Genomic DNA, 230,391 nt, shown 5'->3' on the forward strand with positions numbered 1-230,391 from the left:
TCAAACATTGTATTTTTTATATCTAGAAGTTTAATTTGGGTCTTTTAAAAATTATCTCCTTTTTTTTTTTTCCAAGATGGATTCCCACTCTGTCGCCCAGGCTGGAGTGCAGTGGCACAATCTTGGCACAACCTCTGACTCCTGGGTTCAAGCGATTCTCCTGCCTCAGCCTCCCAAGCAGCTGGGATTACAGGCGCCCGACACCATGCCTGGCTAATTTTTTTGTATTTTTAGTAGAGACAGAGTTTCGCTGTGTTGGCCAGGCTGGTCTCAAACTTCTGACCTCAGGTGATCCGCCCACCTCGGCCTCCCAAAGTGCTGGAATTACAGGCATGATCCACAATGCCCAGCCTCCTCTTCTGGCTGGGCGTGGTGGCTCACACCTGTAGTCCCAGCACTTTGGGAGGCCGAGGCAGGTGGATCATGAGGTCAGGAGATCGAGACCACACTGGCCAACATGGTGAAACCCCGTCTCTACTAAAAATACAAAAAATTAGCTGGGCGTGGTGGTGGGCGCCTGTAGTTTCAGCTACTTGGGAGGCTGAGGCAGGAGAATGGCGTGAACCTGGGAGGCAGAGCTTGCAGTGAGCTGAGATCTCACCACTGCACTCCAGCCTGGGCAACAGAGCAAGACTTGGTCTCAAAAAAAAAAAAGTATCTTCTATTTCTCTACTTAACATGTTCAATTCTTCCTCTAGCTTCTTCAGCATATGGAATATAGTTATAATAACTGTTTTTAAAACCTTTTCTACTAATTCTTTCATCTCCTCCTTACAGGTCATATTTTCCTGCTTCTTTGGAAGCCCGGTAATTTTTTTTTTCACAGGGTCTCACTATGTTGCCCAGGCTGGCTTTAAACTCCTGGGCTTGAGTGATCTTTTCACCTCAGCCTCCTGATTAGCTAGGACTATAGACATGCACCACCTCACCTGGCTTATGCCTAGTTATTATTATTATTATTATTATTATTATTATTATTATTATTTGTATCAGATTCTTGCTCTGTTGCCTAGGCTGGAGTGTAGTGTCATGATTAGGGCTCACTGCAGCCTCCACCTTCTGGGCTCAAGTGATCCTCCCACCTCAGTCTCTTGAGTATCTGGGACTATAGGCACGCACCACCATGCCTGGCTAATTTTTGTAATATTTTGTAGAGACGGGGTTTTACCATGTTGCCCAACCTGGTCTTGAACTCCTGGGCTCAAGTGATCTGCCCCTTGGGCCTCCCAAAGTGTTGGGATTATAGGTGTGAGCCACCACCCCTGGCCAAATTTTTTAATTTTTTTGTGGAGACGGGGTCTTGCCATATTGCCAGGGCTGGTCTCAAACTCTTCGGCTCAAGCAATCCTTCCGCCTTGCCCTCCCAAAGTGCTGGGATTACAGGCATGAGCCACTGTGCCCAGCATGCCTGGCGATTTTTAAGTGGATGCCATAATTTTTACCTTGTAGGATGCTGGATATCTTTGTATTTCCAAATATTCTTAAGCTTTTTACCTGGGATGTGATTAACATAATTGAAACTAGTTTGACTCTCTCTTGGGTCTTATTTTAAAACTTTGTCTTTTTAAACTTTTAAACTAAGACCAGAGTGGTGTTTTGTGTAGGCTTCATGTTTCCCCACTAGCAAGCACTCAGAACTCTCCCTGATTGCCTGTGAGTTATGAGGTTTTCCACTTGGGTGGTGGAAGCTATAGGAATTGTTGTCTTTAACCCTTTCAGCCTGTTCTTTCCTCAGGCTCAGGTATTTATGTCACACATGTGCTGATTAGTACTTAACTGAATACTCAAGGCCAGGGCTGTCTGCAGTTCTCCAGCATTTTCTCTTACATCGCTTTCCTTTCTGGTACTCTTTCCTGTTGACTCTAGCTGTCTTGCCCTCACTGGACTTCCAGCTCCATCTCCTCAATTCAGTGAGCCTGCTAGGCTCCACCTGGATTGCCCCAGCTGCTAATATTTCTCCAGCAATCATGGGGATCGCCTTGATTATTTCTCATCTTTCAAGAATTTCTATTCTACCAGCCTAGGCAACATAAAATAATTTTTAAAAATAGCAGGGTGTGGGCCAGGCGCAGTGGTTCACATCTGTAATCCCAGCACTTTGGGAGGCCGAGGTGGGTGGATCACAAGGTCAGGAGTTCAAGACTAGCCTGACCAACATAGTGAAACCCAGTTTCTCCTCAAAATACAAAAATTAGCTGGGCGTGGTGGCGGGCACCTGTAATCCCAGCTACTTGGGAGGCTGAGGCAGAGAATTGCTTGAACCCGGGAGGCAGAGGTTGCAGTAAGCCGAGATCGCACCACTGCACTCCAGTTTGGGCGACAGAGCAAGACTCCGTCTCAAAAACAACGCCAACAACAACAACAAAATAGCTGGGTGTGGTGGCAATTGCCTGTAGTCCCAGCTGCTTGGGAGGCTGAGATGTGAGGATCACTTGAGCCCAGGAGGTCAACGCTGCAGTGAGCTATGATCGTGCTACTGGACTTTAGCCTGGGTAACAAAGTGAGACTGTCTCTGATATGGTTTGGCTGTGCCCCCACCCAAAATCTCATCTTAAATTGTAATCCCCATTATCCCCACAGTCCCCATGTGTCAAGGGAGAGGGGGAGGTAATTAAATCATGGGGGTGGTTTCCTCCATGCTGTTCTTGTGATAGTGAGTAAATTTTCATGAGATCTGATTTTTTTTTTTTTTTTTTTTTTTGAGACAGAGTCTCACTCTGTCACCCAGGCTGGAGTGCAGTGGCGTGATCTCGGCTCACTGCAAGCTCCACCTCCCGGGTTCACGCCATTCTCCTGCCTCAGCCTCCCTAGTAGCTGGGACTACAGGTGCCCGCCACCACGCCCAGCTAATTTTTTTGTATTTTTATAGAGATGGGGTTTCACCGTGTTAGCCAGGATGATCTTGAGCTCCTGACCTTGTGATCCGCCTGTCTCGGCCTCCCAAAGGGCTGGGATTACAGGTGTGAGCCACCGCGCCTGGCCTGATCTGATGGTTTTATAAGAGGCTCTTACCCCTTTACTGGGCACTTCTCCTTCCTGACACCTTGTGAAGAAGGTGCCTTGCTTCCTTCCCCTTTGCCTTCCACTATGATTGTAAGTTTCCTGAGGCTTCCCCAGCCATGCTGAACTGTGAGTCAATTAAGCCTCTTTCCTTTACAAATTACCCAGTCTTGCCAGGCACGATGGCTCACACCTGTAATCCCAACACTTTGGGAGGCCAAGGCGGGTGGATCACTAGGTCAAGAGTTTGAGACCAGCCTAGCCAACATGGTGAAACTCCATCTCTACTAAGAATACAAAAATTAGCCAGGCATGGTGGTGTGTGCCTGTAATCCCAGCTACTCGGGAGGCTGAGGCAGGAGAATTGCTTGAAATCGGGAGGCAGAGGTTGCAGTGAGCTGAGATCGTGCCACTGCACTCCAGCCTAGGTGACAGAGCAAGAGTCCATCTCAGGCAACAAAAATAAATAAATAAATTACCCAGTCTTGGGTTTGTCTTCATAGCAGTGTGAAAATGGACTAATACAGTCTCTAAATACAAAAGAAAGAAGAATATATCTTTTGTTGCCTGGTGGTCAGTGTCTTGAGAAACATTTGCTATATGATTTCCCTTTTCTCGGTTGTTTCAGTAGAAAGAGTAAATCTAGTCCCTGTTATTCCAACCTGGCCAGAAGCTGAAGTTCTTGGCCCCAACAGTCTTTTTTTTTTTAGATGGAGTCTCACTCTGTTGCCCAGGCTGGAGTGCAATGGCACTATTTCAGCTCACTGTAACCTCTGCCTCATGGGTTCAAGTGATTCTCCTGCCTCAGCCTCCTGAGTAGCTGGGATTACAGGTGCCCGCCACCACACCCAGCTGATTTTTGTATTTTTGGTAGAGACGGGGTTTCGCCATGTTAGTCAGGCTGGTCTCAAACTCCTGACCTCACGATCCGCCCTCCTGGTCCTCCCAAAATCCTGGGATTACAGGTGTGAGCCACCACGCCTGGCCGACCCCCACGGTTTTTTTAAATGAGTGGCTACTTTTACATATACTAGTCACTTTAATCAGTTTATCTCTGTATATGGTAAAACTATTAAGGTGACTATTAATTCTAGGCACTTTGTAAGAGGTCCTTCCACCACTACCTTTCATCTTGTTTTCCATAGCAGCTGCACTTACATTCCCACCAAAAGCGCACAAGGGTTCGTTTCTCCAAATCCTTGTGTAATTCCCATTCCTTTTAAAATAGTTTTAACATATTTGCTTTCGTTTTTTGTTCTTGTTTTTGAGAGACAAGGTCTTGCTGTGTTGTCCAGTCTGGTCTTGAACTCCTGGCCTCAAGTGATTCTCCTGCCTTGGCCTCCGAAAGTGCTAGGATTACAGGCAGGAGCCACTGCACCCAGCCCACATTTATTTTACAATCTCTTTATAAATTATGCTATTGTCTCAAGTTATTGTGGGTGCTAATTTTCCTGTTTATTAGGTCGCTGATGGTTAAATATGGTAGATCGTTTCCTTGACTACTTTATGTTTTTCTGTTGTGAGCATTCCATTTGGCTTGGGTTGTAACGATGTCTCTACAGAGAAGTTGTGCATGGATATTACTTGCCCAGGACCAATTTTTGCACTGCTTTCTTAGCTGAAGCTATCAATACCAGGAGGGCAGCACAAATCCCTACAAATCTAATCTACAAATAGGGTTCCCAAATCCATTCACAGTGTAGGCTTACAGTTTTGATTTTCCATGGTTGACTTGCCCTGATCCTCACTTCTATGCATCCCAGGCAGAGACAAGCTTCCTTTCTATTTCTCTGGACTGTTGTACTGAACAGTTTCTAGAACTCTCTTCAATGAATATATAGTCTGGGAGGAGTATCCAGTCTTTTTTTTTTTTTTTCCTCCTTAAGACAGCGCCTCACTCGGTTGCCCAGGCTGGAGTGCAGTGGGGCGAACATGGCTCATTACAAGCTTAAGTGATCCTCCTGCCTCAGCCTTCCAAGTAGCTGGGACCATAGGAATGTCACCACACCCGGCTGATCTTTTTATGTTTTGTAGAGACATGGTCTCACTTTGTTGCCCAGGCTGGTCTCGAATTCCTGGGCTCAAGCTATCTTCCCACCTCAGCATCTCAAAGTGCTGGGATTACAGGTGTGAGCCACCACACCCGGCCCCCCAGTCTTTATACATGGGCTTCAGTTCCAACTCTCAGGGCCACATGGACCCAAGGTTCCATCTCCCATCATTACATGTGTAGTAAAACCCAAGTCTCTAGCAGCTGGGTCCTGTCTGTATCCAACAACCACCTCCAGGACAAGAGAGACATCAGGCCACATCTTATTGCTCTGGTTCCCTTTTTGTTTTTGACTCCTGAGGATTTCCTCTTACACGTTCAGCAATGAATTTACTTTTTTTTTTTTGAAACGGAGTCTTGCTCTGTCACCCAGGCTGGAGCGCAGTGGCAGAATCTCAGCTCACTGCAAGCTCTGCCTCCCGGGTTCATGCCATTCTCCTGTCTCAGCCTCCTGAGTAGCTGGGACTACAGGCGCCCGCCACCACGCCCGGCTAATATTTTTATAATTATAGTAGAGACAGGGTTTCACCGTGTTAGCCAGAATAGTCTCAAGCTCTTGACCTCGTGATCCACCCGCCTCGGCCTCCCAAAATGCTGGGATTACAGGCATGAACCACCGCGCCCGGCCAGCAATGAATTTACTTTCTTTCCCTGTGTGCTTGCTTGCTTCCTTTCTTGTAATATAATAGGCAGGGTTTTCTGGTGTTTGTGTTAGAAAAGGTTCCCAGCCAGGCGCGGTGGCTCATGCCTGTAATCCTAGCACTTTGGGACGCCAACGCAGGAGGATCCCTTGAGCTTAGGAGTTTGAGACCAGCCTGGACAACACAGGGAGACCCTGTCTCTATTTTATGTAACTACATTTAAAAGATAAAAATAAAAAAAGTTTTTAAAACGTTCCATACTAGCTCAGTCTGACGTTGGAACCAGAAGTGTTTTTATACATAAAGGGCACATCCTGATGATTTCCCTAAAAATCTGCAGACAGTCTCAATGGTGAATGAAACTCTATTGTAGGAACAGAATGGTGTGGGCTGCTTAGAAACAACAGTTTTCTTTTGTTTGTTTGTTTTACATACAGGGTCTTGTTCTATTGCCCAGGTTGGAGTGCAGTGGTATGATCACAGCTCACTGCAGCCTTGACTTCCTGGGCTCAAGCAATCCTCCCATCTCAGCCTCCCAAGTAGCCAGGACTATAGGCATGTGCCATCACACCCAACTAATTTTTAATTTTTTTGTAGAGACTGGAGGGGGTCTGTCATTGATACAGGAGTGGGGCAGGGAAGTGCTGGGTAGAGAAAGGCAGGGTCCCTGGTGAGGGCCCCACCCATGGACCCAGGTGAAGACAGGCACTCCTGTTTTTGTGCCCAAATGTTGCATTTTCCAAGACCACTCTGGCCCGCACACCCCCCATCTTGTGCCTATATAAACCCCAATACCCTAGTGGGCACACATACAAATGGCTGGATATGGAGAGGAACACATCAGAAGAACACACGGACGCTGACAGGCCATCAACTGCAGAAGGATGCGGATGCCTAGGGAAATTCAGCTGAGGGTGGTTGAAGGAGAGCCAGGCAACTCCAGGGGAAGACCACCTTCCCACTCCATTCCCCTTCTGTTTCCCCATACATCTGCTGAGAGCAACCTCCACCATTCAATAAAACCTTGCACTCATTCTCCAAGCCCATGTGTAATCTGATTTTTCCAGTACACTAGGGCAAGAACCCAGGATACAGAAAACTCTCTGTCCTTTCAATAAGGCAGAGGGTCTAATTGAGCTGATTAAAACGAGCTGTCTACGGACGGCTAAACTGAAGAGCACACAGTAACACACGTCTACTGAGGCTTCGGGAGCTGTAAATACTCAACCCTAGATGCTGCTGTGGGGTTGGAGCCCACGCTCCCCACTACCTGCCCGTCTGTATGCTCCCCCTAGGGTTTGAGTTGCAGGGCACTGAGGAAGCAAGCCACTCCCCCGCTGTCACACACCCTGCTAGGGGGATAAGGGAACTTTTCTTGTTTCATTACTATGTTGACCAGGCTGGTCTTGAACTCCTGGCGTCAAGCAATCCTCCCACGTTGGCATAAGTGCTGGGATTACAGGTGTGAGCCACTATGCCTGGCGTAAACAACAGTCTTCTCAGTGCTTTGACTCATCAATATTTCAAAATATTTTGGGTCCATGCTTGAGCAGGGGGTTAACATGGAGAAGACAATGGGGGCTGTGAACTTGTGAAGAGGGGGCTATCACTTGAGGGGAGGACTGGACTTGCTTACTTGCTCCTGAAGGCAGACTGGTACTGGAAGGGGAAACTCTGGCTTCATGAGGCAGAAACTTCTCCAAATCATATTAACGTGGTAGCAGCTCTTCACCCCAGGATTTGGTGATCTTGATACCTGGTTTGTTTGTTTGACCCCTGTTCAAGCCAACAAGCCAGGTATCAAGACCACAAAAATACAGTTTTTTTCTTGGGTGAGGAGAGAGATTTTTTGTTTGTTTAGACAGGATTTCTCTCTGTTGCCCAGGCTGGAGTGCAGTGGCTCACTCATGGCCCACTTCAGCCTTGAGCTCCTGGACTCAAGCGACCCTCTCACCTCAGCCTCCCTAGTAGCTAGGGAGGACTACAGTTATGCGCCACCACACCCAGCTAATTTTTTTTTTTTTTTTTTTGTAGAGACAGGATTTTGCCATGTTGCCCAGGCTGGTCTCAAACTCCTGGGCTCAAGCAATCCTCCCACCTCAGCCTCCCAAAGTGCCGGGATTACAGGCGTGAGGCACAAAAATACTGTCGATAGCCAGAAAAATAATGTCTTAGCAACTCACATCCATGTTAGTTGTTTGTTTCTAGGTCTTGCTAGCTCAAATTCCACTTATCCGTCTTAATCACCATCTAAAAGATGCCTTTGTTTTTGAGAATCCATGTGTTTGTGTAGGTTCACCACTTTCTTTTAATCTTCTGAATACCTAAAATAAACCTTTGAAATCTAGATCACGCACAGTCTAGGTTGAGATGAGAGAATACTGAGCGGATGGTTGTGTATGTATCAATGTGTAGAAAAAGGCATCCATCGTTATGGCAACCAGCATCCTTAACTGATGCAATCCTGTTCCCAATAATATGAGATGTGATTAAAAATTGACATTGCAGCAAGGAAGAACACATGCAATGCGTTGGCGTGGCAACCGGAATAGTTAAATTCTGCATAAATTTAAACCTGTCGATCACAGCAATTTGGAGAATTTGCCTACATTTCATTAGGAACCCTTTTCTCATCTGGCCTGGGAGGGAATCAGGAGCCTGGTGGTCTGACATGTGGCCATGACTTAAGGCCAAGTAAAATCAAGGGATTAAATTAAATCATTGGTGTGGGAGAGGGGCTGGATGGTGGACTGTACCAAAAGTTACCCTGTTTTCATCTGCATACCCTACATCATTTAGTCACTCAACAGATATTTATTAAGCACCCACTCTGTGCCCCGCTCTGGGCTAGGTACTAGGAATACAAAAACTAATATTTCCTACCCTCTTGGAGCTTGAAACCTCTTAGCCTCTGGAATTACTCAAATCTATGTGAAGTGCCAGCTGTGGTATGTGTAAGCGAGACAGGTATCTTGTGTTACCAGAACCAATAACAAGGAGATTTGATTAATTAGAGAGATCAGGTGGAGGCGAAGAGATCAGTCAAAGTGAAGCAGAGAGGGGCAGTGATTGCTACACCACCACAGGAACCCAAACTGAAAACGACCATACGCCATGAAGTGGGTGATAGTCTTTACCAATGTCGAAATGGAGGACCTGGGGGATACTGATGTTACCCAGCCCTTCGCAGTGGGGTCACCCAAAAGTAGACGCGGCTAATGCCGCTCTTTATGCCCGGCAGGGCCAGGACCAGAGTCCCCGCACGAGGGTTCCTCTCTCCGGTCGCACGTGCCCTTCACCCTTCCTGAGGCCGTTTTCTGACGCTCCTGAGCTCCCCTCCAGGGTGAGGGCAGGCGCGGTGGGAAGGCGTTGGACAGAGCAGACACTCGGCTGGGGTGCATGCCTGGGTGCAGCCTCGTCTTTTGTCACTAACCACTCAGCTCGGTAGCCCTCCAGGCTCTCTCTTCGAGCTCCGCGGTCCCTGCGCCCCCGCTGCGCTCTGCTAGCTGTGATGCAGGGGTTCGGGGGCAGGAAAAATCTCGACCCGCCACGCCCGTGCGGCAAACCTGTCCTAGGTTGAGGGGGCATGAGGCGCGCACAACCAGGGCCTCGAAGGCAGGCAAGAGGGCGCGGGCGCCACAGAAGCCTGGGCCTGCGCCTGGGCCGGGCAGATGTGCCCGGCGCTCGGGCCCCGCGCTCTGCGTCCTGCAGGGAGGCGGACCCGCCCCCCGAACGCGCAGGCGCGCGGCGCCCGGCTCGGACCGTAGCTAGGCGCTGGGCGGCCACCGGCTGGCCAGGCAGGTAAGCAACCAGCGGTGCGTGGGCTCAGACCTTGCGTCCCCTGGGCGCCGCGCCACCCCGCTCCGTCCAGGGCGGCGAGGGCTCAGGTCTGCGGCCCCGGCGTCTCGCTCCTTCCGAGCGCCTCCGGCGGGGGGCGCGGGCTGGGGAGGAGGTTCGGGAAAACGCCGGGGAAAGCGGTCTGGGCGGAGCGCGCAGGGGGCCAGGCGGGTGCGGGACTCCAGGCCCAGCCGACCCTGCGGCGTGGCTTCGGGCTGCGATCAGGAGGGGCGAGGAGGGTGGAGGCTGCGTGTTTGGAGATACGCAATCAATTAAGAGTTTTTTTATTAATGGAAAGGTGTGGAGGGCGGGGTTTTGGTTTTCTTGGGAAATGAATGAGTCATTTGGCAAACTTTCCTACCATTAATTTTGGATTTTTATAATGGAATATGGAATTTTTTTTGTTTCTCTCTCTTTTTTTTTTTTTGGCCATAAAGAGAAAGAATAAAAAGAATTCCGCCATTTTAGCGTTTTAAAAAGTAACCGTTCTGCGGAACTGTCGGATCAGTGACCGCCCCGCCCGCCTTTGCCTATACCAGTCCCGGGAGGCTGGTGGCGGGTCCCGATCCTGGAACCCTGCGCTCAGGGCCGCTTCCGTCCCCTCCCGAGTCCGGGAAGCAGCTGCGGCGAGGGGCGGGGCCGAGGCCCCAAGTTTGTAGCGCTCAGCCTTGCTGTGTGTTGTTTTCTGGGTAGCTGTCGAGGGCTCTACTCCCCACCCAACACCTATAGTAAGGACATTTATTGGTCGTTTTTGTATACAAGGCCTTGGAAGGCAAGGGATTGAGAAAACCTTGTCAGACATCAAGAGAAAATACCCATGGACACATTCAGCCAACAGATATTTATTGAGCATCTGCTATGTGCACGGCTCTGGGCTGGGGCTACAATGGTTGTTTTAGGTCGGGTCCCCCGAAACAGACTCCGATAGCAAGATTTGAGTGTAGGTTTATCGGAGTGCTCTTGCGAATATCACCAGTAGGGGAATGACGGGTTGGGCGGAAGAAGAAGCTGAACTGCTGATGTAGTCTCAACAGAGGCCTCAGCCTGACCTAATGGAAGCTCTGGAACTGAGATGGCCCTGCAGAGGTGTTCCAAAGTAAGGCAAGGGGGTGGGGTCTTTACACCTCATAGCAACTCGTCATTGGCTGGCGGCTTCTAGGAGAGCCTTCAAGTGAGGTAGCTCCCTAGGCTCAGAGCAGTTCCAAGAGAGGCTGACGGCAGAAGGCTGAAAACTTTCTTCAGTGTCCACCAGAAACCCAGACTCTTCTGAGTCCCCCCTCACTTCATGGCAGACTCCTTCTCAGTCCCTTTTGCTAGACCCTTTTCCTCTTCCCAACCTATAAATGTGGGTGTGCTCCAAAGTTCCCACTTTTTTCTTTATACTCAGTTATGTGGTTTTTTCTTTTTTCTTTCTTTCTCTCTCTCTCCTTCCTTCCTTCCTCCCCTCCCCTCCCCTTTCTCTCTGACAGGGTCTTGCTCTGTCGCCCAGGCTCGAGTGTAGTGGTGTGATCATAGCTCACTGCAGCCTTTACCTCCCAGGCTCAAGCAACCCTCCCACCTCAGCCTCCCCAGTAGCTGGGACCACAGGGGTGCACCACCATGTTCAGCTAATTTTTAAAATCTTTTGTTGAGGCTGAGGCCTCACTATGTTGGCCATGCTGGTCTCAAACTCCTGGGCTCAAGTGATCCTCCCACCTTGGCCTCCCAAAGTGCTAGGATTACAGGCATGAGCCACCAGGCCTCGCCCCAGTTCTGTGGTTTTAAATGCCATCTACACATGCTGGTCTTCAAATTTATACCTCCAGCCCCAACCTCATCCATTATCTCCAGAATATAAGCTTCATGAGAGCATTTTGTCATGTTTGTGACTGTAACCCCAGAGCACAGAATGGTGGTGACACCTACTTGGTCCTCCCATGCTTGCTGGAAAAGAGGCAGCGAACCCAAACAGAAACGTAGTCTTCAAATCCAGCTTCTTCAATAGACCTGAGATGTGACAGGTTTTGACACAGAGTGAAATTCTTTCAGAAGTAACCACATTCACTCTTAACTGCCAGTGTTTCAAATAAAAAGATTAACTCTATTTATTTATTTATTTATTGAGACAGGGTCTCATTTTGTCACTCAGGCTGGAGTGCAGTGGCGCGATCTTGGCTCACTGCAACCTCCACCTCCTGGGTTCAAGGGATTCTCCTGCCTCAGCCTCCTGAGTAGCTGGGATAACAGGCGTGTGCCACCATGCCCAGCTAAATTTTTGTACTTTTGGTAGAGATGGAGTTTCAACATGTTGTCCAGGCTGGTTTTGAACTCCTGGCCTCAAGTGATTGGCCTCCCAAAGTGTTGGGATTACAGGTGTGAGCCACCACGCATGGCCTGCCTGGCTAACTTTTGTACTTTTTGTAGAGATGGGGTTTCACCATGTTGCCCAGGCTGGTCTCCAACTCCTGAGCTCAAAGCGATCCACCCACCTTGGCCTCCCAAAGTGCTGGGATTATAGGCGTGAGCCACCACGTCCAGCCTAACTCTAAAGGTATTTAAAATAGTACAAGTACTTCAGCTGTGCAAAGCAAATTGGAATTGAAATTCAGGGAATTATGTTTTATAATTTTCTTTCTTTCTTTCTTTCTTTTTTTTTTTTTTTTGAGGTGGAGTCTTATTCTGTTGCCCAGGCTGGAGTGCAGTGGCATGATCTTGGCTTACCGCAACCTCCACCTCCTGGGTTCAAGCAATTCTCCTGCCTCAGCCTCCCAAATAGCTGGGATTACAGGCGCCTGCCACCACACCTGGCTATTTTTTTTTTATTTTTTTGTGTTTTTAGTAGCAATGGGGTTTCACCATGTTGGTCAGACTGGTCTTGAACTCCTGACCTCAGGTGATCTACCCACCTCGGCTTCCCAAAGTGCTGGGATTAGAGGCGTGAGCCACTGCGCCCAGCTAATTTTTTTTTTTTCTTTAGAGACAGGGTCTCGCTCTGTCACCTAGACCGGAGTACAGTGGTGAGATCATGGCTCACTGCAGCCTTGACCTCCCGGGCTCAAGCAATCCTCCTGCCTCAGCCTCTGGAGTAGTTGGGACTACAGGCATATACTGCAACACCTGGCTTATTTTTATTTTTTAATTTTTTATAGAGACAGAGTCTCCCTGTGTTGCCTAGGCTGGTCTTGAACTCTTGGGCTCAAGCAGTCCTCCCACCTCAGCCTCCAGAGTACTGGGATTACAGGTGTGAGCCACTGCATTGGGCCCATACAGTGTTTTTTTGTTTTGGTTTTGGTTTTTGGTTTTTGAGATGGAGTCTTGCTCTGTCTCCCAGGCTGGAGTACAGTGGGACGATCTCGGCTCACTGCAACCTCTACCCTCCACCTCCCGGGTTCAAGCGATTCTCCTGCCTCAGCCTCCCCAGTAGCTGGGATTACAGGCACATGGCACCAAGCCGGCCCCATACACTGTTTTTTATTAACAAGTTCAAGTTACTGAAATCCAACACAAGGACTTATTAAGCACCTACTATGTGCCAGGTACTAAGTGTTGGGGATACAGCAATGAATAAGACAGACGGTCAGCATTTATGTGGAGATGACTGATCAAACACAGAAATAAATAATTGAAGATCACTATTGATTATAATGAAGGATGAGAAAGAAAGAAATATATAATAGTAATGAGACAGATAGTGGTGGGATGGGGTGAGGGGTGTGCTGCTGCTTTAAATTCCTTGGTCAGGCCGGACTCGATGGCTCACGCCTATAAACCCAGCACTTTGGGAGGCCGAGGTGGGCGGATCACCTGAGGTCAGGAGTTCCAGTCCAGCCTGGCAACATGGTGAAACCCCGTCTCTACTAAAAATACAAAAAATAGCCAGGCTATGTGGTATGTGCCTGTAATCCCACCTAGTCAGGAGGCTGAGGTAGGAGAATTGCTTGAACCTGGGAGGCAGAGGTTGCAGTCAGCCGAGATGGCACCACTGCACTCTAGCCTGGGCAACAGAGCGAGACTCCATCTCAAAAAAAAAAAAAAAAAAAATTGGTAAAGAAAGACCTCTTCTGAGGAGGTGACTATTGAGTTAAGGCCTGGAGGATGGGAAGGAGCCAGTCAAGCAGAGAGCTTGGGGAAGAGCATTCCAGAGGGAGGGAACAGCAAGGGCAAAGGCTGTGAGTGGGAATGTTGGTCAAGCAATAGAAGGAAACCAGAGTCTGTTGAGTGGAGAGAACAGGGGAAGAGTGGTGGAGGATGAGGCCAGAGGGAAAAGCAGAGGTCAGATTTTCTAGGGCAAAGTGCTTTGATTTTACTGTAAGGGCAATAGAGAGCCACTGAAGAATTTAGATAGGGAAATTATGTGATTTGGTTTATGTTTTTAAAGCTTTTTCGACTGGAGAGTAGACTGTAGGGGTGCAGGAAAGGAAGCAGGGAGATGGGTTAGAAGGCAATTTCAGAAGTCCAAAGAGAGCTGATGTTGGCTGGGACTAGCATGGCAGCAATGGAGATGGAGAGAAGTGGTTAGACCTTCAGTGTGTTTTGGAGGTAGCACTGACAGGCCAATTTTAATACGTCTAAAGCTGTGCTGTCCAATACAATAGTCATAGCTACTGTCGCTATTTATTTACTTATTTCTTGTCAGAGACAGGGTCTCGCTATGTTGCCCAGGCTAGCCTCAAACTCCTGGGCTCAAGCCATCCTCCCGTGTCAGTCTCCAGAGAACTTGGGACTACAGGCATGCACCACTGTACCTACCTTCTGGTCACTATTTAAATTTAATTAAAATTAAATAAAATAAAAAATTCAGTTCCTCAGTCATAGTAGCCCATTTCAAGTGCTCAATAGCCACATGTGGCTAGTGGCTACGGTGTTGGACAGTTTAAGTATTGGACATTCTCATTATCACAGAAAATTCTACTGGACAGTGCTGGTAAGGCAAGTAGGACAGTGGTCAGTACATTTTAGGTGCTGAGTAAATAGATATTAAGTATATTCTTTGTATCTCTAGGTCTTTTTCTTTATGTCTTTACCTGTTGAATGAACTCTGTGAAATGCTTCTACTGCCTTTGCGTTATTAAAACAAAATCACGTACTGACTTGACTGCGTCTTCGTACACTATGTCTCTGCTCTTCAGATGCATACATTTGTTCAGCAGATGCTTGAGTGCCCACCCTGTGCTTGGGGTTGGAGGGAGTGGTGGACAGGGCCATAAAAGAACATGATCAGGAAAGATCCCACCTCCCAGGAAGATGAACCCTGTATGGGTGAAGGAAAACCTGGTACTTGAGGTCTCTGAATCCCCAGAGGGAGGAGGGAGTGATTCCAGTGGGGATAGAGGTGGGGTCAAGAAAAAGGTGAGTTTGGATGTGGCCTGGGCTATGTCCTGGAGACAACTGGCCACACAGAACCTTGACCTGAGTCATGCTCCCCAGAGTCAGTTTTGTACATCACAGTTTACAAAGTACCCTCACACATGCCACCCTACCCATCCTTACCATCCTTACAGAGACTGGGGAGGTGCAGGGCCTGGCCAGAACAGGAGCCAGACCTGATGCTGGTCTCTGAAGACACCCTACTCCCCACAGGACTGAGGCCTTTCTCTGCAGGTCACGGGTTTGAAGGTGGCTAGCTTCTCAAAGAAGCCCCATCCCTTCACATCTCCATTGCTGCTGTAACAAAGGTCCCCACCTGATCACCCTGGGGGCTATGTTTGGCTTGTAGGCCTGCCAGGATGGAGGGGCATGCTGGGATGGAGGGGCATGCTGAAATGGAGATGCTGAGGACACTGAAGGGGCCTTCCACAGGGGAGGTCAGCATGCACTTGGTGGCCGGAGACAGCCCCGGTTCTGGTCCTCACCTGCCCGCAACTGCCTTCATCATTCCAGGTGAGTCAAGCTAGGGTAGGAGTCTGGGAAGGAAGAGCATCTCTGTACCTGCTCAAGCAAGTGTGGATCCTGGAGAGGGGATGACCGTTTTCACTGTCCTCCACCTGCCTTCCTTCACATGCCTACACATGCATGGCCGGATTGAGGTAGGGCCACTAGACTCACCTGTGTCGTGTCTATTTGTATATCTGTTTACAGCCAGTTCGGCCACCCTCGGCCTGCCCAGCAGTGCCCTGGATGTGTCTTGCTTTCCCCGGGAGCCAATCCATGTGGGTGCCCCGGAGCAAGTGGCCGGCTGCGAACCAGTTTCTGCCACCGTCCTGCCGCAGCTTAGCGCCGGGCCGGCCAGCTCCAGCACCAGCACAGTGCGGCTTCTGGAATGGACAGAGGCCGCGGCCCCGCCCCCAGGGGGCGGCCTGCGGGTCAGTGTCTGTGGGGATTGGCTAAGCCTCGTAAACCGCAGCCATGGGGCGGGGCTTGCAGGCCCGGAGGCTGGACCTGAGACGGAAGTGGGGGAAGCTGGCTCAGATGATGGGCCCTAGGGGTGGGCTTTGAGTGAGGGACTCTCGGGGCGTGGCTTGAGTTGAAGCACTCCTAGGCCCTGGGGACTATGGGGGCGTGGCTTGGAGTGAGGCACTCTGGGACTGGGCCTGTGGGTGTCTGGGGGCGTGGCTTAGACTGGGGCACCCTGAGTGGGCCTGTGTTAGTTTGGGGGCGTGGCTTAGAGTGGGGTACCGTGGGACTGGGCCTGTGGGAGCCTGGGGGCGTGGCTTAGAGTGGGGCACCCTGGGACTGGACCCCGCAGGTGCTTGGGGGCGTAGCCTGGAGTGAGGGTTTGGCTGGTGTAGCTTGGAGTGAGGCCCCCTGGCGTGGAGTCTTGAGGCCTGCTGAGGGCGTGAGCTGGCATGAGGCGAAGAGAGGGCCATGGCACCGACTCCGAGATGGGTCAAGGACCCGTACGGGAGTCGCAATCCTCAGACCCTCCCGCGCTCCAGTTCCGGATAAGCGAGTATAAGCCGCTGAACATGGCGGGAGTGGAGCAGCCCCCGAGCCCCGAGCTGCGGCAGGAAGGCGTGACCGAATACGAAGATGGCGGGGCCCCGGCGGGAGATGGCGAGGCGGGCCCCCAACAGGCGGGTAGGAGCCCCGCTCCCCAGGCCCTGAGCTGGGCCCTGTGCGGGTGGGGCGAGGCCTGAGCCCCAGAAGGTTCGGGGGCGGGGCCCGGGGTGGTCCTGGGGTGGAGAAGGCTGGAGGAGGCCATCCGATGCGGAGATGGACCGAGGCGGAGGCAGGGCCTGAGGGGGCGTGGGCGGAGCCTGAGTGTGGCTGCGATGGGGAGGGAGGCCTGAGGCCCATTTGGCCCCCGCAGAGGACCACCCCCAGAATCCTCCAGAAGATCCCAATCAGGACCCCCCAGAGGATGATAGCACCTGTCAGTGCCAGGCGTGCGGGCCTCACCAAGCCGCGGGTCCAGATCTTGGTTCCTCTAATGATGGCTGCCCTCAGCTGTTCCAGGAGCGGTAAGGGGAGGAGGTCGCAGCCCTACTTGCTCTACCTTCAGCCCCCAAAGCCTCATTCCTGTTCAGGGGTTAGGAGAGGGGCTGGGTGGTGCAGGGCGGGTGGTTCTTTCCCTAAGGCTGGCCCTTCCTCAGGTCAGTCATAGTGGAGAACTCCTCAGGCTCTACCAGCGCTTCTGAGCTCCTCAAACCCATGAAGAAGAGGAAGCGCAGGGAATACCAGAGCCCATCAGAGGAGGAGTCGGAGCCAGAGGCCATGGTAGGAAGAGGGCAGTGGGGAAGGGAGGGGGAAGCTATAGCCTATGCCTCAATTCCCACTGTCCCCTCCATCAATCCAGATTATGGAGCTGGGCCAGAGAAGACACGCATAATGACTCACTCATCATATTTTGGGGTCCCATCCTGAGTTAGGTCCTATACCTGGTTAAAGGGAAATGAATTAATCACTCTCTTGATTTTCCAGAGCTCCCATCTCAGTTTAGTGTCAAGGTTAAGACATAGTCAGGTGAACTAGCACCCAAAGTACATGTGCAGGCAGCTGGAAAACTCCATCACTGGAGTCCAGTGCCTAGGCCAAAGGCCAGGGAACACCCAGGGCTCTAGCTGCAGAAGCTGGAAGGGACAGAGCATGAATTCTACTGGGCGTGTAAGAGCATCACAAAGGAAGTTTTTGTGTACTCAGTTTCTCTACCAGATAATAAGGAGAGTTGTAGTCAGGCTGTTTAATTAGGATGTGCATGCTCATGTGAGTCTGTGCTCAAGTGATAGGGGGATGTCTGCTGGAGCTGCACTCCTGCTGGCGGCCTAGAAGAAATTCTGCCTGTTTGGGGCAGAACACCACATGGCCAGAGAGCCAGGTAGGGGCCAGGATCAGACCCTAGGGCTTCATCCCAAACCATGAGGAGAAGAAGCTGGGATCAGGCTTGCCTTCTACAGGAGAAGCAAGAAGAAGGAAAGGACCCAGAGGGACAACCCACTGCTAGCACCCCAGAGAGTGAGGAGTGGAGCAGCAGCCAGCCTGGTACGGTGGCTTGTGTGTATATATATTCGTGTGAGGTGTGTATATACCTTTGGAGGTGTGAGGCTGAGAATGTGGGTTATGATTGTGATGGTAGGTTGTACATGCATAAATGAGCATGAGTTAGTGTGTGTGAAAGAGAGAGAGACAGTGAGAGACTATTTTGGGTTTGTGTATTAGTGTATGTATTTTCTTGGGAGTTATATGATGTGTTTGTTTATCCTCTATTATCCAGTCATGACTAGGCCCCAGTGCCAGGGAGATCTTGGCTCAATTTTTGAAGACTTGAGTAACTTTTACTGGCACCACATGTCATTGCTTCTCTTTAGTGGTGGGGCAAGCCTGCACTGGTCATTGGTCTAACATTCCTGTTTGGAACCCTATTCTCACTCTTTGATTCTAAGAAAAATGGAGCAGAGGTCATTCATATCTCCAACCTTCAGGCCTTCTCAATTACCATCTCCACATTCCCACATGACAACTGTCAACTGTAGCTAAGTAGCATACTTGTAATCACATAGATACTGTGTAGCAGTTTGTTTAATGTCTCTCTTCTGCCCTCAAAACCATCAACACAAGGACAGTATCTGTTTTTTTTTTTCTTTTTTAAAATTTTTTAAATTAAAAGTTTTGGAGGGTGACCGGGTCTTGCTCTGTTGCCCAGGCTGGAGTAAAGTGGTGCAAACACAGCTCACTGAAGCCTTGACCTCCTAGGCTCAAGCAGTCTTCCACTTCAACCTCCTGAGTAGCTGGGACCACAGGTGCATGCCACCATGCATGGCTAATTTTTTAAATTTTTGTTATAGAGATGGGGATCTTACTTTGTTGCTCAGGCTGGTCTCGAACTCCTGGGCTCAAGCAGTCCTCCTGCCTAGGCTTCCCAAAGTTCTGGGATTACAGGTGTGAGGTACCACGCCTGGTCGTCTTTTTTTTTTTTTCTTTGAGACGGAGTTTCACTCTGTTGCCCAGGCTAGAGTGCAGTAGCGCCATCTTGGCTCATTGCAACCTCCACCTCTTGGGTTCCAGCAATTCTTCTGCCTCAGTCTCCTGAGTAGCTGGGACTACAGGCACATGCCACCACATGTGGCTAATTTTTGTGTTAATAGAGACAGGGTTTCACCATGTTGGCCAGGCTGGTCTCGAACTCTTACCTCAGGTTATCTGCCCACCTCAGCCTCCCAAGTGGTGGGATTACAGGAGTGAGCCAAGGCACCCAGCCTTTTTTTTAATTTTAATTTTTAATTTAAGAAATGGAGTTTCACTCTATTGCCCAAGCTGGCGTGTAGAGCTGTTCACAGACACACTACAGCCTGGGACTCCTGGGCTCAAGGGATCCTCCTGCCCCAGCCTCCTGAGTAGCAGTGATTATAGGCATGTGCCATTGCACTTGGTTCTTGTATCTGTTTTATTAATCATTTTATCCCTGGTGCTTAGCTAGAGCCTGGTATGGAATAAGTTCTCAATCAGTGTTTGTTCAGTGGATGAATGGATTGAATGGATGATTTTTATGTTGATGGTTTCTCTTGGACTATGGCTTAGTTGCCTCAGTCACTGTCTTTCCCGTCCCACAGAGAACCAGACAGATGAGGTCATTTCTTAGGACATTATCCTGCCTTGATGGATCCAGTGCCAGCTGGAGGAGCCCAATCTGCACCCAGGGCTCTGAACTTTTTATAGTGCTTCTTCCAACTTCTGCCCATTGTAGCTAAACCAGAACTTCACTATTATGTCTCACCCATGGTATTCATATCAGAAGGCAAAGGTTTAGCTCTCTTTGGTTTATGGCCTCTTAAGACTTATGCAGAGGAAAGAAGCAGTGTCTTAACTCCTGTGGGCTCAACTACTGTATCTTACTTAGATAAATAGATTCATAAATCAACATTCTTTTAGCTGGGTCCTGTTGACCAGTACAAATCTTTTGAAGCATACTACTCACTGTCTCAACTGTGAATATTAGTGTGACATTTTCCCCCAACGCCTTTTTTTTTTTTTCGTTTTCCAAGGAAAGAAACTGTATCAGTAGACAGAAGTTTGCATCTATGACTGAAATGTTTTCTCATTTTCAGAGTCTTCTGACAGAAGAATCTGGGGGGTGGGAATGGGGGTTGGGATTGCTTGAGTTTCTTGTATGTGGGAAGAATCTATGTTTGAGCTATACTCTGTTTGGCAGTTTGATGGCCAGCTGTTCAATTCACGTCCCACAGACCTGACATACCTAGTGCTGACGGAGTGCTCCAGTAGTTTAAGAGTTAAAAACATGTGACTCATGTGCCCATTCAGGCCTTCTGTCTCATAGATCTTCTCCTTTTCGATAACCATATTTTGTGAATGATGATTTTCTAACACACCATTGCAAGTTTCTACAACTTACTTAGTCGTTAATAGATATTCTGACTGTGTTCACAGTTATAGTAGTCCCCTTTTATCTGCAGGGAATACATTCCAAGAACCCCAGTGGACGCTTGAAACCATGGATAGTACTGAACCCTATGGATACTGTTTTTTTTCCTATCCATACCTACGATAAAGGTATGATAAATAATACACTTTAAGGCCGGGCACGGTGGCTCATGCCTGTAATCCTAGCACTTTGGGAGGCCGAGGCAGGCGGATCATGAGGTAGGAGTTTGAGACCACCCTGGCCAACATGGTGAAACCCCATCTCTACTAAAAATACAAAAAAAAAAAAAAAAAAAAAAAAAAAAGCCAGGCATGGTGGCTCGCACCTGTAATCTCAGCTACTCGGGAGGCTGAGGCAGGAGGATAGCTTGAACCTGGGAGGAGGAGGTTGCAGTGAGCCGAGATTGCGCCACTGCACTCCAACCTAGGCAACAGACCAAGACTCTGTCTCAGGGGGAAAAAAAAGAAAAAAAAGAATACACTTTAAGGCTAGGCATGGTCCCTGTAATCCCAGCACTTTGGGAGGCTGAGGTGGATGGATCACTTGAGCTCAGGAATTCGAGACCAGCCCAGGCAACATGGTGAAACCCTGTCTCTGCAAAAAATACAAATATTAGCTGGGCATGGTGTTGAGCATCTGTGGTCCCAGCTACTCGGGAGGCTGAGGCTGGAGAATCGCTTGAACCCAGGAGGCAGAGGTTGCAGTGAGCTGAGAGTGCACCACTGCACTCCACCCTGTGTGACAGAAGGAAACCCTGACTCAAAAAAAAAAAAAAAAAAGGCTGGGTGCAGTGGCTCACTCCTGTAATCCCAGCACTTTGGGAGGCCGAAGCGGGCAGATCACCTGAGGTCGGGAGTTCGAGAGCAGCCTGACCAACATGGAGAAACCCCATCTCTACTAAAAATACAAAATTAGCCAGGCATGGCGTCGCATGCCTATAATCCCAGCTACTTGGGAGCCTGAGGCAGGAGAATCGCTTGAACCTGGGAGGCGGAGGATGCAGTGAGTTGAGATCGTGCCATTGCACTCCAGCCTAGGCAACAAGAGCAAAACTCCATCTCAAAAAAGAAAAAGAGATGAGGTCTTGCTGTATTGCCCAGGCTGGAGTACAGTAGTGATTCACAATGCAGTCATAGCACGTTGTAGCCTCAAACTCCTGGGCTCAAGGGATCCTTCTACTTAAGCCTTCTGAGTAACTGGGACTACAGGCACCCTGCTCTTGGTTTTTTGTTTTTTCTAAATGGTGTCTTTTAAGGAGCAGAAAGTTCGTTTTGATGGTGCCCAATTTGTCAATTTTTTAATGATTAGTGCTTTTTCCATACATTTTTATAAGGTACCGGTTCTTAATAGCTTTACTGAGATACAATTCACACACCATACAATTCATCCATTTGAAGTGTACAATTCAGTGGGGTTTTTTTTTGGTGTATTCACAGAGTTCTGTAACCATCACCAAAACATTTCCATCACTCCCAAAAGAAGTCCTATATATCTATTAGCCATCATTCCCCCTAAAGACCACCAGCAGTCTGCTTTCTGTATACCAGATTTGCCTATTTTGGACATTTCATATAAATGGAATTATATATTGTGGTTTTGTATGCCTGGCTCTTCACTTAGCACAATGTTTTCAAGGTTTACATATTTTAGGCTGTATGTGCTTCTTTTTATTGCTGAATAATATTCCATTGTATGGGCATACCACACTTTGTTTATTCATCAGTTGATGGACATATGGATTGCTTCTACTTTTGCGCTATTATGAATAATGCCAGTATGAACATTTGTATACAAGTTTTTGTGTGGACATATGGACTCATTTTTCTTGGGTATATACTTAGGGGTGGAATTGTTCAGCCATATGGTAACTCCATGTTTAGCCTTTTGAGGAACTGTCACACTGTTTTTCAAAGTGTCTGTACCATTTTACATTCCCACCAGCAGTATATGAGGATTCCAGTTTATCCCCATCTTCACCAATGCTTGTTATTATCTTTTTTATTATGGTCATTCTAGAGGTTATCAAGTGGTATCTCATTGTGGTTTTGATTTGCATTTCCCTGATGGCTAATGATGTTAGCATGTTTTCATGTGCTTATTTGCCATTTATATATTTTCTTTGGAGAAATGTCTATTCAGATCCTTGCCCATTTTTAAATTGGGTTTAAAAAACAGATTTTATATTGAAATACAAGGACTGCCATATGGAGTTGGTGAACAAGTTGAGAATATGAGTGTGTAATTCAGTACCAGACATGGATCAGCATGCTACTTAAAGCAGCACTTACTTAACTGTGGTCCTTAATCTAAGTTTACATGCAAAATTCTGTGACTTGTTTATGTGAATTGTCCATGGCTTTCATTACATTTTCAAAAAGGGTCCATTTATACTTCCTAGAAACCAAAGGCAATTTTAATGGCTGACACCAGGTAAACAATAGACTATAACATTTTGGAGCCCAGCCTCTTCAGTTTGGTGTTCCCAGGCGTAGATCCCTATAAGGCACATGTTAAACATAAGTATCAGGCTCTTGGTTAAACTTTCAGTGTCTTAAAATGAACTAATTATGAATTGGCTAATCATGCTCTATAGGAGAGGCAAACACACAAATATCTCTGTAGCAAATTGAAAGCAAAAAGACCCAGCACATAGTGGTACCCTGATGACTGCTTGTAATTAATTGATTCTTGAATCTTGGCATTCTGTTCTTCCCTTTACATTTTCTGTAGACATTGTAGTGAAAGGTCTGACTAGAGCCATTAATTTTTTAATTATCTATACTGAGATAACTGAAAGTATGCTGAAGAAGCTTCCCGAAGGAATAAGAAAGGAAAGAAGATGGGAGGGAAGTACTGTGTTGGTTTCTAGGTTTGCACCATTGAGGAGCAGGGTTGAGGCAGGAGGAGAAAGAAGAATAGAGCTAAGAGAGTGTGGTAAGAAAGAAATGCCAAGATGGAATGGGTGGTTGGGAGCACGTGAAGATCAAGAGTTGAAGAATAAGAATAGGTCATTGGATTTTGACCTTAGTAACTGAAGAGAGCAATTTCACTAGTGTGTAGAGGTAGGCATGAGACTAGGTGATTAAGAAAGGAATTCATCAAAAGGGCGTAAAGTTCATAATACCCCCTTTTAATTATTTTATTTTTTATCATTATTTTTAGAGACAGGGTCTTACTGTGTTGCCCAGACTGGCCTTAAACTCCTGAGTGCAAGCGATCCTCCTGCCTCAGCCTTCTGAGTAGCTGGGACTGCAGGCATACGCCACTGCACCTGGCTCCCCTTTTTTATTTATAGTAAACTTTATTTTCACTGATACTCCATTTAACGTAATTTCAAAGTAGCTCTGTGCCCTAAGATGAGCAAAAGAACAGATATCCTAAATATCATAAGAGATTTTCTTCACACTGTTCCTCTGAGCACAGCATGAGGTTTCAGAGCCCCCAGTGTTGCCACTTAACATTTTATTCCTTGAGATTTTACCTATAAGATACAGAAAGAGGCCAGGTGCAGTGGCTCACGCCTATAATCCCTGCACTTTGGGAGGCCGAGGCGGGTGGATCACGAGGTCAGGAGATTGAGACCATCCTGGCCAACATGGTGAAACCCCATCTCTACTAAGAATACAAAAATTAGCCAGGCGTGGTGGCGTGCCCCTGTAGTCCCAGCTACTCAGGAGGCTAAGGCAGGAGAATCACTTAAACCCGTGAACCGGAGGTTGCAGTGAGCTGAGATCGCTTCACTGCACTCCAGTCTGGGCGACAGAGCAAAACTCCGTCTCAAAAAAATGATACAGAAAGAAGATATAATATCAATACACAAGAATCAAACTGTATTAGGGTATCTGTGGGATTGTAATGGTAACTGAATTTTTCCCTGCTAAGTTTTTTTTTTTTTTTTTTTTTTTTTTTTTTTGGAGACAGGATCTGGCTCTATCACCCAGGCTGGAGTGCAGTGGTGCGATGTCCGCTCACTGTGACCCCCGCCTTGCAAGACTCAAGCCATCCTCCCTCCTTAGCCTTCTGAGTAGCTGAGACTACAGGCGCACACCACCGTGCCTGGCTAATTTTTGTATTTTTGTAGAGACAGGGTTCCGCCATGTTGCCCAGGCTAGTCTCAAACTCATGATCTCAAGCTGTCCGTCCGCCTTGGCCTCCCAAAGTGCTAGGATTACAGGCATGAGCCACTGTGCCCGGCCAACGGTGTCTTTTTTTTTTTTTTTTTTTTCCTAAAGTAAAATGTCAGATGGCCGGGCATGGTAGCTCACCTCTATAATCCCAGCACTTTAGTAGGCCAAGGCAGGTGGATCACTTGAGCTCAGGAGTTTGAGACCAGCCTGGTTAACATGGCGAACCCCGTCGCTAATAAGAATACAAAAAAAAAAATTAGCTGGGCATGGTGGTGCACGCCTGTAATCCCAGCTACTCAGGAGGTTGAGGCAGGAGAATCACTTGAACCTGGGAAACGGAGGTTGCAGTGAGCCGAGATCCGCCACTGCACTCCAGCCTGGGTGACAGAGTGAGACCCTGTCTCAAAAAAAAATAATAAAAATAAATAAAGTAAAATGTCAGAATATGCAAAAATGCTGTACTTATTTCTGTTAATACCTTGAAAATAGTGGAAGTTTGAAGATTTTTAATTCTTAAAGAGTCCAAGCTGGAAGATGACTGCTACTGATGGGGTTTGTTCAACGTACTGATTCCAAGCTTGGCGACCATCAGCAAACTGGTACCTGCAATTAAACCTGGAGACATAAATTTTCCAGAGTGGTAGAATCTCATTCCCATAATGCCAGCCAAGGTCTCAGACGTAGCAAGGAAAACCCAAGCATCCCTTGGATCCTGAGAGCTGATAAGCACCCAGGCCTGTTAAACCCCCAGAGAGGAATAGCATTCTACCTGCTTTTGCATAGTCAGTGATCCCTCCAGAGGCAACCAGTGCTGCGTAGCCAAAACCCAAACCAGTGCAAAGGCACTAGTGGACCAGTATCCTGCGGCATTGTTCTCTTCTCACCCTGTCCTGTGCAGACAGTAGACTATAGCAGGCCTGCATTTGCACCGCTCTCCTGAAGGTCTGTACTGGTCAACAAGATCTCCTTATCCTTTTAATATCTATAGGACATTTTTAAATTTCTCTTATTTTCTTTTTATTTTTAACTTTTTTTAAAGATAGAAATAGGGGAGGCCAAGGCGGGCGAATTGCCTGAGGTCAGGAGTTTGAGACCAGCCTGGCCAACGTGGTGAAACCCCATCTCTACTAAAAATACAAAAAATTAGCTGGGTGTGGTGGCGCATACCTGTAATCCCAGCTACTCGGGAGGCTGAGGCAGGATAATCACTTGAACCGGGGAGGCGGAGGTTGCAGTGAGCTGAGATCGTGCCACTGCACTCCAACCTGGGTGACAGTGAGACTCCATCTCAAAAAAAAAAAAAAAAAAGAAACAGGATGTCACTATGTTGGCCAGGCTGGTCTGGAACTCCTGGCCTTAAGCAATCCTCCTACCTCAGCCTCCCAGAGTTTTTCTTTGTTTATTAATCAGTCTTTCCAGAAACTTACTAATTTTATTTGTCTTTTAAAAAAAATTTATTTCCATTTTCTTTGGGTTAATTTTACTTTTCTAACTTCATGAGACAGATTTATTTTGATTTTTAAATTTCATTAATTTTAGCCATCCTCCTTTTCTAATATGTTTATTTAAGGCTGTCATTTTCCTCTAAATACTGCTTTGGCTGCATCTCAGTTTTTGATACATAGTTATTTCCATCGTTGTTCTTTTATTTAACAAATACTAAGTGCCTCCTATGTACCAGATAGTGGGCTAGATACTAAGAGTTCAGAGTAAGCAAAACACAGTACTAGCACTTAATGAGCTCATAATCTAGTTGCAGAAATAGATATGTCAACAGATTATTATGTAACCATATAATAAGTGTTATGTTTGAGGTATGTAAATACAAGGGGCTGTCACAGAACAAACTCTGCCTGCTGGAGTATAGAAAGGTTCCATGGGGTAGATGGGATGATATTCATCCATCCATCCACTCATCCATCCATCCATCCTTATAGTCATTTAACAAGCATTTGTTGTGCATCTATTTTATGTAAGTCTTGTGCTAGGTGCTGGAACTATGGCTACGTCTTGAAGGATGTGAAAAAAATAGGCTAATAGAACAAGGTGGGGGTGGGATTTTAAAGCAGAAGTATCAACCTATGCAAAGGCACAGAGGCTCAGGGGCATGGAAATGCATGATGAAGCTGGCATGATGGGGAGTAGCTAGTTCACCAAGGCTGTGTGTGGTGTGGAAAGGTGTTTAGATTTTGGGGTTTTGGGTTGGAAATGAGAAGCCATGGAACTTAAAGAAAATAAACACGTTTTTTCATTTGATATGTATTCTGGCAGTAGAATAAGTGTGAGGCAGAGACCAGTTAAGAGGCTTTTGGACTAGGCTCAAAGCAAGGACAGTAAATGTGGAGAGATGGATATAGATCCAAGAGATAACTAGGAGTTGGAATCAGTAGAATGGAAGGATCCTGGGGAGTTAAAAAAAAAAAAAAAGGCATAAAGTATCACTTCCAAGTTTCTGGCTTGCGTGACTGGATGAATGGATGGTGGCGCCATTGACTAGGGTAACGAATACCGAAAGGGCCACAGGCTTTGGCAGAGAAGTTACAAGTTTGGTTTTAGATCAGGCTGAGCTTGCCAAAGAAAGTGCTATCCAAGAGCATCTGGTCTAAGGAAGCAGGAATAAACAAAGGAGCATTTCTGGAAGTGGAGAGAGGATCAGTGCCACCGCTAGCCAATATGGTACCTTTGTACAAGTTATTAAAAAAAAAAGCATCTCTCCAGGGCAGACCAATTAGAAAAGGGCAACCTTTCTTCACAGTAGACTCAGCCACTTGGCTTGGCAGAAAGCCCAGGATGGATTTTAGCCCCATTCACACCCTTGGCTGGGTACCTATGTATAGTGCACAGATTATACAACCATACACAGGAGCCTTGGGACTTACTTGGGTTTAGGGATATGCCTAAGAGCTCAGCCCATTGTTCAACAATAGAAAAAGGAGGCAGGAAACTGAATTTGGCTGGGGGTGTTGGTCAGGGAAGGAATCTAGTAATTGCTGAAGGATTTGGTGGTCAGGCCTCTTTCCAGTGGATTACATTGAATCTTGTCCTCACCCGTGAAAGGGGTTACTATGAGCCCTCCCTATCATCTAAGGGCATTATGAGGACTCAAGGAGACCATGTATATGAAGTCTTTCCGGCATCTCTGTACCCCCAATTTCTAGTACCAGACATGGCACACAGGTTTAACCATTAAATGGTAAAAGGAATGGTGAAGGTCAAATGAAGAGGTGCATAGTGGTAAACTGAAGAATGTATACTTGGTAAGTGTTGTGACTAGTGAGCAAATATGAAGATAGTACAGGCCCAGGGAGGGACATCTTCAGGGGACCAGTGGTAAGAGATAATGGCAGATAAAGAGGGTGTTGGTCAGAGGTGTCTGCTGTGGCATGGGGGTCTCAGAGCTTGGTCTCTGGAGTATGGGTAAAGGGAAGCAAGCTGAGAATTGAAGCACCAAAGAGCAGCAGAGGCGCCTGAGACAAGAAATCTGGCAGGTAGTCAGCCCCTTAGCTGATGTTACGGTTTGGGAAGAGTGAGGCAAAAAGAAGAAAGTCATCCAGGGAGGAAGAAATGGCTGTTGGGAAGGGTTCTGTCATAGTAGAAGAGATTTGGGAAAAGTGAAGAGGTCTTATGCATGATGATGTGGAATCCCAGTGGCAAGAAGCAGCAGGATGATGGCATCCTGAAGTCTACTCTCTCTTCTCTTTGCCCTACTCAGTAAGAATGGAGGAAGACTGAGTGGGAGAACTGGAGGGTTTCTTGAGGGAACATAGTAGGTGATATGTTATACTCAGGACAAAGGATAGCCGGAAGAGATGAGCTCTAGATTGGTTTCCGCGTAGGTCCTTGAGAGTTTGATAGCTTGCTTGATCCATTGATGAACAAAATATCTGTTGTGGCCCAACTGGATCAGGCAGTTGAGATCTCAAGGTTTGGTACAGTGTCTGAGGAATTTAGGCAGCTGCAAGACAGGTGCTTCTAGGCCGAGTGCGGTGGTTCATGCCTGTAATCCCAGCACTTTGGGAGGCCAAGGCAGGCGGATCACCTGAGGTCAGGAGTTACTGGCCAACATGGTGAAACCCCGTCTCTACTAAAGATTTAAAAAATAGCCATGTGTAGTGGTGGGCACCTGTAATCTCTACTCGGAGGCTGAGGTAGGAGAATCGCTTGAACCTGGGAGGCAGAAGCTGCATTGAACTGAGATTGCACCACTGCACTGCAGCCTGGGCGACAGAGTGAGACTCTGTCTCAAAACAGACAAACAAAAACAAAAAACAGGTGCCTCTAGCCACTTAGGTCCCAACTAAAGCAAAAAGGGAAAAAGCATCTTCCTGAGAGACAGACCACTCCAAGCCTGAATTATCCAGGGTAGTAGCCAAGAGAAGCAGAGCTAGAATCCAGTCCTACAGCCTTAGTGAAGACCCAGGAAGCACTGGTAACAGAAGTCCAGCACTCTGTATTTCATAAGGATCTTTTATACATAGATCTGACTTAATCATCATAGTGATCCTGTATGGTGGGTATCTGCATTTCACAGATGACAAAATAGAGGTGTAGAAGTTTCTAGAAGAAGCTGGAGCTATTTACCTAAGGGATATGAATTGATTCTTGTGAGTTGTTACGTCTTTAGTTGTCTGTAGCCTTCGACTGGAGGCAGCTCATGCTAATCTGGTCAGCCTACATGTAACTGGATATTCTAGCCTTTAAAGGGTGTTTGTCCTCTGTTAGAGGCTAGGACTCCACCTCAGGTTAGATTGAAGGTGCTGCAGGAGTATTCATCTCCCTCCCCAGGACCCTGAGACTTGGAGGCATGGACAGGACCTGGGCTGTAGGTCCTGACCATAGTGTATGTGTGTTAGTGTATGTGTGTGTGCACATAGGCTGTGTGTGTGCACATAGGCTGTGTGTGTCTGGGAGGGCTGTGGAATCAGTATATCCACTCTGGGGGTACCCATCAAGCACACATATACACATTTGTGTAAGTCTCTGTAAGTGTTCAGGGGAAGAAGGATCAAAAAAGTGTTTCTTTTTTTTTTTTTTTGAGACAGGGGCTCCCTCTGTCACCCAGACTGGAGTGCAGTGGCATGTTCTCGGCTCACTGCAGCCTCCGCCTCCTGGATTCAAGCAATTCTTCTGCCTCAGCCTCCCAAGTAGCTGGGACTACAGGCGTGTGCCACCACGCCTGGATAATTTTTGGTTTTTTGTTTGTTTTTTGAGACAGAGTCTTGCCCTGTTGCCCAGGCTGGAATGCAGTGGTGCGATCTTGGCTCACTGCAACTTCTGCCTCCCAGGTTCAAGCAATTCTCCTGCCTCAGCCTCCCGAGTAGCTGGGATTACAGGCATGTACCACCACGCCCAACTAATTTTTGTATTTTTAGTGGAGACGGGGTTTCACCATGTTGGCCAGGCTGGTCTCGAACTCCTGACCTCAAGTGATTCACCTGCCTCGGCCTCCCAAAGTGCTGGGATTACAGGCGTGAGCTACCATGCCCAGCCGTGTTTCTTGTTTCTCCCAACCCTTCCACTTCTTCCTATTTTCATGTTTTCTCTCTCATTTCTCTTTTTCCTCTCCTTTCCTTGTGAGTTTAGATGGCATTGTGATTAAGTTCTCTGGCACAGGACTTGTCACTCAGCTTTGTCATGTCAGAGGACAGGGTCCCTCTGTGGCTGAGACTTTGTAACTTCAGTCAGTTGCTGAATAATCCAGAGTACTTCTGCTGACAGTGGCCTGAGCGGGTGGGGGGGAAGTGACGGGCAGAATTTGGTGTAGCCACACCTGAGACTGAGCCTCCCCTCAGCCCCGTGTCTGGCACCATCATGGTGGGTGGGACCAGAGGGTACATGTGAACACAGACAAAGATTTGTTTTGGGGGTGAAGGTAGAGCTTGGTCAGGGGAAGCCGAAGAAAGTCATATATCAGGAACAGCCCAGGAGTTAGCCTGTCTGTCCCCTTTCCACAGCAACAGGTGAGAAGAAGGAATGCTGGTCGTGGGAGTCCTACCTAGAGGAGCAGAAGGCCATTACTGCTCCAGTCAGCCTCTTCCAGGACGTGAGTTGGACAATTTCCCCGTAGGAACAGCTTGTCTTCCTAGCCTAGGGACACACCACCAACCTCAGGCCTTCTGGCGTTTTCTGTGTCAGGCATGCCTCAGTGGACTGGCAGAATGGAAAGGGAGAGACTGTTTAGGGGCCCAGAGTGGAAAAGGGCCCCCCATAAGGGGCTGGCAGGGTGGGAAGAAACAGAGAGGTGGAAGCTAGGCTCACTCATCACTGGGCCTGCAGACTTTTGAATTCTGGTGACTTCTACTCAATTCAGCATTGATCTTTCCATGACTTTGGTGAGAGGGAGCCCTTGAGTCCAGCCCTGACTCACCCACATTTTTCAAGGGACCTGGGAGATATTCTCTCTCTCTCTCTCTAGATCCCTGTAGTAACGATCCCCAAATAAGTTGCCCCTTTGGAAATACCAGGCGGGTGGGGCCTAAAGGCAGCTCCTTCACCCCAAGCCCACTAGGCAAGGATAAGGCTGGATGGAAGCTGGGTCCTCTCCACTCTGTGCGTTGACAGTCCCAGGCAGTCACTCACAACAAGAATGGCTTCAAACTGGGCATGAAGTTGGAAGGCATTGACCCTCAACACCCGTCCATGTACTTCATCCTCACCGTGGCTGAGGTGAGCTGGGGCTTGGTACCACCTTTCTGATGATGTCTCTCAGTGCAGATTGATGGATCTTGCTGGGGACATAGAAGGAAACACCTCCCTCCCCTCAGAGCACACACAATCTAGTAGTGGATGAAGCTGGAATACATAGAAAGCTTAAAACAACAAAAACCAGATGGAGTTCATGGGACAGTCCTATTATTGGATGAATGTATACTGTCCACTCTGGGGGAGCTTGAGGAGATCCCGAGGGCCAGGGATGTTGGCATGAGTCAAACAAGGTCCTTGTCCTCTAGGAGCTCACAGTTGTCTGGGGAATCAGCCAAATAAACATGTCAGTGACATGCCACAGGGGTGGCAGCAGACTTGAGCTGGGAGGCACAGTTGGGTCAGTTCTGTCTGAGGAGCAGCAAAAGCATAGAGGAAGGGCCTCCTTTGCAGAGTCTTGAGAGATAAGTTGTGAATAAGGAGGGAGCTCCAGGCAGAAGGAGCAAAGTGGGCAAAAGCCCTGGGGCATGGAACAGACTGCTACCTTCAAGGAATTGCCACTAGCTCAGCAAGACTGGAAGCAGAGTGCGAGTGGGGAGCAGTGAGAGAAGGTAGCAGAGGGAGCGGTCATCAGGAGCCCTCAGCAGTCCTGAGCCTTGGTGGCTGCCCTCAGAATTCTGTCCAGGGCTCAAAAGGGCAGGAAGCTGTCATAGGGTCCACCTCCCTTGCATCCAGAACTCAGGGCTCATGAGTACATGAACTGTCCTCACTGTAGAATAGGACAGGGTGGGGTACAATTGGGAGGAAAGAAAGGTGGGGTTGGGGAACCTGCTAGCATTAGAGCCCCTGAGACCACCAGACTGGGCCAGGAGAGGTGAGGCAGATGGGGAGTGGGGCATCTCCTGACATTGGAGTTCCTGATTCCCCTCATGGGGCCAGGTATGTGGCTATCGCCTACGCCTGCACTTTGATGGGTATTCTGAGTGCCATGACTTCTGGGTCAATGCCAACTCCCCTGACATTCACCCTGCTGGCTGGTTCGAGAAGACGGGCCACAAGCTGCAGCCTCCCAAAGGTAAGGCCTAGCTGGGTTGGTCACAGTGAGGCAGTGAGTCCTCAGACCCTTCGCTTCTTCCCCTTGGGTCCCCGGCTTCCAGCTCTTTTGTTTTCTGACCCTGTACCCTGTTCCAAAGCCAGCCTCTCTTCATCGCATCCTGATGACTCTGCGCTGGGGCCAAGTTGACCAGAAGCCCTAGAACTTCCGCTTTGCACTTGCCCTTTGAGTGTCTACTCAAGTCGTGTCCTGCTTCAGTAGTGGGGAATCCCTGGGCAAGTTCTTGAGGGTTGGGGGGAGGTCCTCAGGCATGCCTGATTCTGCTGCTTCACTGTGGGGTGCCCTTGCTGTGGCCCAGCCTCTGCACGGCGCTCTGTTCATGCCCCTCGAGGGGCCTAGGTTACAAGGAGGAGGAGTTCAGCTGGAGCCAGTACCTGCGCAGCACAAGAGCTCAGGCTGCCCCCAAGCACCTGTTTGTGAGCCAGAGCCACGTGAGTGCCCCTGAGTGAGAGTGGATGTCACTCCCATGTGCCAGAGTTCACTGCAGCTGGCCCAGGGTATCTGACTCATCAGAAGGGAGCTCATGTGCTGGTTCTCTCAGCTTTGTTCTGATCTCTCATATCAGATGGGAGGGGTACAGCTGGGCAGGGTCCAGGGCCAGAGATGGGAAGCTGGTTATAGGTTTTTCCCGACTTCCCTCCCTCCTTTGCTACTGCAGATACCCTGTCCTCACATCCCCTTGGAGCCCCTGGCCCACTACCCTAGTCTGAGCACTGAGATGTCATTGCTCATATATTCTTGCTTTGGCTTGCTCTGCAGTTCTTTGGTGTAAGGTCAATGCCTCTATTCTGGGAGCTTCTTTTTCTTTCCTTTTGCCCAACATTGAGACTCTTCCATTTATTTCCAACAATTCATCCCTTGTCCTTTCCTCTGTTCAGGGCAGCTGGCAGCTTATCCAGCAGTTAAAGTATCTCATAATCCCAACCAAAAGGCCTAAGAGATACAGGGAGCCTCCATTAAAAATATCATACTGGACCAGGTGTGGCGGCTCATGCCTGTAATCCCAGCACTTTGGGAGGCTGAGGCGGGTGGATCACCTGAGGTCAGGAGTTCAAGACTAGCCTGGGCAACATGGTGAAACCCCCATCTCTACTAAAAATATAAAAAATTAGCTGGGCGTGGTGGTGGGTGTCTGTAATCCCAGTTACTCAGGATGCTGAGGCAGGAGAATCGCTTGAACCTGGGGGGCGGAAGTTGCAGTGAGCCAAGATCACGCCATTGCACTCCGGTCTCAGCAACAAGAACGAAACTCCGTCTCAAAAAAAAGAAGTATGTATCAGTCTTACTGGCTGGGTGCGGTGGCTCACACCTGTAATTCCAGTACTTTGGGAGGCTGAGGCGGGAGGATCACTTGAGCCCAGGAGTTTGAGACCAGCGTAGGCAACATAGTGAGACCCCATCTGTACAAAAAATGTCATTAAATTATTAGCTGGGCATGGTGCATGTGCCTGTAGTCCTAGATACCACAGTAGCTAGCTGAGCTGGGAGGATTGTTTGAGCCCAGGAATTCAAGGCTACAGCAAGCTATGATTGTACCACTGTACCCCAGCCTGGGCGACAGAGTGAGACCCTGTGTCTAAAGAAAAAAAACCATATTGAATGTCTAGAGTTTCCCTGGGCCCAGGACTCCACCATGCTCTTCAGGCAGAGACAGTTACTCCCCTACCCCAGTCCAGCCCCAGAGTTCATACTTGCAAGTTCCCAGGTGACAGGTGGGGTCCTGCCTGCTGTTGTGACAACGAATGCCGACTTTTAATTCAAACTATTTAAATACTGGCCCCGCCGTTGACTAGCATTGTGTTCTGGGCCAAGTGATTTAACTTCTTAAATGGGAATAGGGTTGTTGTAAAGGTCCAAGGAGGTGATGTCTTTTGAAGCTTACATGGCAGGTACTCAGTTTATACTGGTTCCCTGTCTGCCTCTATGCCATAGATGTCCGCTGTTTCTTCCCAGCCACCCCACTGTTGCCACAACTGCCTCAGGACAAGCTGGGAAGGGCTTGTCTGGGTAGGGAAGATTTATACTTGGTTCACCAGGTTCTTTGGGCGAACGCATAGCCTCCTTCCAGGCACTTACCTTCTGACACAAGCCAGGCCTCTGAGTGCACCTTGGAGGCCAGAGGTTCCTGAGTGCCTCAGGGCTCAGGTTATGATTCTGCCCTGGAGGGCCCTCTTTCCCAGCTTATTTCTCCTTCCTTTCTCACTGCCCACACCCCAGGCTTTCCTAGAGAACCTATTCCTTTGTTTGCCAATGGGCTCTGGGCTGGTCTTAGCCAGCTTGGCCCTGGCCGTGGCAGCTCCTTTTTTTCCCCTAGAGTCCCCCACCCCTGGGCTTCCAGGTGGGCATGAAGCTGGAGGCTGTTGACCGCATGAACCCGTCCCTTGTCTGCGTGGCCAGTGTGACCGATGTGGTGGACAGCCGCTTCCTGGTGCACTTTGACAACTGGGATGATACTTATGACTACTGGTAGTAGGAGGGCCCAGACTTGGCCTCAGGGGGTGAGGGGATGGCAGGGGGCAACTGCTTTCATATCTCAGGTACCATGTGGCACCACTCAGTCCAGTTCTGACATTCAGATCTTCCTCCGGTTGGAAGATAATTGAATTGAGCTTTATCATAAGAAATACAGCTCAATATTAAATGTTTCATCTAAAAATACCATGGTTAAGATGAGCAAGCCCCTATGATTCATGATTTTCCCTTAGATATTATGGTGATGGTAGAGTTTGTAATTCATGTTGCAATTTTCTAACTTTGTCCTTGCCATCTGTCTCCCTCTCACTAAGAAGTAGATGAGGGTGGGCCCTGAGCCATGCTTTCAGAGGATGGCAGGCTCAGGGCCTCAAGTTTCTCTTGGGACAGTGACATGTTCTTGGATTTCAGGTGTGATCCCAGCAGCCCCTACATCCACCCAGTGGGCTGGTGCCAGAAGCAAGGAAAGCCCCTCACCCCTCCACAAGGTGACCCTGCAGCCTGAGCAAGCCCCCTTTCCTAAGCCTGGCTCTGCTTCCCTCTCCACTGACCCCTCACCAGTAGTGCCCCAGTAGCTGGCTCTCTAGGGTCAGGGTGAGAGAACAGACATGTCCTGAAGCCTCAGCTTCTTGGCCTGGGAGTTGAGAACCCTTTGATTTTAGGAGACTCCTGTCAAACCCTGACTCCACTGGGGTTTAGGGGAAGAAAGTTACATGACCATCTCAGCAAGGAAACAGGGAATCAGAAGTAAAGAAAATGAGTCCTTCATCCTGGGAGTATTGCATTGGCCCAAATACAGTAGAGATTCAAATGGGGCTGGGGTGGGAGCAACAGGCCAAGAGTGACAGGAGTCAGGGTTCCCAGACAGCCCTGTGAACTATTAGGGTGGTGCCTTGCTTGGTTCTACTAGCACCCATCTGCCTGAGGAGCCCAGTGCAAGGAGCTGGCTGTGGTGATGGTGGGAGAGATTCTACTCCAAGGGCTTCTGTCCCTTCCATGTTCCTGGTCCTGCTTGGGGGCAGAGGGCTTCCGCAGTACACCTGGGTGGCTAGACATTGCTCTCATCCTCTCCTCCAGACTACCCAGACCCTGATAACTTCTGTTGGGAGAAATATCTGGAAGAAACTGGGGCCTCTGCTGTCCCCACCTGGGCCTTCAAGGTGGTGAGTCAGTGCTCCCTGACCCCAGAGCTGAGCTCAGAAAGACATGGAGCACTCAGCTAGCCAGGCTGGGGCCCTAGCCTTCCCCTTTGGGCAGGCCCCAGTTTCCCCAGGCACAGCATTTGGGCTCCCTCTGTGGGGCTCAGCTCTGCTGAGCTGCGCCTTGCCCTGAAGGCAGCTGTCCCCTCTGCAGCGACCCCCTCACAGCTTCCTGGTCAATATGAAGCTGGAGGCTGTGGACCGCAGGAACCCAGCCCTGATTCGCGTGGCCAGCGTGGAGGATGTGGAGGACCATCGGATAAAGGTGGCTCTGGGACCCTAGGGCTGGGAAGTGGACAGGCCAGTTGGGCAGGAATTCTGTAGACTGTTTAGAGGTCAGGGGCATCATGGCATGAGAGAGATGAAGCCAAAGATCTTGAATCTCATTCTTGCCTCATCTGTGACTTATTTTTGTGGGCTTGGACAAGTCATTTTCCCTCTCTAAGCCTTACATCATCTGTAAAATGGGCCTAATAATCCTCGTCCCACCTAAGGATTGCCAGTGGGAGATGCCAGTAACTTAATGAGTGATGCCCTTGGAAAATGTGGTGGCCAAGACAGATTATTGCAGGGTTGGCCCCTTGGTTCTTTCAATCCAGGATCTTGCTTCTGACAGGTCCCAGGGATGGGGAGAGGACCTTCTGGCTGAGCTGGGCTCCATGAGAAACGCCTGACTTCCAAGAGCCTTTCCTCCCCAGATCCACTTTGATGGCTGGAGTCATGGCTATGATTTCTGGATCGACGCTGACCACCCAGACATCCACCCTGCCGGCTGGTGCTCCAAGACAGGACATCCCCTGCAGCCTCCTCTCGGTGTGTACCCCTAGGGCACTCTGATCTTTTCCTTTCCCCCCAGGTTCTGACAATCCTATAGTTTGCCTACAGAGCTCTGACTCCCCATGCCCAAATATGACACAGAGGGCTCTGATGCCTACCATGAGTTCCAGAATCCCCCATCTGCCCCACCCCCGGACCATCTGCTACACTAAGCAGTGCTTCTGGCTACCCCAGTTGTCGGGGTTTGGGGTGTTGAGGTGCAAAGGGGCAAGCTCACTTGGTTGCATGTGCTTCAGAGGTGGTCAGGCACCCAGGGATTTCTCTCAGCATCTAGCAGAGCCACACTGAGCGTGCACTGTTTGCTAAGGACATGATGGCTTCCTAAAGTAAATTCTGATTGTCTGTGCAGGCAGGGGTTAGAGTTCAGGTCACTGGGCTGCTCAGCCCCATTTTCACCCTTAGGATTTCCCTTCCTTATTTCCCTGCTGCAACCGTGTTTGTCTCACATGGGGTGTTGATCCTTCTTGAATGTTCTCCAAGCATAGGCAGAGCCTTAAAAAAGTTACCAAAGTCTTGGGGATGAAAACAAGAAAAAGAACTGAGAGTGACATGAATCTGCCAGATGTGGCTTCTAAGGTATGGCTACACCCAACCAGCTCTGAGTGGCTCTTCTCCCCCAGAGTTCTCTCAGAGACTGAGGGCATAGCCTGCAGGTTTCAGCAAAGTATTAACATATGAGAGCTAAGCCCTCCTTACCCAGAGAGGGGCAGATATCCAGTAACACAGAATGGTGTCACAGCCAACGCAGGGCCCTCATCCTTGGGGAGTGGGTTTCTAGTGCTGATCTCCCCAGTGGAAACTGCTCCTTCCGTGCCCCACACTCCCCACCCCCAGGACTCCATGAGGACCGCCTCCTTTCTGCTCTTTTAGGACCCAGAGAGCCCAGCTCTGCCTCCCCTGGGGGCTGTCCCCCTCTCAGCTATAGGAGCCTGCCCCACACTAGGACCTCCAAATACAGCTTTCACCACCGGTGAGTGAAGGTTCCTGGTGAGAGACCCTCAGCGTTGTTTTGCACTTACTGCATGCAGGCGACTGGGGTCCACCAAAACACACTCCAGCTGGGACCAGGGCTGAGGAGGGCTCAGCGGGGACCAGTGGATTAAACCCAACTGAAGTCTCTTCTTCCCCAGGAAGTGCCCCACTCCTGGTTGCGACGGCTCTGGCCATGTCACAGGCAAGTTCACAGCTCACCATTGCCTCTCAGGCTGCCCACTGGCTGAGAGGAACCAGAGCCGGCTGAAAGCGGAGCTGTCTGACTCGGAGGCCTCAGCCCGCAAGAAGAACCTCTCAGGCTTCTCCCCAAGGAAGAAGCCTCGCCATCACGGCCGGTATGGAGGCCAGGGAATCAGGGCCCGGGCTTCCTGGGGGTGTGGGGCCTTGTAGCCTCTTGGACTGGGCCAGACACTGATTCCCTGCCATGGACCTGGTCCGTCTTTCTCCAGAATTGGACGCCCTCCGAAGTATCGAAAGATTCCGCAGGAAGATTTCCAGAGTAAGTCTGGGTTATCTGCTCCTATGTCCTCCACCACAGAGTGTTCACAGCGAGTGCTCTGTCATTGGTGGGATGAGACAGATTTCCCAGAGTGGGAGAAGCTAGAAGGAGGGCTGTGCCTCTTCGTTTGAGATACTGAGAGCACAGAGCAGTGGCAAAAGCAGTGGAGGGGCCTTGAGTGACCTTGGGTTCCAATCTCATGTCCCCCATGGCCTTGCTGTGAGTCTGTGGGGAGGGTACAGAGCTTCTCGGGGCCTTTGGTTCTCACTGTGCAGCAAGATGATGCTCCTGCTCTTCTCTGATTCTAGGCTTCCTGGGAAGGAGGCCATGGCCATCACTTTCTACCTGTGTGATCTTAAGCAAGTCACTTAACATCTTTGAGCTTCAGTTTTCTCACTTGAGTAACTGGATAAAACCTGCCTTTCCATTGTCAATACCTGAAATAACAGTGGTTACTACCACTGCTTACTGAGCATCTACTATGGGCCAGGCACTATGCCAGGTTCTTTACACATACTGTGTCTAACTCTCACAAGAGTTCTCTAACATGTATATTGTTCTTCTGTGAGAGGAGGAATGTGAGTCTCAGAGGGTGATGTCACTTGCCCAAGGTCATTCACCTTGTAAGGGGGAGAGCTGGCATTCCAACTCGGATCTGGCCTGACTCCTCCTGCTGCATGCTGCTGGTATAAGAGACATAAAGCACCTAACCCAAATGTCAGTTCACTTCTCACTCCCCTTGCACTAGCGTGCTTGCTGCTGTAACAAAAATACCATAGACTGGGTGGCTTACACAATAGAAATTTATTTTCCACAGTTCTGGAGGCCAGAAGTCCAAGATCAAGGTGTTGGCAGGCTTGATTTCTTCTGAAGCTTCCCTCCTTGGCTTGCAGATGGCTGCCTTCTTGCTGTGTTCTCACATGGTCTTTCTTCTGTGCACAAGCATTCCTGGGGTCCCATGATGTGTCCAAAGTGTCTCTTCTTGTAAGGATACCAATTGAATTGGATTAGGGCCCATCCTAATGACTTCATTTTAACTTAATCACTCTTTAAAGGCCCTTTTTCCAAATGCAGTCCCATTCAGAGGCACTGGGGGTTAGGGCTTCAGCATATGAATTTTGCGGGGACACATTTTAGCCCATAACATACTTCAGCGGGAGGGGCATAGTGGCTGAGCCCTCCCCTAGGTGGTGAATTCATCTTACATCTTCAGCCACTAGTACAGGGCCTGATGCACAGCAGGGACGCCTCAGTTGAATGGAATGCATGTCATTTTAAGGCTAAAAGAGACCTTGAGAAATCACCTGGTTTAGTGCACCTTGGCGAGACCCAAGCTGTCCCAATTCTTCAAGAACAGTCTCTGTAACCTGGGCAGTAAGTAACATAGTGATAAAAAGCATAGCCCTGAAGTCAGACTACCTTTTACAGGCTGAGAGATCTTGGGTGGGTGACACTCCTCTCTGAGCCTCACCTTCCTTATCTGTAAAATGCTGATAATAATCGTACCCACCGTATGATGTGGTGAGAGGCTTAACTGAGATGTTCCATGTGAGGTGCTTAGCACAGCTCCCTGCCAGTATTATTAGTCTGAGTCTCTTGCCTCACTTCCTCTTGCTGTCATCTCATACTGTTTCCTCTTTGTGGGAACAGAAGCAGTTTCTTCAGCCTCAGACCTGAGTGATGAGGGTCTTGGCCAGCACCTAGACCCTCAGAGTAAGGACTCCTAAGGATCAAACTGCAGTGGGCACCTCTTGTACCCATCTGTGGTACCCATGGTCAAGTCCACTGCAGGACCAAGTTCTGACCACCAGAGGGCACTTGCCTACTGTGTTCATCCCAGAATTAGGCTGTAGAATTCTTGGGAAGCTACATCTTTCCAGAGGCTGAGACTATGTCACGGAACTGGCAAAGAAGGGCTCACCCAGATCCTTGAGGCACTTCAAGGATAGAGCAGGGGTCATTGCCCAGGTCTCACTTCCACAGGGCACCCCTGCTCTTCTAGCTGGCCTGTCACCCAGAAGAGCCACTGGTCACTCTGGGTTTTGTTCCAGAGGCAACTTCTTACATACTGGTGGGTAGACCTCCTTAGTGTAGGCTCTGAGGTTTGCTGGTGAACAATTCCATAGGAAGATCTGCCCGGAGAGGACAGGGCTTGGCTGGGCTTAGTCTTTAGGCCTAGGAGTGTCAGCTACTGAAGGAACTGAGGAGCCATGTCTGACCTGCAACTGGATGGTCTGCAGTTAGATAAGACACTGTAACTGCTGGTAAGCACTCCTGGCCTGTGCTCTTCCCTGTGCTCTGGGGAAGAAAGATAAGGAGAAAAGCTCCCTACAAACTTGATGTTGTCTCCCAAACCCCACCCCAGGGTATGAAACCCAGATACAGGGTTTCAGAGAGGGAGTACCTGGGTGTACCAGAGGCCAAACCTGTGGCCAGGTAGATGAGGTGCTAGTGGTGCTAGCTGTCATGAGAGATGCTGAGTGTGCCCCAGACGGGCCATGAGAGGAGCTGGCTGAGCAGGGAGATGGGGCTGTCTGGGGTATGGGCAGGTATTAGGATTTCGCTGATGAACAGAGAGAGCAGCAGGAAGGCAGTGGCACAGAAGTGTGGTTGGTAGGGCTGAGGATGGAATCCCAGAGGCTTTGTGGGTGAATGGAGGTGGAAAAGCCAGGCTGAAAGGCTGACACTCAGGGAGAGAGGGCAGGACAATCTGTGACCAACAGGGAGGGTCTTTGACAAGAGGGCACTTGGAGGTGCTGCATTGATGAGCATCTGGAATTAGCACCAGGAGAATAAAGAGCCAATGCTCCTGGACCATGGACAGAGGCTGGGAAAACCCCTTGGGAAAGTGGCCACATTGCACAAGGCCGGCCAAGGCTGACAGCAGTGAGTGGGGCCAGGTTTGTCAAAGCAGCCAGAGGGGGATGAAGTCCAAGTTGGCACGTGCCAGGCCCCACCAAGGGGGAGGCCAAGCTGAGCAGCATCGGTCATCAGCTCAGTACAGCTGCTTGAGGTAGGAGGTTGGGGCCAGTGATCCCAGAGGCAGACCAGGAAGCAAAGCCACAGGCAACATGGAGCTGGGGAGTGGGTCAGGGATCACCCTCTAGTGCTGGCATAGGCAGTAGTACAGACCGGGCTGGTGGAGGAAGGGGAGGAACTGGAGCTTGAGGCAATGGCAGTGGCCAGAGGGGTGGTCTTCAGCCTGGTCAGGGGGACTGTGATTCTGAAGCAGAATCACCCTGGCTCTGAGAAAGTTGGTCGTGGCCCGGAAGGACTCATGAGAAGAAGAGTAAACAGAGTGGACTTCTGACATCAAGGCTGAGCTTGTTTGGATGTTAAGGACCCTTTTGATGGTTGGCATCTAGAAAATTATGTCTTTAGAGATGCTGCAGCAGCTCCAAGAGAGTATCCTTGCAGGGCCCAGGGTGGTGCAGCCTCAGAGAGACGGGGTGAGGGTCATTCCGAATAGCTGACCTGAGAGTCTTTAAGAGAGTCACTTTACCAGCAGGAGTGAACACTGTGTGAGGAGTCAGGAGATACGGCTCACCCTCTTGACTCTACAGGCTGTCAGAAGGGGCCCGGAGTCCTGTCTACTCTGCCAGCCAGTCTCCTGAGTGGTGTGGGTATGCATGGGCTTCGGGAACAGTTTAGTCATCCTCGTTGGCCTGCCAGCCTCTGCCTCTGCTTTCCAGCCCTCACGCCCGATGTCGTGCACCAGTCCCTCTTCATGTCAGCCCTGTCGGCCCACCCTGACCGCTCACTCTCAGTGTGCTGGGAGCAGCACTGCAAGCTCCTGCCAGGAGTAGCGGGCATCTCAGCCTCGACAGTCGCCAAGTGGACCATCGATGAGGTGAGGAGCGAGGGCCCTTCTTTATCCTTCTCTTCCTCTCCTCCTCCCTCTCACCATACCCTGGTGGAAAGGCCCAGGTCAGGTAGAACCCGGTACCACTCCTGGCACTACCTCTTGCTCATCTGTCCTGTGCACAGTCCCTTCTAGCTGCCCAGTAGGGGCTGACTGAGACCCTTCCTGATAGGTCCATTATGGCAGAGGGGGCGGGGGCTGTGCTGCTGTTTCAGCCAGAAATCCAGCAGGAGAGGCAGGCTTCGGTCCCAGGCCTCAGAAGCAAGGGGCCCAACTTGGCACATCTGCCAGCATAGAAACCCTAGGATCCTTTTAGGCTGGTGAGAAAAAGCAGCATTGGCACAGCTCAGAAGCACCTAGGCTGTGGAGGCCAGCTCTCCCTACATGCCTAAGCTCTGTCCCCTGGTCAACATGTCATCTTTGGTTTCCAAGGTCTTCGGCTTTGTTCAGACCCTGACAGGTTGTGAGGACCAAGCACGCCTCTTCAAAGACGAGGTAAGGTGCAAGTGCAGAGTGGGAGACAGAGCCGGGGTCACTGTCCTTAAGACGGCAGGAAGCAGGTGCCCTCCCCAGCGTCACTTCTGCTAAGGAGGGACCCGTGTTGCCCCACCAGGCAAGAATAGTCAGAGTGACCCATGTATCTGGGAAGACTCTAGTCTGGACTGTGGCCCAGCTTGGGGACCTTGTGTGCTCAGATCATCTTCAGGAAGGAAAAGGCATCCTGGAGACAGGAGTCCATTCACTCCTCTGCTCTCTACCCACTCATTTGCTTGCCAAACTTAGCTTTGCCAGTGATAGTCAATATTAAAGTGTACTTTTTTCCCCTTTAATCCAATATAGTTGATAATTAAAGTGTATTTTGAATGACACAGATATTGTGATTTACTGCAAGGATCCTAACACACACTTAAAATCAAGAGCCAAGGAGTAGTGAGTTGTAGATAAAAAAAGAATGTCAGCTTTGGAGACAGTCTGGGTTTAAATCCCAGTTCTGTCAATTTGAGCTGTTTACTGTCTCTGAGCCTACATCTTCTTGTCTGTAAAATGGAGATAAAATGGGTTTAATGAGGTCTACCTTGCAGAGCCATTGTGAGCATTGGAAATGATGAATGAATCATACCAGAACGTCTAGTATAATTACAGTCATGCATTGCTTAACGATGGGGATACATTCTTAGAAATGTGTCACTAGGCAATTCTGTCATTGTGTAAACATTATAGAATGTACTTACACAAACCTAGATGTTATATGTATTTTTATTTACATGTATATTTTCACATGAAATACCAAATGTCACAGCATTATTACTGAATGTCAGTCATTTCCCCTACTTGATCTGCAATGCCAATATCAAGGGCCATGTATCAGGTTTCTGTATATGTTCCACTATAATCTTATGGGACCATGGTTTTAAATGTGGAATCATTGACAGAAATGTCTTTATGTAGCATATGGCTGTGTATCACTAGTATATAATAGAGCAATATTATGGAGGAATATGTAGATCCAATCACTTTACCTATACAAAATGACTGCTATGGTGGGAACACAATAAACACCAGTTTTGACTTTTAGTGCATAGTTGTCCTTAAGTAAAGAACTTTGTCGGCCGGGCACAGTGGCTCACGCCTGTAATCTCAGGACTTCGGGAGGCCACGGTGGGTGGATCACCTGAGGTCAGGAGTTCAAGACCAGCCTGGCCAACATGGTGAAACCCTGTCTCTACTAAAATTACAAAATTAACTGGGTGTGGTGGCATGCACCTGTAGTCCCAGCTACTCGGGAGGCTGAGGCAGGAGAATCACTTGAACTTGGAAGGAGGAGGTTGCAGTGAGCCGGGATTGCACCACTGCACTCCGGTCTGGGCAACAGAACGAAACTCTGTCTCAAAAAACATAAAAAGAAAGTAGTTGGCTCTTCTTGCCCTGGAAGAGTGTCTGTATCCAAGCCCAGCACAGCCAGTTTCCTCCTTTGAGCTGTGTGTGGTGGAGCTCCCAAACTCCTCCCACTTCCAGGTGCTTTCCTTGCCCTCTGTGTTGGTGATCTTCTCTTCATGTACGTGTCCAGAGCTGAACTCCCTGTTTTCGATGGCCTCTGGCCAACATAGAACACACCGGGGTGCTGCTCCCCTAGAAGTGTTTTAATTGAGATAAAATGCCTATAGAGAGATAGGCACACATCTTGAAAGTACAATTTCACAGGTTTTATGACATGTCTGCCCTTGAACTCAACATTTCAATCAAGGTACAGACATTTCCTCTCGTGTTAAGTCATACAAAAAAAATTTAACAAAAAAAAAAAAAAAAAAAGAAAAGAAAAAGATACAGACATTTCCCTCATACCAGAAAGTTCTTTCTCAGCCCCTTTTAGTCAGTCCGCACCCCAAAAGACAACCACTTTTCTAATTTCTAGCGTCATAGATGAGCTTTGCCTGTTCTGGAACTCATATAAATGGAATCATAGAGCATGTACTCTTCTAGGTCTGTCTCTGCACAGTGTCATGTTTTTGAGGCTTCTCCACGTTGTTATCTGTATCTGTAGTTTGTTTATTGCTGACTGGTGTTCCATTTCATGAGTATACCATAATTTCTTGTTAATGGTCAACATTAGGGTTATTTTCTCTTCCCCTAGATTTGAACCCTATTTTTTTGTTAGCAAAACTTAAGTTTGCCCTAGCTTTATTATAGCCACATCACACTAGTTTGGGGTTCATAAAAGCCCCCAGGTGGTTTTCATGTCAACTACAGTCGAACCAAATTTTCCAGTGAGTACTTGCACCACTGAGTTTTTTTTTTTTTAATAACCTCATGTAAAACTTTACATCCACCCTATTAAATGTTATCTGGTTGGTTTCATAGCCTTGTTTTAAATCTTGATTCTGTCATCTACGATGTTAATAAGGCTTTCCAACCTCATACAGCTTGCACATTTGATAACTAAGCCTTCTGTGTCTTTGTCCAAGTCTTAACATGTTTTATGAGAAGGCAGAACCACGTGGCACGCTGTTTCAAACCTTTCTGTCGGTTGACCACAGGTCTTCGAATGTAGTTGTTCAGCCAGCTGCAGAGCCACCCAAGTTTCATCCTCCAGCCTATGCTTGGCTTTACATTCTCTTCTTCTTGTGACAAGGGCTGTGTCTCCCAGGAACATTTGCTGTGTCTCTTGGTTCAGCATGGTCTGTGATATAAAAAACTAGTGGCCAAAGGGAGGTGTACTGGTAGACTGCCAGCATTAAATAGAATCTCAGAGTGGAGCAGGACCTTTATGGGGTCTGAGGATCACCATCTCCAGTGTCTGGCCCATGTCATCAGTTTCCCCATGTAGGACAATGCTCCAGGAGTGGGCTCTCTCTGGCTTAACTGATGATTGGGTATTCAGGGACACCAGTCAAGATGCTCTCCATCTGGGACACAGACCAGCCAGTAGAGGGTTGCTTCATGAGTGAGGAATTAGAGCAAAGTGCATAGATGGTCTTATGGTTGTTCTGTACTGGTGGCCCTAAAAGTAGTCTGTCCAGTCCTCTCTTTGTCATCTTTATTGTAGCCATTGTGTATTTGTCTAATTCATCAGCAAATAATTATTGATGTCTGCTTTGTGCCTGGCCTTGTATAAGGTGATGTGATACTGAAGCAGGTAAGAACAGGTCCCTGCTCTTAAGGTTCTCTGCATGGTAGGGGAGACAGAATTGTAAGTTGTTGCTCCTGGTGGAGTGTGGTAAGGGCCGTGAAAGACACATGTGCAGGTGTCCTGGGAGCCCAGAGGAAGGGGAGGACAGAGAGGGGCCAGTGGGCTCTACTAACTGTGCAGCCAGATGTTTACTGGCAGCTTCCTGCTTCCCAAATGTCTGATTTTCTTGGGCTCCTGGTAGACCACACCTTTCTGCTGTGAAAGCATAGAAGTCCCAGTGGGGTTTTGAAAGTGCCAATTAAATCTTAGCTTGACCTGTGTTAAACATTCCATGTGTGGCTCTCTCAAGATCTATCCAGATCACCTCAATTTTAGGAAATTCCCTGGACCTCTCCACAGCACTGCAGGCTGTTGCTTAGGGTGGATTATTGTATGGCTTATTTTATCCATTTTCCTGTTGATTTCCTCTACCTTCAAGGTCAGAACATGACCCTTTTCCTGATCATATGACTCAAAACTCCCCATACCCACCAGCACACAGACAACATCTTAGATTTTCTGAGGTCATTCCATTGTTCCCTTACCTAGTCTCAGACTGCCAGACCACAGACTCTGGCCTTTGCTTTGAAGAACCTGGAACCTGGGCTTTGGCAGTTACCGTGGGTGAGAAATCTCAGGCGATATACAAGGAACCATATACCAGTGGGTTCTCTGAATGATAAGAACTGAAATCCTGACCGGGGCGGTGGTTCACTCCTGTAATCCCAGCAATTTGGGAGGCCAAGGCGGGCGGATTATTTGAGGTCAGGAGTTCGAGACCAGCCTGGCCAATGTGGTGAAACCCAGTCTCTATGAAAAATTAAAAAAAATTAGCCAAGCATGGTGGTGCATGCCTGTAGTCCAGCTACTCGGGAGGCTGTGGCATGAGAATCGCTTGAACCTGGGAGGTAGAGGTTGCAGCGAGCTGAGATCGTGCCACTGCACTCCAGCCTGGGCACAGAGCAAGACTCTGTATCAAACAAACAACAACAACAAAAGAAAATAAATGAACTCCTGTAAGAATCCATGCTTAACTCTGCCAGGGGTTTCTTTCCTTCATATCCTGAACTTCGAGATCTCCCTGGCCAGGCTTTGTGATTCAATGGGACCATCAAGAAGGAGCCCCAGAGGCCAGGCATGGTGGCGCACATCCGTAATCCCAGATGTCAGGAGTTCAAGAGCAGCCTGGCCAACATGGTGAAACCCTGTCTATACGAAAAATACAAAATTAGCCGGGTGTGGTGGCACATGCCTCTGGTCCCAGCTACTCAGGAGGCTGAGGCAGAAGAGTCACTTGAACCCAGGAGGTGAAGGTTGCAGTGAGCTGAGATCATGCCACCGTACTCCAGCCTAGGTGACAGAGCAAGACTCAGTCTTAAAAAAAAAAAAAAAAGGTGGGGAGCTCCAGAGCCAGACCGGCATGAGGTGTCTGAATCTGGATGTTTCTGCACAGACACATCTGCTGGGGGTCAGCAAAGAGAGCTCCTCAGGTCCAAGGGAGCTGCCTCCTGGGATGACCACTTGGCATCCCCCTCACAGCTCCCAGTGTCTCAGGCAAGCAGTATCTCCAGTGCTTCCCCATCGAGGAGGTGCTGGAGAGAGAATAGAGTGGCAGACTCCTTGAGAAAGGGGGAAATGGGCTTATTCAGCAGACCCTGGTCTTAGACCTGAGAAGCCGCTTTTCACTTGAGGGGTCATTTTAGAGCATTAGAAAGGAAGCTTAATGCAGGTAATCTCATCGGTGTGTTTGGCTACTAGACTTTCATTTTCTTTTGGGGGAAAGGTTTTTAGCCATCAGAAGTGCCAGTTTTCAGAGCCTCCTTGGTTAGTGAATTGGGAAAGATCAGGTAACTGTTTTCTCAGAGCTGCTGGGGGGACAGATATATGGGGTTCATTCCCCCACTCTGTCCTGCCTCCGTTTAACCTCTAAGGTTGCCAGCCTCTCTGAGATACAGTCCTGTTGTCGCCACACCTCAGAGATCCTTTCATTCATTCTTTCTGGATTTACTGAGCACCTGACTTATGTCAGGTAAGCAGCCCCCTGGTGGTCCTGGAAGGCAAATGAAGAAATACATACAATTCAGGGGAGTTTGTGGAACTGTGTGAACTCCAGACAGAGTGGAAGGAGTGGGCAGTTCTGACTGCTGGGGAAGCATGCTGACAGTGGGCAGGCCTTCCTGGCAGGGGTGGTAGAGGGAACAGAGCTGCAAGGCAGAAGACACCCAGTTATTGGGGAAGGGTCTGTAGTGCAGTCTGTGGAGCTAGGTGTGAGGAGGGCTCACTTGGAACTGTGGGGCAGGGCCAGGCTTGGGCAGCATTGCCCCCTGAGCTGCATGAGTCATGTCCATAGGATACCCCTACCCAGCTCTCACAGTGGTTAGGAACACAGGTCAGCACTTATAAGCTAGGTATATCTTGGGCAAATTCTGTAGCCTGTCTGCCTTGGTTTCCTCATCTGTATAATCGAGATAATGCTGGTATTGCTTCATAGGGTTATTGTGAGGATTAACTGAGTTAATACACAACAGGTGCTTAGGAGCAGTGCCTGGCACGTAAGAAACAACATAGAAGTGTTTTCATTGCTATGATGCTTGAGGGGTGAGCATAGGAGGGATGGCGTCTCCTCAAAAACAGCGTCCCCCAGCTCAGTCTCTTGACCCCCACAGCCTGCCTCCCAGCTCTCTTCATTCTATCCTGTCCTCCACAACTGACCAACTGACTTCCCTCCTTGACTCTACCCATATACCTAGCTACTAGAATTAACAATTACTAATATTTTCCATATTTGTTTCACCTATATTTGGATGAAGTAATTTTAAGTAAATTTTAGACATCATGACATTTCACCCCTGAGGACATAACTTGCATCTCTAAAAACTAAGGACTTTCTTTTCATAACCACAATATTGTTATCCCACTACCAAATTGCAAGTAACTCCTTTATATCATCCAATACCCAGTCTGCATTCATATTTCCCAGTTCTCAGGATACATTTTGCAGTTTTTGAGCCAGAATCTGAACAAGGCCTACATAATTGGTTTTGGTTTTTATGTCTCTTAAGTTTCTTCTATTCTAGAAGAGCCCCTCCCATCCTTTTTTTCCTTTTTTAATGACTTTTTTTTTTTTTTTTTTTTGAGACGGAGTCTCGCTCTGTCGCCCAGGCTGGAGTGCAGTGGCGCGATCTCGGCTCACTGCAAGCTCCGCCTCCCGGGTTCACGCCATTCTCCTGCCTCAGCCTCCCGAGTAGCTGGGACTGCAGGCGCCCGCCACCACGCCCAGCTAATTTTTTGTATTTTTAGTAGAAGCGGGGTTTCACTGTGTTAGCCAGGATGGTCTCGATCTCCTGACCTCATGATCCGCCCGCCTCTGCCTCCCAAAGTGCTGGGATTACAGGCGTGAGCCACCGCGCCCGGCCAATTGACATTTTTAAAAGTCTTTCAGAGTGTGGTTTTTTGGATTTGTCTTGTTGCTTTCTAGTGGTGTCACTTAACTTGTTCCTCTATCCCCTGTATTTCCCATGAACTGAAAGTTAGATCCAAAGGCTGGGTTAGACTTAGGTTAAATTTCTCACTGTCACTGTCTCTGTTTCTCTCTCTGTGTCTCTCTGTCTCCCCCTGCCCCCCTCTGCTTTTGGCAAGACTAGTTCCTAGGTGATACTATGTACTTTGTACTGCCTCATGTTGGAATGCACACAGTGTCTGCTTGTCTTGCTGTTAGCAGCACTAAGGTTGACCAATGAGGTCATGTGGGGACAACAAGAGCAGGTTTCTCAAAGCCAGTGTCTGTGAGGACTCAAAAGACATTTTGCGGATACAAATGCTAAACCTCAGACCAGTCAGCAGAAAGAGAGAAAGAGAACAAGTGTGTGAACACGGGGAAACCAGTGGCTGTCTTTCTTTCCTTCTCCGTCCCCATTGCTGTCTTCCTTTTTTCCTTTCTCCCTCCCTTCTCCTTTCTCCCGGTCCTTTCTCTCCCCTTCTCTCCTCCTTCCCTTTCTCCCGCATATCCTTTACTCCTACTCCCCTCCCCCATTCCCCATGCACACCCCTCCCTTTCCTTCACCCCTGCCCCGTGACCCTTTCCACCTTCTCCACTTTCCACCTCCCTCCCGCAACCCCTCAGATGATTGACGGCGAGGCCTTCCTTTTGCTGACACAGGCGGACATTGTGAAGATCATGAGCGTCAAGCTGGGCCCAGCCTTGAAGATCTATAACGCCATTCTCATGTTCAAAAACGCTGATGACACCTTAAAGTGACTGGCCCAGGGCTGGGCCCTCCTGCAGCCCCTGCTTGGCCTCCCTCTCCAGCTGATGCTTTCTTCCTGACCTGAATTCCTCATACCCCACACGTCCCCATGCTCCACCTATATCTGACCAGGCTGGTCCTTCTTAGAGGGTGCATGGGAGCTGAGGAGCCCTGGGGAGGGTAGGCACCCAGCCCCAAGTCCTAGAGCTCATTCGTCACCAGGCATGTTGGTGAGGGCGTGACTGGCAGGGGCATTACTCATGGAGTCAGTTGGACTGTGGCAGCCCCCACAGCCCCAGTGGACTTTTATTGTATTACCAAAGGGTCTTTTTCTTGGCAGTGGAGGAGAGACTAGTAGAGCAGCAGTCCTTCAATCTGAGGCCCCTTTCCCTTTTTTGGTATCTCTGTGTACTTTTCTCTCCTTGGCTCCTTTCCTCCTGCCAAGAAGTGACCCCACCACAAATGTATTTACTCCTGGAGGTACCTCCTCTCTTTCTGTCTGCTGGTTTTGCTGCCCTCATTCTGCTGCTTCGTTTCCTGGGCAGTGCCCCCAGCCAGACCCCACTGGCTCTTCCCCCTGAGATATGTGAACCTCGGAAACATGTTTTCCTAAGATCCCTTGGAAGTCTCTAGCTGCCTTTCTCTCTTTTGCCCAGAATTGAGAGATTTTGAGCCAAGATGCCTTCCTGAACTTACCCAGTTCTGGACCAGTTGGCATTTTAGTGTCCCACGCCAAGTCCAAGTTTCAGCAGAATGAGCAGGTGGTTTGAGCCTGTTTTATAGATGGCAGAGGTTGAGGTTCCACTGCTGTTTTCCATACACCCTTCATGTGTTGAGTCTGGGAAGGAGTAAGCCTAGCCTGCCAGTAGCCTAGGTTAGGAGACCAGCATAAGGATTTGTTAGACAATCTCGGGTCTTTGGCCAGAGGGGCAGCTCCAGCAGGCATAGTGGTGCCTGAAGTTAGGAATACTGTACTCTCTGTAGCTTTGGACCTCAGCCAAGGTATTGCCCATGGGGTGATGGCTCCAGGCCTGCCAGGCCTTCTGCCATGAGAATGTAGCACTCTGTGTAGCACACACCCCCATGACATCATTTAACCTGTCCCTTAAATGTTGACCATTAGCTCTTGCAGCGTCTTACAAAGACGACTTGAAGTTGGGAGTTAGGAAGGTGAACTTTTCTATCTGAATTCTCCGGGTCCCTGAAGCCCTCCTTGCCGCTCTCCATCTGTCTTGCACTGCCAGCTGGGTCCCTGCTGGGGCTCTGGGACTTCCACTTCTCAGTCCACATAGGAACCCAGCTTCCACTGAGTCACTGCCAAACCTGCCTCCCAGCCTGGGTGGGAAGGGGGAGAGCCACTGGTAGGAGCCAGCCCCACATGGAGGTGAGGAGCCACTGCCAACCTCCCGTGTCCAGGTGCTGATGTGGGCCTGCGGAGTGTGGGGCTGGTGCCTTCACCCAGACCCCTTCAATCATGTGATGTGTGTGTGTGTGCATGTGTGTGTGTGTGTGTGTGTGTGGCACTCTCAGAAGTGTTTGACAGGGTGCAGATGTGAGGCTTAGTGTTGGGAAAATGCCAAGGGCTATTATCATTAAAATTTGAAGCTTTATTTTTCCCTTAGAAGTGGGAAACCCAGAGCTCTGTTGATTTCCTACCACAACCCAGTAGGGGCCTCTCTCTGCCATGGGCTGGACAGCTTTTTGAGGAAGCCATTCAGCTCCCACAGTTGAGCTCCCACAGGGCTTTAGGTGTCCATTCCCTCTCAACTGCTTAGAGGCAGCTTTGAGCACAGCCTTCCTGGAAGGAAGCTAGGCAAGACCTGCCACACAGCGAAGGTTGGGTTTACAAGGGTGACATTGGTACCCCCTTGGCCAAGAGTAAAGAAGAACAAGTCTAAGCCTTGCTTTTATCTTAGTTGTCTGGGTGGTAGCAGAACTCATCAGCTCCTTATCCTCAGTCTGTTCCTCTATAAAAGATGAGAGATGTTCACTGACTTTGTGCAGTGAGAAGGCAGCAAGTACTCACGGCTGGTGCTGTGGGACCTCACAGCTTCTAAGGAGAGGGGCTGGGAGGGCCTTTGCCATCAGATCTGCCAAGCACCTAATGCTTGCCTGTGGTGAAGGCAAGATGGACCAAGGGCCTTGGAGAAAAGGGCTCCCAGGCTTCTGAACTTTGAGGCCTCAGCACTTTCTGCATTATCGTCAAACTCTTTGGAAAGAAACCAAATCATTAAAAAGTAGAAAGAAATCTGCCTCTTGTCTGCCCTACTGCCCCTTTACCCCCACTCTGTCCCCAAATGATATTATTGCACCTTGACCTGGGAGCGCAGAGAGGGGAGGGAGTTGGCAGAGACTTCTGGTGCCCTCTGCCCTCCTAGCAACAGATGCCACTTATATTTTGGCCCCTGGCAGCCTCGCCCAGCCCCTGATCAGCCCAGGCCTAGGGCAGTTAGGACCTTTCTGTTTATTTTCTGAAGCAGAGAGAATGATCTCAGAGTTTGCAAATGAAGCCTTTTTTGCACTTTCATTCACATGCACTTTGGTGGGGTTACATTTTTGTACTTGCCTCTTGTGTGTGCACATGTGTGTATGTGTTCTTTAAGAGAATCTTCTGGCTTAAGCTAAGGTGACTCTTGAAGGAGAAAAAGTTACAAACAAAATGTGGTGTGATCTGTCAGTGTATCAAAACAACATAAATAAACTTGAACAACTGATACGCAGCCAGAGTCTGTTTCTATTTTCATGATAAAACATCCAGAGAACACAAAATGGTTATCAGTAGTGGCACTACTGAAGAGACTAAAGTGTTCTCTTTGTTGTTAGTTAGGGGTCCTTATAGTTTTTAAGGAAAGAAACAAAGGATAAGGATAAATGGGTATCTGTCTGCACTGAAAGTGTAAACAGTGGGAACTCCCAGAGATCGGTGTGTAAAAGGGCCTGATCCTTAACATTTGATAAATGGTCAAGGGCAGAAAATTCAATGAAACCTGTAATTTTTAAAATAATAATATCAGCTGGGCACAGTGGCTCACACCTGTAATCCTAGCCACTTTGGAGGGCCAAGGAGGGAGGATCACATGAGGCCAGGAGTTCAAGACCATCCTGGGTAACGTAGCTAGATCCTGTCTCTATAAAAAAAAAAAAAAAAAAGTATTTTTTATGGTGGCATATGCCTGTAGTCCCGGTTACTTAGGAGGCTGAGGCGGGAGGATCACCTGAGCCCAGGAGTTCGAGGCTGCAGTGAGCTGTGATTGCAACACTGTGCTCTATCCCAGTGCTCAAATAAAAAATGAAAACATCAAACTTTCAGATGGGGAAATGTCAACCTGAACAGTTAGATTTTGTTAAGCTTCCCAGAGACTACAAGCAGGTGGGAAGGTGGCACCTTTCCCACCTTAAAGTGTTTGATCACTTTAACTGCTTTCTCGTCAATATCCTTAATTTCTTTGCCCTGCTGCTGTTCCAGATCACTTGTCTAGAAGCTCCAACCATGGAGCTGTCCGAGAGCGCATCCTCTCCACACCACAACTGGGAACCTACCTGACCGAGATTGGTGCCATGATAGACTGGTAGACCCTGGCTTCAATGTGAACTGAACCCTCAGGGCTACCCAGGAAGCACGTAGGGTCTGGGGGCTTTAGCTCTGACTTCCCTTTTCATGCTTCTCAAACCTCCTACCCCATTGTCTTGACAGATATCCTTACCATCCATGTCACAGAGAAAGTGGAAGTCATAGGAAGAAACACCTTCACCTTCCTGCCGTCTCATCTGCATGTCTCCTCCCACCCCCATTCATTCTGTTTCTTTCCTATTACAGTGGAAGACTTGATGCTTCCAACTTGTCAGAAGCTAATCTTCTACTAGCCATAGCTGCAATAAAAGGAAAAGAAACATTAAGAGACAGGAAGAGGCTTTTGGACATTTAAAATGGGATTATGGAGATAAAAATTCAACACAAGGGTCAAAAGATAAAGTTGAGGACATTTCCCAGTAGGCAGAATAAAAAGAAAAAGAGAGGCCGGGCCTGGTGGCTCATGCCTGTAATCCCAGCACTTTGGGAGGCCAAGGCAGGCAGATCACGAGGTCAGGAGTCTGAGACCAGACTGACCAACGTGGTGAAACCCCGTCTCTACCAAAAATACAAAAATTAGCCAGACATGGTGGTGCGCTCCTGTAATCCCAGCTACTCAGGAGGCTGAGGCAGGAGAATTGCTTGAACCCGGGAGGCAGAGGTTGCAGTGAGCCGAGATTGCACCACTGTACTCCAGCCTGGGTGGCAGAGTGAGACTTCACATCAAAAAAAAAAAAAAAAAAGAAAAGAAAAAAAAAGAAAAGATGAGAAATGGGAAAGAAGAAAATATCAGAGGACTAGTTGGAGGCCCAAATATATGATTAATAGAAATTCTAATAAGAGAGAACCGAGAAAACAAATTATATCAAAAACAAACAACAAACTTGTATACTGAAAACAATAAAACATTGCTGAAAGAAATTCAAGAACACCTAACTAAATGGAAAGAGATCTGTGTTCATGGCTAGGAAGACTTAATATTGTTAAGATGTCAATATTACCCAAAGATATTTACATATTCAATGCAATCCCTATCAAAATCTCAGCTGATTATTTTTTTCTTGCAGAAATGGAAAGACAGATCCTTAAATTCCTATGGAATTGCATGAGGCCTCAGATAGCCCAAACAATCTTAATAAAGTATAACAAAGTTGAAGAACAAACCGATTTCTTTCTTTCTTTCTTTTCTTTTTCTTTTTCTTTTTTTTTTTTACAGAGTTTTGCTCTCGTTGCCCAGGCTGGAATGCAAAGCCACAATAATCAAAACAGTGTGTTACTGGCATAAGGACAAATAGACCAATAGGATGGAATTCAGAGTCTAAAAACAAGTCCATATGTCCATAACCAATTGAAATTTTTTTTTTTTTTTTTTTGAGACAGAGTCTCGCCCTGTTGCCCAGGCTGGAGTGCAGTGGCGCGATCTTGGCTCACTGCAAGCTCCGCCTCCCGGGTTCACGCCATTCTCCTGCCTCAGCCTCTTGAGTAGCTGGGACTACAGGTGCCCGCCACCATGCCCGGCTAATTTTTTGTATTTTTAATAGAGGCGAGGTTTCACCGTGTTAGCCAGGATGGTCTCGATCTCCTGACCTCGTGACCCACCCGCCTTGGCCTCCCAAAGTGCTGGGATTACAGGCGTGAGCCACCACGCCCGGCCTAACCAATTGATTTTCAGTAAGAATGCCAAGTCCATTAAATGGGGAAAGTACAGTTTCTTCAACAAATGGGTCTGGGGTAACTGGATTTATACTTGTAAAAGAATGAAATTGGATACCTACCTCACCCCATATTCAAGAATTAACTCAAAATGGATTGATGACCTAAATATAAGAACTAAAACTATAAAACCCTAAGAAGAAAACATAAAGGTATATCTTCATGACCTTGGAATTGGCAATGAATTCTTAGCTATGGCACCAAAAGCATAAGCAACAAAAGAGAAAATAGATAAATTGAACTTCATGGCTGGGCACGGTGGCTCATGCTTGTAATCCCAGCACTTTGGGAGGCCGAGGTGGGCAGATCATAAGTCAAGAGATCGAGACCATCCTGGCCAACATTGTGAAACCCCGTCTGTACTAAAAATACAGAAATTAGCTGGGCGTGGTGGCACACGCCTGTAGTCCCAGCTACTCGGGAGGCTGAGGCAGGAGAATCGCTTGAACCCGGGAGGCGGAGGTTGCAGTGAGCCGAGATCTCGCCACTGCATTCCAGCCTGGGCAGCGGTGCAAGACTCTGTCTCAAAAAAAAAAAAAATTGAATTTCATAAAAATTTAAAGACTTTTGTGCATCAAAGGACATTATCAAAAAAGTGAAAAGCACCTACAGGATGGAAGAAAACATTTGCAAATTTTACAAGGGTTTAACATGTGGAATATATAAAGAACTCCTAAAACTAAGCAACAAAAAGCCCAGTTAAAAGATGGGCAAACAACTTAAATAGATATTTCTCCAAAAAAATACATACAAATGGCCAGTGAGCCCATGAAGAGTTGCTCAACATCATTAGACATTAGGGAAATGCAAATTAAAGCCACAATGAGATATCACTTTCTACCCATTATGATGGTTATAATTTTTTTAAAAAGGAAAGTAAAACGGTGAGGCTGTGGAGAAATTGGAACCCCTGTACATTGCTAGTGGAGACATAAAATGGTGCAGCTGCTATGGAAGAGAGTTTGGCATTCAAAGCGTGATGTAGGCTGAAAAAAAGAGTTTGGCAGTTCCTTCAAAAGCTAAGCATAGAACTATCACATGATTCAGCAATTCCACTCCTGGTATATACCCAAAAGATTTGAAAACATACTTGAATGCCTATGCTCATTGCAGCATTATTCACAGCAGCCGAAAGATGCAAACAACCCATGTCATCATCAACAGAAAACAAAATGTGGTCTATCCATTCAGTGGAATCTTAATTCAGTCAAAAAAGAATAAAGTTCTGATACTTGCTACAACTGGATGAACCTTGAAAACATGCTAAGTGAAATAAATGAGGCCGGGCGCGGTGGCTCATGCCTGTAATCCCAGCACTTTGGGAGGCCGAGGTGGGCGGATCATGAGGTCAGGAGTTTGAGACCAGCCTGGCCAACATAGTGAAACCCTGTCTCTACTAAAAATACAAAAAATTAGTTGGGAGTGGTGGCAGGCGCCTGTAATCCCAGCTACTTAGGAGGCTGAGGCAGGAAAATCACTTGAACCCGGGAGGGGGAGGGTGCAGTGAGCCGAGATCGCACCACTGCACTCCAGCCTAAGCGACAGTGCAAGACTCCGTCTCAAAAAAATGAAAAACAGACACGAAAGAACAAATATTCCACACATATGAAATATCCAAAATAGGCAAATTCATAGAGATGGAAAGCAGATTAGAGGTTACCAGGGACTGTGAGGAAGGGGAAATGTGGAGTCATTGCTTAATAATTACAGAGTTTCTCTTTGGGGTGATAAAAACAGATTTTTTATTAATTAAATAGATAATGATGATGTTTATACAACATCATGAATATACTTAATGACACTGAATTGCACACTCAAAAAATGGTTACAATGGCAAATTTTATATTTACCACAATAAATTTCCCTTTAAAAGAGGAAGACATAGGATCCAGGAAGCAAGACACACCAAGGAAAGAGACAAAGGGGATTTGCAGGCCAGTCACCGGTGGCTCACGCCTGTAATCCCAGCACTTTGGGAGGCTGAGGCAGGTGGATCTCTTGAGGCCAGGAGTTTGAGACCAGCCTGGCCAACATTGCAAAACCCGTCTCTACTAAAAATACAAAAAAGTAGCTGAGTGTGGTGGTGCGTGCCGTAATCCTAGCTACTTGGGAGGCTGAGGCAGAAGAATTGCTTGAACCTGGGAGTGGGAGGCTGCAGTGAGCCGAGATTGTGCACTCCAGCCTGGGCGACAGAGAGACTCTTACTTCAAATGAAAAAAAAAAAGGCAGAGGTGGGGACGGGTTTCCAGAGTGATGGGAAAGGAAGGGCCAGGTTCACCTCTGGACAGCTGTCTAGGTGAGAGTAGGAGGATGAACGGCTCTAAGAAAAATGGGGGGAAGAAAACAAACTGAAACTGGTATATTAATGTATCAAGAGGATATTTTAGCTTTATCAGAGAGTTATATACACATAATTATATATAATTCTCTAATAATTATATATATTGAATATGTTCAATTTCTAAAACCAAATGAAGCAACTATAAATTCAGGAAAAGCTGAAATGTGTGTTTGGAGGGGCATAATCTAAGCATTCATGTTCCATAGTAGGAAAGAAGCCACTTGAAAATGTTTTAAACTGAAAAATGGAAGAATAACAGTATAAGGCTATTAAGATACATGGAGGTAAATACCAAAGAAAGCAGCTTAAAAAGATGAGGAATGGGGCAAGGAACTGATCTTTTTCATTATTTGATTTTACACTTTGTACAATTATCACTTTCTAAAAATGTTTCCAGAAGGCAAACTGGGGCCCATATCTGGGCTATGTATGAGCTCTGTTGCCCAAGAGTCTGTTAGCCCATGTGGGTAATAGATTTTTCTCTGGTGGCCCTGTGTCTGTTATTCCCTTTGCCTATGGGTGAATCTGCAGGTGGGGCTGGGGGTGGGAATAGGGCTGGAGCCAGACTAAGGACAGAAAAGTGGGCTGAGGAATGTCAAAGTGAAGGGAATATTTCTGGAGGTAGATTTCCATTGGTTAAGTCTCTTGCTTTTCCCTTATGCCTGAGAACATGACTTTTACCTTCATACCCAAACAACAAAGTCCAGCCAGGGAGGGTGGGAGGGGAAAGAAGGAAGAGAGGAAGATGGGAAGGAGACGCATATCTGCAGTGGCCTATCTACACATATCTGCACGAGTGACCTTGGCTATTTCCTGCAGTATCACTGGGGGGAAGGGCAAGTTCAGCACTGCTGCTAGCCACGTTGGTTGGCACAACTTGTTACAGTCATTTGGTAGAGAGTTCATAATTAACCCAGCACTCACACTTAACAGGAGTTCATCTGTCAGAAATACTAGCGGAAGGCCACAGGATATTAAAGCAGAGATGTTTGCTGCAGCCTTGTTGGAAATATTGTGAAACTGCTAACAGTCAAAATGTCCATCAGAAGGAACAGTAAATAGGGAATAGGGGTTGTGAAAACTCCACACTATGAAGTGTGGTGCAGCTGCTTAAAAGATGTATATATGAAAAAAAGTGAATTACTGATGGCCCATTTTCTGGAAAAAAAATGGATGCAGTTATATAGATTAATACATATAGATTAAGATTAATATACATATAGATTAAGACATAGACAAAAATCTGGAAGGATTGTCACCCTTTTTTTTTTTTTTTTGAGATGGAGTCTTGCTCTGCTGCCCAGGCTGGAGTGCAGTGGCATGATCTTGGCTCACTGAAAGCTGCATCTCCCAGGTTCATGCCATTCTCCTGCCTCAGCCTCCCGAGTAGCTGGGACTACAGGCACTCGCCACCACGCCTGGCTAACTTTTTGTATTTTTAGTAGAGATGGGGTTTCACCATGTTAGCCAGGATGGTCTCGATCTCCTGACCTCGTGATCCACCCACCTCAGCCTCCCAAAGTGCTGGGATTACAGGCATTAGCCATGGCGCCCAGCCGGATTGTCACCCTTTAGTTAACAGCAGCTGCCTCTGGAAATGAGATTGAAGATGGGCTGGAGGGAAAGCTTTTACTTTTTATTTGACATTCTTCTGTAAGTTGGAATTATTTGATACACTTTATGCAACCAATACCAGTATGTGGCGTGTTTGGGGGTTTTTTAAGCAGCTCTGGAAGAGCAGAGGAGAGGGAGCTTGGTGGCACAGCAGCAGCAGCAGCAGGAGCTCTGGAAAGGGCAGGACCTTGTGCGCTGCCCTGATTTGCTCTGTGCACTTGGGCCAGCTACCTCCCCTATCTGGACCAGGGCCAGACACATGCTGCTATGTGTGTTGGTGGAGGTGGGGTGTGTGGCCATGCAGGGCTCCTCCGGAGCACAGCAGAGCAGCCGGTGTTTAAGGCACCAGAATTACCAGAAAGTTGTTGACATTTTAATGGAAAGGCAATGGAGGAAGCAGTGTGAAAGTCAGCCTGCTCAGGAGGGGTCACTGGGCAGAGCTTTCCTTACCTGTCCAGGGGTCCAGGCCCTGCCTGTGCCCTGAGTTAGAACCCAGGGCCGGCCAGGCGCGGTGGCTCACGCCTGTAATCCCAGCACTTTGGGAGGCCGAGGCGGGCAGATCACAAGGTCAGGAGATCGATACCGTCCTGGCTAATGCAGTGAAACCCCATCTCTACTAAAAATACAAAAATTAGCTGGGCGTGGTGGTGGGCGCCTGTAGTCCCAGCTACTCGGGAGGTTGAGGCCGGAGAATGGCGTGAACCTGGGAGGCGGAGCTTGCAGTGAGCTGAGATCACGCCACTGCACTCCAGCCTGGGTGACAGAGCGAGACTCTGTCTCAAAGAAAAAAAAAAAAGAACCCAGGGCCTGGGAAGCTTTGGGTCAACCCCCGAGAAAGCCTTCCCTGTTCTCCAGGGTGAACTCATCTCTGGTTCCTGAGCCTCAAATCTCTGAAGGGCAGAGTGGGGCATAGGTTTCAACTCAGCTGTGATTCTCCCAGAACGGTGCCAGGGCAGTGCTTGGTCGGGTAGGCTGTGGGTGGCAGTCTTCGGCTTAACACAAGAAATTGCCAGAGGCTGGCTCAGGGGGAAATGAGCTGCCCAGTCCTGGAAGTTTCCATGAAATGACTGAACATAGGGGCTGGTGGCCCCCATTAGGGAAGGGGTGGAGGAGGGTGTTGTGTGAGACCAACCTTTCAGTTGCTGGTTCACTAGGTTCCAAGCGAAAGGGAAGATGACTCAGCGGAGGGAATCAGGGAAGGCTGTGTAGGAGTCAGCACTTAAGCTGGACCTTGAGAGAGTGCGGCAGTTCCAGTGTTGAAAGGGACTTCAGAAACCGTCCCTCCAGCAGGACACACCATCCGTCACCAATTCACATGAGGCTCAGGGAGCTGAAGTCAGTTGCCCATGGTCACATAACAAGTTGTGCTTTAAAAAATTCAGAGAGTCCCCCAGGCAGGGCCCATCCAGGAGCCAGTGTGTGCAGCCAGCTTGGTAATTCAGGTCCAGTGGTTAATTAGTAACTGGAAGGCCCCGAAGCCAGCTTCCAGCAGGCAGGGCTGGGAGGTTGAACTTGAGCCGGTTTGGGAGCCAGGAGCGAGTGGGTGACAGGTCATTCCTGACTGGGAAGGTTGCTTGACAAGTCAGGATTGTGCCTCCAGTCAGAAGGACCATGAAGAGAGAGAAGAGGGCAGAGCCGTGCATGGGGCTGCTCCCCAGGACCTGAGCAGGAACCTGGAGTTTTCAGGTGAGAGGCTCACCTGTGAGCAGGATACCTGCCTGCTCGCCTATTGGTCTCCAGATTGACTAGTTACCTAGCTAACATCTTTCCTAGTACCTGTTTACTTTCTTTCCTTCCTTTCTTCCTTGGCGACTTCTTTCCCTTCTCCCTCCTTCCTTTCCTTCCTTCCCTCCCAACTATCTGCTTTCTCAGCTGCCTAATTTTCTTCCTCCTTAACTAACCAACTTACATCCTCACTTCCTTCCCACTGACTTCATTTTTTCCTTTTCTAGCTTTCTATTGTCTTCCTGAAATTCCAGGCCGTGGGCTTTGCAGTCAGATGGCCTGGGTTCAAATCCTGGTTATGTCATTTATTAACTGTCTTGATCATGTCACTTCCCTGTCCTTGCCTCAGTTTTCTCCTCCTTGAAACAGGGACGATGATAGTTCCTAACCCGTGGGGTTGTGGGAACAAAATAAGATCAAGTTGGCACTTGAACTGGGCAGGCGTGTAAATGAACAAGTTACAGTGAAGACAGGGACAGCAGCAGGAGAGGGTGCATGGGATCGGAGGGTCATCTGGCTTCCAGGAAAGGCAATGAGAACAGGTGAAAAGGTGAGCTGGAAAGACCAGGTTTGTTGGGGAATGTTCCAAGGAGAGAGAACTGTGTGACACTGTCCCACCCCCACACCCCATTTGGCAGGGCCAGGGAGCTGTAAGCAGGTCCATGTAACAGTGGGACAGAGGGAGGCAAGTCTGGGCTGTGGCAAGTTAGGAAAGGGACAGGCTTGAGGACTCATGGAGGGGCTTGAGTGGGAGTTTGCGGAGTCTGAAGAGTTAGGAGAATATATTGATGTCCAGCTTCTGGCCAGAAAATTAGAACACCGTGGTGCGAGAGAGAAGAAAGCCTTAGGAACTGAGGGCTGCTTAGGCATGGGGGTCACAGTCAAGGTGATGGGGGAGGGTGTGATGGGCCATGGGCATGCCAGGTTCCCACCAGGAACTCAGTACTTGAATATTAACTCAACAGCAATATCTTGAGAAGCTTTACACAATAGTACAAAGATAAAAGTTAAAATAACCGGCCGGGTACAGTGGCTCACACCCGTAATCCTAACACTTTGGGAGGCCGAGGCAGGCGGATCACCTGAGGTCAGGAGTTTGAGACCAGCCTAGCCAACATGGTGGAACCTCGTCTCGACTAAAAATACAAAAATTAGCCGAGCGTCGTGACACATGCCCGTAATCCCAGCTATTTGGGAGGCTGAGACAGGAGAATTGCTTGAACCCAGGAGGCGGAGGTTGCAGTGAGCAGAGATTGCGCCACTGCACTCCAGCCTGGGCGACAGAGCGAGACTCCATCTCAAAAAAAAAAAAAAAAAGTTAAAATAACCTAACCTAAGAACCCGCTGTGACCTTGGGTCATGACCCTGCAGTCTTTTTTTGGCAGCTGTGCTCACAAATGTGTACGTGCAGACATGTCTTTTGTTTTTCTTTTACAAAATTGGTACCCCTACAACACCTACTATTTTGAAACTTGGTTTTTTGCTTGATATTGTATCACATGTATGTTCCTGTTTTGGTTTATATAGGTTTTATATAGTTTTTGGTTGTGTAATTTTCCACTTTATATATGTACCAACATTTATCAATTCATTTATTGATTCATTAGTCAAATTGTACTGGGCATCTACTATATTCCAGGCCCTGTGCTCAGTGCTGAGGATTCAATAGTTGAACAGGAAGTATTTGCCCTCCTGGAGCTGATGTTCTAGTTGGAGATAGAAAATAAAAACTAATAAATACGTGATAAGGCATCAGTGCTACAAAGTAAAATATAAAGTAGACAAAATGTATAGGGAATGAGCAGGACTGGTATCAGAGTGACTAACCATCCTGGTTGGCCCAGGACTATAGCGGTTTTAGCACTGAAACCCATCAGTCCCAGACAAACCAAGATGACTTGTCACCCGTAATCAGTACAAGCCTCTCCAAGAGGTGACTTTAAGCAGAAGCCTCTATGACGTTAGTGGAAAACAGCCATGCAGGTGCCTGGGGGAAGAGTGTTGTAGGCAGAGGGAAAACTAAGTGCAAGGGGCTGGAGGCCAGAGAGCACTTAGTGTGTCTGAGGGACAGCAAGAGAAAGGAGAGAGGCTGAGGGCAGTCAGGAAGGAGGGGAGTGGAAGCCAAGGAGGAGATGGAGACAGCAAGCTAGGTCATATGGATCTCATAAACCATGGTAGAGGCTTTGGATTTTTTTTTTTTTTTTTTTTTTGAGACAGAGTCTTGCTCTGTCACCAGGCTGGAGTGCAGTGGCGTGATCTCAGCTCACTGCAACCTCTGCCTCCTGGGTTCAAGCTATTCTCCTGCCTCAGCCTCCTGAGTAGCTGGGACTACAGGCACATATCACCACGCCCAGCTAATTTTTGTATTTTTAGTAGAGACGGGGTTTCACCATGTTGGCCAGGATGGTTTCGATCTCTGACCTCATGATCCACCCGCCTCGGCCTCCCAAAGCACTGGGATTACAGGTGTGAGCCACCGCGCCCAGCTGAGGCTTTGGATTTTAATTCTAGGTGTGTTGAGAAACCACTGGAGTTTTTGAGCAACTAAGGCACATGATCTGATTTACATTTTAAGACTCACCGTGGCTTTTCATAGAGAAAGATTGTAGTGGGTAAATGGAGAAGCAGGGGTCAGTGGAGAAGCCATTGCAATAATCCATTCAAGTGACAATGGGGGCTCAGGCAGGGCGGTTGCAGCAATGATGGTGAGCAGCAATGGTTTCTGGATATATTTTGAATGGAATTTCATGATGGAGTGGAGGCGGAGTGAGGGTGCAAGCTTTCTAGAATGAACTCAAAGTTGCTGGCTTGAACTTTTGAGTAGGCGGTAGTGCCATTATTGAGGCTGAAGACTGAGGGAGGAGCAGACTGGGGCAGAGTGGAAGGAATATGAGTCAAGACCTTTGTTTTGGACATGTTAACTTCGAGATACCAGCCAGGCGCAGTGGGTCACGCCTGTAATCCCAGCAATTTGGGAGGCCGAGGCAGGAGGATTGCTTAAGCTCATGAGCTCAAGACCAGCCTGGGCAACATAGTGAAACCCTGTCTCTACAAAAAGTACAAAAAAAAATTAGCCAAGCCTGGTGGTGTGTGTCTATAGTCCCAGCTACTCAGGAGGCTGAGGTGGGAGAATAGCTTGAGCCAGGGAGGTAAAGATTGCAGAGAGCCTAGATCACTCCACTACACTCTAACCTGGGCTGCAGAGCTAAACCATGTCTCAAAAAAAAAAAAAAAAAAAAAAAAAAAGATTGAGATGCTTTGGCTGGGCACGGTGGCTCACACCTGTAATCCCAGCACTTTGGGAGGCAGGGGTGGGTGGATCACATGAGGTCAGGAGTTCGAGACCAGCCTGGCCAACATGGTGAAACCCAGTCTCTACTAAAAATACAAAAATTAGCCAGGCGCAGTGGCGGGTGCCTGTAATCCCAGCTACTCGGGAGGCTGAGGCAGGAGAATCGCTTGAACCAGAAAGCGGAGCTTGCAGTTAGCCAAGATTGTGCCATTGCACTCCAGCCTAGGCAACAGAGTGAGACTCTTTCTTAAAAAATAAATAAATAAATAAAGATTGAGATGCCTCTAGACATCTGACTAGTGAATTGTCAAGGAAGCAGTTAAATATTTAAATCCAGAGTTCAGGAGAGAATCAGAACTAGGCTGGGCGCAGTGGCTCACGCCTGTAATCCCAACACTTTGGGAGGCCGAGGCAGGCAGATCACTTGAGGTCAGGAGTTCGAGACCAGCCTGGCCAACATGGCGAAACCCCATCTCTACTTAAAAAAATACAAAAATTAGCCGGGTATGGTGGCGGGCACCTGTAGTCCCGGGTACTCAGGAGGCTGAGGTGGGAGTATCACTTGAACCTGGGAGGCAGAGGTTGCAATGAGTTGAGATAGCACCACTGCACTCCAGCCTGGGTGACAGAGCAAGACTCTGTCTCAAAAAAAAAAAAAAGAAAGAAAGAAAAAAAAAGATTTGGGAACTGACAAGTATAGTTGGTTAAACCACTAAAATGGTAGTGATCAACTAAAGAACAAGTACGTGTAGACAGAAGCCCAAAGACTAAGCCCTGGGATAGGCCTGTGTTTAAGGATAAAAAGAGGAGGAAAATCCAGCACAAGAGATGGAGGAAGAGCAGTCAGTGAGCTAGAAGGAAAACCAAGAGTTCCTAAAGCCAAATGGGGAACATGAGCACACCAAATTCTTCAGAGAAGTTGAATAAGATGAGGATGAGGAACTCATCACTGGCTTTGGCACATAGAGGTCACTGGTCCACGGTTTCATTGAAGTGTTGGGATGAGAGCCCATTTGGAACGGGCTCAAAAGAGAACAGGAAGAGGACTGGAGACAAGGAGTCCAGACAACTCTTTCAAAGAGTTTAGCTGAAAAGGGGTACAAAGAAATGGGACCATATCTGGACACGGTATATGGTCAAGAGAGGGAGCTCTTGCAGCTGGCAAGTGTTCTGAAGTGCTCTGTGGTGGGACACTTAGGTTACTATTAGCACAATTATTTTGCTGTTATAAATAGTGCTGCTGAATGAAGGCCACATCAGGATCTTGTTTTTGAAAATAAATGTCCTTGTTCTGGGTATGTGTTTTGTCAACATGACATCCTGCTGATCATGAATTGGTTCCACATTTCTATTTTGTTCAAGATGGAAGGCTTTGATACTGTGCACTCAGGTTTTCTCTGGTCAACACTTCCAGATCCTCCGCATTTCAGAACCCACAGAGAACCCCTGAGGCCCCTGGGCTCAGTTCCCTCCCTGACCAACTTTCTGGGCCCTAGCCCCATGTGTCCCTCCCCTGTAGTATACTGTAGCCACACAGAAAGTTTGAGAAGGGCAGGGGCTGTGGGCCCATCAACTCCTTTATTCTTGAGAACATCTGCCTACCCCTCGGGATCCTGGGGAGAGGAAGGGACCCTGTGAGAACCTAATGACCGCCCCAGGCAGCAAGGCCTTCATGAGCCAGGGTGCTCTCTGGGACCGTTTCTTACGCAGCAGGAGAGTCGTGGGCCAACCAGGCCTGCCCTGAGGACTGGGCCAGAGCCCTTGAGGGGCCCGCAGGGAAAGGCCAAAAGGACCAAGTGCTCATTAAAGACCAAGGCAGGCTGGACTGAGCTAGACACCCAGGCTCCAGGTTCCTTCCTCTGAAACATCTGCAGGTTTTTGGGAGGCGAAGGGCTCTCAGCTGCCATGGCTGATGTCTGGGGACTTTTTCTTCAGCTCCAGATGGTCTACACAGGGTTCGTATACACAGGCCCCCTAGCCGCACGCATGCGTGCATGCACGCGCGCACACACATACACACACACACCCCAGAGTAAATTCACTGATATACACCACTATGAACACACACAATGACTTACCTATACACACATATTAATAGACACCCATACTGCTCTTAACACACACCTTCAGACATCCACACAGACTCACACTCACCCACATACACACACACTGACACAGCATATTCACATACAAAGATACACACTGATATGTACCACACAGAGACACGCTGAAACACATCCATATGCACACCACACACACTGAGATACAGTGACACACACAGTCACAGATGCACAGACATATGCTGATGTAAATGTACAAATGTGGTCACACTGACACATACATGCAATCATCTACGCAGACTCATAGAAACCGACACAAATACCTGAAATACACAGCCACAGACAGACACACACGGAAGCACTCTATGCACAAAACACTCACACAGTACACACCATGCTGCACATACCCTGACCCAAACAGTCTAACAAGCCCTGAGGGTCTCCAGGGCTGCCCTGGGGCTATTGCCCACCCCTCCCACCGTCCCCGCTAGGGTGAGATGGTGTTCCCCAGGGAACAGAAGTCTCCAGTCCCATCTTAAGCTCTGCCGGATCCCGCGTGACATCAGCTAGCCCCCTCGCGGCTGCCGGGAGCTGTGAGCTCTGTGCTGGGGCCAGGCCGGCACCAGGCACAGACACTTAGGCCCTTGTTGGGAGAACAGAGAGAGGCTCTCTTGTCCACTGCCTGTCTTCGGTTCCAACTGCTGGTTCTCCTAGAGGCCTCTCCTCAGACTCGCAGGTATGTGGGACCAGGGAGGCCGGGTCCTGGCCAAAGGGCCACTGGGGTCAGCCCAGGAGAGGGTGTGGCAGTGTTGTGGGCCGTTTGCAGGAGCACACACGTCTGGCATTGGCTAGGGGCAGGCTGCGCTTCCTTAGCAGTTCTGCAGCTTGCTCTTAAGGCTTGGCAGGGCTGGGCCTCTCAGGGAAGCCTGGGCTGGGGGATCCTCTCAGTTCCCCTTCACTTTCTCTGTTCCCAAGAAGGCCATGAGGTTGGTGCCTCCAGGACCCCCCCTTGTAAAGATAGGAAATCTCTACTCAGAGAGGCTGGGCTGCAGCCCAGGCCCCACAGTGGGCCAAGACTAAGGTCTTGAGATGCGCGGCAACTGGGCTTTCAGGTGAGATCTCTGCTCTCAGCCTTTGCCAAGCAAGGATGAGACTGTGGGGCCCCAAGCAATCTGTGGCAGGGCCTGGGCACCCTGGCCCCGTCTCCCCTGCAGGGTGGAAGCAAGGAAGACACTATTCCTGGCCACATAGATCAGCTGGTCACACCTTCTGTTGTTTGGCCCCGAATAGATATTGGCCAGTCTTGGGTCTCTCTGTGGCCCCAGCCCAAGGCTTCCAGGGCAGCTGCCTTTCCTGAGGCATTGGGCAGAATTCCTTGTGGCAAGGAGATCGTAGCACAGAGCCCAGCTGGGACTGCGCACAGTAATTCAGGGTTGCCATTGTTCCTCTATGGGAGTCCGGAGAGCCCAGCCTGTGCTTCACAAGGCTATGTGGCCCTAGGAAGGTCCTTTTTTAGGCCACAGGCCTTCCATCTGTGAAATGGGGGATGGGTTCAGACTTTATGCCCTGAAAAGATCCTTCCAGCCCTGGCCATCTTGGACTTCTGGAGCTACCCTGGCTCACAGGGGTCTTGTTGCCCTGGGTGTCCCCAGTTCTTGAAAAGAATCAGCCTGGGAGGGGCCACACCCTGACCATCCCCCTTTATCCCTTCTGAGATGTTTGTTAGGAAGTCTGGGTCCAGGGGATATCATTTCTTGTTCCATCCATGCAGGGGTTGCTTACCTCGGGTAGGAAACCCTCAGGCGGTGGCAGGTGCACAGGTAGGGGAGGATGGAGAGGGCAGTGGTGCCTGAAGCCCTGGATGGGCGGAGCTGACCCCCCAACACCAACTCTCTCATGCCTGCTCCTCCCTGTCCCCCCAGAGCTGCCTGATCATTGCTACAGAATGAACTCTAGCCCAGCTGGGACCCCAAGTCCACAGGTGAGTGGTTCTTGGTCCCCCACCCATCATCGGGGGCTCACTTCTTCCCGAGGCTAAGGAAATCTGTGGGTCCCAGACAATGTCAGGGGCTGAGAGGGTTACTGCGAGCACATAGAAATGAGCCACTTGCAGGGTGAATAGAGTAGAGATTTGAAATAGGGCTTCAAGATGAACTGGAAAAATCATGAGATTTGTCATGGAGACACCTGGGTCGTATCCCAACCTGGTTGCCTGTGAGACCCTGGGCAACTCCTCTCTGGGCCTCAGTTTCCTCGCCTATTCAATTAGCACAACAGCCAGCTGCCTCCCAAGGCTGTTTTGAGAAGTGGGTAAGATGGTGGATAAGTGGATTTGTGGGTGGGTAGAAGGAGGGAGGGAGGGAGGGAGGCGGGCAGGCGGGCAGGTGAAAAAAAAAGAAAAGAAAAAGGCAGGCAGGCCTAGTAGAGTTGTTGGAGAAGGGATCAGGGCCTGGGCCAGGAGAAAGGGAGGTAGCCAAGGAGTAGGGATCTGCTGATCATAATCACTTCTTTCTTTAGCCCTCCAGGGCCAATGGGAACATCAACCTGGGGCCTTCAGCCAACCCAAAGTGAGTTCTGGTCCCTCAAGCACCTTTCCTACTTGACTCCCCTCATACCTGGCTCCCCTTGCCTTGGGAATAAAATCCAGATTCTCTGGTCTAGCATTCAAGACTGTCTGCCATCTGGGCCCAGGACCTTTCCCCAGCTCTATCTCCCACAAATTCCCCAGCCTCTGCCCATGCTGAACCCTCTTCCTGCAATGCCACCTAAATGTCTGCATTGTTAGCAACTCCCCACACTTCAGGCCCTTCTGAGGGGCTTTGGGTACCAGAACCCTGCCTTCTATGCAGGCCTTCTGTGCAGTATGTCTGGTTTTATCTCTACCCTCTGCCTGTTGTTTAACTTGAATTTGAGTTCCCCTGGGGCCAGGGTGAATCTTACAAGCCCTCTTTCGGCTGGGAGAACATGGGGTTCTTCGGGGGTGAGGAGGCATGGCTCCTGGAAGGCTCTCTGTATTTCCCCATTCTAAAGTTAAAAAGAAGCCCAGGTTTGTTCTCAGGCACCAGGTTTCCAGACATTGCAAATGCTGATCCGTGTTTTTCCCTCTTCCCCCAGTGCCCAGCCCACGGACTTCGACTTCCTCAAAGTCATCGGCAAAGGGAACTACGGGAAGGTGAGTGACTTGGTGAGGGTGGGAAGCCTGGGTCTTCCCTTCTGCAGCCTCTTCCAGCCCCTGCTGCCACTTGTATGTATGAAGAGAGAGCACTCGCACCTGCAGACAAAAGCAGGGGCAGGCGGGAGGCCTTGTACTGCTGTTGGGAAGTCCAAAGTCACCTACAGGGCCTCAAATTCATGTTTCTTCTCAGGTCCTACTGGCCAAGCGCAAGTCTGATGGGGCGTTCTATGCAGTGAAGGTACTACAGAAAAAGTCCATCTTAAAGAAGAAAGAGGTACCAGAGCTCGGGCACAGGCATTTCTTCTTCTGCTTCTCAAGCCGCAGCCTAGGGTGGCTTTCAAAGATGGGTCCCACCTCTGACAGGTCCATGGGCCTGGGTGCAGAAGTGGTCACAACAAAGGGTAGAGGGGAGGTGGTACGCAGGATGCTGGCCCTTCTCAAAGAAAGCAGGCCAAGCCATCTCACCACAGGGCTTTCAGGAAAACCAGCCTGGCTTTGCCTTCCCCTGGGAAACACAGGCTCCACGATGGACAAGTCTTCTGCCTGCTCCAAGTGCCAGGCTCCCCATCTGTATAATGTGGAGCCCCACTTTATTCTCTCTGAAGACCCTTCATGCCATCAGGCCATATGGCTGGAGTGCAGTAGTGCAATCACAGCTCACTGCAGCCTCAAACTCCTGGGCTTAAGCAATCCTCCCGCCTCAGCCTCCCAAAGTGCTGGGGTTAGAGGCATGAGCTACATGCACAGCACATCATGGACTTCTTTTTTTGTTGTTGAGACAGAGTCTTGCTCTGTCACCCAGGCTGGAGTGCAATGGCACCATCTCAGCTCACTGCAACCTCCGCCTCCTGAGTTCAAGTGATCTCATGCCTCAGCCTCCCCAGTAGCTGAGACTAAAGGCACCCGCCACCACTCCTGGCTAATTTTTGTATTTTTAGTAGAGATGGGGTTTTGCCATGTTGGTCAGGCTCCTGGCCTCAAGAGATCCGCTGGCCTCAGCCTCCCAAAGTGCTGGGATTACAGGCATGAGCTACCACACTCAGCCCCATCATGGATTTCTTGATGCCTCAGCTGACCTGAGTTCCTTTAACACCTGACTCCATTAGTAGGCCAGAGCAGGCCCAGAGAGAGGATTGCATAGGAGGTTGGGGGACTCAGAGAAAAGAGAGATTAATGTTAACAAGGTCTCCGTGGGGGGTGGAATGGGAGGTCTTCCTGAGGGAGGCAGCGGTGCAGCTGGCCTTGATGGTGGGATTCTGATGGTCTGAAAAGAGGGTGCGACATCCAGGAAGAGGAAATAGCATGAGCAAATACATGAATATGGATAGTGTGTGGCTTCTTTCCCTTAGGAACTCAGTTATGTAGGCATCACACATGCTTTGCTTTTCACTCCAAGGGCAAGAAGCTCTGATACAGGGGCTAGAGCTGTGCCCACATGAACTAGCTTAGGATGAGGCTGACCACCCTGAGCCCTGAATACTAAGGAAGGAACTTGGGCCTGGCTCTAAGGGCAATAGGGAGCCATTGTGGGTGTTTGAGCAGGGGCATGAGAAAGTCCTGGGTAGGATGACCCCCACCCACAAGCTTATATGGGCTGAGCCGGGATAAAAGAGGCTGTTGTGGGCTGTGACATGGACCCCTCTCTTTGTGACTCCACAGCAGAGCCACATCATGGCAGAGCGCAGTGTGCTTCTGAAGAACGTGCGGCACCCCTTCCTCGTGGGCCTGCGCTACTCCTTCCAGACACCTGAGAAGCTCTACTTCGTGCTCGACTATGTCAACGGGGGAGAGGTGGGTGGGCCCACAGGGAGGCTTCCCTGGGCTGGCTCTCGGCTGGGAGCTGTCCATCCCACATGCCCACTGCATGCCAAGTTCTGGAATGATCTCACTTCATCTTACAATAGACCCATTTTGTAGCTAAAGAAACTGAGGTTCAGGGAGGTAATCATTTGCTCAAGGCCACCCAGCGCATACCTGGTAGAGTCAGGACTTGAATTCAGGTCTGTTAGACTCCCCACCATAATGCTTTCTTGCCTTCCTCATTCAGAGTTGCCCATAGACGCACTTTGATAGGCCCGGGAAAGGTCAATGCTAAGAGGAGCTCGTGGTCAAGGTTTCTAGTGCTCCCATAGGCCACAGGGTGGGATTGACTGGTCACTGTGGTAAACAGAGACCTCAAGGCCACCTGGTGACCCAGAAGCACAGCTGGGACAAGCAGAGCTCCCTCCTGGGCTTCACTCTGTCTCTCTGGTCAAGATGCAAAATGTAGTGGAGCTCCAGTCAGTGACCCCAGATTTAACCTGCGTGATCTCTTGCCTTTCAGAATGATGCTAAGAGGGGGGTTTTTGTCCTGCATCCCTAAGTGAAGGGCTTTCCATGCCAGCAAAATAGTCCAAAAACATTGGCCCATGGGTGGATCTAACCTGAGCTCAGTCTGACAGCCGTATCATCATATCGCCTGGATTGATGGAAAAGCATAATCTTTGAACCACGCAGGTTCAAATGCCAGCTCTGCCAATTATAAGCTACATGACCTTGGGCAAGTCGCCTAACCATTCTGACCCCTCCTAGCTTCCTCTTACATGAAACTAGCATGACACTTGTACCTTGAAGGTTGTCATGAGGATTAAATAAGAGATGTGGAAGGGCCTGACTTGGAACCTGGAACACAGGAGGTGCTTAAGCAATGCTAACTCATCTCTTCTTCTGCTGACTCTTTGGACACCCGGGACTGCTGTGTGGGGCAGGGGCCAGCATGCACTCTTTTGGTAGGAAGAATGCTGCAGGTCAGAGAGGGAGTGAGCTCGCAGCCGCACAGGGCGGGGAGCAGGTGCACCCTAGCCCTACAGCAGCCACCCAATAACTCCTGTCACACTCCTCCTCCCCTCCAGCTCTTCTTCCACCTGCAGCGGGAGCGCCGGTTCCTGGAGCCCCGGGCCAGGTTCTACGCTGCTGAGGTGGCCAGCGCCATTGGCTACCTGCACTCCCTCAACATCATTTACAGGTGAGGCCTGCCTGTGGCTCAGAGCCAGGACCAAGCCCTTCTTGCTCCAACAGCTAGGGGTTGTGTGGACACTAAATCCTGATGAAATCCTGGTGGACTTGGTCCTTTGTTTTGGGTGGGGTTGGAGTCTCCTCCTCCGAGGTCCAAGTGCCCAGCCTTTCTGGGCTCTCCTTCTGCATCTCTGGCAACCTCCATGAATAGTTCTCCTGCCAGGACCACCCCCCGCCCAGGTCTCCAACTCTCCTCACTAAATGGCTGAGACACCTCAAGGCTGTTTTCTCTTATTTTCTGCAGGGATCTGAAACCAGAGAACATTCTCTTGGACTGCCAGGTTGGTGTGTGTGTGTGTGTGTGTGTGTGTGTGTGTGTGTGTATGTGGTTGCACAGGTACACTATCTGACCATGAGTCTGTGTACATGGGTGTGCATGCATTGTACATGTATGCATATAGGTAGAGGAGGCATTTGAGCATATGTGTGTGTGCCCATGCACATGTACACACATACATATGTGCACATGAGACTGTACATGTATATGTGTGCATGCATGTACATAGGGGGCAGGGGTGGAGCCAGGTGGAGGCTGGTGGAGTTTGTCTTAGACTGGGCTCCATGGAAACAGACTCTGAGATGGAGAGGAGGCAGAAGCTTTATTGGGGAACATTCTCAAGAGATAACACTTTTAAAGGGGTAAAAAAACAGGATTGGGCAAAGGAAGAAGCTCACCTGCATTGTAGTTACCAGTGGGGCCTCAGCTGATCTTGCCGGCAGGGGGAGGGCCTGAGCTGGGGTGGGTCTCTAGGATTGTCCCAAAATGAGACAAAGAGGATGGGCCTTTGTGCCCCTGGACATGGATTGCTCCTAGGGACGGGGCATAACTTTGGGTGCGGGCAATGTTCTAGCAGCAGGGGGATGGGGATAGGCATGGTTCTTCTGTAGCCTGGTTTCAGAAGAGGGATCCAGGCAGAACCCCACAGTATCTACTCATTCTACCTTCCTGCCCAGCTGCCACAAGGTGTGATTGCTTTCTGAGTCCCCAGCCTCTGTCTAGGGGTTTTCTGTCCACAAGCTGCCACTGTCGTAGGGGTGGGTCTGAGTTTGTGATGAGCTGTGGGCAAACAGTGGAATGCCCACCCGGCCCCCTGTGCTGCTCCTGACATCCAGTCCAGGAGCCCTGTGTTGGAGTGGAGCCTCCAGCCTGTGCCTGGGCATCAGATCCCACAGCTGCTGCCCTGGGGTGTGGCATCTGGGCTTTGGGGGTTAGGCCTGGCCATACCCTTGGCTCATACCACCCTCCAGCCCATGCCCTCCGTCATTCTCAGGGACACGTGGTGCTGACGGATTTTGGCCTCTGCAAGGAAGGTGTAGAGCCTGAAGACACCACATCCACATTCTGTGGTACCCCTGAGGTAAGCGTAAACATCCCAGGAGAGGGGAGGTCATGAGTGGGTGAGGCCACAGCTCCTGATTAGAGCCAACAGGTTACAGTGAAGGGGACTCACTCCTTTGACCCAAACACTTCTCCTGAGTGGGCTATACACTGAACTGTGGTTTCCTCATCTATGTAATGGGGGTACCAGCTCTAGGACTGCTGAGACCCAGCCAGCTAGCTGCTGGTGAAGCTCTACTGCAGTGCTATCCAGTAGAAATAGAAATAGAAACGCAGGCTGGGCACAGTGGCTCACGCCTGTAATCCCAGCACTTTGGGAGGCTGAGGTGGGCAGATCACCTGAGGTCAGGAGTTTGAGACCAGCCTGGGTAACATGGTGAAACCCCATCTCTACTAAAAATACAAAAAATTAGCTGGGCACGGTGACGGGCACCTATAGTCCCAGCTACTCGGGAGGCTGAGGCAGGAGAATCGCTTGAATACAGGAGGCAGAGGTTGCAGTGAGCCAAGACTGTGCCACTGCACTCCAGCCTGGGCAACAAGAGTGAAACTCCATCTCAAAAAAAAAGAAAAAAGAAAGAAATTCAAACCACATAAACACTTTAAAAACTTCCAGCAGCCACATTTAAAAAGTAAGAAAGTAACAGGTGAAATTAATTTTAATGATGTATTTTATTTAACCCAATATATCCAATATTCTCATTTCAACATACCATCAATATAAAACTGGTTGAAATATTTTATTCCTTTTTTTTTTCTAACTAAGTCTTGAAAATCTGGCATGAATTTTAACACTTACAGCCCATCTCAATTTGGAGCAGCCACATTTGAAGTGTTCGATAGCCACGTGCAGCCAGTGGCTGCTATATTGTACACTACTGATCTGCAGGGTGAAGGCCACGTGCAACAAGAGGGCCTGGCCTGAGTGTTAAGACCTGGGCTGGCAAGTGTAAACCACAGGTCCGTGTCCATCTTCCAGCTGCCAAGAGCCTGGAGGGTTACAATTTGCAGATCTCAGCAGTCATTCAGACATGTCTATATGTCCTGCCAAGGTCTCTCTGCAGCCCTGAAGTTAAAACCTTTCTTTGGGCCAGGCGTGGTGGCTCACGCCTGTAATCTCAACACTTTGGTAGGCCGAGGCAGGCAGATCACCTGAGGTCAGGAGTTCGACACCAGCCTGGCCAACATGGCGAAACCCCGTCTCTACTAAAAATACAAAAATTAGCCAGGTGTGCTGGCAGGCACCTGTAATCCCAGCTACTCAGGAGGCTGAGGCAGGAGAATCGCTTGAACCTGGGAGGCAGAGGTTGCAGTGAGCCGAGATCGGGTCATTGCACTCCAGCCTGGTGGACAAGAGCGAGACTCTGTCTCAAAAAAAAAAAAAAAAAAAACTTTATTTGAACTCCCACCAGTCTTGGACCTTGGACCTTGGACCTGAAGGGGTCCCCAGTGGCTAGACAGACGTCAGGGTGAGGGTTGGAGGGCTGAGGCTACAGACTGGGAGACTCCTCCCCACCTGGCATGAGACAGGACCTCAGCTGCTCTCTTTTTCTCCATATGCTTGAAAAGCTGGGTCTTAGATCTAATGGCCTCCTCACTTTAGTTCTAGGGTAGCTGATGGTCGGATGAACTCTCTGAGCAGGAGCCATGGTCTGTGTTTGGGTATGGTGGGTGGTGTTTGCTGGATAAAGCCAGCGCCCCAAAGCCTGACAGTCCAGCCATCCCTTCCTTGGACGTTGCTAGGGACGGGAACAAAGGATATGGAACCCCAGCTCATGTAGGAGACATGTGGCCCCAACACATCACCTTTACCACGACTCAGCCACTGCCATGGTGTTGGGGGGCACAGGCAAGAGTAGCCATGGTTGCTCCCATTGTTTGAGGGCCAGCACATATGTTAGCATCTTAGAACAGCTTCTAGCAGGGATTTGGTATCTTCACATTTTTAGGATGAAAAAACCAGGGTCTGAGAGGTTAAATGCCCTGCCTGAGACCACGTACCAACCACGGCTCAGGTCTGTGTGACTCTGCCCTTCCCTAGACCCCACACAGTCTCTCAGAGCAGCTTTTCCTGTTGCTGAGACCTTGCCCCCGACTCGGTGGCAGAGACACCAGGCTAAGAAGTCAGTAAGCCTCTTTTTTTTGTTCCCAGGTTCTCTTCCTCATGCAAGGCATAGAGACATGGTGTACATTTATTTATCAATAGCTCAGGGGTCACCCCCTCCTTCCTGACCCTCTCGTCTGACCCTAGGGTTTCCAGCACAAGGATATGCCACATGTACTTTTACTTACACTCACATTAGTCTCCACACTGCCCTGTGAGAGTACTCCCGGGGCCTTCCGTTCCCAGGACACGGATAGCCAGTTGAATGCCTTTGCAAAAATAGAAAAAGGCATCCCCTCCGGGCAGACTAATTAGAAAAAGCACCCCTTGAAACAAAAATAAAGTTGCCGGATAATACCTTTGAACTAGTGTTGCGGCTTGGTGAGTGGATTACAGCCATGAGTGCAGCCCCCTTTACCCTTTTGGCTGGTGCTTTTGTGTGGTACACACCATGTAAATTGCACAAAGCAGTCCTGGCTGACCTCTTCTACATCCCCAACCCATGGCAAAGGGCCCTGCAGAAAGCAGGCCTTTGCTGAATGACTGATGCATGAACACACACACAGCCACAGAGCACACGTACAGCAGGGTCAGCTCTTGGTCATCTTCCTCCAAGTGCCTTATTTACAGCTGGGGCAACTGAGGCTTAACGACTTATTTCAAATAAGTGTGTTTCCTTCTAACAGTACTTGGCACCTGAAGTGCTTCGGAAAGAGCCTTATGATCGAGCAGTGGACTGGTGGTGCTTGGGGGCAGTCCTCTACGAGATGCTCCATGGCCTGGTGAGTCAGGGGTAGCCATCTACAAGGGCCATCTGGCTAGGGATGGGTCTGTCTCTCATGTGGTCTACACAAGCTCTGTCCAGGAAAATGAGCAAGCCATCTCTTCATTCCAGACTAAAAAAGATAACGCCAAGGTGAATATGCAAATTATTATTTTTTTCAATAATGTTAGTTTAGGCCAGGGGCGGTGGCTCACACCCATAATCCCAGAACTTTGGGAGGCTAAGGCAGGTGGATCACCTGAGGTCAGGAGTTCAAGACCAGCCTGGCTAACATGATGAAACACCATCTCTACTAAAAATACAAAAATTAGCTGGGCGTGGTGGCGGGCACCTGTAATCCCAGTTATTCGGCAGGCTAAGGCAAGGAGAATCACTTGAACTTGGGAGGCAGGGGCTGCAGTGAACCGCGGTCGCACCACCGCATATCCAGTCTGGGTGACGGAGGGAGACTCTGTCTCAAAAAAAAAAAAAAAAAAAGTTAGTTTACAACACACTGTCTCACCTTGGGTGCCTCAAAATAGCCTTTGGAGGCTGACACAGCAGGAAATGGAGTTATTCATATTTTGCTGATAGGGAAATTGAGACCAAGAGAGATCACAGTCCTGATAGGTTGTGGAGCCAACCCCTGACCCCAGTCCTAGGCTGCCTGCTTAGGTAGAGGCATGTGTAGATTTGCCCTAGGCCATGCTTTGCTTTGAAGTGGTTTCACCAGCATAGCTTGGTCCCTAGGAAGGAACAGGCTCTGTGGATTAAGGGGAAGGAACAGCTGGAAGAGGTGTGGGAGGAAGAATAGTAAGAAAGAGAAGGGGACCCTGGATATGGTTTGGGGCCTGGCTGTCTTCCTAACTGTGCCACATAATTGCTCTGAGCCTTGTTTTCTTACCTGAAAAATTACAACTCTCTTGGAGGATGGTTATGAGGCTGGGGTGAAATGATTAAGGTGAAAGTGCAAATGTTGCCAAATGCAAAGTTGGTGCATAAGCTAGATGAAAAGAGATGGGCCTCACGCTGGTGGGAAGAGACTTCTGACCTTCCTAGCAACTCTCTCCATGTGCCGGAAGCCTGGAGTCCTGTCTCTTTCCAGTCTGCCATGCGAGCCATTGCACAAGACAGGGGTCATACTGAATCCTCCCAGCCGCCCACCTTGCTCCAAGTCTCCCCGAGCCTGTGTTCACTTTGCATGGGTGATCCTCCAGCTGTTCTCCCTCTCTCCCCAGCCGCCCTTCTACAGCCAAGATGTATCCCAGATGTATGAGAACATTCTGCACCAGCCGCTACAGATCCCCGGAGGCCGGACAGTGGCCGCCTGTGACCTCCTGCAAAGCCTTCTCCACAAGGACCAGAGGCAGCGGCTGGGCTCCAAAGCAGACTTTGTAGGTGACCTACCAGTGGAGCACTGGCCCCCATGGGGCTCGCAGCTTCCTGCAGAGGCAGCTCAGAAGCACATTAACACGCATCCTGCTGCCTTCTAAAACCAGGCACTGCTCACTTGTTCATTTGGAAATTCACTACTGCTACTAGCTGACTACTTTCTCCAGTCTAGTTCTCTTAGTCAATCAATATTTACTAAGCACCAACTATGTGCCAGGTATTGAGCTAGGTGTTAGGGATTCAATAGGCTGGGTCTCTGCCCTTATTAAGTTTGGGGTGGGGGCCGGGTGCGGCATACACGCCTGTAATCCCAGCACTTTGGGAGGCCAGAACGGGTGGATCACCTGAAGTCAGAAGTTCGAGACCAGCCTGGCCAACATGGTGTAAACCCTGTCTCTACTAAAAATACCAAAAATTAGCTGGGCATGGTGTTGGGCACCTGTAATCCTGGCTACTTAGTAGGCTGAGGCAGGAGAACCACTTGAACCTGGGAGGCGGAGGTTGCAGTGATCTGAGATCGTGCCATTGCACTCCAGGCAGGGCAACAAGAGCAAAACTCCACCTCAAAAACAAAAACAAAAAAAGTTTGGGATTGGGGGCAGGCAAAAAACCCAAACATTATATACAATTATCACAAGGTATGACAAGTGTCAGGAAGAAAATGAATAATGAGCTGAGATAGACAATAATGGGAGGGGGGGCAAATTAATAGCGGCATGATCAGGGAGTTCTCTCTGAGGAGGTGACAATTAAGCTGAGGCTTGACGGATGAGAAAGAGGCAGCCATGAAGACAGCTGGGCAAAGGCTCCCCAGACACAAGGCACAGCATGTGCAGAAGTCCTGCTATGGGAACAAGGAGGAGAGTGGCCAGTTTTAGGGTGTTTTGAGCAGAGGTCTGGCATGACCTGATTTAAGTTTTTAGAAGATTCCTCGGGCTTCTTTGCGGAGAGTGGACTGCACTGCATCTGCTTTTTTTTTTTTTTTTTTTTTCCGAGACAGAGTCTTGCTCTGTTGCCAGGCTGGAGTGCAGTGGTGCAATCTCATCTCACTGCAACCTCCTCCTCCCGAGTTCAAGCGATTCTCCTGCCTCAGCCTCCCAAGTAGCTGGGACTACAGGCACCCGCCACCACGCCCAGCTAATTTTTGTATTTTTAGTAGAGACGGGGTTTCACCAAGTTGGCCAGATGGTCTCGATCTTTTGACCTTGTGATCCGCCCACCTTGGCCTCCCAAAGTGCTGGGATTACAGGAGTGAGCTACCATGCTTGGCCTTTTTTTTTTTTTGAGACTGAGTCTCGCTCTGTCACCCAGGCTGGAGTGCAGTGGCACGATCTCAACTCACTGCAACCTCCATCTCCCAGGTTCAAGCAATTCTAATGCCTCAGCCTACTGAGTAGCTGGGACTACAGGCACCCGCCACCATGCCTGGCTAATTTTGTATTTTTTTAGTAGAGACGGGGTTTCACTATGTTGGACAGGCTGGTCTCGAACGCCTGACCTCAAGTGATCTGCCCGCCTCAGCCTCCCAAAGTGCTAGGATTACAGGCATGAGCCACTGCGCCCAGCCAGCACTTGCTTTTTACAAATATCTGAGTACTTCTTCCTTGCCAGACCCCAGGCTGGGCAAATGGGATATAGGGATAAATGATTCATAGTCCATTCTTAGCAAATTCATTATATTCATTCATTAAAGTGGCACTTTAAAAATAATCCTACTTTTTTTATTCAACACAAGGTAATTTGGATTTACAAAAAGAAGGCCGCAATATTTTCTCACCAGGAGTTTGCTTTCTTTTCTAACATAGTGGTTAAGATGAATGGACTAGGCCAGGTGCAGTGGCTCACATCTGTAATCCCACCACTTTGGGAGGCCAAGGCGGGCGGATCACCTGAGGTCAGGAGTTTGAGATCAACCTGGCCAACATGGCGAAACCCGGTCTCTACTAAAAGTACAAAAATTATCCAGGTGTGGTGGTGGGTGCCTGTAATCCCAGCTACTCAGGAGGCTGAGACACAAGAATTGCTTGAACCTGGGGGTGGGTGGAGGTTGCAGTGAGCTGAGATGGGCACCACTGTACTCCAGCCTCGGCAACAGAGTGAGACTCTATCTCCAAAAAAAAAAGATGAATGGACTATGAGGCAAACTACCTGGGTTCAGCAGATCCCTCCTTCACTGCTTACTAGTTACAGGACCTTGGACATGTTGCTTAATTTCTGTGAGCCGCAGTTTCCCCATTGTAATAACAGCACCTAACACAGCTGTTTTGAAGATCAAATGGATTAGTATTAATGTATGCAAAGTACTCTCAGCAGTGTCTGGCACACAATAAGTGCTTTTTAAGTGTACCAAAAGCTTTACATTCCAGTTACTGTAAATCGTAACAACAGTTAGGGCATCTGCTGCCTATTCCTGGCCAGCTTAAAGAATAGGGGCTTCCGTGAAGATGTCTCCTGTTCCAAGCAAAAATTTGTATCTTAAAAAAATATGTATGACTCTTAAAATAAGTTATACATTCACATAGATCAAAATTCAAAGGGTACAAAAGAGTATCTAGAAAAAGTCCTTCCAGCCACCCAGTTCCTCAATTCAGAGGCAACCAATGTTACCAATTTCTTGGGCATTCTTTCGGAGGCTTTTTTTTTTTTTTTTTTTTTTTTGAGACAGAGTCTTGCTCTGTTGCCCAGGCTGGAGTGCAGTGGCATGATCTCGGCTCACTGCAACCTCTGCCTCCCGGGTTCAAGTGATTCTCCTGCCTCAGCCTCCCAAGTAGCTAGGATTACAGGCACACACCACCACGCCTGGCTAATTTTTCTATTTTTGTAGAGACGAGGTCAACCATGTTGACCAGGTTGGTCATGAACTCCTGACCTCAGGTGATTCACCTGCCTTGACCTCCCAAAGTGCTGGCACTACCAGCGTGAGCCACTGCACCCAGCCTCTTACGGAGATATTTTGGATCTGGGTTGTTAACCAGCCCACTGGGGTTCCTGATATAGGGAGGTGGAGAATAATTATTTGAGAAACACAGATAGAGGATGTGATGGAAAGAAGTTGGTGCCAATGTTGATTTTGATTAGGAAAGGTGGTGAATCATGACCAGGGCTGAGTCCTAAAATCTGGGTGTCTGGGAATCTGAAGGTCTTCTTGGGGGCTTTATTTTTCAAACCTTCCCTAGTGAATTGATTTAGTCTACTTCTCTGGTTTGCATACTGGAAAACTCAAGATGTACTGAAGCAGAGTGAGGGGAGGGGTCTCCAAGCTCCCACTGGTACTCCCCCACCCCCAGAGCAGATTCTGATGTATTATTCACTGACACCCCCAAAGCCTAGCAAAGGGTCGGTGCCCAGAGAAGATGCTCAGTAAATAGTTTTGGAATAAACAGATGCTGTAGTGGGGAGAAGGGTTTGGATTCTGGATGATGGGAGAGGCTTGGCTGCAAAACTCTCTTGTCCCAGGAAACTAGCCAGAACTGCAAGTTAATTTCCAGTTGACAGCCAGTTGCTTGTGGAGCTCTGGAGGATGTGGGGGTGAGGTGAGAGCACCCATGGGGAGGGCTACTTCTAACCAGAACCTTTTTTCTGCACTTCCTGCAGCTTGAGATTAAGAACCATGTATTCTTCAGCCCCATAAACTGGGATGACCTGTACCACAAGAGGCTAACTCCACCCTTCAACCCAAATGTGGTAAGAGGTCACAGCATTCTAGACTCTGGATTTCCGGGGCTGGGGGAGCTTGCTATGCTTGCCAACTCTCCTTATCTAGATGGAAAACTTGGGGGTCCAAGAAGCTCAGTCATTTGTCCTAGGCTACACAGTCAGTTAGAGACAGAACTGGGCCTGACTACAGGTGCAGCTCTTGGATAAACAGCCATGTTGCTGCTCCTTTGTCTTGAGCACCAATAAATAACTCTGGCTGCAGAGACTTTTACAGTTTGTGAAGTGCTCTGTTTCGCACAGCACACCCACATAGGGCCAAGCCCTTTAGAGATATTTTATCCTTTTCTATTTATAGACTTTTTCCTGATAATAAAAATGACATATATCCTTATAAAAAGTATGTAAAACACTGGCCAGGCACAGTGGCTCACGACTGTAGTATCAGCACTTTGGGAGGCTGAGGCGGGTAGATCACTTGAGGTCAGGAGTTTAAGACCAGTGTAGCCAACATAGTGAAACCCCATCTTTACTAAAAATACAAAAATTAGCCAGACATGGTGGTGCACACCTGTAATCCCTGCTACTCGGGAGGCTGAGGTGGGAGAATAGCTTGAACCTGGGAGGCAAGGGTCACAGTGAGCCAAGATCATGCCATTGCACTCCAGCGTAGGCAACAGAGGGAGACTTCATCTCAAAAAAAAAAAAAAAAAAAAAGGGAATGTATGTAAAACAGAAAAGTTTAAAGTAGCAGTGGCGAAATGCTTATTATCTCACTACTTAAGGGAAACCACTGGCATATTTCCTTCCAGTCACTTTTCTATGTGTTTTTTTTTGTTTGTTTTGTTTTGTTTTTTTTCTTGAGATGGAGTCTCACTCTGTTGCCCAGGCTGGAGTGCAGTGGCACAATCTCGGCTCACTGTAAGCTCTGCCTCCTGGGTTCATGCCATTCTTCTGCCTCAGCCTCCTGAGTAGCTGGGACTACAGGCGCCCACCACCATGCCCGGCTAATTTTTTGTATTTTTAGCAGAGATGGGGTTTCACCATGTTAGCCAGGATGGTCTCGATCTCCTGACCTCGTGATCCGCCCGCCTCGGCCTCCCAAAGTGCTGGGATTACAGGCGTGAGCCACCGTGCCTGGCCTGTTTTGTTTTGTTTTTAACCTAATTAGGTCCTACTTTATAGTATCTATATGTGTGTGTGTGTTTATTCATCTATATTATCTTCCTCCTTTTTTGGCTAAAAACTATGTTATAATTTCCTCATGTCATAAAAAATTTTATAAATACAATTTTTAGTGGCTGCATAATATTTCCATCTTATGTTGGTAACATAATTTACTTACCCATGTTCCTAATGGCAATCTTATGGTTGTTACTATGTTTTTTCTTTATCATGATGTGCTGATGAACAGCTTTAAGTATATGTCTTTGCCCAGAATTCTGGTCATTTCTTTAAGATGGATTCCATATGGGGAATTCCCAATGCTAATGTTTTTTAGATTCTTTTTTTATTTTTATTTTATTTATTTATTTTTTTGAGACAGAGTCTCGTTCGATCGCCCATGTTGGAGTGCAGTGGCACGATCTCAGGTTCAAGCAATTCTCATGTCTCAGCCTCCCGAGTAGCTGTGATTATAGGCATGCGCCACCACGCCTGGCTAATTTTTGCATTTTCAGTAGAAACGGGGTTTCACCATATTGGCCAGGCTGGTCTCGAACTCCTGGCCCCGAGTGATCCACTCGCCTTGGCCTCCCAAAGTGCTGGGATTACAGGCGTGAGCCACCGCACCTGGCCATTTTTAGGTTGTTGATTCACACCACCTTTTCACTGTGTGGAAGGGAGAACCATCTACTTCCTACCAGCGGCACTTGCTGGAGAGTTCTCATCTTGCTTGCACTCTGAAGCATGTGTGGTTATTGTTTTTTACTTTGCAAATTTGGTAAGTAAAAAACAGCATCTCTTAATTGTTTTAATTTATATTTCTTTGTCTTATAGTAAAGATGGTTAGTTTTTTAAATTTATTTATTTTTTGAGACAGGGTCTCACTCTATCACCCAGGCTGATGTGCAGTGGCATGATCTCTGCCTATTGCAACCTCCACCTCCTGGGGTCAAGCCATCCTCCTACCTCAGCCTCCTGAGTACCTCAGCCTCCTGAGTAGTTGGGAGGTGGGTGCCACCACACCTAGCTAATTTGTATTTTTTGTACAGATGATGTTTTTCTATGTAGCCCAGGCTGATCTTGAACTCCTGGGCTCAAGTGATCCACCCCCTCAGCTTCCCAAAGTGCTGGGATAACAGGTGTGAGCCACCACACCTGGCCAGTTTTTATTTTCATTTTTATTTTTATTTTTATTTTATTTTATTTTATTGAGGTGGAGTCTCACTTTGTTGCCCAGGCTGGAGTGCAGTGGCACGATCTCAGCTCATGGCAACCTCTGTCTTCTTGGTTCAAGCAATTCTCCTGCCTCAGCCTCCCGAGTGGCTGGGACTACAGGCATATGCCACCACACCTGGCTAATTTTTGTATTTTTAGTAGAGATGGGGTTTTACTATGTTGGCCAGGCTGGTCTTGAACTCCTGACCTCAAGTGATCTACCCACCACAGCCTCCCAAAGTGCTGGGATTACAGGCATGAGCCATCGCGCCTGGCTTTTATTTTTATATTTTTGAGATAGAGTCTTGCTCTGTTGCCCAGGCTGGAGTGCAGTGGCACGATCTCAGCTCACTGCAACCTCTGCCTCTCCAGGTTCAAGCAATTCTCATGCCCCAGCCTCCCGAGTAGCTGGGACTACAGGCGCTCAGCACCATGCTTGGCTAATTTTTTTGTTGTTGTATTTTTAGTAGAGACGGAATTTCACCATGTTGGCCAGGCTGGTCTTGAACTCCTGACCTCAAGTGATCTGCCTGCCTTGGCCTCCCAAAGTGCTAGTTTTGCAATGTTAATTGGTAGTGGCAGTGTGAATGAAAGGAGTCCTATTGGAGGTGGGCGTGTGAAGCTGTGTGGTCTACCTGTAAAGCATGGTGCCAAGCCCCTTCCATCGAAACAGCCTGCATATCAAACACTGCCAATGTTAATTCACCATTTACATTTCTCATTTGTTTAATTACCTATTCATGAACTTGTCTTTGGGCACTGGATCAGATAGGATACACTCGGGCCAGGCACCAGAAAAGCTTCTTTTCGTTGGGATTTTAAAAAGACAGTGAAGATAATGTCGAACTTATACCCTGGAGAGAGAACCATACATGGAATACTAGGCAGAGATGAATGGACTTTAGAATGAGACACTCCGGAGCTGGATTCCTGGTTTTGTCACCTACCATTTGTGAGGTCTTCAGTAAGTCTCTTTAGTATCATTTTCTTCTACAGTCACACAACTAATAAGGGCCAGGATGCACATTCTGATCTTGGAACTCTGAGTGCTGGGCTGGGACTACCTTGTCTTGTAGCCTTATTGAGAAGCTAGAAACTGTGATCTGTTTGGCTCCATAGCCCGACTTGCACACTAAAGCAGATTTGCAAGCCCTTCCCCTTCCTCACCTGCTTACTTCATAAAACCCAGGCCTCCTCCACAGAGAGACTGTATTGGTTAGCTCTTGGTGTATAACAAGCAACTCCAAAGCTAGGTGGCTTAAAACAACAATCTTTTGGCTGGGCATGGTAGTTCATATCTGTAACCCCAGCACTTTATGAGGCCGAGCTATTAGCATTGCTTGAGGCCAGGAGTTCAAGACCAGCCTGGTCAACATGGCGAGACCCCCATCTTTATAGAAAAATAGAAAATTAGCCAGGTGTGGTGCTGCATGCCCAGCTACTCAGGAGGCTGAGGTGGGAGGCTCGCTTGAGCCTGGGATGTCGAAGCTATAGTGAGCTGTGATCATGCCAGTGCACTCCAGCCTGGGTGATGGGCAAAAAAGACCTTGTCTCTTAAAAAAAATTATTTTGTTCGGATTCTATGTGTTTTTTTTTAAGTCTGAGTCAGGCCAGCTGGTCTCTGTGGAGCTCTCTCATATCTGTGGTCAGCTAGCGGGACAGTTGGCAGTTGTTGATCTAGAATTGCCTCACTCCCATGCCTGGGAGTTGGCAGGCAGCCAGGGCAACTGAGTTCTTCATGAGCCTCTCATGCTCCAGCAGGCTAGTCTGGGGCTGTTCACATGGTGGCATCAGGGTTAGAAGTACAGCAAGAGAGCAACTCCTGATGTGCAATTTTCAAGCCTCTGCTTGTGTCATATTTGGTAATGTCCCATTGGCCTAACCAAGTCATATGGCTAACTTACATTAAAGGAATGGAGAAATAGACTCCACCTCTAGATGGGAAATGGAGAATTTGTGAACATTTTTGTAATCTCCCTCACAGGTCTTCCTCCAAAATAGCTAAAGCAGCCCCAGTCAATCTCCACCATATCACCCTATTTTCTCTTCTTCATAGGACCTATCACCATCCTAAGTTACCTATTTGTACATATGCTTATTATCAATCCTCCTACCCCCCACACAATGTAAGCTCCATGAATGCAGGGGCTCACTTTATCTTGTTCTCCTGTGTTCCCAGCGCCACGAACAGTACCTGGTAGGCATTCAGTAAGTGTTATGTTGATTAACTGACTTGCCTGACGATTGGTGTGGAGGCAGAATACCAGGGGGTGAGAGGAATCAAATGATCAATGTAAATGCACAGGAAAGTGACAGTCAAGTATGGATGACTGTGAAGCATGGGGCACTCACAGAGGCCTGACATCCCTCTCTGAGGATCTGGGCTCCTTTGGCAGCTCTGACCCCGGTGTTTTCTTCTCATCATTGGCTTTTATTGACAGACAGGACCTGCTGACTTGAAGCATTTTGACCCAGAGTTCACCCAGGAAGCTGTGTCCAAGTCCATTGGCTGTACCCCTGACACTGTGGCCAGCAGCTCTGGGGCCTCAAGTGCATTCCTGGGATTTTCTTATGCGCCAGAGGATGATGACATCTTGGATTGCTAGAAGAGAAGGACCTGTGAAACTACTGAGGCCAGCTGGTATTAGTAAGGAATTACCTTCAGCTGCTAGGAAGAGCGACTCAAACTAACAATGGCTTCAACGAGAAGCAGGTTTATTTTTTCCAGCACATAAAAGAAAAATAATGTTTCGGAGTCCAGGACTGGCAGGACAGGTCATCAGATACTCAGAGGCTGTATCTCTGCCCTGCCAACCTTGACAAATGGCTTCCAATGTTAGGTTTGCTACAAGATGGTTACTGGAGCTCTAGCTGCCTATTTTGTGTTTAGGGAAGGGAAAATGGAGGAAAGGGGAGAAGAGCAAAGGGCGCTTTTAAAGAGCTTTCCCAAAAGCTCCACCCAATGACTTCTGCTTCCATCTCACTAACCACCCACCCCTACCTGGAATGGAGGCTGGGAGATGTGGCTTATTTGCTGGGTACGTGACTATCCCTAATAACAAAGGGGTTCTGACACTAAGACATTAGGGGAGAATGTTGGGTAGGCAGCCAGCACTCTTTTACCAGAGGGCCTCCTGGTGTTTGGATTTTGATCTCAATGTGTAAAATGACAGAGATGTAACAAGCTCATAGGGTATCAATATCTCTTATTGTTCTATGTTGATGATATTTGTCTTTGTTGTGGGTAATACTGGACATTTGTTATTGGGTCTGGGTGCCTGGTATCTGAACCCCTTCTTGTCTCCAGAGAACCCCCTATTTTATGAGACTTCATGGGGGGGCAATAACTACCTCCACTTAAGAGTACCTGAAAATGCTAGACACTGACTTTCCCAGCCTCCCCTTAGCTAGGGCCAGGCATGGGGACCAGGGATAAACCTGTGCCACATTTTGACTCAGGGAAGGGATCGGGAGCGCTCTTTTGTGTGGTAACTGTGATAACAGTACCCGCAAAATTGAGTTCCTGGTGTAGAAGTGACAAGGATGCAAACTGTAGCAGTTGGTGCTCAGTGGCAGCAACGCCATCAGACCAGCCCTGCAATGTCATTCCTGGAAGCCTCAAGTGTTTTTTTTTTTTTTAAGACAGTCTTGCTCTGTCGCCCAGGTTGGAGTGTAGTGGTGCTATCTCAGCCCACTGCAACCTCCGCCTCCTGGGTTCAAGCAATTCTCCTGCCTCAGCGTCCTGAGTAGGTGGAACTATAGGCACGCGCCATCACACCTGGCTAATGGTTTGTATTCTTAGCAGAGACAGGGTTTTGCTATTTTGGCCAGGCTGTTCTCGAACTCCTGACCTCAAGTGATCCTCCCGCCTCAGCCTCCCAAAGTGCGGGTATTACAGGTGCGAGCCACTGCACCCGCCCAAGCCTCAAGTCTTGTCTAGCTTTCCAAATGATCTGAGAATTTCTGATCCTTTTTAACACACTCCTTTTTTGCTTAATTGGCCAAAGTTAGCTTTAGATCGCCTGCTTATGCTTGGCTAGTTGCTGTACTAGACTCTTCCATGTCTGTTACAAATTTTCCATCCAAACAACCCTGAGGTAGGAATTATTACTGTCCCCTTTTTACCAATGAAGATGCAGAGTCAGAGAAGCTGTTCCTTGCCTGAAGGTCACATAGCTAATGAGGGCCAGAGCTGGGACTTGGAGCCCTACAAGCTGGCTCCAGGGCTCTCACATTGAACTTTTGTGCTGATCTGCTTCTCACCCTGGCTATTAGGTCCAGGCAGAATGACTGCCAAAATCTCTAGTGAGGAGCTAAGTCAAAAGTTGGCTGGAACAAGCCAAGTATAAGAAATGGGGTATTGAAGAGGAGACATTGAACGGGATGCCGCTCCTGGTCTGAGCCTGGCTGCCAGGTTCATGCCGTGCTCCACCGCACATTGGGGAGCTCAGAGCTGGACAGAGCTGGAGGCTGCTGCAGACTTGATGCCTAGAGCTTCCTGTCCACCATGGAGCTCCATATGTTCAAGATTAGTCTTTTTTTTTTTTTTTTTTTTGAGACTGAGTTTTGCTCTTGTTGCCCAGGCTGGAGTGCAGTGGCACGATCTCGACTCACCGCAACCTTCGCCTCCCAGGTTCAAGCAACTCTCCTGCCTCAGCCTCCTGAGTAGCTGGGATTACAGGAATGCGCCACCAGGCCTGGCTAATTTTGTATTTTTAGTAGAGACAGGGTTTCTCCATGTTGGTGAGGCTGGTCTCCAACTCCCGACCTCAGATGATCCGCCCACCTCGGCCTCCCAAAGTGCTGGGATTACAGGCGTGAGCCACCGCACCCAGCCAAGATTAGTCATTTCTAAAGATAATTCTGATCGGACAGAACGTGAGCGGTAACACCTCATAAATTCAGAACACCCTGCACTTGTGGGATGGATTGTGCTTCCTTACTTCAGTGGAAAAGTGGTTCGTTTCGGCTGGGCGTGCTGGCTCACACCTGTAATCCCAGCACTTTGGGAGGCCGAGGTCAGGAGTTTGTAGACCAGCCCGGCCGGTATGGTGAAACCCTGTCCCTACTAAAAATACAAAAATTTAGCTGAGTGTGGTGGTGCATGCTTGTAGTCCCAGCTACTCGGGAGGCTGAGACACGAGAATCACTTGAACCCGGGAGGCAGAGGTTGCAGTGAGCCAAGATCGTGCCACTGCACTCCAGCCTGGGCGACAGAGTGTGACTGTCTTATTAATAAATAAATAAATACGAAAAGTGGTTTGTTTTTTTACAAATGTGTGGTTCATACTCCTGGGTGGCCTTATTAGCTTTTTTGGTTGGGAGACAAGGGAAGGAACTTTCTTGGATCAGTGTGTGCTGGTGATTTTATTGCCTTTTCCTCTTAATTCAATCCCACTCTTTCCCTTCCTCAAGTCTTGTTCACCCAGCCTCCTGCCCCAGGAATCACGGGGAAGAAGTCTGGGAGACCACAGAAAAAACACCAATGACACTGAGCTATTAGAGATCAAAACTGGGTCAGGAAGAGTTCATGTTAAGCTTTCACATGTGCTAAGAACGCTGAAAGATACACACTGATTTCCATCTTAATAGTGCCAGATAATTGACAAATTTGGGACAAGATGAGGGAGAGGTCAAAATCCCCCTAACTTCCCAAAGCAAAAAAACAGGAGTATAATGATCAGAAACGTAATAGTAGTGTCAGAAGCACACAATCAGCTGTGGACGGTGAAACATATAATGGTTCTATCTGTTCTGAGATTGTAAAAGCACAATTATTTTCATCAGGATAAAAAATAAAAATGAAAAACTATGCTGTTGAATGGAACATGCTACAACCTATGTTTATTGAGCACATTCCAAGTTTTATATGCATTATCTACAATCCTCACTATAAGCCAGCATTTAGAAATTATGAACTTCAGACTGGGCGCAGTGGCTCACGCCTGTAATCCCAGCACTCTGGGAGGCCAAGGCAGGCAATTCACGAGGTCAAGAGTTCAAGACCAGCCTAGCCAAAATGGTGAAACCCCGTTTTTACTAAGAATACAAAAATTAGCCGGGCATGGTGGCGGGTGCCTGTAATCCCAGCTACCTGAGAGACTGAGGCAGGAGAATTGCTTGAACCCAGGAAGCGAAGGTTGCAGTGAGCGGAGATCATGCCATTGCACTCCAGCCTGGGCAACAGAGCAAGACTCAGTTTCGGCAAAAAAAGAAAGAAAGAAAGAAATTATTAACTTCGCTTTACAGATAGGATACATTTGCTCAGAGATTATGAAAACTGCCCAAGGTCACCCAGCTGGTACAAGTCACAGCGAGGAATTGAACTTGGTGACAACTACTGATTCTAAAAGTCTTACTCTTGCTTTTTTGGGGGGGGAAGCGGGGACGGAGTTATGCTCTTGTTGCCCAGGCTGGAGTGCAATGGCGCAATCTCAGCTCACTGCAACCTCTGCCTCCTGGGTTCGAGTGATTCTCCTGCCTCAGTCTCCCAAGCAGCTGGGATTACAGGCGGCCGCCACCACACCCGGCTAATTTTTTGTATTTTTATTTTTATTTTATTTTTTATAGAGACGGGGTTTCACCATGTTGGTCAGGCTGGTCTCGAGCTCTTGACCTCAAGTGATCCACCTGCCTTGGCCTCCCAAAGTGCTGGGATTACAGGCGTGGGCCACTGCACCCGGCCAAAACTCTTACTCTTTCTGCAATCTCTAACAGTGGGAGAAATGCTCTGGGCAGGTGCTGTAGCAAACACTGACTGCATATCAGGCAGAAAGATCCCAAGATTTGTCCCAGCCTTCAAATGGGACGGCCTACTCTCTCTTCAGTGAGAATACTTCATTTCCATTATTACCCTAACTGCAAACTGTATTCACCCAATTCTGCACCAAAATACAGCATCCCCAAGAAGAGAACTTTTTTTTTTTAAGAGACAGAGTCTCACTCTGTTGCCCAGGCTGGGGTGCAGTGGAGCGATCATGGCTCACTGCAGCCCGAACTCCTGGGTTCCAGCGATCTTCCCACCTCAGCCTCCCAAGTAGCTAAGACTACAGGTGTGTGCCACCATGCCTGGCTAATTTTCTTTTTTTATTTATTATTACTATTATTATTGGAGAGAAAAGGTGTTACTGTTACCCAGGTCCCAGACTCCTGGCCTCAAGCAGTCCTCCCACCTTGGCCTCCCAAAATGCTGGGATTACAGGCAGAAGCCACTTCATCTGACCAAAGAGAATTCTCAAATCACCCTGTTCTCCACTTTCTTTTTGAGACAAGGTCTCACTGTGTTGCCTAGGCTAGAGTGCGGCGGCACCATGACGGCTCACTGCAGCCTCAACCTCCTAGGATCAATCAATCAATCCTCCCACCTCAGTCTCCCAAGCAGCTGGGACTACAGGCGCGCGCCACCACGCCCAGGTAATTTTTCCTATTTTTAGTAGATACCGGGTTTCGCCATGTTGCCTAGGCTGGCCTCAAACTCCTGGGCTAAAGAGATCCACCTGCCTCGGCCTCCCAAAGTGCTGGGATTACAGGAGAGAGCCGCTGCGCCCGGCCCGTCTCCACTTTTAAAATTTCCAGTGACAGAAATTGTGGAAAGCAACACGAGTTGTATGTGTTTTAATATCCTAGATTCGAAGACAAACATAAATGTAAATAAAAACTGTCAGAGCTCTCTGCAATCTTCAGTTTGGGTCTTCCAGGCTGCTGCAGCGTTGTTCACAAATCCACACACCTCTAAAGGCAGGCACAGAGCGCTTTCCTGGGTAGTCGGGTGGCCTGTTGGTAGTTGCAGGCTTCTGGTTTCCCATCTTAATGGCGATGGCAGGGCAACCTGTATTGGTGGTGCTTTTGCACAAGCAGTTCTTTCTGCCGGGAACGCCCTTCCCCAGCCTTTGCCTTAATGAATACCACTCTCTCTTCAAATCTCTGCTCAACAGGGGCGCCTTTTTGACCAGCTTAGTCGTTAGACTCCCTAATACAGTTCATAGTTTTCACATTTTTGTAGAATCTATTCAAGTTCTAACTCCCCGCCATGCTCGCCGGCGCTCAAGCCTAGTACCATGGCAAGCAAAGATGCGGAGTTAATAAAACAGAATTATACGGTTTATCATTCTCAACACTAAACCTGCGCACCCTTTTCCGTTAAGTAGTTCCTAATAGTCCAGCACAGCCTTCCGCCCGGCCCCGCCCTCGCCTGGCTCCACTCTGCTCCTGCGCTTTGGGAATCGAAGCTGGGGCGTTCTCCAACCCCCCCGCGCTGGAAGCCTTCACTATTCTCCTCCCTGTGGGTGGAGCGAAGTTTGGGCACTTGGGTCCTACCGTTGTTATTAGTCTTTACTCGTAATTGATACTAAAGAACAAAATTAAATGGGTTTATTTTTGGTGAAAAGTTAATTCTCCTTATGTTTGGATTTGCCCCTCATGCACCAAATGGTACAGCCCCACATCAGTCAGGCTGCCTACCCCTGACGCCTGCGACGGAGAGGCGCCTTCCGTGCTGTCGTCATCACGTCGGCCGGAGCTAGCGCTGCGTCCTGGGCCACGCCTCCCGGCGCACCGACGCGCCTCTCCGGTTACTAAGCGGCCTTGGATACCTGGCCGCGGGATGCTGGGCGGCGTCAGGTGAGCGGTGGTCGCTGGGCCTCAGGTAAAGGGCGCCAACAGTGGTGGGCCGGCTGGGGCGTTGGTGCGGCCTGGGAGCTGGCGAGGGACTCGCCGCACTCTTCGAGGCCGCTGGGCCGGTCATAGAACATCCAGGGTCCCCCGGGGTGAAGTAAACTGTGGGCGCGGACGTAGCCCGGGTTCCTGGCGCCCCGGCTGGGCGCCCATCTCCACGGCCTCGGGTGGTGCAGGTGTTTAGTCGTTCCGCTGACTATGAAAGAGCATGGGACGAGGAATCGTACAGTCTTAATCTCTCTTCTGTCGTGGCTGCGACCCCTCGGTATTCATGTGGGAAAATACTGATTTGACTGGTAATGTTATTGAAGAGAAAGCGAGAGAATGGTTTGGCAGCGTTACCCAAATATTTGTTATTTTTATAGTTTTAAAGGCCTTATACTATTATTAAGGAAATGCATTTCTGGCTAAGTCTGACAGTACAGGAACGCAGACCTGCTACTCTCACCAGGGGCTGAACTAACAGAACAAAAAAAGATAGATGTATCACGGTGGTGGGACCATGGAGGGGGCAGTTTTTCAACTGGACAAAATGATGTTAAAGTGCTTAAAGAAGGATAAATATGTGAAAGTAGCCAGGAAAATTCTAAAATTAATGCTAATAAGGGAGATTAGCTCTCCAGAACCACCAGATATTATAACATAAAGGTATAGCAATTAAACTAGCATAGAAGATGGGTGCAGCAGTGTGGGCCCGTAGTCCTGGCTACTTGGTAGGCTGAGGCGGCAGGATCCCTTGAGCCCAGGAGTCAGAGACCAGCATGGGTATCAAAAGGAAACCCTGTCTCTGAAAATAAATAAATTAATTTAAAAAGTTTGGGACTCAGCAGGAGCTTACAGGTAGATAAAATATATTAGAACTCAGAATAAGAGCGATTTATATATAGGGATTTATTATATAGGCGAGGTGGTACTGTATTTCAAATCAGCATTGAAGAGATGAATTGGGGTCAGGCAGCTTTTTTAGCAATTTAGAAAATAATTAAACCAGTCGAGCGAGGTGGCTCACACCTGTAATCCCAGCACTTTGGGAGGCCAAAGCGGGTGGATCACTTGAGGTCAGGAGTTCCAGACCAGCCTGGCCAACCTGGTGAAACACCGTCTCTACTATGGCGCGCGCCTGTAATCCCAGCTACTGGGGAGGCTGAGGCAGGAGAATTGCTTGAACTTGGGAGGCGGAGGTTGCAGCGAGCCGAGATTGCACCACTGCACTCCAGCCTGGGTGACAGAGCAAGACTATGCTTTGAAAAAGAAGGAAAAAAAAAAGGAATGAAGCCCATTTTGAGCACCACAATAATTTCCAAATGGACTAAAATTTAAATGTTAAAAAATTACATCACGAATTAGCCGGGTGTGTTTGGGCGCCTGTAGTCCCAGCCGCTTGGGAGGCTGAGGCACGAGAATCTCTTGAATCTGGGAGGCAGAGGTTGTGGTGAGCCGAGATCGTGCCACTGCACTCCAGCTTAGGCCACAGAGCAGACTCTCTCAAAAAAAAAAAAAAATTACATCATGAAGTACTGAAGTAAAGCATTGTTGAATTTATTTATAATCTTAGAATGACAAAAAACTCTTCTAAGTGTTTCATGTCATCCAGAAGCCAGGAAGGAAAAGATTCATACTTTTAACTCTATAAAATTTAAAATCTATATGGCCTGCAAAATTCAACCAAACCAAAAAAACTACCAGAAGCCAAATAAACTTATGAAAATGTTTGTTTAATGATCAATTAGAAAATTATGAAACCCGACTGGGTGCAGTGGCTCATGCCAGTAAACCAGCACTTTGGGAGGTTGAGGTAGGAGGATCACTTGAGGTCAGGAGTTCAAGGGCAACATAGCGAGACCTTGCTTCTACAAAAAATTTAAAAATTAGCTGGACACTGGTGCGCGCCTGTAGTCCCAGCTACCCATGAGGTTGAAGTGGGATGATTGCTTGAGCCTGGGAGGTCAAGGCTACAGTGAGTTGTGATTGCAGCACTGCACTCCCAGCCTGGGTCACAGAGTGGGACTTTTATCTCAAATAATAATAATAAGAAGAAGTTTTTAAAAAGAAAAATTTAAAGAGAAAAATGATCAAGAGTACCTGGACAAGAAAATCAGAAGAAATACAAGTGGCAAAAATCTATAGCAAGAGACAACTATCTCACTAACTTCAAAGTGGAAATTAAAACAGTAATGAGGGGGGTTTTTTGGCCCTTTATTGGCAAACATGACAAAGACTGGAAATAGGATTGTGTGGAAACAGAAGGGTGTTAGTGGAAATATAAATGAGTATAACTTTTTGGAGGGCAATTTGGAAATGATTTACTCAGCCATTCAATAGATAAGAATCTCTACAAATATGCAAATTGCAGAAAAACATGTTGTTTAACATTGATGTTTTTAGTATTGTTTTAGAAAATATTTGATAAAAGATGTCAGCCAGTAGATGACTGGTTAAATAAATTATGGTAGATCCATAAAATGAATACTGTGTAGCTGTTTTTGTTGTTGTTGTTGTTTAAAGACAGGGTCTTGCTGTGTTCTCCAGGCTGGAGTGCAGAGTGGCGTGATTGTGGCTCACTGCAGCCTTAACCTCTTGGGCTCAAGCAATCCTTTCACCTCAGCCTCCCGAATAGCTGGGACTACAGATATGTGCCACCATGCCCTGCTAATTTTTTTTGTAGAGATGTGGTTTTATCATGTTATCCAGGCTGGTCTGGAACTGCTGAGCTCAAGCGATCCTCCCACCTCAGCCTCTCAAAGTGCTGGAGTTACAGGCGTGAGCCACTGCACCCAGCCCTGTGTAGCTGTTTAAAAGAATATGGTAGATCCATGTGTACTGACAAAGAAAGATGTCAAATATACAAGGTTAGGTGAAACAGGTGTTTCAGAATAATGCATATGGTAAGATCCTATTTCATAAAATAAAACTGTAAGTTAATATATGTATAAAAAGAATCTCGAGCTGGGTGCAGTGGCTCACACCTGTAATCCCAGCACTTTGGGAGGCCAAGGCAGGTGGATCATGAGGTCAGGAGTTTGAGACCAGCCTGACCAACATGGTGAAACCCCGTCTCTACTGAAAATACAAAAATTAGCTGGGCATGGTGACACGTGCCTGTAATCCTGGCAACTCAGGAGGCTGAGGCAGGAGAATCGCTTGAACCCGGGAGATGGAGGTTGCAGTGAGCCAAGATCACACCATTGCACTCCAACCTGGGAGACAGAGCAAGACTCCGTCTCAAAAAAAAGAAAAATAGAATCTAGAAGACTATACCCTGCGCTTAACAGTAGTTAGCAGTAATGAATCAGGATGGAAACATGGTCTTGGGACACAAGAGCAGGGTGATGGCAGGGCAGAGCCATAGGTGTAGGCTGTTGGGAGGATCTGGGCAAGAGGCAGAAAGCAAAAGCGGGTAGGGGAGGGCTGGGTTGGTTTTGGTCTTAGGTTTCTGTGCTATGCTTTTGCATTTCACTCTCAACCTTTGAGAATTGTAGGAGTTTCCTAGATAGGTTTCAGTTGTATACCCTTTCTTGATAAATTAGTAGTAGAAGGCAACTATTTATTACTTTTAGGGTCTTTGGAATATTGTTTATTGATTTTCTGATCCCATCTTTCTTCCATAAGGTAACCATGGAGAAAGAGCTGCGGAGCACCATTCTTTTCAATGCCTACAAAAAGGAGATATTTACCACCAACAATGGCTACAAATCCATGCAGAAAAAACTTCGGAGTAATTGGAAGATTCAGAGGTGACTGACCATGTATATTGTTTTCCCTTCTAAATGATATTGTCCTGCTGATAAAGCTGAGAAGTCTTTATTTTCTTAGGTAACATAGATTGTTTAGGTGGGAGAAGCTCAATTTAAAGATTATTCAGAATTAGGTCTGGCGTGGTGGCTCACACCTGTAATCCCAGCAGTTTGGGAGGCTGAGGCGGGCGGATCACGAGGTCAAGAGATCAAGACTGGCCGGCACGGTGGCTGACACCTGTAATCCCAGCACTTTGGGAGGCCAAGGCGGGTGGATCATGAGGTCATGGGTTCGAGACAAGCCTGGACAAGATGGTGAAACCCCATCGCTACTAAAAATTAAAAAAAAAATTAGCGAAGTGTGGTGGTGGGCGCCTGTAATCCCAGCTCCTTGGGAGGCTGAAGCAGAGAATTGCTTGAACCCGGGAGGCAGAGGTTGCAGTGAGCCGAGATTGTGCCACTGCGCTCCAGCCTGGGCAACAGAGTGAGACTCCGTCTCAAAAAAAAAAAAAAAAAAAAAAGAAAGATCAAGACCATCCTGGCCAACATGGCGAAACCCTGTCTCTACTAAAAATACAAAAATCAGCTGGGCATGATCGTGCGTGCCTATGGTCCCAGCTGCTCGGGAGGCTGAGGCAGGAGAATCGCTTAAATCCAGGAGGCGGAGGTTACAGTAAGCCGAGATTGCGCCACTGCACTCCAGCTTGGTGACAGAGCGAGACTCTGTCTAAAAAAATAAAAAAACATTATTCAGAATGAAATAAATTCTTATTAAAACGTCTCTTGGGCAGGACGCGGTGGCTCATGCCTGTAATCCCAGCACTTTGGGAGGCTGAAGCAGGCAGATCACTAGAGGTCAAGAGTTGGCGACCAGCCTGGCCTACATGGCAAAACCTCATCTCTACTGAAAATACAAAAATTAGCCAGACATGATGGTGCATGCCTATAATCCCAGCTACTAAGGAGGCTGAGGCACAAGAATCCCTTGAACCCAGGAAGTGAATGCCTGCAGTGAGCCGAGATCATGCCACTGCACTCCAGCCTGGGAAACAGAGGGAGACTCTGTCAAAAACAAAAATTAAAAAAAAAATGTCTTTCGAAATCAGCAATTAGGATATTATTAAAGCAGCATATTATTAAGTTGTTTTCCAAATCACAAGCCAAAAGATTATTCTAATTATACACATGTAGCTTTTTAAGATGTTAGAGGCTTTCTTCATATTTTGACTCAGGTCAGTACTAGGGAAAGGAAACATGAGAATTAAATGAGAATAACTTTGTGTATGTGCATGTTTTTCTTAATAGGTGAGGATATGTAATCATACAAGCTAATGGTAGGGCTGATTGAATTAGTAGTTGCAGACTTCCTTATGCTTTAGCATGGCTTGATTTGAACACCTTGACTTACTGGAAGTATTTGAACAGAGGCCAGATGACTCTGGGGCAGGCCTGTAGAGGGAATTCTCACTTTGGGAGAGAGACTGGACCAGTTACCTCTAAATCCCTTCATCTCTGAGCCTCTGTGGCCTCTGCTTCCAAATAGTTAAGAGACTAAAATAATACATAAATTGGTTTAAATTATGGACTTCATATTTGCTTTTAAAATTGTATTTCCAGCTTAAAAGATGAAATCACATCTGAGAAGTTAAATGGAGTGAAACTGTGGATTACAGCTGGGCCAAGGGAAAAATTTACTGCAGCTGAGGTAAGAAATATCCACTAAAGAAGGAATATGGTGAAATGATTAGGAGTCTGAGCTTTGAAATACCGGATTTGAATCCCCCTTCACCACTTACTGTGTGGCCTTAAGGTAGTCACTTCATCTCTCTTTTCATCATGGAGTTGTGATGATTAACTGAGATACTCCATGTAAAGTACCAAACACATAGTGTGGGCCAATTAAATATTAGCCACACTTCTTTTTTTTTTTTTTTTTTTTTTTGAGACAGAGTCTCGCTCTGTCGCCGAGGCTGGAGTGCAGTGGCGCAATCTCGGCTCACTGCAACCTCCACCTCCCGGGTTCAAGCAATTCTCACTGCCTCAGCCTCCTGAGTAGCTGGGACTACAGGTGCCCACCACCACGCCCGGCTAATTTTTGTATTTTTGGTGCAGATGGGGTCTCACCATATTGGCCAGGCTGGTCTCAAACTCCTGACCTTGTGATCTGCCTACCTCAGCCTCCCAAAGTGCTGGGATTACAGGTGTGAGCCACCGAGCCCAGCCAGTAGCCACATTTCTTTGCTATATTTTTGCTTTGAAAATAGGAAAATTCCGCCAGGCGCGGTGGCTCACACCTGTAATCCCAACACTTTGGGAGGCCGAGGCAGGCAGATCACCTGAGGTCGGGAGTTCAAGACCACCCTGACCAACATGGAGAAACCCCGTCTCTACTAAAAATACAAAATTAGCCAGGCGTGGTGGCGCATTCCTGTAATCCCAGCTACATGAGAGGCTGAGGCAGGAGAATCGCTTGAACCTGGGAGGCGGAGCTTGCTGTGTGCCAAGATCGCGCCATCTCACTCCAGCCTGGGCAACAAGAGCAAAACTCCATCTCAAAAAAAAAAAAAGAAAGAAAATAGGAATTCATTTAAAATAAAAGTGTTTATTATTCTAGTTCATGGAATGGATAAAGAATGATAAATGTAAGGCCCAGAATACAAATGACAAGTATTGGTGAGAATGGGAAGTTATTGGAACCCTTCCACACTGATGGTGGGAATGTAAAATGATGCAGTCACCATGAAAAACAGTATGGTAGTTCCTCAAAAATTTAAGCATAAAATTGCCATATGATGGCTGTGTGTGGTGGCCCACGCCTGTAATCCCAGCACTTTGGGAGGCTGAGAAGGGTGGATCACTTGAGGTCAGGAGTTCGAGACTAGCCTGGCCAACATGGTGAAACCTCATCTCTACTAAAAATACAAAAATTAGCCGGGCGTGATGGTGTGCGCCTGTAATCCCAACTACTTGGGAGGCTGAGGCAGGAGAATCACTTGAACCTGGGAGGCGGAGTTGCAGCGAGCAGAGATCGGGCCACTGCACTCCAGCGTTGGCAACAGAGTGAGACTCTTTCAAAAAAAAAAAAAAAAAAAAACTGCCATATGATCTAGCAATTCCACTTCTGGGTATATGCCCAAAAGAATGGAAAACCAGATCTCAGAGATAGTTGCACACCTATCTTCCTAGCAGCGCTATTCACAATAGCCAAAAGGTGGAAATAGCCCAAGTATCCATCGGCAGATGAGTAGATAAGATATGGTATATACATACAATGGAATATTATTCAATCTTAAATAGGAAGGTAATTCTGATACATGCTACACATGGATGAATCTTGAGGACATTATGCCAAACGAAAATAAGGCAGACACAAAAAGACAAATACTGTATGATTTCACTTATGCAAGCATGAGGTACGTAGAGTAGTCGAATTCGTAGAGACAGAAAATAGAAGGGTGGTGGTTGCCAGGGCCTGGGGGAGGTGGGGAATGGAGCGTTGCTGCTTAATAGGTATAGAGTTTCAGTTTTGCAAGATGAAAACAGTTCTGCAGATTGATTGCCTAACAGTGTGAGTATATTTAATACTGCTGAACTAGGCCAGGTGCGGTGGCTAACACCTGTAATCCCAGCACTTTGGGAGGCTGAGGTGGGTGGATCACTTGAGGCTAGGAGTTTGAGACCAGCTTGGCCAACATGGTGAAACCTCATCTCTACTAAAAATACAAAAATTAGCCGGGCTTGGTGGCACATGCTTGTACTCCCAGCTACTTGGGAAGTGGAGGTGGGAGAATCGCTTGAACCTGGGAGGCGGAGGTTGCAGTGAGCCGAGATTGCGCCACCGCACTCCAGCCTGGCGACAGAGACCCTGTCTGAAAAGAAAAAACAAACAAACAAAAAACTGCTGAACTATATACTTCAGAATGGTTAAGATGGTAAATTTAGGAAAGATTAGGTGTGTTTTTTCACAGTCAATAAAACAAAAAACCCAGAACATAGAAAGAGCCATTTTACAGAGAATGGGAAGTACCTTTGTGCTGAGAGAGAATATGGGGAATAGAGAGGTTGAGGCAGGGCAAGGCCAATGTGGTCCTTAGATTGAGGCAGGCCAAGGTCTCCTGCTGTTACTCTGGGTGGTGCCATGGGGAAGAGGTCCACTGGGGAGCATTTCTAGTGCACTTTGTTTCTCAATTTGATTGCAAAGTGACCTTCCCCCGCTGGGAATGGCATGGAGAGGGACATGATTGTTTGATCAGGTTAATTGACAGAAGGAGTAGAAATTACCATTGGGAATGTGGAGGTAACCAGCAACTCCTACCCACTGAGACCCTGAGGGATATGTACACACAGAGGGCAGTGGCCTGCAGAGCAACACTCTATTGCTTGTTGGGCTTCGGCTCCATCTCCCCATCCACCTAGCGAAGCCAATGAGAGAGTTGGCCTGATGTTTGCCAGGGACCAACCAGCCTCAGGAACACAGGGGCATCCAAAGAGAGGGTCAGAACCTGGTGCCTGGGCCTTTTCCCAAGTGGAGATGGGTGCCAGGCCAAGCCTTAGTTTGGGCTTCCAGGCATGGTAGGCTGATGCATCCAAGAGACACAAGTCCTTCGAGAGGCAAATTTGATGTAACTTTAGCCTAATAAAACGTCCTCTCCCAGACCAGTCCCTGACACCATACCTTCTCTTTAGAGTTGGAGTGAGGTGGGAAGAAAAGGGAAAAAAGCTGTTAGCTTTTTTTCTAGGAATCAGCATTCCTTTGTGTTACAGTTCTTCCAATGGGCTCATGCTTGTGAGATCACTGCTTTCCTTGTCATTGCTGCTGGCCTCCTAGACTGTTACCCCTGGAGAGCTGTGTGATGCCTTTTTCATGTTGACTTCCAGAAACTTCTGTGACAGGACAGACATCATATGTCTGATATTAGATGCTAGTATCATGCTAGAAACTAGGCTGAACAGTCTTTCCTTATTTCCACCTCAACTACATTGACGCATTACACTAGCTTTGTGGTGGTATTCAGTTACGACCAGGTAACCACGTGGCTGAGACGAGTATTTTCCAACCCTAACAGACCAGCATCCACCTATATTACAGATGCCAACTTTGTTACCCTGAATTGAAATGCAAAGATAATCTAACCCACCACCATTAAAAAAGTAAAGCAATATAACTTCCTAACTTTAATGTACAGAAATTAAAGGATGATTTATAAAAGAATATGTGTATTTCAAATTGTAAATGTTTATGCATATATATACTAGAAGAATATACATATTTCAGTTTGTTAATGCTTGGTCATACATGCATTAGAACACTTCTTTATGTTTGACATTTTGAAATAAATGTTTAATAAGTATGTAGAACTCCGATGAATGGGATAGGTACATATGCAGACTGGTGGAAGTGATGTATTGGCAATTCAAATCATGAGCCGTGTTGCTGTCGGTGATGTGATTTTTCCAAAATACTGACTAACTCTTGGTAAAGTTCTATTTTTTTTTTTTTTTCCTGAGACGGAGTCTTGCTCTGTCACCCAGGCTGGAGTGCAGTGGAGTGATCTCAGCTCACTGCAAGCTCCGCCTCCCGGGTTCACGCCATTCTCCTGCCTCAGCCTTCCGAGTAGGTGGTACTACAGGTGCCCACCACCACGCCCGGCTAATTTTTTGTATTTTTAGTAGAGATGGGGTTTCACCGTGTTAGCCAGGGTGATCTCGATCTCCTGGCCTTGTGATCCGCCCGCCTTGGCCTCTGGTAAAGTTCTGTTAATAAAAAGAGTATAATTCTTCTCTCAGTTTACATGGTAGTTGGGTACCTCCGAATTCAGTATATGTTAAATCGTGCAAAAAATACTTTGTACAGTATTTACATAGAATTTGAGCTGGGCGCAGTAGCTTACTCCTGTAATCCCAGGAGTTTGGGAGGCCGAGGCGGGTGGAACACCAGACGTCAGGAGTTTGAGACTAGCCTGGCCAACATGGTGAAACCTTGTCTCTACTGAAAATACAAAAATTAGCCAGGTGTGGTGGCAGGCTCCTGTAGTCACAACTACTCAGGAGGCTGAGGCAGGAGAATCACTTGAACCCAGGAGGCGAAGTTTGCAGTGAGCCGAGATCGAGCCACTGCAGCATGGGTGACAGAGCAAGACTTCATCTCAAAAAAAATAAAGAAATTGGAGTTAGATTTTAGGCTGAGCTTCTTTTGTTTGTTTGCTTTTTCTTTTTTAAACCTCCGTGACTATCTGAGAAGATATTCAAATGCTGTGGAATAGTTCTTTACTGTGTGGGACTGGTCTGAATATTGCAGGACCTTAACTTCCCTGCCCTTCACCCGCTAAAATGTCCTTAAACATTAATATTATGGCATTAATATTTTGCCATATTAATATTAATATTATGGTGATCCAGAATACATGCTAGATGGTTTAAATGCCTCCACTGAGAGCCACTGGCCTGGATCATCCAGTCTCGATTACAGGAAATACCTCACATTTGCTGCCACACTAACAGTGTGAATGCATTCTAAGCCAATTTCTAAAATTCAAGTCTGCAAAATTAATCTTTCTTCCTGTTTTTGCCATAAAGAAATAAGAAACCTCCAGTTTGTACCAAATATCCATTCTTTTGTTAGAAGGGTCTCACTTACGTGTATAGCTGGAAACTGGGTCATAATTCATGTAAGCTCCTTCAACTTTTGCCCACCTGTGTTATTGCACACCACATCCTTCATGTATCTTTTTCTTAAAATGCCAGATGGCCAATAGGACACAGTAGATACCAATAACTACTATATACTCATTGCATTTAGGCAACATGGACAAATCCCAGAACCACATAATCATGAAAACCAAGTCCCAGTAGAATTTCCCAAGCAAAAGCTATGTTCTGAGAATATATATTGCAAACTAGACCTGGCTTGCTATTATCAGTCATAGAACATAGCATATATTTAGGGCTGTCTGGGAAGAGGAGTTTGAGAGGAAATCAAAAGGAAGGAAAAGGAAGATGAATTTAGGGAGAGATTCAGTCTGTTGTTCAGGGTCCAGGATCATGCAGTTATAACCCATTTGTTTTGTTTTTCTGTTGTTGTTCCAAAAAATGTTTACTAAGGATCTGTTACACACCTAGTAACAGGTCCTAGGACTAACGCTAGGGATCAAAGTCAAATAGCACATGATCTCTCCACTCAAGGAACCGATAGTCTAGGGGAAATGACACAAATGGACCATCTACCAATAATGATCAATGTTCTAAGTTCCACATTTCTACAGAAACACAGAAAAGAGGCATTGGATTATTGGGTCCAGAGGAAATGGACTTTGAGCTGATTTTTATTTTATTTATTTATTTATTTATTTATTTATTTATTTATTTTGAGACAGAGTCTTGCTCTGTCGCCAGGCTGGAGTGCATTGGCGCATTCTCGGCTCATTGCAACCTCCGCCTCCCAGGTTCAACTGATTCTCCTGCCTCAGCCTCCCGAGTAGCGGGGATTACAGGCATCTGCCCCCACACCTGGCTATTTGTATTTTTAGTAGACACGGGGTTTCACCATGTTGGCCAGGCTGGTCTCGAGCTCCTGACCTCAAGTGATCCACCCACCTCAGCCTCCCAAACTGTTGGGATTACAGGCATGAGCCACTGCACCCCGCCTTAATTTTGATTTTGAAATAATTCATTTTTTATTTTGTTTTGTTTTTTTGTTGTGTTTCGTTTTTGAGATGGAATCTTGCTCTGTTGCCCAGGCTGGAATGCAGTGGTGCAATCTCGGCTCACTGCAACCTCCACCACCTGGGTTCAAGCAATTCCCCTCCCTCAACCTTCCAAGTAGCTGGGGCTACGGGTGCATACCACCACGCCTGGCTAATTTTTGCATTTTTAGTAGAGACGGGGGTTTCACCATGTTGGCCAAGCTGGTCTCGAACTCCTCACCTCAAGTGATCCGCCTACCTTGGCCTCTGAAGATTCATTTGTTTTATACAGTGTGGGGAAGGCAGGGGGAGAGGAAAATTCAGGGAGCATACAAGAGCGAGAGGGCCGTGCTGTGGCAAATCTAGTCTGGGCAGTAGTTTCCAAAGTAGGATGCATGTGATGAATCAGTGGGGTGCCAAAAGGAAATTATGTTTATTATTCATATTTTCATTACCCTTAAAACATTTCCTTTTTGGGAGTTGTTTTGAATTATAAAGTACATATTTTATATAGAGATACATACATATTGAATGTATTTATATACATGTTCAGATTTTTTTCTGCTGGAGTGCTTGATGAAGAAAGTTGAGAAACTATTTGTCTGGACCACCCACCCCAGATTTTCTCAGGCTAGACCAGCAAGATCAACCCTAGATTTTTCTCCCTTCCCCAGCTTTGTGAAAATGAGAGAGCTTCCAGGAGATAAGCAGAAAACATGCGTTTCTCTCTATGGTTTGGTTGGTCAATGACCTTGAACAGAATTCCTCCCAGGTGTGGTATGAAATGACTTCATCCTGATATCCTCTGTGGGCAGTCAAGAGAAGGCATTGTCTAAATCAGTGGTTCTTAACTAGGGGTGATTCTATTTCTTCTTCTCCTGAGGGAACATGTGGCAATCTCAAGAGACATTTTTGGTTGCCAGGGGAAGGTAGGTACAACTGGCATCTAGTAGGTGGAGACCAGGGGTGCTGCTGAATGGAGAACTGAGTGCTTCCTTTAGTTAAGTTTTTCACTTTTGACTTGCTCTCTAGATAGTCAGCTTTGAAATTGTCAATTTACTTTGAGTATTTTGGAGCTTTATGCTCAAAGACAAGCTTGGAGATCCTACATAGAGAGTACTTTTTATCTTATATACATTTATATGTAAATGCCTTATAGATTTGAAATATGTATTTTTCATCTAGTTAAGGTCTTATTCATGGTATTTCGGGCAAAAGTCTTTCAAGTATATTCATAGATTGCTTTTTTCCTTTGTGTAGTTTGAAATCCTGAAGAAATATCTTGACACTGGTGGAGATGTCTTTGTGATGCTAGGAGAAGGTGGAGAATCCAGATTTGACACCAATATTAACTTTTTACTAGAAGAATATGGAATCATGGTTAATAATGGTAATTAGTATTATTATTTTCAGTAGAGGCAGTACTTTTCTATCTATTATTTGATATCATAGCCCTCTAGGTCCAGTGGCATAATGGAAAAAGCCCTGGGCTGTGTGTGCGTGTTTTAATGTTCCATTCTCATCAGCAGTCTGAGCCTCCTAGGCTTGGGCTGCTTCCATTTATAAAGCGAGATGGATTGGAACCAAGTTCCAGGGTGCCCTTCAGGTCAAAATTGGTATGAGTCTATAATATCGAATTTATTTCTAACCTAAAATATACCTCCTTCTCTTTTTCCCTCATAGATGCTGTGGTTAGAAATGTATATCACAAATATTTCCATCCTAAAGAAGCTCTAGTTTCCAGTGGAGTCTTGAACAGGTAAGCATGTTGAAAGCAGAAATATCTTGGCAAGGCATCGTCGCTCACACCTGTAATCCCAGCACTTTGGGAAGCCAAGGTGGATGGATCATTTTGAGGTCAGGAGTTCCAAACCAGCCTGGCCAACATGGTGAAACCCCATCTCCCTGTCTAAAAATACAAAAAAAATTAGCCAGGCATTGTAGCAGGCGCCTGTAATCCCAGCTACTCGGGAGGCTGAGGCAGGAGAATCACTTGAGCCCGGGAAGCAGAGGTTGCATTGAGCTGAGATTGCACCATTGTACTCTGGCCTGGCTGACAGAGCGAGACTTCATCTCAAAAAAAAAATAAAGCAGAAATATCCTTACACATAACTCTCATTTCTTCTACATAAATCTTCCCTCGTCTCTTCTCATACATTCTTTTCACTGCCCTTTCTTCTTTCTTGCCTTTTTGTTTTGTGTTATTATAATTTATTTTACTATATTACTACTACTCATTCATCAAATTATTTTTCTTCATCTTTTGAAACTTACTTCACATTCAATTTATTTTTTGTTTATATATATATGTATTTTTTGAGACAGAGTCTTGCTCTGTTGCTCAGGCTGGAATGCAGTGGTGGGAACACAGTTCACTGCAGCCTTGACCTCCCAGGCTTAAGCAATCCTCCCACCTTAGCCTCATACTTGCTGTACTAATGAATGCAGTGTGAAATTCTCAAATTTTTTTTGTTTACTAGATTTTAATTTTTCTTCTTCAAGGGAAATTAGCCGAGCTGCAGGAAAGGCTGTGCCTGGGATCATTGATGAGGAAAGCAGTGGAAACAATGCCCAGTGAGTGTGTTTTCTGATGCCACATGAGGAAGATGTATCATTTTGGAGTCTTCTTTTTCAAAATGAAAAGAGCTTTTGTTTCTGGTTACAAAAATAATCAGAATTTGAACAGTTCAAGAGGAAAAAAGTAGAAGCTCTGCACTGTAAGTCCATGCTCCTCCCCCTGAAGGTAGTCTTAATATAGTATTTAGGCCCAGCATGGTGGCTCACGCCTGTAATCCTAGCACTTTTGGGAGGCCGAGGTGGGTGGCCCACCTGAGGTCAGGAGTTAGAGACAAGTGTAACCAACATGGCAAAATCCCATCTCTACTAAAAATACAAAAATTAGCCAGGCGTGGTGGTGTGCACCTGTAGTCCCAGCTACTCGGGAGGCTGAGACAGGAGAACTGTTTGAACCCCGGAGGCGGAAGTTGCAGTGAGCCAAGATTACGCCACTGCACTCCAGCCTGGGCAACAGAGCAAGACTCCATCTCAAAAAATATATAGTATGGTATTTAGATTTCTAGGTTTTTTTTTTTCCATGTATAAAGTTATAGGTGAGTACCTCTTCATTTTTAATGACTGGATTAAATTGGATATATCCCAGTTTATCTAACCAACTCCCTATTATTGGACATTTAAGTAGTTTATAATGTTTTTCTTTAATAATACCACCTAATGTTTGTCAAGCATCGACTGTGTGACAGGCATGTATTACCTCATTTAATCCTTACAACTCTGGAAAGTTAGAGATGAGATACAGAGATGTAATTGCCCAAATGCACATGACTACTCTGTGTCAGAACTTAGATGCAAACATAGGCAGTCTATTCTAGAGCCTGCACTCTTAACTTCTGTTCCGTATTGTTGTTATAGACAATTTTATAGCCGGGTGTGGTAGCTCACTCCTGTAATTGCAGCACTTTGGGTGGCCAAGGCGAGTGGATCACCTGAGGTCACGAGTTTGAAACCAGCCTGGCTAACATGGCGAAACCCCGTCTTTACTAAAAATAGAAAATTTAGCTGTGCGTGGTAGTGGGCGCCTATAATCCCAGCTACTGGGGAGGTTGAGGCAGGAGAATCACTTGAACCTGGGAGGTGGAGGTTGCATTGAGCTGCCATCGTACCATTGCACTCTAGCCTGGGGGACAGATGGAGACTTCGTCTAAAAAAAAAAAAATTATATTTGTCATTATAGATAATAAAGCACAAATGAACATCTTTTTTTTTTTTTTTTTTGAGATGGAGTCTCACTCTGTCACCCAGGCTGGAGTGCAGTGGCATGATCTCAGCTCACTGCAACCTCCGCCTCCCAGGTTCAAGTGGTTCTCCTGCCTCAGCCTCCCATGTAGCTGGGATTACAGGCATCTGCCACCACACCCAGCTAATTTCTCTATTTTTAGTAGAGATGGGGTTTCACCATGTTGGTCAGGCTGGTCTTGAACTCCTGACCTCAGGTGATCCACCTGCCTCGGCCTCCCAAAGTGCTGGGATAAGTGAACATCTTTGTATGTACAGTTTTGTGCACTTGTGGTAGTATTTTTTTTTTTTTAATTGATCATTCTTGGGTGTTTCTCGCAGAGGGGGATTTGGCAGGGTCATAGGACAATAGTGGAGGGAAGGTCAGCAGATAAACAAGTGAACAAAGGTCTCTGGTTTTCCTAGGCAGAGGACCCTGCAGCCTTCCGCAGTGTTTGTGTCCCTGGGTACTTGAGATTAGGGAGTGGTGATGACTCTTAACGAGCATGCTGCCTTCAGGCATCTGTTTGACAAAGCACATCTTGCACCGCCCTTAATCCATTTAACCCTGAGTGGACACAGCACATGTTTCAGAGAGCACAGGGTTGGGGGTAAGGTCACAGATCAACAGGATCCCAAGGCAGAATTTTTCTTAGTACAGAACAAAATGAAAAGTCTCCCGTGTCTACTTCTTTCTACACAGACACAGCAACCATCCGATTTCTCAATCTTTTCCCCACCTTTCCCCTCTTTCTATTCCACAAAACCGCCATTGTCATCATGGCCCGTTCTCAATGAGCTGTTGGGTACACCTCCCAGACTGGGTGGTTGCCAGGCAGAGGGGCTCCTCACTTCCCAGTAGGGGCAGCCGGGCAGAGGCGCCCCTCACCTCCTGGATGGGGCGGCTGGCCGGGCGGGGGGCTGACCCCCCCACCTCCCTCCCGGACGGGGCGGCTGGCCGGGCGGGGGGCTGACCCCCCCACCTCCCTCCCGGACGGGGCGGCTGGCCTGGCGGGGGCTGACCCCCACCTCCCTCCCGGACTGGGTGGCTGCCGGGCGGAGACGCTCCTCACTTCCCAGACAGGGTGGCTGCCGGGCGGAGGGGCTCCTCACTTCTCAGACGGGGCGGCTGCCGGGCGGAGGGGCTCCTCACTTCTCAGACAGGGCGGCTGGGCAGAGACACTCCTCACCTCCCAGACGGGGTCGTGGCCGGGCAGAGGCGCTCCTCACATCCCAGACGGGGCGGCGTGGCAGAGGCGCTCCCCACATCTCAGACGATGGGCGGCCGGGCAGAGATGCTCCGCACTTCCTAAATGGGATGGCATCCTAGATGGGATGGCGGCCGGGCAGAGACGCTCCTCACTTTCCAGACTGGGCAGCCAGGCAGAGGGGCTCCTCACATCCCAGATGATGGGCGGCCAGGCAGAGACGCTCCTCACTTCCCAGACGGGGTGGCGGCCGGGCAGAGGCTGCACTCTCGGCACTTTGGGAGGCCAAGACAGGCGGCTGGGAGGTGGAGGTTGTAGCGAGCCGAGATCACGCCACTGCACTCCAGCCTGGGCACCGTTGAGCACTGAGTGAACAAGACTCCGTCTGCAATCCCGGCACCTCGGGAGGCCGAGGCTGGGGGATCACTCGCGGTTAGGAGCTGGAGACCAGCCCAGCCAACACAGCGAAACCCCGTCTCCACCAAAAAAAATACGAAAACCAGACAGGCGTGGCGGTGCGCGCCTGCAATCACAGGCACTCGGCAGGCTGAGGCAGGAAATCAGGCAGGGAGGTTGCAGTGAGCCGAGATGGCAGCAGTATAGTCCAGCTTCGGCTCGGCATCAGAGGGAGACCGTGGAAAGAGAGGGAGAGGGAGACCGTGGGGAGAGGGAGAGGGAGAGGGAGAGGGAGTGGGAGTATTTTTTAGGGTAAATTTCTCAGCATTGAAATTTCTGGGTCAGAGGTCTTCCAACAGATGGGTTACCAAATGTAATGTGTTACCAGATGTCTCTCAGGGAGGTGGTACCACTTACAGTCCCTATGAGCACACACCTTTTTCCTCTCTTGCCAGCATGGAGTATTCTAGTAAACATCGTATCTCTTTCTTTTAATTTGCATTTTTTTAAATTATTAGTGCATAGGATGACCTTTAAAGTCTATTGGCTGATTGTATTTCTTCTGTGAACTTCATGTTCATTGCTTTTTGGCCATTTTTCAATTGATGGTTTGTCTTTTCGCATTCATTTATAATACCTCTGTACTTTGAAATATTTTACCCAGTAAAAATTGACATTCTTATGTAGTTAAAGCATGTTACAAAGTTTTAGTAGTGAAAATAATGTGGTCCGGGTACCGTGGCTCACCCCTATAATCCCAACACTTTGGGAGGCTGAGGCAGGCAGATCACTTGAGCTCAGGAGTTCAAGACCAGCTTGGGCAACATGGCGAAACCCTGTCTTTACAAAAAAATACAAAAATTTAGCCGGTCGTTGGTGGCTCGCACCTGTATTCCCAGCTACTCAGGAGACTGAGGCTGGAGAATTGCTTGAGCCCAGGAAGCAGAGGTGGCAGTGAGCCGAGATTGCGCCGCTGCACTCCAGCCTGGGTGACAGATGAGACTCTGTCTCAAAAAATATGTAAATAAAATGAAATTAAAAAATAAAATAATGTGATTGGCTGTGTGCAGTGGCTCACACCTATAATCCCAGCACTTTGGGAGGTCGAGATGGGCCAATGGGTTGAGGCTAAGAGTTCAAGACCAGTCTGGGCAACATAGTGGGACCCTGTCTCTACAAAAAAAAAAAAACTGAAAATTAGCCATATGTGGTGGCACACACCCATAGGCCCAGCTACTCTGGAGGCTGAGGCAAGAGGATTGCTTGAACCCAGAAGGTTGAGGCTGCAGTGAGCCGTGATCATGCCACTGTACTCCAGCCTGGGTGACAGAGCAAGACTATCTCAAAAAAATAATAAAATGTGGTCATAGTTCAGAAATAGTTTTAAAAAAATAAATAATACAGATTAAAATTAGACCAAAAACATATATGGAGGGTGGGGATTATTTGTGTATAGTAAAAGTGGCATTTCAAATATTAGAGATGGATGGCATAATTCTGGGTAAACATTTGGAGAAATAGTTTCATTTTCATACCACACCCCAAAATGTATTCTGGATAGGCTAAAATTTTTAATATTAAAAATGAAAGCATATGCCGGACGCGGTGGCTCACGCCTGTAATCCCAACACTTTGGGAGGCCGAGGTGGGCGGATCACCTGAGATCAGGCGTTCAAGACCAGCCTGACCAACATGGTGAAACCCCATCTATATTAAAAAAAACAACAAAATTAGCCAAGGATGGTGGCGGGCACCTGTAATCTCAGCTACTCAGGAAGCTGAGACAGGAGAATCACTTGAACCTGGGAGGCGGAGGTTGCATTTAGCCGAGATCACACCATTGCACTCCGGCCTGGGCAACAGGAGCGAAACTCCGTCTCAAAAAAAAAAAAAAAAAAAAAAAATTAGCCTGTCGTGGTGGTGCATGCCTGTCATCCCAGCTACTCGGGAGGCTGAGGCAGGAGAATTGCTTGAACCCAGGAGGCAGAGGTTGCCGTGAGCCAAAATCGCACCACTGCACTCCAGCCTGGGCAACAGAGCAAGACTCCGTCTTGAAAAAATAAAATAAAATTAAATTAAATTAAATTAAATTTTAAAAGAAAGCATAGAAGTACTTAAAGAAGCCCAGGTACGATGACTCATGCCTGTAATCCCAGCATTTTGGGAGACTGAGGCAGGCAGATCACCTGAGGTTAAGAGTTCAGGACCAGCCTGGCCAACCCCCATCTCTACTAAAAAATACAAAACTTAGCCAGACGTGGTGGCACAAGCCTGTAATCCCAGTTACTCGGGAGGCTGAGGCAGGAGAATTGCTTGAACCCGGGAGGCGGAGGGTGCGATGAGCCGAGATTGCATCACTGCACTCCAGCCTGGGCGACAGAGCGAGACACCAACGCAAAAAAAAAAAAAAAAACCTTAAAAAAAATAAGTGAATATTTTAAATTCTTGGAGTAGGGAAGACCTTTCTTAGTAGAAACAAAGTCAAGTCATAAGGGGGAATATGTATAGCAATATAATTCACAGAGTTAATATTTTTGACTGTCAAGAATCAATCTAGGCTGGGCGCAGTGACTCACGCCTGTAATTCCAGCACTTTGGGAGGCTGAGGCAGGCAGATCACGAGGTCAGGAGATCAGGACCATCCTGGATAACACGATGAAACCCTGTCTCTACTAAAAACAAAACAAAACAAAATTAGCCAGGCGTGGTGGCGGGCACCTGTAGTCCCAACTACTCGGGAGGCTGAGGCAGGAGAATGGTGTGAACCCGGGAGGCGGAGCTTGCAGTGAGCCGAGATCACGCCACCGCAATCTAGCCTGGGCGACAGAGCGAGACTCCGTCTCAAAAAAAAAAGAAAAAAAAAAAGGAATCAATCTAATTATTTCACTTTGTGTCAGCTTATCCAACTGGTATAGGTAAAAGAACTGTAGACTTGGAATTAGAAGGAATTGTTAGAAGTTCCTGATTCCCTCTCTTACTTGCCAAGGGTGACCCAAGGCATAGTAACTGTTAGTGTCTGTTTCCCTATCTGTGTAGTGGGGATAATGTTAACCTTACAAAATTGTTGGAAAATTTCAGTAAGGTGATATTTGTGAAAGTGCTTTGTAAAGTTGAAAGCCTAGTGCCCTACTTGTTGTTGCGTTATGACTTTGTAATTAATTATAGTGAAGGGAATATGTCTAGTTGTTCCTTTCCTGGATTATCCAGGAAACAGCTTCCTGGTAGACTTTGAGGTATGGACTAGTCCTGCTTCTTGCTTTGAGGTATCTTTGCCTGTTGGAGTCTCAGATTCTCCTTTATCCTTATTTCCTGTTATGTCCCTTCTCCCTTCTCTCACTCTGCTGTAGCCACACTGACTTTGTTTCAATCCTTAAATAAGTGAAGCTTGTATTCATCTTAGGGACTTTACACAAGCTATTCCGTCTTTTAGGAAAACTCTTTCTGAAACTTTTCACTGAGCTAATCTTATTCATTCACATGGTTTGGAAAGTTCTGTTTTGGGGATGGGTGTTTAAGTTTATACTTAGTCTTATCAAAATGTCAGTCTTTTTTTTTTTTTTTTTTTTTTTTTTTGGAGACAGAGTTTCGCCCAGGCTGGAGTGCAATGGCACCATCTCATCTCACTGCAACCTCCACCTCCTGGGTTCAAGCAATTCTCCTGACTCCCGAGTAGCTGGGATTACAGGTGCCCGCCACCACACCCGGCTAAGTTTTGTATTTTGAGTAGAGACAGGGCTTCACCATGTTGGCCAGGCTGGTCTTGAACTCCTAACCTCAGGTTAGTCTGGCCTAGTCTCATTGATTTTTTTAGTAGTAATAAAAGAAATACAGGAGTGTAAATAATAGCAAATAGGCCGGTCACAGTGGCTCACACCTGTAATCCCAGCAGTTTGGGAGGCTGAGGCGGGTGGATCACCTGAGGTCAGGAGTTTGAGACTAGCCTGACCAACATGGTGAAACCCCATCTTTACTAAAAGTACAAAAAGTAGCCGGGCGTGGTGGTGCACACCTGTAATCCCAGCTGCTCGGGAGGCTGAGGCAGGGGAATTGCCTGAACCCAGGAGGCAGAGGTTGCAGTAAGCTGAGATCACGCCATTGCACTCCAGCCTGGGTGATAAGAGCAAAACTCCATCTCGAAAAATAATAATAATAATAATAATAGCAGATAGTTTTTATCTTGCTACTCAAGTGTCCGTTCTCCCTTATGCCTTGAGAATCATCTTCCATTGATTGCATTTTGGGAAAATGTGGGGGATAGATGTGCATTGACCTCCATATGACTATTTCTCCCACCTACTTTTTCTTCCTCCATGGACAACTGCTTGTTTTCTTCTGCTTCTGGCCCAGAGATCATGGGCTGTAATCCACCTTGCTGGGATACTGCTGGAGTAAGGGTAGAAGGTGGAGTTTGGAGAATGTGGGCCAAGTACCACTTCTCTTTCATAGTATGACAACAAAAGTCATAGGGTAGATGAGATTTTACTGAAGGAATGGGGAAGATTAACACCAGAGGGAGGCCAGGCCCGGTGGTTTATGCTTGTAATTCCAGCACTTTCGGAGGTCAAGGTGGGCGGATTGCCTGAGCTCAGGAGTTCAAGACCAGCCTGGGCAACATGGTGAAACCCCGTTTCTACAAAAAATATAAAAATTAGTAGGTGTGGTGGCATGCACCTGTGGTCCCAGCTACTCAGGGCACTAAGGCAAGAGAATCGCTTCAGCCCAGGAGATTGAGGCTGCAGTGAGCCATGTTCATACCACTGCACTCCAGCCTGGGCAACAAAGTGAGATCCTGTCTTAAAAAACAAAACAAAACAAACAAAAACACTAGAGGGAAATAATTTTAAACTTAAGCCAAAAAGAATTTTTGTTGTCTAAAGAAAAAGGGAAATTAAAATCTCTATGAGGAACCCCTCATGGGTGCTTCCCCTATACCCCCTCCCCCAGTTTCTAACCTTACGCCCTGGTGTTGAGATCTGTGTTTCTCTCCATTCTGAGAGCACTTCCTTCAAGCTTTGCAGAGCTCCATCTTTGAGTAAAACCCTAACCCCTCCTACATGGGTTGGCTTCACCCCAGAATCTGCACCCCACCTTTGCTCCTCTATCCCACACCCTCTCCAGGAGTACATTGCCCCAGGTCAGACCAATTCACTCTAGATAATCTAAGACAAGTCTTTGTTAGGACAGTGGAGAGTAGAGGAGGGACTCCAAAGCAGATCTGTGTAGAAGTGTCCATTATAGCGTATATTTATGCCTCTGTTCATGTGACATTTAACTGGTAACATACCCATCCAGTGATATACATTAATTCTTAGAGATAGCACTAGCCAAACCTAAGGAAGAAGAACGTATTTACCAGTAAGATATTATTATGCAGAGCAGCTTGAGTTCAGTTCTTGGATGAGGCCCCATCCTCTTCCTCCTCCCTCCATCAGGGGCTTCTTTAGTTCTCCCAGTTACAGTCACTTACACTTTCCTGTTAATTTACTTTCATGTTTTTTAAAATGCTTTATTAAATGTGTAGCTAGAGTTGTCCCAGTTTTTAAGTTAACAAACCAAAGCTTAGAAAAAATTTTTTGTTTGATAATGAATCAAAGAGTGTTACTCAGCTGAGCACCGTGGCACACGCCTGTAATCCCAGCACTTTGGGAGGCCAAGGTGGGCAGATCACTTGAGGCCAGGAGTTCAAGACCAGCCTGGTCAACATGGTAAAACCCTGGCTCTACTAAAAATACAAAAATTAACTGGGCGTGATAGCAGGCACTGAGGCTGCAGAACAGCTTAAACCTGAGAGGCGGAGGTTACAGTGAGCCAAGATCGCACCACTGCACTGCAGCCTGGGTGACTGAGTGAGACTGTTTCAAAAAAGAGTGTTACTCAAGAAACATTGAGATTATTTTCAGAATTTTTGTATTCATGTTTTTAAAATTTGAATGTGTTTCTTTAATTTCTTACAGGGCTCTCACCTTTGTGTATCCTTTTGGTGCCACATTGAGTGTCATGAAACCAGCAGTGGCGGTTCTGTCTACAGGTTCTGTCTGCTTCCCACTTAACAGACCCATTTTGGCTTTCTATCACTCAAAGGTACAGCTTTTCTTAGATATGGGTATAGATGTTATTTTTATTGTTGAAATAATAAAAACCACCTTACCATTTCCAGAAGGCTTCTATATGTTTTCTCACTGGTCTTCCTGCCAGTCCTGCAAAGTAGCATTTCAGCTATATACATTTTGCTTATGGGGAAACAGTGGATTGTCCAGTAATTGATGAAGTTAAGGCCTAAACCTAGCTCTTATTATTCTAAACCCGAAGCTTTTCCACTGTAGCATGAGGCTACCTGTATTATAACTTTTTTTTTTTTTTTGAGATGGAGTCTCTGTTGCCCAGGCTGGAGTGCAGTGGTGCAATCTCGGCTCACTGCAAGCTCCACCTCCCGGGTTCACGCCATTCTCCTGCCTCAGCCTCCCGAGTAGCTAAGACTACAGGCACCTACCACCACGCCCAGCTAATTTTTTGTATTTTTAGTAGAGACAGGGTTTCACCATGTTAGCCAGGATGGTCTCGATCTCCTGACCATCCTGCCTCGTGGTCCACCCGCCTTGGCCTCCCGAAGTGCTGTATTATAACTTTTAAAATAACTTTTTTTTTTTTTTGATCCCATGGCAGCATATTGATGAAAATAACTTTTAATCCTGTCTGTGACTATGGGCTGTCACCCTCAGTGTAAAGAGAATACATTCAGGAACAGATGGAGTTAACATATTACACAAAATAGCACAGAATTATGTTGCTGTTAGTTTATACTAGGAAAATATATCAGAAAACTATTTTTCCAGTTATTATCCTAGAGACCCCATAGAAATGTGGGCACAGCTAGTCCCAGGCAGTGACCCAACATCCCACTGCCTTTCTTTTTCTTTTTTTTTTTTTTTTTGAGATGGAGTCTCACTCTGTTGTGCAGGCTGGAGTACAGTGGCATGATCTTGGCTCACTGCAACCTCCGCCTACCAGGTTCAAGCAATTCTCCTGCCTCAGCCTCCCGAGTAGCTGGGATTACAGGTGCCTGCCACCAAGCATGGCTAATTTTTGTATTTTTGGGAGAGATGGAGTTTCACTATGTTGGCCAGGCTGATCTCGAACTCCTGACCTCAAGTGATTCACCCACCTTGGCTTCCCAAAGTGCTGGGATTACAGGCATGAGCTCTGTTGCCCAGGCTGGAGTGCAGTGGCGCAATCTTGGCTCACTGCAATCTCTGCCTCCCGCCTCAGCCTTCCAAGTAGCTGGGATTACAGGCCTGCACCACCACACCCTGCTAATTTTTGTATTTTAATAGAGATGGGGATTTACCATGTTGCCCAGGCTGGTCTTAAACTTCTGAGCTCAGGCAATCCCCCCCACCTCAGCCTCCCAAAGTGCTGGGATTATAGGCATGAGCCACTGTGCCCAGCCCCCACTGCGTTTTAATTCACATTTTGCTGAATTTACCTTCATCTGCCCCCTAAGACAGAATTCACCAGCTGATCTCCTAATTTTTTTTCTAGGGACCTAGGTGTCTCTAGCTCTGAACAATCCTATTTTTCTTTGTGGTACCTAGGAATTACCTTTCCCTTCTTATTTAAAAGCTCTCGGGCTGGGCGTGGTGGCTCACACCTGCAATCCCAGCACTTTGGGAGGCCAAGGTGGGTGGATCACTTGAGGTCAGGAGTCCAAGACCAGCTTGGCCAACGTGATGAAACCCCGTCTCTACTAAAAATACAAAAATTGACCAGGCGTAGTGGCTCACGCCTGTAATCCCAGCACTTTGGGAGGCCAAGGCGGGTGGATCACGAGGTCAGGAGATTGAGACCATCCTGGCCAACATGGTGAAACCCCCTCTCTACTAAAATTACAAAAATTAGCTGGGCGTGGTGTGGTGGCACGCGCCTGTAATCCCAGCTACTCAGGAAGCTGAGGCACGAGAATCGCTTGAACCCAGGAGGTTGCAGTGAGCCGAGATTGTGCCACTGCACTCCAGCCTGGAGGCAGAGTGAGACTCCGTCTCAAAGAAAAAAAAAATATTGAAAAATTAGCCAGGCACGGTGGCAGGCTTTGCAGCATTTGCTTTTAACCTGGTACAAATCAGAGGGTTTTTTTTACCAATTTTTTAAAAATGTATGTAATGTGTGTATTTATGTCTCTTGACATCTCTGGCTTAGTATAATTCTTTTCCTGGGGAAGTTATAACTATGCCTGTTCCCTGTATGTGATGTAGCTAAAAAAACCGATTTCATTTTGTATTTTTACTATTGAACTGGTTTTCTCATTACAAAAGTAATAATGTGCTCATTGTTGGGCTGAGCGTGGTGGCTCACAACTGTAATCCCAGCACTTTGGGAGGTCAAGGCGGGCAAATCACTTGAGGTCAGGAGTTCGAGACTAGCCTGGCCAACATAGTGAAACCTTGTCTCTACTAAGAATACAAAAATATTAGCCCAGCATGATGGTGAGTGCCTGTAATCCCAGCTACTCCAGAGACTGAGGCAAGAGAATCACTTGAACCCTGGAAGCGGAGGTTGCAGTGAGCCAAGATCATGCCACTGCACTCCAGCCTGGGCAGTGGAGCAAGACACTGTCTCCAAAAAAAAAAAAAAAAAGTAATATTGTAGAAATGTTACAATAATTGTAGAAAAAATGAACAATACAGAGATAAAGCAAAAGAAAAAAAATTCCCCCATCGCACTACTCCAAGACTCTAAGACAGCCCAGGTTGACATATTATTCACTTTCTCCTACTTTTGCTTTGCCTTATTTTTATTTATTTGCCTCGTAAGCTTTAAAGTAGAATAGCAATATAATTTATAGTATAGGTCAGGCATGGTGACTCATGCCTATAATCTTAGCACTTTGGGAGGTTAAGGAGGTAGGATCACTTGAGGCCAGGAGTTTGATACCAGCCTTGGCAACATAGTAAGACCTGTCTCTACGAAAAAGTTAGCTGAGTGTGGTGTTATGCTCCTGTAGTCCTGGCTACTTGGGAGGCTGAGGCAGGAGGATCACTTGAACCCAGGAGTTCGAGGCTGCAGTGAGCCATGATTGTGCCACTGCACTCCAGCCTGGGAGACAGAGTGAGACCCTATCTCTAAAAATGGGAAAAAAATTATAGTATACTTTTTTTTTAACCGAATGATGTGTTGGAAGCATTTTCCCATGTTACTGAAAACCCTTTATAATATGAAATTTAACTGCTGAAGAAGGTTGCATCATTCTGAATTACTTTTTTGTGAACATTTGGATTTATTTCTAATTTTTTGTGACTATAACTACACAACTGGGCATAGAATTTTTTATGTTTCAGACTGCTTTTGTTGCATATGTTAATAGTTTCAGCAACAATGTGTGAAAGAACTTATTTCACTAAAATTCGACTAGCGCTGTTTATATCATATTTTCATATTTATTTATCTGATAGGAAAAAGTACTTTGTTTTTATTTGTTAAAAGTTACAAGTATTGAAAATTTTTCTTATTAACCAGTCATTATTTTATGACTCTCTCATGCTTGTGCCTTAGTTTTCTGGTTTTTTTTTTTTGAGACGGAGTCTCACTCTGTCGCCCAGGCTGGGGTGCAGTGGTGCGATCTTGCTTCACTGCAACCTCCGCTTCCCAGATTCAAGTGATTCTCATGCCTCAGCTTCCTGAGTAGTTGGGATTACAGGCATGCACCACCATGCCTGACTAATTTTTGTATTTTTAATAGAGACGGAGTTTGGCCATCTTGGCCAGCCTGGTCTCGAACTCCTGGCCTCAAGTGATCCACCCGCCTCGGCCTCTTAAAATGCTGGGATTACAGGCATGAGCCACTGCGCCCAGCCTTGCCTTAGCTTTCTTTGAGACTGAGTCTTACTCTGTTGCCCAGGCTGGAGTGCAGTGGCGCGATCTCAGCTCGCTGCAACCTCGCCTCCCAGGTTCAAGCAATCCTCCCGCCACAGCCTCCCAGGTAGCTGTGGGAGTACAGGTGCGTGCCACCAACCCTAGCTAATTTTTGTATTTCTAGTAGAGACAGGGTTTTGCCTCCCATGTTAGCTAGGCTGGTCTTGAACTACTGATCTCAGGGTGATCTGCCCACCTTGGCCTCCCAAAGTGCTGGGATTACAGGCGTGAGCCACTGCACTCAGCCTGCTTTAGCTTTCTATTTGGATCTTACTTAAATACTTTTTTTTTTGGTACCCATAGGTATCTTTAATTGTACAGACTGTCTTTGAGTTTATCTTTTTTCCCTTTAAAATTATGATCTTCGTTTATAAGATAAACAACAATAGGAAAATGCTGTAGAATCAATTTAATTTTTTTTTTTTTTTTTAATTTTTAGAGACAGGGTTTCCCAGGCTGGAGTGCATGGTGCAGTCATAGCTCATTGTAACCTCGAGCTCCTGGGCTCAAGTGATTCTCCTGCCCCAGCTTCCCAAGTAGCTAGGACTACAGGTATGCCTCACCACACCCAGCTAATGTAGAATTAATTTATGTTAGTTTTCGTTAAAGCCAAATAAAAAAATATAGAAGTATCTAAAATGAGAGGCAGGTTAAAGTGTAGTAGTTATTATAGTTGGTCTTTCTTTTTTTTGTTTTTTGAGATGGAGTCTCGCTCTGTTGCCCAGGCTGGAGTACAGTGGCGCGATCTCAGCTCACTGCAACCTCCGCCTCCTAAGTTCAAGCGATTTCCCTGCCTCAGCCTCCCGAGTAGCTGGGACTACAGGCGCATGCCACCACACCTGGCTGATTTTTTTTTATTTTTAGTAGAGACGGGGTTTCACCATGTTGGCCAGGCTGGTTTTGAACTCTCAACCTCAGGTGATCCGCCTGCCTCGGCCTCCCAAAGTGCTGGGATTACAGGCTGATCCACTGCGCCTGGCCTATAGTTGGTATTTCTAAACTTTAAAATCTGGGTGTGAATTGGCACTCTTCAGTATATAAGACAGTTGCTAGCATGATTCTAATAAGTGTCTGGGTACTAGGATACATGAGATGCACTTTCGGATTTGAGTATCTGACCCTGCTTTGTCATCAATAGAACCAAGGTGGGAAGCTGGCAGTGCTTGGTTCATGTCACATGTTCAGTGATCAATATTTGGACAAAGAAGAAAACAGCAAAATCATGGTAAGCTTTTTCTTTTGTCATATTAATATACAATGTGTATTATTTTCATGTCATTTAAAAAAATACTGGTAAGTTTATTTGCTCATTTAAAAGCAGCTACTCAGAACCCATTATATGCCAGGCACTGAGAATACAAAGTCGAGTCAGGCATAGTCCCAGTCCCTGCTTTGGAAAAGTTTGTAATACACTGAGAGAGAGAGAGACAAATTAGTAAACCCAGAAGGGTGTTTCTGAGCATGTCAGGTGGGGTGGGAGCTGAGCCTGGAGAAGCGGAGAGGAACAGGCTCAATAGCAGTATCACGTGTAAGGCCAAGGAGCTTGAACTTGATGCTGAAAGCCACAGGGAGCCCTTGGGTTTTCAGCAGCCTTGAGCATAGCCAGATCTGTGTTTCTTCTTTTTTTGTTGTTGTTGTTTATGAAAGAACTTCTAGAATGTTTTGGAAAGATTCTTCTGTCAGTTGTGTGGAAAGTGGAAAGGAGGAGGCAGCCTAGAGCCAATTAGGAAGGTGGTGGTGTCACCAGGCAAGGAGAAATGGGGACCTGAATTACGGGAGTCAAGGTGTGAGTGGAGAGGAGGGGCTGGTAGGAATGGGAATTAGGAAAGGCTCTGTAGAGGACTACTCACTGACTGATGTGGCAAATAAAGTAAAGGCATTGCAATTTTGTCAAAAAAATGCCAAGGGAACATGTCTTACGGAAGATGGCAGAGTAGGGAAGCACATGTCTGTACAGCATGTGCCAGAGCTGTCCATTGGTGATTCCAGTGAGAGAAAGAAACGCCTTATAATTGTTATATTGGGAGATTGATAAAGATCTTATTTCTGTGGAATTTACATGAAGTTTCAATGTCTCTAGACACATTATGGGAGATCTAGATATTCTACTTTTTTTTTTTTTTTTTTTTTTTTGACATGGAGTCTCTGTCTGTCACCCAGGCTGGAGTGCAATGGCACCACCTCAGCTCACTGCAACCATCGCCTCACGGGTTCAAGCGATTCTCCTGCCTCAGCCTCCTGAGTAGCTGGGATTATAGGTGTGCGCCACCACACCAGGCTAATTTTTGTATTTTTAGTAGAGATGAGGTTTCACTATGTTGGCCAGGCTGGTCTCGAACTCCTGACTTCAGGTGATCCACCTGCCTCAGCCTCCCAAAGTGCTGGGATTACAGCTTGAGCCACCACTCCCGGCCTAGGTATTCTTCTTTTCAAAAGTTTTAATTTCAGACTGTCATCACAGTAAATAGGGATTAATTCAGGATTGTGAACAAAGGTTAATAAATTTTAGCTTGTGGTTAGAGGTTAGGGTGCTTAAAGATACATTATAAATTTCTGATAATAAAAGTTGCATTATGCTGGTCATGGCAGCTCATGCCTGTAATCCTACTACTTTGGGAGGCCGAGACAGGTGGATCACCTGCGATCAAGAATTCGAGGCCAGCCTGACCAACATGGTGAAACCCCATCTACTAAAAATACAAAAATCAACCAGGCCTGGTGGCAGGCACCTGTAATCCCAGCTCCTCAGGAGGCTGAGACAGGAGAATCGCTTGAACCCAGGAGGTGGAGGTTGCAGTGAGCCAAGATTGCGCCACCGCACTCTAACCAGGGCGACGGAGCGAGACTCTGTCTCAAAAATAAAAGGTGCATTAGGGTGAAGAAAACCTTTGAGTTCTCATATGATTGCATCAAGACAAGGCTGGCTACCCTTTTCTGAATCACTGGTTTAATCTTTCTTCCTTTATCATTCTTCTTGATTTAATTCTCTAGTCCTGACCTTCAGCTTTTTCAAATAACCAACTGTCCTAATTATATACTTTTTTTTTTAATTTAGGATGTTGTTTTCCAGTGGCTCACGACAGGAGACATCCACCTAAACCAGATTGATGCTGAGGACCCAGAGGTAGACACCGAATTATTAGAAACTTTTAAATGAAAAATGAGTCCAGCTTCTCAGTACCACTTCTCACAGCTCAAAAGGAATACATGACTGTCTTAACTCATCTGTAAGACAGATGGAACGAAGGAATGATTTGGGGGAGATGAAGGCCATATTGTAAAAAATAAGTCAATAAACAATATATGTAATTAATCATAGAATTAATTGGAGGGGGAGCATACATACATACAGTATGTATATAAATTAGAATTTAAATTATGGGCACTCTGGCCCAGACTTTCAAAATGAGCATCTGCAGAAAAATACTTTTTTCAGAAATCTGAAATTTTCTCATAAAGAAACAAAGAGTATCAGAATTTATGTTGTAAACTATAATTTTGTTGCCTTTAGATTTAACAGTTCTAAAGGCATTATAATAATATTCATCAGACAAGGGAAAGTGGTGAAACCAGCACAGTGAAATCACCACCGGCTCTTGGACCTTATACAGGTTCTTTCTGACCATTTTTCATCCTAGTTTTCTTTATTAAAAAAATTTTTTATTGTATTTATTTTTTGAGATGGAGTCTCGCTCTGTCGCCCAAGGCTGTAGTGTAGTGGCACAATCTCAGCTCACTGCAACCTCTGTCTCCTGGGTCCAAGCGATCCTTCTGCCTCAGCCTCCTGAGTAGCTGGGATTACAGATGTGAACCACCATGCCTGGCTAATTTTTGTATTTTTAGTAGAGGCAGGGTTTCACCATTTTGGCTAGGCTGGTCTCAAACTCCTGACCTCAAGTGATCCACCTGTCTCAGCTTCCCAAAGTTCTGGGATTACAGGCGTGAGCCACTGGGCCCAGCCTTCTAGTTTTCTTATCTGTGAACAGGGAACACTAATACCCGTGTTCTCTGCCTCACAGGATGGTTGTGTGGGCTAAGTTAATAGATGGTAATGTGTCAGGCATTGTATGCCATATACTTCCACATAAGTCATCTTATTTAATCCTCATAACTGCCCTGGGAGGCACATGGTCTTATTCTCATTTTATAGATGAGGAAACTGAAATCCTTCAAGATTGCAGTGTGTTCAAATGGCAGGCAAGTGCAGAGCCAGGATCCAAATCCAGGTCTCCTAATTCAAACTGCACTTACTCTACAATTGTTTCTCTATTTCTTAAACTCTGAAATGTCAGGAAAATGATTTCCTGGCCATTGGTCATAGGAGGTAGGTGAGAAGACAGTCGAAGATGGCTGTCCACTGACTGCTTCCTCCCTCACTAGGGACATGGCTTCTCAGAGACTGATTTGGGTTAGGAAACAGGAGAGCTGCATGTCTAAAATATTTCCTTATGTGGAAACATTAAGCATGTGGATATTTTGCTTCATTATTTAAGTGTAATATATTTAACCACTCTCGGCCGGGCGCGGTGGCTCACGCCTGTAATCCCAGCACTTTGGGAGGCCGAGGCGGGCGGATCACGAGGTCAGGAGATGGAGACCATCCTGGCTCACACAGTGAAACCCCATTTCTACTAAAAATACAAAAAAAAAAATTAGCCGGGCATGGTGGCAGGCACCTGTAGTCCCAGCTACTCGGGAGGCTGAGGCGGGAGAATGGCATGAACGCAGGAGGCAGAGCTTGCAGTGAGCCAAGAGCATGCCACTGCACTCCAGCCTGGGCGACAGAGCGAGACTCGTCTCAAAAAAAATAAATTTTTTATACATATATATATTCTATATTTATATTTATATATATTTTATATGTAAATATAAATATATACATATTTTATGTAAATATAAATATATACATATTTTTATGTAAATATAAATATATACATATTTTTATGTAAATATAAATATATACAAATTGTGTGTAAATATAAATATATACATATTTTTATATGTAAATATAAATATATACATATTTTTATGTGTAAATATAAATATATACATATATTTAACCACTCTCCTGTTGGCAGGCATTTATGTTTTCCTGGTCTTTTACTAGTCCACAGCATGTGTCATGACTGAGGGCTCTCAGCAATGCTGGAGGGATGTCCTTGGCTAGGGGAGAAGGACTGGGATCTAGTGTAGCAGTGGAGGAACTGTCTGTACTGGTGTCACAGGTGCTCTGGCATGTATCAGGAGGAAAGAAGCAGATAGGGCCTGGATGCTAGGGGGTGGGCACATGTTATGGTGGGAGCTTGTGGACTTTCTTTCATGATTTCCTCTATTTTCTTACTAAAATAGAAAATAAGGTCATTGCTAAAATGGTGAAAGGGAAAACCAATTTTTTTGTTTTGAGACAAAGTCTTACTGTGTCACCCAGGCTGGTGTGCAGTGGTTTGATCACGGCTCACTGCAGTGTTGACCTCCTGGACTCAGGTGATCCTCCCACCTCAGCCTCCTAAATAGCTGAGACTACAGGCACACACCACCATGCTCAGCTAAATTTTTTTGTATTTCTGTAGTGACAGGGTTTTGCCATATTGCCCAGGCTGATCTCCAACTCCTGGGCTCAAGCGATCCACTCACCTCAGCCTCCCAAAGTGTTGTAGGTGTGAGCCACTGCACCCAGCTGGGAAAATCATTTTGATGGCTGAACTGACAAAAGGGAATTATTGTCTAGAAGAATGGGAAAGTGAGTAGACTACGGAGATGTAGTTGATTGCTGAGCGCTCAAGATCAGAGATCATGAAATTAAAAGACCAGTTGATAGGGTTGTATGTTTCTCCAGCTGTTTTCAGCCATGTGAGTACTGGTGTAATTGGAGATTTGGATTTAGCCAGTACTGGGGTTTAGCCAAGTGAGTTTTGTTCCTCTTTGCACATAAATTGGCTTATTTAAGGTTTAGTGTCAGTGATCATGAACAGTAAAATTTCTTGGCAAGAGAATATAAATGTTGCAGATTTAGACCTGAGACAGTGGAGACTTGACAGAATAAATGCTTGCTCTTGCTGTGCTAAAAGGAACCCTCTTGTGGCTTTCAGATTTCTGACTACATGATGCTGCCCTACACAGCCACCCTATCAAAGCGGAATCGAGAGTGTCTCCAGGAGAGTGATGAGATCCCAAGGGACTTTACCACCCTCTTCGACCTGTCCATCTTCCAGCTGGATACCACCTCCTTCCACAGCGTCATCGAGTCAGTACCTGTGGGCCTCTGAGCCACACTGCACTCCATTCTGAGTGTTTGGTTTGGAAACATGAACCTGGGAACGGGAATTAGGGTCACAGTAAATGTGGCATGCAGAACATGTTCTCAGATCTATGATGAGGTCAACAAAGAAACTGGGCTGGGCATGAGGGGTTGATGTAGAGGAACTGCCAGAGGTTATTAGCCCCTGCGTGTTCCAGATTCTGGACCAGGCATTTAGCCTGACCAGCTTGTTTCATTTTGCCCCAGACTTCTGGTTTTAGCACAGAGAGTCCCAAGTCCCAGGAAAATGGAGTCCCAAGTCCCTCAGTAAATGGAGATGGTGGTCACCTCATTTCTCTCTGGGTATCTGGGCAACTGGTAATGCTATTAACTGGCACTTAGAATGCAGGAAAAGGAATGATAAATGGGCTGTGTTCTGGGCACTCTCAGTCTAGTGCGGATGTGCAGGTGGAACTACAAGTTTAAAGATGAAAAGATCTGTAAAGCCGTTAGGGAAGCCGTGGGATGGGATGAGGACATCAGGGACAGCACAAGAATGGGAATTGGCCTTGAGACAGGACCTCACAGCTGTCAGTGCTTGAGAGGCAGGAGAAGAAGAGGGCCAAAGACAGAAGCTGGGGAAAAGCAGTTAAAAGTACAGGACAGCGGGCAGCATCCTGAAGGCAAAGGAGGAGGAAATGACACAGAAGCAGAGGGGTTCAGAAAGGGCCAGGGCTCATCTTCACTGTTTCTAACCTGAATTTTGCTCAGGGAGAAAATTGTTTAGCTTGTCTTCCTTTCTCACCCCCGTGTATCCGGAGAGCAAGAGCCATGTCTTATCAACCTGGAATCCTCATTGCCTAAGACCCAGAGCCCAGCACATCCTGGGCATTTGGGGGATGTTTGTGAAATTAGCATGCTGCCATTCTCCTTGTGCCTTGCTTATACATCCACTCAGCAAGTATTTGTGGCACAACTACTTTTCCAGGATCTTGGGATGCTTCAGGGACCTCAATAATGAAAATCTTTGCCCTTTTGAAGTTTATTATCTAGCAAAACAGACAGGCATCAAGACATTTCTATATGTGTGATGTAAATTAAAGAATATGTTAGAAGATGATTACATACGTCAAGCAGAGTACTGGGGTAGGGGAGTGCCAGGCACATTGCATTTTAAATAGGGTGTTCAGGCCAGGCGTGGTGGCTCACACCTGTAATCCTAGCACTTTGGGAGGCCAAGATGGGAAGATCGCGAGGTCAGGCGTTCGAGACCAGCCTGGCCAACATGGCGAAACCCCGTCTCTACTAAAAATACAAAAATTAGCTGGGCACGATGGTGGGCACCTGTAATCCCAGCTACTCAAAGGCTGAGGCAGGAGAATCGTTTGAACCCAGAAGGCAGAGATGGCGGTGAGTCAAGATCATACCATTGCACTCCAGCCTGGGTGACGGGAAGACTCCATCTCAAAAAAAAAAATAGGGTGATCAGGATGGCTTCATTGAAAAGGTTAGATATTTGAGGAAAAACCTGAAGGAGGTAAAGAATTTAGCCTTGTGGCTATCTGAGGGAAGAGTATTCTGGGCAGAGGAAACAGCCAGTCCTAAGACTGCAAGACGGAGGAATGCCTGATACATTCAAGGAAGAGCAACAAGGCCATCGTGGCCACTGCAGAGTGAGTAGGGGTGAGAATGGTGGGAGATCAGGCCTGGCCTACTTTTTTGCCTCTGTAAGGACTTCCTTGGCTTTCACTCTGGGTGAAAAGAGGAGCCACTGAGAGTTCTGAGCAGAGGTATGGCATAATGACTTCCTTATATCCCGAACGTCAAGGAGCAAGAATGGAGGTAGGGCCTGAAGGGAGCGGTCACAGTAACTCAGGCATGAGTTACTTGGGAGGCTGAGGTGGGAGGATTGCTTGGGCCCCAAAGGTTAAGGCTGCAGTGACCCGCTCCAGCCTGGTCAACAGAGAGAGATCTTGTCTCCGGAAAAAAAAAAAAAAAAAAAAAGTTGCAATAACTGAGTTGAGAAAGACTGCGAGTAGATTTTGCAGGAAGAGCAGAAGTTCAGTTTGAGGTATATGGAGTTGAGATGTCAATTAGGTATCCAGATGATGTTTAGTAGCAGTTTTATATTTTAACCTGGTGGTCAGAAGAGATCTCTGAGCTGCACATTTAATTTGGGAGTTTGGGGGCACATCTGTACTTCATCTAAAGCATACATCTTTTCCTTTTTTTTTTTTTTTGGAGACAGAATTTCACTGTTTTTGCCCAAGCTGGAGTGCAGTGGCGCAATCTCTGCTCACTGCGACCTCTGCCTCCCAGGCTCAAGCAATTCTCCTGCCTGAGCCTCCTGAGTAGCACCACCATGCCCAGCTATTTTTGTATTTTTAGTAGAGTCGGGGTTTCACCATGTTGGCCAGGCTGGTCTCGAACTCCTAACCTCAGGTGATCCACCTACCTCGGCCTCCCAAAGTGCTGGGATTAAAGGCATGAGCCACAGCACCTGGACCTATTTTCAAATCTATAAAATCAGGATGAATCTTTTTTCTTATTTTTTGCCTTTTTTTCTTTCTTTTCCTTTTTTTCTGTTTTTCAGGATGAATCTTAACAATAGATGATGTATGAGTTTAATTAGCATTTTTTTTCTTTCAATGGACCATAAATTATGATGCATCTTACCTTTGGTGGATTCTTAGATTTGATGAAATATGGTAGATAGTATGTAAAGCCATGTGACTGGATGAGCTCACAAAGTGTTAAAAGTGTTGATAGAGAAGAAAAAAGGACCATCTATTGAGCCCTGGGGCACCCCAGAGTTTAGAATTTAGGAAGAAACAGAAAATCCAGCTGGGCACGGTGACTCAACGCCTGTAATCCCAGCACTTTGGGAGGCCGAGGTGGGTGGATCACTTGAGGCCAGGAGTTTGAGACCAGCCTGGCCAACATGGTGAAACCCCATCTCTACTAAAAATAGAAAAAAAGTAGCTAGGCATGGTGGCACACGCCTGTAGTCCCAGCTACTCGGGAGGGTAAGGCAGGAGAGTCACTTGAACCCGGGTGGCAGAAGTTGCAGTGAGCCAAGAACACACCACTGGACTCCAGCCTGGGCAACAGAGCAAGACTCCATCTCAGAAAAAAAAAAAAAGAAAGGAAGAAATAGAAAAGCCAAAAGAAGAGATGGAAAAGCGCCAGCGAGTGTGAGATGAAGAAAATCAAGTGCATGGTATTCTGAGAGCCAAGCAAAGAAAGTCTGTCAAGATGGAAAGGGTAATCAGCAGTGTCAGATACTTCTGATGGGTCATAAAAAATGAGGGTTGAGAATTTATCATTGGATTTAGCAACATGGAGGTAACTGGTGATCTAGACAGGGTCTTCTTTATGACATGGTGAGGGTGAAAGCTCATTTGAAATTGGTTTAAGAGAGAATTGGACATAGCAAACATAGATAGCTCTTTTATGGTATTTGCTACAGAGAGGAACAGAGCAGGGGCAAGGGCCAGGGTCAGTAACTAGCTGGAGGAAGTAAGGTCAAGAAGGTGTTTTTTGGATGGAAGAAGTCACAGGATATTTTTATACTGGTGGGAATGTTCCAGTAGAGAGAAAAATGGATAATGTAGGAGAGAGCGAGGAAAATGGCTGGCGTGAAACACAAGAGTAAGCAAGAGACAATGGGAAAGGGGGTTTGGTAAGTTGTCTTAGCTCTTTTTCTTTTTTTTTGAAGACAGGTTTCACTCTTGCCCAGGCTGGTCTGGAACTCCTGGGCTCAAGCAGTCCTCCCACGTTGGCCTCCCAAAGTGTTGGATTATAGATGTGAGCCACCATTCCCAGCCTGGCCTTCGCTTTTATTTTTATTATGTCATATATATATAGAGAGAGAGAGAGAGAGTTTTTTTTTTTTTTTTTTTTTTTGAGATACAGTCTCACTCTTTACCCAGGCTGGAGTGCAGAGGCACGATCTCGGCTCACTGCAGCCTCCGCCTCTCAGGTTCAAGTGATCCTCCTACCTCTCAGCCTCCATAGTAGCTGGGACTACAGGCGTGCACCACCACACCTGGCTAATTGTTGTATTTTTAGTAGAGACGGGGTTTCACCATATTGGTCAGGCTGGTCTCAAACTCCTGACTTCAAGTGATCCACCCGCCTCAGCCTCCCAAAGTGTTGAGATTACAGGCATGAGCCACCACGCCCAGCCCAGTCTTAGCTTTTAGACAGAATCATGGATCATTCAGTTGGTACCCTGACTGGGGCTGCTGCCTTTCTTTCAGAGATGCCCTGCTCAGAGGGGAGGAATCTAGAGAGGCAGTCTGGCTACAGTGGTTTTGTGGCGCTGCAGTTGGCTCCACCCAGTTCAGACTTCCCAGCAGCTTTGTTTACGCTGTAAAGGGAAAATCGCCTACTCAAGCACAGATGGGAAACATGGGTGCAGACTCTGGTGGATGAGAAAAGTTGTTGATTGAAGATTGTGGAAGTTCTCAGGGCTTCAGTCCTTTTGATGAAATAGGAAACAAGATCATCAGTTAAAAATTACCAAAGAAGCCGGACATGATGGCTCACGCCTGTAATCCCAGCACTTTGGGAGGCCGAAGCGAGCGGATCACGAGGTCAGGAGTTTGAGACCAGCCTGGCCAGTATGGTGAAACCCTGTCTCTACTAAAAACACAAAAATCAGCCGAGCTTGGTGGTGCGCGCCTGTAGTCCCAGCTACTCGGGAGGCTGAGGCAGAAGAATCTCTTGAACCTGGGAAGCAGAGGTTGCAGTGAGCCGAGATCGCGCCACTGCATTCCAGCCTGGGCGACAGGCAGAGCGAGACTCCATCTCAAAAAAAAAAAATTGCCAAAGAGATAGTGGAGATTTAGGAGAGAAGGCATATATTAGGCCTCTAGGGGAGTGGGAGAGGGAGTAGACAAGGTTTCTGTAGAAGGATTTGCCAGTCCCACGGGAGGTTAGAGGTTTTGGATCTAACTACAAACCAGTAGAGTGGTATGTTTTCCTCCAAACTTGTTTAGCTGTGTAGCTGCCGGCAGAGTGGGCCCAGACATGGATTTAACTATTGTGATTTTGTCAAGCAAGTAGTATAAAGAGGAAGGGGCAATATCTTTTGTAAATGCCCAGGAATTACTTAGTTGCATGTTTTAGTATAAACAGTAACTGCTATAATTGTGGTTTTAATTAGCTTATTTTGTAAAACCTTATACATCATATCCAAAAGCTCTGTTGTACGTTTTTGTTTTTTTGTTTTGTTTTTTATTTTTTTGAGATGGAGTCTTGCTCTGTCACCCAGGCTGGAGTGCAGTGGCGCCATCTCGACTCACTGCAAGCTCCGCCTCCCGGGTTCACGCCATTCGTCGGCCTCAGCCTCCCCAGTAGCTGGGACAACAGGCGCCTGCCACCACATCCAGCTAATGTTTTGTATTTTTAGTAGAGACAGGGTTTCACTGTGTTAGCCAGGATGGTCTCGATCTCCTGACCTCGTTATCTGCCCGCCTCGGCCTCCCAAAGTGCTGGGATTACAGGCGTCAGCCACCGAGCCCGGCCCCAACTTAAGTTTTACAGACATTGAACCCCCACTTTCTGCCAAGAGCCTGCAAATACTACCACATTTACTGTTTACAACAATTCTGAAAAGTAGAGAATAGCTCCATAGTTAACTTCTAAGAAGCTGAGGCTTGGGACAATTTGCTCTAAGTTAAACAGCTACTAATCAAGCCCTGACTAACAATTGTCTTTAGCTCCCCTCTCATCTCCCCTTCCTTCAATATTAATAACAACTAACATTTATGTACTTTGCATTATCATGTAACAACCACAGTGAGGCTGTTATCTCCATTTTACATCTGAGGACGCTGAGGCACAGAGAAATTAAGTGATTTGCTTGAAATCACACAACTAGTTTTCATTGGGACCTGAATTTGAAGCCAGGCAATTTTAACTCTGAATCTTGGAAGAAATTATCTGAAAATGTGTTACTGTAGGAGGTGAGGGTGCTTTTAAGAAACAGCAGGACCAAAGCCTTCAGAGCTACCAGGGCGTGACATCTGCATCACCCCTTCCACAGGTAACAGCCTGGTCACAAATCCTGTAGCTCCTGGCTGCATGTTTGGCTCTTAACTTGCTTGGTTTTGAGCTCTGGTGTTCTCTTCCTCCTCTGCAGCTCAGGGCTTTTCTTAGAATAAAAAAAGATACATCTGACCACTCCGCTAGCCAGTTGCAGTCTGACCAGCTTCTGCTGTTTTGGCCTAATTCTCCCCTGATATGTTTAAACCAGATCATTATGATAATTCTTCAGTGTTAAATGAAGGATTAATTGGAACTGCCTACTGTCTTAGTGTCAGCAGAGTCAAATAGTGGATGTTTCAGAGACTTAGACAACTCTTGTATTTGTCTTACATACCACAGCAGAGGCCAGTAGTTACTGGCTTCTGGTGTCTATATGGTAAGCTCAGATATTTTCATTTGCTAGTAACATCTTTCAATAGTTTATCTTTTCTGAGTTAAAATTCAGTTAGGCTTTAAATATTTATGTCAACTACAGGGTGTTGCTCTGAAGTAATTTCATTTGTCCATTGGGTGTTTATCAATGCCTGTGGAGTATGAGGTAGAGGCAGATGGTGTGGAGTCCCTGCCCTTAGAGTTCATGGTCTGATGGGCTGGGGCTTGAAACATGGAGTGGTGAAAACGCAGTGCCAGAGGTCAGGCCATTCCCGAAAGATCTAGTTCAGCGCCATTTCACAGATTTATATTTAGCTTTTGCATCTGTTCTTCCCTTGGTTTTAAGATGAGTTTCTCCAGTCCCTTACCCGGTTCCCATCAAGCCATGTTGGCTAATGGTAGGAGGATAATTAGGGCAGGTGGTGAGCAGAGTGGAGGAAGGGAAGACTTAATGGGACAAAGCCTTTGCTCCAGCACAGTCAGCTCTCTCTGGGGACAGAAAGCGGAAATAAATTCACAGCTGGGATAGCTGAGGCTAGGACTCAGCAGCAGGATTCTTTGTGAGCAGGTAGTAAGAATTTTAGTTTAAAACTGCCCCTAATCACTTTTGATTTTGGGGCAGACCAAAGTAAAGATTCTGGTTGGCAGAGATTGGCTACGTCTGAGTTCTGATCTTGCCTTTGTCCCATCTTAACCATATGATTTGGGGAAGCTACTGTTTATCATTCCTGTACCTCAGTTTCTTCTATAAGAGATTATCCGACTTTCCACAGTTGTATTGAGGATTAAATAAGTTTAAGTGCCTAACACAGGGTTGGCATAATACATGGCATATAGCAGGTGCTTGATAAAAGTTATTTCTCTTCCCTCTGTGGAGATCTGCTGCTCAGTGCTAGGAAAGATTCTCCCCAAGCACCTGGAAATAGTGGAGGAGGTGACAGCAGTGAGCTCATTTAATCGTCTTTCTGCAGTCACAGACCTCACTCATAGAAAAAAGCTGCCATGATCTTTGTCCACTCATTGGCATTTGGTTTTCTAGCTTAACTTTGAAGGGCTACAAATATATGTACAATTTAAACTGGATGACAATATTTTACTTTGCCTCTTCCCCAGAAAAGTTTAGCCAGCTTAAAAAATTGCATACAATGCAAAAGGATAACATGAATGTTTGAGAGAATGAAGGCAAAGGAGAAGCCACAATAGAAAAATAATGCAGGGGTAAGATGAGCTCAGCTCTGTAGGCTCGCTCCTAACACTGATCCTCTGCTGGAGTCACTCTGGCTGGCCTGCTATTCTGTGAAAATGCCGGGCACCCTTCTGCCTGTTCTTGCTCTTGCCTCTGCCAGGGACACTTTTGAAGATAACTGCGTGACTTCCCGCCTCCCTCACTCAGGGCTCTTCTGACAAGCCACACTCCCTGCCTCTGCCCCTTCCCTGTCTCTTTCTCCTCTGATTTGTCTTTTTTTTTTTTTTTTTTAAGACAGAGTTTCGCTCTTGTTGCCCAGGCTGGAGTGCAACGGCACGATCTCCGCTCACCACAACCTCCGCCTCCTGGGTTCAAGCAATTCTCCTGCCTCAGCCTCCCGAGTAGCTGGGATTACAGGCATGCACCACCATACCTGGCTAATTTTGTATTTTTAGTAGAGACGGGGTTTCTCCATGTTAGTCAGACTGGTCTTGAACTCCCAACCCCAGGTGATCCGCCTGCCTCGGCATCCCAAAGTGCTGGGATTACAGGCGTGAGCCACTGCGCCCAGCCTATTTGTCTTCTTAATATTTATCAGTTCCTGACATCTTTTTTTTTTCTTTTTCTGAGACAGAGTCTTGCTCTGTCTCCCAGGCTAGAGTGCAGTGGTGCAGTCTCGGTTCACTGCAACCTCCGCCTCCCGGGTTCAAGCAATTCTCCTGCCTCATCCTCCTGAGTAGCTGGGATTACAGGCACGCGCCACCACGCCCAGCTAATTTTTGTATTTTTAATAGAGACGGGGTTTCACCATGTTGGCCAGGCTGGCCTCCAACTCCTGACCTCAGGTGATCCACCCACCTCAGCCTCCCAAAGTGCTGGGATTACAGGCATGAGCCCCTGCACTCGGCCAGTTCCTGACATCTTACTAGTTTTTTTGTTTAGTGTGTGCCTCCCCTCCCCCTACAATGTAAGTTCCGTGATGGCCTGCCTTGGCATCTTCTTTTACTGTTGCTGTACTCCTCATGTGTAGAACTGCCTGGTACATAGTGGATATTCAGTAATTATTTGTTGAGTGAGCACGCAGAAGTGCATATCATACAGATCTGTTTACTTGCCAGAAACAGATTTCAGATTTGACTCCTATCTCTTAATGGTGAAAAGAAATAAAAAAAACACAGGAGTTGCAAGATTCACTGTGTCCATCAGGCAAAACAAAAAGCTTATTTAGGAGAAACCTGATATGAAACTTGAAAGAAATGTTTCTTTTCAGTTCTCAATGAGTAATAATGTATGATACGGTAGAGAAGATTCCTGAAAGGATCATTACATTATTTATAACAACACATTTTGTCTCTTTTTAATTTGGACTTTATTGTATTCATAGCTTTAACTTTTTAAAAGTCAAAATTGGCCGGGCTTGGTGGCTCACGCCTGTCAATCCCAGCACTTTGGGAGGCTGAGGTGGGTGGATCACCTGAGGTTGGGAGTTCGAGACCAGCCTGACCAACATAGAGAACCCCCGTCTCTACTAAAAATACAAAATTAGCCGGGCATGGTGGCGCATGCCTGTAATCCCAGCTACTCGGGAGGCTGAGGCAGGAGAATTGCTTGAACCCGGAAGGCGGAGGTTGCGGTGAGCCGAGATCATGCCATTGTCCTCCAGCCTGGGCCACAAGAGCGAAACTCCGTCTCAAAAAAAAAAGGTCAAAATTATTTATCTTTCAAATCATGTATTAACTATTATTTGTAATCCACTATGATTAAGACAGAATTTGGGGCTGGGCACAGTGGCTCACACCTGTAATCCCAGCACTTTGGAAGGCTGAGGCGGGTGGATCACGAGGTCAGGAGTTCGAGACCAGCCTGTCCAACATGGTGAAACCCCATCTCTACTAAAAATACAAAAATTTGCTAGGCATGGTGGCACGCGTTTGTAGTCCTAGCTACTCGGGAGGTTGAGGCAGGAGCATCGCTTGAACCCGGGAGGCAGAGGTTGCAGTGAGCTGAGATTGCACCACTGCACTCCAGCCTGGGCGACAGAGTGAGACTCTGTCTCAAAAAAATAAATAAATAAAAGAGAATTTGGCTGCCTTAGGTGAGCAGTTAATACCAATCAAAAGAAAATTTAAGATTGAAGTAGCTGTAAAGAATGATGAAGACCCTCATTCCCAGGAAATCAATTTCCATCTTTGGACAAATCTCAATACCAGAAACTGATTTAAAAAGAAAAGGTTGGGTGCGGTGGCTCATGCATGTAATCCCATCACTTTGGGAAGCTGAAACAGGAGGACCTCTTGAGGCCAGGGGTTCGAGACCAGCCTGGGCAACATAGTGAGCCCTTGTCCCTACTAAAATTTTTTTTTAAAAATTAGCAAGGCATGGTGGTGCACACTCGCTCGTAGTCCTGGCTACTCAGGAGGCTGAGGTAGGATGATTGCTAGCTAGAGTCCAGGAGTTCAGGATTAAAATGAGCTATGATCATACCACTGCACTCCAGCCTGGGTGACAGAGTCAAAATTTATCTCAAAGTAAGTGTTTAGATTGTGGTTTTTGTGCATAAATGAAAAAAAAAAATAGAAGAAGAAGAAAAAAGATAAAGCACATAATACTTTAAACATATTGATGCATATGAGTGATATGGGAAGAATAAATTCAAATTTCAAAGTTGGAATTAATATAGGTATTATTATTTTGGAAGGGGAAATCTCAAACCTTTACACTAAATCAAAGAAAAAAATTCAGAATTTCAACCAGTCACCAAAGAAAGTGAAACACTGCATATCTACATGAGTATCTGAAACAGACAGAAACTAGACTAACTTCCATGAAATTAAATTCCATTAAAATATTTCATTGAAATCCCCTTGAAATACGTTAACATATTCTGATCTAAAATGAAAAAAGATTTAACTATGTAATCTATGTAAGTTAGAATGCATATTCTATTTAGAGAGTTGATTAAGTAACATTGATATTATTTTATGAGGTGTTTTTTTTTTTTAACTTTTAAGTTCAGGGGTACAAGTACAGATTTGTTACCTAGGTAAACTTGTGTCATGGGGGTTTGTTGTACAGATTATTTCATCACGCATGTGTTAAGCCTAGTATCCATTAGTTATTTTTCCCGATCCTCTCCCTCCTCCCAACCTCCAACCTTCTATAGGCCCCAGTGTGTATTCTCCCCTATGTGTCTGTGTGCTCTCATCATTTAGCTCCCACTTATAAGGACATGTAGTAGGCTGGGTGCGGTGGCTCATGCCTGTAATCTCAGCACTTTGGGAGACTGAGGCGGGTGGATCACGAGGTCAGGAGTTCAAGACCAGCCTGACCAACATGGTGAAACCCATCTCTACTAAAAATACAAAAATTAGCTGGGTGTGGTGGCGCGTGCCTGTAATCCCAGCTACTTGGGAGGCTTAGGCAGGAGAATCACTTGAACCTGGCAGGCAGAGGTTGCAGTGAGCCGAGATCGCGCCACTGCACTCCAGACTAGGTGACAGAGCAAGACTCTGTCTCCAAAAAAAAGAGAGAGAGAGAAAAAAAAAAAAAGGACATGTGGTATTTGGTTTTCTCTTCCTGTATTAGTTTGCTAAGGATAATGGCCTCTAGCGCCATCCAAGTCCTTGGCAAAGGACATGATCTCATTCTTTTTTTTTGAGACAGAATTTTTGCTCTCTTGCCCAGGCTGGAGTGCAATCGCACGATCTCTGCTCACTGTAACCTCCGCCTCTTTGGTTCAAGCGATTTTCCTGCCTCAGCCTCAGCCTCCTGAGTAGCTGGGATTATAGGCGCCAGCCACCACACCCGGCTAATTTTTGTATTTTTAGTGGAGACAAGGTTTCACTATGTTGGCCAGGCTGGTTTCGAACTCTTGACCTCAGGTGATCCACCCACCTCGGCCTCCCAAAGTGCTAAGATTATAGGGGTGAGCCACTGCGCCCAGCCAATCTCATTCTTTTTTATGGCTGCGTAGTATTCATGGTATGTACCACATTTTCTTTATCCAGTCTATCATTGATGGGCATTTGGGTTGATTCCATGTCTTTGCTATTGTGAATAGTGCTGCAGTGAACATATGCATGCATGTGTCTTTATAATAGAATGATTTATATTCCTTTGGGTGTATACCCAGTAATGGGATTGCTGGGTCCAGTGGTATTTCTAAAAATAGTACTGAACCACTGTATTTCATGGAGAACAACACAGTGTGGTCAGTTAGACGTGCTGAGCTATAGTGTCTTGATCCCTGCTTTTTTGTTTGATTATGAACACAGGGCTCACGAGCAGCTAAATGTGAAACATGAACCACTCCAGCTCATCCAGCCTCAGTTTGAGACGCCGCTGCCAACCCTTCAGCCTGCGGTGAGTAGGTGTGCTTGGGAGATCCCACTGCAGAGCCCCACTGTTGCCCTTATCTTGTCAGCAGGCATTCGCTGTGGTCCCTTCCATGTGCCATTTGTGGCACTCCTTGTGGAGTCATAGTGCTCTGTCTCTAAACATGCATGGACACCAAATTTGTTAATGTTCTATAGAGACTTCCATGTGGTATGCTTCCAAATTGAGGAATCAAGGATGTGGAGCCTTCTGGCTATTAAACATTTCCTATTCTCATCTTGTGGGGTTGGAGGGCATATATGAGATTTCTTGGATAAAAAGGAAGAAAACTTTGTACTGCCATTCCAGGTGTCAGGGCCTGATTCATAACATAATTCTCACAGCCCAGGGGATAGTTATGGTCATGTGTGTAAATAGGTTATTTTTCAACATTTCAGTCCAACATTCAACTTGCCTTTAAAATTACCTTGTCTCACCACATTCTGAAATGTTATGAGCCAGTTAGCTTGATCTTGCTTGGTAGCTTGAAATTGGCCATGGTGAGAGGATTTACATTACAGAAAATGGTAAATGCTACAAAACAGGCCTTCAGTTTTGTTTTGTTTTGAAAGTAGTTAAACATTTACCCGCATACCATTGGTTCATACCTACAAAATGTGACTCCAGGTTCAATACTTTCTACACTAATCTGCATCTGGTTCTCCAAATAACTTCCATCCCTAAAAACTTATGATTAAATGAGAAACAAGTTGTACAATCAAATGTTCAACACAAACCTAAGCCCCAAGCTTTGTGTCATCGTTCTGAGTTAATTAGCATTGGTATGTCAGCTTGGTCAGTTTAGTGGTAATTAGAGCTGGTTCTACTTGGTTGTTTACAGTGGGCTAATAATCTTTCTTGGTATGGGTCTAATGGGTGAGGGTAGACGAGGTGATGGGAGTTTGGGTATTTCATCCTCAGGGAAGAGCCGAGTTACTGTTCTGTAGGGGTTTCCATGTGGTGTGGTTCCCAACTGAGGAATTAAGGATGTGAACTTCCTTATTCTCCTTGTGTCTTATCACTGTTAGTTATGATTTTGGACAAGCTCTTTCTTGAGAGACTTTATTTCCTTTACCTTATCCTCCCTCATTTCTAAATAATGACTTTATTTCCTTTTAGGTTTTTCCTCCCAGTTTCCGGGAGTTACCACCTCCTCCTCTGGAGCTATTTGATTTAGATGAAACGTTCTCCTCTGAGAAGGCACGGCTGGCTCAGATTACCAATAAGTGTAAGTTTGGCGAACTTTTTTTTTTTGAGACAGAGTTTCACTCTTGTTGCCCAGGCTGGAGTGCAATGGTGCGATCTCGGCTCACTGCAACCTCTGTCTCCCAGGTTCAAGCGATTCTCCTGTCTCAGCCTCCCGAGTAGCTGGGATTACAGGCATGCGCCACCACGCCCAGCTAATTTTTGTATTTTTAGTAGAGACGGGGTTTCATCATATTGGTCAGGCTGGTCTCAAACTCCTGACCTCAGGCGATCAGCCCGCCTCGGCCTCCCAGAGTGCTGGGATTACAGGCGTGAGCCACCATGCCTGGCCTAAGTTTGGCCAACTTTTAAACTTTGTTTTCTCTTATGAGTTTTATTTAATCATGAATTTCTGAGAATTGCTATGAGAGACTGCTTAGAGTTTGTTTAGGGAAAACAAAATATGAATAGGAGTATAAACTTACCATTCTTATTTATGTCATGTAAATAATGTTGGTTGTTCTTCTCGAGGCTATTTAGTTCAGTGAATTAGAACATAGTGCCAAGCAGAAAGCCAAAGGTCTCAGCTTTGATCCCTGTGAGTCCTTAGTTCTGACCTATTGAGAGACCATAGAATTAATCTTGACCCTGGCTGCCACTTAGCAAATCTCAGTCAGTGGTCATAGGAGCAGCTAAATAAGGAAATTGAGTAAGGCCCAAAGAATGATAGAGACTTCAAATTGGACAGGATCTGAGAGAGAGCCAAGTGTGCCCACCTTGACATGTGGATGAAGAAATGAGGCCCCAGGCCACACAGCTCCACGGTGAGTGGTCCTCCTGACTTTTGGTCTGGGGCTGCTCCTGACATGAATTGCCTCCAACACAGCAAATGGGTCTGCACATATATGCTCAGAGGCATAAAATTAACCATCCACTTTGAGGCAGTGACCCCACTCCTGGAACTCTAATCTAAGGAGATTATATTTTTTTTTTTTTTGAGACAAAGTTTCACTCTTGTCGCCCAGCCTTGGGTGCAATAGTGCTATCTCAGCTCGAGGTAACCTCCGCCTCCTGAGTTCAAGCGATTCTCCTGCCTCAGCCTCCCAAGTAGCTGGGATTACAGTTGCCCACCGCCACGCATGGCTAATTTTTGTGTTTTTAGTAGAGATGGGGTTTTACCATGTTGGCCAAGCTGGTCTAAAACTCCAGACCTCAGGTGATCCACCCGCCTCAGCCTCCCAAAGTGCTGGGATTACAGGCATGAGCCACCACGTCCGGCCAACTTCTACACTATTTATTTTTAAAATACAATAAACTCGGGAGGCTGAGGTAGGAGGATCGCTTGAACTTAGGAATTTAAGACCAGTCTGGGCAACATAGCAAGACCCTGTCTCTAAAAATATATTTTAAAAAAATAACAATTTTTAAAAATAGAAAAAAACTATAAATTTGGGAATAGCTTTAATGTCCACTAGCAGAGTAATGGTCTTAAAATGCGTCACATTCATTTGGTAGGAGAATATGTAGTCATTATAAAAGAGGTTCACAAAGGCTAGGGAATGACACATATGACACAGACAGAATTTAAGAGAGAATCCTGAATGAAGAAAGCAAGATATAAAACTGCATGTACAAGAGGATACCAGCTATGTCAGTAACATCTGTATGTGCCCAAAGCCCAGAAAGAAGTAAGCAAAATGGAAACAGTTCAGTGTAAACGAAGACCTTTACTGCATCTCTCTTCTGTGGCAGGCATTGCTGTGGGTCCTGGGCAGTCAAAAATGAGCAGGACATAGTGATGAGTCCAGGAGGAATCACAGAACGGTGAAGAAGCAGCTTTGACTTGGCATTTCTGTTTCTAGCAACTGTCCTATGGAAATCCTTGTAGAAATGCAAGACAAAAAAGATATAGATATTAATTATAGCATTCAAAAAATTGGAAACAGTCTAATGGTCCATCCATCATTAGGGGGATTGGTTAAAAAGAGTATGAAATAAGCCTGGGTCACATAGACCCCATCTCTACAAAAAAAAAAAAAAAAATTGCCTGAGCACGGTGGATCATGCCTATAATCTGAACACTTCAAAAAGCCAAGGCAGGAGGATCAGTTGAGGCTGGGATTTCAAGACCAGCTTGGACAACATAATGAGACCTTGTCTCAAAAAAACAAAAAAAAAGGCTGGGTGCAGTGGCTCACGCCTGTAATCCCGGCACATTGGGAGGCCAAGGTGGGCAGATCACCTGAGGTTGGGAGTTCAAGACCAGCCTGACCAACATGGAGAAACCCCTTCTCTACTAAAAATACAAAATTAGCTGGGTGTGGTGGCGCATGCCTGTAATCCCAGCTACTGGGGAGGCTGAGGCAGGAGAATCGCTTGAACCCAGGAGTTGGAAGTTGCGGTGAGCCGAGATCGTGTCATTGCACTCCAGCCTGGGCAACAAGAGCGAAACTCCATCTAAAAAAAAAAATTTTTTTAAGTAGCCAGGTGCGGTGACGCATTTCTATATTCCTAGCTACTTGGAAGGCTGAGGTGGGAGGATCACTTGGGCCCAAGAGTTGGAGGCTGCAGTGAGCTATGATACACCTTGCACTCCAGCCTGGGTGACAAAGGACCCTGTTTCTGAAAAATAAATAAATAGAAACAAAATAGAATATTACATACCTGTTAAAAGAAAAATGTAGCCTGGGTGCGATGGCTCACACCTATAATCCCAGCACTTTAGGAGGCTGAGGCAAGAGGATCACTTGAGACCAGCCTGGGCAACACTGTGAGACCTCTTCTCTATAGAAGAATAAACAAAATTAGCCGGGCATGGTGGCTCACTCCTGTAGTACCAGCTACTCAGGAGGCCCAGGTGGGAGGATTGCTTGAGCCTAGGAAGTCAAGGCTGCAGTGAGCTAAGATTGTGCCACTGTCCTCTAACCTGGTTGACAGAGCGAGACCCTGTCTCAGAAAAGAAAAGGCCAGGCGCAGTGGCTCATGCCTGTAATCCCAGCACTTTGGGAGGCCGAGGCAGGTGGATCACAAGGTCAGGAGTTTGAGACCAGCCTGGCCAAGATGGTAAAACCCTGTCTCTACTAAAAATAAAAATAAAAAATTAGCCAGGCATGGTGGCAGGTGCCTGTAATCCCAGCTGCTTGGGAGGCTGAGGCAGGAGAATTGCTTGAATTCGGGAGGTGGAGGTTGCAGTAAGCCAAGATCACGCCACTGTACTCCAGTCTGGGTGACAGAGTGGGACTCCATCTGAAAAAACAAAAAAGAAAATAAAAAAAATGCAGGGCATAAACTTTGATTCGGAATGTCCATAATACATCATTAAATGATGAAGTCAACTTAGAAAACTATTCTAGTTTGATCCCATTTTTGTGAAAACTTACATTTACACACAGAAGCATACATAGCAATAATAATTCTAGGTAGTTGGTGGCAGTAGAACTAGGATGAAACATTGATACAGCTGTGGGTTTGAATGTCTTAGTAAAAAACATACATTTCTATCAAAACTTAAAATGCAAATCAGAGGGAGAATAAATTAATTACAGCTGGGCTCAGTGGCTCATGCCTATAAGCCCAGCACTTTGGGAGGCCAAAGCAGGTGGATTGCTGGAGCTCACGAGTTCGAGACCAGCTTGGGCGACATGGTGAAACCCCGTCTCAAATACAAAAAATCAGCCAGGCGTGGTGGTACACACCTGTAGTCCAAGCTACTTGGGAGGCTGAGGTGGGAGGATGGTTTGAGCCCAGGAGGCAGAAGTTGCAGTGAGCTGAAATCATGCCACTGCACTCCAGCCTGGGTGATAGAGCCAAACCTTGTCTCAAAAAAAAAAAAAAAAAAAAAAAAGGAAGAAAGAAATTACAGTATAATGTGAGAAGGGCAGTAATGGCTGTCTATCCTACATGTAGGGCTCCAGAGGATGGCTTCACAGAGCTATGTTGTTGGTGGAATTATGGGTGATTTTTTTCTTTAATTTTCTTTCTATAATATTGTTTGTTTTTTGGGGTTTTGTTTTGTTTTGTTTTGTTTTGAGACCTAATTTTGCTCTTGTTGCCCAGGCTGGAGTGCAGTGGCACGATCTTGGCTCACCACAGCCTCAGCTCACTGCAACCTCTGCCTCCCGGGTTCAAGCGATTCTCCTGCCTCAGCCTTCCTGAGTAGCTGGGATTATAGGCATGCACCACCACGCCCGGCTAATTTTGTATTTTTAGTAGAGATAGGGTTTCTCCATGTTGGTCAGGCTGGTCTCGAACTCCCGGCCTCAGATGATCCACCTGCCTCAGCCTCCCAAAGTGCTGGGATTACAGATGTGAGCCACCACGTCCCCCAGGCTGGAGTGCAATGGCGTGATCTCAGCTCACTGCAACCTCCGCCTCCCAGGGTTAAGCAATTCTCCTACCTCAGCCTCCCGAGTAGCTGGGATTACAGGTGCGCACCACCATGCCCGGCTAATTTTTTTGTATTTTTAGTAGAGACAGGGTTTCACCATGCTGGCCAGGCTGGTCTCGAACTCCTGACCTCGTGATCCGCTCACCTTGGCCTCCCAAAGTGCTGGGATTACAGGCGTGAGCCTTCACGCTCGGCTGTTTTGTTTTGTTTTGTTTGAGATGGAGTCTGTTCTGTTGCCCGGGGTGGAGTGCAGTGGCGCAATCTCTGTTCACTGCAACCTCCATCTCCCCAGTTGAGGTGATTCTCCTGCCTCAGCCTCCCGAGTAGCTGGGATTACAGGCCTGCATCACCACATCTGGCTAATTTTTGTATTTTTAGTAGAGATGGGGTTTTGCCATGTTGGCCAGGCTGATCTTGAACACCTGACCTCAAGTGATCTACCTGCTTCAGCCTTCCAAATTGCTGGGATTACAGGCATGAGCCACCACGCCCAGCCAATACAATATTGTTTTAGTAAATGCTATTTTTAATTACCCATATGCTTCTCTATAGTCATCTTTGTTGCATTCAGGGAATGATAATTTGATTTCCTACTGTTGCACCTGTTCTTTCTAATGTAGGAATACTAGATCTGAGGAATAGGAAAGCCAGTACCAGTCCAGTTTTATTCTGATTAGGAGTGCTTTTATTATAAAAGCAGCACATTAGAGAGCTCTAGGGTTTTTCAGTGTTGAAATCCTGTAGTCACATTACTTTAGGAAGAGGTGAGTGATCTTAGGAAATGTGGAAACATGACAGGGCATACCTGAAACACACTAAGTCTGTACTTTGGGAAGGGCAGAAGTTAAGAATTAATCTAACTACTACTCCAACTGTCTTAGGTACTGAAGAAGACCTGGAATTTTATGTCAGGAAGTGTGGTGATATTCTTGGAGTAACCAGTAAACTACCAAAGGACCAACAGGATGCCAAACATATCCTTGAGCACGTCTTCTTCCAAGTGGTGGAGTTCAAGAAATTGAACCAGGTACAGAGCCTACAAGGCACAGTGTAGTGGGAGCCCCTCCAGTACTGGTATCTTCCATGGACTGTGCTTGCCATGTTTTATGACGTTGATTCAGCCTGTAAATATTTATTAAGCATCTACTAGGTGAACAAAACAGACAATAAACCCTGTACTTATGGAACCTATATACTAGCTGGAGGATGTAGACAATAAGCAGTAAACATAAGTGAGTCACATAGGATGCTAGAAAATGGTAAGTGCTTTGGTATAAAAGAAGTGGAGGCTGGGCGCAGTGGCTCACGCCTGTAATCCCAACACTTTGGGAGGCTGAGGTAGGCAGATCACCCGAGGTCAGGAGTTCGAGACCAGCCTGACCAACATGGTGAAACCCCCTCTCCACTAAAAATACAAAAATTAGCCGGGCATCATGGTGCGTGCCTGTAATCCCAGCCACTCAGGAGGCTGAGGCAGATGAATCACTTGAACCCAGAAGGCAGAGGTTGTGGTGAGCTGAGATCGTGCCGTTGCACTCCAGCCTGGGCAACAGTGAGACTCTGTCTCAAAAAAAAACAAAAAAACAAAACAAAACAAAAAAAAAACAGCTGGGTGTGGTGGCTCACACCTGTAATCCCAGCACTTTGGGAGGCCGAGGCAGGTGGTTCAGCTGAGGTCAGGAGTTTGAGACCAGCCTGGCGAACATGGTGAAACTCCATCTCTACTAAAAATATAAAAATTAACCAGGTGTGGTGGTGCACGCCTGTAATCCCAGCTACTAGGGAGGCCGAGGCAGGGGAATCTCTTGAACCCAGGAGGCGGAGGTTGCAGTGAGCCAAGATGGCACCACTGTACTCCAGCCTGGGTAAGAGAGTGAGACTCTGTCTCAAAAAAAAAACAAAAAAATAGAGCTGGGTAAGAGGGATCAAGTGTGCTGAGTGTGGCCATGATGACTGGTGAGTATTAAATAGGGAGATCAGGGTGGGTTTCATTGCAAAGTTGTATTGGAGCAAAGATTTGAAGGTGTTGAGAGACTTAGCCATGCAGATATCTGGGGGAGGAGTGTCCCAGGCAGAGGGGAGATGTGTGCAAAGTTCCTAAGGCTGGGCTGTGCCTGGTATGCTTGACGAACGGCAGTGATGCCAGTGTGACAAGAGAACAGAGGAAAGGACAGAGCAGTAGAACATGAGGTGATCACCTTATGTAAGAAATGATTTTCTCAGGCCGGGCACCGTGGCCCACACCTGTAATCCCAGCAATTGGGAGCCCAAGGCGGGCAGATCACAAAGTCAAGAGATTGAGACCATCCTGGCCAACATGGTGAAACCCCATCTCTACTAAAAATACAAAAATTAGCTGGGCGTGGTGGTGCATGCCTGTAGTCCCAGCTCCCATACTCGGGAGGCTGAGACAGGAGAATTGCTTGAACCTGGGAGGCGGAGGTTACAGTAAGCCAAGACCACACCACTGCAGTCCATCCAGCCTGGCGACAGAGCAAGACTCTGTCTCAAAAAAAAAAGAAAAAGAAATCATCTTTCTCTGACTGAGGACCAAGAACTTCAAAATTATCCCTGGCCTTCTTTTTTCCAAGGATTTCAAAAATTGAATGCCCAACCAGCTTTGGTAAATAGGCATTCATACACTACTGATGGAGAATAAGTTGGTTCCACTTGTCTGGAGATATTTTTATAATACTGTTGAAAAGCCCTAAAATGTATATACCGTTGACCCATTCTAATCTTCAGAATTTGTTTTAATAATATAATTCGGAATACGTACAGATTTATCAACCAGGATTCTCAGTGCCACATTATTTTATAGAAGAAAAATCTTCATCAATAGGGAACTGGTTAAGTATCCTAGGGTACATCCATAAGATAAAAAATGTTTTTAAAAATGTTTGGCCAGGAATGGTGGCTCACGCCTGTAATCCCAGCACTTTGGGAGGCTGAGGCGGGTGGATCACGAGGTCAGGAGTTCAAGACTAGCCTGACCAACATGGTGAACCCTCCTCTCTACTAAAAATACAAAAATTAGCCAGGTGTGGTGGCGTGCACCTGTAGTCCCTGCTACTCAGGAGGCTGAGGCAGGAGAATTGCTTGAACCCGGGAGACAGAGGTTGGCAGTGAGCCAAGAACGTGCCATTGCACTCCAGCCTGGGAGACAGAGTGAGACTCTATCTCAAAAAAATAAATAAAAAATAAAAATAAAAATGTTTAAGGACTTGGGCCAGGCGCTGTGGCTCACATCTGTAATCCCAACACTTTGGGAGGCTGAGGTGGGCGGATCACTTGAGGTCAGGAATTCGAGACCAGCCTGGCCAACATGGTGAAACCCCATCTCTACTAAAAATAAAAAAATCAGCTGGGTGTGGTGGCCCGTGCCTGTAGTCCCAGTTACTCAGGAGGCTGAGGCAAGAGATTCGCTTGAACCTGGGAGGCGGAGGTTGCAGTGAGCCAAGATTGCACCACTGTACTCCAACCTGGGCAACAGAGTAAGACTCAAAAAAAAAAAAGTTTAAGGACTTGGGAATACATTCGTGATACAGTAAATATGTGGTGGGGAGAGACTAAAGAACAGTATATAGAGAGATTCTACTTTCTTTACAGAATACAATACACACATAGAATTATTTTGCATAATAAAAAAATAACATAAAGATATTTATCCTTGGGGCCCAGTGCGGTGGCTCACGCCTGTAATTAATCCCAGCACTTTGGGAGGCCAAGGCAGGTGGATCACGAGGTCAGGAGATCGAGACCATACTGGCTAACACAGTGAAACCCCGTCTCTACTAAAAATACAAAAAATTAGCCGGCCGTGTTGGCGGGTGCCCATAGTCCCAGCTACTCAGGAGGCTGAGGCAGGAGAATGGTGTGAACCCGGGAGGCAGAGCTTGCAGTGAGCTGAGATCATGCCACTGCACTCCAGCCTGGGTGACAGAGTAAGACTCTGTCCCCCCCAAAAAAAGAAGATATTTATCCTTGGGCTGGGCACAGTGGCTCACGCTTGCAATCCCAGCACTTTGGGGGGCCAAGGTAGGTGAATCATTTAAGCCCAGGAGTTCTAGTCCAGCCTGGGCAACAGAAACTCCACATCCATAAAAAAATACAAAAATTAGCCAGGTGTGGTGGTGTGCACCTGTAGTCCCAGCTACTTGGGAGGCTGAGGTGGGAGGATCATCTGAGCCTGGGGAGGTTGAGGTTGCAGTGAGCAGTGATCATGCCACTGCACTCCATCCAGGGTGATAGAGTGAGACCCTGTTTAAAAAAAAAAAAAAAAGATAGTGTTTAATTTTTATTTTCCTTCTTTATTAAAATTTCTATAGTGGGCCGGGCGCGGTGGCTCACGCCTGTAATCCCAGCACTTTGGGAGGCCGAGGCAGGAGGATCATGAGGTCAGGAGATCGAGACCATCCTGGCTAACATGTGAAACCCCGTCTCCACTACAAATACAAAAAAAAATTAGCCGCGCGTGGTGGCGGGCACCTGTAGTCCCAGCTACTCGGGAGGCTGGGGCAGGAGAATGGCATGAACCTGGGAGGCAGAGCTTGCAGTGAGCCGAGATCACGCCACTGCACTCCAGCCTGGGTGACAGAGCGAGACTCGTCTCAAAAAAAAAAAAAAAATTCTATAGTGACTGTGTCACTTTTGCAGCAAAAAAAGAGTGTTTTGTTGTTTAATGTAAGCAGGCAAAATTCAAGCTTAGGATTTCAGATGCTGAGTGGAAAGACCAATTAGGTTCTGAGCCTCTCCTGGAAGGAAGCTGGCTGTGCCGGATGCTCATTTGGCAGTGTTTTACTCTCCACGTCTAGCATGGTGCTGGAGGCTGGGGCCATAGCAGTGAACAAGATGATTGCGGTTCTTGCTGTGCCTCTCAGAGCTCTGTGTAGTGGGAGACAGAAGTGTATTGGCAGTTACCGTGGTCTAAGTGCCATCCATGAAGGGAACCCAGAGATGAGGGTTTTGATGTGGCTGCTCAGCAGTGAATGATGGGATGGGAGGTCAGGTAGGTTCCCAGCAGTACTCACTCTGGTGGCATGCTAGGACAGACACCCGAGGCCAATATAAGAAGTCTGGTGTGGTCTTTGCACCAGTGCTTTCAACTCTGTTTGTTACTCATCATGGTGGGTGGTGGGCAGTGGTCACAAGCCCTGCCATGGTAGGGCAAAAGGATCAAAATTTGATCCTTGGGTTGGATTCAGCCCTAAAGCCAGATATTATGTATATGTCCTAATTAATAAAGATTCAGAATCTCTAAAGTCCAAAGCACTGAAGAGTTTACATTTCAGGCTTTATACTGAAATACTAAAATTCTGTGTCTTATTCTCTCATCCAGGAACATGACATCGATACAAGTGAAACAGCATTCCAGAACAATTTCTGAAGACCATGCCTCTTGAAGCTTTTTCTGCCTCCTGATTCTCTCTTTGTAAACTATTTTCAAATTGTTTTTCAACTCCTTATCAAAATTGTTTATACACTCTTTCCTCCATGAGCTCTGGAAGGTATATGCATCTTCTGTAATACTCAGATAGGTATAAGATTTTTCACAAAATCCTTATGTAAGATACATTCCATTTTTAAAAATTAAATGTATGGTTGCATCTGTCTTTTTATACCCTATGAAACAGTCTTGATTTTTTTTTCTCAACCCCAGTTCTGGATTTGAGTCTTTTATCAAAGACATAATTAACTCTCAAGCTTGTTGTAAATACTGTACAGCTTTCTGGACCGGTTGAAAGGATACAACAGTGGCTGGACACGGTGGCTCACTCATGTAATCCCAGCACTTTGGGAGGCCGAGGCGGGCGGATCATTTGAGGTCAGGAGTTCAAGACCAGCCTGGCCAACATGGTGAAACCTGTCTCTACTAAAAATACAAAAGTTAGCCAGGTGTGGTGGCATGTGCCTGTAATCCCAGCTACTTGGGAGGCTGAGACAGGAGAATCACTTGAATCTGGGAGGCAGAGGTTGCAGTGAGCCGAGATCACGCCACTACACTCCCGCCTGGGTGACAGTGAGACTCTGTCTCAAAAAAAAAAGGGGGGGATGGGAGGCTAGGTGCAGTGGCTCATGCCTGTAATCCCAGCACTTTGGGAGACCGAGTTGGGTGGATCACGAGGGCAGGAGATCGAGACCATCCTGGCTAACATGGTGAAACCCCATCTCTACTAAAAGTACAAAAAATTAGCCGGGCATGGTGGCACACACCTGTAGTTCCAGCTACTCGGGAGGGTGAGGCAGGAGAATCACTTGAACCCGGGAGGCGGAGGTTGCAGTAAACTGAGATCACACCACCACATACCAGTCTGGGTGTCAGAGCAAGACTCTTGTCTCAAAAAAAAAAAAAAAAAAGGATACAGAACTTAACCCATAGTCTGTTTACCCCACTGTACCTAAAGAAGAAGATAAAAGAGTAGACAGATACCTTCCTTATATAGATCTCATCCCTTCATCTCCCAGTTGCCCATAGGACACAACCATGTAGAGCAAGCTTGTCCAACCCGCAGCCCATGGGCTGCATGTGGCTTAGGACGGCTTTGAATGTGGCCTAAAACAAATTTGTAAACTTTTTTTTTTTTTTTGGAGACGGAGTCTCGCTCTGTCACCCACGCTGGAGTGCAGTGGCGCGATCTCGGCTCACTGCAAGCTCTGCCTCCTGGGTTCACACCATTCTCCTGCCTCAGCCTCTCCGAGTAGCTGGGACTACAGGCGCCCGCCACCACGCCCGGCTAATTTTTAGTATTTTTAGTAGAGATGGGGTTTCACCGTGGTCTCGATCTCCTGACCTCATGATCCGCCCGCCTCAGCCTCCCAAAGTGCTGGGATTACAAGCGTGAGCCACCGCGCCCGGCCTACAAATTTGTAAACTCTTAAAACATTATGAGGCCAGGTGCAGTGGCTCATGCTTGTAATCCCAACACTTTGGGAGGCCAAGGTGGGTGGATCACCTGAGGCCAGGAGATAGAGACCAACCTGGCCAACAGGATGAAACCCTGTCCCTACAAAAAATACAAAAATTAGCCAGGTGTAGAGGCCTGGTACGGTGGCTCATGCCTGTAATCCCAGTTCTTTGGGAGGCCGAGGTGGATGGATCACTTGAAGTCAGGAGTTCAAGACAAGCCTGGCCAACATGGCGAAAACCTGTCTCTCCTAAAAATACAAAAATTACCCGGGTGTGGTGGTGCAGGCCTATAATCCCAGCTTCTCAGGAGGCTGGGGCAGGACAGTCGCTTGAACCCCAGAGGCAGAGGTTGTGGTGAGCTGAGGTTGTACCACTGCACTCCAGCCTGGGCAACAGAGCAAGACTGTCTCAAAAAAAAAAAAAAAATTAGCCAGACATGGTCAGGCATAGTGGCTCATAGCTGTAGTCCCAGCTACTTGGGAGGCTGAGGTGGGGAAAATCATTGAACCTGGGAGGCAGAAGTTGCAGTGAGCCAAGATCACATAACTGCACTCCAGCCTGGGTGACAGAGCAAGACTGTCAAAAAAAAAAAAAAAAATTAAGAGATAGATGTGTTTATTATTATTTTTATTTTTATTTTTTTTATTTTTTTTAAGAAGGAGTCTCGCCCTTTTGCCCAGGCTGGAGTGCAGTGGCGCTATCTTGGCTCACTGCAAACTCCACCTCCCAGGTTCATGCCATTCTCCTGCCTCAGCCTCCCAAGTAGCTGGGACTACAGGCACCCACCACCATGCCTGGCTAATTTTTTGTATTTTTAATAGAGACGAGGTTTCACTGTGTTAGGCAGGATGGTCTCGATCTCCTGACCTCATGATCCACCAGCCTCGGCCTCCCAAAGTGCTGGGATTACAGGTGTGAGCCACTGCACCCGGCCATTATTATTATTTTTTTAGCTCATCAGCCATTGTTAGTGTATTTTGTGTGACCCAAGACAATTCTTCCAATGTTGCCCAGGGAAGCCAAAAGATTAGATACTCCTGATTTAGAAGCTGAGCCTGGGGAACAAAAGTGAAAGTCCATCTCTACAAAAATGAAAATTAGCCAGGTATAGTGGCACACACCTGTAGTCCCAGGTATTTGGGAGACTGAGGTGGCAGGATTGCTTGAGCCCAGGAGTTCAAAGCTGCACTAGCTATGATCATACCACTGCACTCCAGAATGGGCCACCCATGCTTCTTCCCTGTCCTCTGGCTTCCTGAAGCACTCAGTTCTATCATCATCTTGGGTTATAATGTAGGGCCAAATTTAATCATCTGTTCCAAGGAGGCTAGAGGGTATTGTCATGGGACAATGGGAGAGACTGCACCTGTCAGAATGGTGCAGTTGGTGTATAGAAATGCACAGCAGTGTACTGACATACACAGATAACCAGCTTTGGGGAACTCTGAAAGCCAGATGGAAGGTTGCAGAGCCACTGAGGATAGGAGAGGAGAGAAGGGAGAGGAGAGGAGAGGAGGGGAGGGGAGGGGAGGTGGGAGGAAAGGGGGGAGGGGGGAGGGGAGGAGCAATTCCCATTGCTGCACAATGGGAATAGTTTAGCTGGTGGGTTCTATAAAGATGGGAATGGTAGAAGGATGGTCATTTACAGAAGAGTTTGATACAACCCCAAGAGCAAATAATAAGGATGTGGACTAAGGTGGTATTATAGGAAAGGTGGCATTTTGAAACACTTTGGTCTGGGTGTTGAAAGTTAGATTGGCAAGATTTGGGGCTTGATTTCCTGGGACAGTGGGGGCAGCTATTAAAAGATGGGGAGTCTAGGCCAGGCACGGTGGCTCATGCCTGTAATCCCAGCAATTTGGGAGGCCGAGACGGGCAGATCACCTGAGATCAAGAGTTCTAGACCAGCCTGGCCAACATGGTGAAACCCCGTCTCTACTAAAAATACAAAAATTAGCCTGGCGTGGCGGGCGCCTGTAATCCCAGCTACTCAGGAGACTGAGGTGGGAAAATTGCTTGAACCCGGGAAGTGGAGGTAGCAGTGAGTCGAGATCATGCCATTGCACTCCAGCCTGGGTAACGAGGGAAACTCTATTAAAAAAAAAAAGATGGGGAGTCTGAAGGATGAGTGGTTTTGGAGCATAAGAGTCCAGTTGAGACTATGGCAATTAATACAGGTGGAAATAACTAGTAAATGGCTGGAAATCCCTAATTTAGGCTTAGAAAAGATGTCCAGTCTCAAGAGTGGAGTTGTTCATATGGAGTGGTTAATTAAAGTCATGAGAATCATTTGTCAAAGAGTAGTGTTAGAAATTTAAAAGCTTGGGAAGAACAGCTCAAGTCAAATCCTGAGTTTCAAATGATTTCTTCATGGTAAAGCTCTGTTCATAGGCTTCCATTCTCTCCCATACTCAAGCCCTAGTACACGGCTTATTCAGAGTTGCCAGCCAGGGCAGGGCACTGGGGAACGGGGAAGCCACTCCAGGGGCAGAAGAATTTGGGGGCTCTAGCTCAAAGCTGGGAGATAAGCAGCTAGAGGACAGGCCTGGGGAGTGCTGTGGCAGTGTGTTCCAAATACATACCCAAAATGTGTTCAATGATTGTCTCCCAACCCAAATGCTCTTCTCTTATCCTGTGGGCTTGATGCTCCTCCCATTGAGAGGTGGGGTCTCTGTTCCCTCCTCTGAATCTTTGAATCTGGCACCGTGGCAGAAGTGATGCTGGTGACCTCTGAGGCTAGTTCATAAAAGGCTATACAGCTTCTGCCTGGTTATCTTGGGACATTCACCTTTAGAACACAAGCCTCCATGTAAGAAGTCCAAGGCCACGTGGATAGGCCATGTATAGGTGTTCTGGCCAACAGCCAGAGATCTCAGTCTATACCAGCATCTTGGTATAAATCGCTTGCCAAACATGAATGATGATACCTCCAAATGACTCCTGGCCCCAACCATCAAGCACCTCAGCCTTTTGTCATCCCAATTGAGGTCCCAGATGTCATAGAGCAGAGACAAGCCATCCCTGCTGTGTTCTTTGTGAATTCCTGACTCCCAGAATCCATGAATATAATAAAATGGGAAGGAAGGTGTGCCCTCACTGCCATTTTGTTATATTTGTTTTTATTTTTATTTTTGTTTTTTTGTTTTGTTTTGTTTTTTGAGACAGGGTCTCATTCTGTCTCCCAGGCTGGAGTGCAGTGACACAATCTCAGCTCACTGCACCCTCTGCCTCCCAGGTTCAAGTGATTCTCCTGCCTCAGCCTCCCCAATAGCTGGGATTACAGGCACGTGCCAACACGCCTGGCTAATTTTTTGTATTTTTAGTAGAGACAAGGTTTCACCATGTTGACCAGGCTGGTCTCAAACTCCTGACCTCAAGTGATCCACCCGCCTCGGCCTCCCAAAGCGCTGTGATTACAGGCGTGAGCCACTGCGCCCAGCCTTGTTTTTGATTTTTTTGAGACAGGGTCTTGCTCTGTTGCCCAGGCTGAAGTGCACTGGTGTGATCATAGCTCACTGTAACCTCAACCTCCTGGGCTCAAGCAATCCTCCTGCTTCAGCTTTCCGAGTAACTGGGACTACAGGTGTATGCTACCATACCCAGCTAATTTTAAAAAATGTATTTTAAAATACATTGAGTGGCTGGGCGCAGTGGCTCATGCCCGTAATCCCAGCACTGTGGGAGGCTGAGGGGGGCAGATCACGAGGTCAGGAAATCGAGACCATCCTGGCTAACACGGTGAAACCCCATCTCTACTAAAAAATACAAAAAAATTAGCCGGGCATGGTGGCAGGCGCCTGTAGTCCCAGCTACTTGGGAGGCTGAGGCAGGAGAATGGCGTGAACCCAGGAGGCGGAGCTTGCAGTGAGCGGAGATCGGGCCACTGCACTCCAGCCTGGGCGACAGAGTGAGACTCGTCTCAAAGAAAAGAAAAAAAAAAAAAAAATATATATATATATATATATATATAGAGAGAGAGAGAGAGAGAGAGAGAGAGTCTTTCGTCTGAGCCGCCAAAATGCCATCCAGACTGAGGAAGACCCAGAAACTTCGGGGCCATGTGAGCCATGGCCATGGCCGCATAGGCAAGCTCCAAAAGCACCCCAGAGGCCACAGTAATGCTGGTGGAATGCATCACCACAGGATCAACTTCAACAAATACTACCCAGGTTACTTTGGGAAAGTTGGTATGAGGTATTACTTAAAGAGAAACCAGAGTGGCCGGGCGCGGTGGCTCACACCTGTAATCCCAGCACTTTGGGAGGCCGAGGCGGGTGGATCATGAGGTCAGGAGATCGAGACCATCCTGGCCAACAAGGTGAAACCCCGTCTCTACTAAAAATACAAAAAATTAGCCGGGCACGGTGGCGGGCGCCTGTAGTCCCAGCTACTCGGGAGGCTGAGGCAGGAGAATGGCGTGAACCCGGGAAGCGGAGCTTGCAGTGAGCCGAGATTGCGCCACTGCAGTCCGCAGTCCGGCCTGGGTGACAGAGCGAGACTCCGTCTCAAAAAAAAAAAAAAAAAAAAAAAAAAAAAAGAGAAACCAGAGTTTCTGCCCAGCTGTCAGCCTTGACAAATTGTGGACTTTGGTCAGTGAGCAGACACAGGTGAATGCTGCTAAAAACAAGCCTGGGGCTGCTCCCCTCATTGATGTGGTGCAATCGGGCTACTACAAAGTTCTGGGAAAGGAAAAGCTCCCAAAGCAGCCTGTCATTGTGAAGGCCAAATTCTTCAGCAGAAGAGCTGAGAAGATTAAGGGTGTCAAGGGGACCTGTGTCCTGGTGGCTTGAGGCCACATGGAGGGAGGTTCATTAAATGCTAACTACTTAAAAAAAACAAATAGGCCAGGTGCAGTGGCTCACGCCTGTAATCCCAGCACTTTGGGAGGCCGAGGTGGGTGGATCACCTGGTTGGGAGTTCAAGACCAACCTGACCAACATGGTGAAACCCCGTCTCTACTAAAAATACAAAAAGCCAGGTGTGATGGCGCATGCCTGTAATCCCAGCTACTCGGGAGGCTGAGGCAGGAGAATCGCTTGGACCCGGGAGGTGGAGGTTGTGGTGAGCCGAGATCGCGCCATTGCACTCCAGCCTGGGCAACAAGAGTGAAAACTCCGTCTCAAAAAATAAATATAAATTTTTAAAATTATATATATATATTTTTGGGCTGTGGGGAGCTGGGCATAGTGGCTCATGCCTGTAATCCCAGCACTTTGGGAGGCCAAGGCGGGAGGATTGCTTGAGCCCAAAAGTTTGAGACCAGCCTGGGCAACATAGCAAGACCCCATCTCTATTTATTTTTATTTGAGATGAAATTGCAGACATCATAGCACTTTACCCCAAAACAAATAAATATCTATAGAAATAAATATTGCCCAGGCTGGTCTTAAACTCCTAGCCTAAAGCGATCCTCCCACTTTGGCCTCCCAAAATGCTGGGATTACAGGCATGAGTCACTACACCTGGCCTTAAAATGGCAGTTTTAAGCCACTGATTTGGAGTAATTTGTTATACAGCAATAGGTAACTAGAATAAACACCTGTAATCTTACAAGGAACTTTTTGGTTCTATCTGAATCTAATCCAACTTCCACTTTCACTTTTCAAAGGGATAACTGAGGCCTAGTTGCGGAAGAGACTGGCAATCTGCCTACTAACCAGGAGTTTCTCCCACCACGCTCTCCTGACCAAGAAGGTGCCTTGGAGGAAGCAAGGCCTGTTCTGCCACAGGGTCAGTAGGCTTTTCGCCTTCATCCATGGATGGCTTGTGGCAAGGATATATTTTTTCTCCCATTTATGTGAAAACTTTGAAACTAATTGTGTGTTCTGTGAATGCTTAGCTCTCTTGAATTGGGGTAATGGTTATTGTTTATAGAGCATAAGCCAAGTTTTATATTCTACAATGCAAACAGGTACCTGTTTCTAAATAAAACTGTTTACATTAAAAAAAGAAAAAACAAAACTTTGAGGGCCGGGCGTGGTTGCTCATGCCTGTAATCCCACCACTTTGGGAGGCCAAGGTGGGCAGATCACTTGAGGCCAGGAGTTCAAGACCAGCCTGGCCAACATGACGAAACCCCGTCTCTACTAAAAATGCAAAAATTATCCGGGTGTGGTGGTGTGCGCCTGTAATCCCAGCTACTCAAGAGGCTGAGGCAGGAGAATCCCTTGAACCCGAGAGACAGAGGTTGCAGTGAGCCAAGATTGCATCACTGTACTCCAGCCTGGGCAACAGAGCAAAACTCCGTCTCAAAAAAAATAAAAAACCCACTTTGAAACAGAAAAGTGTGAAGAATACTATATTAAACACCAGTGTGCCCATCAGACTTTAAAAAATTGTTAATATATTGCCATATATGCTTTCCGTATGTATAATCATTTTTATTTTTATTTTTTTTACATGTAGACCTTAAAATCCCAATGTATAGGCCAGGCGCAGTGGCTCACGCCTGTAATCCCAGCACTTTGGGAGGCCAAGGCGGGCAGATCACTTGAGGTCAGGAGTTCAAGACCAGCCTGGCCAACATGGCAAAACCCTGTCTCTACTAAAAATACAAAAATTAGCCGGGTGTGGTGGCGGGCGCCTGTAGTCCCAGCTACCTGGGAGGCTGAGGCAGGAGAATTGTTTGAACCTGGCAGGCGGAGGTTGTGGTGAGCTGAGGTTGTGCCATTGTACTCCAGCCTGGGCGACAGAGCAAGACTCTGTCTCGAAAAAAAAAAAAAATCCCAATATATGCATAATCTTTTTTTTTTTTTTTTTTTTGAGATGGAGTCTTGCCCTGTCACCCAGGCTGGAGTGCAGTGGCATAACCTTGGCTTGCTGCAACCTCTGCCTCTCAGGTTCAAGCGATTCTCCTCCTGAGTAACTGGGACTACAGCCATGAGCCACTGACCCTGGCCTGTATAATCAATTTTTTTTTTTAGACAGAGTCTTGCTCTATTGCCCAGGCTGGATGGAGTGCAGTGGCACAATCACTGCAACCTTCGCCTCCTGGGTTCAAGTAATTATCCTTGAGCCTCCCGAGTAGCTGGGATTACAGGCATGCACTACCATGCCGGGCTAATTTTTTGTATTTTTAGTAGAGACAGGGTTTTACTATGTTGGCCAGGCTGGTCTCAAACTCCTGACCTCATGATCCGCCCGCCTCAGCCTCCCAAAGTGCTGGGATTATAGGCGTGAGCCACGTCACCCGGCCCTGTATAATCTTTTTTACCAAACATTTGAAATGAAATTGCAGACAGAATAGTATTTTACCCCTAAATACTTCATTGTATAATGCCATTATCATTTCTATTACTTAATGTTTAATACATATTCAGACTGTCCCCTAATTGCCCCCAGAATGTTTTATAGATTTTTTTTTCAAGCCAGGATTTAGTCAGTCTTCACACATTGTATTTGACTGTCTCTTTAAATCCAGAACAGTCTCCCTCTTTTTTTTACAAATGATCTTTTTTTTTTTTTTTCAGACAGGGTCTTGCTGTGTTACCCCGGATGGAATACAGTGGCACAATCATAGCTCACTGCAGCCTCAACTTTCTGGACTCAATTGATCCTCCCACCTCAGCCTCCACAGTAGCTGGGACTACAGGCGTGCACCACCATGTCCAGCAAATTCTTTAATTTTTTGTAAAGACAGGGTCTCACTGTGTTGCCCAGGCTGGTCTGGAACTCCTGGACTCAAGTGATCCTCCCACCTTGCCCTCCCGAAGTATTTGGTTTACAGGCATGAGCCACTCCTCCTGACCAGACACTGATTTTTTGAAAAGATCAAATTAGGGGTCTTGCAGATTATCTCACATTCTGGATTTATCTCATTGCTTCATCATAGTGTCTATTAATTTGTTCCTTTATCTTATTTCCTGTAAACTGAAGTTAGGTCTGAAGGCTTGACTGTGAATTAAACATTTTTGGCAAGAATATTTCATAGGTGGTGATGTCAGATTAGTTTTTATTAGTAAAATTAAGCTTAACTAGCTAAAGTGGTGAGCAGGGGTGTTTTGTTTTGTTTTGTTTTTTGTTTTTTTGAGACGGAGTCTTGCTCTGTCGCCCAGGCTGGAGTGCAGTGGCACAATCTCGGCTCACTGTAACCTCCGCCTCCCAGGTTCACGCCATTCTCCTGCCTCAGCCTCCCGAGTAGCTGGGACTACAGGCGCCCGCTACCACGCCTGGCTAATTTTTTGTATTTTTAGTAGAGACGGGGTTTCATCGTGTGAGCCAGGATGGCCTCGATCTCCTGACCTCGAGATCCGCCCGCCTCGGCCTCCCAAAGTGCTGGGATTACAGGCGTGAGCCACACGCCCGGCGCAGGGGTGTTTTTAAATTCAAACAAGTGTTCCAACTTCACTCTTAAAAATAAAAAAGCAACGACAACCAAAAACAAAACCAAAAGAAGAAAACATATATACCAGTCCTAGCAGGTAACAGTGTAAAAATAACTGGAGATCGCGCCACTGCACTCCAGCCTGGGCAACAGAGCGAGACTCCGTCTCAAAAACAAAAACAAAAACAAACCCCTCTGATCCCCGAGTTTTCTGGGAGACTGATTTGAGTAATAATACAACTCTGGTCTCCCGCACAGCCCGCTCCGCGCGTGAATTACCCTTTCTCTATTGCAATTGCCGTCTTGATAAATCGGCTGTGTCCAGGCAGAGGGCAAGGTGAAACCCCTTCGGCAACCTTACAGGGCTGCCCTTCCGCAGCTCACAGCCTAATTGCTGAGAGAAATTAACCTAATAATAGTTGCAAACGGAACACCGGGCATGCAGTGTGAGGGGCTGGTCCAGAGCCTCTGACCCACACTGGGAAGTCATGGACCGTTCAGGGGTCGGGGGCGACACAATGTCCGAGGTCTGCGACGTCCCTCCCTTGCTCCCTCTCATCCCTGCGACTTTCTTTCACCCGTCCTCCACACGAACGAGACCACGCCACCGAGAAGAAGCCTCTGGGGCGCGGGGCTGGTTAGAGCCCCAGAGCCGTCGCAGCCCGGCTCCAGGTGTACCTGCGCACAGGCGCCCCACGGTGACGTCAGGGACGCGACTCCCGCGATGCCCCGCGGGCCGCCTGATCCCAGGCGCGGGCTCAGACTGGGATCTCGGAGTTCCCCTGCGCCCTCCTGACGGTGCAGTCTGGCGGCCCGTGGCGCGGGCGCTGCCATGGAGCATCCTGGAGCCTTTGGCCTCGGTTTACATGGGAGGCCCCTCGAAACAGGGCACGTCACTTGCCCCGGGTCACCTGCGGGCGGCGAGACTCTCGGGTTGACTCCAAGGCCTGACATTCCCCTCCGGTTTTCACGGAGGAGGGTGAGGATGTTGCCAGGAGCTGCCGTAAGGCTGGAGGAGCTTGCGGTTGGGTCCACCCGCCTCTGGGCAGGCCTTAGCGTTCACCCGCGGTTTCTCCCTGACTTTGAACCCAAACTCCCTACCCCGCAAGTCCTTCCCTGTTTGATTGCTGAACTCCAAGTGACAGAAGAACTGAACTGCAAGTGACAGAAGAACTAAGTGTTGGCGAAAGCTGATGCTCCAGAGGGTGCAGAGTAGAGGTCAGGGGTGGGGGCCTCGCCATGGGGTATGTATAATGTAGCCCAGGGTCCTGGCACCGAGTCTCTTCAGGAATGCAAGGGATTTGGATTAGATGGTGTCTTAGAGATCTAAATTATCCCCCTTTGCAATTGCATACCTAAAGAAACCGCTAGGGCTGGCATGAGCCTGGAAAAACACAGGCAGGGTTAATGGCCCTGTCCTTTAGTCAGTGGCCCCACACTTCTTCCAGTGACTCAGAAGGGGCCCCTGGAGTCATGCAAATGGAACATATCCATCATGCGCCAAAACGTGCTTGTGTCTCCTTGTAATCCCTTCCTCTCCACAACCATTGTCACTTTAGATTGGTTTCTGTCACTTTAGATTTGTGTGTAACTTCTAGAGTTTTTTTTTTTTTTTGAGGCAGAGTCTCACTCTGTCATCCAGGCTGGAGTGCAATGGCGTGATCTCGGCTCACTGCAACCCCTGCCTCCCAGGTTCAAGTGATTGTCCTGCCTCAGCCTCCCAGGTAGCTGGGATTACAGGCGTCAGCCACCGTGCCTGGCCTAGAGTTTTATATAAATAGTCTTATAGGCCGGGCATGGTGGCTCACGCTTGTAATCCCACCACCTTGGTAGGCCTAGGTGGGTAGATCACTTGAGGTCAGGAGTTTGAGACCAGCCTGACATGGCGAAACCCTATCTCTACTAAAAATACAAAAATTACCCGGGTGCAGTGGCTTGTGCCTATAATCCCAGCCACCTGGGAGGCTGAGGCAGGGCAATCACTTGAACCCAGGAGGTGGAGGTTGCAGTGAGCCGAGAACATGCCACTGCAGTCCAGCAGGGGCGACAGAGTGAAACTCCATCTCAAAAAAAAAAAAGAAATTAGCCTGGCATGGTGGTGTGTACCTGTAGTTCCAGCTACTCAGGAGGCTGAGGTGGGATGATGGCTTGAGCCTGGGAGATGGAGGCTGCAGTGAGCCAAGATCGCTCCACTGCACTCCAGCCTGGACTATAGAGCCAGACCTTGTCTCTAAAAAATTTAAAAATTAAGAAAAAAATCATACAGTATGCTCTCTTTTGCTTCTTTTGGCACAGTTTGTAACTTATTTATATTTTATCAATAATTTATTCCATTTGCTGAGTAGTATTCCACTGTATGGATATATTTGTTTTTTATCTATAATTTGTTTATTCAGTCACCTGTTGACATTTAGGTTGTTTCCAGTTTGGGGTTGTAACAAACAAAGCTATCTAAAAGCTTTGTGTGGAGATATGTATTCATTTTTCTTGGAGTGACTAGATGATATGATAGGTGTATATTTAAGGTTTTTTTTTCTTCTTTTTTTGAGACAGAGTTTCGCTTTGTTATCCAGGCTGGGGTGCAGTGGCGTGATCTTGGCTCAGTACAACCTCCACCTCCCAGGTTCAAGTGATTCTCTTGCCTCAGTCTCTCGAATAGCTGGGATTACAGGTGCGCACCACCATGTCCAGCCCTTTTTTTTTTTTTTTTTTTTTTTTTTGAGATGGAGTCTTGCTCTGTCGCCCAGGCTGGAGGGCAGTTGCGCGATCTCGGCTCACTGCAAGCTCCGCCTCCCGGGTTCACGCCATTCTGCCTCAGCCTCCCGAGTAGCTGGGACTACAGGCGCCTGCCACCACACCCGGCTAATTTTTTGTATTTTTTAGTAGAGACTGGGTTTCACCATGTTAGCCAAGATGGTCTCGATCTCCTGACCTCGTGATCCACCCGCCTAAGCCTCCCAAAGTGCTGGGATTACAAGCGTGAGCCACTGTGCCTGGCCCTATTTAAATTTTTAAGAAACAGTTTTCAGGCTAGGCATGGTGGCTCAAGCCTGTAATCCCAGCCTTTGGGAGGCCAAGGCAGGTGGATCACGAGGTCAGGAGTTTGAGACCAGCCAGTCTGAGTCACCCCGGTCAACATGGTGAAACCCCGTCTCTACTAAAAATACAGAAATTAGTCAGGTGTGGTGGTGGGTGCCTGTAGTCCCAGCTACTCGGGAGGCCCAGGCAGAAGAATTACTTGAACCTGGGAGGCGGAGGTTGCCGTGAGCCAAGATCTCACCACTGCACTCCAGCGTGGGATACACAGCGAGGCTCTATCTCAAAAAAACAAACAAACAAACAAAAACAGTTTTCAAAGTGGTTGTACAATTTTACATTCCCACCAGCAGTATTTGAGAATTCTAATTGCTCCCCATCTTCATCAACATTTGGTATAATTAGTCTTTTTAATTTTAGCCATTCTAATAGGCATGTAAATCTCATTGTGGTTTTAATTTACATTCCCCTAATTACATGGTATTGAGCATCTTTTCATGTGCTTTTGCCACTGGATATAGGATTTGCAGATGGATCAGATACGTGATGTGAGAGAAGAGTCAATGATTTTGAACCCTTGCCGATCCCTGAGTACTTCCTAATCCCCCTCCTCCTTGCCATGTGCTGGCTATTTCCTGTGCCATTCCCTGCATTGCAAATTCCTAAATCATCCAGCTCTAAAGAGCCTTCAGTGATCCTGTTGGGTGGGCACTCACAGTCCTGGCAATTGATCTTCACCTGTACAGAGCTAATTTTCCACTCATTATCTTCTGTACCAGTTGGTGAGCTTCCTGAGAATATGGATGGTTGGATTTTCTCGTTATGACTAACCTCTAGTTGTAGCCCAGACTCAGACTTTGAGTATACATCACAAATGGTACTCTCCAATCTCATATCAAGTTGTGGATGTTTTGCTTCAAGCTACCAGCCCTTAGCTATGTGATCAGTGCCATTTACTTAATATCTCTGTGTCTTAATTTGTTTGTTGTTAAAATGTTACCTGCCGCACAGAGTAATAAGCATTAAATGCAAAATAAGCCAGCGCAGTGGCTCATGCCTGTAACTCCAGCAAGTTGGGAAGCTGAAATGGGAGGATTGAACCCAGGAGTTTGAGCTTGTTTGAGCTCAGGAGTTCGAGGCTGCAGTGAGCTATGATGGCACCATTGCACTGCAGCTCCCCAGATTGGAGTGCAGTGGTGCCATCATAACTCACTGCAGCCTCAAACCAGAGTGAGACCCCATCTCTAAAAAAAAAAAAAAGCCAAAATGAATGTAAAACTCAATATGGTGCCAGGCACATAGTGTCTTCCCTAAAAAAATCATCCTGTTATTCTTATCTTTTTTTTTTTTTTCCTAGACAGGGTCTCACTCTATCACCCAGCTCAGAGTGCAGTGGCAAGATCTGGGCTCACTGCAACCCCTGCCTCCCAGGTTCAAGCAATTCTTGTGCCTCAGCCTTCCGAGTAGCTGAGACTACAGGTGAGTGGCACCACACCTGGCTAATTTTTGTATTTTCAGTAGAAATGGGGTTTCACCATGTTGGCCAAGCTGGTCTCGAACTCCTAGCCTCAAGTAATCTGCCCACCTTGGCCTTCCAAATTGCTGGGATTACATGCGTGAGCCACCTTGCCCAGCCAAGCTGTTGTTATTTTCTGATCTGAATACTTTGATAGTCCATTTCTGAAACTCAAAGATAGGTGTTTTGAAAATGGTTATTAATGTAATCTCAATCTTTTGAGTAGTAAAAGCTGACTTTGGGGGCCTGGCACGGTGGCTCACGCCTGTAATCCCAGCACTTTGGGAGGCCAAAGCAGGTGGATCACCTGAGGTCAGGAGTTCAAGACAAGCCTGACCAACATGGTGAAACCCCATGTTTCTACTAAAAATACAAAATTAGCCGGGTGTGGTGGTACATGCCTGTAATCCCAGCTACTTGGCAGGCTGAGGCAGGAGAATTGCTTGAACCCGGGAGGCAGAGGTTGCAGTGAGCCAAGATCATGGCGCCATTGCACTCCAGCTGGGCAAAAAAGAGCAAAACTGTGTCAAAAAAAAAAAAAAAGCAGGTATTGAATTAGTTTGATTCCTTGAATCAAGTAATTGAATTGCTTTCCTTCCTCCTTCCATTGAGATCCACATTGTTGTAGAAAGTGTCCCTTTCCAGGCTGAGTCCTTGGCCTCTTATGTCTATATGGCCACTTGTTTGCTACCATGTCTCTGTTCTCTACACTGATGCCCTGGAGTGGGACAGAAGAGTCTGAAAAACATCCCTTTGTTTCAAAATCTCTCTCTCTCATTTTTAGTAGAAACGAGATCTAGCTGTGTTATCCAGGCTGGTCCTGAACTCCTAGCCTCAAACTATCCTTTCACCTTGGCCTCCCAAAGTGTTGGGATTACAGGATTACATGTGAGCCACTGAACCCAGCCAACAGGTGTATGTAATAGTTTAAGGAGACTTGGTATTTAGGTTTTGATTTAACAAATTTTTTTGTACAGACGGGGGCGGGGGGTCTCACTATGTTGCCCAGGCTGGTCTCGAACTCCTGGCTTTACACAATCCTTCCACCTTGCCCTCCCAAAGTGCTGGGATTATTACAGGTATGAGTCACTGCACCTGGTCCCAAATCTCTTTTTGAGACAGAGTCTTGCTCTGTCACCCAGGCTGGAGTGCAGTGGCACAGTTTGGGCTCACGGCAACCTCCTCCTCCTGGGTTCAAGTGATTCTCATGCCTCATCCTCCTGAGTAGCTGAGACTGCAGGTTTGTGCCACCATGCCCAGGTAATTTTTGTATTTTTAGTAGATATGGGGTTTCACCATGTTGGCCAGGCTGGTCTCAAAGTCCTGACCTCAAAGTAATTTGCCTGCCTTGGCCTTCTAAAGTGCTGGGATTACGGGCATGACCACTGTGCCCAGCCTGAATCTCTTTTGATGACCCATATTTTATGAGATACAATTCAAACTCTAGCATTCCCAGCTTTCTCACTTGAGGTCCAAGCCTTTCTAACTCTCCAGCCCAAATGTTAGCTTTGTAACATTGCATCCACTCAATTTAAATGGAATGTGTAGAACCCCTTCCATGAGTACCTACCAGAAGCCAAGCTATAGTAAAGGTCTGAAGCTTAAAATGTGCACAGGCTGTCCTTTCTCTTGAGAGAGAAATAAAATGGTGGAGGAAGTGTGATGAGGACAAGAATGATAAGGAGGATGCTCTGGAGGTGGAGGGGGAAGACTCCAGCCAGAAGGGCCATGTGATTCTACTTATCATCAATTAGTGTTTGGTGTCCAAGCTGGTGCTGAGCCCTGAGCATTTAATAAATTGATTTGACCCTTATCTTCCCAACACAGGGTCAGGCCTGGGGGTTGGGGCAAATTGTGGAATAACCAAATACCTGGAGCCTCCCTGTCCAAGGAGGGCGTGTTCAGGAAAAGTTTCCCAGCAGAGATAAATTCTGTATGTTACTAGTCCAGAGTCCAGGGACCACTCCCAGGTGTGGTTTCACTCGGGACACTGGGAATCCTCTCTCCAGGGGATATCTGTTGGTATGATGATAACTGGAGAGGAAATGTGTGGAGATCATCAGATTCCATCTGGCACTAGGGTGATCTCCCTGCTGCCTGACTCACAGCACTGACTCCAGGCTTCTTTGGCTCTGGGGCATTGGTTAACTGGCCCCAGTTCCAGGTTGCAAGTGCACTCTGCAGCTGTTCCCTGCCTCTTGCTTTGGGCAGATACCTTGCCCAAGCTGTCAGGTCCTGCCTCTCCCTGAAATGGGATGACTAATGTGTGGACCTCAAAGGATAAGAGTGAGGGCAGCTGAAGAATTACAGTAGTAATAATAGCTAACAGTAATATAGTTCTTTTTTTGCTGGGCGCGGTGGCTCACGCCTGTAATCCTAGCACTTTGGGAGGCCGAGGTGGGTGGATTGCCTGAGATCAGGAGTTTGAGACCAGCCTGGGGAACATGGTGAAACCCCGATCTCTATTAAAATACAAAAAATTAGCCAGGCGTGGCGGAGTGCTTCTGTAACCCCAGCTACTCGGGAGGCTGGGGTTATTGAGACGGAGTCTTGCTCTGTTGCCAAGGCTGGAGTGCAGTGGCACGATCTCAGCTCACTGCAACCTCCGCCTCCAGGTTCAAGTGATTCTCCTGCCTCAGCCTCCTGAGTAGCTGGAGTTACAGGTGCATGCCGCCACGCCCGGCTAATATTTTATATTTTTAGTAGAGATGGGGTTTCACCATGTTGGCCAAGCTGGTCTCAAACTCCTGACCTTAGGTGACTCACTCGCCTCAGCTTCCCAAACTGCTGGGATTACAGGCATGAGCCACTGTGCCCGGCCAATATAGCTCTCATTATGTGCCAGGAACTGTTTTTGGTGCTTTACACATATTAATTTATTTAATCCTATAATTACCTACAAAGTATAGTGATTAAGAGCATAGACTCTAGAACTAGACAGGCCAGGTTTGAATCCCTGCTCTGCCATTTACTAGCACTGTGACCTTGGGGAAGTCTGTGCCTCAGTTTTCCCATCTGCTAAAAGAGGATAATCCCAGTATCTACCTCATAGAGTTGTTACAAGGATTAAATGAGTTACAATTTATAAACAGAATGCTGGCTGGAAATATTAGCTGGGCATGGCGGCGTGCTCCTGTAACCCCAGTTACTTGGGAGGCTGATAGTTTAAAAACTATCTAAAATTTTGATAAATCCCATTTTTCCAGGTGAGAAAACTGAGGCACAGAAGAGTTAGGTAATTGGCTGGGCATGATGGCTCATGCCTGTAATCCCAGCACTTTGGGAGTCTGAGTCGGGTAGATCACCTGAGGTCAGAAGTTCAAGACCAGCCTGGCCAACATGATGAAAACCCATCTCTACAAAAATACAAAAAATAGCCAGGCATGCTGGCGCATTCCTGTAGTCCTAGCTACTCGAGAGGCTGAGGTGGGAGAATCATTTGAATCCGGGAAGTGGGGGTTGCAGTGAGCCAAGATCACACCACTGCACTCCAGTCTGGGCAATAAAGCAAGACTTGGTCTAAAAAAAAAAAAAAAGTTAAGTAATTTGCCTAAGATACCGCAACTGAATGGTGGAGCTGGGACTCAAACCCCAGGAAGTTTGGCTGTGGAGGCTGTGCTTTCAATGAAGTGGGCATGTCCACATTAATTACTTTATAAGGGGAGTGGGCGGGAGAAACCCTGAATTAAGTGATGTGGAAGCTTCTAGCACTTAAGATGTGAGTTAGTCTTCCTTCTGTGGTAAGTGAAGTTTGCAGCAGCTGGTGGCTGGACTGTCCCCAGGTGGCCAGCAGCTTCTGGAAGGGGGCTCTGAGGCCTGAACAGGGGCTAAAAGGCTGGGGTTTGATTTGGTTTCTTCAGCGTCCTGTCTCAGAGCTCATTTATCTTCCTCTCAGCACTGCTCCCAGGAAGTCCAGTGTGACTTGATCCTTGGTACTTGGTAAATGTCAATCTAATATAGAAAACCTTTGCTAAATCTCAAGGAAAGACAGTCTCACTGTCTGTCGCCCAGGCTGGAGTGCAGTGGCGGGATGACAAGGGCTTGAGCCCCTCGAACTCCTGGGCTCAAGCAATCCTCCTGCCTCTGCTTCCCAAGTAGCTGGGATTACAGGCATTCACCACCACAGCCAGGTAATTTCTTAATTTTTTGTAAAGACAGGGTCTCACTCTGATCCCCAGGCTGGTCTCAAACTTTTGGACTGAATCAGTTCTCCCACCTCGGCCTCCCAAACTGCTAGGATTACTGGCATGAGCCACTAAATCTGGGCTAATCTCTGGGAGTTTAAACCCAAGGTAAACAATTCAATGCAACAAACCTTTGCCTGGGGCTTCTTATGTCAGGTCTTCTACTGGGCCCTGGAGATACTGGTGTGCATTGAGAGGCCACCTGGACCTCAGGATGCTCCCAGTTCAAAGGGGGAAATGCAGAAGTCTACAGGCAGATTGTGGGCAGTGGACCCCAAATTAAATAGGAATCAGCCACGTGGGAGGGGCAGGAAGTGTTCCTGCCCTGGGTAATGGCTCAGGCAAAGGCAAAGAGGCCGTTTCTTTTGGCCAGGGCTGGGTGGTGGTCTGGAAGATCAGATAAATGTGATTGTGGAGTAAGGAATTTACCCTGAGGGAGAGGAGGATGGTTTTAAATTCTGGAAAGAGCTCACGCCTGCAATCCCAGCACTTTGGGAGGACAAAGCGGCAGGATCTCTTGAGCCCAGGAGTTTCTAGACCAGTCTAGGCAACAGCAACATAGCAAGACACCCCCTTCTCTTAAAAAAAAAAAAAAAAGCGCAGTGGCTCACTCCTGTAATTCCAGCACTTTGGGAGGCCGAGGCGGGCGGATCACGAGGTCAGGAGACCTATACCATCCTGGCCAACATGGTGAAACCTCGTCTCTACTAAAATACTAAAAAAAAAAAAAAAAAAAAAAAAAAATTGCCGGGCGTGGTGGTGTGCGCCTGTAGTTCCAGCTACTTGGGAGGCTGAGGCGGGGGAGTCGCTTGAACCCGGGAGGTGGAGGTTGCAGTGAGTCAAGATCGCGCCACTGCACTCCAGCCTGGCGACAAAGCGAGACACCGTCTCAAAAAAAAAAAAAAAAAAAATCAGCCGGGTGTAGTGGCGAGTGCCTGGTCTTAGCTACCCGTGAGTTGAGGTAGGAGGATCGCTTGAGCCTAGGAGGTGGAGGTTGCAGTGAGCTATGATCGCGAAACTGCACTCCAGCCTGGGCGACAGAGCAAGACCCTGCCTCTAAGAAAAATGAACAACAAAAAATAAAGTCTATTAAGGAGGGTCTCTTGGAGGCAGGAGAGGAAGCAGGGAGAGGCACAGGTAGGGTGAGGAGCCGCTTTAGGGTGCGGCTCTAGGGACCCAGTAGTGGCTTGGACTAGCGTGGGGGATTCCGCCCTGGCGCTTTCCCTGGCTGGCTCTCCCATGCTCGCGCCTCGCTCCCCTTCCTCGGTCTTCGCTATGTGGGATACTCCTGGGCCGCCCCGGACTGACACGTGAGCCAGGCCTCGGTCACATCCCGGCCCGCTCCACAACTCCGAAGTAGCGGCCGCCGCCCCTGTCCTGCAGCCGGCCCTGGAGGGTCTGGGCAGGTGCCGCCCCGCAGGCCCCGCCCCGCCCCGCCCCCTGGCTCCGCCCCTCACTCAGGCCCCTCCCCCGGCGCCCGCGCGCCAGGACTGGGCGGCGCCGACGCGCTTGGCGGGAGATAGAAAAGTGCTTCAACCCGCGCCGGCGGCGACTGCAGTTCCTGCGAGCGAGGAGCGCGGGACCTGCTGACACGCTGACGCCTTCGAGCGCGGCCCGGGGCCCGGAGCGGCCGGAGCAGCCCGGGTCCTGACCCCGGCCCGGCTCCCGCTCCGGGCTCTGCCGGCGGGCGGGCGAGCGCGGCGCGGTCCGGGCCGGGGGGATGTCTCGGCGGACGCGCTGGTGAGACGAGCCGGGAGGGCTTGGGCCCCTCCCCCTCCCTTTAACTCACCCCTCCCCCACCCAGATACCCCCGACCCTCCCCAGGCTCCCACCAAGCTGGGGTGTGTGTGTGTGTTGGGGGTGGGGTGTTTCCGCGGAAATGCTGCGTCCTGGGCCCTCTGAGGCAGGGGCGCGCGTAAAGCTGGGGGGCTCTTGGGCGTCCCTCGCGGCTCCCCAGGCCTGTTGGGCCTCGGAGCTGGGACGGGCGGGTCTCTTGGGACCCGGGCCAAGCCGTGCATGATGTCATTTTGTCTCCCGCCTAATTGCGGGATGGGGGTGGGCCGGCCGGTGTCAGCTGGCAGGGCCTTCGCCGGCGAGGGAGGCGACCCCTGGGAGCGAGAGGGAGTCTTCAAGTCCCAGCCAGTGGGAGACCGAGCCTGGGAGGCACTTGTTGCAGCCTAGTTTTGGGTCAACTTGGTGGGTGGGCTTTGCTCCTTAACATTCCGGGGAGCACAGAGTCCCCCAAGCCCTCTCCCCTGGACTGAGAAGGGTGCTGAGTTGGGGGCTCTTTTGTCTCTCCCACCTGGGTTCCGCGCCCCAGCTTGGTTCGGTTTGAGACCTCTCTTCCTGTTCCCACGAGGAGTTTTGGGCAGCTGGGGTTGAAGGTGCGGGGGAGAGAGAGAGTCCCTGGGGCAAAGGCAGGAACTGCGGTCTCCATTTTACTTATTTCCCCAGAGACTTAAGTGGCAGAGCTGAGCCCGGAGCCAGGTCTGTGGCTCCAGATCCCTGTCTTACACCTGTGCGCCTGGGGCCTGAGCTCCAAGCTTTTCAGCCTGCCTGGGAGACAGGACAGTGGGGTCCTGACCTCTTCCCTGCCTGGATCGCTGCAGCTCAGATAACCTTCGTTCCCTCTTTTTTTTTTTTTTTTTTTTTTTTGAGAAGGAGTCTCGCTCTGATGCCCAGGCTGGAGTGCAGTGGCGCGATCTTGGCTCACTGCAACCTCCGCCTCCCAGGTTCAAGCGATTCTCCTGCCTCAGCTTCCCGAGTAGCTGGGACTTCAGGCACGTGTCACCACGTCGGGCTAATTTTTTGTATGTTTAGTAGAGACAGGGTTTCACCATGTTAGCCAGGATGGTCTCGATCTCCTGACCTTGTGTTCCGCCCGACTCGGCCTCCCAAAGTGCTGGGATTACAGGCGTGAGCCACCTTGCCCGGCCAAACTTCGGTCCCTCTTTAGACGATAGCCTCATCTAAAGATGAAGCCTTCCATCCCTCTAGATTTTTGCCCTTTCAGGCTGAGGATAGGGATCTGAGCACAGGGACTGTGTTCCTCAGGCCCCACTTTCCCAGGCCAATGTCCAGGAAGAGTTTTCTGTTCAGGCGCCTATCAGACCCTGCCCTGGTTTTTTTTTTTTTTTTTTTTGAGGCAGGGTCTCCGTCTGCAGTCCAGGCCGGAGTGCTGTGGTGCTGTCATAGCTCACTGTAGCCCCAACCTCCCAGGTTCAAGTGATCTTCCCAACTCAGCCCGCTGGGACTGCAGGCTGAGTAGCTGGGACTATGGGCACGGGCCGCCACAACTGGCTAATTTATTTAATTATTTAGGAGACAGAGCCACTCTGTGTTGCCCAGGCTGGAGTGCAGTGGCACAATCTCGGCTCACTGCAGCCTCTGCCTCCCGGGTTCAAGGAATTCTGTCTCAGCCTCCCAAGTACCTGGGACTATGGGCACACGCCGCCACGCCTGGCTAATTTTTTGGATTTTTAGTAGAGATGGGTTTCACTGTGTTGCTCAGGCAATCCGCCTGCCTTGGCCTCACAGAGTGCTAGGATTACAGGCGTGAGCCACCGCGTCTGGCGTGTTTTATTTTGTGTAGAGATGGAAGGGGGCGGGAGTGGCCTCGCGTTGTGTCTCACCTCACTATGTTACCCAGGCTGGTCTCGAACTCCTGGCTTCCAGGGATTCTCCCCCACTTGGCCTCCCAAAGTGTCGGGATTACAGGTGTGAGCCACCTTGCCTGGCGCCATCCTGATTTTTTGTTCAGGAAGAGTTATTCCAGGAGTGACTGCCTCTAGACCACCCCAGGTCCTGGGCTACTTCTCCCATGAGGGGCTCAGTGGAGGAACCCCTCCTGTGTGAAGGATGGCAGCTCCACAGCCCTCAGCCCATTTCCTGGCCACTTGCTGTAACTCTCCTCTGCCCTAGTGCCCCACTTCCCGCTTTGTCTCTGACTCACCCCTGTCCTGGAGCAGAGCCCAGCACGTTGAAGGGCAAAAGGTAGGGTATGTTGGACCACAATGTGGTTGCCACCACTAACTGGACTCTGCTTTTTCAGCTGGGATTAGGATATGAGGACTTGCAGGTGTCTGGAGTTAGGAAGGTTCAGAGCCTGGCTCTATGAACTTGGCAGGTGGCCTCACCCCTCTGAGCCTCAATTTCCGCATCTGTTAAGGGGGATAATGAGAATGTGGGTGAAGTTGATGGCCAGCACATATGGTAAAGTATATCATCTCACAGAAATGCCCCAGCTGTCTGAGATGCTGACCCTATCAAACAGCATTGGAGGCTGGGTGTGGTAGCTCATGCCTGTAATCCCAGCACTTTGGGAGGCCAAGAGTTCAAGACCAGCTTGACCAATATGGTGAAACTCCTCGTCTCTACCAAAAATACAAAAATTAGCCGGGCGTGGTGGTAGGCGCCTGTAAGCGCGGCTATTCGGGAGGCTGAGGCAGGAGAATTCACTTGAACCCAGGAGGCAGAGGTTGCTGTGAGTCGAGATCATGCCACTGCACTTCAGCCTGGGTGACAAAGCGAGACTCTATCTCAAAATAAACAAACAAACAAACAAACAGCATTGGAGCACCAGGGAGTGTCCATGCAGACATCATTTCATCCTTGAAAGAATATTTGCTGACCTTCTGTTAGAAGCCAGGCCTTTGTGCTGGATGCTGGAGAAGCAAAGATGGTTTCTGTCACGAGCTGTCTGGGGGCAGTTGATTTTAAAGCCAACTTCATTCTGTTATTAGTATCTTCTGGATTTTTGCCTTCTATATTGAAGTGGTGGAGGACCCATGAACTGGGTCAGGAATGAATTCCAGATCCTTCTGTATTGCTGACTGTAGACACCGTCCCTCCTTTCCTATTTCTGAAAATTTTTTTCTTTTGAAATTGGGTCTTGCCTGGCCTAAAAAATTTAATTAGTATTTCTTATTGACTAATAGGCAGCAGCTTTGCACATTTTTTCATTTATTTGTATATTCAGTCAGTCCCTGGGCAAACATTTCTTAAGCCCTTTTGGTGATAAACCCTGGGATGCCAAGGTGGAGCTGACCTTTGTAGATGATGTGGAGGAGACAGGCAGTTGCAGTGTAAGGGCCCGAGACAGGAGGGTTTCCCATGTGCTATGGAAGTATAGGAGTGACTCTAGGAAGCAACGGTGAGCTTTGGAGAACAAGGAGAAGGTAATGTGGATAGCACAGTAAGCCTTCTTTCATTTGTTTCATTTCCAAACAAGACTTGCCTTGTTTGGAAACCTGTAAGCTTTTTCCAGTTTACAAATGTCTGACCTAGCAACTTACCTGACCAACGTGACCTGATGCAGGTCCTGTCGGGTGGAGTTGGGGAAAGATTACTAACTTTCCTCAAGCACCTGACATCTCTGGAGGTGGATCCTATGATTTCTTTTTTTTCTTTTTTTTTTTTTTTTTGAGACGGAGTCTCCCTCTGTTGCCCAGGCTGCAGTGCAGTGGCACGATCTTGACTCACTGCAACCTCTGCCTCCTGGGTTCAAGCAATTCTCCTGCCTCAGTTTCCCGAGTAGCTAGGACTACAGGTACATGCCACCATGCCCAGCTAATTTTTGTGGGTTTTTATTTATTTATTTTTTTTGAGATGGAGTCTCGTCTGTCGCCCAGGCTGGAGTGCAGTGGCACAATCTCTGATCTCTGCTCACTGCAACCTCCGCCTCCTGGGTTCAAGCAGTTTTTCTGCCTCATCCTCTCGAGTAGCTGGGATTACAGGCGCATGCCACCACACCCAGCTAATTTTTTTGTATTTTTAGTAGAGACATCATTTCACCATGTTGACCAGGCTGGTCTCGAACTCCTGACCTTGTGATCCACCCACCTCGGCCTCCCAAAGTGCTGGGATTACAGGTATGAGTCACCGCGCCCGGCTGATTTCCATTTTTTTTTTTTTTTTTTTTTTTTGTGAGATGGAGTTTCGCTCTTGTTGCCCAGGCTAGAGTGCAATGGCTTGATCTTGGCTCACCGCAACCTCCGCCTCCCAGGTTCAAGCGATTCTCCTGCCTCAGCCTCCTGAGTAGCTGGGATTACAGGCATGCACCATCACACCCGGCTAATTTTGTATTTTTAGTAGAGACGGGGTTTCTCCATGTTGGTCAGGCTAGTCTCGAACTCCCGACCTCAGGTGATCTGCCTGCCTTGGCCCCAAAGTGCTGGGATTACAGGTGTGAGCCACCACACCTGGCCCGATTTCCATTTTTGTAACTATTAAACTGGATAAATACGAGGATTTTTTGGAGCAACTTGGAAGATTGCCTTGTAGAGTAAAAACACCCAGAATTCAAAGCAGCTCGTACTGTTTTTTTTTTTTCCCCTACAGCGGCGTTAGAAGATATTGTACACTGGGCCGGGCGCGGTGGCTCACGCCTGTAATCCCAGCCCGTTGGGAGGCCAAGGCGGGTGGATCACGAGGTCAGGAGTTCAAGACCAGCCTGGCCAAGATGGTGAAACCCTGTATCTGCTAAAAATACAAAAAAAATTAGCCGGGCGCGGTGGCAGGCGTCTGTAATCTCAGCTACTCAGGAGGCTGAGGCAGGAGAATCGCCTGAACCTGGGGGGCAGAGGTTACAGTGAGCTGAGATGTCGCCACTTCACTCTAGCCTGGGTGACAGAGTGAAACTCCGTCTCAAAAAAAAAAAATAGATACTGTACACTGATTTTTCTCTCCATTAATTATGCCTGTGTGTAGGCAAGGATTGAAAAGGGATTTGCAAAAATGGACATAAGCCAGACACGGTGGTGCACACCTGTAATCCAAGTTACTTTGGAAGGCTGAGGCAGGAGGATCCCTTGAGCCCAGGAGTTCAAGACCAGTCTGGGTAGCATACTGAGACCCTGTCATTACAAAAAAAAAAAAAATCAACACACGAAAAAACAACTTGGCCAGTCACAGTGGCTCAGGCCCGTAATACCAGCACTTTGGGAGGCCAAGGTGGGAGGATTGTTTAAGGCCAGGAGTTCCAGATGAGCCTAGGCAAAATAGTGAGATGTTTCTACAAAAAAATACAAAATAGCCAGGCATAGTGTCATATGCAAGTTGTTCCAGGTACTTGGGAGGCTGAGGTGGGAGAATTGGATTGCTTGAGCCTAGGAGTTGGAGGCTGCAGTGAGCTGTGATTATGCCACTACATTCCAGTCTGGGTAACAGAGCCAGACTCTGTCCCTAAAAGAAGAAAAACAACAAATGGACATAGAGAATATATTCAGAATTTTTTTTCCAAATAACTAATATCTCTTAAAATCTTGATGCCTGTTAACTTCATCAACTTTATTCCTTAAAATATCCATGCAGGTTTGTTACTGAAAGGAAAAAGCGATAGTCTGATTTTGAACATAATATTCTTGGTGAAATCTTAACTTTCTTTTTCCTTTTCTTTTTTTGAGACAGTCTTGCTTTGTCACCCAGGCTGGAGTGCAGTGACATGATCTCGGCTCATTGCAACCTTCACCTCCCGGGTTCAAGCAATTCTTCTGCCTCAGCCTCCTGAGTAGCTGAGATTACAGGCATGCGCCACCGCACCCAGCTAATATTTGTATTTTTAGTAGAGATGGGGTTTCACTGTGTTTGATCAGGCTGGTCTTGAACTCCTGACCTCAAGCAATCCACCCACCTCGGCCTCCCAAAGTGCTGGGATTACAGGTTTGAGCCACTGTGCCTGGCCTCTTTTTTTTTTTTTTTTACAGCTTTTGAAATCACTAGGGCATTCCTGAAAATAAAAAAGAAGAAAGTAGCTCTTAACCCTATTTCATTAAAAAATTTAAAAAGAGGTGAGGTCGGGTGTGGTGGCTCATGCCTATAGTCCCAACACTTTGGGAGGCCGTGGTGGGAGGATTGCTTGAGCCCAGGAGTTCAAAACCACCCTGGGCAATATGGTGAGACCCCGTCTCTACAAAAAATACAAAAGTTAGCCGGGCGTGGTGGCATACCCCTGTAGTCACAGCTACTTAGGAGGCTGGGGCGGGACGATCATTTGAGTCCAGGAGTTCAAGGCTGCAGTGAGCTACGATCATGCCACACTGAATTCCAGCCCAGTGACAGAGTGAGACCCTGTCTCAATAAAAATAAGTGAAGCAGAAGTGCCTATGTCTTAAAAAGAAGAAAAAGTAAGAGCCTCTCTCCCCCAGACCTTTCCCTAGGGTGGGCTGGCCGCTGCCTACACGTTCTCCATTATGTAAAACATATGGACACACCATCCTTGACCCTTGGCCTGCTTTCCCCATAGCGAGGATCTGGATGAGCTGCACTACCAGGACACAGATTCAGATGTGCCGGAGCAGAGGGATAGCAAGTGCAAGGTCAAATGGACCCATGAGGAGGTGAGTGCCATGGGGAAGAGAGGGTTGATGGCAGCTGGGGGCTGTCCAGAGGAACTGAGCCTGGAGTGTATTTGATGTCTCATCAGATGGGATGAAGAGGAGGAGCCGGTGAAGGAAGGGATGGGTCCTCTGATTGTCCTCATGCCTCTTCTCAGAGCATTCTGGGGGATTCTCAATTTTGAGGACTCAGTGGGTGGGAAGGGGATGTGTGTCCTAGACCTCAGGGCCCATTGTGTCTCCTGAGCAGCTGCCATGTTCTATGTCATGGACATTGATTGTGCTTTTTGCCTTTTGACTGCTAGGAGGTTTGGCCAAATCTGTAACTCCCCCCACCCTTTTTTTTTTTTTTTTTTTGAGACAGAGTTTCGCTCTTGTCACCCAGGCTAGAGGGCAATGGCATAATCTCAGCTCACTGCAACCTCTGCCTCCTGGGTTCAAGCGATTCTCCTGCCTCAGGTGCGATTACAGGCGTGAGCCACCACATCCAGCTAATTTTTTTTTTTTTTTGAGACAGTCTCGCTTTGTCACCCAGGCTGGAGTATAGTGGCATGATCTTGGCTCACTGCAACCTCTGCCTCCCAGGTTCCAAGCAATTCTCCTGCCTCAGCCTCCCGAGTAGCTGGGATTGCAGGCATGCGCCACCATGCCCAGCTAATTTTTTTTTTTTGTATTTTTAGTAGATACGGGGGCTTCACCATGCTGGCCAGGCTGGTCTCGAACTCCTGACCTCATGATCTGCCCGCCTCGGCCTCCCATAGTGCTGGGATTACAGGCGTGAGCCACTGCACCCGGCCTTAATTTTTGTATTTTTTAGTAGAGACGGAGTTTCACCATGTTGGCCAGGCTAATCTCGAACTCCTGACCCCAGGTGATCCACCTGCCTCGGCCTCCCAAAGTGCTGGGATTACAGGCATGAGTAACCGCACCCTGCCAACTCCCACTTTCTTTTTCTAAAATAATTAACTGTATTGAACCTTCTGACATCAAGCCCTGAATTGGTTTCCTTCTAGCTCCATCTTTTTATTTTATAATAAATGTGATTGAAATATAATTTATATGTAATCATATGCAATCAAATGCCCTTTTTTTAATTCCTTTTTGAGACAGGGTTTTTGCTCTGTCACCCAGGCTGGAGTGCCGTGCTAGCATGGCTCACTGTAGCCTCAACTTTCTGGGCTCAAGCAATCCTCCCCCGTCAGCCTCCTGAGTAGCTGGAACCACAGGCATGCGCCACCACGCCTGGCTAATTTTTGTATTTTTTGTAGAGACAGGGTCTCGCCATGTTGCCCAGGCTGGTCTCAAACTTCTAGGCTCAAGCATTTCTCCCACCTCAGCCTTCCAAAGTGCTAGGATTATAGGTATGAGCCACTGTCCCTGGCCAAATGCCCCTTTTTATGGTGAACAGTTTGATCAGTTTTTTTTCTTTTTTTTTTTTTGAGATGGAGTCTCTGTCTCCCAGGCTGAAGTGCAATGGCGTGATCTCCACTCACTGCAACTTCCGCCTCCTGGGTTCAAGCGATTCTCCTGCCTGAGCCTCCTGAGTAGCTAGGATTACAGGCACCCGCCATCATGCCCAGCTAATTCTTGTATTTTTGTAGAGATGGGGTTTCACCATGTTGGCCAGGCTAGTCTTGAACTCCTGACCTCAAGCAATCCACCCACCTTGGCCTCCCAAAGTGCTGGGATTACAGGCATGAGCCACTACGGTGAGCCGGTTTGATCACTTTTGACAAATGCATATACCAATGTAAGCACCACCCTGATTATCCCAAGAAGTTTTCTGTGGTCCTTTGTGGTCAGGCTTCCCCAGCTCCAGGAAATTGCTGATTTGATTTGTTTTGCCTTTTTCTTTTTGGGGGCTTTGTGTGTGTGTGTGTGTGTGTGTGTTGTTTTTAACTTTAGGTTCAGGGGTATATGTGCAGGTTTATTATATAGGTAAATTGCATGTCGTGGGAGTTTGATGTACAGGTTATTTTGTTACCTAGGTAATAAGCGTGGTACCCAATAGGTAGTTTTTTTTTTTTTAAGGCAGTCTCTCTCTGTTGCCCAGGCTGTAGTGCAGTGGTGTGATCTCAGCTCACTGCAACCTCTGCCTCCTGGGTTCAAGCGATTCTCCTACCTCAGCCTCTCAAGTAGCTGGGATTACAGGCACGTGCCACCACGCCTGGTAAATTTTTGTATTTTTAGTAGAGACAAGGTTTCTACTTGTCTCTACTAAAATGTTCACCAGGCTGATCTTGAACTCCTGACCTCAGGTGATCTTCCCACTTCAGCCTCCTGAAGTGCTGGGATTACAGGCGTGAGCCACTGCACCCAGCCCCAATAGGTAGTTTTTTGATCCTCATCCTCCTCCCACCCTCCACCCTCCTCCCACCCTCCACCCTCAAGTAGGCCCTGGTCTCCTTGTTCCCTTCTTCGTGTCCATGTGTATTCAGTGTTTGGCTCTTACTTATAGATGAGAATATGCGGTATTTGGTTTTCTGTTCCTGTGTTTGCTTAGGATAATATGTTTTGCCTGTTCTTGAATCTTCTATAAATGAAATCATACGGTTACATTCTTTGCGTCTGGCTTTTGCTCAGCATTGTGTTGGGTGATTCAGTAACTTGTCCTTTTCTATCACTGGATAGTAGTCCATTGTATGGGTATACCACACAGCGTTTCACCTGTTGATGGATGTTTGGACTGTTTGCAGTTTTTGGCTATCGTGTATAGCGCTACCTTGAAGATTCTTGCATAAGTCTTTTTGCAAATACATGTTTCCCTTTCTTTTGGGAAGATAGGTATGGTCATGGGGTAGGTGTATGTTTAGTTTTACAGAAACTGCCTTTTTCTTAATGGATTGTACCATTTTAGACTTCTACTGGCCTTTTTATTTTACCTCAGTTTTTCTTAGTGTCTTCAGTTCTTCAGTGTTTTTTGTTTTGTTTTGTTTTCAACCCATAGTTAACATCATAGATGTCTTTAATTTTAGGATTGGGTTTTTTTTTTTGTATTGTATTATTTGTATTGCTTTTGTTTTTTGTTTTTAAATAGAGAAGAGGGTCTTGCTATGTTGCCCAGGCTGGTCTCCTGGGCTCAAGCAATCTTCCTGCCTTGGCCTCCCAAAGTGTTGGGATTACAGGCAGAAGCCACCATGACTAGCTTGTTTTGTTTTTTCTAAAACTTGCTGTGTGAGTGGTAAACTCCTTTTAAATCATGAAAGATGTTTTTCCAGATGCGTGCTAAGCAAACCTTTTCTGCTCATCCTGTTGTGGACCAGGGACTATATTTGGCTCTTGTGGGCTTAGAAGAATAAACAAGACCAAGTTCCTACCCCAGAGCAGATTTCTCTCTGGAATGGAGAGATAAGACCGTGTGCAGGTCCCTGGAATGTGCTGTGGTCATCCGCGGCACCGGTAGGATCAGTGTCTGTTGGTGCTCACTGTTGTAGCTCTGGGCACCTGCTAATTGTAAGATGAGTGGATGGCAAGTACCTTTAGAAGGAGAGATTACTGCTGCCTGAAGAGGTTAAGGAAACTTATGTGGAGAAAGTGACCTTTGAGCTAAGGATGAGGATTTGGAAATTTAGCAGTGAGGGAAGACCTACAGTGTGCAAAAAGTGGGTAAGTCAGATCAGGAAAGGGGCTATAGGTGGAGAAAAGCCAGTACAGGAGGCCAGTTTGGTGGGAGGGAAGGGTCCTTGAAGGGGAGAAATGGTTGACGGAGATGGCCGCCCGGCCACCCCTACTGGGAAGTGAGGAGCCCCTCTGCCTGGCCAGCCGCCCCGACTGGGAGGGAGGTGGGGGGGTCAGCCCCCTGCCTGGCCAGCCACCCCGTCCGGGAGGTGAGGGGCGCCTCTGCCCGGCCGCCCCTACTGGGAAGTGAGGAGCCCCTCTGCCCGGCCACCACCCCGTCTGGGAGGTGTACCCAACAGCTCATTGAGAACGGGCCATGATGACAATGGCAGTTTTGTGGAATAGAAAGAGGGGAAAGGTGGGGAAAAGATTGAGAAATCGGATGGTTGCCGTGTCTGTGTAGAAAGAGGTAGACATGGGAGACTTTTCATTTTGTTCTGTACTAAGAAAAATTCTTCTGCCTTGGGATCCTGTTGATCTATGATCTTACCCCCAACCCTGTGCTCTCTGAAACGTGCTGTGTCCACTCAGGGTTAAATGGATTAAGGGCGGTGCAAGATGTGCTTTGTTAAACAGACGCTTGAAGGCAGCATGCTCGTTAAGAGTCATCACCACTCCCTAATCTCAAGTACCCAGGGACACAAACACTGCGGAAGGCCGCAGGGTCCTCTGCCTAGGAAAACCAGAGACCTTTGTTTACTTGTTTATCTGCTGACCTTCCCTCCACTATTGTCCTGTGACCCTGCCAAATCCCCCTCTGCGAGAAACACCCAAGAATGATCAATAAAAAAATAAATAAAGAAAGAAAGAAAGAAAGAAAAAAAAAAAAAAAGAAAGGATACACTGGGGCTGATTCCTCGAGGGCCTTGAATGTTGGGCTTAGAAGCTGTAGGATTGTTCAGCTCTCAATGCAGAGCCAGGTTAGCTTGGTTTTTGGATTGTTTTTTCTAACTCTGAACTGGACAAAGATGGAAGGTTTTTAATGCAGGGAGTGATGTGAATGTAGCCGGGCTTCAGGGGAGTTCATCTGCTGTGTGGGGGATCGATAAGAGAGATGGGTGGCCTGGCGCGGTGGCTCACGCCTGTAATCCCAGCACTTTGGGAGGCTGAGATGGGTGGATCACCTGAGATTAGGAGTTCCAGACCAGCCTGGCCAACATGGCTGAATCCTGTCTCTACTAAAAATACAAAAAATTAGCTGGGTGTGGTTGTGGGCACCTGTAATCCCAGCAATTTGGGAGGCTGAGGCAGGAGAATCACTTGAACCCAGAGGCGGAAGTTGCAGTGAGCTGAGATCGCACCATTGCACTCCAGCCTGGACAACAAGAGCAAAACTCCGTCTCAAAAAAAAAAAAAAAAAGAAAAAAACATATAGAGCACAGGCTGGGGCTGAGAGACCAGTGCTGAGGGAGTGGGAGAGGGCGCTGTGCCAGGCAAGCAAGAGGTGGCTGTGGAGAGGGCAGTGCGGGGATGGAGCTGACCACGTTGGGGAGTCCCAGGGTGGGTGGGAAGAATGTAAGTTTGGAAATGATAGTATCCAGGTCAGTTGTCAGGGAGAGTGGTGGTGCCAGAGATGGACTGGGGAACACAGAAGGAAGCAGGTAAGAGCCTGGCCAGGGCAGGGAGGGGACATGGTATAGGTAGGGAAGGGTGTCCTGGGCTGGCTCACCCAGAGAATTTATGGTGACTTTGCCCAGCCTGTGCTGGTTCTGGCCAAGCTGTAGTTGAGGGCTTTGATACCTGTCGTGGGCCACGTTGTGACCAATTTTTCTGTCTAGGAGCATGTATACATATATACACATATAAATTTGTATGTGTGACAAAACCACCTCACTTTAAATTTATCCCCTTTTCCTCCCCCTTAAATCTACCCCTTAACCATCTTTAACTTTGTAGTTCAGTGGTGTTAAGTATTTTCAGATTGTTTTGCAAAAGATCTCTAAAACTTTTTCATCTTTGAAATTGGAAACGAGGCTGAGTGTGGTGGTTTATGCCTGTAAACCGAGTACTGTGGGAGGCCGAAGCGGGAGGATTGCCTGAGTGTAAGAGTCCTAGACCAGCTTGGAAAACATAGCAAGACCCTATCATTAAAAACAAAACAAAAAATACCCACCAACTTGGTGGGTCACGGTGGCTCAGGCCTGTAATCCCAGCACTTTGGGAGGCCGAGGCAGGAGATTGCTTGAGGCAGTCTAGACCAGCCTGAAGAACATGTGAGATCCTGTCTCTACAACAAAAAAATGAAAATTAGCCAGGCCTGGTGGTGTGTGTCTGTGGTCCCACCTACTTGGGAGGCTGAGGTGGAAGGATCACTTGAGCCCATGAGGTTGAGGATGCGGGGTGGGCTGTGTTTGCACCACTGCACTCTAGCTTGGGTGACCAAGAGAGACCCTATCTCAAAAAAAAAAAAAGGATGGAAAACTGAAACTAATTAAACATGAATTCACTCTCCTCCCACCCTCCAGCCCTTGGCAGCTATCTTTCTACTCTGTTTCTGTGATTTTGACTATTTTATTTATTTATTTTATTTTTTCAAGACAGAGTCTTGCTCTGTTGCCCATGCTGCAGTGCAATGGCATGATCTTAGCTCACTGCAACCTCTACTTCCCGGGTTCAAGTGAATCTTCTGCTGCAGCCTCCCGAGTAGCTGGGATCACAGGCGCCTGCCACCACGCTGGGCTAATTTTTGTATTAGTAGAGACGAACTTTCACCATGTTGGCCAGGCTGGTCTCAAACTCCTGACCTCAGGTGATCCACCTGCCTCGGCCTCCTGAAGTGTTGGGGTTAAAGGCATGAGCCACTGCTCCCTGCCTGATTTTGACTATTTTAGATGCTTCCTGTGAGTGGAATCCTGAGTATTTGCCCTGTCTGGCTATTTGACTTAGCATAGTGTCCTCAGCTTTCATCCATGCTGTAGCATGTGTCAGAATTCTCTCGACTGAGTAATATCCATTGTTTATATGCATGACATTTTCTTTCTTTTTTCTTTTGTTTGAGATGGAGTCTCACTCTTGCTCTGTTGCCGAGGCTGGAGTGCAGTGGCATGATCTCGGCTCACTGCAACCTCCGCCTCCCAGGTTCAAGCAATTCTTCCTCATCCTCCCGAGTAGCTGGGATTACAGGCACCCACCACCACACCTGGCTAATTTTTGTATTTTTAATAGAGATGGGGTTTCGCCATATTGGCCAGGCTGGTCTCGAACCCCTGACCTCGTGATCTGCCCACCACGGCCTCCCAAAGTGCTGGGATTACAGGTGTGAGCCACTGCGCCTGGCTTGACATTTTCTTTATATATTAATTGATTTGACTGAGGAAAACTTTATATATAATTAACTACAACCATTTGTAGTACAATTCAGTAGAACCACCAGCACAGCCGGGCTATAGGACATTTCCATTGTCCCCAAGACATTCCTTGCCCCCCTTTGCTGTTCATCCCTTTCCACCACTGGCCTCAGACAACCACTTTTTGTCCCTATAGCTTAGTTTACATTTTCTAGAACTTCATGTGCATGGAATCATACGGCATGTACCCTCCTGTGTCTGGCTTCTTTCACACATCATAGTGACACTGAGATTCATGTTATCGCGTGAATTGGTAGTTCATTTCGGGAGGCTATTTTGATAGATACTAGCCTGTCTTCTAACTACTCTTGTTTTTGCCCAGACCTCCAGCTTCTAGTGCTGAATCACTGTCAGCTCTGGCCTGAGTTCAGTAATGACCTCCTTATGTCCGCTCGGCTCCCTTCCAGCCCCTTTCCCACCCTGTAGCAGGCAAAGAGAACTTTACAAAGTTCTCTTCATAGAACGTTTGACTGTGACCACCCACTCTTCAAACACATCAGTGGTTTTGCATGATAGATGGTTGAACTGATGCTGCGAATGGTCTGGCCCCTATGGTTCCCTCCAAAATCATCTTGGATCTGTTTTGCTTCCTCCATTTTAGCTATTCTGCATTTCCTTGGAACCTGTCCCTTAGTGTCCCTGAGTAGGCAGTCACCACGTACCTCTCCATATCTCCCAGCAGGGGGTGGCTTTACTTTTGTTCCTGTGAGCCTTCCATTGGCAGCTGGCTCCCTCCCATGAGATCAGGGGCAGCTCTTTTGCTGCCTGCTGCTGCAGCTGTAGTGCCTGGCACCTTGTACGTATTCACTTCATGACGGAATGGATGAACGAGGCTGTTCTTTTAGATTGGGCTCTGTCACGGGCAGCCCTGAGGTTTTCTGCACGTATGTGTGCTGAGCCCCTGTCTTTCTGGTGTTGGCAGGACGAGCAGCTGAGGGCCCTGGTGAGGCAGTTTGGACAGCAGGACTGGAAGTTCCTGGCCAGCCACTTCCCTGTGAGTACAGTCCTGCTGTGGCCCTCCCTCGGGGCAAGGGCTCTGGGAGAACAGTGTGCCTGGGACAGACTTTGCCAAGGAGGGGAAAAGGGAGTTCCTTACTCAGCCCCTGAAAACAAAACCAAATAAAACAGGGCAAATGGACCTTTGTAGGATCTCTCTTCCCAAGCTGGCATTCAGGGTACACTGCTGTAAACATCTTCCAGCTCCTCAGCATGCCTGGTGGTCTTCAGGCTCTGAGACATTTGCAGCATGTGGTGCATATTTGCATTTCTTCCTGTAAGTCAGGAGTGAACAGGTGTTCGGTTTCTCAACAGTGAGACTGAAACTGAGGGGAAGTGATGCTTTCAGCAGGCTTCATGGTGAGGCCCCTGCAGGGCTGGCAGGTGCTACCACATTCGAGTATTTAGAGCCTCCTGATGGTGAGGGGGTTCCCCTCAGGACCTCCTTCTCAGGCCCTCCCACCCCTGACCCACAGGTGTCTGGGAGGGAGGGGGTGTGGCAGGAGCTGCCATATGTCTTACTGCCTGGGCTGCTCAGAAAGCATGTCACCAGATCCTTTCCTGCCCCATTTCCTCATCTCCCCCTCTTCTGTGTAATCTGAACTCTTCAGGGAATAAAAATGCTCTCCTAGAAAAAAGCAGGGGTCCCTGACGTACAAGGAATTAAAGACTTGTGATGGTGGCCCCTTGTGTTCGGTTGGTAGGGAGCGGCTTCCCACAGGGGACCGAGTTTGCCCTCTCGTGTAGCAAAGGGAAACCGCCCATGTTCCGGCATGTGGGCTTGCAGTGAGTGGTGGCTGCATGGAACAGGACACACCTACCCAAGGTGTGCCTAGTCCCAGGCCATAGGCCCCTGAGCCTAGTACTTAACCAGGCCCCCAGCCCGAGGTCCCAGAAGTTCTCACAGATTGGTTTGTTCTTCTGTTCTTTTCCCAGAACCGCACTGACCAGCAATGCCAGTACAGGTGGCTGAGAGTTTTGAATCCAGACCTTGTCAAGGGGCCATGGACCAAAGAGGAAGACCAAAAAGTAACTGCTGGGACAGTGCCTTGCACACAGTGGGTCTTCACCCACCAGTGTACCTGGGGACTGTGAGATTGCCTTGTGTTGGGGTTGGGGGTGTCAAGCTGAGCATTGGGTGTGAGTTGTCTACCAGCCAGTCTGGACACTCTTATGCTGCCCTGGCTCCAGCCCTGAGATTCCAAGTTTCAGAGTGTCTCCAGGCTTCCTCACTCATGGTCTGAGGGCTATTGGGCTGATTACTCGGCTTCTCTTGTTCCACCCATGGAGGGGAGCAGTAGCAGTGCAGCGTTGTCATGAGAATTAAGCAGGTGATGCTTGTAGGGGGCTTGCAGGTTCTGTACATTTGCTCTCAGCAAATGGCAGCTGCTGCTATCCCTGATTTAATGATGATTGCACCCTGTGACCTTCACAGGGCACAGATGCCTTCTTTTGATCGCCACAGCAGTCCTGTGAGGTGGGCAGAAGTTGTTAGTCCCATTTTATAGATGGAGAGAGCAAGGCTCAGAGAGGTTGGGGATGTCCCCAACCTAGAAGAGGCAATAAGTGCCATGACTGCCTGGGGCTACCTTGGGAGTTCCCTCATCTCTTCTCCTCGATACCAGCCCAGAGGATGCCATTCCACTGAGGCAGGCATGGCTTATGAGAAAGAGGGAGATGAAGGGAACTAGGCATTTTTTTTTTTTTTTTTTTTGAGACGGAGTCTTGCTTTGTCGCTCAGGTTAGAGTGCAGTGGCGCGATCTCAGCTCACTGCATCCTCCGCCTCCCGGGTTCAAGCGATTCTCGTGTCTTAGCCTCTTGATTAGCTGGGATTACAGGCACGTGCTACCACACCTGGCTAATTTTTTTGTATTTTTAATAGAGATGGGGTTTCACCATGTTGGTCAGGCTGGTCTTGAACTCCTGACCTCGTGATCTACCCGCCTCAGCCTCCCAAAGTGCTGGAATTACAGACGTGAGCCACCGTGCCTGGCCTGGAACTAGGCGTTTTTAAATTAATTTTTTTTTGAGACGAGTCTTACTCTGTTGCACTGGCTGGAGAGTGTTGGCTAATTTTTTTGATTGATTGAGGCGGGGGTTCGCTCTGTCACCCAGGCTGGGGTACAGTGACATAATCACGGCTCATTGCAGCCTCGACCTCCCAGGCCCAAGCAATCCTCCCACCTCAGCTTCTAAAGTAGCTGGTGCCACATGTGCCACCATGTCTGGCTAATCTTTTTGAAAAATTTTTGTAGAGAGAGTATCTCACTATGCTGCCCAGGCTGGTTGAACTTCTGGGCTCAAATGATCCTCCCACGTCAGCCTCTCAAAGTGCTGGGATTGTAGGTATGAGCCACCATTCCTGTTCTTTTTTTTTTTTTCCTTGTTAATTTTTTTGAGACTGAGTCTTGCTCTGTCGTCCAGGCTGGAGTGCAATGGCGTGATCTTGGCTTACTGCAACCTTCGCCTCCTGGGTTCCAGCAATTCTCTGCCTCAGCCTCCTGAGGAGCTGGGATTACAGGCGCCTGCCACCACGCCCGGCTAATTTTTGTATTTTTAGTAGAGACAGGGTTTCACCATGTTGGCCTGACTGGTCTTGAACTCCTGACCTTGTGATCTACCCACCTCAGCCTCCCAAAGTGCTGGGATTACAAGCGTGAGCCACTGTGCCCGGCCTTTTTTTTTTTTTTTTTAATTTGTAGAGACAGGGTCTTCCTATGTTTTCCAGGCTGGTCTTGAACTACAGGGCTCAAGCTATCTTCTCGCCTTGGCCTCCCAAAGTTCTGGGATTACAGTCATGAGCCATGGCTGGCACTTCGCCTTAAAATTAATTTTTAAGTAACTCGGCGTGGTGGTGGGGTGCCTGTAGTTGGGAGGCTGAGTTGGGAGGATTGCTTGAGCCCAGGAGTTCGAGGTTACAGTGAGCTACGATCACACCACTGTACTCCAGTCTGGGTGACAGAGTGAGACCCTGTCTCTTAAAAAAAAAAAAACACAAAAGAAAACACCTGGGCGTGGTGGCTCACACCTGTAATCCCAGCATTTTGGGAGCCTGGGGTGGGTGGATCACCTGATGTCAGGAGTTTGAGACCAGCCTGACCAACATGGCGAAACCCCGTCTCTACTAAAAATGCAAAGATGAGCTGGGTGTGGTAACCCATACCTGTAATCCCAGCTACTTGGGAGGCTGAGGCAGGAGAATCACCTGAAGTGGGGAGGCGGAGGTTGCAGTGAGCCGAGATGGCGCCATTGTACTCCAGCCTGGGCAGCAGGAGCGAAACTCTGTCTCAAAAAAAAAAAAAAAAGAATGAAATAAAATTTATTTATTTATTTATTTTTGAGATGGAGTTTCGCTCTTGTTGCCCAGGCTGGAGTGCAGTGGCATGATCTCAGCTCATTGCAACCTCCTCCTCCTAGGGACAAGCGATTTTCCTGCCTCAGCCTCCGGAGCAGCTGAGATTACAGGTGCATGCTACCACGCCTGGCTGATTTTTGCATTTTTAGTAGAGACGGGGTTTTGCCATGTTGGTCAGGCTGGTCTTGAACTCCTGACCTCAGGTGATCCACCTGCCTCGACCTCCCAAAGTGCTTGGATTACAGGTGTGAGCCACCGGGCCTGGCCTGAGACCTTGTCTCTTAAGAATAAAATAAAATTTAGTTTGAAAATACTTTTTTGGCTGGGTGTGGCCAGGAATTTGAGAACAGCCTGGCCAACATGGTGAAACCCTGTCTACCAAAAAATACAAAAATTAGCCAGGTGTCTTGGTGTGCCTGTAATCCCAGCTACTCAGGAGGCTGAGGCGGGAGAATCGCTTGAACCCAGGAGACGGAGGTTGCAGTGAGCTGAGATCGCCCCACTGCACCCCAGCCTGGGCGACAGAGTGAGACACTGTCTCAAAAAAATGGCGGTGGCTCACGCCTATAATCCCAGCACTTTGGGAGGCCAAGTCGGGCGGATCACCTGAGGTCGGGAGTTCAAGACCAGCCTTATCAACATGGAGAAACCCCGTCTCTACTAAAAATACAAAATTAGCCGGGCATGGTGGTGCATGCCTGTAATCTCAGCTACTTGGGAGGCTGAGGCAGGAGAATCACTTGAACCCGGAAGGCGGAGGTTGTGGTGAGCCAAGATCGTGCCATTGCACTCCAGCCTGGGCAACAAGAGCAAAACTTCGTCTCAAAAAAAATAAATAAAAAATAAAAAGTGAAAACATAAAATCTTTAAAAAAAAAAATCAAAGTGATATGTGGTTGCTATAAAAATTTAAACCATACAGAAGTGAAGTCAAATATTTCTTCACCAAAATCTTTGCCAAAAGAAGCATCCACTCTTCCCAGTTTCTTGTGGCCTGTGTGCACATGAGAACGCGTGTGTCTGTTGTGTAGGTGGGGCCTGGCCTGGCTCTTGTGGCTGCGTATGTTGTGGTTTGTGTCCTGAGCTAGGAAGCCTGACTGAGGGCAGGTGGGGACTCAGGTCTGGCTAGGTCAGCCCGCGATGCCTGCTACCATGGCTCAGCCTGTGCCCTCCCAATTTCCATGGAAGTGCTGGAGGGTCTTGTGGCAGCCTGGGGCCTGGCTGGTGTGGGAAAGTCTGTTTCCCACCTTTAGTTTGGACTCCGTGTGTGTTGTTCCTCCTCATCCCTCTGCTCTTTTCTACTTAGCTTATTGGGTTGAGCCCTGGAGAGGGAAGCAGGACTCTGGCGCCTTTGTTTACCCCCACTTGATCTCTACTCTAGAAAGGGTCTCTGGTATTCTTGGCCTAGATTTATTCCAGGCAATAAATGAGAGGGATGCGGTCAGATCCTCAGGTAGGCCCTGTGGGCTACACAAAGTCATCCTGGGTGGCATCCCCTGCAGCTCGCTCAGTGTTGCCTGAGGGGATGTGGTAGGTGGCACCTCTCAGGGCCATGGCAAGGCTCAGGTGGATGTGAAGGGCTATGGTGGGGGCGAGAGAGGGGCCGGTGCAAGTGGCTACCCAGAGACTTTTCTCTAAGGTCATCGAGCTGGTTAAGAAGTATGGCACAAAGCAGTGGACACTGATTGCCAAGCACCTGAAGGGCCGGCTGGGGAAGCAGTGCCGTGAACGCTGGCACAACCACCTCAACCCTGAGGTGAAGAAGTCTTGCTGGACCGAGGAGGAGGACCGCATCATCTGCGAGGCCCACAAGGTGCTGGGCAACCGCTGGGCCGAGATCGCCAAGATGTTGCCAGGGAGGTAAGCTGTCTTCTTGGGGGTTGGGACAGGTTCCCGGGAGGCCAGGCCCGTGTTTCTGATGGAGGAGGGTTCCTGGGTGGGTATTGTGGTCCTGTGCTCTTGTTCTGTAACACCCAGCCTCGGCTCCAGGGCTCCCAGAGGCATGCATAGTCAGGAGGAAGGGTGGTTCCCCAGGGAAGGCCCTGTCTTCTGTCAGCTTAAAAGAACAGATGGTGATAAGGGAGGCCTCAGCAAGAAATCGGGAACCCTGGAGTCTAGTTCTCATCCTGTTCCCAGCTCACTGTGTCTTCTTGGTTAGCCTCTTCTCTTCGACTTCAGTTTCTTCTAACACAGAATAGGCTTGAGATGTGGGATAGATGGGCTTTCTTTAAGAAGAAAATGATCAAAAATCAGGTAGTACTATAATCTGCTAAAAGGTGTTTTTTGTTTTTCTTTTTCTTAAAAGGTTTAATAATGAAAAACATCAGTCTTTGTCACCACTCTGTTAAATGACTCTACTAAAACAGACTCATCTTTTTGAGTTCTTTATCTCTTTAAGTGATGTGCCATTTTTCATATTGATCCTCTGCTATGGGAGATTAGCTTTCTTAGGCTTTCCCACTCCCCATATGTCCCTATTGCTCCAATAATGTATGATAGTTATTAAAATAATAATGTTTATGGACGGGCATGGTGGCTCATGCCTGTAATCCTAGCACGTTGGGTGGCTGAGGTGGGTGGATCACTTGAGGTCAGGAGTTCGAGACCAGCCTGGCCAACACAGTGAAGCCTCATCTCTACTAAAAATACAAAAAATTAGCGGGATGTGTTGGTGAGCCTGTAATCCCAGCTACTTGGGAGGCTGAGGCAGAATTGCTTGAACCCAGGAGGCAGAGGTTGCAGTGAGCCGAGATCATATCACTGCACTCCAGCCTGGGCGACAGAGCGAGACTGTCTCCAAAAAAAAAAAAAAAAATTTTTTTTTCCCCTAAATACTGAAAGCATTCCATGATCTTTTCTCCTATTTTTCATCTGTTTTGCTTCATTTTCTAGGAGACTTCTTATCTTCTCTTTTTTTGAAATTATTTTCCCTAAAAATTTTACTTTCTAAGGGCTCCTCCCTTTTCTGGCACTCTTTTTTTATTTTTTATTTATTCTTTTTTTTGGGAGACCAGAGTCTCGCTCTGTCATCCAGGCTGGAGTGCAGTGGCGTGATCCGGGCTCACTGCAACCTCTGCCTCCCAGGTTGAAACGATTCTCCTGGTTCAGCCTCCCAAGTAGCTGGGACTACAGGTCTGTGCCACCATGCCTGGCTAATTTTTGTATTTTTAGTAGAGATGGAATTTCACCATGTTGGCCAGGCTGGTCTCGAACTCTTGACCTCCTGCCCACCTCAGCCTCACAAAGTGTTGGGATTACAGGCATGAGCCACTATGCCCAGACTCTTTAAAACAGGGTTCTCACTCTGTCACCTAAGCTGGAGTGCAGGGGCATAATCATGGCTCATTGCAGCTTCACCCTCCTGAACTCAAGCAATCCTTCTGCCTCAGCCTTCCAAGGACCTGGGACTACAAGCTCATGCCAGCATACCCAGCTAGTTTTAAAATTTTTTGTAGGGGCAGGGTCTCCCTATGTTGCCCAGGCTGGTCCCAAAGTGCTGGGATTACAGGCATGAGCCACCACACCTGGCCTGGCACCCTATTCTTATTTTGTGGTTTCAATAGCTTACTTCTCTGTCAATATTATATTTTTTTTAAGACCGAATTTCGCTCTTATCACCCAGGCTGGAGTGTAGTGGCATGATCTCGGCTCACTGCAACCTCTGCCTCCTGGGTTCAAGTGATTCTCCTGCCTCAGCCTCCTGAGTAGCTGGGATTATAGGCGCCCGCCACCACACCTGACTAATTTTTGTATTTTTAGTAGAGATGGGGTTTTGCCATCTTGGCCAGGCTAGTCTTGAACTCCTGACCTCAGGTGATCTGCCTGCCTTGGGCCTCCCGAAGTGCTGAGATTACAGGTGTGAGCCACCGCACCTGGCCCTAAGCTGGATATTGTTCCCCTGTTTTCCATCTTATGAAAACTTGTAAAAAATCTCTTACTAGTGGCTGTCTTCTACCTGTTTCTCTTTGTCCTTGTGAATTTTTGCCTTGCTTTATTTTGAATCCCTTTTTTTGTCATGGCAGTGTGGTCCTGGCAGGGAGAGAAAATGCCAGATGGTGTGTTTTCCCCAAAGTCTGAAATGATCCCTTTTCAAAGCTCAAACCTGAATGTGTCATCTTTCTGGGGCTTCCCCTGACACTTGGGTTGGAAACTCTGGCTTCTTTCCCCCCATGGCCTGTTTGGCTCACAGGTGCCACCAGCCTCACCTTGATCCACTGTCACTTGTGCTTACTCGGTGTTAGCTGCTTTGCCTCCTTTCAGTCCCTCGAACCCTGAGCTCTTCTCAGAGCTCCTAGTGCTCCTCTGTCGGCCTGCAGTGCACTCCCGCTTGTGCCTATTGTGTAGCTAATGTGTTCTCATCCTTCAGTTCTCAGTGGGGGTGCTATTTCTTCAGAGAAGTTTTCTCTGTTCTCCCAGACTGTGGTTGGTCTCTGGTGACCTCTGTGTTGTGCCCACACCTGTCTGCAGAGTAGTGTGTACCCCAGTTGTAGCTGAAGATAACATTCATCTCCCCTGCTAGATTTAACTGTCAATGGCAGCCACTTGTCTTATTTACCAGATGGATCCCCAGTGCCTACAATAATGCCTGGCACACAGTGGGTGCTTTTTATATGCGAGCAAAAGAAGGAGTCTCACTATAGCTTGGGGCACCCCAGACTCTGGTCTTGGGGAGTGGGAGGGCTGGGGAGGTGTTTTGGGTCAGGTTCCCTGGAAGCGGAACCTGTGACTCAAGAGTTTCAGGTACATGGGATCTCTTGGAAAGGTTCTCACCTGTGAGGGAAGGAGTGGAGAAAAGAAGGGAAGGGGCCAAGCAAGGGATGGGGTCTTGGAAAATAGAGCTTTGGCCTGCTATAAGGCCAAGGAGTGTGTGTGTTCACATGTATGCATGCGAGGTATGTACATATGAGGAGGGCGCATGTGTACATGGGTTGGGGAACTCCTGGGGCATCTTCGGTTGTGCCTTCCAAGAGCTGTTTTTTGTTTTTTTTTTTTTGTTTGTTTTTTGTTTTTTGAGACGGAGTCTTGCTCTGTCGCCCAGGCTGGAGTGCAGTGGCGTGACCTCAGCTCACTGCAACCTCCGCGTCCCAGGTTCAAGCGATTCTCCTGCCTCAGCCTCCTGAGTAGCTGGGATTACAGGTATGCACCACCACGCCTGGCTAATTTTTGTATTTTTGGTAGAGACGGGATTTCACCATGTTGGCCAGGCTGGTGTTGAACTCCTGACCTTAGGTGATCTGCTTCCAAGGGCTCTTATGCAGATAAAGTCATAGTAGAAGCCGTCGGCAGCATGCCCGGCAGCTGGGGGATTGGATTCGCTGTAGGGACAGAGGATCTGGGCAAAGCACCAGGAGCACCCCTTACCCTACACCTTTGCCCAGTGAGCATTGTGTCCCTGAAGGCTTAGAGTGCAAATGATCCGAGGATATTCTCTTAGACTGGGTGCTCAGTTAAGCTGTTACTCTCTGTTCACTTTTCAAGGAAAGAGTATTCTGCTTGGCACTCCAAAGAAGGTGGTGACTACTATGTGTCAGCACAGTACCTTTGTATTTTTAGTAGAGATGGGGTTTCACTATGTTGGCCAGGCTGGTCTTGAACTCCTGACCTCAGGTGATCCACCTGCCTCAGCCTCCCAAAGTGCTGGGATTACAGGCGTGAGCCACCGCGCCTGACCTGCCGCTTGCTTCTCACCACTATACTTCTATACACTTTTGTGGTACTATCCCGTCCTTCTGTATTACTCTATGCCTTTATTACTACATGTTTCTCTGCTACTCTACTCTGTGCTTTATGCTACTGTTCTACTGTAGATGTGTCTCCTCCCTGAATCTTCAGTGAGTGATGGAGTATGACGTAGTCTTCTGACCTTCCAGATAAAGAAACCAAGGCTTAGGGAGGTGAACAGTTCTGGGCCTTCTGCCCTCTTTGGCCACTTATCAGTCTGTGGGAGGTGAACAGGCCTTGCATCTGAGGTCAGCGTGAGACTCAGTGGAAATGAGCAGACAGTGTTGCTTATGGCTTCTACACATTCGAAGTGGGCAGGGAAGGGGGTGAGAGTTCCAAGCACATATCTTCAGTTTTATAATTTTTAAAAAATTTAAAATTTTTTTTTTCATTTTTATTTATTTTTGAGATGGAGTCTCACTCTGTTGCCCAGGCTGTAGTGCAGTGGCGCAATCTCGGCTCATCACAACCTCCACCTCCCGGGTTTAAGCGATTCTCATGCCTCAGACTCCCAAGTAGCTGGGATTACAGGTGCCTGGCATCACGCCCAGCACCTCCCAAAGTGCCAGGATTACAGGCGTGAGCCACTGTTCCTGGTCTTATATATACATTTTTTTTTTTTTTGAGGTGGAATTTTACTTTTGTTCCCAGGCTGGAGTGCAATGGCATCATCTTGGCTAACCACAACCTCTACCTCCTGGGTTCAAGCGATTCTCCTTCCTCAGACTCCCAAGTAGCTGGGATTACAGGCATGTGCCACCATGCCTGGCTAATTTTGTATTTTTAGTAGAGACAGGGTTTCTCTGTGTTGGTCAGGCTGGTCTCGAACTCCCGATCTCAGGTGATCTGCTCGCCTAGGCCGCCCAGAGTGCTGGGATCACAGGTGTGGTGAGCCACCGCACTCGGCAATTTTTTTTTTTTTTTAATTAAAAAAAATTTTGTTTTTTACCTGAACCTGACAGTAGCTGGTGCCATTTTATAATTTTTGCCATAGCCTGAATGATTCAGTTGCTTATTTCACAGAGCTTCGTGGAAATGCTCTGTAAATTATTAGGGCTAGAGACTTGTGAGACTTCATCTTGGAACTGAAAGAGACCTTAGAGTTCATCTAGTGGAAGATTCATTTACAGGAGCAGGAACTTGGCTTAGGGAGGTTAGTGATGTGCCTGATGGCACCCCACCCACAGAGCTGGGGTTCAAAGGCCCCCTGCTGCCCCCTGCAGGACAGACAATGCTGTGAAGAATCACTGGAACTCTACCATCAAAAGGAAGGTGGACACAGGAGGCTTCTTGAGCGAGTCCAAAGACTGCAAGCCCCCAGTGTACTTGCTGCTGGAGCTCGAGGACAAGGACGGCCTCCAGAGTGCCCAGCCCACGGAAGGCCAGGTGAGACAGCTGCTCAGCCTTTGGCTTGGTTTGATTTCACATTCATCTGACACCATCTCATTGAACACCTTGTCCACAGCTATTGGTCAGTTTCTGCCACAGAGTCTAAAAGTGGGCTCTGTGCTTCTGGGGCCTTGTGAGACTTCTGCACATAACTGGCACTTGTCTGCCTGCAGATGAAGGATAGCAGAGCAAGCTGATTATATAAAACTGTGAATTAGTTAAGGAGATCCTCAGCCTCCATCTCTCCTTGCTGGTGGCCACCTTCTTACCTGTTGCTCATTTTAATTTTTTAAAACTGAAAGCATGTTTGCAATAAAAAAATCAGAGGTGGCTGGGTGCGTTGGTTCACACCTGTAATCCCAGCAAGTTGAGAGGCTGAAGCGGGCGGATTGCTCAAGCCCAGGAGTTGGAGGCCAGTTCAGGCAACATGGTGAAACCTTGTCTCTATCTTTTTAATTAAAAAAAATTAAAAAATGTATTGAGTTGTAATTTACGTACTCTAATAAACAGTTTTGAGTTATGACAAAGCATACAGCCATGTAACCACTGTCACAGTCAAGGTATACAACAGTCCCATCACCCCAGAATTCCCTCGTGCTCCTTTTCTTAGCCTTTTTTCGGCCCTTAGCTCCTTGCACTGTGATCTGTTTTCTGTCTCTATAATTTTGACTTTTCTAGAAATTAACAATTAAAATCCTATAGTATTACATTTGCAGGCTGTTTTTTTTGAGACAGAGTTTTGCTCTGATGCCCAGGCTGGAGTTGCAGGGTGTGATCTTGGCTCACTGTAACCTCTGCCTCCTGGGATCAAGCGATCTCATGCCTCAGCAACCTGAGTAGCTGAGATTACAGGCATGCACCACCACGCCTGACTAATTTTTGCATTTTTAGTAGAGATGGGGTTTCACCACGTTGGCCAGGCTGGGTTTGAATTCCTAGCCTGAAGAGATCCGCCTGCCTTGGCCTCCCAAAGTGTTGGGATTACAGATGTGAGCCACCATGTCTGGCACTACATTTGCAGTTTTTATTTATTTATTTTTTGAGATGGAGTCTCTGTCGCTCAGGCTGGAGTGCAGTTATATGATAGCTCACTGCAACCTCCGCCTCCCAGGTTAAAGCGATTCTGCTAACTCAGCATCCCGAGTAGCTGGGATTACAGGTGCACACCACCATGCCTGGCTAATTTTTGTATTCTTAGAGATGGGGGTCTCACCATGTTGGTCAAACTGGTCTCAAACTCCTGACTTCAAATGATCCACCCACCTGAGCCTCCCAAAGTGCTGGCATTACAGACGTGAGCCAGCATGCCCCAGCTACATTTGCAGTTTTAAAAATGAAATCAGTATATACTTATGTTAACATCCACTGTCCTATATACCAGAGCAAAGTTTTTATTTATATTTTTTAGCTATATCTCTAAAGGTTATTTTTCAAAATAAAAATTTGGGTAGGGCGTGGTGGCTAACATCTGTAATCCCAGCACTTTGGGAGGCCAAGGCTTTTGGATCTCTTGAGCCCAGGAGTTTAAGACCAGCTTGGGCAACATGGTGAAACCCCATTTCTATAAAAAGGAAAATTAGCTGTGTGTGATTTTGTGCACCTGTAGTCCCAGCTACTTGGGAGGCTGAGGTGGAAGGATTATTTGAGCCTGGGAGGTGGAAGTTGCAGTGAGTTGAGATCCCGCCACTGCACTCCAGCTTTTATTTATAAATAAAATAAAAATTTGAAGGCCGGGCACGGTGGCTCACGCCTGTAATTGCAGCATTTTGGGAGGCCGAGGCGGGTGGATCACGAGGACAGGAGATTGAGACCATCCTGGCTAACACGGTGAAACCCCGTCTCTACTAAAAGTACAAAAAATTAGCTGGGCGTGGTGGCGGGTGCCTGTAGTCCCAGCTACCCAGGAGGCTGAGGCAGGAGAATGGCGTGAACCCGGGAGGCAGAGCTTGCAGTGAGCCGAGATCACGCCACTGCACTCCAGCCTGGGTGACAGAGTGAGACTCTGTCACAAAAAAATAAAACTAAAGAAAATTAAATAAATAAATAAAAATTTGAAGCAAGCATGACAAAAAATAGATTTGATGATGCCGGCTGTGTGGTAGGTAACAATTGTCCTTTGTTATTTTCTAATCTTTTCTGTCATGGTGTGAACTATTTAATAATTTTAAAAAATCTTTTTCCCTCTTCTTACTGGGTAGAGATAACTTGTTGACAGTTACAATTCTTCCACAATGCCCTGCTAGAGCGATATATTATGTTTTTGCCTCTATTTCTTGAATTTTCAATTTTAGAGAATATCTCTCGATTGCCCAATATGAATGCACCTATGGGGTAACTTTCAAAGGGCAGAGAAATGTATCAAATGAAAAGTAAAACGACTTCTTTTTCTGGTTTCAACTCCCTGTGCATCTCTTAACCGGAGGAGTCTACTTCTGACAATTTCTTGTACATCTAAGTAGTATGTGTTTGATCTTTTACTTCTGATTGAAGAAAAGGTCTCCGTTCCACAAAGAGAAACAGCGGGCATCAGCCGACTCATAGAAGACTTTCAGCATAGGACAGAGTGAACAGATCTCTAGTCTCTTAAAAACTCTACTGTGCTGAAAGCCAGTTATTGACTTGGCTTTTGTCCCCTGACACTTTGAGTGTCTGGAGTGCTGGCTGTGCTGGGCTGGGACCAAGCCCCAGACCATGACCCTGAGCACAGGAGGTCAATTTTTTTTTTTTTTTGGAGACAGAGTCTTGCTCTTGCCCAGGCTGGAGTGCAGTGGTGCCATCTCTGCTTGCTGCAACCTCCACCTCCCAAGTTCAAGTGGTTCTCCTGCCTCAGCCTCCTGAGTAGCTGGGAAACTGGGATTATAGGCATTCGCCACCATCCTGGCAAATTTTTGTATTTTTAGTAGAGATGGGGTTTTGCCATTTTGGCCAGGCTGGTCTTGAACTCCTGACCTCAGGTGATCCACCTGCCTCAGCCTCTCAAAGTGCTAGGATTGCAGGCATGAGCCACCATGCCGGGCCTGTGTTGATTTCAGCCTTACCCGTGTCTCTCCAATGTGGTCTTTCTGGTGTGCTATTTATTTAACTAGTTTCTTACTGATGTAGATAAGGGTATTACTGGTTTTTTGTTATTAGAGATAAAACTCTTAACAGTCACCCTTGTGGCCAAATGACTGCTTCTTTGTGCAGTTATTTCTTGAGAAATTCCTAGAGATGGACAAATATATTTGGTGGTGGGGGGAACCCTTTTGGCTGAGTATGGTGGCTCATTCCTGTAATCCCAGCACTTTGTGAGGCCAAGTTGGGAGGATTCCTTGAGGCCAGGAGTTTGTGACCAGTCTGGGCAACATAGGGAGACTGTCTTTACAAAAAAAAAAAAAAGCTGGTGCGGTGGCACACACCTGTAGTTCCAACTACTTTGGAGCCTGGGGCAGGAAGTTCACTTGAGCCCAGTATTTCAACAGAGTGAGACTCTGTCTTTGAAAAAGCAAACAGGCCAGGCGTCATGGCTTACACCTGTAATCTCAGCACTTTGGGAGGCTGAGGTGGGCGTGGTGACACAGGCTTGTAATCCCAGCTACTCGGGAGGCTGAGGCACGATAATTGAGAATCCACTTGAACTGGCGTGGCGGAGGTTGCAGTGAGCCGAGTTCGCACTGCTGCACTCCAGCCTTGGGTGACAGCAAGACTCTGTCTTAAAAAGAAAAGAAAAAAAACCTCTTAATACATTTTGTTAGATTGCTGCCAGAAGAATTTTGCATGTTAATTCGTGTATGGGACCACTCCCAACTTCTCCACTCACTGGTCAGTGCTTGCTATTATAAAATTGTTTCCTCTGCTTCAGAAGTAATGCGTGATCATTGCAAAAACTTAACAACTTTATAGAATTGGGCAATGCAGAAGGTTGAGCCTGCTCATCTCAACTTTTTTTTTTTTTTGAGACGGAGTTTTGCTCTTGTTGCCCAGGCTGGAGTGCAGTGGTATGATCTTGGCTCACCGCAACCTCCGCCTCCCGGGTTCAAGCGATTCTCCTGCCTCAGCCTGCCGAGTAGCTGGGATTACAAGCATGTGCCACCATGCCTGGCTAATTGGGGTTTCTCCATGTTGGTCAGGCTGGTCTCAAACTCCTGACCTCAGGTGATCTGCCCACCTTGGCCTCCCAAAATACTGGGATTACAGGCGTGAGCCACCACACCAGGCTTAAAATTAGACGATGTCTTACTCTTTTACAACTTTCTTTTTCTATTTAACATATCGTTCCATGTTGTTATGTGTATTCAGATCTCCAACATTCCTGAATTTGCCGTATCTTATTTAACCATTATATTGTCAAACATCTGTTACTATTTCCATCAATGCTATAATGATCATCATTGTTCAGTTTCTTTGTACATTTGCTGAACTGTGTGGTTGATTTTTTTGTTTTTAGATGGGGTCTCACTCTGTTGCCAGGCTGGAGTGCAGTGGTGTGACCTTGGCTCACTGCAACCTCCGCCTCCCGGGTTGAAGTGATTCTCCTGCCTCAGCCTCCTGAGTAGCTGGGATTACAGGCATGCAGCACCATGCCCAGCTAATTTTTGTATTTTTAGTAGAGATGGGGTTTCACCATGTTGGCCAGGATGGTCTCGATTTCTTGACCTCGTGATCTCCCCGCCTCAGTCTCCCAAAGTGCTGGGATTACAGGCGTGAGCCACTGCGCCCGGCCGGTTGATTTTATAGATGTGGAATGATTGGGTAAAATAGTGTGGACATTTGAAGTTTTCATAAGCATTGCCGAATTGCTGCCAAAGGGATTGTACTGTTTAATCCTGCTATAGGTGGTATATAGGACTGCTTGTTTCCAGCCTTATTGTCAATACCGGCTATGGTTATATGAAAAAAAATCTTTGCCAGTTTTAATGAGCAACAAATGCATTATCATGTTCTTATTTTGATTGAATTACTTTGGAGTTGATCTTTTTTTTTTCAGCTTTATTAAAATATAATTGACAAATAAATTGCATATATTGACCAGGGGCGGTGGCTCATGCCTGTATTCCCAGCACTTTGGGAGGCTGAAGTGGGCGGATCACTTGAGGCTAGGAGTTTGAGGCCAGCCTGGCCAATACGGTGAAACCCCATCTCTACTAAAAATATAAAAAATTAACCGGGTGTGGTGGTGCACGCCTGTAGTCCCAGCTGCTCAGGAGGCTGAGGCATGAGAATCACCTGAACCTGGGAGGTGGAGGTTGCAGTGAGCTGAGAGTGTGCCTCTGCACGCCAGCCTGGGTAACAGCAAGACTCTGTCTCAAAAAACAACAAGGGCTGGGCGCAATGGCTCACGCCTGTAATCCCAGCACTTTGGGAGGCTGAGGCAGGCGGATCACGAGGTCAGGAGATGGAGACCATCCTGGCTAGCATGGTGAAACCCCATCTCTACTAAAAATACAAAAAAGAACCCAAAAAATTAACCGGTCATGGTGGCGGGCACCTGTAGTCCCAGCTACTAGGGAGGCTGAGGCAGGAGAATGGCGTGAACCTGGGAGGTGGAGCTTGCAGTGAGCCGAGATCGCGCCACTGCATTTCAGCCTGGGCAACAGAGTGAGACTCCATCTCAAAAAAAAAAAAAAAAAATTGCGTGTATTTATGGTGTGCAATGTGATGTTTTGATTCATTGTTTTGGTTTTCATTTCTTTTACTATTAATGAGGGTGAGTAACAAATTACCCCTTAATTTGTTAATTTGTTATTTGGCTTGGTTGTCTTTTTTTTTTTTTTTTTTTATCTTGTTACTGGTTTGTACATTTTATTTGTATATTAAGGATGCTACTCCTTTATCATGTAGTAACTATTTTTTCCCAGTTTGGTAGCTTTTTTTCTTTATTTTATAAAGGTATAATTTACATACAATAAAATTCACTTTTTGTTTGTTCGTTTGTTTTATAGAGATGGGGTTTGCCCAGGCTGGTCTCGAACTCCTGGGCTCAAGGGATCTGTCTGCCTTGGCCTCCCAAAGTGTTGGGATTACAGGTGTGAGCCACCACGCCCCGCATATTTTTTTTTTTTTTTTTTTTTTTTTTTTTTTTTTTTTTTTTTTTGAGACAGAGTCTCGTTCTGTAGCCCAGGCTGGAGTGCAGTGGCGCAGTCTCGGCTCACTGCAAGCTCCATCTTCCGGGTTCACACCATTCTCCTGCCTCAGCCTCTCAAGTAGCTGGAACTACAGGCGCCTGCCACCACACCTGGCTAATTTTTTGTATTTTTAGTAGAGATGGGGTTTCACCGTGTTAGCCAGGATGGTCTCGATCCTCCTGACCTTGTGATCCGCCCGTCTCGGCCTCCCAATGTGCTGGGATTACAGGCGTGATTTTTTTTTTTTTTTTTTTTTTAAATGAGCAGGGTCTTGCTCTGTACCCCAGACTGTAGTGCAGTGGCGTGATCATAGCTCACTGCAACCTTGAACTCATGAACTCAAGGGGTCCTCTTGCCTGAGCTTTTCAGAGTTCTGGGATTACAGGTGTGAGCCGCCACACCCAGCCCCCTCCCCCCTCCCTTTTTTTTTTATTAGAGTCTTGTTGTGTTGCCCAGGCTGGAGTGCAGTGGTGTGATCATAGCCCATTGCAACCTTGAATTCAGGAACTCAAGGGACCCAATTGCCTCAGCCTCCCAAAGTGCTAGAGTTACAGGCATAAGCCACTGTACCTGGTCTTTTTATTTTTTAATGTTTATTAAGCATTAAAAATTTATTTTTTAATTTTTTTGAGACAGAGTTTTGCTCTTGTTACCTAGGCTGTAGTGCAATGGTGCGATCTCAGCTCACTGCAACCTCTGCCTCCCAGGTTCAAGCAATTCTCCTGCCTCAGCCTCCCGAGTAGCTAGGATTACAGGTGCCTGCCACCACACCTGGCTAATTTTGTTTTGTTTTGTTTTTAGTAGAGACAGGGTTTCACCATGTTGGCCAGGCTGATCTCGAACTCTTGACCTCAGGTGATCCACCAGCCTCGACCTCCCAAAGTGTTGGGATTACAGGCGTGAGCCTCTGCACCCAACCTCTGTGTATTACTTCTTTCATCTGAGCCATTTGAGAGTTAGTTATGTAGCATAGATTCCTAAGAATAAGGCCATTTGCTTACATAACCACAATAAAGTTATATTCAATCCAGGGAATTTAAGCCTAATTCAGGATCTTTATCTACAGTTTATATTCCATTTTTCCCTGTCCATGATGCAGTCTAAGACCAGACATTGCATTTAGTTGTCCTATCCCTTTAGTCAGCCTTTCTTAGTGTCATGATGTTGACATTTTGGAAGTATATGGTATGGCTAATTATTCTGTAGAATGTTTCTCTATTTGGGTTCATCACAGTTTCCTTCTTAGATTCAGGTTGTGTGGTTTAGCTGGAAACTACTATATAGTCTATATCTCAGCGAAATGCAAATGGTGTATTCTTGTGTCTTACAGGGAAGTCTTCTGACCAACTGGCCCTCCGTCCCTCCTACCATAAAGGAGGAGGAAAACAGTGAGGAGGAACTTGCAGCAGCCACCACATCGAAGGAACAGGAGCCCATCGGTACAGATCTGGACGCAGTGCGAACACCAGAGCCCTTGGAGGAATTCCCGAAGCGTGAGGACCAGGAAGGCTCCCCACCAGAAACGAGCCTGCCTTACAAGTGGGTGGTGGAGGCAGCTAACCTCCTCATCCCTGCTGTGGGTTCTAGCCTCTCTGAAGCCCTGGACTTGATCGAGTCGGTATGTTGGTCACAACACTTCACAGTGAGCACAGAACACCCCCAGCAGGAAGTGCTTCTCTCTCAGGCCCACATCCTTTTGCTCATTCCATCGCCCTGCTAACAGTTACTGACTTGATGCTGAATGCCTAGCCCTGACCCAAGGGCTGGGGACACCAGGGTTGTCAGCATGCAGTCCCTATCCTTGGGGAGCTCCCGGTGTGTGCAGCAGGAGTTTGTGGTGGCATCTGACCTCTATGTATGGCACAGGGCGGGGTGGGAAGGCTGCCCAGAGGAGGTGGCACTGAACTGAGTCCTAAAGGTTGACTGGCAGGTGACAGCACAGGACAGCGTGGTATTTGTGGCATCACACATGGTTGGGTCTCCCTGAAGAGGAGCCCAGGAAATGCCAAGTCTTGGTGCTGGTCTTGGAGTGGTGAGTGGGTTCTGGTTACTCAGGGTGGGGCAGCCATTGAGCCCGTGTTGTGGTTACTGTGTTGGCTGTGTGGTTGTGTCCTTTGAGGAGGGCTTCTTGGTGTGACACCCCGGCTCCTGGCTGCATCGGCCAGGCCTGCTGTGTAGAGCGGGTTTTGGGAGGTGAAAGACCAGAGGCCTGGTCACTAGGGTGGGGAGTTCAGTATGGGGGTCCGTGTTCGCCTTTCCACCCAGGTGTCTCCCATCCTAGAACATCTAACTGCCAGGGTCTGAGCTTAACATACAGTCTGCGTGGTATCCTGTGAGGTGTGTCATTTCTGTTTTTTAGGTGAAACTGAGGCTCAGAGAGGTCAAGTAGTGTACCCAAGGTTGCACAGCAAGTATACTTGGTGGTCTTGACTGCCATGCTATGCTCCTGCTACTATCGCTTGGCAGGCACAGCTCGCTTGTATTGAGCACCCACTGATTGCCGGAGCCAGTGCTTAATGAGTAATTACAGTACCTAACATTGGAGTGCTTGCCGCGTGCCAGGCCCATCACTTGCTACCTAATGTGTAGGCTCTTAGTTGGTCTTTAACAGCCTGTGAGGTGGGTAGTGGACTCATCAACAGTGAGAGCACCCCACGCTCAGAGAGGTTAGGAGACTTGGCCAGGTTCACACAGCCGGTGACCTCCAGGAACAGGAGTTAAACCTTGCTGTCCGGCTCAGAGCTCAGGCTCTTTCCACAATGACCTTCAGCGCCTGTTGGGGGAGTTACTGCGTGTGTGGAAATCCCATCTTCCCTCCTCTGCTCCGTCCACTTCAGTGGTCCTTGTAGGATGTACTTCTGGTCTACCAGACACTGTCGGTGCTGGGTCCTCCCTGAATTGGGGTGTGGGCCTGAGGTCGGTCCTGCCCCCCAGCTGGCCTCCACCCTTAGGAGTGAACTACCCCAGGGAACCAGAACTCGGCTTTAGTGTCTGGGTCCACTCAGAAGCCAGAACCCAAAGACCAAAGTGGAAGCCTCTGTGTCCAGAAGCCTTTTGGTTTGTGTTGTGATTTATTGGGTAAAGGAGGGAAAACCTGTAGTGACTCACGGGCTTGTTCTAGAAGCTGAGTGAGTAACTTTGGGAAGACCGAATCCCCTTAGCTCAGCTTCCTTGGTATGAAAGGGAAAGTAATGCTTCCCTAGCAGAATTGTGGGGATTGGAAATAACTTTTGTGAGCTGCCCCAAGGAGGCATCAATGATGAGTGACATCCCATTCACTGCTCTATATTTCGTTCTATAAAAATATCTGCAGGCTGGGTACTGTGGTTCATGTCTGTAATCCCAGCACTTTGGGAGGCTGAGGTGAGAGGATCACGTGAGCCCAGGAATTTGAGACCAGCCTGGGTAACACAGTGAAACACAGTCTCTATAAAAAATATTTTAAAAAATTAGCTGAAGCCGGGTGCAGTGGCTCACACCTGTCATCCCAGCACTTTTGGAGGCCAAGGTGGTCAGATCACCTGAGGTCAGGAGTTCGAGACCAGCCTGGCCAATATGGGTGTGGTGGCACACGCCTGTAGTCCCAGCTACTCAGGAGGCTGAGGCAGGAGAATTGCTTGAACCCGGAAGGCGGAGGTTGCAGTGAGCCGAGGTTGCACCACTGCACTACAGCCTGGGCGACAGAGCAAGTCTCTGTCTCAAAAAAAAGTAAAAAATAAAAAATTAGCCGAGAATGGTGGTACATGTCTGTAGTCCCAACTACTCGGGAGGCTGAGGCGGGAGGATCACTTGAACCCAGGAGTTCAAGCCTGCAGTGAGCTGTGATTGTGCTACTGTACTCCAGCGTAGGCAACAGAGTGAAACCCTGTCTCTTTAAAGAAAAGAAGAATCTATGAAAATATAGATGTATAGTCATAGAAAACTTTGAGGAAATGCATGAAATATTAATGATTGGTCCTGGGCTGTGGGATCATACTTGACACTTAAATATTTCCCGTAATGAATGAGTCCTCTTGTATTAAGAGCATAGTAATTGCAATTCCTAACCTCCCTCCCTGGACAGGACCCTGATGCTTGGTGTGACCTGAGTAAATTTGACCTCCCTGAGGAACCATCTGCAGAGGACAGTATCAACAACAGCCTAGTGCAGCTGCAAGCGTCACATCAGCAGCAAGTCCTGCCACCCCGCCAGCCTTCCGCCCTGGTGCCCAGTGTGACCGAGTACCGCCTGGATGGCCACACCATCTCAGACCTGAGCCGGAGCAGCCGGGGCGAGCTGATCCCCATCTCCCCCAGCACTGAAGTCGGGGGCTCTGGCATTGGCACACCGCCCTCTGTGCTCAAGCGGCAGAGGAAGAGGCGTGTGGCTCTGTCCCCTGTCACTGAGAATAGCACCAGTCTGTCCTTCCTGGATTCCTGTAACAGCCTCACGCCCAAGAGCACACCTGTTAAGACCCTGCCCTTCTCGCCCTCCCAGGTGCGTGGACCCCACTCTGGCTGCTTATTGGGTCGGTACAGACACCTAGTGTTCAGTGCTGGGGCAAGGGTGAGCAAAACGAGACCTGGCTCTGCCCTCATGCAGCTTATGCTCTGGTAGGAAGACCAGGTAACTAAAAAAGACTCAGAAAATGTGATAATCAGGATGAAAGAGAAGGCTTATGGTGCTGCATATGTGTATCTAGTCTGGGCAAGTCCAGGAAGACTGCCAGGAGGAGAAGGAGGATGCTGGTAACTGGGTAATGAAGGAGAGGAAGAGAACTGTCGTGTTTGTTCAGTCCACGTATGGAACCTATTTCACAGCAGACTTACCAGCACTGGGGAGCAAAGATGAAGATGATGGGTTGTCTCCAGCACTGGCTGGCCCTGCCTGGTCCTGGGAAGACCTGGGATAGCCAGTGCTGGGGATGGGCTTGTAATGAATTAACCAGAATAGAGTGTGGGAAGTGCCATGTGATAGCAATTGCGAAGTCACTGAGAACTCACTGTTCTGGGTGTTGCCCCTGGGTGCTCTGTTAGTAACACACAGAGCCTCGGGAGCCGGGATGGGTGCCAGGGTCTCTCTGAGATAGAGGTCATGGGGGGCACCTGGCCTTCCTGCAGAGAGGTGTCTGGGCTGGGTCTCCTTGAGCACCTTGACCAAAGGCACAGAAAAGGAAGGACAGAGTGGATGTGTGGAGTGGTGGGGGGTGGCGCAGGGCCTTGGTGGGCCTAGGTATAACTTAGGGCTTTGGCTCTCATTAGGTTTGTTCTTCCTGTGAGGCTGTGGGAGAGAGCGAGGCCCTGAGGTGGCCTGGTGCAGGAGGCCACCCTGTCATCACGGGTCAGGATGGCTAGTGGCATTTTGAGAGAGACCCTGTGTCGGTTTGCTCCGGCTGCTTAACAGAGTACCACAGGCTCGGTGGATTTGACAAGAAATTCAGCAGTGTTGGTTTCTACTGAGGCCTCTCTCCTTGGCTTGTAGATGCTGGCGGCTCCTGTGTCTTCACGTGGTCACCTGTGTCCTAATCTATTATTTTTTCTTGTAAAACCTCTTATTTTATAATGTTATAAGGACACCCGTTATTGGATTAGGGCCCACTCTAATGACTTTATTTTTTGAGAGTCGCTCTGTTGCCCAGGCTGGAGGCTGGAGGCTGGAGTGCAGTGGCATGATCACAGCTCACTGCAATCTCCACCTTCCAGGTTCAAGGAATTTTCCTGCCTCAGGCTCCTGAGCAGCTGAGATTATAGGCATGAGCCACCATGCCCGGCTATTTTTTTTGTATTTTTAGTAGAGACAGGGTTTCTCCAGGTTGGCCAGACTGGTCTCGAACTCTTGACCTCAAGTGATCCACCTGCCTCGGCCTCCCAAAGTGCTGGGATTACAGGCGTGAGCCACCGCGCCTGGCCTAACTAACCACTTTAAAGGCCCTATCTCCAAGTATTAATACAGTCCCATTCTGAGGTGCTGAGAGTTGGGACTTCAGGATGTAAATTTGGGGGAGACACAGGTCAGCCTGTAACATGCCGCAAGTGAGGGCTGCTGGCTGGAGAAGGAAGGCAGCGGGTCCCTCAGCTACTATTTGGGAAGCTCAGGATGATGGAGCGTGGTCGCTCTACTCCAGAGACCCCATTTAGGGTGGTGACCCTGAGGGTTGCAGATGGCTCTCTATTATAGCACCTTCAGGGCAGGGAGGGAAGAGAGCGGGGTGCTTCAAAGGATGGATGTTGGCTTAGATCTAGATTTCATTCTCACTTCTAGCACTCAGTGCAAGACTCAAAACCTCTCTAAGCGTTGGTTTTCTTATCTGTAAAAGGGGGATAGTAATAGTGCCTATGTCTCAGGATTTGTGGTAACTAATTGAAATTATTTGTGTGAAGTGCTTAGCACTGGCAAGAGAAGGTGCCCTCTAAATGATAACCCCACCGCCACCAGCACACTACAACTGTCACATGCCTTTTGCCTTCACAGGTCAGTTCAGAGCTAGTTTTATTTCTTCTGAGAAGGAGCCACTCTCCCACAGTTGGCTTCCTGTGCCTTAACTGCGTCGTCAGCACTCGAGTAGAGATGGCAAAAGCTAGGATTAGGGTGACGGAAGCCCAGAGGTCTGTGTGAACCTGCTTGGTGGGCTCCTGGCATCGATCTGTCCCAGTCCTTGTTCTCGGGTGTCTGATGGGTCAAGAGGGGACCTCAGTATCAGAGCAGACGTTTTGGGGGAGAGGCTCAAGGATCTCTCCCCATGATCCCCTGAGGTCTCAGGGATACTCATGCAGGTCATCATTTTGTCTTGTTCCCTCTCTCTTCTTTGGCAGTTTCTGAACTTCTGGAACAAACAGGACACATTGGAGCTGGAGAGCCCCTCGCTGACATCCACCCCAGTGTGCAGCCAGAAGGTGGTGGTCACCACACCACTGCACCGGGACAAGACACCCCTGCACCAGAAACATGCTGCGTGAGTGCTGCAGTGCCCCCAACCTTCGCCGTCCTCTCCCTCAGCAACACCAGACCATGGGCCTTGGGACCACTGGTGGAACAGTGGGGAGGGGGCACCCTTGGAATAACACTGAAGACTGTTTTAAGAAAGCCCTCTCCTTTCTGGCCACCACGATTTATCATTTTTATCGATATAGTTTTGGGCTCCACCTTTGCTTTTCCTCATTTGTATTTTTTAATTTGATAGTTTCCTTTTTTGTGATCCTCCTGCCTCAGCCTCCTGAGTAGCTGGGACTCCAGGTGCATGCCACCATGCTCAGCTAATTAAAAAAATATTTATTTATTTATTTATTTATTTATTTATTTATTTATTTATTTTGAGATGGAGTCTTGCTCTGTTGCCCAGGCTGGAGTGCAATGGCGCGATCTTGGCTCACTGCAAGCTCCGCCTCCCAGGTTCATGCCATTCTCCTGCCTCAGCCTCCCGAGTAGCTAGGACTACAGGCATCCGCCACCGCGCTCAGCTAATTTTTTGTATTTTTAGTAGAGACAGGATTTCACCGTATTAGCCAGGATGGTGTCGATCTCCTGACCTCGTGATCCTCCTGCCTCAGCCTCCCAAAATGCTGGGATTACAGGCGTGAGCCACCACACCCGGCTAAAATTTTTTTAAGAGGTGAGGTCTTGCTACTTTATCTGGGCTGGTCTTGAACTGGCCTTAAAGTGATCTTCCTGCCACAGCCTCCCAAAACGCTGGGATTACAGGCGTGAGCTACTGCACCTGGCCCTCATTTGATAATTTTCTGTCTCAGGAATGGAGAGTCCAAATTAGCCTGAAAAACATAATCTCTTCCGCTTCCTAAGGTTTCAGGTGCAAATTCGTTGTGTTTGAGCAGCCTTATGTGCAGGGCGAAAGTGCCCATCCCTCTATCAAGAGTGGAGACTGCATTCCTGTCCTCTGAGCTTACGGAGCATGACATTTTCTGTCTGGAAGCCTGTACAGGTTGCTCGCCAGCCTGCTTTTACAATGGAAGTGCTTTTACAATAAGTTTACTTCCTTGGGTCATCATGATTCTAAATTCCAGGTAGAGAGAGTTGCTTAACTATTCCTCTGCTTGATACATTTGCTGGAGGAGGAAATCGCTATTTTGTGATTCAGAAATCAGCTCAGGAATTTTAGCCCTGATAGTGATACATAATTTCGGGAAAAGATTTGTGAATCCCTTAGTCAGAAATCAGTCTCCAAAGTCCGGCTCAGTGGCTCACACTTGTAATCCCAGCGCTTGGGAGGCCAAGGTGGGAGGATCACTTGAGACTAGGGGTTTAAGACCAGTCTGGGCAATATAGGGAGACCCTGTCTGTACACAAAAAAAAAAAAAGTTTTTTTTTTTTTTGAGATGGAGTCTTGCTTTATCACCCAGGCTGGAGTGCAGTGGTGCAATCTCGGCTCACTGCAACCTCCGCCTCCCGGGTTCAAGCAGTTCTCCTGCCTCAGCCTCCTGAGTAGCTGGGATTACAGGCACGCGCCACCACACCCAGCTAATTTTTGTATTTTTAGTAGAAACGAGGTTTCACCGTGTTGGTCAGGCTGGTCTCAAACTCCTGACCTTGTGATCCACTCGCCTCGGCTTCCCAAAGTGCTGGGATTATATGTGTGAGCCACTGCTCCCAGCCAAAAAAAATTTTTTTAATTAGCTGGGCGTGGCCGTGTGTGCCTGTAGTCCCAGCTACTCGGGAGGCTGAAGTGGGAGGATTGCTTGAGCCCAGGAGTTTGAAGCTGCAGTGAGCTATGATTGGCTACTGCACTCCAGCCTAGGTGACAAAGCGTGACTCTCTTTCTAGTTTTTTTTTTTTTTAAAAAAAAAAGAGAAAAAAGAAATCAGTCTCTAAAGAGTTGATCTAAAGCATAACTTAGATAGGTTTCGTGAGAAATGATTGTCCGTTCAAACCAGAATCTTGGACTTCGCATCTAAGCCCTTAAACAGAGATGCTGTCACTACAAAAGGCATTGATACTTCTCTCTCTCCCTTTCTTTCTTATCCATGTGGCCTCATTTGCTGCCTCCTTCCAATTCCTTTTTTCCATAGGAAGAAGCATCTCCAGTGCTCTTCATTCCTCTTTAGATCCATATTTCCATCTGGTTCCTTCTGAAGGCCATCCTTTAACCATGTAGTGTGGGCTTGCTGGTGATGAGTTCTAATTTTTATATTTTTTTGCTAATTTTTCTATTTTTTTGTAGAGATGGGGTTTCGCCATATTGGCCAGGCTGGTCTCGAACTCCTGACTCAAATGGCCTGCCTCGGCCTCCCAAAGTGCTGGGATTACAGGCGTGAGCTGTAATCCAGCTGTTATTCCTTTGTAGAGAGTCTCTTTAGTTATCCCTCAAATTTGACAGGCTGTATGGTGGTGTGGTATTTCTCTATTTTTTTCCCCCCCGGCTTTCATATCAGACTAAAGATTCAAACCTTGAGCTGAGGAAGTGTTTATTTCTTTAGTTTTTCTTTCCCTGTCTGCCCCTTCTCCTACCTTAGGAATTCCTTCATATATAGGCTGGATTGGTCTCTGTGTCTTTTTCGTCTTCATACGCCTCTTCACCATCTTAAGCCATTTCCTTAATCTTCGGAGAACATGATGGGATTGTTTTCTGATTCACCAGTTTGGTTGTCTGTGGTTTCCAACTTGCTGAATTCTCTGATTTACAGAGCTGCATTTTTTATCTCCAAGCAATCTTTTGAATTCCCTTTTCAAGTCAGCCTCCCTGCCTCCCTGAGTTTTCTTTTTGAGACAGTCTTGCTCTGTCCCCAAGGTTGAATACAGTGGTGTGATCATGGCCCACTGCAACTTCTACCTCCCAGGATCAAGTGATCCTCCCACCTCAGCCTTCTAACTAGCTGAGAACACAGGTGTGCACCACCATGCTTGGCTAATTTTTTTGTTTTTTTGAGAGACAGGGTCTCACTGTGTTGCCCAGGCTAGTCTTGAACTCTGGGACTCAAGCAATCCTTCCGCCTCAGCCTCCTAAAGTGCTGGCATTACAGGGGTGAGCCACAAGGCCCGGCCTCTCCCTGAGTTTTCTAATGTGTGTATATACACTCTTTTTTTTCTTTTTTCCGAGACAAGGTCTCTCTTAGTCACCCGGGTTGGAGTGCAGTGGTGCAATCATGGCTCACTGCAGCCTTGAATTCTGGGCTCAAGTGGTCCTCCTACCATAGCCTCTGGAGTAGTTGGGACTACAAGCACCACCATGGCTGGCTGATTTTTTTATTTTTAGTAGTGATGGAGTCTGTGTTACCCAGACTGTTCTTTAACTCCTGGCCTCAAGTGATCCTCTCCTGTCAGCCTAACACTAATCCCAGAGTGTTAGGATTACAGGCGTGAACCACTGCCTTTGGCCATGTGTGTGCTCTTAGTCCTTGTTGATGCCACGAATTAGAGAGGTTCTGGAATTTTCTCATGTTCCTCAGAAACTCCATGTCCCATGGAGATGCTTGAGTGGCTCAGATTCACCTCTGTGAATTGTGGTTTGAACTGTAAGATGTGTACATTTGACTTGTGCTTATCTGTCTTCACTCTTCCTTACAGAGGGGGATCTCTGTGTGTCCCAGATGGGGGATAACAAGGGTTTGGGAAGAGACTGTGGATCCCTGCCTAATCTCTAGGTCCTGAGGAAGGAAGAAAAGAATGGTCTGCATTTGTTCTAGTTTTTTATCTCCCCATGGAGTGGCTGGCCAGCTGCGGGAAGTGGAGGCGGCGAGGCCCCAGGCTGCTGTTTCTAGGAGTTGGCCTCATCACCCAGGTCCCTGGCTACCTGGGGTGTTTCTCTCATCCTCTGAGTGCCCTGGTTATGCCATGAGAGTCAGCCATGGTGGTATCTCCAGGTGACTAAGGTCACATACCAGCACACAAGGGTTCGTGTTTGTGGAACCTGGTAGCTTCCTTCAGAGCTGACATTTGCCCACAGCCAGCCTGGCCCAGCCCCATACCACCAGCCCTGGCGCTCTGGGGCGTGAGGTGCCTTTTCTGCCCCCCTGCTCTAGGGCAGGTGGAAATCACCCATGGTGGGTCTACATCTGATAGAAGCATCTTATAGTTCTGCTTCTGGACCAGACCATCCTGGGTTTTTCTCTGTTCTGCTGAAGGGTTCCCTCCACGTGTCCATCACCTCGGTGAACTCTTGGGAGACCTGGGAAGATGCTGGCCTCACCTCTCGCCCCTCCTTTCCCTCATTGTGCTGCCACCATCCTTCTCACACAGGCTCTCCAGGGAGAGCTGGGCAGGATGGGATCTTCCTGGGTTCCCACCTTGCTCCGTGCCCCCTCTCACTGTTCCTGAAGTGTGGCCACGGACTGCCTTGTTTTCTGGAAAGTCCCAAGTCTGGACCATGACTGAGCAGCATTCTCGGCTATCTGCCACCTGTCTGGGGCTCCTGGCCCCTCTTAGACTCCCCTCTCCCTTCTGTTTCCCCCGAGCCCCTGACTTGGACCTGCAGGGTGGGGAGAGGGATGGGACGAGAACCTGTGCTGGGGCCAAAGGTCGCACTGGGGGAAGGTGGAGCCAGGGCAGCAGAGTGCCTGGCGTCGGCCCCTATCCTGTCACTAGTTCCCCCGTTCTGGCCCCTGGCAGGTTTGTAACCCCAGATCAGAAGTACTCCATGGACAACACTCCCCACACGCCAACCCCGTTCAAGAACGCCCTGGAGAAGTACGGACCCCTGAAGCCCCTGGTACGTGGTGTGGTCGCTGCCGTGGATCTCTGCACAGTGGGATCCCTTCGGTTCATCCAACCATGTTCAGTCCACAGGACCCTTCCCTCTGAGGTCTCATTTGATTCTTTCTCCTGAGAAGATGCAGAGATCCTGATAATATAAATGGGGAAGCTGAGGCTGCTCTTTGTCACTTCCTCCGACTGCTCCTGAGCACCTGAGTTTGCAAGCACGCGCCGGCTGGTGCTAGAGACATGGTGGTATCCCGTGACACTCAGCCTCAGGATGGGGGAGACTGATGTGAAATACAAATAACTTAAACACTTTCAGGCAAAGATAAGCACTGGGCCTAGTTCAGAGAAGTGGCAAATTGCTACTCTGGCCTGTCTCTGACCAACTCCCAGTTCTCTACAGAGCACGGGAAAGCCCCTCGGGGACGTCTTTCCTGCAGTGTGCAGGCTGCCCTTCTCCCCTGCTCTTCCCAGTTGATGGGATGGTTGTGTTTTCTCTATGAAAAAAGGAGTTGGCACCTTGGGCTTTCTGAAACACACAGGTGTTTTAGAAATCAGTGGAGGGTGAGAGAAAGGCATGGTTGTGGAGGCACTGGACTGTGAACAAGGTCTGCAGCGGGTCCCCCTGCTGTCTCTCTCCACTGCATGGAGCCTCCTATGAAGCCCAAGGTGGCTGGGGGCTGAGGCTCCCTTGGGCCTGCCATGGAACTGATTCTGAGTCAAGCAGACTTTCCACGGACCATGCTACATGAGCCGAGGTGAGGCACTAGTTAGTGCTCCTTTCCTGTTGCAGTGGAGATTTGGCTCCTCTGTACTAAAATATCTGCATGCTCTCCAAACAGGTGTGAGGGCAAATCACATGACCTTGGCAGCTGTAATTAAAGTTTGTGGGGGCTTTTCGGATGACTTATGAGGAGTGGCTGTGATTCGCACCTTTCACTCTTAGTAGCACTCGCCCTCCCCTGTTCTCTGTTGCCTGAAGCTGGAGAGGTCCTTGGAACCCCGAGGCCTGAGAAAGGGAAATGGGTTTGAGAGCCCCCATTAGTGTGGAACAAAGGGTTGAGTGAGCCTGGGCTTTGAGCTGTCGGGGTCCTAATTCAGCAGCTGTGTGACTGTGTGCCAGGCTGTTGATCTCTGAGCTTCTGTTTCTACCTGCTTAAAATGACGGTTACTGCACAGGGCTGTGTGAGGGTTACAGTGCGTCTCTGGGCTGCTCCCAGCCATGGCAGGCCCCTGGGAATCAAGGTCATCAGCTGCTTGTCCAAGGCAGCAGTTAGTGGTTGTGAATGGTGCGTGTGAGATCTGCATCCTGGCGTCAGGCCTCCTTCCTGCCTTACCCAGGACAGCCCAGTTGCAGCTGGGTTGGTCCCACAGTCCCACACACACACAGCCCGAGTGTGGTGCCTCACGTGGGCTGCCCCGTGCCTACCCACAGCCACAGACCCCGCACCTGGAGGAGGACTTGAAGGAGGTGCTGCGTTCTGAGGCTGGCATCGAACTCATCATCGAGGACGACATCAGGCCCGAGAAGCAGAAGAGGAAGCCTGGGGTGAGTAGGGTAGGGGTGGGAGAGCCTGGGCAGGGGGAATTGGAGCCGTGGCATGGGGGAGGCGTCTGGGGACAGGTTGTAGAAAGTGAGGCGCTGGGGAGAATGGGGGCGTAGCATATCCCCTTTGCCCCCTTTCGCACGGTGGTTGTTGAGGAAACTGACAAGATAAGGACAGTGTCTCTGGGACCCTCCTCTGCTCTGCTTTGAAGGATTCACTTACTTATCCAGCATTGTGTTCGGACCCTGCTCAAGTTGGGCTGGGCTGGATGTGGTGGATGGAGCAGCAATTACGACCCAGACTGGATCTCCCCTTAGTGTTCAGGGGGCAGAGACAGATGCTAGACAGACACACCATGACTGAATTCACAGGGTACCAAGGGCCGCAGAAAGGGAGGTTCCAAAGGAATCTTTTGGGTGGAGGCGAGGCGGTCGGGATGAGCCAGCCAGGCCAGGCAGTGCCTGGCTGAGTGTCAAGCTGCATGAGCTGGGGGTGGGGGAGTGGGTTCAGGTGAGGTGGAGTCTGCAGGGGCTCCTGGGCAGGGGGGCAGGGAAGGGACTGTCCCAAGCCTCCGTTCTATGCCAGCCTCCCTCCCACTGCGTCGTTAGCTTTCATGACAGTGCGCGATCCCTTCGAGTCTCCTAGTGCTCCTTTTTCCCAGACTGCTCTCCTCAAGGGAGAGCTGGGAACGGTGGGATGTACAGGGTGTTAGGTAAGGAGGGGAGGTGGGCGGTCAGCCTGGGCGGGACTTGCCCGAGCTGGCACCCCATGTGCACGTGGAGAGAACTTGGCCTCTGGCCTCCAGGGTCCTCCCTGGCCTCTCCTTGGTGGGGATGGTTGTGAGCCATGGCAGCCCCTGCTGAGTGCACTGTTGGGTAGAGTGGGGATGTGACTCTCAGAGCCGCTCCCTGGTATCGGAGCAGGCCCTGGACCTGCTTCTGTGAGGTGCACGGTTAGGAATGGGGCGTTCCTTGATTGTATTAGGCATTGTAGAGGGGCTTGTCCTGAGGGGTTTGTGTTCCCATATTACTGGCCTGTGGGTGCTATTTTAGGTGTTACTGGGGTGATTCTCTGCTGGGCCTGTTTGAGGGGCTGTGTCTGGTCCATTCGGGGTGAGAACAGGTCACTTCGTGGTGGAGGTTCATGCTGTGTTCCTGCTCACTGTCGCAGCACCTGGCAGGATAGGGTCTACCTTGGGTACAGAGTCTAATGGGGCCATGGGGCCTAACTTTCCCAGCCACCCCATTCTTCTGACAGCAGATTCCCACTAGCTGGGCCTTGCTCCAAGTCTGCACTGCAGCAGGGCCTGGTTTTGTGACCATCCATGGCCATGACCATCCAGGTGCTGACCATGGGGAATCCAGACACTCACCCTAACCCCCTTCTATCTGCCAACCCCTAGCTGCGGCGGAGCCCCATCAAGAAAGTCCGGAAGTCTCTGGCTCTTGACATTGTGGATGAGGATGTGAAGCTGATGATGTCCACACTGCCCAAGTCTCTATCCTTGGTAAGGCTTCTGCTCCTTGGAACTGTTGAGTTTTGGAGAGGACCCTCAAGGTGGAGTTAGTGTAGTGACTCTCCAACTGGGCTTCTGGAACCCTGGGCTCTGCAGGGAGGGGCTATCAGGGAGGGTGGGTCCGGGCACCCACTCATGGCTTCAGTCAGCAGCTCTGCTTGTCTCTCACAGAAGGTTTTGTTTGGCAGAGTTGCGCGGCTAGGACATGTTTTAAAAACATGCATCTGGGTCTCCTGCGCTCTCCCAGAGAGGGTCAGTGATGTGTCTTTTTTTTTCTTTTTTTTTTTTTGAATTGGAATTTCGCTCTTGTTGCCCAGGCTGGAGTGCAATGGTGCCATCTCGGCTCACTGCAACCTCCGTCTCCCGAGTTCAAGTTGTTCTCCTGCCTCAGCCTCCCAAGTAGCTGGGATTACAGGCATGCATCACCACGCCCGGCTAATTTTGTATCTTTAGTAGAGACGGGGTTTCTCCATGTTGGTCAGGCTGGTCTCGAACTCCCCACCTCAGGTGATCTGCCTGCCTCGGCCTCCCAGAGTGCTGGGATTACAGGCGTGAGTCACCGTGCCCAGCCTAGTAATGTGTCTTAAGGTATAGCCAGGCACTTGGGCACATTAGTCCTGGGATGGGTGCTATACAGCCCCCAGGCCAGTGGACTTGCTGTGCCGGGTGCTACAGTGAGGTCGACCTCAGAAAGGGGGTTGTTGCCTGTGCAGAGCCTGGGTCCCCAGAAGCCAGGGTGTGCTGCTGATCCCTCTCTGCTCACAATGGGGTGAGTTGGCTTGCCCTGGCTCAGAGTGGGGAGGCGGTGAGAGGCATGGCGGCGTCATGAACAAAGGTTAAGGGTTGCCTGATCTTCCAAGTAGACTGCTGCCCTCACGGTCCTTGCAGAGAAACCTTGTCCTGGCTAGGGGTCTCTGACAGGCTGGGGACCTGCAGCCAGGTTACTGCAAAGAAAAAAACATCACCGCAGGGAGTGAAGAGCACAGATTGAGTCAGGTGGGCCTGGGTTTGAGTTATGACACCATCACTGCTCTCTGGGATCTTTCAGGTTCCCTGAGCCCCAGTTAAAAGCCTATAAAAGGGGTGCCAAGCCTAAGTCAGGAGGGCACAGTGCCAAGCAGAGCAGAGAGACTGGAAGGGCGTGGGAGGGGCTTTGTGCAACTCCGCTGTGCTTGGGGTTGAAGCTGCGTCTTTATGATGCTTGTGGATGTTTCTGGTCCCAGGAAAACTAGGAACAGCCTTGGCTCCTCCTGAGGCTTTATGTGACAAAGCCAACGTTATTGAGTATGTTATTACTGGATAATGCTCAGTGATACTCCACATTTATTGATTATGTTATTATGGCCTGGGGGCTGCACGGCACCCATCCCAGGGCTGATGTGCCCCCACGTACTTGACTGTGCCTCCAGACACACCACTGAATCAGGCTCTGAAACGCACACACGTTTCTTTACTTGATTACTTGATTTTTTTTTTTTAAGTAAGAAAGTTCTTTAGAACAAGATTAAGTTCTTTGCTTAATTTTTTTTTGAGACGGAGTCTGGCTCTGTCTCCCAGGCTGGAATGCAGTGGTGCAATCTCGGCTCACTGCAAGCTCCACCTCCTCCCAGGTTCGCACCATTCTTCTGCCTCAGCCTCCCAAGTAGCTGGGACAACAGGCGCCCACCACCACACCCAGCTAATTTTTGTGTTTTTAGTAGAGACGGGGTTTCACCCTGTTGACCAGGATGGTCTCGATCTCTTGACCTCGTGATCCGCCTGCCTCGGCCTCCCAAAGTGCTGGGATTACAGGCGTGAGCCACCGCTCCTGGCCCTTTGCTTAATCTTTTAAGTATAAAGTAAGCTTAAGCTCATGTAAACTCCCTATCTGAAAGCAGAAACTGAGGCTTGGAAAAGTGTGTATCCTCTTTCAGGTCTCAGCAGCCAGGTGGTGGTGCTGGGGTGGGATTGCGGGTTTTTTTCTTCCCTCTCACAGCTTCTCGCAAAATGGTGACTCCTTGACTTGGTTTTGGTTTCAGCCGACAACTGCCCCTTCAAACTCTTCCAGCCTCACCCTGTCAGGTATCAAAGAAGACAACAGCTTGCTCAACCAGGGCTTCTTGCAGGCCAAGCCCGAGAAGGCAGCAGTGGCCCAGAAGCCCCGAAGCCACTTCACGACACCTGCCCCTGTGAGTGCTGTGGCCATCTCTGGGGGTCCTGCAGTGCCCGCCTTCTTAGCTCAGGGCTGAGTGCTGGCCATCCCTGGGGGTCCTGCAGTGCCCGCCTTCTTAGCTCAGGGCCTTTGCATAGGCTGTTCCTCTGCCTGGGTGCTTTTCCTGCTACTTCCCGTGGCTGCATTTGCTTAACTTACTCTTCTGATTTCAGTCTCAATGCTGCTTCCTTAGGGGTAAGCCTTCTCTGACCCTACATTCTGTAGAGATACCCCCATTCTGCCATTCTCTCTTTTGTGGCCTGGGTTTCACTTGTAACTAAGTCATTATCCCTGTATTTGGTTTGCTTAGTACATGTCTGTCCTCAAGCAGGGGCTGGCTTCAGGCTGCTGACCCGTCTCACTGCTCCTTCTCACCCGCCTCCTGGCTGTGGCTTCTCCTCGAGGCTGGTGCTGCACGGGGCGGGCAGTGCATGGCCATGTCTCCTTGTCCAGCGTCCTACTTACAGTTGAGGAAGCCCACAGCCAGGAAGTGACTTGTCCAGGGTCACAGGGAATGTGGAGAGAGAATAAGAAGGCTCTGGCTTCTAGGGGAGGGAGGCTTATAACTCTACCCTTCCCTGGCCAGGATCACCAGGGTCTGTTGGGAACACATAGTCCCTGCCTGGATGGTAACCCTCTTGCCTCCTCCCAGATGTCCAGTGCCTGGAAGACGGTGGCCTGCGGGGGGACCAGGGACCAGCTTTTCATGCAGGAGAAAGCCCGGCAGCTCCTGGGCCGCCTGAAGCCCAGCCACACATCTCGGACCCTCATCTTGTCCTGAGGTGTTGAGGGTGTCACGAGCCCATTCTCATGTTTACAGGGGTTGTGGGGGCAGAGGGGGTCTGTGAATCTGAGAGTCATTCAGGTGACCTCCTGCAGGGAGCCTTCTGCCACCAGCCCCTCCCCAGACTCTCAGGTGGAGGCAACAGGGCCATGTGCTGCCCTGTTGCCGAGCCCAGCTGTGGGCGGCTCCTGGTGCTAACAACAAAGTTCCACTTCCAGGTCTGCCTGGTTCCCTCCCCAAGGCCACAGGGAGCTCCGTCAGCTTCTCCCAAGCCCACGTCAGGCCTGGCCTCATCTCAGACCCTGCTTAGGATGGGGGATGTGGCCAGGGGTGCTCCTGTGCTCACCCTCTCTTGGTGCATTTTTTTGGAAGAATAAAATTGCCTCTCTCTTTGTGCTGGTCTGGACTCTGCCTCTCTACTGGGCCCTGCTCATGGTTCCCTGGTGACCTAGGGGCCTCTTCTGGGATATAGGGACCTGAATGCTCATCCTCAGAGGCCAGCCTTATCGGCACAGCCCAGGCCTGAGCCCTTGACCCTGTTTCCACAGAGGGGCACAATGAGATGAGAGCAATTTCTCTCGTCTCTGCACCCAGTGGGCATCTCTGCAAAGCTCTGAGTATTAATAGCCATGGGGTTGGGCGGGGGTGGGCAGAGACTGGGGGCGGAGGAGGACGATGGGTTGGTGCAGTAGGGCCTTGCCTGGCCCTTGCCTTGGGTGGCTCACCTGCCCATTAACAAGCCCCTGCCTCAAGCTGAGCGTGGCCCCCAGGTCAGACCAGTAAGCAAGGAAGAGGGGTGAAGGCAGCTGGGCAGAACCCTCTAGCCCCATTGGCCAAGGCTGAGCAGGAGGCCAGGATGGGCCAGAGCCTCTGCCCTTGTGGCCCTAAATCCCTAGGGTTGTGGCTACAGAGCACAGTGCTTGGCAGGTGGTTGGGAAGAGTCACTGGGGATTGAAGAGGGGAAGATGCCAAGTCTGAGAATGTCTAAATGAGGAATTGATGTTTTCAGCAGCAGGCTTCATGGGACAGGCACATGAACATCCCTGTGGGCAGAGGTTGAGCAGACTTGGGGCAGGTCCTCACCTGGGGCAAGAGATGCGGCCAACTCTAGAGGGATGGGGACTGAGTTAATTAGGGTGCCAGAGTTCAGATGTGTCTGGCCTCAGACACACCCCTTTCTCCCTGCTGAGCTCCCGCCTACAGTCCCCCTACTCCTGTCCATTCACATGCAGGCATGCCGTGCTTGGTCCTGGCAGTGTCCCAGTTCTTGATCTAAAGCCGAGGAGGGGCGGGGGCTCTGTGCTTCCCACCCTGCACCCCGCACCCCGCAGCCCATGTGGCTGGGCTGCATGCACCTGCAGGTTCCATGGATGAACCACACCTAACTCACGCCCTGAGCTTTTGTGATTTGTCAGCATGGAGCCTATCCCCTCCCCAACTTCTTCCCCAAGGTCTGTCACTGGCCGCTCCCTACAGTCCTTGGTCACCCAAGGTGGATGACCTGTGCCCCACGGTGAGGATGGAGGCTGCATTACCTTGTCTCCTATAGCTCACACCAAGACTCGGTGGAACAACTTTGTCAAACTCAAATGCAGTGCGCTGCAGGCTAATGATGAAAATTCCTGGGCCCTCTGAGTCAGGTACCTGGGGTGGAGCCTGCAAAAAGGGATTTTTAACAAACCACCAGTGGGTTATTCACATGCAGGGCGTTGACTGGCTACACTCTGAGCTGACGCCTGTGAGGCTCCAGGGGCTTGTACCCCATGCCCTCTCTTGCCTGAGGTCTTGCTCATTCCCAGGGACTGCCCTCAGGCCCTTTCCTGTCCTGGAGGGAGGAGGCTGTAAAGAACAGAGTGGCTGCAGGTAACAGCAAGCTTAACATACCATCCTCACTGAGCTCTGTGTGCTGTGGGCTTGTTCTTTGGTTCATGCATTAAATAAATACTAGGCCGGGTATGGTGGCTCACGCCTGTAATCCCAACACTTTGGGAGGCCGAGGAGGCCAAATTGCTTGAGTCTAGGAGTTTGAGATAAGCTTGGGCAGCATCATGAAACCCTCTGTCTACTAAAAAAAAAATAGAAAAAATTAGCTGGGCATGGTGGCATGTGCCTTTAGTCCCAGCTCCTCGAGAGGCTGAGGTGGGAGAATCACCTGAGCCCAGGAGGTCGAGGCTGCAGTGAGCTGAGATCATTCCACTGCACTCCAGCCTGGGCAACCAGAGGGAGACACTGTCTCAAAAACAAAAACAAAACCACATTTATTGAGGGACCCTCCAACCCTACCCCCACATGTCTGGCATAGTTGTAGTGCTGAAGATATAGCAGTAAAGGATAGAAACCAGGCCAGGTGTGGTGGCTCATGCCTGTAATTTAGTACTTTAGGAGGCTGAGGTGGGAGGATCACTTGAGCCCAGGAGTTTGAGACCAGCCTGGGCAACATGGTGAAACCCCATCTCTACAAAAAATTTTAAAAACTTAGCATGATAGCATGATGGCTCATGCCTGTAGTCCCAGCTACTCAGGAAGCTGAGGTGGGAGGATCTCTTGAGCTGTGGTTGTGCCTCTCTACTCCGGCCTGAGTGACAAAGCAAGACCCTATCTCAAAAGACAAAAACCAAAAAACTACCTTATTCTCATGGAGCTTAAATTCTTTTTTTTTTTTTTTTTTTTGAGATGGAGTCTTGCTCTGTTGCCCAGGCTGGAGTGCAGTGGTGCGATCTTGGCTCATTGCATGCTTCGCTTCCTGGGTTCACACCATTCTCCTGCCTCAGCCTCCCGAGTAGCTGGGACTACAGGCACCCACCACCATGCCCGGCTAATTTTTTTTTTGCATTTTTAGTAGAGACAAGGTTTCACCGTGTTAGCCAGGATGGTCTCGATCTCCTGACCTTGTGATCCGCGTGCCTCAGCCTTCGAAAGTGCTGGAATTACAGGCGTGAGCCACTGCGCCCGGCCATGGAGCTTAAATTCTAAAAAGCAGACAGATATAAACCAACCAATTGATATAAAATGTGCCAGAGGGAACTTTGAAGTAAAGCAGGGGGTACCGTGAGGCCAGTCATCTGCTCAGAGAAAGTGGGGAGGAGTCAGATTTGACAGCTCCTGGCCATCATGGGGACAGGGAGAGCCCACATGGGAAGGCAGATTGGTTGCCACTCAGGAGGTGCTGGGGGCCCAGCTGCTGTTTGATCAGGAGTTTGGGGAACTTGGTCATGAGGATTGATCCAGGCCTGATGTTTCCCAGGCTAGTGTGGCAAGCAAGAAAGAGTTAGCCAGATAGCGCTGAGGGGCAGAGGGCCTGAGTTCAGGATGGTAGTACAGGAGTGGGGGTGCTGCGGTCAGCCTGGGAGAGGGACAGGCAGGAGGGAAAGATGAGGCTTAGTTAAGATGGCAGAGGGAGGCTGGGCGTGGTGGCTCATGTCTGTAATCCCAGCACTTTGGGAGGCCGAGGCAGGCAGATCATCTGAGGTCGGGAGTTTGAGACCAGCCTGACCAACATGGAAAAACTCCGTCTCTACTAAAAATACAAAATTAGCCGGGCATGGTGGCGCATGCCTGTAATCCCAGCTACTTTGGAGGCTGAGGCAGAAGAATCGCTTGAACCCAGGAGGCGGAGGTTGCGGTGAGCCAAGATCGCACCATTGCACTTACTCTAGCCTGGGCAACAAGAGCAAAACTATCTTGGAAAAAAAAAATGGCAGAGGGTGAATCTGCCATTCTGGCAAGATCCAGATGATTGTCTGGCATTTGGTGACCAGCATGGCCTGGAGGTGAGAGGCTCACAGATATAGAGGCTGTGGTAGATTGTTCCAGCAATGGCTCCCTAGGGATCACTGCTCCCTGTAGCTATTCCCATGAGTGGGTCATGTGGTTGACTTTGCCCCTGAGGGACTCTGGGAGAATCTGCTGAAGGAGGTGAGAATTCTAGCTGTTCTGGTTGAGACTCCAGACGTGAGTAAGGCCACCCTAAACCATCCAGCCTCACCTGATCTGGCCCAGACTGGAGGAACTGCCCATCTGATCACAAAGTCATGAGAATAATAAATCAGTATTGCTTTAAGCCCTAAGATTGAGGATGGTTTGTTACACAGCAGAAGCTGACTGATAGAGATGCTGGCATGAGGAACTGGGACATGTGAGTACTTAAGGTGGTCCAGGATAAAGATAAAATGTCCTTCTCAGAGCAAGGCAGGGACTGGGGCAGGAGCAGTTTTGATAGGCCAGGAGTAGTTTGGGAGTCTTAATTAGCCACTTTTTCAGCAGACCCTGGTGTATCACTGAGGAAAATCAACACTGAGCCATGGGCTCATCAGGGTTGGGGAGAAACAGGAGACCTAGGGTTCCAGGAACTTTGCGGGAAATGAATGGGGTGAAGGATTCTGGAGTTCAAAGCCACTGTGACCATACCTGTGTCTTGTTCCCCAGAGCTGAAGGCAGTGGGGAGAGATATGGCTCATGGCATCTGGCAGACTCTCCCAGGTCCTCCTGCAGTCCTGGGTAGAGCTCTTACTTTGGATCAGACAGACTTGGGTGTAAACCCAGCTTAGCTCTTGGGAGCTGTGTGTCTCTTCAATGCACTGAGCCTTGGCTCCTTGGCTGTAAAATAGGGAGAATCCTTCAACTTCAGACTTGTTGAAGGGATTGGGAAGAATATGGCACATACTTGGTGCTCAGATAACATGGGCTCTTAGTATGTTATTACTTAGTATGTTTTTACATGTTTCTCATTTCTTTGTTACACACAATATACCCTGCAAAGGAGAAATTAGTGCCCACGTTTCAGGTGAGTGCTGGGAGGGAAGATGGTAGACAGTGGTTGAGTCAGGACTTGAGCCCAATCCTGGACAGCAAGTCTGGCATTTTAGTATGCCCCATTCCATGCCATCCTCTGTGTCATACTGTTATGGGCTCTTTGGGTTGTCACTTTTCTGGCCAGAAACATCTGTGGCTGATGGCACCTTTACCCGAGTTCTTGTCCTGTGTCCAGGAGGTACGCAGACAGGTGGAAGGTGAACATGATTAAGAGAAACTTTATTGAGTGTTACAACAGTTCACAGGAGACCCTCAGTGAGTAACTTCTGTCTGTAGGCAGATGGTCTGCAGTGTTAACTCTCAGCGGAGAGGAGGCCCTGGAGGATGTTGCTCCTCTCTGCTACTGTTTGTCCCATTATCTCCAGTTACCAGCAGAGACAGTAGCTCCTCTCTGCAGCTGGTCATCCCTTTCTCTGTCCTCTCTCCTGCTCTGGCTGAGCCCGGGACTTTTATAGACCTCAGAGGGGGTGAAGTGCATGCTGATTGCTCTGTGGGTGGCCATGGGCAGCAGGGAGGGAGCACCACAAGTCCCCACTCCGGCCCTCAGGACTGGCAGCTGGCTCCCAGCCTTCAGGCCCTCCCTGGCCTGAAGGAGGGGCCTTACTGGGGACTCGCCCCCTTCTGCCCAGGAATCTGACTCCCGCTGCCATTCATGGCCCCTGGGGTGCAGCCCCAACCCTGCTCCCAGATTGGAGCAGGTGCCTGGAGAGGAGATAGTCCAGGCAGCGGGAGCAGACACCCCTGAGCCTGCAGGGATGGGGAGCATTCCCCGCCTGAGAATGCAGGCTGCAGAGATACCCAGGTCCTGCACTTGGGAGGGCCGCTGCAGCTGCACCCAGGGAGCTTCCGCCCCGCCAACTTGGAAGGGGTGGGGATCCTGCTTGTCCCCAGCTCCTGCCTAGTTTGTGGAGCAGGAGGCCCAGGTCTGCAGCCGCCAGTCGGGTGGCTGCAGCTGCACCCAGACAGGCAGATCTTGCCTGCTCCCAGCCCCGCTAAGAGCACGGGAAGGCTTGGATCCACAGCTGCAGTTTGGGCAGCTGCAGCCCTGTCCAGTAGGGCAGGGTTCCTGCCTGCTCTGTGGAGCTGGAGGCCTGGGTTGGCAGCTGAGATTTGGGCAGCTGCAGCGGCCCCTGGGGAGCACCAGATCCATGGAGTGTGCAGCTCCCGCTGCGCTTCCCTGCCACAGGTGCCTCCCTGCTGCAGCCCATGTGATGGCAGCAGCCAATGACAATACCTGTCAGCCAGGGTAGGAGTATGGTGCCATAGAAGAAAACCGTAAGCGTTAGATAGAGGTTCAGTTAAAATCTTTCCATCGGAGTGCAATATTCATACAGAAGAGTGCATGAATCCCACGTGGCTGTGGATATGTTTTCACAAAGTGAACAGACTCGCATAACCAGCACCCAGATCAAACAACAGAACAAGAGCAGCACTGGAAACCCCCTCTCCACCCACGAAGGGTAACCGCCATCCTAACATCAAACACCAGCTTTGCTTTGCCTTTTTATTTTCGTTAAATATTATGTCAACAGAATTTCACATTATGTGAGATTCATCCAAGTAGATCTGGGTAGTTATCATTTGTTCATTCTCATGACCATTTTGTTTTATTTTCTATTTTATTTTCTATATTTTATTTTATTTTATACATGGTCTTATTCTGTCATCTAGGCTGAAGTGTAGTGATATGATTTTCTCACTGCAGCCTTGAAATCCTGGGCTCAAGGGATCCTCCCACCTCAGGCGTCCCGAATAACTGAGACTGCAGGTGCACCACCACGCTCGGCTAATTTTTTTAAATGTTTTTATAGAGACATGGTCTCACTATGTTGCCCAGGCTGGTCTTGAACTCATGGGCTCAAGTGATCCTCCTGCCTCAGCCTCCCAAAGTGGGGCTGGGATGAATTAGAGGCATGAGCCACCACACCTGGCCAATTTAATTTTAATTGACAAATAATTGTATATGTTTATGGGGTATGATGTGATGTTTTGATATGTTTATACATACACAGTAGAATGATTAAACCAAGCTAATTCACATATCTATCACCTCACGTGCTTTTTTTGTGTGTTGAGACCATTTAAAGTCTACTCTTCTCAATTTTGAAATTTACAATATTGGTTTTTCGTTGTGTGACTTCCACAATTTACCCATTATCTCAAAGGATGTGTGGATTGCTTCCAGACTGACTATTACACATAGTGCTGTTAGCACCTCTGCCTCGCCACCCCACAGTCTGGGAAGTAAGAAGCACCTCTCCCTGGCTGCCACACCATCTGGGAAGTGAGGAGCAGCTTTGCCCAGCTGCTGTGCCACCCTCCAAGTGTGAAGTGGTAGCCTTGTGTGTGATCTGTCTGCCCTCTCCACGTCTGCATTTTCGAAATTAAAGTTTACTTTTAAATTAAAAAAAAATAGTGCTGTTATGCACATGTCATCCTCATGTTTTGGTGAACTGTCATGCACATCTGGTTTATACATATCTAGGAGTGGAACTGCTGGGGATGGATTCAATTAGGCCACTTGCCATGCACTAACTTTGTGAACCAAGGCACATTATTTAGGTTTTTTTTTTTTTTTTTTTTGAGACGGAGTTCTGCTCTATTGCCCAGGCTGGGGTGCAGTGGTGCAATCTCGGCTCACTACAACCTCTGCCTCCTGGGTTCAAGTGATTCTCTTGCCTCAGCCTCCCGAGGAGCTGGGATTACAGGCACACACCACCATGCCCAGATAATTTTTTTGTATTTTTAGTAGAGACTGGGTTTCGCCATGTTGGCCTTGAACTCCTGACCTTAAGTGATCTGCCCACCTTGGCCTCCTCAAGTGCTGGAATTACAGGTGTGAGCCACCACACCCGGCTGTCATTTAGCTTTTCTGAAACTCACTTTTCATATCTGTATATTGGAGATAAAAATACTTGCTCCTCAGTTTTGTGGCCTGGATTTAATGGAATTATTTCAGCAAGGCACCTGACCTGAATATAGTTCCTCTCTCTTCTTCCTCTGCCAGCCAGAGCACCCTCTGCCCCAAGACACAGCTTTTCCACCGCACTCTCTTTGCCAGGAACCCTCAGCATGAACCTGCAAAGCTTGCCTGTTGCCCAGGGTTGGTGGGGCTGCCTTTCCCCACTGCCTGGTGGCCAGCTGCCTTTTGGGAGCTTGGAGGATACCTACAGAATGCTCCAGGCTGCCACTACATAGTGACAGACGTCAGCTCTATCTTGCTCTGTCTTGACAGAGCCCCTGTGGGTAGCGCTTCCACTAGGCTCACTCCCTTATGGCCCAATTCAGGGAGTTTCAGGAAGAGTAAGTTTTCCTGGTCCTGTTGGCCTATGGTTTATAGACATATATTCTCCACATCACTTTTTCCCCCTATTTCCTGTATGTCAGTTCTCTAGTTCATGCACTTCATTAATCACTGCCATCCAGAACTTTTTATCCCCCCAAGAAGTCTTTGTTTATAATACTTCGTGTAAGCAGTTGAAGGGGCCAGCTGGGTGGCAAAGTTATGATTACTTAAAAAAAAAAAAAAAAAGCAGTGAGCCTAGGCAACATAGTGAGACCCCATCTCTACAAAAAAATAGAACTAGCCAGTTATGGTGGTGCACGCCTGTGGTCCCAGCTAGTTGTTAGGCTTTGACGAGAGGATTGCTTGAGCCTTAGAGGTTGAGGCTACAGTGAGCTATGATTGCGCCACTGCACACCAGCCTGGGCGACAGAGCGAGGACTCTGTCTCAACAAAAAAACAAAAAAAAAACTTAACAGTTAAGATTTCCTCCTGAAAAACTTTCAAAGGACTTAAGTCTTCTACCTGCTGTTTAAAAAAATATAGTTTAATTTTTGACCAGATAACATATTCATATATATTCCCATGTAAAAGATTCTAAAGAGTCAATAGTAAAGAAGGGCTCTCTCTTGTCTTCCCTGGAGGCAGACAATATCAGTTTCTAGTGAAGAGGCAAGCAAATTTTTCTATTAGGCAACAGGTTGAAAAATTTCAGGCTTTGTGGACAGATCTCCATTCTAGAGTATCCTTAAAGAGAAATTTTATGCAAAAACAAGCACATACATATTCATGTCTTCTCCCGCAACTCTCCCCAAATGGTGGCATACTGTATAGACTGCTCTGGACTTGTTTTTGTTTTTTCTTTTCTTTTTCCTTTTTTTTTTTTGAGACAAAGTCTCGCTCTGTCACCCAGGCTGGATTGCAATGGCGTGATCTCGGCTAACTGCAGCCTCTGCTCCCGGGTTCAAGCTATTCTCCTGCCTCAGCCTCTTGAGTAGCTGGGATTACAGGTGCCCACCACACGCCCGGCTAAATTTTGTATTTTTAGTAGAGATGGGGTTTTGCCATGTTGGCCAGGCTGGCCTCGAACTCCACACCTCAGGTGATTGGCCCGCCTCCGGCTCCCAAAGTGCTGGGATTACAGGCATGAGCCACCGGGCCCGGCCTGGACTTGGTTTTTATCAGTTAAACTGGGGGTTGGCAAACCATGGCCCACCAGTCAAGTCCAGCCTGCCACCTGTGGCTGTAAGGCATTTTATTGGAACCTCTGTTCATTTGTTTACATATTATATGTGGCTGCTCTCGTGTTGCAGTGGCAGGGCCGAGTAGTTGCAACACAGACTGTGTGGCTGACAAAGGCTAAGATATTTGCCATCTGGCCTTTTACAGAAACAGTTTGCTGACCTCTGAGCTCAACAGTGTGTCTCAACCTTTCTATATCAGCACAGAAAGAGCTTCCTCACTTTTTTTAAGGCGGCATAATATTTTGTTGTATGGCTGCAGTATAACTTATTTTTAATCAGGCCCTTTTAATGGATATTTAGGTCATTTTTGACTTTTTTTTTTGTTGCTTAAGACAGGATCTCACTATGTTGCCCAGGCTGAACTCAAGCGATCCTCTCGCCTCAGCTCCCAGAGTAACAGGCTACAGCTGTGATTCAACACACCTGGCTCATTTCTAACTCTTTTGCTGCTGCAAATAATGCTGCAGTGAATAAGCTAGTACTTAGCTCATTTTCCACATGTGTGATTATATTTACAGAATGAAGCCTGGAAGTGGAATTGCTCAATCAAAGCCTGTATGCATTGATAATGTTTATAGCTATTGTCAAATTGCCCTCTGTGGAGGTTGTACCAACTGACATTCTCACCAATGTTATGAAAGTGCCCATTTTGCCCTACCTTTGCCAGCAGAGTATTTTAAGCCTTTTGATATTTATCAATCTGCCAGGTTAAAAAAAGAGGTAGCCCAGGGTAGTTTACTTTGCATGTCTTTTATTCTGATGCATTGCACGTTCTTCCATGCATTGATGAGGCGTGTGCTCCTTCCTCAGCTGGCAGTTTACTGTCCTGGTCTGAGGATCTTCTGGGGACTGGTCTCTCTTGCTGACTCTTTCGTGTCATTTTCACAAACAACCTTTTGAGGAAAAAAAGTCTTAAGGACAAACACATGCTGGCAATTAGCGCCATCGACATTCCAGATATCGGGGCTGGGAAGGCAGGGTGAGACCTGCTGGGTGTCATCGTTCTGCTCTGAACTAGGAGGACTGACTTTCAGAGGGTTCTCGGTGTCCTCTTCTTCCACAGCGCTCCTGTTGACACAAACAGCCTCATGTTCCTCCAGATTTTTGATGGGGACCACGTGGCAGGCGTTGTATTTGCAGGTGGCCATCTTTTTGGCTTTCTTGGGGTTCTTTCTCCTGCACGATGCCAGGTGGTACTGGAATCTGCTGAGTGGGATTCGGTGGTGAGGATCATAAGGGCAAATTTCAAAGGCTTCTGGCTCCATGAGAAATTCTTGAAGCAGGGTATCTCACTGCTAGAGTCTAACGGAAATGCTTCTTGTGGAGAAGCCCTTTTGTAAGAAGGATGGAGTTGTCCTCTGCCCAGTTTTGGCCCTTGGGATTCTGTAGGTGACGGTCTTAACTTGTGGTCTGTTCTCTAGGACTGTGAGTGGTGGATTAGAAGAGAGATGAGGAGCTGCCAAAAGCAGCTACACAGAGAACAGAGTTAGCAAATGGCACCCGAGACAGAACTATAGCAGATGCAAGAGCCAAAAACCCACAGCCGCTTGACTCACGGATATACTATGATGTCAAGCTGCAGTCACCGGTGGTCACAATGGGCAGCCTAAGTCATCAGGAAGAGGCTATTGTGCACTGCTTGGGAGGGGTGGATGGCTTTGGGAATGCTGCCATCTAAAATTGCTCATGGATGTATGTTGTGACTTAAGTCTTTTAACTGTACGTATTTGTTTTTTGTTTTTGTTTTTGTTTTATTTGAGACAGAGTCTCGCTCTGTTGCCAGGCTGGAGTACAGTGGTGCGATCTTGGCCCACTGCAATCTCCGCCTCCCAGGTTCAAGTGATTCTCCTGCCTCAGGCTCCCGAGTAGCTGGGATTACAGGCACCTGCCATCATGCCCGGCTAATTTTTTGTATTTTTAGTAGAGACGGGTTTCACCATGTTGGCCAGGCTGGTCTTGAACTCCTGACCTCAGGTGATCCACCCGCCTCAGCCCCCCAAAGTGCTGGGATGATAGGTGTGAGCCCCTGCGCTTTGCCAGGGCTGGTTTTTGGATGTGATTCTCAGGGCCGTCTTTCTTTACCCTTCTGCTCTGCTGAGGCCCACAGCAGCCTAGTCTCCTTGGGTGTGGGGGAAGGGTTTAAATCTATTCATATATCGCAGAAGGTGAAGCCTTTTGGTGTTCAGCTTAACATGGGAAACATTTCCTATAAAACGCCCCATCTTAGGTCGACCCTGCCGTTGTCCCTCACAGAACTGGACCAAAGTCTGAATGGACGCAATTGACACATATCTCAGGGTGTTAGTGGTTTTGGTCCTCTGACATTCTATTTACATGTCTGGTGTTAGGTAGGATTTCTTCTAAAAATTGGCCTGGAGCTCCTTCCCACCCCCCACCCTGTTAAATTGTTTCTCAAGATCTGAGTGACAGTAGAGAAATACCATATTCCTGAATAGGAAGACTCAAAATCATAAATGAATATTCTCTGTAAACTAAATTACATAAATTACATAGTCATCCTAAATTGATACATAAATATAATGCAATTCCAAATAATTTTTGTAGCTTTATGTGCTGATATCTGATAGAGCAAGTCTCTGCTTGTTATTAGTTTTCCCCCCAAAAGCCTTGACTATCTTCAAGGATTTGTTATTCTAGATCATGTGTCAACAAACTATGGGCCCATGATTCAAATCCAGATGGCTATCTGCTTTTGTAAATAAAGTTTTATTGAAGCACAGCCACACCCATTTGTTTATATATTGTCCATTGGCTGCTTTTGAGCTAGATTTGAGTAGTTGCAACAGAATCCAGATGACCTAGAAACCTCTAATGTTTTCTGTCTGGCCCATTATAGAAAAAGCTCACCCATCCTATTCTTGGTGGTGGTTAAGGAAGCTGACTGTATTCAAATTCTACCTCCTGCCACTTACCAGCCATGTGACCTTGGGGAAGGTGTGTGTGTGAGTGTGTGTGTGTGTATGTGTGTGTGTGTGTTTCCTGGTATTTACTAAGCTCTATTGATGGTGTCTTTTCAGGTAGGCTTTGTAGTTTTCTTTCTATTTTTTGCACGTTAAAAAAAAATTAATCTATGATGCTTTATGGTTTTTTCTTTTTCTTTTTTTTTTGTCATTGTAAATGACACTTTTTCCATCTCTCCACATCCTAGCTATGGTGTTCAGCCTTTTTTGAGAATTGAAGTGATTGGCTTTGT

The 230,391-nt window shown here is 47.9% G+C and overlaps 5 protein-coding genes, 1 long non-coding RNA gene and 2 pseudogenes across 33 annotated transcripts, besides 19 other annotated features; 6 read left to right on the forward strand and 2 right to left on the reverse strand.

Annotated features, from left to right (window-relative positions):
• Positions 9,326 to 9,655: a silencer, noted in NCBI's record as "silent region_12926". NCBI's record gives its function as "represses an Ori minimal core promoter by ATAC-STARR-seq in GM12878 lymphoblastoid cells {active_cell/tissue: GM12878}" and the evidence as "EXISTENCE:reporter gene assay evidence [ECO:0000049][PMID:35858748]".
• On the forward strand, positions 9,445 to 52,702 carry L3MBTL1 (L3MBTL histone methyl-lysine binding protein 1). Of its 17 annotated transcripts, NR_165189.1 has the most exons (23): positions 9,445 to 9,492; positions 15,224 to 15,387; positions 15,586 to 15,809; positions 16,383 to 16,524; positions 16,757 to 16,907; positions 17,040 to 17,163; positions 17,841 to 17,925; positions 20,355 to 20,451; positions 30,405 to 30,493; positions 31,012 to 31,116; positions 32,032 to 32,167; positions 32,546 to 32,637; positions 34,521 to 34,672; positions 35,090 to 35,166; positions 35,756 to 35,841; positions 36,032 to 36,142; positions 36,576 to 36,690; positions 37,585 to 37,684; positions 37,845 to 38,042; positions 38,157 to 38,206; positions 41,899 to 42,056; positions 42,501 to 42,563; positions 42,682 to 43,643. NR_165189.1 is itself a non-coding variant. In NM_001377303.1 (22 exons), exons 2-22 carry the CDS (start codon positions 15,252 to 15,254, stop codon positions 42,874 to 42,876), a joined length of 2,589 nt encoding a protein of 862 aa, NP_001364232.1. In that variant the 5' UTR covers positions 9,445 to 9,492; positions 15,224 to 15,251; the 3' UTR covers positions 42,877 to 43,643. The 17 variants fall into 17 exon arrangements, 9 of the variants coding, with proteins under 9 accessions (NP_001364232.1, NP_115479.4, NP_001364235.1 ...); NM_001377303.1 differs by lacking the exon at positions 20,355 to 20,451; NM_032107.5 differs by lacking the exon at positions 20,355 to 20,451 and having other exon boundaries at positions 15,307 to 15,387.
• Positions 16,522 to 16,611: a silencer, noted in NCBI's record as "silent region_12927". NCBI's record gives its function as "represses an Ori minimal core promoter by ATAC-STARR-seq in GM12878 lymphoblastoid cells {active_cell/tissue: GM12878}" and the evidence as "EXISTENCE:reporter gene assay evidence [ECO:0000049][PMID:35858748]".
• LOC107985380 (transmembrane protein 14C-like) lies at positions 24,992 to 25,320 on the reverse strand (annotated as a pseudogene).
• Positions 46,416 to 46,632: a silencer, noted in NCBI's record as "fragment chr20:42173308-42173524 (GRCh37/hg19 assembly coordinates)". NCBI's record gives its function as "represses an EF-1alpha promoter that drives an FKBP-Casp9 reporter gene in an ReSE screen in phorbol 12-myristate 13-acetate-treated (for megakaryocytic differentiation) K562 erythroleukemia cells {active_cell/tissue: K562(+PMA)}" and the evidence as "EXISTENCE:reporter gene assay evidence [ECO:0000049][PMID:32094911]".
• Positions 60,775 to 87,375, forward strand: SGK2 (serum/glucocorticoid regulated kinase 2). Of its 3 annotated transcripts, none has more exons than NM_170693.3 (13): positions 60,775 to 60,907; positions 68,221 to 68,279; positions 68,816 to 68,865; positions 69,413 to 69,470; positions 69,664 to 69,747; positions 71,133 to 71,264; positions 72,365 to 72,477; positions 72,772 to 72,808; positions 73,799 to 73,885; positions 76,657 to 76,752; positions 77,972 to 78,127; positions 81,720 to 81,809; positions 86,600 to 87,375. In NM_170693.3, exons 2-13 carry the CDS (start codon positions 68,244 to 68,246, stop codon positions 86,762 to 86,764), a joined length of 1,104 nt encoding a protein of 367 aa, NP_733794.1. In that variant the 5' UTR covers positions 60,775 to 60,907; positions 68,221 to 68,243; the 3' UTR covers positions 86,765 to 87,375. The 3 variants fall into 3 exon arrangements, with proteins under 3 accessions (NP_733794.1, NP_001186193.1, NP_057360.3); NM_001199264.2 differs by lacking the exon at positions 60,775 to 60,907 and adding an exon at positions 66,972 to 67,034; NM_016276.5 differs by lacking the exon at positions 60,775 to 60,907 and having other exon boundaries at positions 67,546 to 68,279.
• Positions 92,685 to 149,047, forward strand: IFT52 (intraflagellar transport 52). Of its 7 annotated transcripts, none has more exons than NM_001323579.2 (15): positions 92,685 to 92,802; positions 96,441 to 96,565; positions 98,183 to 98,270; positions 105,508 to 105,637; positions 105,931 to 106,006; positions 106,750 to 106,821; positions 115,598 to 115,724; positions 119,989 to 120,101; positions 120,688 to 120,774; positions 122,605 to 122,673; positions 125,639 to 125,793; positions 137,674 to 137,761; positions 138,893 to 139,001; positions 144,227 to 144,372; positions 148,684 to 149,047. In NM_001323579.2, the coding sequence occupies exons 9-15, from the start codon at positions 120,727 to 120,729 to the stop codon at positions 148,729 to 148,731; spliced, it is 663 nt and encodes a 220-aa protein (NP_001310508.1). In that variant the 5' UTR covers positions 92,685 to 92,802; positions 96,441 to 96,565; positions 98,183 to 98,270; positions 105,508 to 105,637; positions 105,931 to 106,006; positions 106,750 to 106,821; positions 115,598 to 115,724; positions 119,989 to 120,101; positions 120,688 to 120,726; the 3' UTR covers positions 148,732 to 149,047. The 7 variants fall into 7 exon arrangements, with proteins under 7 accessions (NP_001310508.1, NP_001310510.1, NP_001310507.1 ...); NM_001323581.2 differs by having other exon boundaries at positions 92,685 to 92,777; NM_001323578.2 differs by lacking the exon at positions 119,989 to 120,101 and having other exon boundaries at positions 106,750 to 106,964.
• Positions 92,807 to 92,876: an enhancer, noted in NCBI's record as "active region_17904". NCBI's record gives its function as "activates an Ori minimal core promoter by ATAC-STARR-seq in GM12878 lymphoblastoid cells {active_cell/tissue: GM12878}" and the evidence as "EXISTENCE:reporter gene assay evidence [ECO:0000049][PMID:35858748]".
• Positions 109,113 to 109,954: an enhancer, noted in NCBI's record as "H3K27ac-H3K4me1 hESC enhancer chr20:42236005-42236846 (GRCh37/hg19 assembly coordinates)". NCBI's record gives its function as "activates a minimal SCP1, AML or CMV promoter by ChIP-STARR-seq in naive H9 embryonic stem cells {active_cell/tissue: H9 hESC(naive)}" and the evidence as "EXISTENCE:reporter gene assay evidence [ECO:0000049][PMID:30033119]".
• Positions 139,651 to 139,864: a silencer, noted in NCBI's record as "fragment chr20:42266543-42266756 (GRCh37/hg19 assembly coordinates)". NCBI's record gives its function as "represses an EF-1alpha promoter that drives an FKBP-Casp9 reporter gene in an ReSE screen in K562 erythroleukemia cells {active_cell/tissue: K562}" and the evidence as "EXISTENCE:reporter gene assay evidence [ECO:0000049][PMID:32094911]".
• RPL27AP (ribosomal protein L27a pseudogene) lies at positions 154,252 to 155,080 on the forward strand (annotated as a pseudogene).
• LOC124904906 (uncharacterized) lies at positions 155,671 to 158,174 on the forward strand. Its single transcript, XR_007067593.1, has 2 exons — positions 155,671 to 155,982; positions 157,722 to 158,174. It is a non-coding gene; the product is annotated as an uncharacterized LOC124904906 (long non-coding RNA).
• Positions 158,455 to 159,050: an enhancer, noted in NCBI's record as "H3K27ac hESC enhancer chr20:42285347-42285942 (GRCh37/hg19 assembly coordinates)". NCBI's record gives its function as "activates a minimal SCP1, AML or CMV promoter by ChIP-STARR-seq in primed H9 embryonic stem cells {active_cell/tissue: H9 hESC(primed)}" and the evidence as "EXISTENCE:reporter gene assay evidence [ECO:0000049][PMID:30033119]".
• Positions 158,483 to 158,552: a silencer, noted in NCBI's record as "silent region_12928". NCBI's record gives its function as "represses an Ori minimal core promoter by ATAC-STARR-seq in GM12878 lymphoblastoid cells {active_cell/tissue: GM12878}" and the evidence as "EXISTENCE:reporter gene assay evidence [ECO:0000049][PMID:35858748]".
• Positions 159,373 to 159,512: an enhancer, noted in NCBI's record as "active region_17905". NCBI's record gives its function as "activates an Ori minimal core promoter by ATAC-STARR-seq in GM12878 lymphoblastoid cells {active_cell/tissue: GM12878}" and the evidence as "EXISTENCE:reporter gene assay evidence [ECO:0000049][PMID:35858748]".
• Positions 168,657 to 168,951: a silencer, noted in NCBI's record as "tiled region #2194; HepG2 Repressive DNase matched - State 4:PromP". NCBI's record gives its function as "represses a minimal TATA promoter and a strong SV40 promoter by Sharpr-MPRA in HepG2 cells {active_cell/tissue: HepG2}" and the evidence as "EXISTENCE:reporter gene assay evidence [ECO:0000049][PMID:27701403]".
• Positions 168,657 to 168,951: an enhancer, noted in NCBI's record as "tiled region #2194; K562 Activating DNase unmatched - State 1:Tss". NCBI's record gives its function as "activates a minimal TATA promoter and a strong SV40 promoter by Sharpr-MPRA in K562 cells {active_cell/tissue: K562}" and the evidence as "EXISTENCE:reporter gene assay evidence [ECO:0000049][PMID:27701403]".
• Positions 168,657 to 169,067: a biological region, named in NCBI's record as "Sharpr-MPRA regulatory region 2194".
• Positions 168,688 to 169,067: a silencer, noted in NCBI's record as "silent region_12929". NCBI's record gives its function as "represses an Ori minimal core promoter by ATAC-STARR-seq in GM12878 lymphoblastoid cells {active_cell/tissue: GM12878}" and the evidence as "EXISTENCE:reporter gene assay evidence [ECO:0000049][PMID:35858748]".
• On the forward strand, positions 168,862 to 218,230 carry MYBL2 (MYB proto-oncogene like 2). 2 transcript variants are annotated; one of them, NM_002466.4, is made up of 14 exons: positions 168,862 to 169,051; positions 175,554 to 175,647; positions 183,532 to 183,603; positions 184,542 to 184,634; positions 188,600 to 188,820; positions 193,905 to 194,067; positions 201,505 to 201,792; positions 204,238 to 204,651; positions 206,967 to 207,106; positions 211,711 to 211,810; positions 213,236 to 213,349; positions 214,750 to 214,854; positions 216,882 to 217,031; positions 217,707 to 218,230. In NM_002466.4, exons 1-14 carry the CDS (start codon positions 169,032 to 169,034, stop codon positions 217,833 to 217,835), a joined length of 2,103 nt encoding a protein of 700 aa, NP_002457.1. In that variant the 5' UTR covers positions 168,862 to 169,031; the 3' UTR covers positions 217,836 to 218,230. The 2 variants fall into 2 exon arrangements, with proteins under 2 accessions (NP_002457.1, NP_001265539.1); NM_001278610.2 differs by lacking the exon at positions 183,532 to 183,603.
• Positions 169,718 to 169,767: an enhancer, noted in NCBI's record as "active region_17906". NCBI's record gives its function as "activates an Ori minimal core promoter by ATAC-STARR-seq in GM12878 lymphoblastoid cells {active_cell/tissue: GM12878}" and the evidence as "EXISTENCE:reporter gene assay evidence [ECO:0000049][PMID:35858748]".
• Positions 179,658 to 180,348: an enhancer, noted in NCBI's record as "NANOG-H3K27ac-H3K4me1 hESC enhancer chr20:42306550-42307240 (GRCh37/hg19 assembly coordinates)". NCBI's record gives its function as "activates a minimal SCP1, AML or CMV promoter by ChIP-STARR-seq in naive H9 embryonic stem cells {active_cell/tissue: H9 hESC(naive)}" and the evidence as "EXISTENCE:reporter gene assay evidence [ECO:0000049][PMID:30033119]".
• Positions 211,860 to 211,989: an enhancer, noted in NCBI's record as "active region_17907". NCBI's record gives its function as "activates an Ori minimal core promoter by ATAC-STARR-seq in GM12878 lymphoblastoid cells {active_cell/tissue: GM12878}" and the evidence as "EXISTENCE:reporter gene assay evidence [ECO:0000049][PMID:35858748]".
• Positions 212,830 to 212,899: an enhancer, noted in NCBI's record as "active region_17908". NCBI's record gives its function as "activates an Ori minimal core promoter by ATAC-STARR-seq in GM12878 lymphoblastoid cells {active_cell/tissue: GM12878}" and the evidence as "EXISTENCE:reporter gene assay evidence [ECO:0000049][PMID:35858748]".
• Positions 222,163 to 222,363: a silencer, noted in NCBI's record as "peak4221 fragment used in MPRA reporter construct". NCBI's record gives its function as "represses an SCP1 promoter by STARR-seq MPRAs in K562 erythroleukemia cells {active_cell/tissue: K562}" and the evidence as "EXISTENCE:reporter gene assay evidence [ECO:0000049][PMID:32103011]".
• Positions 224,083 to 224,152: an enhancer, noted in NCBI's record as "active region_17909". NCBI's record gives its function as "activates an Ori minimal core promoter by ATAC-STARR-seq in GM12878 lymphoblastoid cells {active_cell/tissue: GM12878}" and the evidence as "EXISTENCE:reporter gene assay evidence [ECO:0000049][PMID:35858748]".
• Positions 227,912 to 228,750, reverse strand: GTSF1L (gametocyte specific factor 1 like). 3 transcript variants are annotated; one of them, XM_005260298.5, is made up of 2 exons: positions 228,206 to 228,750; positions 227,912 to 228,070 (listed from the first exon to the last, which is right to left on the reverse strand). In XM_005260298.5, exons 1-2 carry the CDS (start codon positions 228,440 to 228,442, stop codon positions 227,996 to 227,998), a joined length of 312 nt encoding a protein of 103 aa, XP_005260355.1. In that variant the 5' UTR covers positions 228,443 to 228,750; the 3' UTR covers positions 227,912 to 227,995. The 3 variants fall into 3 exon arrangements, with proteins under 3 accessions (XP_005260355.1, NP_001008901.1, NP_789761.1); NM_001008901.2 differs by having other exon boundaries at positions 227,912 to 228,088; positions 228,164 to 228,750; NM_176791.4 differs by having other exon boundaries at positions 227,912 to 228,750.
• Positions 228,751 to 230,391: the final 1,641 nt, after the last annotated feature.

This window comes from Homo sapiens, chromosome 20, assembly GCF_000001405.40.
Source record: "Homo sapiens chromosome 20, GRCh38.p14 Primary Assembly".
In the NCBI taxonomy this organism is placed as follows: Eukaryota; Metazoa; Chordata; class Mammalia; order Primates; family Hominidae; genus Homo; species Homo sapiens.

Coding starts and splice junctions, on each gene's coding strand:
- L3MBTL1 (NM_001377303.1), top strand. CDS start 15,252: ATGGAGGGGCATGCTGAAATGGAGATGCTGAGGACACTGAAGGGGCCT. Junction 32,638..34,520: donor TGTTTGTGAGCCAGAGCCAC/GTGAGTGCCCCT, acceptor TTTTTCCCCTAG/AGTCCCCCACCCCTGGGCTT. Junction 38,207..41,898: donor TCCGCAGGAAGATTTCCAGA/GTAAGTCTGGGT, acceptor TCTGCTTTCCAG/CCCTCACGCCCGATGTCGTG.
- SGK2 (NM_170693.3), top strand. CDS start 68,244: ATGAACTCTAGCCCAGCTGGGACCCCAAGTCCACAG. Junction 73,886..76,656: donor CATTCTGTGGTACCCCTGAG/GTAAGCGTAAAC, acceptor TCCTTCTAACAG/TACTTGGCACCTGAAGTGCT. Junction 78,128..81,719: donor TGGGCTCCAAAGCAGACTTT/GTAGGTGACCTA, acceptor CACTTCCTGCAG/CTTGAGATTAAGAACCATGT.
- IFT52 (NM_016004.5), top strand. CDS start 96,447: ATGGAGAAAGAGCTGCGGAGCACCATTCTTTTCAATGCCTACAAAAAG. Junction 106,007..106,749: donor TCCAGTGGAGTCTTGAACAG/GTAAGCATGTTG, acceptor TTCTTCTTCAAG/GGAAATTAGCCGAGCTGCAG. Junction 139,002..144,226: donor GGCTCAGATTACCAATAAGT/GTAAGTTTGGCG, acceptor CAACTGTCTTAG/GTACTGAAGAAGACCTGGAA.
- MYBL2 (NM_002466.4), top strand. CDS start 169,032: ATGTCTCGGCGGACGCGCTG. Junction 188,821..193,904: donor GCCAAGATGTTGCCAGGGAG/GTAAGCTGTCTT, acceptor TGCCCCCTGCAG/GACAGACAATGCTGTGAAGA. Junction 207,107..211,710: donor CTGCACCAGAAACATGCTGC/GTGAGTGCTGCA, acceptor GGCCCCTGGCAG/GTTTGTAACCCCAGATCAGA.
- GTSF1L (NM_176791.4), bottom strand. CDS start 228,442: ATGGAGCCAGAAGCCTTTGAAATTTGCCCTTATGATCCTCACCACCGA.